Source organism: Triturus cristatus, chromosome 6, assembly GCF_964204655.1.
Source record: "Triturus cristatus chromosome 6, aTriCri1.1, whole genome shotgun sequence".
Taxonomy (NCBI): Eukaryota; Metazoa; Chordata; class Amphibia; order Caudata; family Salamandridae; genus Triturus; species Triturus cristatus.
In genome coordinates, this window is record NC_140589.1 from 1,929,155,870 (window position 1) to 1,929,444,227 (window position 288,358).

At 48.8% G+C, this 288,358-nt stretch overlaps 2 protein-coding genes across 2 annotated transcripts; both read left to right on the forward strand.

Annotated features, from left to right (window-relative positions):
* Nucleotides 1-45,242: 45,242 nt before the first annotated feature.
* Nucleotides 45,243-226,936, forward strand: LOC146822510 (uncharacterized). The gene is made up of 6 exons (XM_085613627.1): nt 45,243-46,128; nt 98,127-98,253; nt 120,768-120,869; nt 167,246-167,362; nt 209,125-209,232; nt 221,235-226,936. Exons 1-6 carry the CDS (start codon nt 46,105-46,107, stop codon nt 222,389-222,391), a joined length of 1,635 nt encoding a protein of 544 aa, XP_085469753.1. The 5' UTR covers nt 45,243-46,104; the 3' UTR covers nt 222,392-226,936.
* An 8,487-nt stretch (nt 226,937-235,423) lies between these two features.
* On the forward strand, nt 235,424-236,795 carry LOC146822511 (uncharacterized). Its single transcript, XM_085613629.1, has one exon. It carries the CDS (start codon nt 235,437-235,439, stop codon nt 236,574-236,576), a length of 1,140 nt encoding a protein of 379 aa, XP_085469755.1. The 5' UTR covers nt 235,424-235,436; the 3' UTR covers nt 236,577-236,795.
* Nucleotides 236,796-288,358: the final 51,563 nt, after the last annotated feature.

Below are 288,358 nucleotides of genomic sequence, written 5' to 3' on the forward strand. Positions count from 1 at the left end.
AGTGCCACGTGATCTAATCATAGCAGACAGCTCACAGGTCCTCGACTCACTCATCGCAGCTGCTGTAAGGTGAAGACTGCTTAAGTACTCCATGGTGGCACATGGAGAACCGTGCAGTGCCACGTGATCTAATCATAGCAGACAGCTCACAGGTCCTCGACTCACTCATCGCAGCTGCTGTAAGGTGAAGACTGCTTAAGTACTCCATGGTGGCACATGGAGAACCGTGCAGTGCCACGTGATCTAATCATAGCAGACAGCTCACAGGTCCTCGACTCACTCATCGCAGCTGCTGTAAGGTGAAGACTGCTTAAGTACTCCATGGTGGCAGAGGGAGAACCGTGCAGTACCACGTGATCTAATCAAAGCAGACAGCTCACAGGTCCTCGACTCATTCATTGCAGCTGCTGTAAGGTGAAGACTGCTTGAGTACTCCATGGTGGCACATTTAGAACCTTGCAGTGCCACGTGATCTAATCAAAGCAGACAGCTCACAGGTCTTCGACTCATTCATTGCAGCTGCTGTAAGGTGAAGACTGCTTAAGTACTCCATGGCGGCACATGGAGAACCGTGCAGTGCCACGTGATCTAATCATAGCAGACAGCTCACAGGTCCTCGACTCACTCATCGCAGCTGCTGTAAGGTGAAGACTGCTTAAGTACTCCATGGTGGCACATGGAGAACCGTGCAGTGCCACGTGATCTAATCATAGCAGACAGTTCACAGGTCCTCGACTCACTCATCGCAGCTGCTGTAAGGTGAAGACTGCTTAAGTACTCCATGGTGGCACATGGAGAACCGTGCAGTACCACGTGATCTAATCAAAGCAGACAGCTCACAGGTCCTCGACTCACTCATCGCAGCTGCTGTAAGGTGAAGACTGCTTAAGTACTCCATGGTGGCACATGGAGAACCGTGCAGTGCCACGTGATCTAATCATAGCAGACAGCTCACAGGTCCTCGACTCACTCATCGCAGCTGCTGTAAGGTGAAGACTGCTTAAGTACTCCATGGTGGCACATGGAGAACCGTGCAGTACCACGTGATCTAATCAAAGCAGACAGCTCACAGGTCCTCGACTCACTCATCGCAGCTGCTGTAAGGTGAAGACTGCTTAAGTACTCCATGGTGGCACATGGAGAACCGTGCAGTGCCACGTGATCTAATCAAAGCAGACAGCTCACAGGTCCTCGACTCACTCATCGCAGCTGCTGTAAGGTGAAGACTGCTTAAGTACTCCATGGTGGCACATGGAGAACCGTGCAGTGCCACGTGATCTAATCAAAGCAGACAGCTCACAGGTCCTCGACTCATTCATTGCGGCTGCTGTAAGGTGAAGACTGCTTAAGTACTCCATGGTGGCACATGGAGAATCGTGCAGTGCCACGTGATCTAATCATAGCAGACAGCTCACAGGTCCTCGACTCATTGGACTACGCTTGTGCCCACATTTACAAAGACCAACACCTTGAGGATGACCTCGTTAGAAGGATTATGTCCCATGTGAAGGAGGTCAAAACACATCGACAGCAGATCTAGAGAGTAATCGATAGATAATAGAGATGAATAGATAGATAATAAAGGTGTCCTTTTAATTGTTATGGTTATTAGTTACCTTGAGGGAATCACCGGCGCTCCAAGAGCGCACATGTTGTTTCCTGTGAGTTCTCAAACCGACGGGTTAACCTTTTCATTGCTTCACTCTTTCCTTGGTTTGTCGCTTTGATTTTTTGGGAAGTCGACTATCCATCTTTGTGTTCTAAAGTAAGGTTCTGATAAATTCAGGACATTTCCCCAAATTTCAAGTGAAGGCGCATAACTTATATGAACCTTTTTCATCACCATCGGAACGTAAGCCTCTCCCTCTAGGACTTCATTTGCTGAAACAAAGGAAAACCCTAATAAGGACTGAATAACTATCGATGCTAACTAATGGTACACCACCCTCTCGTCTTTGCACGGACTTCGATTTTTGTGTGATTCATTTTGTGTCTTATTTTTGTATGTCATATACTTATGCATATTCATGCTTACAGCTTGTGGAGTTAGTAACATCTCATTTCCAAAATAACACAAAGTAACTTACGAATGCATGTCGATTCCCTTCCTGTGTATTATATTTATGAATGCTTGATTTATGGCAAATGGGGTGTCTTTCCATTCTATTTTTAGTATATTGATCCCTCCCTCATGAGCCTTAACGAGATCAAACCCCCTTTTGTTTAAGACCACTGAGTTGGCTCGTGGAGTTCGTGTCCTGGACATCTGCGAGGCAGCTGCGTGGCCGTCTCTCCATATGTTCACTAAGCCCTACTGTCTGAACAGCTAGGTACACCTTGAGGGGCATTTGGCCCACTCAGTCCTATGGGATTTGTTTATTTGAATCGATTCACAGACTCGCCTCATAATAGGTCATGCTCTGGTATCTGTTCAAAAAGTGTGGAATTTGCAGCTAGAAGTCTCTATCTGAAGACCAAGTTACTTACCTCCCGTAATGCTCTTTCCGGTAGCGACTCTAACCGCAGCTTTATCCCGTCCTCCCTGTGCTGTGAATTGGACTCAAACCATTAATAAGATCCCAAGTCTAAGAATCTGCACACTGGTCAAAGCAAATTGGTTTTTGGGGCTCTTCAACTGGGGACATGGACAGCCTCGAAAACAACTGACGTCAGCTCGCGGGCTCAAGTCACTTGGCATCAGTGCGGAGCTGCATAGACCAACCTGCCCGGCGCGTTGACGTACTGCTCAAAAGTGTCTGGAGTCAGTTTGATGCCTGGGGAATATTCGAACCATGAGGAATCTGCGATTAGATAGAGTCGCTATCAGAAAGAGCGTTACCGAAGGTAAGTAACTTGTTTGTCAACATATTGTGAGTTTAAATGTTTAATAATGTCAGGGAGTGAAATGTTTCTCCAAACAAGTTCTTAGCATGCTACAGCTGGCTTATTGAATATGACATTGAAATACCCAGGCGAGTTCAGTCATTGAACATAAAATGGCGCCATGGAATCCCTTCCTTCACTGAGATCAGAGGCTTCTTGAGCTTACGCCTGACATTTGAACAGGTCGCTTCCATCACACAGAAAACAAGACCTGGCATTACTCAAATGATGGGTACCCTGGTGGCTGGGTGGGGATACTCTGAGAGAGAGATGCAAAGTGTGACACTAAGGAAAGAAGTGAGATAGGAGAAATTGAGCAGAAAACGAGGAAGCGAGAACGCCTGAGATGGGGGGAAAAGAGCAAGGAGTGAGGGTGAGGAGTACTGAGACAGAGCAGCTGAGAGTGGATACTGCAGTAACAGGCTTGATTGGACCTGGAATTGGTCACTTAATGTGTCATTGTCTCGTGAACTTAAATTTTGCTAAACACATCGATTAGAAATATACCTCTTTTGTGACAAAAAATCTCCCGCTTTTCAATTTTTGTTTATATTAGGGGGACTGAGTAAGAGAATTCAGAGACAACTCAGAGTTCAGGGACAACAATCAACAAGTTGCCACTAGACCTATAGGTCTGTTAACTTAAGACGAGTCTTACCCATTTTTTAAAGGAATAAAATGCATTTTAGATGATGAATCTGTGTCCTCATGTGATGCAACTGGTGCTATGTAAAGCGCTCTGATACCCGATTCGGGTCAAGTTTGCGCTATATAAAACTGTAAAACAATCAAACAAAACAATGAATCATTTTCATTTTAAAGCATTGTTATTTTAAAATGTTGAAGATTTTTTCTTTTACCGTTTACTGCTTGTTGCTCATTTTCCCAACCCCCTTCAGTGTGAACCATAAATTCCCTTGTAAAGTTGTATTTACTTCTGTCATATCTTGACTAATGTTATTTGTCGAATGTGCCCTCTGATTTACAATTTGCCAATCCTTCTCACAAGCACCCTTAAAAACTGTGACTTGCTGTGCATTGTTGAGCAATCGAATGATATCAATGCACCTGATAAAGCTGAAGGCAGGTCTTCCCAACACTTGCCCACAAAGAACTCCAAAGTCCTTCTAAAGTTGTTTTTTAATTAGATTCAGTTGCAACCAGTTTTATATGTCACTCTTCCTCACACTTTTAACCTCTTAATCCTCAGTGGAAAATAATAACATTATGGAAAACTTACAAAAGATGCTGCAATCAAAAATATAGAAGTAAATCCATTATACCTTTTAAAGTCTCTCCAAATTTACAGCATTGTATAAAGCGTTTCTAGACATGGAATCTGATTTAGTAGCCTAACTTCACATTTTCTTTACTGGGGCCAGGCTCCCCCTAAATATGTTCCCCTGGCTGTGGCCCTCACTACATTCTTAAATATTGGCACTTCGAGTCGTACCAGCCAGTCACTGGTGCAGCATGTGAAAGTTTGAGGGTCTTGTGAAATTCAAGTGCATCATTCGGTTCCATGATAGCAAACATCCTATAGTAATCACAATATCTCATATTCTATGGCAAGTACCCCATCATAGTACCAGAAAATGTTTCTATCAGGATTTTTCTACAGCCAATCAGGGATTGTTGCTTGGCTTTGGCACTCTGCCAGAACTGGCCAATGGATGCGTAGGACGGCATGCAGCACATTCCTGTTCTTTAGCTCAGATTAAACAATGACCCTCACGGCCACAGCCTTCCCGGAGTCTGCCCTTTCCTGTCAACTACCTTGTCCTGGTTCCTGCAAATCAGAGATTATCCCAGACTCACTCTGAGACTGACGTACATACAGCCTGAGCTCATTTTAACACAGCTGACTTTGTACAAGACATAAAGTCTTCTGGTCTTGGCACCAAGCCAGTGGCATTCAGATCATTGCCAAGAGACATCCAGCTCCTTGTTTTTCCTTTACCCAAACATCAATCATGGGTGCCTTGCCATTGAGCTCAATCTCCACCCTGGGCAAGCGGATACTCCATGCCATCTCCACTGGCCACCAATGCTGTATTCCTGGCTCCAGGGAGTATCTCCTCAGGCTTAAGGTACTTCCTCTCAATCATGGTGCAGAATGCTCCAGTATCCCTCAGGACAGGCACTTTCCTCCCATTGATGCTAACTTCCTCCACAAATCTCATTGTTTTAGGGTGGATTTGCTTCAGAGAATCTGGATCCCTTTCCTAAATGTCCATAGCTACTAGGTTGAGCACAGCTAGTCCCTCTGGTGTACCTTCACCCACGTGTAACTTGCTATCACGGGTGCCACTGTGTCAAGTTCCTTTTCTTGACAGTCTCTCTTGTAATGTTCCACCTTTTGACACAATTCACCACCTTGGATTTAGAAGGGCTTCCTTGCCATCCCTTCTCATGATGCTCCTTCCTGGACACGCCATTACCATTCCCATGTTTCTTGGGCACTCTTTGAACTACCCTGGCGCTTACCCTCCAGTTTGGAACCACTCTTTGGAGAGTTCTTCATTCCCTTTGGCATAGACACATGCTGCTCCAGTGCTTTGTGAGCCCTGATAACCAACCACTTATCAGCTGACACTGAAGGTTTTGTTGGATCCCTCTCTGTCAGATCAGACGGGCATTGCCTAAGTGGGGATAGAGTACTCCTCCTTGAGTCGCTCTGTCACCAGCAACTGGTCAAGGGACTGAAAATACTTGGCCTCCATCGCTCTTACCACTCAGTCTTATCTCGCAATACACCATGATTCCAAGTCTCAAATGGAACATCATCCCCTCTCTTGCAGTGACAGAATCTCTACGGGTATAGAGCTGGTGTTGCAGGGATTCTGCTTGGAAACAAACTGTGTCTGGGACCATACAACGTCAGAATGTAGGGAATGAATCTCCTTACGACATCAGTACCTACGGGCCAAAATCTGACTAGCTCATGGTGCCTTACCTGCCCTCTTAACCTGTCCAAAGTAACAGGTAAATTGTCATCCTAGAACACAACTCTCTGATCCCCAGAGGAAACGTGGAAACAGATCCTAATTTTTCACTTTCTCACTCATGCAGGTCCATAATAAACAAAAGAAAGACACAAGGAATGTTTACAATATTTATTGAAACTATTGTCCTCTATTATGATGCAACTGTGCTGCAATTAGAAAACATATACAACTGAGCAGAGTAATTAGCATTACAAGCAAACTGTACACTGTGAAAAGGCATACCATGGGGCTAAGCCCACCCTCACTATGTGAGCACAGGTATATATCAGTGACCTCTGGGATTAGAATTAGACGGACCCCATAGCTGGCACGTATAGTTAGGTGGTCCACATCTCATGTTGCGCATGGCTGGCGTGCTCGTTCCTAGACCTTTTCCCTCTGCTAGAATCCTCCTCTCTATTTTGCAATGGGCATGTCTCGGTATATGTGATAAGAATTGCTGTGTTGGAAAACAGCAGCTGCTCTTTGTGTTGTGTCTAAACGGTAGGAGATGTTGCTTAACCGAGCACAGAAAACCAGGGCACAATTTTGTTTGATCTTGTACAAGCTGTTCAGACTGAATCCCAGAAGCAGAACTGAATAACAATAACATGTGAAGCCTATTTCTAAAATAACATCGGGGCACAAAAATAAACCTGTTACCTGTAGCTGTGCAAAGCAAGTGTGGCCTGTGAGAAGCTGGTTTTCTGTTGCAGTAACCCCCCACTTTTTGCCAGACTACTGATGCACTTTGACTTGATGTGCCCTGTGTCTCTGCCAATCAGGTTCCCAGGTCCTGTGTTCTTTCCCCAAAACTAACCCAAATCCAATTGGCATCTCTGGCCACAGGTCAGCCCCTGGTAAATGGTACCACAGATACCCAGGTCACTGTGACCGGGAAAGACCTCTAAGGGCTGCAGCACTTATTGTGCCATCCTTAGTGTCCCTGTACCTTTACACTCACACACTTTGCAGGCTGCGTGTTTTGGTGCAGAAAAATGTGAAGAGTCGGCATGGCACACATCCCTGTGTCAAAACCCAAAAAAGGGCATGCAGTTCCTATGCAGGTAAGGGGGAGGAGTAAGAGAGAGAGTACTGAAAAGATGATAGGTTGTCCTGTTAAGAAAGTAGGGAAAGGGGAATCCCTCCTTTCGGAATTAGGGCCCTTACACACCCAGCCAGCTGGATGTCATGCTTCATCATAGGTATTGCAGCTCCTCGTCAGGTCGGCGCTGCAATACCTGTTGGGCACCCTATGAGGGGTGTGGGAGGGCAGGCTTAATAAACAGGTGAGGAGGCTGTATATATTTGCCTAAGGAAGGCTTTTTATTGGTTTTCCGTGAGAATAGAGATCCGGATGATGTTGGTTCTTCTGGTTTCCCTCCTGAGAGACTGTCTTCCTGGTCCGGTGACTCCGTAGGGTTCAAGGTGGATGTATCGGGGACTTCTTTGGCGATGGCGTGGCCGTCTTCCCGGAGGCTCATAGGAGGGAAAAGAAGGGGTTTGTCAGTGTGTTATTTGTGATACATTAGACTGTCTTAACACCGTCACCGCACCAACGAGTGTTGTTCAGGAACAGTTGGAGGGGTCGTGAGGGAAATGGGGACATGAAGGGAAGTATGCACGTGAAGGGAAACACTGTAATTTGAACGTAGTCCGGCTAAGTATTGGGAGTAAGGGGTATAGCAGGATAGTTAGCTTTGGCTATGAGAGGTAGTGAGGTCAGACATTTATCATTACAGATTTCTACTTGGTTACGACCACTACACGGTAACTCGGGCCTCCCGGGTCTCTACCCAGTCTCCCCGTTGCCTCCCTCAATCCCCCTCCCAGCTCAAACCCCGGTGACGGTTTCACTCACCGACCCCCGCCGTAACTCTCCAGAGTTACGGCCGCTCCTCAGCGTCCTCCGGTGGGCACCACCATTCTTCGTACCAGCGGTCGTCTACGTCCGCGTCGTCTCGGTCTTCCACCGGCTTGTTGTCCTCGGGGTCCGCTTTCTCCTCAGCGCTTTCTCCGAGTTCGTCTCCTCCGTGCGGTTCGTTCCGGGTTCCTTCCTCTTTCTCGCGTTTGGTCCTCGACGACGACGTTTCTTCTCCTCCGCCTTTCATTGGTGTTTGGACTGTACTTCCGGGTTTAACCCCGCCCTCTTCCGGGTCTTCGGTTCCCGTCTGTGAATAAACCAGAGAGGAGCATGGATATTGTAGTTCCCGTAAGTTCCTCTTCTCTTTAAGAGGGACGGAGTGTGTGAGGTTAGGACCAGAGTGCTTCCATGACGTCAGTCTCGGGCGGTCCTCGCGCAATCCCTCACATCCCCTTTCCCTTGCTGTCTTTCTACTAGGGTTCTGTTCTTGGGGAAACCTAGATAAAAAATCCACATTTCCTTGTTCGGACCCCTTTCTATGTTTGGTTATGAACCTGTAGGGTTGGAGGGCCAGGAACCATCTCAGGACTCTCTCGTTACGTCCTTTGTTTCGGGATAGCCATTCTAATGGGGCATGGTCCGTAAAAAGGGTGAACTCCCGGCCATCCAGGTAATATCGTAGGGTCTCAATGGCCCATTTAATGGCCAAGGCTTCTTTTTCAATGGTAGCATAGTTTTTTTCTCTCGGGAACAGTTTACGGCTAATATATAAAATTGGTTTCTCTCCTTGTGGGGTTTCCTGAGATAGGACCGCGCCGAGGCCTTGATCTGACGCGTCCGTTTGAAGGATAAAGGGGAGGGAGTAATCCGGACTAACTAAGACTGTGTCTGACGTAAGAGTTGTTTTCAGGGTATTGAAGGCTTGCAAGACCGCAAAGGGCGGGTGACGTAGTACCTCTTCGGTGTTAACTTTCTTCTGGAGCAGGTCTGTTAGGGGCGCAGCCACCTGGGAGAATAGGGGTATAAACCGGCGGTAATAACCCAGAAGGCCAAGGAAGGCCCTGAGATCCTTTTTGGTTTTGGGGAGAGGAATTTGAGAGATGGCGGTCAGCTTAGACGTTTGGGGTCTTATGAGGCCTTCACCCAGCAAGTACCCGAGATAGTGTACCGTCTGGGCTGCTAAGTGACACTTGGCGGGGTTGATTTTCAGACCTTGTTGGCCTAAGGTCTGGATAACCTGATACAGATGTGTAAGGTGTTGTTCCCAGGTGTTGCTGTAAATGACTATGTCATCTAGGTACGCTCCTGTATAGGATGCATGGGGTTGTAGCAACACATTCATAGCTCTTTGGAAAGTGGCAGGTGCTCCATGCAACCCAAAGGGTAACACCTTGAACTGATACAATCCGTCCGGAGTGGAAAACGCCGTTTTCTCCCTATCCTGTGGTCTGAGTGGGACTTGCCAGTAACCTTTACACAAATCTAACGTGCTAATGTATTTGGCCTTCCCAATTCTTTCCACCATCTCATCCACTCTGGGAAGAGGGTAGGTGTCGAATTCTGATATCTTATTGACTTCACGGAAGTCAATGCAAAAACGTACCGATCCATCTGGCTTGGGTACGAGAACAATCGGTGAGTTCCACTCACTTACGGAGGGCTCAATGACATCCATTTTTAACATCATTTTTATTTCCTCTTTAATGACTTGACGGCGTGCTTCAGGTATACGGTACGGCCGTTGACGTACCTTTTTTCCTGGAGGGGTTTTTATAGAATGCTCTATAAGTGTTGTTCTACCAGGGGTGGTGGAGAAGGTAGCAGCCAGAGGGTTTAACCTTTGGGAAAGACTGTCCCGCAAAGAGGGTCCTAGATCAGGGGAAATACACTGTTCGAACAAGGGAACTGGGGTCTCCACCATGTTTACTGCGAGAGGACAAGGGCCCTGCCATTTTTTAATAGGTTTACGTGGTAAATCTGAGATGTGTGTCTTGCCGAATCTGTTTCTATCCGATAGGTCACGGGAGTTACCTTTTCTACTATTGAAAAGGGTCCCTGCCATTGTCCCAATAGTTTCTGGTCTGATGAAGGCATCATTAGCAGTACTAAATCTCCTACTTGGAACTTTCTCTCTTTGGCTCTTCTGTCATATTGGCCTTTCTGAGCTGTTTGGGCGTTCTCCAGGTTGGAACGCATAATGGTTCTAATCTGGCTTAGGTGGGTGCGTAAATTGGCCACGTAGTCAGTCAGGGGTTTGGAGAAGTCGGGTTCTTTTTCCCATCCTTCTTGTGCCATGTCCAGGAAAGTACGGGGTTTACGCCCATAAAGCAATTCAAAAGGCGAGTAACCCGTACTTTTCTGTTCCTTGCATCGAATGGCAAATAAAGCCAGCGGTAGGATATCTTCCCATTTCCGGGTTTCTAGGGCCAAGAGTTTTTTTAGAGTGGTTTTAATAGTGGCGTTATACCTTTCCACTAATCCATCCGTCTGTGGATGGTATGCCGCTGTCCTAATCTGTTTGACCCCTAACTGGGAACAGACCTGTCGCATGAGTCGGGATATGAAAGGAGTGCCTTGGTCAGTCAGGATTTCCTTCGGAAATCCGACTCTTGAGAAGATGTTGATCATAGCCTTGGAGATGTTAGAGGCGTCTGGCCGACGTAAGGGTATGGCCTCAGGGAAACGTGTGGCATAGTCCACTATAACTAGCACATACCGACACCCACTACGGGACGGTAGTAAGGGACCAATAATATCCATACCGATACGTTGAAAGGGTTCGTCTATTATGGGAAGGGGTCTTAGGGGAGCTCTAGGGGGCTGATACCTGCTATTCCTTTGACATACAGGACATTCCTTGCAGTATCTTTTGATCTGTTGGTGTATCCCTGGCCAATAGAACCGTTCGGTGATCTGTTTTTCGGTTTTCTCCGCGCCGAAATGCCCTCCTAACAAGTGGCTATGTGCTAGAAAGAGGACCTTGTCTCTGAAGGGGCCTGGGATCAACAACTGGGCACGTAGAGTGGGGGATCCCTTTCTATACAATAACCCTTGCTTCGTAAAGAAATAGGGACATACATGGTGGGGATCTTCAGCGTCGAGGGCTTGAGACCAGGCTCCTTGTAGAAGGGGGTCCTCTCGCTGTGCGGCGTGGAAATTCCTGTCTGTTTCCCAGGGATTTTCATCCAGAAGAACCGGTAGTGCCACAGGATGTCTGGCCTTGTCTGCTCTCCTTTGTTTCCGGCTTTTCCTTGGCTTTGCTGGAGGCCAGTCCTTATCTATCTCCTGTGCAAAAGGCGCGGAAGACCACCAGTCGCCTTCCTTGGTCTCCGCCTCCCGTACCAACTGAGTCAACTTCGGGTAATCGTTTCCTATTATGGCTTGTTCAGGCAAGCGAGGAATCAGGCCCACAGTGAGGAATGATCCGGGATCTTGAGAGTGCTGGATTCGTACTTGTGTTGTGGGATACGGTTTGGTATCTCCATGCACACACCGGATGGCGACAGTGCCGTCGATAGGACCGACATGATTCCCGAGTTCTTGTGGTCTTATTACACTATGTAGACAGCCGGTATCGGCAAGGGCAGTCATAGGTTGTCCGTTCACTGAGATGGTACAACGGTAGGGTGGTTTTTCTTTTTCAGAGGGTGAACAATAGTAGTTACGAGCCACTCCTATTTCCATTGGTTCTTCTTTCTGTGGACAGAACCTGGCGATATGTCCCAATGTTCCGCACTGGAAACACTGGGGTCCTGCTGCCGGTGGACGTATAGGTGGTATCCCTGGAACAATGGTAATAGTCTCTGGTCTCTTGGGCGGTGGGGGCCTTATTGGCCGGTGTAATCCTGAACTAGTAGGTTTTGCTGTGGACTCGTCGCGCCCCTTTTGGACCTCTTGGGCCCTACTATAGGCACTGGCTATTTCCACTGCGGTTTCAAGGGTAAGGTGAGGTTGTTGTCTTACCCACCTTTGGATAGGGGGGTGTAGAGAGGACAAATACTGCTCTAAATATATTTTTGCCATGATTCCATCCTTATCTGTGGTAGCGGGTTTCAGCCATCGATCTGCCATGTCCTTCACCCTAAAGTAGAGAGCTCGGGGTGTTTCTTGGATGCCTTCTTTCATTTGTCTTAATCGCTTTCGATATGTTTCGTCATCTACCCCCAGTCGCTCCATGATGCAGCGTTTTATGTCAGCGTACGGAACTACCCCCTGAATGGTAGCAGCCTGGTACGCGGCCTGTAAGTCTCCGGATAGGAGAGGTCCTAGGTATTGGCCCCATTTATCGGCCGGCCAAGAAGCCGCTGTGGCAATCCGTTCGAAGTTCGTGAAGAAGAAATCCGGATCTTCACCTGGTACATATCGTTGTAGTACTACGGATGGGAGCGTGGTGGGACCTCTCTGGTGTCCGAGAGCTTCAGTAAGTTTCTCCATAGCGGCCCCGTGGGTATCGCTCTGTCCACTGAGTACTTGTTGCAACTTGCCTCGGTCTTCTTCCACCACCGTCAGGAAGCGTTCCATCACTTTGCCCAGATGCTCCTGATTTTCAGCCATTTTCGCTATGGCAGCCTCCATGACGCCTTGGGATCCCACTTCTGACACCACTTGTGGGAGGGCAGGCTTAATAAACAGGCGAGGAGGCTGTATATATTTGCCTAAGGAAGGCTTTTTATTGGTTTTCCGTGAGAATAGAGATCCGGATGATGTTGGTTCTTCTGGTTTCCCTCCTGAGAGACTGTCTTCCTGGTCCGGTGACTCCGTAGGGTTCAAGGTGGATGTATCGGGGACTTCTTTGGCGATGGCGTGGCCGTCTTCCCGGAGGCTCATAGGAGGGAAAAGAAGGGGTTTGTCAGTGTGTTATTTGTGATACGTTAGACTGTCTTAACACCGTCACCGCACCAACGAGTGTTGTTCAGGAACAGTTGGAGGGGTCGTGAGGGAAATGGGGACGTGAAGGGAAGTATGGACGTGAAGGGAAACACTGTAATTTGAACGTAGTCCGGCTAAGTATTGGGAGTAAGGGGTGTAGCAGGATAGTTAGCTTTGGCTATGAGAGGTAGTGAGGTCAGACATTTATCATTACAGATTTCTACTTGGTTACGACCACTACACGGTAACTCGGGCCTCCCGGGTCTCTACCCAGTCTCCCCGTTGCCTCCCTCAATCCCCCTCCCAGCTCAAACCCCGGTGACGGTTTCACTCACCGACCCCCGCCGTAACTCTCCAGAGTTACGGCCGCTCCTCAGCGTCCTCCGGTGGGCACCACCATTCTTCGTACCAGCGGTCCTCTACGTCCGCGTCGTCTCGGTCTTCCACCGGCTTGTTGTCCTCGGGGTCCGCTCTCTCCTCAGCGCTTTCTCCGAGTTCGTCTCCTCCGTGCGGTTCGTTCCGGGTTCCTTCCTCTTTCTCGCGTTTGGTCCTCGACGACGACGTTTCTTCTCCTCCGCCTTTCATTGGTGTTTGGACTGTACTTCCGGGTTTAACCCCGCCCTCTTCCGGGTCTTCGGTTCCCGTCTGTGAATAAACCAGAGAGGAGCATGGATATTGTAGTTCCCGTAAGTTCCTCTTCTCTTTAAGAGGGACGGAGTGTGTGAGGTTAGGACCAGAGTGCTTCCATGACGTCAGTCTCGGGCGGTCCTCGCGCAATCCCTCACATCGGGCTCTTCAGTGGTGATCTTTTATTCCTTGTTGTATGGTGTCATGATTGTGAGGGACCTAAAAAGTGTAGATGTGCTAAAGTGGGGGTCAGTAGACTGTGCAGGGTTAAAACAGGGAATGGAAGTCCAGACAACATAATTTTAATGAAACTGGCTTCCAACCTGGTTAAAAATAGAGTGACGACTACCTGATGTAATGTGTCAGGATGTTGTGCTCAGCTTCATTCGGTCTGCCAACTCCACGAGGTGAAGCCCACTCTTCAGTGCCGGCCATGTTGCAGATGGCAGGCACTCCCCAATCAGGATTAGGGATTGTACTCACCCCCCCAAGTGGGGTCAGCACACCAAGGGTGTATTCACCCTAAGGTCAGTAGCCCATTGGCTACTGATCTCGAGACCCCTAAAACGCCCAAGAAGTTAGACAAGAAACATGTAGAAGAAAAGAAGAAGGACTGAACAGCTGTGCTGAAGCTAACAAGAGGAGGACGCCCACTGACTTGGCCCCAGTCCTACTGGCCTGTCCCCTCCTCGAAACTGCTCCGGCGAAATCCCAGTGTGTCCTGCAGCCAGCAACCTCGAGAAACCCAGTCTAAAGTTCAGTCTTTGAGTGTGTGAATTAAATTGCTGACTGAGTGTGTACAACAAATGCTTAACACTGTCCTCTGATACGGCCTTACTGCTCGACCAAGCAACCACAAATAGAGAGTGAGGTGCTATCTACTTTACCTCTGCCTACCTCTGGGGTTCCACTGGACTCTGTGCACACTATACCTTACTTGGGTATAGTATATACAGAGCCAGCTTCCTAAATGGCCTACAACGTGTAGTTAAACTTAACCCCTTCAGTGCCACGCCCTTTCCCCGCCCTGTGCCGGGCGTTACATTAGCGGGCGGGGTTCATGACGAGATAGTCTCGTCATGGGCACAGCGCAACCGCGCTCCATGATGAGACCATCTCGTCATGGGCACTGAAGCGGTTAAATAAGAGAGAACCACTGTAGGCCCTAGAGGGAACACATTAGATCCCCCTCTTGATCAGGGAAGGGGCTTAGCGACTATATATAAAAATTAAACATTAGCACAAGCCAAGCATAATTCAATGCAAATGCTACTAAGCATGTCCTAATCAATTATAATCATAATGAAAAGTGGGACATGTCAACTTTGAAAAATGTGGTCAAATTGTTGGTGAACCGGAGGCACCTAGAGTTTCTTTCGCAAATTCGATGGTGAGTCAATCCAGAACGGATTCCGTCTCCGCAGATGATGACTCTGCAGTTGCCCAGTTTTGAAATTTCCAAAGCAGAGATATAATCCGTGGTTATCAGCCAATGTGAGGTAGCAGCCTACTGCGCTGCATCATTGTTATTAGGGCCCGAGTTTGGTTATCCTGGTGCCCTTGCACCTATCACCCCTCAAGGGAGTGGCTCATACTTTGCCTCTTGAAGTAACCGTAAGTTCATGGGGCAACTCCGAAAATGGGTCGTTATAGGACTCATCAACAGATTCATGTCCACAGGAGCCCACACTGGCAAAGTTAGACATACATCCCGTGCCCATTCAAAGGGGCACCACAGGCAATGGAATACAGGCAGTACCCAGGTATACCAAGTAGGTCGTTGACTATGTGGCGTTCAGTTCCTGGAGCGAAGGGATTCCAAAGAGTTGTAGGATGCGCTCACATCACAGCTGGACGAGTGGTAGTTCCAGTGGGCTTTGAAATGGAACATCCATTGGGGAGGTGCAAAAATAGATTCAAAATGCTGCAAATGATAAATAACACCAAAGGAATGCCTTCGAACACACTAAAAAAGGGAATGAATAAAGGCAATTAATACTTCAAAAATCTTCTGGAAGGAACTGACCAAGCCAGTTCCAATAACTTTTAAAAAGTGTGTGATTCTGGCCATGTGATCTCATTGAAAATGCAGTGTAGTAGCTCGCCGAAACGTACTGGGAGACTACTGTTTAACAAGGACTGTATTTCACTAGATGTCCTTGCAACTTGAAATTCAAATGTTTCTCAGGCAGATGTTAATGCCACGTCATTTTGAAATAATAGTGCTTTGAGTCAGCTTAGCTTGGTAAAATCTGTCTTCAAAGTTGGAATTGAAGGCCACAACGCGCTATCGTAACCCCCATGAGGAGGAAGAAAGGACACGTTATTGCAGCAGGTCACTACCTGGGAAACCAATTAACTATATGGGATCCCAGCCTTCCTCCTGCAACAGTCCTGATCGTTCATAATTAAATAACTTCCATTTGAAAGCATTTGAAAGAACTGTAATGAGGGGAAGAATTGAAGGGACTGATATTCCTTTTAGGAAACAGGCTAAATTAGCTACTGACGCATTACATGCACCATGTATAGTTACGTGTTTACAAACAGCAGTGTGCGCCATCCCAGTACCCTCCATAGGCAAGAAAGAAAGACGCTATCTTGGGGCAGCTCCAGGTTGTATAAAGCAGGTCCATACAAGGGGACACGCATATGAGGCTTTAAGGTGAGACTATGAGACCCATATCCCATAACCTTTGACTAGAGCAGTACTCTCGGTGGTGGTATTTCAGTTGCACTGGTCTGAATCTGGCAGAGATTGCCAAATGTCGCAGGGAGCTCTAGCCGCTGTCCACTCTTTATCTGTGAGTGGGCCTAGGTCCCATGCCCAGGCAGAGTGAGGATCCCAAAAGATTTGGGTGTTTGGTGTATGATCGTGCGGTAGACCTGTGACACCCCTTGGTCAGCCAAGGCCCCCATGAGCATTTTTGCCTTCAGGGGATTGAATTTGGGTAGATCTTCCAGTCCGATGATGTAAGGAGTCAGAGTGGAAGCAGAAGAATTGGCTAAGGTGGAGGTGGAACTCTACCTGTAAGGTTTGGTAGGACTTGAGAGTAGGTCCCTCCGTTACATCCGCCAGTGAGGTCCCATCCTCAAAACCCTCTGGGCCAGTGACCTGAACCAGGACTGGCTCTACCCACAGGGGACTCTGTTCAGTCAGCTCATTGTGCTTTCCCGACCATGTAAGGTAGGTCAACCCTTGACCCTGCACCACCAAATATTTTGAAATTGGTAGCACCTATAGTTGCCCTGGCCATCACCAATCTGATCATTGCCTCACTAGCATTGGGTATAGTCCCCTAAGAGTGGAAAGAAGCAATGGTTAAAGCATTGCTAAGATAACCTAACCTGGACCCGGCTGATTTTGGCAACAACCGCCCAATCTCACCCCTCCCGGTAATTGCCATAATCGTCCTCGACCTGAGCGCAGCCTTTGACACGGTGGACCATCGTATGCTGGTCCACCGTCACAGGAAGGTGGGAGTGACAGGCACTGCCCTATTATGGCTCCAAACCTATCTAGAAGAAAGATTCTTCCAGGTATTTGAAGGTGATACCCGTTCCAAACCCTTTCCGTTGCAGTATGGAGTCCCTCAGGGTGTCATGATCTCGTCCGCTTCCTCGCTCCCGACGGCCGGAAGCGAGGCCTTCCACGGGACGAGACTCCTCCCCTCTACTGGCTTCTCACGGAGTAGCGGTCTAGTGTCTGTGATCGACTCGGCCACTGTCATTGGCCGTCCCCCACTTCCGGCGGATTGTGTACTTTAAGCCGACGGACGCCCACGCCGGTGCTTCGGATTCATTCCACGGAGCTTCGCCGGATACGCAGGAGCGTAGCGAAGGCTCTAACAGCAACCAGACCTTCCGTTTGGACCGCGCATGGGCGCCTACAGCTGCTGTTCACCGAGACTCGGGTAGAGTCTCCATCGCCTTTTCTGTTCCCTCTCGTAGCGCAGGAGCGCTATCTTCCTTGCTTCTCCACGGCTCGTGCGACGGCACGGAGTCGCCCTTACTTTGCCCCTCCTTCACTAGCGCTGGTGCGCTTCCCCCTTGAGCACCCACGACTTGTGCGACGGCACGGAGTCACCCTTACTTTGCCCCTCCTTCACTAGCGCAGGTGCGCTGCCACGCCAGGTTACCCACGAGCTTCCCCCCTTGGACCGATTCCTGGTACCCATCAGCACACAGCGCAGGAGCGTATGCTTCCGCCACGCTGACACCCTCTCTCGCCTCCCACCCTGAAGCGCTTGCCGACTTGTCTCATCTTTCCTGCGCAGGAGCGCCACCTTCAGGTAACACTTGCAGTGAGCGATAACCAGGGGGTTAGTGTTTGCGTACCTGTGCCTCTGTTTTCCTTTCCTGGAAACCGCGCTTACCACTCTCCTCTCTGTCCTGATTAGGTGGGATTCGCGTCCGACCCAAGACCCCGGTTGTTCACGAGAGACGCCCCATCCCGACACACCACCCTCACCTGCTTCGTGGCAGCCTCCCCCAGCTCCCTCTCTGTCCTGGTTAGTGCACTCGGTCCTTCCAGGAGGAAAAGGTTCCAGGAGGGGGTTGTCCTTGTCATCCCTGTGGGATCTCTCCACAACAGTAAGGTAAGAATTGTGGGGACCTGTCACAGGGCTTGTCCCTGATCTTTTTAATGTATATATGGCCCCATTGGCAGATATTGTATCCCCTTTGGAATCCATATAGTAACATATGCTGACGACACTCAACTGGTCGTAGCACTGAACTATGCTGAACAGTCGCCTACGGCCCTTCATTCCTGCCTCGAGGAAGTTGCTAAATGGATGAGCTTGTCTCATCTAAAGCTCAATGGTGACAAAACTGAGCTTATGCTGCTTGGCGCCCAGTCAAGTTTTAAATCCAGCGCCATGTGGCCAACTTGCATGGGCCTGGCACTAGTCCCAAAAACCGAAATAAAAAGCTTGGGTATATGGTTGGATCAGGACCTTACCTTCAAAGCCCAAGCTAGGATGACTGCGGCCGCATGCTACGGCTTGCTCAGAATGACCCGCAAAGTACTCGCCTTATTACCATGTCAAGCTAAAAAGTTGCTGATTCAGGCCTTAATTCTTTCGAGGATTGACTATGGCAACGCTCTTTACCTAGGTGCCTCAAACTGAGTGATCGCAAAACTACAGATTGTTCAAAAGTCGGCAGCAAGATTGCTCACAAGCACGAACAATTGCTGTTCTGCAAAGCCCGCCCTACGATCCCTTCACTGGCTTCCGGTGCAGGAGAGAATCCATTTGAAGGCTCTCTGCGTTGAGCACAAGTCTTTAGAAGGAATTGGGCCATCTATCATTAAAGCCTTAATCAAACCCTACAAGGCTACTAGAACTCTCCGCTCTGATGAGCTCCACTTAACTGAAGTGCCCAGAGTCAAGCAGGCCAGAACCGGTGGCCGACTTTTCTCATATAATGCTGACAAGCTCTGGAACTCCCTCCCGCTCTCCCTCCGCAGTGAACCTAACCACCTCGTGTTTCGAAAACAGATAAAGACCTGGCTCTTCCCATAAGAGGCTCCTCTCCTCTAGTTTCCGCTGCAGCGCTGGGATGCCTCCGAGTAGCCATGCGCTATATAAAAGTCTATTTCATTTCATTTAATTTAATTTTACCACAGGTGTAGGACAACCCTAGTTGCCGGTGGGAGGAACAATGTAGTGGAGCTGGCATATAGTAAGTGTAGAATAGGGGTTTCCTGGAGTGCCGCTTTTCCACTGCATATGCAGGGTTGACCTGGGTGTCCTGCAGCCATTCATCAATTAAAATTAAATGTGATGCCCTATAATATGTTTCAATATCACCGCCATTGTTGCCACCATCAAATGTGGACTTGAAACATTTAGTCAGGGTGTGGTTTGTTAGGGACATCCAGGCCAGGTATTGGGTTTGCACAAAAGATTTTTATTTTTCTACAAAGAAGAAAGATAGTCCGGTCTCGAAACATCTTCAGTTCAGAGGTAGGGACTTTTGTAGTTCTTCTTGATCCTCCAAAATAAAGGGTGTTCCTCAAATGAAAACAAAACAGAAAAGAGGAGGTTTTAGGACAGTCCGTCCGGCACAGGTTCTGACTAGGAGAATTAGGTGTGAGAAGCAAGCAAAACACCCGATTTCTCCATCACCAGTGTCACGGTTTAGAGCTGTGGGCTTTACGTGCTCCCAAGCCTACAGCTTTTACCCGCCAAGCGTACTCAACCCTCTCCCTTCGGTATTAACGGCGTCTCAGTGCCTGAGGTGCCTTTAATAAACCACCCACTGAGACGGCCAGGTACGTCTGCGAGCCACGCTCCTCCAGGAAGGCAGCCGCCAATCTCGTGATGCCGGGTAGGGTCCAGCTCCTTGCTTGTATGGCTTTCCTGGCTCCGGAGTCCTCAATCAGGGGAAGGCATTTTCCTTGCGAGGTCGTCTGGATTTTCCTCTTCTTTGCCCTGGACTTCGGGACTCCTTGACCCCTGGCTCTCCGTCCTGTTCTCGTCGCTTCTTAACACCTCCTGGTTACCCGAGAACGAGGTTGTCTCCCTCGAGCTACCGGATATGTAGGCTCCTCCCTACCGGATATGTAGGCTCCTCCCTACCGGATATGTAGGCTCCTCCCAGACCTTGAGGGCTCCAATAGGCTCATGTGACGGCATCACGTGGGTCGTTTCGGTTTCCAGGAAGTGGAGCCATTTAAAGGTATCGTCAATTTCTTCCTTGTCCCGATAAAAAGGCAGACTGTAAATAGAATACAGGAGAGACATAAGGGGAGAATACATCCTCGCTCTCTTCTTCTTCCCGGCCCCAATCAGGCAAGTCATGACACAGGGCTATACACGGGGGCCCCTGGTCCCAGAAAAAGCTGCGGAGCACCCGTTGACCCTACAAAAGAGGGACCCTGGTAATCATACAGGTAGTTGTGTCGTTGATATAAGAATCTAGGGAAGGACAACATTTAAAAAATGCCTGAGCGAGCCAAGAGCGACAGTGGGAGGGCCGACCAGCTACTGCACCGATCTTGAGTGCTGATTGGCATTGATTTATTCATGTGCATGATGGTTCGCATGAGCGACTGACGCTACAGTGGAGCCGTTCTCTACTGCGTGACAAATATTTACATGCAGTAATTCATTGGTCGATTTGCATTAGAGTAATGACTGATGAGTAACACTTGGCAGGGCTGTGCCTGGGTCCTTAGATGGAGAATGCCTGCTGCTTGCTCAGACTTCATCTGTGTCTGATGGCGCCATAGCTGCAGGTTTGCCAAGAGTCGCTGAGATTGTCAGCCAGGAAGGACGGGGCGCCGGTTGTGATGGCTTTTGTGACGAGTTGGGTTTCTTGGAGACGGTAAGAGGCTGTAAACAGAGCAGGTTGATTCCACCAGGCCATCGCTCCAGCACCATGACAATTACACCTGTGTCTAAGGGCTATCGCTAGGTAGGACCTAAGTAGCATGGCGTAGTGCCCAAGAGGGTGAGGATGCCTGAATTTTGCTGTAAGATAGAGGTGACCGACAGACAGCTTGGGCTGTAAACACTACTCAGGGATTTAAAACAGTCCTCCTATCCACTGGAAGCTAGTCAAGAACAGAAAGATGAGTCTGGCTTGAAGCACTGCATGATGTCCCAGGAGGAGGCTTGCTGCAGTGAGGTGGGAACTCTGCAGTATATAAATGTGAACTGTGGGCCGGGCTAGATTCAATGGAATGACGTCCTCTAATACAGAGGTGATATCAGCTTGTGTGTCTTTGTAATACTGGCTGCGAAAAGGCGAAATCTTTCTAAGTGTCTTCAGGAGAAGGAAACAAGCAAAAAAGAAAAAGGCCCTGTCCAACAGCCCCCAAGCCCCTGGCCATGGTCGCTGGAGAAGGACGCAGGTCCTCTGTGGATGGCCACCCTGTGTCCGAGCAGACAGTGGAGCTCCCTGCCCTGGAGGCTTCTCAGACACCCTGAGGCCACGTCCACCCCAGAGTGAGGAAAGCTGCTACAGCCAGGCAAGCAGGTCTGCACCAGGAGCGAAGGCTTGAAATGAAACCCAAAGGCTCGGATTAAAGACACTGATGGTGCCAGCTGGCCATTAATGAACCTAGTGCTTAGAAGTAGGGACGCTACTACAGCCGGGGTCAGTGACATCAGCAGATCTGACGAGGAGGTCTGCACCAGGAGCGAAGGCTTGAAATGAAACCCAAAGGCTCGGATTAAAGACACTAGTGGTGCCAGCTGGCAATTAATTAACCTAGTGCTTAGAAGTAGGGCCGCCACTACAGCCGGGGTCGGTGACATCAGCAGATCTGACGAGGAGGTCTGCACCAGGAGTGAAGGCTTGAAATAAAACCCAAAGGTTTGGATTAAAGACACTGATGGTGCCAGCTGGCCATTAATGAATCTTGTGCTTAGAAGTAGGGACGCTACTACAGCCGGGGTCAGTGACATCAGCAGATCTGACGAGGAGGTCTGCACCAGGAGCGAAGGCTTGAAATGAAACCCAAAGGCTCGGATTAAAGACACTGGTGGTGCCAGCCGGCCATTAATGAACCTAGTGCTTAGAAGTAGGGACGCTACTAGAGCCGGGGTCGGTGACATCAGCAGATCTGACGAGGAGACTGGTGGCGCTAGCTGGCCATTAAAAAAACTAGTGTTATGTTTCATATAGGTACCCCAATATAGGCTGAGGTATCAACTTAACCTTTCACCTATATTCTCCCCTACCATTACACTACATAACGGTTCTTGGGACTAACCTTTTACCTAGTTACGGTACTGCTTACAGGACGTGGGGTTTCCACTGAAAACTAGCCTCATCCATTATGCATGAGAGTTCTTGGAAACTCAGCAGGACTACCATCTCCAGCATAATAACTGTGTATAAAGTTCATTCCTTCCATCATCCTAAATCCGACATGACACAGCAAGGCAGAATCCCTGAGGGTACTTCTTTGGGTATACAAACACCATATCTTGCTAAGGTAGTCAGAGGAGAAAAGGACTTCCATGCCGACACACTGACGCGAGGAGCTGAGGCTCCTGCACGCAGACACTCCAGCTCGCAGTGGTCTGACATCCATTGCGGGGTGTCCATCTTGAGACCAAGACGGGCTCCCACAGTCTCTCACTTCAGGTAAAGGGGTTGACATTTTGCCTAGAGGGATTCTTGGCTTTTACACCCACATACATGCTAGATACACGTAGGTACATCTAGTTAGGGTCGCATTGTAGGAGTAGGCATTTATAACTATCATGTATTTTGTATACTTACCTGTATTCATTGTTTTAGCATGATGGTAGAAATCTACCATCCTTTTACTTTATTAGTGCTTTTAATCATTTATATGTGTTGCTGTCTAATGGTTGTCTAAGCACACCTATTTTACACTAGAATGACGCAGGTTCAATAAATAGTTATTGAAAAACGTTCCCACCGTTTACTTTGTGTATCTCTCTGAGACAGAGTGAGCACGAGTGACTGAACGAAAAGTGTCGCAGAGTTTCCACGATACTGAGGGATCAGGGTTGTCATGTTCGATGGTTGCCAAGAACTATTCTCTCCTTGATAAGAGGGGTTTCTAGTGGCACTGTGAGCTAGCTGGAACAACAGGCTAACATACTCGGTGGGGGTGTCTAGAATCAGTCTGGACACCAATCCTACAGTGTATGTTGTCTAAACACGCAGATCCTAAATAGGTTTATAGAAACTACACGACATGGCGCCGCCAACCTTGGTTTGGTACTTATTTAGCCGTCAAATCTGAGTAGTTCAGTCGTGCTATTCTCAGAGACCCCTACTCACATTTCCCCAGAGACGTCTGGAGTGGAAAGGGGACTATCTGCCACAGCTGAGTAGGCATATCCTATGTATTGGCTGTAGGTTTATCAAACTTGAAGGACAACAAGTTCCTATTGTGCATAAAACCTTATCTCAGTTTCCTTGAAACTTTTCCTTGAAAAACCTTTGTCAACAATGGCTGACGAAGATGCCGCTGTGCGACCACAATGTGCTGTAGTTGAGGAAGAACCAGAGGGGGAAATCATCATTTCAGAAAATTTCAGAAATGCCCTTACTCTAAAACTAGGAGACTACGGAGTCACAGCTAGGGGTGGGACAGTCACATTTGTGATTGAGGCTCATAAATCATATAGAACAGAGGTATTCTATTCATGGGTTAAATCCCCACAAGCAGATGCACAATCACATACATTTCATTCTTACAAAGAAGATGAAACACCAGAGGAATACTGTCCCTATGAGGACATTGAAGTTCCGCTCACCTACCAGGAGCACATAAACTGGTTTAAAGTCGCCCCCCCACACACAAACGACAAAGTAAGACTAGGTCCGCTCGGAAGAGATGGAGCCACTTGGCCAGTCCTTGCGGCTTACACACTACATCTAGACATTGACTCAATGCCAGTAGCAGACTAACGTCCACTTCATAAAAAAATAATAAAACTTTACTGAAACCTGACAGTTCGTGATAAGAACACTCACACTTCAGCCAACAAGGGCTACACCAACAGGACACATTCAGGGATCTACAACTAAGATTACACCACAAACGCTACACGCAGTTATGGGTAAAATGCCCACTAAACGTGAGCAAATGCCATTCTGGGCAACTCAAGAATAACACCACTAGAGGCAGTGTTTCCCCACACAAGCCCTGAGGAAAAACACAGCATGCTAACAATCTGCTTGCCAATGGGGATAGCTCCCCAAATGGAGGATTGTACCACTAAGGGGTGCAGTTTTCCCTGCCACATACACCGGAACTCATGGTATCCTTTCGTTAGCAGTAATACAAGATGTAGTAGGACAAATACAAACTGAGTATGGAGCAGAAGCGGCTCTGAACTTATGGAAGAAATTATTAGGTAATTTCGCCCAGGTATCAGCTATAATATTAGCGAATATAAAAGGGGAGGCAGCAGCAGTGGCGTACGCCAACGTCTGAGGGATTTCACTCCTTTACAACAGGAACGTGAATTAACTAAAGTTATTGAAGACACCTATGCTGAATTAGGTAGAGATAGTTTGGGAGCTAGAGCAACAAAACCTCAACTCACGGGAGGTCCTGAAAAGGATAACACCTGGCAAGCATCTGATTATTCTAAGAAGAACTGGGATAATAAAAAACAAAAGAATAGATCTCAGTCCAGGGGTTGGTCTCCTCAACTGGAGCCCTCCGAAAGGAAACCTTAGGAATAGAGATAACATTAAAAAACCTGACAGGTATCAGGATACTGATACACGTTCCTCTTGGGTTCACCAAGAAACTTCTAGAGGGAAGGACGGTCAGAACACAGACAAGAAAAGCATACAAAGTCCAGAAACACGCCACATACTTCAAATTAAACATTTCGAAAAAAGAAGAGATGCCAAAATCAAAACCTCAATTTAAAAAGAAGAAAATAGCAGGTCTTAAAGTTAGACATGCCCAGAAATATGAGGACTCAACTTCTGAACGGGGAATGGGCTCTGACGATGCTAGACAGAGCAGCAGGTGTAACAATAGCTCACCAGAACCCGATGGAATTTCTGGTGACAGCGGAATTGAATGAGCATATCACTGTGGAAACACCTGATACAAGGGTGAGTGCCCCGCATAGGTTACATGAGGTAACACTCCAAATGGAGGGGGACAAACCCAGAAAAATTAAAGAGGTCTATTTTGGGAAAACCTGACTTTTGGCAATGACATCCTTTTAGCTGAAAAAGATTGGCCACCTGAAATTGTTATGGATTGCCCAAAGGGAGAAACGGTAATCTTACCATCCTTTTCCAAACTCGTTCCAATTTACTTAAAACATACATATGCGCAGGAGTGGGCGGTAGCCCTTGCTCCGGCCTTCTTTCGCAACCATGTTGGGTGGGATGCTGAGTCACAACACTATGTAATCCCAGTAAAAACAACTCCAGTTCCACAGAGACAGTACCCAATAAAACAAGAAGCGAAAAAACAGGTCAGGGAGATCTTAGATCAACTTAAATACCAGGGTGTAATAGAAACTTGCTCCTCCTCAATGAATAATCCTTTGTTTCCCGTAATGAAACCCGATAATTCATACCATCTAGTTTTAGACTACAGACATCTGAACACATGCACTAAAACATTTGCAGTACAGAATGTACACAGTGTTCCATTAATGAATAACATTGTGCGGAAAAAATATAAAACCACATTAGATATCTCAAATGGATATTTCTGCCAAAATATAGCACCTGAAAGCAAGCATTTAACCGTATTCTCAGCGCTAGGTTCTCAGCGTCAATTTTGTCGACTCCCCCAGGGTATGAGAATATCCCTGGGTTGTTTTCCACTAGGGTAACAGAATTACTTCAGAATTTGGATGAAGAGGCATGGAGCTATGTAGATGATATTTATCTGACGAATAATGATTTACAGGATCACTTGACCAGGGTGAGCAACATAATTTTGGGGTTCGCTTCTGAGGGCTACAAATTCAACTTCAAAAAATCTAAAATATCCCACCGCAATGTCCTATTTTTGAGATACAAGCTCTCAAGTGAAGGAAAAAGCCTGCCAGCTAACTTCTTTAGAAAAGTGCGCGCTGCTCCAACCTCCTAAATCTATCTTTCAAGAACTTACAATCCATATTGGGATTTTTAGGTCTCGCCTATGCAGCTCATATGTGCTGCATAGGAGGGCCTTTAGCCGTCGCTCTGCTCATTTTCAAGCACACACTCGTTCTTGTGGCGGCATCCACCTTGCGGGAGCGAGCAGGGGCGTGTCACAAGCATGAGTGCAGTGCTTGAAAATGAGCAGACTGCGCGCGCATGCACGCACCACTCGCGGGCTCACCTCCTGCTCTCCCTCTCTCTCACAACAATTAACTTTTGAGGCCGCGGGCCGAGCTTGTGGTTTAGCGCTTGTCTTTTTTGTTTTCTTTCCCTCTTTTCCCCTCTAGTTCATGCTTTCTTCTGTCCCCATATCCCTCGCTCTTTTCTCTCTAGTGCAGTTTTCTTTTTCACCCGTCCGCCAGTGCATTAACAACAACAGTTGCATGCCAGTTTGAGGTATATAACTGTGTAAGGGTGTCTTAATTTTAGCCATTTCCCCGTCACGCTTCTGTCCACCCACTGGAGCATGAAATGCCACTTTATAAAACAGCACACAACATGTATCTTCCTACTTTCAAACTGTCCGTTGACAGAAATCACGCAATGCCACAGCAGTTAGACAACACGTATAGGTGATGATTGGCATAGAACATCTGGTCCGTACCTTTCAGTGGAAGAGCTGTGTTGGGGTAATAGTTTCTACATTCCACTGTTCCTTTTTCGCCGATTATAAATTCGCAAAGAGGGTCCGAGTAATCCGTGTCGTTCTCCTGCTGGAAATTGTGAAAATCATAGATCGCCTTCATCCTCCGGATGTCACAGATGTTCCTGCTGGGGTGGAGGCAGGCACCTCCTCGCTCACCCAGTTCTTCAGCACGCGGTGAAGAGTCCTCGTGTAGCCTGCTCTGGACAGACATGGCAGCGAGGGCTCGTTTCAGTGAAGGGTCGGGTGCAGCCGGCTGCAATTGCCAATGCTTGTTTTATTTATTTACAACTTTGCGAACAGATCCGTGGGTGTATAGGCTCTCATGCTCAACACAGTGCATAGTTCTAAGCCTCCTCTCTGCAATCTAAAGGTTAACATATGCCAGCTGTGATGGTCTGCATGCTCCGCCTCTCGCTCAGTTTCGGTTTTATTTATGTTGCTACACCACAATCGAGCAGAACAGAGACCCGTTTCAGAAGAAGAAAAAGCAGTTAAAGGTAAAATAAAAACTTGAATTCATTGTGTTTGTTATTTAGAACTAAAGATGCCTTTATGTTGTGTAGGGTTGCGTTCCCATGAATAAAAATAGCACATTTCTAATGATCGCCCTACTCCGTTCCAAGAGGAGCAAGGCCGTTTTATTTTTGCTGGGTTTTTTTTGCGCTAACTCGACCGGAAGCTATAGAAGTGCTTTACATGAGCACCAGTTACATTAAACAGGGAAACATACATTTATGGGTAGGCACGGGGAGATTAAGTTGTTTGTCCAGAATTACAAGATGTTGAGCCAAAGCCGAAACTCGAAACTTGTTCCGCCACTTTCACCGTTAAGCCACATCCTCTCCCCGTTAAGCGTGATATTATTGTTTTTGGAGTCTGCTAATATTATGATTTTTATTGTTATTCAAGTTCCATCCAGTGTTAAATGAGTATGGACATGCCAGTGGTGATGAACAACGTAAGACAGTTTGGAGGAAAAGCACATGAATTCCGTAAATACCAATCAATGGTGCGGCAGGTGTAGTTTCGCTGGAGCACAGAGGTCTAGAGGCCCAGTCAATCCTGTTAAGTATTGTATTTACTATTTTTTCAGCCTTTATCAGTATTGCGAATAAGTGGATAGCCCCACTTACAAAGAATTCACTTTCATATTGCTCAATTTTTATAGATCTATTGTCGACCCAGGTTTCTTCTTTGCGTTATGGGACCTGTACTCCTGATCTCACTACGGATTAATCAGCTCTACAATCTCAGAATGCAAAGAAAAAACAAACTGAACTCGATGGGCTACACACAAGTAAGGGAAAATATTATGTAACATTTAGTAATTTTGAAATTTGTGACCAACATACAAGTGCAACTTAAAACAGAGGAACGTTTTTTGAAGATATATTGCTCCACAGTATGCTGCATACACAATCTTAGACTGCCCACATTTAAAATATAAAAGCCTAGTCTGGGGGAGGGGGTTGGGTGTTGGGGGGGAGGGGGGTTTTCTTGATAGATGATGTATGAATAGCTCTCCATTGTTCCTCTATATGACAAAAATGTCAAGAGTTGTTGCTATTTACTATGTGGCAGATCTCCTGGGTTTACAGGGGCCTGCAGCCCTTGCCTTCTTGATCAATAAAAAGTGTTGTTAAAAAAAAATATATAAAAGCCTATCACATACATTTAGCAACACACGACTTGATGGTTTGTGAATACTGGGAAATATGATGTGGGTGTTTTTTTGTCCATGTACCTTTTTTTCTTTTGGGGGGGGGTTGCACGTTCACTGGGCATGGCCGCTAAATCGACTAAATGCACCTGCATCCATCATCAGTGTTTGACCCTGAGGGCAAAGGTCTGAATCCTTTTTTTTTTTTTTTTTTTATATTTTACTTTCGACATTGCACATTCATATTCATTAATACATAATTCCCCCGATAGAGGTATCATACACAACATTGAGACTTATCCAACAAATTTAAATTTAAATAATCATATCATATCATAATTTGACTTAATCAAGAGAAGAAAACTAACAAACAAACATAACCCCCTCGGTCTTCTACTCTCTCTACCCTATCCCATCCCTCCACCATGCTAATGGCTTCCATATTCTTAAGCCTAAGGCTCTCCCGGTTCTTCCCTTCCTGGCATATATAGGTTTTTCTAAATTAAATGTGGAAATTAAATTTGCCAACCATGTTTGCATGGGGGGGGGGTTTCATCTAACCATGCCCTAGCTAGAGTTAATCTATACACCGCCATAGACAAAAATAAAAATTCTTTATCTAGCTCGATATTTCCAATTCCCAATAAAATCAACAAGGGGTTTAGCGATACCTGTAACCCTAATGCAAGGGCAAAAAAGCTCTCAATATCCCTTATTAACGTGTATAATTGAGGACAGGTAGCAAACATGTGAATAATATCTGCTTCTGATGAGCTACAGCGAGGGCAGGTAGTCCCACTAGTACCACCCCATTTAGCAATTCTATCTGGGGTGTGGTATATCGAAAATAATGTTTTATAATACTGCGATTGCAGGGAGGCCGAGCACAGTGTGGTACATCCCAGTTCCAGCGACTCCTGGAAATCATCTATTCCTCCTTGAAGTTTCTCCACCCACTTATGTTTATGTTTATCTAGATCATCCACTTTAGTTTTAACTAGAATAGCATACGCTGATCTAATCGTATGTTCCCCGCCAGAAATTAAGATCTCCAAAAAATCATTGGTTTGATACCCTGCTGAGCCGCCCTGCTTTTTACCCAGAAAACTCCTAATCTGTAAATACTTGAAGAAGTCCCTATTACTTAAATCAAATGTGCTTACAAGCGTACTGAACTGCGCTATTCCCCTTAAATCTCTTAAATCACCAAGTTTCTTAATTCCCTTTTGGTCCCATACAGCCATGACTGAGTCCGAAAAAATTTCGGAGGGAAAGGATCTATTGTTATACAGTCTGACATATCTATGAAATCTTCCCATCCCCATTTTTTTCAAAAATGCATTCCATACTTTAATAGCCGCATCTAAAGTTTTGAATTGTTTTCTTCTGAGACAAGCAAAATCTGTATGTTCTAATAGACAATTTTCTGTCTCCTGACCCAATAAAATTGCATAGACCTCCGTCGATGAAGAGTTAACTTTCTGTAGAATCCCCCCTCCTCCGATTAAACCCTGCATGTATTGCAGGGCAGATGCCAAATAATATAATCTAAAATCGGGAGCACCCCATCCTCCTCTTTCCCTAGGTAGAGACATGAATCTATACGCTCTACGTGTTTTTCCGTGTGCCCATATGAACCTATTAAGTATACCCTCCAACATGTTGAACCATTTAGATTCAAAGAATAAAGGAATTGCTCTGAATAAGTAGAGAAATGTTGGCAAGATTGTCATTTTCACCACATTAGTGACTCCGACTAAGGAGAGATGTAAATTATTCACTCTATCTAAGTCTAGTTTTACTTTAGCCATGACAGGGGTCATATTTGCCTCGACAATAGCATCGATGTTAGCTTCGATTACAATACCCAAATAAGTGGCTGACATAACCACCCTAGGGTCCGTGCAGACGGTGTGTTTATTCTTGACTATCATGGTCTTTGATTTATTTAAGCTGTAACCCGACAAGTGCCCAAACTTGGTGGCTTCTCGTTCCACCTCCATTATAGCCATATCAGGGTCGGGTGTTAGTATAGCCACGTCATCAGCGTATGCTAGAATTTTAACTATTCTACCATTCAAGACCATTGGGGGGGATTCCACCATTTCTCTCCAGGTGTCGTAATAATGGTTCCAAGGTAGCAGGGCTGTTGAGATTCTTACAGTTAGATTTAGTATGTCTCCAGGAGACGCATATTGAAGCATCGCAGTTATATCTGCTGGAACAACTGGGATTTGATGTAATTGCAGCAAGTAGACAACACACTAGAACCAGGGGGGTAGCAATATTAGGAAGACTTAGGGATCTTGTGGTGCATAGGAAAAAGGAGGATCAATGGGGAAGATGGGTCATGGTCGATCTATGTTTTAAAGGGACACGGTTCACATTAGTCACTATATATGGATCTACTGAAGATGACCCGGATGTTTGGCAGTATATGGATATGGAAATGCCACAGTGGCCAGAACCTATTGTATGCTGTGGGGACTTCAATATCCATGACCCGAGAAGCTCTTTTTTAGAACCTAGTGGGAGGTACTTAGGGAGAAAGAAAAAATCACATAGAGCCCTTGCCGCCATGACCCAGCACAACTCTTTAGGGGATCCATGGATGAAGTACCATCCCTTTATAGATGGCAGCACATTTTATTCCTCACCACACAAAGTATTGGTCAGATTGGATTATTTCTTGATTTCCAACTCTTTAATTTGTAATTCAAAAATAGAGAAACAACCTAGGATTATATCTGACCATAATCCTCTTGTTTTAACCTTAAACACCACTCAGATAAATACTATAAAAACACAGTGGACTTTCGAGCGTAGCTTATTAAAAGATGAGGCATACCAGAATCATATGAAGAGCTGGATAACAAACTATTGGGAAGATAATAGAGGTACGACGTCCCCCGGCTCAGTTTGGGATTGCTTTAAGGCTGGGGTTCGGGGGGAAACGATGAGTTTTGTAATGGCAAGGAGGAAAAGGGAAAAAAGACATTTGGAAGGTATAAGGCTCAAGCTATATGTAGCAGAAGAAAATTTAGCTATAGCCATAACGCAGGGAATACCACTCGACCCTTATATACTCAGCTTGGTTACTCTCAAAGGGGATGCTACGGAGGGCATTATTGCAAAAGCCACTGAAAAATATCTTGTACATAAACGGGATACGTACGAGCTAAGTGAGAGGGTCGGGCATATTTTGGCTGTTAGAACCAGACAACGGGTAGCAAAGGCTGACATTAAGGAGATACAAGACTCTCAGGGAAATCTGGGTACTGACTCAGACTTTATTAGAGAAGTGTTTCACAAGTTTTATACCGACTTGTGCTCTTTAGAAGCAATAAGGGACCCAACCGATATAGAAAGATATCTCACTGACATCTCTGCCTCTGCTCTTTTGTCAGAGGATAGAGAGATGCTAGACGCCCCTTTACAATTAGAAGAGATTAGAGGGGCACTGGAGAATCTCCCCTCGGGGAAAGCTGCTGGGCCGGATCAAATCCCAGTGGAATTTTATAAAACTTTTCAGGATATCCTGCTTGTCGAGATGATTCATATAATGCTCTATACACAGCAAGGAGGTACCCCCCCCGGAGTCTTGGGGGGGGGGGGGGGCGGATATTGTTGTTAATCCAAAAAAAGGGAAATCCCCTATTTTCCCTGCCTCATACAGACCGATTACCCTCATGAACTCTGACGTTAAAATTTACTCTAAGATTCTCGCGACAAGGCTTGCGCGGAACATAGAGCAGCTTGTAAGCCAGTCGCAACACGGATTTATCCCAGGCAAGGGAACCACCCAACATGTGAGGACAGTTATTACAATGTTTGATGCAGCAGGAACCCTGGGCGACCCTATTGCAGCATTGTTTTTAGATGCAGAAAAAGCCTTCGATAGGGTCGCCTGGGAGTACCTTTGGGCAGTCCTGAGATGGTGTGGTATAGGGGAAGGCTACATAACAGCTATACAAGCTTTATATAAAGGACCCACAGCCAGAGTTAGAGTCAATAGAGGGTATTCAGATGTAGTTTAGATTTGTAGGGGGACAAGACAGGGTTGTCCCTCGTCCCCACTTCTCTTTGCTTTATTTCTTGAACCATTATTGCAAAGGTCTGAATCCTGGCGTGTCCTCTCACCTTTCAGTAAATGGGTACCATTGAATAAGATAACAACTAACGGCTGTTATATTGCGCCAAGAGGCTTCTCAGGATTTAACATTTTTTTTCCTTCTTTTTACAAATACACAGGTTCAGTTTAAATGTGCTTCCTTTTAGATGCATTGAAAAAGACACAATTGCCATCACAGACATCCACTTCACTCCAAAACATATAAGTTAAAAACATTTACATTACAATGCCAATAGCGCAAACTCTAAAAAATGCGAGACCTAATGCATTGCAAATGCAAAAGGTCTCGCATTTGCGAGACTTTGAGCTACTGGCATTGTAAATGACAAACATTTGATCTATGTGTTGGTTTTGAAAACATCTAAGTAAAAGGCATTGTCATTTACAATGCCAATAGCTTAAAGTTTCGCACATGCGAGACTTATTGCATTGCAAATGCTTGTTTATTTTGGCAGAACATACATTTTGGATTACGCCGAAAGAGTAAATCCTTTCTACGACTTAATCAGACCTGATTTTTCAATTAGGCATTGAACACAGGAACACACAGATATCCTTCGTTCCCTACAAGCTGACATGATAGCTTCAAAACACTTGCAGACACTGGTAAATGTCTGCAACTTGGTGATCCGTGTTATAGCGGGTCAATCTGGGTACACTTACCTAACTTTCAATGAAGTAGAAACAGTACTCATAGCATATAAATCACACCTGTACACATATGCTGAAATGCAGTCTGCTTCCCCAGAAAAAATACTGACAGCAGTACAGACCGCTGTAGTAAGAGAAAGAGCACTGGCTCAGGGCAAACGAATAATTGTTGTTACTCCGGTACCTGCCTTAGAGGCTGCTACAAAGGCAAGCGTTACTAATGCTAAAGCCTTACATCCAAGATGGGTACAATGGGCTAATTCTCTCACTGCAACGGATGCAGAATACAGATATGACCCAAGTGTAAAAACATAAGCATTTCTGTAATATGAACAAGAATATCCTCTACCAAATGAAATAATGCCTCTAGAGCAGTAGGAATACATTATTTACACTGACGGATCTGCTCAGCCGGCCATAGGAAGTAAACAGCAATACAGCACCGCTTGTGCGATTGTAAAGGGTAGTATGCAGGATGGCAAGTTCCATCCCAGCGATATGAAGACGCAGTCTCTAGGAGACTGCACGGCTCAACTGGCAGAACTAAAAGCCCTATTACTGGCACTAATAAATATGGATCGGGACTTCCCCACTCCAATTGTGTGTGATTCTTTTTATTGTGTCCAGTCATACAATGTATATCTTCATTACTGGGGTCAAGATGGGTTTAAAGACTCAAAAGGTGGCACAATTAAGCATAAAATGCTATGGGAACAAGTAGCTGAGTTGAAAAACGAACTACCGAGCGCTCACGTGATACACACGCTAGTCATCAACGTGATGGTGTTCACATTGAAGGGAATTCATTTGCCGATGAGGCAGCTAAGGGGGCAGTATGTACTGCTGTCGTAGCAGCAATCACTCGTAGTAGCGGTCATTGCTTCACGCAAAAACAGCCCAGCCTTACCGAAAGATTTTCTACTCAAATACTCCTACAAGTTAGATGCAAACAACATTCCGTATGCTCAGATTCCAGGAGTGGGGGATAGCATAATACCAAACAAGGATTGCAGATTCGGCGTAATACTATCTGCACACGAGGGTCTAGGTTCTGCACACGCAGGGATTATAGCAACAGTTTATTTACTGAAACATTGCTGTGGGGTGGTCTGGTTTAACAAAACAGACTAATAATGTTGTCTTAAAATGAAACATCTGCCAGCAGATGAAGGGTTTCACTGTGGCGCGTCCAGCACAGACACCACTGCTAGTATCAGACAGACCACTTGCTTGTGTCTATTTGGACCACTGCGGCCCCCTAGAATCGGATGGGGCCTACAAGTATATCTTGGTGGCAATAGATTCATGCTCTAGATTCCTATGGGTATAGCCTCAGCGCTTGGCTGACGCTTGAACTGTTGTAAAAGATTTGCAAGTCTTTATAGGGGCCTACGCAGTTGGCACATTACATTCTGACCGTGGCCCTGTGTTTAGCTCTAGGGCTTACAAGAAAGCCATGGAAGGTTTGGATGTAGCATTGCGGTATTCCTCTCTGTACCATCCCGAGGGAAATTTGGTTGTGGAGAGGAAAAACTAAGACTTAAAGCAATCTTTAACAGCAAGAGTATTAGGTTCGGGTGGTAGTTGGGTCAATCCCTTTTATGGGGTACAACAAGCCCTCAACAACATGCCAAGAAGTTCTCTAGGCGGTGTCACTCCTTACGAAGTCCTATTTGGGACGGGAATGTGGGTGCCTGATCTCGATTATGAACGCACAGTGGCAGATGAAAAACCATTTGATATCAATAAACGTTTGGCTATTTTACAGCATCTGAATAAATCCCGGGCACTATTAAGCAAGGTGCAAGTAACACGCACTGCCACTGGGGTAGTCAAATCAGTCACAGCAAGACCTGTCTGGATCCCAAAAGTCGAAGATGTGGTCAGAGAAAAGATCAAGACCAAAGAAGAATTTGGGCCATCATACAGAAAGCCTGTACCTGTCCTGGTGTCGAAGGAACAAGCACAATACTTCTTACGCCTCTTGCCAGAAAAAAAGAATAGAGATTTGTCTCCCTTGATCTGATCAAGCCGGCCGATACTGAATAGTAGGACTTGTGGGCTCCTAGGTAGCTGGTGCTCTCCTCTCGTTACCATACAGGAAGTTCAGTCAGAAAGACTCATAACATTTGAAGAGTCACCAATTAAAAAATTATGGAATTTCCAACAATGAAATGGAACTCGTTCCTCTTGAAACAGAAATTCAGAACACAAATGAAAGACAGATTTCAATTCGACCTAACCCAAATGTCTACAGCAATACGCCTCGACAAGAGACACCTGCCAGTTCAACAAAACCTGTTGAGCTACCAAAGATAGATGGGACTGCATCTGGCTACTTCATCGATTTTTATACCTTCTCTCTTGATCCCAGTGAACCTGAGACAATGCCAGCTCCAGTTTCCGGTAAACAATGAATTCGAGAATTCTACACTTTTCTAAAAAAACAACTTACTTAGTTTCACCTTGGCCCCAGCTCTGGATCATAACTGGAATATTGTTTTTTCTGTTCTTGATTGCCTAGTGACTGTCTTTTGCTTACTCATAAATGGAAAATATCTCCCAGAACACTCTGCAGTATCGAATGTGACTTGGTCCTGAAACCTCATACATCATCTCATCGTGAACAAAGAGACCTGTCCTTCGTGAACATTACAGCTGTTCCAATTCCTGATGGTATAGTTTGGGATAAAGTTGATTATGATGTATTTGGCCCCACTGAACTTTTGAAAATACCATATTCATTTAAAATTTCTCTAAATTATATCATTACCTCCAGTACATTTTCTGATGATTGGGATTTTGAAACTGTAAATAATATGTTGTCTGATTTGGAACAATCCGCTGCATTTTCAAGCATTGATATGTTAGAAGACACAGCAGACTAGAACAATATGTATTGTTACCATCATTATGGTCATCACTTTTTACACAAATCTAGTATCACATGAAATATTTTCACATACCACCAATGGGAATATTGCCCGACACCACCAAAAGGTAGTTCGAAGACATTTGCACAGACATTTTTGTATTTTTCGGGGTTTAACACTTCTGACCCGACCTGGTATTACTATAAGGTTGCACGTACACCTGCACAGAAAAATATGCTGACTAGCACCAAACAGATTTATCCTGCATCCTTTATTTCCCAACTGTCTGAATGGGGTTTCGACCTATGGAAGGAGTCTATAGACACAAAATCAGTCTGGGGTTCTAAGGAATGGCAAGTTCTGGGAACAGAAGCACTATTTAGAATGTGCCTCATTCCACAGCAGATAATATTTCTGAATTAAACTATGCAACAGACTTCCTGTCTTGAACTAGACAAGAACAAGGATTTGAACACACCGCAGATTCCCACACGTTCAAACATCAATTTTACATCACTTGGAGGGGTTACAATAGATGACATCATGCAGTACAATACTTCAGATCCCAATTGGAAGAGATGGTTAGTTTGGCCCACAGACACCAACAGATGTCAGTCAAGATTCAAGGGTACCACCGAAGGGTTTAGTATCCATAGACCAGACCAACGCTATGCACACAGAGAACATCTAGGGTTAGTCAGTCAGTCAGTCAGTCAGTCAGTCAAGTATGCTTTATTCGAATATCATTCATAAAAGCAGAAATACAATTACAATAAACAACTCATACAATATTTAAAAATAAGATTAAATTATGATCAAATGCTCAAATACAAAGCATACATGTACAATTTTTGTCTTAATCATGACCCTATAAAAACGTACTGTTCTTTTGGTGGTAAATAATTTAAATTTAAAAGGCAGAAAGAAAATAGTTGAATAAAAATACTTTTAAAACCATAATATAGAAATCAAAGTGCAGAAAAAATGCTATAGGAGAGAATAATCAAAAGACTAGCAGTCTATCCCTAATCATGAGAATAGTCAAACGACTAGCAGTCTCTGTCTAATCGACCACGCCCAGCCTAAATATTTTGCAGTGGCTACTGAAATCCATGGCAGAGTACTGGTACATATAATACGCAGGGCCAGGTTACCACTGGTTGTTCCTAGATTTTTACACATCGGGGACATCCAGTTATGCCTTGGAACCGCGTAGAACTTACAGGCAAATAGAAAATGACCAATAGTTTCTTTACTGATACCACAGGCAGGGCATCCATCACAAGATCCCCCTTCCCACTTAGATGTCAAGAATTTAAGTGGGAGTGCACCTGCTCTCAGTTGGAAAAGAAGCTTTCTTTCCATAGGCCTTGTTATAATGTCCCAATATGGTTCTAGACAAGGATACATCTTGGCCTCTAGGAACTCTCCGGTCATAGAGCCGGCACTCGAGCTATTCCAATACCGGCGAGCAGCCATCTCCCAATAGATATTCTTTAAAGTGCTTTTAGATGGGAAACTGGCTGTCGCCGGGGCATCCCAAAGTGAGCACAGGCCAAGCTCAGACAGGGATGTTTCCTATGCTCTGAACAAATGGCACCTGCCAATTGCCTATGTCTGAGTGTAGCAATATCAACATGATGCCGCCAGTTCATCTTGCTAGATATATGAATACCCAGATATGTAAAGGTATTCACTACTTCTAGCGGGCGATCATTTAAAATAATTTTAGATTTAAAGCTACGGTGGGGGTTGAATATCATAAGCTTTGTTTTGGCAATATTAACCTCTAGTCCGTAGTCCCCACAGAATTCGTCAAAAATAGACAAGGCACACTGCAAACCACTAGGAGTTTTAGATAGGATGAGCGTGTCATCTGCAAACATTAAAATAGGGATTTTAGTCCCAGCTAAAAAAGGAGCGTCCACTTGTGCGGAAGTCATGCGGGCAACAACATCATTAATGTATAAGGTAAAAAGGACAGGAGCCATCGAACAGCCCTGCCGGACTCCCCTCTCTACAGGGAAGTCCGAAGTTACCGAGCCGAGTCCTCCCCACTGAATTCTGGCATAGTTAGATTTGTGTAGCCTCATTATCAGAGATAATAGATCGCTAGGGAGACCCTGCTTATTTAGGGCCATACAAAGCTTAGATCGGGGGACAAGATCGAAAGCGGCCCGTAGATCGACAAAGGCCACATACAAGCTTCCTTTGCCCAACACCACCGTCTTCCATTGTAACAGGGTGAAACGGAAAACCTGATCCACCGTGCTTGTGGACCATCGAAAGCCAGCCTGGAATGATGAAAGAGCATTAGTCTCATCCGCCCAATCCAGGAGCCTATTGACGATCACACGTCCCACGACCTTTTGAATGGTGTCTATGAGGCTTATTGGCCTGTAATTACCCGGAAGGGATCGGTCACCTTTCTTAAAGATGGGGATGATAACTGCACCCTGCCAGGATTTTGGTACCGCAGCACCCAAAGCAATGGCATTAATAAGAAGATGGATATACTGGCACCAGCGCTCCTTGTCATTTAAAAATAGATAGGCTGGCACACCATCAAGACCAGGGGCACGCCCACAGGCAACCGTATTCAGGGCCGATAACATTTCAGCTATACCAAAAAGATTCACTTTAGGGACGTCTACACTGAATTCCTGGGCCATGTTATCATTATTTGGTGCAGCATACTGGTTTTTAAAAATTTTTATCCATTCTTCTTCAGGCACATTGTTATGTGGGCACTCGGGAGAGCCAGGTTTTCCCCATCTAACAATGTGCCAAAATAGCCGGGAGTCCCTACTGTCACTGGCTGCCTTTAGCTCAGTCCAGTGGTGTTCATCCCAAGCCTTTTTAGCCTTTGATATACTGGTTTTATAGTTCTTTCTAGCGGCTTGAATTGAAGTGGATTGCCCCCCCTTGATAGCTGCACCTAAAGCTAATCGTGCTTCCCTACATTGTTCGTTATACCACTTAGCAGGCTTAGGGACTCTATTACCTTTGTTTTTCACGGGTTTAAGGAAATACTCCTTGATTACACAAAAGAGAGAGTTATGTAATCCTTCAACCTTATCTAAGCCAGAGCTAAGTGGGTTTAGGTGCTCTATAGCTGATATTGCTATGTCCACCTGGCCATTGATCTCAGCAATGGCCTGGTGGTCAATTGCTACGTTTTCCCACCTTAATCTCCGCATGTCATTTGTGGGAACAATCCGGGGAGAAACAGTCGTAGAAAAACGTGGAGATAAGATGGTATAGGACCACAATTTGTGGATGGTGCACAGGGGATTATGATCACTCTCGATCCTTCCTACAACCTCCATGTCACAAATCAAAGGCCATAATTTTAAACTGCATAACACATAATCAATTCTACTGTTATGTCGGCCCTTGTCAAATGTACTTGACCCATTCCTGTCGCCACTAGTCCTACCGTTTAGGGCTCTTAAGCCCTTTTCATAACATATAGTATTTAGGCCAATAACATCGGCTGTCCACCGCACAACCGGTGGGAGCTCTAGTTTAGGAACACCCCATTGTCGATCCTCCTCATCACCGAATAAATCATGGTCATTAATTAAGGGTTCAAATGTTCTATTAAAATCACCCGCTATGACAATATTATTATTTAGAGAGTGGGTGTCAAGCAGAGTGGTTAGAGCAACTAGAAAATCAGACCTCCCCCCCTTATTGCTCCGAACATAAACATTATAGATATCCAATCTACCTAATTTATCTAGATCCAATCTGATTAATTGGATATCTTGGTTTTTGGTATCAACAACTTTAATAACCAGCTTTAAACACTGGCGAACCCATATTGTTAGGCCTCCCATGGGTCTTCCCCTAGGGCCCTTTGAAGCCGGCACGGAGTAATTCAGATATCCCTGAACAAAACAGGGTTCACATGACCAAGTTTCCTGGAATATGCATAGATCATAGTTATTTACAAAACATATCCAATCTACGGATTTCAATTTGGAAGTCAGCCCGGCGATATTCCAAGAAAATAAACTCCCCGTAATTCATCTGGGGTTAGTGACCTCATACAGTGTTGGGAAGTTGTGCCTTGATTGGCTAAAAACCTCAACAGAACTTATCCCTACTCTCAGATGAGGTGGATCTAAGGGATTTTTTATTAGGACCCAGAAAGCCATGTCAGAAACGTTTCTATTTCGCTGTCTATAAAGAAATCTGGAAAATCTCTCATCAAGAACCTGTGGAGAGACTTCGTGAAATAGATACAATTAACTTAGAAAAGGCGTTAGCAGTAGTTGACAACGGACTGACCACATTAACATCCAGGATTTATTCACTGGGCAACATTGTTTCTTCTGTTATAGATAGACTAGAACAAGACTTGTCCATACTACAGCACGGACAATCCCAGTCATATTTTATTATGCTATTAAGCTGGACGCTGCAATCATTGAACGCTGGTTAGGTGCCTCGGCGATTTATCAACAATAAGTCCCCATTTTCTGCATATAATCTAATGGAGAAGCAGATAACGATGGCACAATGGGGAGCAAAATATACAATGCTGCGTATTGAAACACTGGAGAAATTACCTTTTACAGTGTCAGAGTCACCATCCACAGAATGGTTAATCCATGGCCATATAACATTACCGGTCACAACTTTCCAGTTTCATTACGGCCTATAACAACAACAGGCGGGCAGATATGAAGCGTCGGATAGGGAATTCATCAAGGAATCTTGGGAATTACCATACAGATTTCGATGCAGGAATGGGGACATGGAAGTGTTCCTTAGCAGTACCAACTGCGAGAATTCTCTAAGTGGATCTCCCATATGCCAGGATATCATGCTTCACGGGTCCTGTAATGGTTCAGTTGCTAACCTATCCTGTCACTTGAAAGGGTCCCCAGCTGCTGTGATTAATCCGGTGTTCAAGTTGCTTTCAAATAGGAGTTACTTGATGCTGAATGATCAAGGTTGTTGTGGGATGCTTCTGGGCATCGCATATCTTGTCACTGCAAGCTCCAGGGTTACTTGCTGTATGGAAGTATTATTTCCACCAACCCATACAGTCAGGGAGGTGCCATTATGACCTTCGTTGAATGTTTCCTTTATACTGTTTGATACACTGAGCCGAAAAAAGCCATGCTTTTACAGAAAACCGTACCCTTAACCTCCGCCCGAGAAACTTATGATCTCCAGGTTGCATGGTCCTCGGCTGAGATACAGGCACTAGTATGAACAAACTTCCCTTTCCATTTCATACAAATGGTATAAGGTATCTTTAACATGTCTGATGCAACGGATATAGTACACCTATTTAAACCCATAGGTTCTGGACTGTTAAGCACCTTTCAGACAATCCTCTGAGTTATTCTCAACTTCATACACTCCGTATTCAGAAGCATTTTTGGAGGGCTTCCGCTGATCCTGTTTCTAATAGCAGGTATCCTGATTGACATTTTTCTGCAAGGCAATGGACGTCCCAGTCACCAAGGAGATGGAAAAAATGCTCGTGGAGCGCTGATACCATGATTGCATGGTAATCCATCTGGGCACATCTCGTCTTCGAGAACTGAGCAAGTCTTGGTTCCTGTCATTCAGACCAGTCTGGATTGACTGTATTCTGCTTGTCCTCCGATGGCCGTTCTGCGGACAAGAACGCGTGTTAAATCTCTGTCTAACACTTCCATCAGTTGTGCCACCGGACGTTGATGCTTTACTGGATCCGATAATGGCCCATGTTCTGCAGTGTCCTCCGCATATTCCAATGTCGATGTCTGCATTCTTAGAGCCACCAAAGGATGCTTCAGCTCCTGTCGGAAAGGATACCGGCTCCCGTACAAGTACTCAGGCCTTGGTTGTCACACAGGCCTCCCCAGCAGTGCCTGTGGAGAATGCGGAGGAACATCTCTGCTCGATTGACCTGATCTGCGAGGTGTTGCAGGGACCGTTGTCTGCGATTGTAGGCAACAGTGATGTTGCGTCTCCCAGCCAGGACACATAAACATTTGGCTCATCATGTGCTGGGAAAATTTGTCTTTTTCGAAAACAACCAAATTTGGAATTTTAAACAATATGACACCTTTTTAAACTGAATGGCTTAAGTCACTCATTGTTTGAACTATATACACAAACATATTTAGTACAGACTTGTATCGCATGCAATATTTTTTTCTTTTTTAGAAGTTATTTAGAAATATTACGTTTTTAAGTACTATTTTTAATGAACTCATTAATAGTTTGCGTCCAACATTTAGCCGTTCATTAGACTTTTTAGTATGCTGTCCAGTCAATGAGGAGTGGGTGCTATGTTTCATATAGGTACTCCAATTTAGGCCCAGGTAGCAACTTAACCATTCACCTATATTCTCCCCTACCATTACACTACATATCGGTTCTTGGGACTGACCTTTTACCTAGTTACAGTACTGCTTACAGGACGTGGGGTTTTCCCTGAAAACTAGCCTCATCCATTATGCATGAGGATTCTTGTAAACTCAGCAGGACTACCATCTCCAGCGTAATAACTGTGTATAAGGATCGTTCCTTCCGTCATCCTAAGTCCGACATGACACAGAAAGATAGAACCCCTGAGGGTACTACTTTTTGTATATAAACACCATATCTTGCTAAGGTAGTCAGAGGAGAAAAGGACTTCCATGCCGACACACTGACGCGAGACGCTGAGGCTCCTGCATGGAGACACTCCAGCTCGCAGTGGTCAGACATCGTTTGCGGGGTGTCCATCTCAAGACCAAGACTGGGTCCCACAGTCTCTCACTTCAGGTAATGGGTTGGCTTTATCCTAGAGGGATTCTTGGCTTTTACACCTACATACATGCTAGGTAAACTTAAGTACATCTAGTAGGAATACGCATTCTACTGTCATGTATTTTATATACTTGCCTGTATTCATTGTTTTAGCACGATGGTACCATCCTTTTACTCTGTTAGTGCTTATAATCATTTATATCTGTTTCTGTCTTATGATTGTTTCAGCACGCTGATTTTACGCTAGAATGACGCTGGTTCAATAAATACTTATTTGAAAACGTCCGTCCCCCCGTTTATTCTGTGTATCTCTGTGAGATGAAGTGAGGACGAGTGACTGAGCGAAAAGTAGTACACTGTTTCCGCGGTCCCGAGGGATCAGGGTTGTCATGTTCGATGGTTGCCAAGAACTATTCTCTCCTTGTTAAGAGAGGTTTCGAGTGGCACTGTGGGCTGGCTGGAACAACAGGCTAACATACCTGGTGGGGGTGTCCAGAATCAGTCTAATACCAATCCTATGGTGTATGCTGTCTAAATGCACAGATCCTATATAGGTTTATAGGAACTACACAACACTAGTGCTTAGAAGTAGGGACGCTACTACAGCCGGGGTCGGTGACATCAGCAGATCTGAAAACGAGGTCTGCACCAGGAGCGAAGGCTTGAAATGAAACCCAAAGGCTCGAATTAAAAAGACTGGTGGCGTTAGCTGGCCATTAATGAACCTAGTGCTTAGAAGTAGGGTCACTACTACAGCCAGGGTAGGTGACATTAGCAGATCTGACAAGGAGGTCTGCACCAGTAGCGAAGGCTTGAAATGAAACCCACAGACTGGGGTTTAAAAAGACTGGTGGTGCTAGCTGGCCATTAATGAACCTAGTGCTTAGAAGTAGGGACGCTACTACAGCCGGGGTCAGTGACATCAGCAGATAGGACGTGGAGGTCTGCGCCAGGAGCGAAGGTTTGAAATGAAACCCAAAGGCTGGGATTAAAGAGACTTGTGGCGCTAGCTGGCCATTAATGAACCTAGTGCTTAGAAGTAGGGACGCTACTACAGCCGGGGTCAGTGACATCAGCAGATAGGACGTGGAGGTCTGCACCAGGACCGAAGGCTTGAAATCAAACCCAAAGGCTCAGATTAAAAAGACTGGTGGCGTAAACTGGCCATTAATGAACCTAGTGCTTAGAAGTGGGGGCGCTACTACAGTCAGGGTAGGTGACATTAGCAGATCTGACAAGGAGGTCAGCATCAGGGGCGAAGGCTTGAAATGAAACCCAAAGGCTCGGATTAAAGAGACTAATGGACTGGTGCCAGCTGGCCATTAAAGAACCTAGTGCTTAGAAGTAGGGACGCTACTACAGCCGGGGTCGGTGACATCAGCAGATCTGACGAGGAGCTCTGTATCAGGAGCGAAGGCTTGAAATGAAACCCAAAGTCTGGCATTTAAGAGACTAATGGACTGGTGCCAACTGGCTATTTATGAACCTAGTGCTTAGAAGTAGGGACGCTACTACAGTCGGGGTCGGTGACATCAGCAGATCGGACGAGGAGGTCTGCACCTGGAGCGAAGGCTTGAAATGAAACCCAAAGTCTCAGATTTAAGAGACTAATGGACTGGTGCCAACTGGCTATTAATGAACCTAGTGCTTAGAAGTGGGGGCGCTACTACAGTCGGGGTCGGTGACATCAGCAGATCGGACGAGGAGGTCCGCGCCAGGAGCGAAGGCTTGAAATGGAACCCAAAGGCTGGGATTAAAGAGACTGGTGGCGCTATCTGGCCATTTAAGACCCTAGGGGCAGATTTATGTTGGACTTGTGCCACTTTTACGCCGCTGTTGCGTCACTTTTGTGACGCAGCGGCGCCGTAAACCCTGCGCCACATTGCACCCTATTTACATTGTGACGCATCTATGGAGATGCGTCACGGTGTAAAGCCCCGCGCCGTCAGGTTTCATGTGGGCGTTTCCACGCAGGGGGGGGCGTTCTGTCGTAGGGACGCCCCTGAAAAGTGACTCAGTAAAATCTACAAGATTTCACTGAGTCACTTTTCCAATGCTGATGCGTCAAAAACCTGTGCCTGCTTGAAGCAGGCGTAAGGCTTGACGCACCACGTTACAGATAGAGCAAGTTGGAAGAGTGCTGGATTGCGTGTCGCACGCAACACTACTTCAGCACTGCGCCAACTTCACGCCCCAGATGCGACACGCATCTGTTTATCCTTGAGCCATGATGCGCCGCATTGTAAATGCGGCGCATCATGGGTGGGGCAAGGTTAAACTTGCGTGCCGCATCTTTCCTGGCGCATCCCTGCTGATTTGCAGAGATGCACCAGGCAACATAAATCTGCCCCTAAGTGCTTAGAAGAAGGGACGCTACTACAGCCGGGGTCGGTGACGTCAGCAGATCTGAGGAGGAGGTCTGCACCAGGAGCGAAGGCTTGAAATGAAACCCAAAGGCTGGGATTAAAGAGATTTGTGGTGCTAGCTGGCCATTAATGAACCTAGTGCTTCGAGGCAGTGATCCTCGGGGCGCACGCGCCTGGGATTAGTATAGTAAGTCTGCGCATGCCCAGAAGGCTGCAGACTGTCCCGCCCTCTTCTGTTGAAGTTTAGTGCCTCCTTGAACGGCCTCTCCTCTCGGCGCTGTAAAGCACTGGTTTCCACCACAGACATGTTTTTGGAGGGGTGAGGATGGTCCGTGTCACACTCCCTGCCCAGGGTGTCGTTTTCTGGGAGTTCCTGGCTGCGAGGGGGCGTGAGCCGCGCTGGGCATGCGCTGGAGAGCAATGTGCCCCTCTCAGAGCCTGGCCCCTCGGTGCAGTGCTAAGGACCAGGGCTGGCCACAGATCATCGCCCAGCAGGAAGGTCTCTCTGAACTCGCCCAGTCTAGCCCCCCTCCCCCCGCCATCCCCCTCTTTGGGTGAAGGGGTCCTGCCCCCTCCAGACAAGATCAGCGAGGGGTACCTGTCAGCTGCACTGGCAGCCTGGAGGCGCACTCTCGCCACCCAGTATGTTCTCACGGGAAGGTACTACAAGTACCAGCATGCATTTCGATTAGAGCTGAATCATTGCAGCTGGCACCTTGTGAGCCAACCCACCAGTGCCAGGCAGCACCCCCACGTCTGTGCAGGGTGACCCCCAACATTGATCCGGCAGGAACCGGGTATCTAGAAGAAGAACCCAACCACAACCCAGCCAGGCACCCCGCCCCTGTCCAGCGAGAATCTTTCACTTGCCCAGCCGGGTCCATATCTGCCCCGGTGGCACACACCACTGCCCAGCCAAGTGTATCTCTGCCCCGGTGGAAACACTGCCCAGCAAGGTTCATCTCTACCCCGGTGGAACCCACCACAGACCAGTCAGGTCCCATCCCTGCCTTGGTGGAACCACTGCCCAGCCAGGAGTCCTGCCTGTGTCCAGACAAGGCGCCCACCTCAGAGCTCTGCGGCTGCTCTGCCAGTGGCTCTGATCGGAGGAGCAGTCACAGCCCTACATCCGGGGTCTCCAGGGACAAAGCAGCCGAACCATGTTCAAGAGACAGCCTGTGCAGGTGAGGGGTGCCAGGGGGTGCACCGTGGTGTGTGTCAGGGAGCATGCCAGGCACACTCTCCCAGGCACACTCCCAGACGCACACTCCCTGGCACACACTCCTTCAGACACACTCTCACAGGAACTGTCCCTGGCACTGTCTCAGGCACGCCCCAGGCACACTCCCAGGCGCACACTCTCCCAGGCGCACACACTCCGCACACTCCCTGGCACACACTCCTTCAGACACAATCTCACAGGAACTGTCCCTGGCACTGTCTCAGGCACGCCCCAGCCACACTCCCTGGCGCACACTCCCTGGCGCACACTCCCAGGCACTGTCTTTGGCACTCCCCCAGGCACACATTCCCTGGGAGTGTGTGCCAGGGAGTGTGCCTGGGGCGTGCCTGAGACAGTGCCAGGGACAGTCCCTGTGAGAGTGTGCCTGAAGGTGTGTGCGCCTGGGAGAGTGCGCCAGGGAGTGTGTGCCAGGGAGTGTGTGCCAGGGAGAGTGTGCCAGGGAGAGTGTGCCTGGGGGAGTGTGCCTGGGGGAGTGTGTGCCTGGGAGAGTGTGCCTGGGAGTGTGCAAGAAACAGCGCCAGGGAGTGTGTGCCAGGGAGTGTGTGCCTGGGAGAGTGTGCCTTGGGGAGTGTGCCAGAGAAAGTGCCTGGGAGTGTGTGCCTGGGAGTGTGTGCCTGGGAGTGTGTGCCTGGGAGTGTGTGCCTGGGAGTGTGTGCCATGGAGTGTGCAAGGGACGGCGCCAGGGAGTGTGTGCTAGGGAGTGTTCATGGGAATGTGGCTCTGGAAGTGTGCCAGGGGGCGTGCCAGAGACAGTTCCTGGGAGTGTGTGCCCTGGGACTGTGCCCTCGGGAGTCTGCGCCTGGGAGTGTGTGCCAGGGAGTGTGCACGTGATGGTGCCGGGGAGTGTTAATGGAAGTGTTTGCCTGGGACAGTGTACCGGGGAATGCGTGCCAGGGAGTGTGCCAGGGATAGTGCGTGGGAGTGTGCTTTGAGTGTGCCTGGGGGCCTGGAGGGGGTCTGCCTGAGGCTGTGCTAGGGACCGTACCAGTGACCATGCCAGGGAGGCTGGCACAGTGCCAGAGGCCGTGCCTGGGGTGTGGAGGGGGTCTGCCTGAGGCTGTGCTAGGGACCGTACCAGTGACCATGCCAGGGAGGCTGGCACAGTGCCAGAGGACGTGCCTGGGGTGTGGAGGGGGTCTGCCTGAGGCTGTGCTAGGGACCGTACCCGTGACCATGCCAGGGAGGCTGGCACAGTGCCAGAGGACGTGCCTGGGGTGTGGAGGGGGTCTGCCTGAGGCTGTGCTAGGGACCGTACCAGGGTCCATGCTAGGGAGGGTGGCACAGTGCCAGAGGCCGTGCCTGGGGATTGGAGGGTGAGATATGGTAGGCGATGGGCAGCGTCACTGAACAGGCTCACACGTCCAAAGATGCGGTCCTTTCATTTATTCTGCGGAGTCTTTTTCACGGCGAAGGACACCCCCAGCTCAGCAGCAGGTGCCTTGGGCGGTGGGGGTGCCAAGTGTCGCCCGGTGCCAGCCAAGGGTCTGGATTCACTTTCAGGCTTTGACTCTCTGGGGATAGAAGCGCCGCACAGTGAGTCCTTCTCTCAGAGCGCTATACCAGGTTTTAAACACCTGTTATGTGACAGGGCATTGCCCCCTGCCCTGCCTGGGCACCCTGGGAGCGGAGGAGGTGTGGGCAGAGCTCGTGACTCCGGCTTGATTTGGAGGGAGCGCGCCAAGGCATTCCGCTGTAGTGCCAACCTGCAGCTGGCACAGGAAGTGCCACCAACCCCCTCCACCACCCCCTGCCACGCGCCAAGGCATGCAGCTTTAGTGCCACCCTGCAGCTGGCACAGGAAGTGCAACCAGCACACTCCACCCTCCACCCCTCCCCCGCACGCCAAGGCATGCAGGCGCAGCTGTTGCCCCTCTGCACCTGGCACAGGAAGTGTCCCCCCCCCCCCCGGAAGCTGTGTAACTATTCGTCTATATTTTGTTTTTACCGCGGAGGCATTGAAACGGATGAGAGCCATTTAAAGAACATTGTAGTACAATCCAATGCCAAAGTAATAGAAGGGGGGGGAGTGGAGGGTGTCAATAATTGGGGGGTGCTTCAGTGATTAACCAGAGTCCAGAGGAAGTGAAACGAGTTCGTTTCGGGTTAAAAAGACAGAATAAAGAAGGTGGTCAAACCTTAGAGTGGGTGAGACGGAATTCACTGCTATTTCATCTTTGCAGAATTCAATTTTTTTTCTTTATTTTCCCTCCGGCCGCCAGCCATACTGAGGGTCCAGGCTGATGGTTTCTCTCACTGTGGACCGCCACCTCCTTGGATTCCCAAACGACCCCAGGCACCAGTGCCCCTCATCTCTCCACAGCCCCTCTCTCTCATACATTCCATTTGTGCCCCTCATCTCTCCACAGACCCTCTCTCACATACATTCCATTTGTGCCCTCATCTCTCCACAGACCCTCTCTCACATACATTCCATTTGTGCCCCTCATCTTTCCACAGACCCTCCCTCACATACATTCCATTTGTGCCCCTCATCTCTTCACAGACCCTCTCTCACATACATTCAATTTGTGCCCCTCATCTCTCCACAGACCCTCTCTCACATACATTCCATGTGTGCCCCTCATCTCTCCACAGACCCTTTCTCGCATACATTCCATTTGTATCCCTCGTCTCTCCACAGACCCTCTCTCACATATATTCCATTTGTACCCCTCGTCTTTCCACAGACCCTCCCTCACATACATTCCATTTGTGCCCCTCATCTCTTCACAGACCCTCTCTCACATACATTCCATTTGTGCCCCTCATCTCTCCACAGACCCTCTCTCACATACATTCCATGTGTGCCCCTCATCTCTCCACAGACCCTCTCTCGCATACATTCCATTTGTATCCCTCGTCTCTCCACAGACCCTCTCTCACATATATTCCATTTGTGCCCTGCATCTCTCCATAGACCCTCTCACATACATTCCATTTGTGCCCCTCATCTCTCCATAACCCCTCACTCGCACGCATTCCATGTGTGCACCTCATCTCTCCACAGCCCTTCTCTCGCACGCATTCCATGTGTGCCCCTCATCTCTCCACAGACCTTCTCTCACATACATTCCATTCGTTTTAAAGCACTGGTAAGACTGGCTTTATTGATAAGAATTTGTATTTACCCAAACAAACACTTTCAGCAACATTAGTGCCTGATCCAGACCCCACCCCCCACTCTGTGCCTGCTGGCAGGGAAGCAGACCCCACAGACACATAGCGCCAGCAGGAGGCAATACTCCCCACCCCCCACAATAGATGCATGTTCTACGGATAAATAAAACACACCAGACAAATTTTTGTTTGGGTAAGAAACTGCTGCAGGTTTATTACATACACCGTTATGTAATATGGTGGGTTATCTTACGGTCGATCCAAGGGCAGGCAACCAACTGGGCCGCCTGCACGCCTCGCCTGATGAGCCAAGCAGCACTGGGGTGAACCCCATCTGTGCTGCCCCTTCGGTGATCCTCTTTCCGGATCACGATCTCTTATTACTCAGCCCCTTTCAGGGCGGAACGTAGCAAGGCAAGCCCCCGGTTGTTCAGGCCCACAACCGCCCAAAGGACTAACGGGGCGCCAACACGGTTTTCCAGGAACCTCCCATGAGGCTCCTGGGCTCTGGCACCCCCTATGGTGCCGCGCAGAAGTACCCTTCGGTACCCATTTGCTTCCAGATTGCACTGTAACTCCGCCACAGCTTGGGAGACGGCCACCGTCGCCGCCAGAGCCCCCCACCAAAATAGTTATAGTCTTGCCCGCTAGATCTTCTGTCTAGAGCCTCCTGCAAATCTAGATGAAAGGACATCTTTACTGGTTATCGATGCCCCATCTATGTCCCAATAGCCCTAGACGTTACCTTGGATCAGCTAGTGTCTGATGAAACAAACGCCCTATGCCGGTGAAGTTGTGCCAAGCACAATAACCTCACGCCGCAAGGTACCACTGCATCACATGACTCAGCCCCGTCCCACACAAGGTGGGACAGTTTCAGACACCCTAGCTCACGATGCCCCTCCTATTTGCTGATCACACTGGATGCCGCCCTTCTGGCACCGTGAGTGACTGGAAACATGTGTCTCCGATCTCTGGACCAGCACTCACTTGTTAGGAGACCGTTCCTACCCCTGCTAGCCAACTAGGCTATTAGTGCGGGAAGGATTATACTTAACCTTGGCACCGTCCCTTTACTTGCTAAATCAATGCACACATGGATGTCCCTAACGGCGTATGAACATTGCGCACGGCTGCACCCCAGCGCTTGCCCTGCATCCCCTATTCTTTATAGGAATTTCGACCGCTCAGCTCCCTCTGGGAAGTCCCCTAGGCATACCCGCTTAGAGAATCTTCTGCTTCGATACAGGGCTCAGTGTCTGTAATCTAGTGCCTAACCTTAGATGAGGTAGATGCCACCCACCGCCTAGGTCATGGGGATCTAAAGGAGCACACCATTATCCCCCGGGCGTACCTCTAAGTGGGACTAGCTCCACCCAGCTGTAACACCAGAGACACACCTCTTAAACATCTTCACTCGTTATGCCACTTGGCACACTGCTGGTTGTAGCTTTGTGTATTTGTTAAGCGCGCATGCCCCCGGGGTACGGTGACGCTGCTAGCCAGTGTATGTTACCCCCTCGCTGATACTTATCTATCCTAACTGCCCTTACTTGGATTGAGGGGTTGCTGGATGCTACCCCAGGAATGAAGACTTAATGCTCCAACCCACTTTGACCCCAGAACTTGGGGACCACCCCAGTGGTGACCCTGCCTTACATGGTACATCTACCCCAGCGCTCGACTATCAATGTGATAGGGACCCCAATCCCAAGAGATGCCCCTTCTATTGTCTGGTTCTAGCCCGCAGAAGGATAACCTGGGGGGGGGGGGGGCAGACAAGTCTGCGGAACCAGGGGGAAAGGTGTGTGCAAATACCTGCCTTTTCCTGAATTTTGGGACGCCAAAAGGTCGAAATTACCCTGTCGCCATTTGGCACTAACGCCGTGTTTACCGAACTTAACAGCGCCACAGCACACTTGTTAGCTGACAACTACCACCACCCGCCTGCTGCCCTGGTTGACGCGCGGGTGAATATGTCTTACTGAAGCTACCTGATACCGGCCCTTGGCTGCAGGGGACTGCCCACCCAGTGTACATGGTACCTGATTCTATATGGTACTCGCAGGTGTTCCCCATGAAGGCCCTCATAGCCAATTGCGCAATGCACTCCCAGTATTTCGCAATGCCTCACTTTGTGGTGAAATTCATTGAATAAGTGTAAAGTTATACTTTCTCACCATTGGGCTGTTAACTGGTGGCAAGGCAGGCTGTTATTTAGCGGCTCCTGACATTGCCTCCGGGTATATACCAGAAACCACCGTACCTCACTACACGCCAGTACCCTTGGCTTAAACAATGCTTGTTCGTTGTATAAGATGGCTGAAGCCAAAATTCTGGCTTCCCTGCGTAGCATATTGAGGATGCTTCCATTCTGACTTGGTGGGACTGTCACCTTAACGTGTTGAACATTCCTTAAATGTCTCCCTTCGATGCATAGCGAGCTCAACCGCAAATGGGACCAACACACTAATCAACTTCCGCCACAGCCAGACAGGTCACCTGCACGTGATCTAGGTGCGGAAAGCGGGAGCCCTTTGGAAACGGAATAGTGGCGCACAATCCCCGCGTTGGAGACAAAATTGACCTTGTTGTACTGCGAGAGAGGTGCATGCGGAGACAACATAACTATCCTTTGGCAACACAGAGCCAGTCCATAACTTTTGTCTATATTGGGGCAAAGGAAGAACCATGATAATATCACTGATCAAGTCTGTGATGTCATATACGCACTCTCCCCCTGTGCTTTGTGTGATCTTGGCCCTCCTTGGTGTGAGCAGAGCCCCGGGAAGTATACTTGGGTTCTAGGCCGATAATGCACCAGTGTTCAGAGAGAAAGATGAAACCATACTTGCCGATCCCCGGCCAAAACCGACAATCCTTTTACCCTTTGTCAACAGTAGCACATACATCAATAAGACATTGAGAAGGGCCACATGCATAACTCCTGGTGGCCAAAGGACCTTGTTGGCCAAGCAGCAAAATCATCACTAAATGCAATAATACAAAACAGTCTTCTCACAGCTTACGCCACCCAGGCACCGACAGGACACCGAGGTTTACACCGAACAACCCGATTCCAAAGGAAAGGCCCCCAACCCCCTGCACAAGTCACTCACCCAGGCACCGCTGAAGGATCCACCCCTGAACAGCGCCTTCAATGAATCACCAGCTCAAGCGCAAGTGGGACCATTAGACTAAGCAACACCACCTATCAACGGAAATCAACCATGCCCCCCTGCAAAACCGGTAGTGTGTGTGAAACCCAGCCAGCCAGACGAAACCATGGAAGCAGTTTACCTGGGGCATTGTAGAGACGTGGCCGATACCGGACAACCTGTCCCTTCTATCTGAAGCTCGATACCATTAACAGAATGCCAGGTGATTTAAAGAAGGCATAACACTGTAACAGCTCCCCGCGCTGCAAAGGCTCTTGCTATACGAGGAAACCACAAATAAGGTGCTTTCTTTACCTGCCTACGCATAATCAGCGTTCATGTGACCTTGGCTGGTGAAGAGCTATCCCTATCCCTGAACCTAACAGAAAATGAAAGCTCTGGAACTGCAGCCATGAAAGCTAATTAACTGAAGACCAGTGACCGAGGTAACTCCTCAGGAGTTTATACTCGCAAAGCTGGAGTCATGGGACACGACACGTTTAGGATACCAGGGCCTGTCCAAATGACCCCATAATATCCTTCTTGAATGCTTTAAACCTATGATGCATGAGGCTGCTTAGACCACCTTTGGAATTGCCCACATTAGTGAATGGTCCCTAGATTGTATGTTAGCCACCCACCGGTTAGCCAACTCCATGTGCTTGCAAAGAACACAGCCCCTTATCAAGTTGGTGCCAACCAAGAACTAGTTTATTTTTGAACCTCTCAACCTGTGGGGGCAAAACTAACATCAATGGTCGCACTAGCGACCCACAGCGCTCCACTTACCGACCCGGTATGCCTACCTGCAAAGCTTCACCATGCGCTGCATGGGCCATGTGTTCCACACTTACAGCGTCACTAAAAGGGGTTTCTTATGATCAGAGCCGAACCTCCTATATGCTAAGTGGTGGAGTGGCCTAGTATTTCGGTAATAATAGTGAGCTGCTGCTGTGTTACCGTGTTGAAAACACGCCACCATCCCTGAATATTGGATGCAAACTCATTAGAAATTGGAAGAGTGTGCCCGTGCACTGTCAGTAACTTACCCAAAGTGGGCATAAAAAGCTGGACTGTATCAAATACAACGCTGTTTCAAACAGGGGCCCCCAGATAAGTTTCTACCAAGGGCAGCTGTTACTACTCCCGCATGTGCTGTTGTGCACGAGTAGGCACTCCTGACCTAAAACCTACAAATTGCCATGTTAGCGCGCCAGAGCCCCCCATGCATCCTGAAGAAGGCAGTGCATTGCCAACAGGGAGAAGGTGTTAATCAATCAATGTGCCCCCCGGCAACCTCAGGCACGTCTGTGTTTCCCCAGCCGCCCATAACATTTGCTGTGATACGATAACTAAACATCAAAAGCCCCTCAGAAGCAGTTACCGCAAAACTTTCTCTCCTCCGTAACGAGGGTAAAGGGTATGGCTAACCCGTGCAAGCACAATTCTTTGCATGGCAGTAGTGTCGCACGCCAAGTATGATGCTGTTTCTGCCCTTGTATACCAGTTATATTGATAAAGCCAGAACAACACCCTGCACATGTCAGGCTTCTTGGCTTTGTCACAGGTTGTTGGTCGCCTGAGGTAAATACGCAGCACTGGGCTTGTGTCTGATATTGAAAATCTTTCACTTAATGCAGCCGATACCATGTCAATGTTGCTGCACTGCCCTGAACCTCATTCTCGACAGACAATGCAGCGAAGGACTCGATGTGCCCCCCATGCAATGTGCGCATTACACTTTCCAACGTACAGAGCTCTGTATTTACCGTTTTCTTAACCACCACAATGACACAAGGCAGCGGGGAGATAGAAGCCACCAGAGACCCGCAGCCCCTCCTGTTCTCACATTGAAGTGCTCACGCGCCAGGGAAGCACAATTTATCCATAATAAATTTCACGGCAGCTCCTGTGCCCCGCAGCCGCAATCCGAAAGTGCTTGAGATCATCGATGCATCGGCCATTTACACTCAGCGCTGTCAACAACCACCAGCAGTTAGACCTCCCGCGAGGGGTGGCCGCCATTGAGAATCCAGCAGACCCGACGCTGCGTACAACCTCAGGAAACGCTGCCAACGCTGACTGTACCACAATCAGAACCGTCATGCGCCTATATACAAATCGCAAAACATTTAAAACGTGCGCTGGGACACCGCAGCAAGGCTCCACACTTTGCAACCGAGAGAGGCTGCGACCCTTGCTTCTGCCGACCGCAGCTAGCTCAGTGACACCTATACCCAGGTGCTCCTGCTAGCGACCATTGTATCTGCAATGAGCTCTCCCCTTAGTGCACATACATCAAGGGCCATTAATTCTCAGCTAGCAGGTGCTTATCTCGGAGTTATGAACTGAAACATATATGCACACCACAATTGAAAGAGTAAAAGGAGTCACTTTAAGAAGTTGGATCTGTGGTGCCTCCCAAAATAAAAGACAACTGTGATTTTTTCAATATAACGTGGCTGGGCGGGAAGGTCTGCAATGCAGAGCCTGCCATGTGGCTGCATGTGAAACAAGCATATAACCTGAAAATTGCTATATTCTTTAATCGGTATGTTGGCCCCGGGCGTCACGGTTGGCCACTCATGCTTTCAATATTTTAGTGGGACACTACGGCCCCCACGCCACCCCATGCCTGATCCGCCATCCGGTTACATACCGTGTCTGTGCACCAGAAACCCGCAAAGTGTATCCCCGGCCACAACCATATACAAAAGTATATCCCTGGCCACAACCATATATCAAAGGCGATTTGAAAGTGTTTCGGATGAGCCTAAGAAAACATCTTTTTTGACGAACCGCAGCCCCCCCCCGGTGAGGCCGAGGGTAATGTGAAAAGTACTGTGGGAGTCACTGCTCCCCAAACAGTTCGTCGTTACAAATGCACACAAGCAGCCTCGTCCCTGGAGTAAGGGCTTGTCTTTACCGCCATCGCCTATGGGGGGGCAGCTGCCTCGCAGCGCAGCGATGATCCTGAGAATGCGCGATGAGCTCTTAAACGTCGAACACCCAATATTTCCGCACCACGCGTCACCCGCTTGACCGTGCCTGCCTCCCTGGCACTACGGACCTAATAGCACCGAACGCAGACAAGCGTGCCGTTCAAGAGCGGTGATTGAGCATGAACTCCCAGCTGCAACCCCACCACCCCCCCAAAGCCTGTCCACATTGATCAGCGCCAAGCGAGAGGCAAACCAGGCGCCCCCTGAAAGGGGCAGCGAGAAGGGAACAGCCACAGGCAGAGACGGAAGCCCAGCCAGGCCTGTGCCGGCACCTCCACTCTAGCTCACACAGTTGAGCTCGGACACGGCAGTCGGCGCAGCACTAGTCCCAGCTCGCTCCGCCTCAAAAGAAAGGGACATGCGCTCCTCCACGGCTCACCGGGTCCACTGCATGTGGGACGGTGCCCCACTGGAAATGGCGAAGTCCTGGCACTGAGCATCCACAGCACCAGCCATCCCCTCGAAAACGCAGGCACTCCTCAACCAAGTCAATGTACCGTATCAGTGCTGAGAACCGCAGCCACTCTCAGTTGCATTCCAAAGCGGTGCAGGATCCCCCGCAACCTTGCGGCCCCAAGCACGCGGCCCCTCCCCCACCACCAGGAGAGCCGGAAACCCTGCAGGCTGCACAAGGCGACTGGAGAGGTTGTACCCCTGGTGCTGCAAATCTATGTTGGTGTCGCTTTATATGAGCACCGTATTTACATTGCACATTCAGGCACGGGAAGTTTAGTGATTTGCCCAGAATCACAGGATGTGGACGCGACCTCGAGGCTCGAACTCTGGTTTCCAGCACCAAAGTCAGCAGTTTAGCCGACGGACCCCATCCTCTCACGGTAGTTTGTACCAGGGTGGGAGAAGCCCCCAGGCTGCAGCAGATTCGGAGCTCCGCTGAAGCGGCACCGGCGCACCGAAAGCCCACAGCAGGGGAGGTGCAGGGCAAAACTACAACACCGCTACCAAGCCAAGCAAAGCGTGCGCCCGGGCTACTCACCAACGAACCCAAGGGGTGGTCATTTCCCCTCACACTCCCCGAACCGGCTGGCGGGCACTCGCAGCAGGCACACACAGAGAAACCAAGGCATGCTCAGCCTGCGTACCTCCTCGCTATGCTGATTTGTTCCAGCTCGTCTGCTGCTGCCGTGAACGGACGAGGAGCAAGACCGGGCGACCACAGCGCGACTAAGCGGCGTGTCCTCGGCGGTGCAACCCGCGATCTCACACAGGCGGCGGGGCAGGGCGTTGGAGAGGAAGTCGCTCTTCCTTTTCACACTGGAGCACATCCTGCAATCAACCTAACAACGTGGCGGTGGCCGTGCATCCACGGTAGTGCACCACAGCCCGCCCGCCCGCAATACACACTCTGAGGCCATGCCTGCTCTCGGCCCAACAAGACCCAAAAGAACTTCCCTGCCCCCAAAACTCACCGCGCACGCCGACGACCCACTGGCCCGGGAACATGCAGCCTAAGGTGTGCGCTTCAAACACCGCTTATCAAGCGGGGGTGGAAAGAAACCGCAATCATGCCGGCCGACGCGAGACAACTAGGTCCAGAGAGGCAGCGACCGCAGCGTGTCCGGTGAGACGGCGTGTCCAGGGCGCGAAAAGAGGAAGGTCAGGGGGTGGGGGAGGCCTATATACCCCCTCGTTCCTCACGCCCCTGAAGTGACGCGCCCAGCGCGCCGCAGCCACTGCTGACAGAGTGGGGGGACTCCCCCCCAAGGGGTCCCCTAGAAGAAGGGGGTGGGCTGGTGCCTTGCTGGCACTTGAGGCCCGCCCTTCAAGGGCACCCTGCGTGCGCAAGGGCAGCTGCATTCCTGCTGGGCCCACGCCCCTTTTACCCAGGGTGCAGTCCAAGACTGCTGTTACTCTCTCCCAAATGTGGTGGTGTGGGCATCGCTGCACCATGTGGGCACAGTTCACCTCCAGTAGACAGCACCTGGGGCATGTCTGGATACGGGGCATCAGGTGATTCTGTGCGGGGTCAGACATGCAATGTTGAAGTCCTAGAATTGCGAGTATTTAAATCTTGTGTCCCTCCTCAGTGTATAGGACTGCTTCAATGCCTGTGCCCACCCCTTGTCTCCCAGGGGCCTGCCCAGTGGTCCCTCCTAGCTCTTGCGGATGTGTGGCAAACTATCACCATGCAATGCCAGTGGCATCCTGTACAGTCCAGAGATGAGTCTGCGTCCGTCTCCGAGCGGGGCAATGTTTGTAGGGTGTCGTCCGTGCCCCCAACAGGTTTCGCGTTGATCTCTTCACCTCTCCTAGGTTAGGCACGTGGAGCCATGTCCGCCCATCAAGCTAGCCATACTCCTGGAGTTTCCCTCCTCATACAGCCCCACCCCAGGGTGGTGAAACCCGCTCCTGCCCTCTCCTGTCCACCCCTCTAGCGTCCGTGCTGTCCCTCTCTGAACTCGCCCGGCTCCTGTACACTCCTGCCCCCTCCTGTTCACTCTTCTAGCCTCCATGCTGGCCCTCGCCCGCCCCCTGCACACTCCTGTCCCCTACTGCCCACTCCTTTCCACCGCTCTAGCGTCCATGCTGTCCCTCTCTGAACTCGCCTGGCTCCTGCACACTCCTGCCCCCTCCTGCCCACTTCTCTAGCCTCCATGCTGACTATCGCCCGGCTCCTGCACACTCCTGCCCCCTCCTGTCCACTCCTCTAGCCTCAATGCTGGCACTCGCCCTGCCCCTGCACGCTCCTGCCCCCTCCTGTCCACTCCTCTAGCCTCCATGCTGGCCCTCGTCCGGCTCCTGCACACTCCTGCCGCTCCTGTCCACTCCTCTAGCCTCCATGCTGACCCTCTCTGAACTCGCCCGGCTCCTGCACACTCCTGCCCCTCCTGTCCACTCCTCTAGCCTCCATGCTGGTCCTCGCCTGGCTCCTGCACACTCCTGCCCCCTCCTGTCCACTCCTCTAGCCTCCATGCTGGCCCTCGCCCGGCTCCTGCACACTCCGGCCCCCTCCTGTCCACTCCTCTAGCCTCCATGCTGACCCTCTCTGAACTCGCCCGGCTCCTGAACGCTCCTGCCTCCTCCTGTCCACTCCTCTAGCCTCGGTGCTGACCCTCTCTGAACTCGCCCGGCTCCTGCACACTATTGCCTCCTCCTGTCCAGCCCTCTAGCCTCCAAGCTGACCCTCTCTGAGCTCGCCCGGCTCCTGCACACTCCTGCCTCCTCCTGTCCACTCCTCTAGCCTCCATGCTGGCCCTCGCCCGGCTCCTGCACACTCCTTCCTCCTCCTGTCCACTCCTCTAGCCTCCATGCTGGCCCTCGCCTGGCTCCTGCACACTCCTGTCCACTCCTCTAGCCTCCATGCTGGCCCTCGCCCGGCTCCTGCCCACTCCTGCCCACTCCTCTAGCCTCCGTGCTGACCCTCTCTGAGCTCGCCCGGCTCCTGCACACTCCTGCCGCTCCTGTCCAGTCCTCTAGCCTCCATGCTGGTCCTCGCCCGGCTCCTGCACACTCCTGCACGTCCTGTCCACTCCTCTAGCCTCCATGCTGGCCCTCGCCCGGCTCCTGCACACTCCTGCCTCCTCCTGTCCACTCCTCTAGCCTTCATGCTGGCCCTCGCCCGGCTCCTGCACACTCCTGCCCACTCCTGTCCACTCCTCTAGCCTCCATGCTGGCCCTCGCCCGGCTCCTGCACACTCCTGTCCACTCCTCTAGCCTCCATGCTGGCCCTCGCCCGGCTCCTGCACACTCCTGCCCACTCCTCTAGCCTCCGTGCTGACCCTCTATGAGCTCGCCCGGCTCCTGCACACTCCTGCCGCTCCTGTCCACTCCTCCTACCCTCCATGCTGGCCCTCGCCCGGCTCCTGCACACTCCTGCCCGCAAGCCATCGGGCAGCCAAGCAGCTGCACCGCCAGATAGTATCTCTCACAGTGGGCACCCCCAGGTCACCCTGCCGAGCTGGTGGTTGCAACGCCTGGAGCGCCACCTTGCGTCTGTCCCAGGGCAGCTCCCATGGCAGGGAGGTGAAGGAGCGGAACCCATATGGGCAGACTGGCACAATAGTACAGCGCCCGGGCAGCGTGGTGACTCTGGTAAGTGCGTTCCGTGCTTTGTTGGGCAGTTGAAGAGTGCACCAGGGCGTCACACAGCTGCGAGGCCTCTCAATTGTCTGTGTCAGAGGGGTATATGTTGACCCCCAAGCACCGGAGAAGCCTTGGCCCCCATTTAATCACCCCCCTCTGCATCTCCACTGGGAGCTCCAGCAGTTGGCGGCTAGTAGGTAAGGCGCAGGCCTTGTGCCAATTAGTGCACAGCCCGAGACCCAACCCAGCTCTGCCAGGCGAGCCAAGCTCCACAGCACTCCCTCCATGTGATCCTGGATGGAGGAGAGCAACATGTCATCTGCATACAGGGAGGTCATGGGTCCCTCTTTCAATGGCACCCCTCCCCCGGCCCTGTGCCCTCAGCATTGCCACAAAGGGCTCCACCCCAGGGCAAACAGCAGCGGAGACAGTGGGCAACCCTGCCTCGTGCCCGATGCACCTCAGACGCCTCCGAGATGACCTTACCCATGCAGCCTTGTGCCCCTGAGTGCAAGGGTGCCACCCATCTGTCCCAGCCCGCTCCCATGCCCGCCTGTAAGTATCCCCACCCCAGCCTGTCAGACCCTTGTGAATATCGACAGGTAGCCCAATCCCATCCGGGCCTGTAGAGACGTCTTTTCCCGAGTACCCTGCACATTATCTTGATGTTGGATGACTTGTGTTGCAGAATAAGCCATCTGGTCCAGGTGCATAATGTGCTGCATGGGGAGCAGCGGGCCGGCTTGCAGCATGCTGCGTAGGATCGTATAGTCCACATTGAGTGAGGCAGGGTCTATTTTTTATCGTATAGTACCCCAGGCCAATTCTGCCAGCATGAGCCCCAGATAAGGCCTCACCAGCTAGCATAGAGGAATCTGTTAAGTTGACCAAACTGTCCCAGCTGTTCTTTTTCTATGAATAGGCCCCAAAGTGTCTCTCTCACAAGACATCTCCTCAGCGAGGCCCAGCTCCCCCGGGCCCCCCACCCCCTCGATGTGCTCCTCTTCTCTTACACCCACGTAGATACCGCAAGAATAGGGAACTTCCCAAGCTACAAGAGACATCACACAATACCTGATGGTGGGGGCCACTTTAATGCTAGCTTTAATGTAACTAAGACATGCAACATGGCGTGAGAATATGACCTATATCTTCCTAAATGTTCCGCTTTTCTTATAAAAGTTTCCCTGAAGTGACGCAAATCCTGTTCAATAGATGTTCAATTTCATTATGATTCATGGTCAAACATCAAGTGATCTTTTAGGAAACTTTTTGTAGCGTGGGAATCACTTCTGTTTTCTTAAATATTTCCGAGAAGTGACCAAAATGCATCATGTCCTATAGGTCAAAGGCACCTGATAATGTTGTCATTTCGTGGTCAATAGTTCATCATTGAAAGAGTATAAAGATCTGCTCCTCAGTCCATTCGACGGACTACCCCGCGGCAGTGACTCCTTGGGTCACTGACGCCTGTGTGGTCTCCTTCAGCCATCTATTTATGCATCTTTGGCTGAAGCTCTAATTGCTTATTGTACTATGAAATTGTCTCTTTCTCTCTCCTTTGCATTGCCCTTATTCTAAAACATTATTGCAATTGCAAAGCAATAATGTTGTTTCCTCCTAACTTAACGTGTGCATTCCTAGCATTCAATTTCTATCATTTACACGTCTATTTTGTCATAATTTTGCAGAAGACCCCCGTAAATTAAGTTGCCTTGGTCCATTTAATGTACTTTAAGAATTGTAATTCTTGGATGGTTAGTTTTCACATTTCAGGTTTGCCTTCTAGGCACTTGCATGTTTATGAATACATATTTTTGTGTTGCTATTTCTGACTGACTGAAATTGTGATTTCATTATTCCTCACGCCTGTAGGTATCCCCACCCCAGCCTGTCAGACCTTAGTTAATATCGACAGGTAGCCCAACGCCACCCGGGCCTGTAGAGACGTCTGTTCCCTGGTACTCTGCACATTCTCTTGATGTTGGACGACTTGTGTTGCAGAATAAAGCCATCTGGTCTAGGTGCATAAGGCGCTGCATAGGGAACAGCGGGCCGGCTTGCAGCACGCTGCGTAGGATTATATAGTCCACATTGAGCATGGAGAGCGATCTGTAGGCCGCTGCCTCCGAAAGCTGATCCGCTGACTTGGGTATGGACATAAGGAGGGCCTTTCTAACGGTGCCCGGCAGGGAGCTGCACTGCATGGCCCTGGAGTACACTTTGGTTAGTTTTGTGGCCAATAGATGTGCGCACGTCTGACAGAACTCTGCGAGAAGGCCGTCTGTCCCTGGCATCTTTTCATGTGTGAGTTCCTTAACAGAGCCCTAATTTCAGACTCGGTTACCAGTCCCCCCAGAGCATCGTATTCAGTTGCAGCAAGGCACAGCAGATGTGCACCTCCTAGGTAGGCCTCAATCTCTGCCTCCCAGACCGTGTCCGGGATGTCATACAGCTCCCTGTAATGCTGTGTGAACACTTTGTGTATCTCTCTCCCAGAATATACACTCACACCGGCCCGGCCCTCGATACTCATGATAGGGCTCCCTTGATCAGCTGCCTTCTCCAGCCAGCAGAGCAGTTTGCCTGCCCTGCCACCGTCAATGTGTGGCGTGGTGACATATTCCCTCTTTATAATGTTCTCAGTCACTGCTCTGTGGTAGTGAGTTTCTCCCTCTGCTCCAACAATCTGTGTTGGGAGTGCTGAATTATTCCCAAAATCCAGTGCCTGTTCCCTAAATTCCCCTCCTAAGGTAGACCGCTTTCTTGTCAGAGTTCAGTTAATGCCTATGCAGTAACCCCTCACACGTGACAGATACACTAGTTTGTGGGACTCGTAAAAGCTGTAAGATGGAACTTAAAAAAGGTTCCGCAAATTGAGACTGTATGTTACTAATGGAATACCAAACAACATTGATACTAAAAGGAAAATCAACGACAAATTAAACTAATTACTAAGGGAACAACTGTGATACTACGAGACAAGCTAACAGGACTTCGTGTACATGATCGCTAATTATAAGGTGTTTTGAACTGGTTAATGTCGGGAGAACAATTATTTTGAAACAGCGAGCCTTGAGGAAGCCCGTTTGGGCGAAACACGCGTCGGCTGCTGTGTTTTGAAAAGAAATAAAGATTGATTTTTGGATAGCTACGACTACGTGCTTGAACTTGGGACTTATAATGGTGGCATCTGTCCTGAAATTGGATCAGATTATTCATGGTGATAGTGTGAAATGCATGTAGAATAGAAATAACACTCACTAGGTGTGCTCTGGTGCCTTTGGTATGCAGTGGCCCCTCACCACCACCTTAAAGACATCCCAATCCACATTTGTGTGCGTTGCCAATTGCCAATTATGTTGGAAATAGTCACTTATGGCCTCTGCCAGTGGCATGCCAAACATTGGCTCCCACAGGTGCGTCACCTGGAGTCTCCAAGTGGGGATCAGGGGTCTTATCGACCCCAGCTCATGAGTAAGGGTTTATGATCTGAAAGCTTGCGACTCGGGTATTCCATGTGTGTGATGTGTTCAACCAGTCTGGATGAACAGAATATCCTATCCAGGCGAACATGTAGAGCCTACACTGACGAATGGTTGGAGTATTCTCTCTTCGCCACATTCTGTCCCCCCAGCTGTCGATTGGGTCCCAGTGTGCCAGCCAGTCACGGAAATCTCTGCCCGTGCCGACACTTGGGGAGTCTGATAGCGGGAGTACCCACCTGTTTAAGTCTGTTTCAATCACACAGTTAAAGTCTCCCCCCCAATTACCAAAGCGTTCCGCACATCTCCGGACAGCACCTGAGTCAGGGAGTCCAGAAACGGAGTCTGCCCCGTGTTCGGGATGCAGTCACTGCCCACCCGCAATGGCCCACCATCAAGCTTCCCTTGTACCAGCACATACCTGCGCTCCCCATCGATTGTCCCCCTCGGCGCTTTAAAGGGCGTCACAGGTCTCACCCAAATGAAGGTGCTCTTGCAACAGATGAGTAACCAGTTGCATACAGCTGTCCGCTCCAGCACCTCCATAACTTCAGTTTCTCCCCTTCTGTTAGATGCGTTTCCTGTAGCAGGGCCACGTCCGACCCCCTGCATTTTAGAAAGGCCATTATTTGATACACATAAGGAAGGTGTACTTAGTCTCCCTTTTGCTATCCCCAAGATGTCCCCGCGTGGGAACTCCATGCCTACCTTTGCTGCGACAGTCGAGACAGAGCTCCCCCCGCACCCCATCTTACAACCCATGCAGGCCCTGAACCTGGCAGTTAGCACTTGTATGAAGCCGGTTCTGTAAATACTATGCCAAAATAAGGTATAGTGTGCACAGAGTCCAGGGAGTCTCCAGAGGTATAGCAGATGTTACAGTAGATAATACCTTACTCTCTTTTGTGGTAGTGTGGGCGAGCAATCAGGCTTGTCAGAGGGCAGTGTTGAGCATTTGTTGTACACACTCAGGCAAGAAATGATGTCACACACTCAGGCAAGAAATGATGTCACACACTCAGGCAAGAAATGATGTCACACACTCGGGCAAGAAATGATGTCACACACTCAGACTGAATCCAGACCAACTGTTTGTATAAAAAATTATTTTGTTGTTTTATTTCTAGAACCAAAATTTACTCCGTAGCAGGTAAGTTAAACTCTTCTTACAATGTTACTTTTCAAAATACAGTGAGCACTGCTTTTGTAGAAGCATCCGGAATACTTTTGCAGTTGAGAAAGCGGTATGAAACTGTTAAAAAATGTTTGTAATTACTTTTAGATTATTTTTAGATTACTTCAAGATTCCTTTTCCAGTTTGGCAGGAAATACACTCCTAACACAGCTCAAGCAACACAGCACATTGAAAAAGAGGCTAACTCCTGTGAAGACAATGATTACTTTTTGTGCAGTACCAGTCAGTTCAACACAAGAATTTTCAGAGAAAACTCACCATTCAGTCCTATGGAGTAAAACGAAGTGTAAAGTTTACAGGTACGTAAACGGTTTGAGGATAGGAGTTTTGGGGAGTAGAACCAAGGTTCAGGTTGGCACTCAAGGGGCACCACCAGCGGCACTAGGGTGGCCGGATGCAGAGTGCAGGGTGCCAATGGGGCTAGGGGCACCTCAGTTGAGGCCTGCTCACGGGCAGGCCACTCAGTCTTGGAGGTCAAGCTCCAAGAGTTAAGGTAAGGGCAAAGGGGGTCAGAGGTTGGCACCAAGTCTACACCACCTGTGGCGGCGGGCTGCAGGGCGCTCAAGAGGTGTCAGGAGCCCAGTGCCTTTCTATGGGGGATGTCGGTCGCGTATATGGGATGCAGGCTGGAGCCAGAAGACTGGATGAAGGGAACCAATGACAGGAGGATGAAATTGAAGAGTTGATGGACATCAAGACACCGTCGGTCGGGCGCCTGAGGACTCTGGGGATGTGGGTGCAGTGGTGTCCTTTCGTGTCTGGTTCTTCTCACTGGTTCCAGTCGAGGTTGCGGGGACCCTTCAGGATGAGGCTGCAGGCGTTGAGGAGAAGGCCGGTGGAGGTCGTCCAATGCTGCGTTACTGAAGGGAACTCGCTGGGGTGTTGGGCCACTCGAAATCGGACCTTGGCGTCGGGTGCAGAGTGGTGAGGATCCGGCTGGATCGGGAGTCCTGGCTTGGGTTGGTGTTGGACAAATCTGGTGTCCATGGGAGATCAGAGTTCTTTGGGATGGCAGGGCAAGTTTCTGGGGTTCTTGGAGGCAGGCTGCAGAACACGCCAGTTTCAGCTTGCAGGGGTTTAGAGCAGGAGACAGGCCGGTAGGGCTGGGGCCAAAGCAGTTGTCATCGTCCTCCTCTTCTGCAGCACAGCTCTTCAGTCCTTCCTCTTGTCACGTCAAATTTGATGAGGCAAGGTTCAGGGATGCCCCATAATACTAGATTTAGGAGCGTCACAGGGGTGTGTAGGTTGGGACCAATGGGTCCCTTCCCTGGTGTCTATACCCCCTAGTATGTCACCCTCCAATGGGGGGTGGGGGAATAAGCCTCTTCCTGATTGGAGGGGTCCTCCATCTACAAGATGGTGGGGACTGAGATGTGGGCTGCACCTCTTCTCCCCCCCCACCTGATGGGTGATGTTGGCAGAGGTCATCTCCATTCCTAGCTAGGTTTTCCCGCCGGTTCTTGCTCCCAAAATGGGGTCAGAAACAGTGGGATCCAGTTGCTAATAGCAGCCAAAGGCTGGGGGTAGCTAACAAAGGTGGAAGGCCTTCAAAGTTCCCTCTTCGGGGACCTTGCCCATCCTGGGGGCGGGGGCATAACATCTTTGCATAGGATGTGCTTTGTTCCCGGACCCAGAGGTCCAGAAACCTGTGTGGTGGTGGTAGATGGCTGGGAGTCAGTCAGAAACCACACCAGAGTTGGTAGTTTTTCAGGGGGCATCTCCAAGATGCCCTCTGTGTGCATTTTTCATTAAATCCAACACTGGCATCAGTGTGGGTTTAATGTGCTGGGAAGTTTGATACCAAACTTCCCAGACGTCAGTTAAGCCATTATGGAGCTGTGGAGTTCGTGTTGATAAACTCCCAACCCATGTTCTCAGAATGCCTCCAATGCACGTACAACATCTGTGAATGGCACAGGCACTGTAGGGGCATATTGCTCATGCAGCTGTGCCCTCACCTGTGGTATAGTTCACCCTACCTTTAGGGCTGTAAGGCCTGCTACAGGGGTGACTTACTCATGCCACAGGCTGTATTGGTGGGCATGGCACACAGGGATGTGTGCCATGTTGACTCTGCACCAAATACTCAGCCTGCTCTGGCACTGTGTGGGTGTTAAGGTGAGGGGCCTCCGAGGATGGCATAATACATGCTGCTGCCCTCAGAGGCCTTCTTTGGTTGCAAGGCCCTTGGTACTAGGGGTACTTTTTACAAGGGACTTTCAGGTGAACCAGAGGTGTGCCAATTGTGGGTAACAAATTTACAATTTGGGTAAAGAACACAGGTGCTGGGGCCCGGTTAGCAGGATCCCAGCACACACTCAGTCTAGTTGGCATCAGGTATCTGGCATAAAGTTAGGGGGTGACCACGCAAAAATGGGCGCTTTCCTACAGTAATCATACAGAGGACAAATTGGCATAAACTTACAATATTTATACTCTCCAACTCTCACTTCTTGGGTTGAACCGGCTACGGCTGGTTGTCCAGCGAACTCTTGTTCGTAATCATCTTCAAACCAGACTACCACAGCGTGTCGCCGTGAGGCTGGTCTTGGCGATGGCAGTCACTTGAGGTTCCCCTCACCTGCCACCAGCCCTCAGTCAATCCATCAATGAAGAAGGCAGCCTCCATAATTGCCCCCTGTGAGGATCGGTGTGGTGGGGGGAGTGGTTCACCTAGTATATCAACACAGGGACCCAGTGATGAGGTAATGAATCGGATTTTTATTAGCTCAATAAGCGTCCTTCGGTTAAGATTCTGTATGCGGTCTGTTGCTCCAGGGGTCAGTGTCCGGTTTGGGTTCCTCTGTAGGGATCGTCTCTCCGTCCGATTCTGCCGTAGGGAACGTCTCCGCCTCCTCCGTCCGTGACCCAGGGAAGAGATACAGAGGGACACAAAGGTGAGTAGGGTTGTAGGGACCAAGGGCGCTTTGAGGGGGAAAAGGGTTGTGAGGGATCACCGGGGACTACCACCAACTCGTGCGACTCTTGCAACTCAGGTGAGGTAAGGAGGTGAACGTAGTCAGAGAAGGCTGGAAGGGTTGAGCGTGGTTGACCCACAGAAAAAGAATCCTCAACACTCCCCGTACTCCCGTGACCTCCCTCGTCCCATACACTTCGACCCTCCCCGTACTTGTGACAGACTCAGGATACGATCACGTACCTTTCCCAGCCACGCTCCTCCAGGAACGTGGCGGGGCGAGTAGCGTATCCGTTGGCCTCCTGGCTCCGTCGGCGCCGTCTCTCAGATTCCGCACTCTCCTTCAGTCGTCTCTCCTTCTCCACTGCTCACTCGATCGTGCTCCGTCTCCTTCTCTCGGCTCTCCTCACGTCCTCCGGCTTTCGCGTCCTTCGTCTCTTCCGGGTTCGTTTCACAAGGTCCCGGGCTCTCTGATTGGATGACGTGGTCTGTCGTGTAGACAGTCGGCTCCTCCCCACGGGGTTCTCTGGTGGAATTAAAGGGCCCGTACCAGTCCTGTGGCCAAGGCGTAAAGGAACAATCAGCCATCCGTTCAGGTTGGGTGTCAGAAGCCGTGCCCCCAGTGGTGCCCCCGTGACAATTCCCTCCCCCTGGTGTGACCCGATCGGGGGAACAAGGGAACCGAGAAAGAAAGTCAGCATTACCCTGATTCACCCCTTTCCGATGTTGGACGTCTATCTGATAGGGTTGGAGGGCAAGGAACCAGCGGAGGATCCTGTCATTGTGACCGCGATTCCGTTGCAACCAGGTGAGGGGAGCATGGTCCGTGTATAGGACAAAGGGTCTGCCTTCTAAGTAGTACCGGAGTTTCTCAACCCCCCCACTTGACCGCAAGGCACTCTTTTTCTACAGTGGAATAAGCCTGCTCCCTAGGAAACAATTTCCTACTGAGAAAAAGAATGGGGCGTTCGTGACCGTCGGGATCTTTCTGAGAGAGAACCGCCCCGATCCCAACACCTGAGGCGTCTGTCTGCAGGATAAAGGGTTTGTCGAAATCCGGGGTCACTAATACAGGGGAGGTGGTAATAGCATCTTTTAGTGCTTGGAATGCAGACGCTTCTTGAACTGAAGGGGCGTGCAACCTGGGTGAGGTGTGTGTTTTGCGCAATAAGTCTGTGAGGGGGCCCGCTATGGTAGCCAACTGGGCTATGAACCGTCTGTAATACCCCACCAACCCTAAGAAGGCCCTCAAGTCCCTTTTGGTCTTTGGATAGGGAACGGACTGGATTGCGGCCACTTTTTCGGTTTGGGGTGCTATATGACCCTCCCCCAAGAGATACCCCAAATACTTCACTTTATGAAAGGCCACTCGGGTTTTCTTGGCGTTGATGTGTAACCCGGATTGACGAAGGCTGTTCAGTACGTTCCCTAAGTGCTCTAGGTGCTCCTCCCAGGTCTTGCTAAAGACCACGATGTCATCTAAATAAGCCCCTGAATAGGATAAGTGAGGGGCCAGAAGCACATCCATGGCCCGCTGAAAGGTCGCTGGGGCCCCATGCAACCCAAAGGGAAGAACAGTAAAGTGATAGTGGCCGGAAGGGGTGGAGAACGCGGTTTTTTCTTGATCCGCGGGGGCCAAAGGGATCTGCCAGTAACCCTTGGTGAGGTCGATAGTGGTGATGTATCGGGCCTCACCAAGGCGTTCTATGAGTTCATCCACCCGGGGAAGAGGATAGGCATCCTGCTTGGACACCTTGTTCACCGCGCGGAAGTCAATACAAAACCGGATGCTGCCATCCGGCTTGGGTACCAGTACCACGGGGGAACACCAGTTACTATGGGAAGGCACTATAACCCCTGATCCCAACATCCTGGACACTTCCTCCTGAAAGGCGGCTCGTCGAGCCTCAGGGATCCGGTAAGGCTTTTGTTTCACCACCACCCCCGGAGGAGTAGGGATACAATGTTCGGCTAGTCGGGTCCTGCCTGGTTGATCAGAGAATACGTCTGAAAAGTCCATCAGCAGAGACCGTATTTCTCGTGATTGGGTGCATGTGAGATCGGGATTGACAGGTGTCTCTAGAGTGGTATGAGAGGGAGGGGTGATTATAGAGACCGTATGAACCCCTGAAGGAGGGGGTCCCAACCATTTTTTCAGTAAGTTGATGTGGAACATCTGGGTCCTCTTTCCCCTCAGCTGTAGAATATAGGTAGTTTTCCCTATCTTTCTTAGGATTTTAAATGGACCTTGCCACTCTTTTTTTAATTTGTGGGTGGAGGAGGGTAAAAGTATCAGGGCCCAATCCCCTATATCTAACTCCCGCCACTTCGTACCTCGATCATAGAAGGTTTTTTGTTTGACCTGTGCCGCCGACAATTCTGTATGGGCCAATGCTCGCAACTTATGGAGGCGGTTTTGTAACTGTTGTGTATAATCCAGTAGGGATTCGGCCTCTTGTAACCCCTCTCGTTCCCAACTGTCCTTGGTAATCTCGAGTAAGGTTCGGGGTTTACGCCCGAACAATAGCTCAAAAGATGAGGTCCCTAAACTGGATTGTTTCTGGCTACGAAGTACGAATAGGGCAAATGGGAGTAATTGGTCCCAGTGCCGGCCATCCCCAGACAGAAGCTTCTTCAAGGTAAGTTTAAGACTCCCGTTGTACCGTTCGACCAGTCCGTCTGTCTGGGGGTGATAAACAGAGGTGGTGATATGTTTAATGTGCAACTGGTCACAGACCTGCCTCATTAACCGGGACACAAAGGGAGTACCTTGATCTGTAATGATCTCTCGTGGAAAGCCCATACGGGAGAAGACTTCCACGAGTCGTTGTGCGATGGCAGTAGTCGTTGCGGCCCGCAGTGGGAACGCCTCTGGGTACCTAGTAGCATAGTCTATCAACACCAGTGCATACTGGTGACCCTTCGCGGACTTGGGGAGAGGTCCTATGAGGTCCATGCCTAGACGGTCGAAGGGTGTCCCAATGATGGGTAAAGGATTTAACGGAACTGGAGGGGGAACATAGGGATTGCGCCTCTGGCAGATTTGGCACTCTTGGCAATATTTTTGGATCTGAGCATAGACCCCCGGCCAAAAGAAATGTTGTAGGATGGCCTGCCCCGTTTTTTCTGCTCCGGAATGCCCTGCTAAAAGATGAGCGTGTGCAAAAAAGAGGATTTGGTCCCTGAATCCAGCCGGAACCAACAGTTGAGGAACAGCGTCGGGTTTGGCTAGACGGTATAACAGCCCGTTTTTTTCTGTGAAGGTGGGATAGACACGATTTCCAACATTCGTTAGATCTCGCGCTTTCTGACAAGCGTGGGTGAGACTGGCATCGTTTAACTGGGCCAGTCGAAAGTGATTATCTCTCGCCCAAGGCTCAGGGGTGAGACACACATTATATTTCATGGGATTGATCGCAGCTTGTAAGAGGGGGGTAAAAGACGGGGAGTCAATCCCTATTATAAGTAATTCAGGGAGTTCGTCCACCACCCCCACCACTACATCTGACTGTATATGGTTGTTGATCTCTAGGGTGATCCTAGCCAATGGGTACTCCCTCACATCCCCATGTATACACCGTATGTGTACTGTCTTCCCAGGTATGAGCCAAGAAGGTGTTACTAATTCCCGCTTTATGACAGAGTGTCTGCACCCCGAGTCAAGAAGAGCCCTTACCCTCCTGCCATTAAGAGTTACACTTACATAAAATATGGGGCCTGACTCCTGGGCGAATAGGACAGAGCGGGGTGCATAGCTGATGTCCATGGGTTCGTCGTCTTTCTCCCTTTTCTTACGACAGAATCGTGCTATATGGCCCCACTCTCCACAGTCATAACATTGGGGGGAGGTGTAAGGGGGATTCTCGGGACGGGGAAGACTGGGTCGGTTTCCCTCTGGAGGGGGTCGTGGGGTTTTCCTCTCAAGTCTCGCCGGTATTGGGGGACGGCTGTGTTTCTCGGATTCTTTAAGGGGTGGTCGACCCTGGGCCCTAGAGTAAGCCGTCGCCATTTCTATGGCCTGTTCTAGGGTCAGACCGGCGTGTTGTTTTAACCACCGTTGCGTGGCATAAGGGAGCGCCTCCAAGAATTGTTCCAAATAGATTTTGTTCATGACCTCGTTCATGTTGCCTTCATGAGGTTTGAGCCAGAGATCAGCAGCTCCCTTTAATTTAAAGAACAAGGTCTTTGGCAGATCACCCGTGGCTCCTCTCTCTTGTCTGAACTTCAGGCGATGTGTCTCGTCGTCCACGCCTAATCGATCTAGCACATATTGTTTCACGTCAGCATAGGCGGTTGTCCCATCTGGGTTGATTGTCTGATAAGCTGCTTGGGCTTCTCCAGTAAGGAGGGGCGCGAGGTAAAAGGGCCAGCGTTCAGCCGGCCAGGCGCTGGCCCTCGCGGCACGTTCAAAATTCAGGAAGAACGCCAAAGGATAGTCTCCAGGCACGTATTTCTGAAGAGGAACCACGGTTCCAGGGGGGTTACTTGCTCTACCCTGTCCCAGTGTGATCAGGAGTTGTGCATGTCCCTCTGCTAGTTTTATCAGGCTGTTTGCTTGGTTTTGTATCGCAGAGGTAAAGACGGCACGATCCGCCTCGGCCTGACTGGACGACTTCTCTACCGCCCATTCGAGCTTGGCCTGTCCTTCCTTCATCTGATGCACGATGGCCTCCATCCTGTTTCGGATGCTGATTCTCCACGGCTCCTATCTGGCTCGCCACTTGTGAGGATCGGTGTGGTGGGGGGAGTGGTTCACCTAGTATATCAACACAGGGACCCAGTGATGAGGTAATGAATCGGATTTTTATTAGCTCAATAAGCGTCCTTCGGTTAAGATTCTGTATGCGGTCTGTTGCTCCAGGGGTCAGTGTCCGGTTTGGGTTCCTCTGTAGGGATCGTCTCTCCGTCCGATTCTGCCGTAGGGAACGTCTCCGCCTCCTCCGTCCGTGACCCAGGGAAGAGATACAGAGGGACACAAAGGTGAGTAGGGTTGTAGGGACCAAGGGCGCTTTGAGGGGGAAAAGGGTTGTGAGGGATCACCGGGGACTACCACCAACTCGTGCGACTCTTGCAACTCAGGTGAGGTAAGGAGGTGAACGTAGTCAGAGAAGGCTGGAAGGGTTGAGCGTGGTTGACCCACAGAAAAAGAATCCTCAACACTCCCCGTACTCCCGTGACCTCCCTCGTCCCATACACTTCGACCCTCCCCGTACTTGTGACAGACTCAGGATACGATCACGTACCTTTCCCAGCCACGCTCCTCCAGGAACGTGGCGGGGCGAGTAGCGTATCCGTTGGCCTCCTGGCTCCGTCGGCGCCGTCTCTCGGATTCCGCACTCTCCTTCAGTCGTCTCTCCTTCTCCACTGCTCACTCGATCGTGCTCCGTCTCCTTCTCTCGGCTCTCCTCACGTCCTCCGGCTTTCGCGTCCTTCGTCTCTTCCGGGTTCGTTTTACAAGGTCCTGGGCTCTCTGATTGGATGACGTGGTCTGTCGTGTAGACAGTCGGCTCTTCCCCACGGGGTTCTCTGGTGGAATTAAAGGGCCCGTACCAGTCCTGTGGCCAAGGCGTAAAGGAACAATCAGCCATCCGTTCAGGTTGGGTGTCAGAAGCCGTGCCCCCAGTGGTGCCCCCGTGACACCCCCATAGTTCGGCCCTTCAGTCTAGGGTAACTAGGCAAGTCCTGACTCTTTCCTGGGGCCTCTTCGCGCTCACCCGAATACGTTCGAGGTTGCCTGTTCTTCTGAGACATCGGGACCTCATTAGTTTGCCCGGGCTGCCGTCAGTTCTCCCCCTCACCGGATCCCCATCTACTTTCAAGCCATCTGCTGACCTGGGCGTAAGTGGGGCCCCGGACCCTGGGCCTGCCAGAGGCTCTTCGTGTCATTGCTCTCTACAGTCGAGGGCCCTCATTTGAACTGGAGGAGGAACGAGCCTGGGCGGCAAAGGTGCCAGTCGTCTCGAATGCTGCCACTTGCTCAAGTTCACCCTGGGCCTTGGATGGTCTTCTGGTGCGCTCCCCAGCTCTCTTTCCGGTGTCTCCACTTTTGGTGCAGTTTCTGTTCCGACTTGTGTGCATCCCTGCCAGCTTTGTAGTTTCTAGCCAGTCCCACACATCTGCCAGAGCCTCAAAGAACAAGGCCCTGTCGTTAATCAGAACTTTAATGCTGGCAGGAAAAAGCAGCATATATCTCAACCTAGCCTCTCTCAGCTCACCTTTACCTCCCTGAATGAGGCCCTCTGTTGCTGGACAGCCAGGGTGTAATCCGGGAATACTGCCACTGTGGCCTTGTCCATCTGATAGCGGCCCGGTGTTCGAGGACGTTGGAGAAGGACATCGCTGACGTGGCAATGTAGGAGTCTTATCAGCATGGGCTGGGGGGTGCCTCAGGTTGAGGGGGTCTTGGCCGGCACTCTGTACAGCCGTTGCAAGGCAAAGAATGACAACAGACCCTGTAGGGCCACTGCCTGCGCCAGCCACTGCTCCAGGTAGCCAATCATGTCATTCCTCTAGGTTCGCTCCGGCAGGCCCAATGTGTGAATGTTTTTGATCCGAATTCGGTCTTCCTCCCTGCGGGAATGGGTCTCCACCTCTTTAGTAAGCAATATCACCCTCTCATGCAGCTTTGCCACATAAAGGTTCAGGTCCTCCAAAGTCTGCTCATGTCGATTAACTTAATCCGCCGAACTTGCAATTGTCGCGCGCAGGAACCCCAGATTGTAGGAGACCTGGTCTATTTTGTGTTCCAGGACTTCCCTAGAGGAGTTTACTCCGATAAGGATAAGCTCCAGCTTGTGTGCCAGTGTCGCGGCCCGTTCCCCTCCTGTAGGGTCTCTTGGGCCCTCCATTGGGTCCCCAGTTCAATGAAAGGTCATCTTTTCCCGGGAGCACCCACCAGTCGGCTGGTCCCTCACTGGGCACATGTGGCCCATTTCAGAAGCTGGGGCCCACACGGTGCCGTGTGTCACAGAGAACACTGGATCCAACAGTGCTGTATGTCCACTCTGGGTGGTCCGCCTCCTTTTTCCCTGCCAGCAGCGACCCATCAGCTGCTCAACACATCCTCTTCATGGGCAGCAAGTTGAGGCCCTCTCCAGCACAGCACGACCGGTCTGGGTCAGTAGCCTCTTGCCCCTACGTGGCCTGTGTGATGGCTAGCGGGGGTGCCCCCGGGCCTCGGGTGACACACCACTGGGCCGCTGATGCGCGCAGCAGAAAAGGACACAACACACGCTTTAACAGTTGGTGCAGACTGAACCTGTGCGGTCACGCCCACCCATTTATTTGCGTGCTCTACCCTTCCGGCGTGAGCGCGTGGGTGTCACATATCTGGCGTGGGCCAGCCGAGTTCAGCTAGACCGCTGACTCATTACATCCCATCCCAACTCAGTCCTTAACATTTCCTTGGCTTCTCTGCCGGTTACTCACTTGGCACGCAAAGTCTCTCAGGCGGGTGCTCAGCCGAGGATTCTCCCTCAGATCATATCTGGGGTTTCCACTTCTGGTGCTGGGGGAGGACCCGGTTCCCCTGGACGTCGACAGTACCTCTGGGTCCTCGCTAGCCGCCTCCTCACGGGGCATGATCGGCAGTGGTTGTGCCGGTTGACTTTCCCCCTGCTCATCGTGCTCCGTTTGGGTGATCTCCCCCTCATTCGGGGCCTCGTCAGTCTCGGCACTAGTGGGAGGTTCAGACACCTTCTTGAACCAGGACATGTTTCGTGCCATTGTTTCTCCTCCTTTCTCAGCCGTTACCATGGTCCCTTTTACACTGACTACAGTCCAGTATCCGGGTTCGTAGCGGGTCCGGAATTTACCTCCTGGCGCCTGTCTTTTATTACCACAGTGTCTCCCCTTATCTCTCGGGATACTGTTCTCCTTGTCTGACTAGCGGCAAGGTTTTGTTTTTCTCTCCTTCTGATGGCACCTTCTTCATCATAGGGGCTTGGTACCCACCCCGGGAAAGTGGAGAGGGTATCACGGCGAACTCAGTTGAACATTAGCCCACGGCGCTTGGCGGGTGGTACTGTGGGGGGTGCTCCGGTACTCTCGGAGGAACATCTGCAGGTGCCGTTCGGGGTCCACGTTTTCGGCTTCAGCAATACGAAGAGTCTTGTTCAGAGTCCTCATGAACCTTACAATCTCTCTGTTGGCCTGAGGCCACTGTGGGGTGATCCGACTGTGTCATATTCCGTGATGTCGTAGGAATTCTCAGAACTCATTTCCCTGGAACGGGGGTCTATTGTCGCTTTTGATTTCATCCGGGCACCCGAACATTGCGATGATCTTTTCAAGCACTGGGGCGACTTGGGAGAATGCGGTGGAACTGACGACCTCTACGAGGGGGTACTGTTTGAATGGGCGCTGGTCTGTCTGACGCGCTAGTTACTTGATAGGCCGGGCATCTTCTGACGGCCTCTTTGACACGGGTTTCTAGTCCGGGAAACCAGACCTTCTCCCTCATGTGGGCTTTCATCTTTTCCACTCCTTGGTGTCCCCCGTACGCCAACAGAGTCGTCTGGTATTGGAGGGATGCCAGGATGATGATTCAAGACCCTCTCAGTAAGATTCCTCCCTGAGCGATGCTCTGTTCGTTTCGGATCCTCCACATTTGCATGAGGCTTTCCTTCTCGGGGCCTGACCAGGAGTTAGTGGGCTGCAGGAATTGGTGCCAGTGCCCCCTTGGACGGCTGCACGGACTTTGGAAATGACCGGGTCTCCTTCTGCTGCTGCGGCCACATCTTCCAACGTCAGCGCTTTGGGGCACATGATGGTGGATATCATGTTCAGATGTGCCTCCATCGCCTCTGCATCTGATTCTTTTCCCCCACCAAGCGGCGGGGCCGGGTGCCTCAAGAGGAAGTTGGCGGGCTTTTTGGGACTGGGCCAGTATGCTACTTCAATCTCGTACTGCTGGAGCCCAATGGCCCACCGTTCAATCCGTGGGGTGGATGGGGTGCTGAGACCTTGAATAGCGGCACTAACAGATGATGGTCCGTGATGACTCTAAATGGTTGGCCACAGATGTATAAGTGAAAATGGCGGCATGCCCAGCGGATGGCTAGGGCCTTCCTCTCGATCTGTGCATAGCGCCTTTCTGTGGGTGAGAGTGCCTTGCTGGCATAGGCTAAGGAGGCCCATCTTCCTGGTTCCTGTTCTTGAGTGAGGACGGCCCAAAGGCCCACCGGCTGGGGTCCACCAGTAGCTCGGTTTGCTTGGCGGGGTCGAAGTACACTAGAGTTGTGTGGTCAAGGAGGGCATTCTTGACGGCTTTGAACGCTGTTTCTTCTGCCGTTGCTCATTGCCACATGGCATCGGTGCTTGTGAGGTTCCGGAGTGGCTCCGCGATGGTAGCCAGATCAGGGATGAATCGGCCACAGTACGTGGCCGTCCCTAGGAAGCTTTGTACTTCTGCCACCTTCAGTGGAGCTGGGGCATCTTTGATCGCTTGGGACTTCCGTGGATCAACCTGGATCCCTTCTTGGTTGAAGGTGTACCTGAAAAATTCTATTTGCTTCTGGAAGAACAGGCACTTCTCTTTGTGGAGGGTGACTCCATGGTCCTGGAGCCTCTTCAGAGTAGCTCTTAGGTGTTTGTAGTACTCCTCGGCGGTCCGTGAGTGGATGAGAATGTCATCACTTACATTCAGTACGCCTGGCAGCCCGATCAGGATCTCCTTCACTGCGTCCTGGAATAATTTGTCTGCCGACGATATCCCAAAGTTGAGGCGTTTGTATCTTTTGGAGTCCCAGGTGGGTACTGAACGTGGTAATGTAGCGGCTCTCCTTCGCCAATACCAGTTGGTGATAGCCAGCATTGAAGTCCAGCTTAGAAAACCATTGGGACCCATTGAGGTTGGCCACTATGTCGTCCATCGTCAGCTTGATGTGACGTTTGCATCGGATGGCTTTATTTCCTGGCTGGCGGGGCTTTTCAGCTGTCACTATGGGGGATACCCATGGTGTGGGCCCGGACACTTTCTCAATGACCCTTTGGTTTTCCAGCTTATGCAATTCCTGTTCTACAAGGGGCCGGAGGTGAAAAGGGATTCTCCTGTGTCGCAGTGCCGTCTGCATGACAGACGGGTCGATGTGTAGCTTGAGGGGAGCTTTTTTTATCCGTCCAAGTCCTTCGAATAAGTTTCCGAATTGGCTCAGGCGTTCCTTTGTTTGGTCAGCCTGCACACTCCTCGCAAATGTTATCTAACCCAGATCTTCTGCAGTGTGGCTGCTCAGCAGGGTATCCGCCTCCTGGTTTATGATGTGAATGTCTGTGATGATCTCGTTGTCTTCGGGCATATGGGCACGGTCGTCTTGCCTTGGAGCGGCATGGGCGAGTGGCTCCCGTATGCAAAGATTTTCATCTTGGAAGGTCTAAGTTCGGGTTTAGGTTTCAACCGGTTGTACTGCTGAATCCCCATGACGTTAACTGACGCGCCAGTGTCGATTACCACGCTTATTTCTGATCCGGCGATGTGCATGGTGCACGTGGGCTGAGGCCTCCTTTGTCTTTTGAGTGCTTGCGTGAAATAGACTAGGTACGTCTCTCCTTCGTCATCCTCTGAGGAGGTGTCTTCAACTTGGTAGGCGCTTTGTTCGTCCTTTCTTCCACCCTGGGAGGAGGCAAGGGAAGTGCTTGACAGCTGTCGCACTAGCTTGCGTACCGGCTTTGCTCGTCTCCCGTCTTTCCTCTGTGCCTTCCTCCTGCATACTGGCGCAAAATGATTTGGGATGGCGCAGTTGGTGCACGTCTTCCCTTGGGCTGGGCATAATTGGGGCGGGTGTTCCTCATACCCACAGTATCTGCACTGACCCTTCGAGGTTTGGGGTGGGCGATATCTTGGTTTGTTGCTTCTGTCGCGTGTCCTAATGGCGTCGGCTTGTTCTACTTTTACGGTGGCGCTCTTCTCGGTCATGCATGTCAGTGAAGGGTCCATCTCGTCAGCCCAAGCAGCTGACAGGTCGTGCAACCTTGCCATGACCAGTATGTCGTTCATCGGTATATTCAGCTGTCGCAGTATGAGTCCCCGCAGCACTTTGCTGCGTATTCCTTGGATGAGCTGTGCTCTGATTTTTTCTGCCACTCTTTCATCCACTAGGTGCGTTCTGGCTAGTTCCCTCAGCCTTGCATGGAACATGTCGATGGACTCCCCATCCCTTTGCCTGGCTTGTCATAGCTTGAACCGCTCGAAGTCTGGGTTCAATTGGGGGTCGAAATGCGCATTCACCGCTGCATCATAGTCGTTTGGGGCTCCAACGTTAGGGAGGTGCTTGAAGAGTAAGTAAACTTCTTCCCCAGCGTAGTGGAGCAAGAGCGACCGCTTGACAGCCCCATCTATCTCCCTGGTGGCGATGAAGTAATTCTCAAGACGGCCCAACCATGTCTTCCACCTGGGGGATGCTGTGGTGGGGTCAGCTGCCTCACTGAACTGGGGTAGGACGCCAGTGGGAGGGTGTTGTGCCATCACTCGAACTGGGGCCCGGTTCTCTTCTGCATTGTCCCCCATGATTCTTGGTGGTGGTGTCTGAGCAAGTTCTGAGCACGCAGGCCTTGGGCTGTGTGGGAGAGCCTCTGCCTGAGCTGGTCCTGAGTGAGCAGGCCTTGGGAATGTATGCCTTCCTTGGCTGAGGTGCCAAACTATCGAGTTGCGCAGGCACGCAGTGGTTGGAAGCACGTGCCTGCACTGGGGGCGTGGTACACCTTGCCTGCCCGTGCGGGCGTCTCCTTGAACGGCTGCATAGGCTGTCCACCACGTGTCCTGCGCTGTGGAGGGGCATGGTCCGCTAGACATGCCCTGCCGACTCACCGGTCTGTCAGGGTGTGGCTGAATGCCAGTCGCGGCTGCCGTGCTGTCCTGGGTTCGGGCCGTGGATAGATGCTCCTGTGCAGGTGACGCGTGCTGGAGGAGGCGTCACTCGGCACTGTGGCGGTCAATTGCACCCTGCCTGGGCGAGATAGCAGTTCCCCTTGGGTGCGGGGGAAAACCAGGGCGTGGATGCGGCTCCACTCCTCGTCGCCAGTGTGATGGCCAGCGGTGGTGCCACCGGGCCTCGGGTGACGCCCCACTGGGCGCGGACTGACCCCGTGCGGACACGCCCACCCATTTATTTGCGCGCTCCACCCTTCCGGCGTGAGCGCAAGTTCAGCTAGACCGCTGACTCATTACAGCCTGCACTGTCTCTACACTCTGAACGGGCACTGTAGGCGGCACTGCACCTTCAGTGTCCGCAGCAGAGGTAGGCGAAGGGAAACTCCACTGCTTGACTTCTATCGGGCCCACCAGGAGTTCATTGGTTCAGCCTGCCCCAGGCTGCAGTACGCCCCACGGCCTACTGGCCTCTGTGAAGCGGCAGTTAGTTGTTCTGCTTCTGGGTCTATCCGCCAGGGTGGTGCCCCCTCATTCTGCCATGTGGTGCAGCCCTCTCTGCCCAATGGAAGATTTGGGGTATCCATCGCTGTTCCCGACCTCTCTGAGTCCGCTGCGCCATCTTTAGCGTGCTCCTCTCCCAGCACCACAGAGTCACCGCCTGCTCCTGGCTCTGCCTGGGGGCTGCCCAAGTTTCTTCAGACTGAGGCGCTGCCCTCTACCTCGTCGGTGGTTGGCACCCACCCCAACATAAGTGCAGGCTGGAGGTGGGCGCCGGAGGTGATGGCCATTTCTAGTGTGGCTAAACTCACTCCCTCATAAACTCCCTTAAGGGCTCAACTTTATCTGCAAAAAAACAAACTATGCACAAACTTGTTGCTTGGTGTCGGTGAAGCCTTGATAGATTCTCATATTTCTGATTTGGATCTCACTCCTTCTACAGTGATGGAATACCCCAAACTTTGGATTTTAGACGCTATAAAGCTACATTGTTGCCTTCCAAGTGTCAAGCCAGACTTCCTCAACTTTTCCAACACCACCGCAGCACCATGATGTGCTCCTCCATGGGTTTCCCAAAAACCCGGATGGCATCCTGGAGTTTGCAGGATATGTCGCTGTCCTACAAACAGCTGGTTCCTCATTCTCTGAAGACACTTGCTGTGGACGCAAGCACAATCGGAAGAGGAACAAACTGAAAGACTCCTTCTGACAATATAAATGATCTTTAAACACTGATGAGCATCCCAGAGAATCCTGTCAGTGTGGGTGTCCTCCACCACCATGACTCGACGTTCTCCCCTCAGTCTGATGATAACTTGAAGGTTGAACTGACAAACAGTTCCCGAGATACGCAGATCTAACCTTGCAACATGAACCTTCCTGATAAACCTATCCCTAAAGAGAATATCTGCCCTCATGTGTCCTGTGGCATCTGCTGTGCTTTCCTGATATCCTTTGTTATTGATGTCGTTGGGTTCCAATCTGATCTCAACCCCTCTCTAAGCAAGCCTTCTGGGATTGTGGTGTATAACGCTTCTAAGTCGGCCACCAATCGCAGTTCTTTCTCATTTACCTTGAAGGTCACTCATGGTGGGCAGTACTCACCAGATTGTTCATCCGCTTCGCCTGTGTACAATATTCCCCTTCCCGCCACTCCTTCCTCACCCACTATCGCCACAGTGTCCTTGCAGCTCTTGTTCCTACACACTTGTGCGAGGTGGCCTCTCCTCCTGCATCGTCTGCACCCCCTGTTAACCGGAAAGCAAGATTTAGACTGTGAACGGTGCCGCTAACTCCAGAACTTGTGCACCCTTCTGACTTCCACTATATTCTACGTTAGCTCCCCTCCGAGCGCCTCCCCCGTTTGCTGCAATCCTTCGTATTGACTATGCTTACTTACCATTCGCTACCACCGCCTGCTCCATTCATTTCTTCTTCTCCACACTTCGCACTTCTTTAATAAAATAAGTAGATTGTGCTCCTATCTTGGCCGTTTCAGTGGCCTCTTTCAGGAGGGAGTCCTGGTCGCCGGCAGGTGCGCCTGTATTTCCTTATTGGAGCAGCGGATTTGATCCTTCATTAGTTCATCCATTATGTGGCAGAACTGGCATTTAAGATCAACCCCCGCGATCTAGCCACAGAGTCCTCCATGGTCTCATTCTGTCTGTGCGGCTGGGTGCTGTATTTGTGATACACCATTGCTCAGTTGACTGGATCTTCACATCTGTTGTTTAGCTTTGTCTTTGCTTTGTGATACTCATCTGGGACACCATGCTTTGTTGATGTTTATCCGTTCAATCAGATGAGTGCGGGAGAAGCAGAGATTCATTCAGCTTCCATTGGGTACATTCTGAATCAGAGGAGAATGAATTGCATGTCCTGTTTTTGCCAGGGTCTTACGATCTCATTTTATTGAGACCCTCATTCACATTTGACTCAGGGTGCGGTATATGTCGATTCTCTGCTCTGTAGGTTAGGTGAATAGCATCCTCATTGGGTCTTTTTTCACTTGAGTGTTCAGTTTTCCAAGTGATCTACATTCCTCCACATCGAGGAAGATCGTCTGGTTTTTAGACCGTTGTGATTAGAGAGTGAAAAAGTGTAATAAAAATGTGAGCGAGATTAAAATTACTTCCATTCCTTTGTTCAGTCTTTTATTTACCAAGGAAGGGGCAAGATTAAAAGGGTGGGTGGGGCTGTGGTGGAAATGTTAATGACCCACTACACCTGGTGTTAGGTCGACATGTTTCGACCCTTGGTTGCCCTGATGGCTCTGTGGGCCTTCTTCAGGACCATAGTGAAGCTGGCTACCTGTTTTGGTCGCTTGCAGTGAGTAAGTGAGTCACTTACCCCTCTTTATCAGTGAGCTCAATCGCTGAACTTCTTATGTGAGTTATAGGTACACCTTTTGTCTATAACTGGGAGAGATGAAATAAAAACAGTGTAGACAAAGCAACAAATACATACATGTCATTGTATGTATTCACACATTACATCAAACTCAATGTGATGCTGTTCAAGTAGTCTGAATTTCTCTGGGTGCTACTGGGTACTATAGGTGCAAGTTCTTGCTCTTACAATGCTTGTCTCTATATAGTTAAAATAGAGACAAGACTACACATTTCTCCTTGTGTGTGGATACTTATAGTGAAATGATCAGGAAACCCTTTAGGTGCAGGGTATTTTTGTCACTTACAATTGTAGTGGTGATGAGTGGGATGGCTTATGCAGGATAGAATTAATTACAAACTTTGTCGAGGCACCGGTGTTATCTATTAGGCCCTGTGGCTATCGGGCTATTGGATCCAGATCGGGATAGATAAAGGACTGTGATTGTCTTATCTTCAAAAAAGAAGACGGGTGCGTATGAGGAGGTTGCTTAATGTCAGAATCGAGTACTGACACGATGAAAACAGTTGTTCAATATCTTAGGAAGAAAAGGGATGATAGGGAGCGGAATGTTCACTTTACGCAAGTTATGGGCTGAGTGCTGACAATTAATATGGTCAAAATAACATCGTTAATTACATTGCTCAGGGAAAGACGGGAATGGTTTGTGAAGCGTAATCGTTATGTGGCGCTCATTATTGCTTAAAACTTGTATGTGTGGTCGTCTTCCCCTAGAAGCAGGATCGAAATTCCCATGGTCGATTGTGTTTATTAAAAATGGTTTAAATTTCAGGTGACAAAAGAATTCGTACTGGTAAAGGGGTTACATTTCCATGGAGACAACTGTTGCGCCTTCGGGGGCGCAAGGGAGGACTGACTCTGTGAAGGCAACACAAAATCTGTGAGATCGGTTGCCTGGTAATGGATCAGGGGGAAGAGCTGAGTACAAGAGCTTAACTCTCACCTTTGCGATGTCTCGTCCGCGCTCGTGCTGACTCTATCCTTCGTGCCCCGGAAATAGAAGATGCGGGCAGGAAGTGGAAACATTTTAAGCTCGTGGACTGCATGAATATAGATACCATGAAGGAAAGAATTTCTCTTGAAATGGAATAAATTATGAGAAAGAATGTGCCTAATGTGATTTAGTGTTTATGAGGTTGGCGAATCATGTATTTTATGCCTAATGTGATGATTATTGCATAGTGAGATTTACGTGGCAGGATCTAAGCCTCAGTGCAATATCTAACCAGTAGTTACTGGTTGTGCTCTACATTTATTATTTGTTCTACATTTACATTTTTGTGATTGTTCTGGCAGTGGCCTAATTGGCCCTGCTAGGTGTATATAATCCCCTGTAGATATTGCCCAGTGCCAGTTGGCACAGTGTATATTATGTGATTATGATATAATGTGTTTATTTTAACCCCTTGTGTGCCACGCCCTTTCCCCGCCCTGTGCCGGGCGTTGCATTAGCGGGCGGGGTTCATGACGAGCTGGACTCGTCATGGGCACAGCGCAACCGCGGCCCATGACGAGTCCAGCTCGTCATGGGCACACAAGGGGTTAATAAAAAGGCTATTTTTAGATATAACCTTGTGTGGAGTTCCTTTTGTGGTGTGCCTGGGGTGTTGTTGCTGTGTGCGCACGCAAACGCTTTACACATTGCCTCCGGGATAAGCCTGCCTGCTCGTGCCAAGCTACCAAGGGAGTGAACAGGGGTTATCTTTGGCGTGTAACTTTCTTGCCCTGACTAGAGTGGTGGTTTCTGCCTGGCTTTGGCGCAAGCCTTAGCCAACCAGAAATCCCATTTCTAACAAGTACTAATTCTTTTGTTACCCAAAATGTAAACCATTTTTAATCAACACAATCGACCATGGGAATTTCGATCCTGCTTCTAGGGGAAGACGACCACACATACAAGTTTTAAGCAATAATGAGCGCCACATAACAATTACGCTTCACAAACCATTCCCATCTTTTCCTGAGCAACGTAATTAACGATGTTATTTTGACCATATTAACAGTCACCACTCAGCCCATAACTTGCGTAAAGTAACCATCTTGTTCCCTATCATCTCTATCCTTCCTTAGATATTGAGCAAATGTTTTCATAGTGTCAGTACTCGATTCTGACATTGAGCAACCTCCTCATACGCGCCCTTCTTCTTTTTTGAAGATAAGACAATCAAACAGTCCTTTATCTATCCCGATCTGGATCCAATAGCCCGATAGCCACAGGACATAATAGATAAGACCAGTACCAGGTCATCGCTAAACTTTGTAATTAATTCTATCATGCTTAAGCCATCCCACTCATCACCTCCACAATTGTAAGTGACAAAAATACCCTGCACCTAAAGGGTATCGGGATCATCTCACTATAAGTATCCACACACAAGGAGAAATGTGTAGTCATGTCTCTATTTTTACTATAGAGAGACAAGCATTATCCAGTACCCAGTAGCACCCACAGAAATTCAGACTACTTGAACAGCATCACATTGAGTATGAAGTAATGTATGAATACATACAATTAATTGTATTTAGTTGTTGATTTGTCTACACTTTTTTTATTTAACCTCTCCCAGTTATAGACAAAAGGTGTACCTATAACTCACGTAAGAAGTTGGAGATTGAGCTCAGTGATGAAGAGGGGTAAGTGATTCACTTATTCACTGCAAGCGACCTAAAAGGTAGCCAGCTTCACTTTGGTCCTGAAGAAGGCCCACAGACCCGTCAGGGCAACCAAGGGCTGAAACATATCGGCCTACCACAACCTAACACCAGGTGCGGTGGATCATTAACATTTCCACGACAGCACCACCCACCCTTTTAATCTTGCCCCTTCCTTGGTAAAGAAAAGACTGAACAAAGGAATGGTGGTCATTTTAATCTCGCTCGCTTTGTTTCTGACACTTTTTCACTCTCTAATCACAACTGTCTAAAAAACAGACGGTCTCCCTCCATGTGGAGGAACGTAGTTCACTTGGAGAACTGAACACTCAAGTGATAAAAGACCCAATGAAGATGCTATTCACCTAACCTACAGAGCGGAGAATCGACATATACCGCACCCTGAGTCAAATGTGAATGAGGGTCTCAGTAAAATGAGATCGTAAGACCCTGGCAAAAACAGGACATGCAATTCATTCTCCTCTGAGTCTGTTTGTTGATCCTTAGCCACAGCGAAGAACTTGAAGATACTTTGCCCTTCCCTAGCTGAGGTGCTGATTAACAAAGCCTTTTATTCTCCCAGGGATAAAGTTCTCTTCTTCAAAGCAACTAGTTAGAGAGCTAATCATTCCACCTCTTCCTTCCAGACGATTGGTGATGGACCTGACAGAGAGAGAAACAAGCATTTACAATGCAATGGTCTCGGCATTGTTAAAGGTAGAGCTATTGGCATTGCTCATGACATTATTTTTGTTTATGTTGTTGTTTTTAAAAGATTTAAAGAAACGGCATTGTTATTTACAATGACAATAGCTTAACCCCTTCGCTGCAGCGGGAATTCCGCCGCAGCGCTGGGGGGTGCGGGGGGGCAGCGCGGTGGCGCTGTGCTCATGACGGAGCCACTCCGTCATGAGCCACAGTTGAGCTGTGCTCATGACGGAGCGGTTCCGTCATGACTCCGCCCAGTTGCGTTGTCCCCCCGCACAGGTGGGGAAACAGCGCCGTGTAGGCGGAGCGGCCGCCAACGGTCGTGACATGACGGAACCGCTCCGTCATGAGCACACGGCAACCGTGGCTCATGACGGAGCGGTTCCGTCATGAGCGGGGAAGGGGTTAATCACTCTCAAATGCTCCTGCAAGGGAAACGCTTTGTGTGCTCTTGCACTCCCCCCCCACCCCTCCCACTTGTAGCGCGAGGCGCGCGCTTGTTTAAACTAACGATGTGTATATACACAAAGCGCTTACAGGCTGTGAAGTCAAAGAGCTATGAACACCCACCTCTGCGGCCCCCTTCTCTTCCTAAATCCATTGTTTATTTTTTTGCAGGTTGATATAGCGCAACCTCTACCCGAAGGTATTGGAGTGCTTTAAATGACCACCAGTTACCTTACACAAGACACATTCATTTTTTATGAACACAGGAAGATTAAGATATCACAGGATGCTGAACCAAGGCCGACACTCGAACCCTGTGCGTCAGCTCCAAAGTCGGCAGCTCTAGCCCTAAGTCTACGTCCTCTGTTTGAATTATAGGACCCACTGACCTGCCTCTTGACCTCGACCACTTAGGAGACTTTGAAAGCGAATTTGTTTAAGTTCTCGTGTGCCCTGATCCATGCGTGAGCAGCTCACCGAGTTCAGGTTTTTCGCTGTGCCTTCTAAGACTTGTAGCCCTACTTTTTTTTTTTTTTGAGTTTAAAAACCTTTATTTAAACATTACGGTACACAGCAAAGAGCCTACAACCCTGCGGGCCGGCCGCGGAGACCACAGTTGGAATTATGTCGGATCACACAGCCCTGTGCCGTCAACCCGGAGGTACGGCGGCGTTGAGGAATGCAAGTGTACCAAGAGGTAAAGAAGAATGTTGCAGGTCTCAGTATTACATCAAACAACCACAAATTAAAGGCATGATGCCCTAGGAGGCATAAGGTGCCGAACCGTCCAACTCCCCTCCCCCCCCCCCCCACCCCCAAACACCGGTCAACACTGCGCTGTCGTGTGTGCCCCTGGCTCGGGCCAGCAACCCTCCCCCCCCCCCCCTCCCAGCTCCCCAAGCAGCAATGGCAGGTGTCTAGACATCTCCGGGTTCTTCCTGCACAATGGAAGGAGGCTCGCAAATGCCCCCCCTAAAATCATTCCACTTGGACCACACCTCAACCCACTTGCGAGGTCACCCTCTCGCCACATATACTGTCCTTTCCTGCAGCATGCACCAGTCCATGTCGTCGGTCCAGTCTGACAGCTTCGGTGGAACAGCGCTGCCTCAGAGCCTGGCAATGTTCCTCTTTGCTATCATTTGCCCGAGTGTCACCCAGAGCCTCCCCTTTGGCGGCAGGTCAGTTGGTTCCCATATATTGAGGAGGCACCTCTTGGCCTCCGGGCGAATCTCCACCTCCCACACCTCCTCCATATTCCGCACCACCCTCCTCCAGTACCTCTGTATCTTCGGGCAGTCCCATAGCACGTGAAAAAAGGTGCCATCGCCTCCACACCCCCTCCTACATAGCGTTGTGTCCGCCCTACCCATCATATGTAGTCTCGTGCAAGAGATATAGACTCTGTGTAGGATCTTCAATTGGATAAGCCGCAATCGGGCCGATATCGCGACCTCACGTGGAGAAGCCAAAGCATGCAGCCACTCCTCGTCATCTATCTCTAGCCCTTCAGCGACCCACTTTTCTTTAAGGGGAAGAAGCAAATCTGGGGGGTTATTAATACGTTTTTTGTAAGTGAGGGATATGGCGTGTTCCGCGAGGAGTCCATCCAGCAATCTATCTTCGAGCGGGGAGGCTGGCGGCAGCTTGGCCTCCGGTGGGATATTCGCCTGTAAGGAGTGACGCACCTGCAAGTATCTAAAATATTCGGCATCTGCCAGCTCGTATGCTTCCTGCATTTGGGCGAATGTGCGGATCCCGGCAGGTCCCCAGATGTCTTTAATTTGAGAGATGCCGATCAGATCCCAGTTGCGGAATCCTTTGGTGCGCCGCAGATTTCCCAACGCTTCTGAGGCCCACAGTGGCGTGGCCATCGTGAGGACTCCGGACCATCCGAGCTTCTTCTGGGCGATGTGCCACAGCTGTACCGAATAGAGTGTCGGGCCTGTGAGTCTGCGCACACCCCGTCTAGAGTAGAGTGCTATTTCATAGTTCCCCCCGGGAAGCAGCCATCTATCCATGCCGTAAGCCGGGTCGTTCCCGTCCCCGTACGTCCCTTGGTTAATCGCGGACAGGTGGGCCGCCCAGTAGTATTTACGGATGTCGGGGAGAGCGATTCCACCATCGTACCACCCCAGCGTGAGTTTGGCTAGCGAGATTCAGGGCTGCCCGGCCCAGAGGAGGTCGCGCAGCGCAGCTTCGATTGCTAGGAAGTAACTGTTCGGAACCAGGTGTGGGTAGTTTTGTAGCGCTTAGAGAAAACGCGGGAGCGAGAGCATCTTAAAAAGGCTGCCCTGCCCAGCAATGACAGGGGCAGATTCTGCCAGGATTTCGCCTCCCGTTGAAGCCGGAGCAGCGGCGGCTTGAGATTGTGCTCGTACAGCAGAGCCTTATCAACAGTAATGTACACTCCGAGGTACTTAAACCCGTCCTCCGCCACCCGAATAGGGCAAGTGTCAGGAAGTCTGGGAGGGTCCCCACGGAGGACGTAGAGATGCGATTTGGCCCAGTTGACTCGGAAGCCAGAATTGCGCCCAAAACTATTCAGTATGTTCAGCGCCGAGATCAGCGACCCACGCGGCTTCGAGAGGTAAAGAAGTATGTCATCGGCATAGAGGGATATCTTATCCTCCCACCCCTCCGCCCATGTTATGCCCTGCACGGTGGCAACCTGTCGTATCCAGGCCGCAAGCGGTTCGAGGGAGAGGGCGAATAGAAGGGGGGACAGGGGACAGCCCTGTCGAGTTCCTCTGGCCAGCGTGAAGACTTCAGACACCTTATTGTTTACCAGCACCTGCGCCAGGGGTTCCGCATACAGTAATCGCACCCAAGCGATAAACTGGGGTCCAAAGCCCAGCTTGCGCAGGACTGCGAACATGTATGGCCACTCTAGGGTGTGGAAGGCCATGGTGGCATCCAACGAGACCACCACCGCGTCCTCTCGTAGACTGTGGCACTGCCCGAGCACCCCATGCAGTCTCCTAATATTTAGGGCCGTGTTTCGGTGAGGCATGAATCCCGATTGGTCAGGGTGGATTAGCGACAAAAGCACCGGCTTAAGCCTATTGGCCAGCGTCTTGGCCAGTATCTTAGGTTCCGCGTTCAGGAGCGAAATGGGCCTGTATGATGCGCAGGAGTCTCTGGGTTTGCCCTCTTTCGGGATTGCCACTATGGTCGCTAGGCGCTGGTCCCGGGGCAGCAGCCCTACTGCTTTACTTCGGTCGAACATGAGTTTGAGGTGCTTACTAGTGACGTCCGGCTAGAGTTTGTAGATCTCTATGGGTATGCCATTCGGACCGAGCGCCTTACCAGGACGGAGGTCTCCTATCGCTCGCTGGAGCTCAGCCTCGGTGAGCGGGTTATCAAGAGCCTCCCGATCTGCGTCCGAAAGAGTGGGCAAGCGTATGTCTGCGAGGAGGTCCATGGAGTCCTCCTCCGGCCGGTCCGACTCTCGCCTGTAAACCTGCTGGTAATAGTCGGCGAACTGTTGTACTATTTCCCGGGGTTCCGTGAGCACTCTCCCCGATTCAGTGTGCAACTCCGGCACCACCCTGCTGGCCTGTTGTTTCCTCTCAAGCCAGGCAATAAGTTTCCCGGCTTTGTCACCTTGATCATATATTCTACCAATTCTATGCCGAGCCACCGTCTGGGCTTCCTGGGTCACCAGCGCTTTGTACTCCGCCGCCTTTAGCTGCATCGCGTGCCTGAGCTCCCGGTCGCCGCTGGTCGTTGCCTCCCTTTCTAGTTCCTCAAGCTGCTCCTCCAGCGCTGTGGTCTGCTGGCTGCGTTCCCGCCGCCGAGCCGCGATAGCCGATAGCGACTCGCCCCGCACCACAGTTTTAAACGCCTCCCACAGGGTGACAGGGGAGCCGACCGACCCATCGTTTTCTGTGAAATAGTGCGAGATGGAGGTGGATATGTGTTTCCTAGTGACCTCGTGTTTCAAGTGCCAAGGATTAATTGGCGCAGTGCAGCCCTCCCGTCTACTCCCAAATACAATATGTACAAGGACCGGTGAATGGTCAGAAATGCCTCTAGGGAGGAATTCGGCCTCCAGTACCGCCATGTCGTGTTGGAGCAGGGTGAGGATGTAGTCCAGCCGTGAGAAGGAGTGGTGCGCCCCGGAGAAGAAACTAAAGTTACTTTCGGTGGGGTGGAGTAGGCGCCAAACGTCCGTAAGCCCAAAGGACTCGAGAAAGTCCGGCAGCCACCTTTGCCCCTGGGGCAGGTCTCTAGGTGGCAGCCTGTCTTGGGCTCCCGACGCCACCGCGTTCAAGTCCCCTCCCAGCACGAGCCGACCCTCAGGTAGCGAAAGGAGGAATGAGCCCAGGTCTGCGAAGGCCCGGGCCTGTAGGCCTGGGGGGATATAAACTGAAAGAAGATTAAGCGTCCGGCCCTCCCAACGCCCCGACACAGCCGTGAAGCGGCCCTGCGGGTCGGTCTTGGTGATATCCACATGAAGTGGTAGCGAGCGTCGCAGGACTATACCCACTCCTCGCGATCCAGTGGTGAAACCTGAGTGTGCTGCTAGAGTGTAGCCATATCTATTCAGGGCATGACAGACATTCCCCAGCAAGTATGTTTCTTGCAAAAGCACCACATCTGGCTGGTGTCGTTTGAGAAACTGCAAAACTACAGTACGCTTAAGTCTGTCCCCCATACCATTGACATTCCAACTGAGGATCTTCAAGCTTTTTTCCCACCTCCTAGCCATAGCTGTGTCTTACAAGGGTGCCTTGTCCCACCACCCGGGCATCAGTTGTGTGGACATATTTTGTGTGACCGTAAAGGATCCCCAACTCCCACCCCTCCCTGGGTCCCACCCCGCAATGACAAACCATACAAAATACAACAAACCCAGTAAACCGGACGATCAACTCCCTCCCTCCCGAAGCTGGCCCCGACCTCCCTGCCCCCCCGTCCCAAAACAATCCCCCCCCCACCCTGCCCCCTGCTCCGTGGGTCTTGAACTACCCACCACCCCAATTAGCAGAGCGCCTGTCGCCCCACCCCACCCCGGTGAACCCACCGAGGAACTCAACTTGGGAAGTTCGTGGGCTAGTCCCCTGTGGTCGCCCGTCCGTGGTGTCCCAGTTCGTTCAGCCCCTCTGTCCCGGAGCCACCCACACATTGAAGCCAACCGTAGAGGTAGTGAGGCGGCCAGTGTACCCCAGAGTTAACTAGTTTTAAAGTAAAGGCACGTGTGGTATACTTTACTGTCCGACGTCTTGTCAGCGCTATCTCTCGTGGTCTCAGCGCGGCGTCCCCTCTCTGGACAAGCCCCAACGGGGACTGTTGGACCTGGAACGCCAGGACCGCTGACTTGGCTCACCACCCCCTGGGTGTCCCGGCGCCGACTCCGTGGCGGGCAGGCCCGCGTCTCGCCGCTGTACATCTTCACGTCGGGAACCCTGCGTCGCCTCTCCCGCATCCAGCCACTCCTGTACCGCTTCCGGCGTGGTGAAGAAGAGGGATCGTCCACCAGTGATGATTTTCAGTTTGGCGGGAAAGAACATCATGTATCTGATCCCACGATCGCGTAACGCCGCCTTGACCCCTTGGAAGGAGCTCCTTTCCCGCTGGACCTGGAGCGTGAAGTCGGGAAAGAACCGGATCGTGGCCCCCTCATACTGTAGGTCACCGTGCTGTCTTGCCGCCTGGAGAATTGCGTCACGGTCCCGGAAATTCAATATTTTGGCTATGATCGTCCGTGGCATGGCCCCAGGCTTGGGTCATGGGATAGGGGCTCTGTGCGCCCGCTCAATGGTGAAGAGCTTCGAGAGACGCTTGGGTTTAAGGTGTCGTAGGATCAGGTCCTCCAGGAAGAGCTCCACACTGTCTCCTTCAAGTCCTTCCGCCACACCCACGACGCGGATATTACTTCTCCGAGCCCTCCCTTCTTGGTCATCAAGCCGCAGGGCCATCAGGCGGTGCTGGTGCACTAGCTCATTCACCCTACCCTCTAGCCGCTTCTCCGAGTCCTGTGGGGCCTTTATATCGACTTCGTTGCCCTTGGACCGGTCCGTGGTTTTCCCCAGGTCGGCTCGAAGCAGGGCCACTTCAATGGTGATCTTATTCATTTTGGTTTCCAAGTTCGTGCCCAGGGTTTGAATCGCGGCCATGATGGACTTCAAGGAAGGGTCCGCTGGGTCTGCATCATCCTTCGGAGCCCTGTCCGCCTGAGGCGGCGCCTTGGCTACTGTGTACTGGTCAAGTTTGTTGGCCTGTGTTGCGGCGCCACTCTTGGGCCGCATGGCGTTCCAGGCACCTCGCGGGCCGTATGTACCACCGCCCGCCGCAACACCCAAGTGCCCCTTGGTCCGACCAGCGTTCGCGGACGTATCCTGGGGCCCACAGCTCTTGCTCAGGGATCGATAGAGGGAGGAAGGCATCCGCCGCCAAAAAGGCAGGCCCGAAATCAGATCCAGTACACCGTCCCACTCCCGGGCAGCCAGGCGGTGCGCAGTCCCAAGTCGCGCTCGTGGGTCTCACCGGATGAGTGGGCAGGGCGCCCCTCTGCAACAGGCCTCCCTCTGCTCTCCTGTGGCCATAAAATGGCGTCCCCTTCTAGGCCAGGGAATCACTCTGCCGCAGCCCTAGTCGCGATCGTGCACCTTCCCTTTGGACGACTGCTGGTCCCCGCCGCAGCACCCAGGCGCCCCCTGGTCCGGCCGGCTTTCACGGACGTATCCTTGGGCCCACAGCTCTCTCTCAGGGATCAATAAGGGGAGGAAGGCCTCCGCCGCCAAACAGCCGGGCACGATATCAGGTACAGTACTCCGTCCCACTCCCGGGCAGCCAGGCGGCGTGCAGTCCCCAGTCGCGCTCGTGGGTCTCACCGGATGGTTGGGCAGGGTGCCCCTCAGCGTCAGACTCCCTCCGCTCTCCCGTGGCCACAAAATGGCGCCCCCTTCTCGGCCAGGGAATCACTCCACCGCAGCCCCAGTCGCGATCGTGCACCTTCCCTGTGGACGCCTGCTGGTCTCCGACCTTGGCCTCAGGCTCCCGGGCCCAGGGGCGGCCCCGCGCCACGAAATCGGCCGCGTTCTCCCGCGATGGCGTCACTCCGAGCACGTCGCTAAGCAGGCCCACGCCGGGGGCCTCAGGTAGCGCCGGGAGCAGTCCCAGAGCTCCGGAGCCGAGGCGCCCGGCCGCCGTCACCCGCCGCGGCCGCCTGAGTGTCTCCTGGGGTCGCCGAGCAGCTCTCGTGGGCACTGGGTCAGGGGGAGCCGGGGGAGCTCCAGAGCACTCCCCTCAGCACGGATTAAGTCCGGATTTCAGTGGAACACCAACGGCCCCGGCGGAGCTCCGGGATCAGGCGGCCATTCACCACGGCGCCTAGCCACGCCCCCCTCGTAGCCCTACTTTTAACTCATTCTTACAGGAGAATTATAAATCCGAACAGGAAACAAAAATACAATCTGGGTAGGATAAACTACCCTCGCAAGGACCAAGGAAATTACACGACCCATCATGCATCTGAGCTCACACTCATCATGTAAGCAGAACGCGTTGCCCCGAACAGTCAGAGGTTGTTTCCTTTAATCTCCCCCCTCACAAGTACTCCCAAACGTTCCCTTCCCACCACAGCCGCACCACAATCACTAATATTATTTCCCAATTACCTTAGCTGCTCACTGCATCACATTGTTTTGCAACTACCAGCGGTAGGAATATAAACATATGACATACAGCAGATTAAACACGGATTTCTTCTTCCGAATATTCGTTAGCCCAATTGCTCGGGAATGAACAGCGACAGGAAGAGAGACAACCTGCGTCATTGAGACAGACAAACACAAAAGAATAGACATTTTTTTTTTTTTTTAAAAGCCCTACAAAACAAAAGCATGTTTCGTAGGTTTAATCATTTAATTTAAGAGCCCGTAGGAATGTCACGGCCGCCCCGTAAAAAAGCAGGTTTATTCATTCTTGTACACCGACAGCACCTGATTAAAGAAACCGCATCCCTCCAATAGGGAGAGCAGACGCTAACCTCCAGGGGACAAAGGGACATGCAGCGAACGTGTTTTCCAGCTGCAAGCAGCAGAGCAGGCTGAAGCCACAGCCACCATGTTTACCACATACAAGACAATCTACCCCTCACATGCCCCACCTAGCATCCTCGCTCAGGCACCACAAGGGGGCACTGCAATCAGACCTTTTTACCAGTCCAACCCCGTTGGGTATCAGTGCCAGGTACCCGCTACTCCAGCGCTGCCTGCATCCTGGTCAATACAGTTTTACCCCACCACCCCCAGGTTTTGCAGACCTACACCACAGACTCACCGGTGTTGTAAACGTGCAGCTCGTCTACTATCCCTTCGTTACCGCCACCGAACACCACGATGAGCTCCTTGATGGCCACTGCGCGATGTCCGTGCCGGGGCCTCTGCACCGGGCCCGACCAGCCCACCACTCGCTTCCATCGGGGTTGTAAGGCGTTCGAGGGGGGCTGGGAGGTGGGGGCGCCGGTGGCCGCAGGGGGGGGTAGCGGCAGCCATTATGTCCGATGAGAATAAACCACAAATGTGACGTAATCAGGTGCGACAAAAAACGTACAGAACTGGGTTCAGACTGGGGGTACTCTTCGTTTGTGGGGGCTTCACGGGAGCACCGGAGGGGGCTGGTTTACAGGCCGGACATGGAGACTGTGGGAGCCGCCATCTTAGGAGAGAAGAGCTGCCGCTGCCTTCTGCTGGTCCCGCCTCCTCCACTGGTCCGTCAGCCTAGGGGAGCGTGCTACTATCTGTTGCCGGTTTCCTAACCCGGGGATTGGGCCCAGTGCCCTGCGTGCGAGCCCCTGGCCCCCGCTACTGCTCTCCTGTGTAGCTAAAGCCACTGCCGCTGGGAGCCGCCATCTTGTGCCTGTCCATTGGAGCCGCCTCCAGAATGGCGGCGAGCAGGGCTGCCTCACCTCACGCGCAGCGGAGGAGGAGCCTGCGCCGCCGCTGCCTGCAGTACACAGAACCCTCCGCTGCAGTCACCGGTACCACTCGCTGCAACAGAAGCTTAACACTGCCCTCCCGCTTTGCAAACACTGGGGGGGGGGGGAGACGCTTTGCCACCAAAGAAATCCCGGGGAGCGCCATCTTGTGCGTTTGTTACGGCAAACTCCACCCATCCTTCAAACTTTAAAAAAGGAGGCGGGGACACCGGGAGGGAGGGCAGGCAAGCAAAACAAAGAACCGTGGCGGCTCCAAAGTAAAGAAAACGTTCTGACAAAAATATGACAGGTCGGCCCATGGGGGGTTCTTTGTCTCTTCCCAGCACACGCTGCCGTACAGAGCGGGATCTCGTCAGGTATCGCAGGGAGGCGCCATCTTGTGACCGTTAAGGGACGTTTTTCAAATTACCACATCAAAAAATAACATCTTTTCTAAGTGCATAAAAATATATGCTATCAAAACGGCCCTTCTAAATGTATCGGGCTCTGTGCTTCCTTTCAAGAGCGCTCCGTGAGCACGAGGAGTGCGTGTTATGGCGAGGGGTGGGGGCGCCTATGGTGTGAACGTGTATAGCGGTGGGGTCTCATCATTGGGGGTGAGACACGCAGCTGTGATCCTCTAATTTTGAGGGAGAGACACTTATCTCGGTAGCGACTTTGTCTGCAGGGCGGAGGGAGTCGACTGTTTGGGCAGACATGCACAAACAGCCATGAACACCGCCGCCTTTCTCCGAGGTCAAGCAGAAATGTTTTCGGATTCGGGGGCGTGTTTTCATTCTCTCCTCTTGCCATTGGCTGGAGAAGAGAAAAACACGCCCAGCGAAAAGTAACGAAAAAACACGCCCCCGAATCCGAAAAGGACGGGGCTTGTTTTGCGAGACAAGCCTCTTCTCCAATGGCTGGCCAACATTTAAGAGGCCAGCCAATGGAGAAGAGGAGAGAAGAGGGGCGGGTTCAAGCCCCTCTTCTCCAAGTCATTAAATCTCACGAGCGAGACTGCGCAAGCGCAGCCTTCGCTAGCCGAGACCTAAAAAAGGAGGTTGGGTGATTCATGAAGGGTCCATTGCGGCATAAAGAACTCATAATGTCTGTGTCCTGAAGATGCTGCTGTGAGTTTTCCTTTAATAACCCCCATGTGCTAGTGAAGGCGGCGTGGAGGATCACATACGCCCAGATAGTAGGTGGCACCCTTACTCTGAGGTTGATGACTCGGTGTGCACTGCTGTATGGTGCATGAGCGGTCGGGGATTGTGAACAGAGCAGTGTTAGATGTATTTTCCTAGGAGGAGACAGGAACACTGTTCTCAGTCCTGCACCGCCTAGAATGCCCTGTAGAAGGTGAGGTCCTCTGACGTCAGCGTGTTTCTTGGGGCGCGAGCCGCTTGGTCTTTAAGAGTAGAACTGAGTGATGGAGGCCCGTATCACGGGTAGGACTCGCATCCCCTTTCTAGCTTTGGCAACAGAGGTGCAGGGCACCGAGTGCTAGCTCTTGAACCTGTCCTGCTGATATTGAAGTTGCTCCTGCCAACAGAGCATCTGTCTTCAGAACCACCATGTTGTGATCTCTTGCCACCAGTTACCTCCACTGCTCCTCCGGGTGGGGGGCAAACTCATCTCCAAGATACTTTGAAGCTACAGGGAGCCAGAAGTTACCAGGAACGTATTGAGCCGGGCAGTGTGGTGGAGCCACTCCCTGGACAGTCAGGAGACAGCTGTCAGAGAGAGCCCCCAGCACATTTATCATGGAAGGTCCTAGCATGGAAACTTAACCTCTGAGCACCCCTCACCTCTTACATTACAGCAGCTCTCCGGTCACCTCTCTATTCATTCCACACTGGCATTGGAGGGAGGGCGCGTCCATGTGAAGTGCTGTTGTATCCCCCAGTTTCCATTGATTTTCAATGGAGCGCTCCTGCCATATATCAGTAGTATTTTAATGTTATTTATTAAGGACAATGTTTGCTTATCGCTTCTTGGTGGTAAGAGATTCTTTACTTATTGCTGGTAACTAAAAGGTCAGACTATGGTAAAGAGGCAGGTTTTTAGTAATTTCCTGAAGTTGGACATCAGAAGTTGACTTTGAAGAGAAAGAGGCAGCCATGGACTCTTGAATGTCTTGGTAAGCAGCACTGTGGTCATTTATAGTATATAAATATAATACTTCAAGTTTTAAAATGATTTAATTGTGAACCGGTGGCCAGTGCAGCTTTTATGGGTTGGTGGGATACAATCAGAGGGCCTGATTTAGATCTCGGTGGACAGGTTACTCCGTCTCAACGATGGCAGATATCCCGTCTGCCGAAATATAAATTGCATTACATTCTATGGGATTTATATCTCAGTGGACAGCATATCTGTCACCGTTCTGACAGAGTGACCCGTCCACCGAGATCTAAATCAGGCCCAGTGTCTTTGGCCGGTTCTCAGATATTCTGATTGAGCTGAAGACAGGCAGTGAGATTGATCGGTACAGATAAAGGTACAGCATCCCCATAATCCAGTCGCTGTTGTACCAATGCTTACACAACAGCGATGTGAAGATGTTCGTTTACGAAAGAACAGATGCTACAAAGAATTCTAACTGAAAGAAATAGGGGCTGGTGATTTTTGAGACCTGAGTCTTTAAGCCCAGATTTGAGTCAAGCTGGATGTCTACTTTGAGGACTGAAGGCAATGGAACTCGCGAAGGGCCCATGATTGCACCTCAGAGCAGGTGTTCAGTAGTAGGGTTCCAGAAGTTAGCAGCCGCTCCGTTTTTGTAGGGTTGAACTTAAAGTAGTTGGTGGACATCCAACAGCGAGTAGAGGATACGCTGTCTGCTGCTAAAGAAATTTGTATCCCCTTGAAACGAAACAGGAGATACCCCAAGAATCATTTGTGTATTGTGGGTGTACATGCAGAACCTCACTCTGATCTGAGGAGCAGATAGATTTTTTGGATTGTAGTACCTTTGTGTTGAACACTAGAGGTGCCTAGAGGTGCCCGGGGCCTCTTCAGCCCTGGATGGGATTGCTTGTGGATTCTTACACCTTTTATTAACTTTTAGCAGACATGGCAAAGTCGGGGAATTCCTGATGGGACTTTGGGGATGATGGACCCACAACATATTAGCCCTTCACCCTTCAGCCCCCACTGAACTCTTGAAGAACCCGATTATGTGGACCTCGGTAGGATTTCTGTATCATAAAAAAATTAAAGAAATGAAATTTGAAGCGTCCGTGTTTAAGAGTGTGCTGTGGATTGGGTATAGTGCCCGGTGCTGACGCAATGCTGGCGCTACCCACACCTCCCTGCTCTGCTGGTAGCGTGGCGTAGTCTGACCTGGCCACTCAGAGTTGACCATCTCGGTGATAGACCCCTGAGATAAACATGCGGCTTCTCTCATTCTGTGCTTGCTTTGGAGACTTAAGTTGCATGTGTGGCTCTTAAACCTAGAGATGCCGTTTCCAGGGTAGTCAAAGAATCGTGTACTGAGGGAATAACTTCCTGCTTTTCAGGAGCCGGTGACCTTCCATGATGTGGCCATGTACTTCCTGGAAGAAGAGTGGCAGGGACTGGAGGAGAAGCAGAGGCGGCTCTACCAGACCGTGATGGAGGAGATCCACCAGGCCCTCGTCTCGCTGGGTAAGGGCGCGCCGCAAATATGGAGAAGCCAACATTGGCTTTGCATTTACCTCCGGTGACATTAAACTGTTCACCTAATAGAATACATTGTTAGAGAAAGGAAAGGGAAGGGAACAAGAGATTACATAATCCCCCCGTGCCATTGAAATGAAGAGAGAAACCCCTACTCCCACTGCCACGTGTCGGCCTTTCCCCTGATGTGATCCCTCTGTGCTTTGCCCACTCTGGATGGTCCAGGTCTCTCCTTGGGATGAGTGTTCATAGGTTTGGGAAAGGATCACTGTTATCCTAGCAGTTAGTGCGGAGCTGAGCTGTGTCTGTCCAGAGCTGTAGACAGCGAGGGGCTCAGCTGTGACATGTGTTTGTGTCTCATATGAGTGAATGAGGGTCTGGGGTGAGCTGAGGCTATTGTATGTCTTGGACATGTGAATGAATGAGGCTCTGGGGTGAGCTGAGGCTGTTGTATGTCTTGGACATGTGAGTGAATGAGGGACTGGGGTTAGCTGAGGCTGTTGTATGTCTTGGACATGTGAGTGAATGAGGGTCTGGGGGGAGCTGAGGCTGTTGTATGTCTTGGACATGTGAGTGAATGAGGGTCTGGGGTGAGCTGAGGGTGTTGTATGTCTTGGACATGTGAGTGAATGAGGGTCTGGGGTGAGCTGAGGCTGTTGTATGTCTTGGACATGTGAGTGAATGAGGGTCTTGGGGTAGCTGAGGCTGTTGTATGTCTTGGACATGTGAGTGAATGAGGATCTGGGGTTAGCTGAGGCTGTTGTATGTCTTGGACATGTGAGTGAATGAGGGTCTGGGGGTAGCTGAGGCTGTTGTATGTCTTGGACATGTGAGTGAATGAGGGTCTGGGGGGAGCTGAGGCTGTTGTATGTCTTGGACCAGTCCTCCATTTTGGATCTTCAGAAATCTCTTTCCCCTGAGGGAGCAAAATGGAGGCTGGCGGAGGGGGACTTGTTGACAGAGGTTTGCTGCCACACTCAGTTGTGGGGATGTGATCCTCCTCCAGGAGTCCGCTCTGTTCCACGCATGTGCAGTGGTACATGGAAGGGAGCATGCCATCCTTTCCCAGCCCATCCCTTTAGCCAGGCACACCTCTTACCCCACCCATATTCCACTGTGATACTTTGTCGTTGTGGTGTGGAAACCCTCCGGGAGGGATTATCGAGGGTTGAGTGGGCTTTCTTTGGATATAATGTAGTCTGCAAGGCGGGGCGGGCTCGCCTGGCTCTGGTCTCCAAGCTGCGGAGGGTCGGCGGTTGTCAGCACTTTCTTGAAGTCCCAGGCATCGATGTCTTGGATTCCACATGTGCTCAGCGGCGTTAGGACGCTTGCCTTGAAGTGTAAATCATGTACTCCTAAGTATCCCTACTTTATTTAATATTTACTTAGGTTTAGAAATATAGAGAATAGTTTTCTAGAACCTCTGTTTCTGCTCCGTTGCTTGATTTGGGTTTTCAGACCTAGTTCAAGGCAAACTTTCTTGGACGGTGATCTCTAGTGATCTCAAGAGATAGCAGTGGGGTGGAATGTAAAACAAAATCTACTTGTCCAAGGGATAGAACGCTTCAGAAATCTACTTGTCCTAGAAAGTAATCCACTTGTCCCTTTTGATGCCTGGCAGTGAAGTGGCAAATTACGGGAGATCACTCATGGTACAATTAGTAACACTGGACCACTCACTCCTTTTGAATTATGTAAGGTTTGCTAGTACTTCGTTAGGTTGTGATGGGTTTGCTGGCATGCAGAAAGGTATCGTCTTCTGATCCTAGACGTGTGTTAATGCTTAGAAAAATTGCGCTATCCACATGTGGAAGCGTACCTTATATGCACTGCCGAAGTTCCAAATGGAAATCAATTTCAAACTTGAACCAGTTTTCTGAATTGTAATTTTATTCACATTATCACTTCTGTGTATTTATTGTTCAAAATCAATTCTTCCAGCATGACTTTTGTTCACCTGAAATTCCTTATGAACGCTTCATGCGTATCCATAATGTACTCACTTTGTTTCAACAAGCAGGACGCGAGGTCCTGAGATCATGGCGGTCTAGAAGGAATGTACCCCCTGATGAAGGGCAGAGATATGGCCAAAATGCATTGGGGACACATCTAAAAATGAACAGTGAACATCACGGATACGCATGAAATGATTTATAAGGGATGCTTCCACATGTGGATAGCACAATTTTCCTGAGCAGATCACTCATTGTATCAGGGATCTGCTAACACCCTCTTTTGACAGACTTCATCTTTTCTGGAGCCAACCAAACATTATAAAGGTGAAATAAATATATGGACGAATACATGAAAACAAAATTTATAAAGCGCTCCAATCACCCGGGGGTATCAAGGTGCTAAGCAGAAGCTGACCAGCTAGGAAGACACAGAGATGCATAATTATTTGGGAAAAAGCCAAGTTTTCAGACTTTTTCTGAACGCTAGTAAATTTGTCTTGAGTTTTAGTTCTGCCGGAAGTGAATACGATGTGCATAAACTGAAACCTCTCCCACCCCAGTTAGCTTTCTTAAATCTTTGGATTACAAGATTTCTACTTGTGGCAGAGCGTGGGGAGCGTGCTGGGATGTCTCGTTGAAAATGCTGTATAAAGTAGTCTGGGCCGACCGCATGTTGTGCCCTGACGGGGATGCAGGAGTGCCTCAAACTGTATGCGTTTATCAATGGGGAGCCAGTGTAGTTGGATCAGTGCTTGATTTATGTTTCAGAATGCCCAGCAGTAACCTTGCTGCGGCATTCTGCAGCATCTGTAACTTATGTAAAAAACACTGTTGAACGTTCCTGAAGAGTGCATTACTATAATCTACTTTGGACGAGATCAGAGTCGTGACTACCCTCGTCTGCAGGATCGATGGAATGAAAGGTAGTGCTTTCCTTAAAGTTTCCAGAAACACGAAGAGGTGATGTGATTTATTTGTCCTTAAAAAGATAACTTAGTATCAATAATCACCCCTCGGGGTAGGCAAAGTCCCTAGTTCCTGGGGCCACCAGTTGTTTGACCAGAAAGATGGGTTGTTGCCAAACAGCAGGACCTCAGTTTTAAAGGAGTTTAATTTCAAGCTGTTTCTGCTCATCCAGTTCCCGATATGAAGCTTACAGCCGTGAAACTGGGTGGCCGTGGATCCAGGATTGTTAGTGATGGATACGACGATCTGTGTGTCATCCGCATATGAAACCAAGGAAAAGCCAAATGATTTCATTAAAGCTGCAAGTGGGGTAACATAAAGATTGAACAAGGTGGGGCTCAAAGATGGGCCATGAGGGACTCCACAGGGTAATGAAAAGGCTGGTGAGGTGAAACCACCTAGAGAGACCGTTTGAAAGCGGTCAGCCAAAAAAGAAGTCATAAACTTGAGTGCGTTATCCTTGATCCCAATTTATTCGAGGCGATCAATAGGAAGAGCATGGTTGACCGTATCAAATGCGGCAGAAGATCTAGAAGGATCAAGGCCGCATTTCCCCCCACTGTCTATCATTTGCCCAATTTCTTCTGTGGCTGTAATCAGCGCCAGTTCAGTACTATGGTGACTTCGAAAACCGAACTGTGTAGAATCCAGACTCATGTTTTTTTCTAGAAAGATGGTCAGTTCCTTATTGACGATCTTCTCGACCAGTTTAGCAGGAAATGGTATTGAGTTATTGGTCAATAGTTGTCGGGGTCACCGGTGCTTAAGATAGTCTTTTTTATTAGTGGCAAAATAGGCCCTACCTTCCAATCTTTCGGAAAAAAACCTGCTTCAAAAAGATTGTTGAATATTACCGTGAGGTGTGTGGCTATCACCTCTGGGGCCAAATGAATTCTTCTGGCCGGGCATGGGTCCTGTGGTGAACCTGATTTCATCTGCATCAGTATACTTTGCGTCTGATTCCCCGTCAGAGGCCCAAAATGGGATAAGGCACTGATGTTGTGTTTGCATTTCGGAGATCTCATATTTAAGTCCGTCGTTTGGCTCATGTTTACAAAGGAATCATAGACAGACTTAACTTTATCCTGAAATGAAGTGCGAGTTTGTTGCAGAATTGTTGATTAGTATTTGGGGTCTTAGCGTCTGAATAGTTCCTTGGAGGAGTTCATTGCTCCTTCTATTTTAGCCGCAAAATAATTCTTTTTCGCCATTAAAATCATCTTTTTATAAGTCTTCAAGTTGGTTAAATAAACTTCTTTCTCACTGATTTATGCCGAGATCTCCACTTACGTTCTGATCTCCTACATTCCTGTTTTTCCTGTCTAAGATCATCGTTAAATCAGGGTTTGGAAGGATTAGTTTTATGGCTGTATGCTGGAGCTAACTGGATTAGCGACAAGTTTAGCCATTGATGGTAATTACGAACGGCTGTGTCCAAATTGGGGAGACCAATGGGGTTGACTGGATAAGGGAGGCATTGAGCGGACCAGTATCAATAGCTCTCCATGGGCGCCGGGGAATACTCCCCATTAGTGGGCTGGTAGAAAAAATAAAGAAGGTTCAGGGCAGGATTGCCCAATGTGATATTGATTAGGGGCGATATCCCGTGTGGATTGCGCGTGAAGTAGCGAGTGCAACCACAGTTTGAGTAGAAGGAACACTGGAGAGAGGGCGGTCTGTGCTCGAGGTGGGATTTGGTGTTGACATTTATTGGTGGTGATGTTCTTTTCCTTCTAACAAATGCTCCAGGTTCTTCTTTGTGAAGTGAGGAACACTACACTGCACTACACTACACTACACTGCACTGTGCTACGCTGCACTGCACTGCGCTACACTGCACTGCGCTGCACTGCACTGCCCTACATTGCACTGCACTGCTGTCATGAAAACTCACCTGACCTCTGCCCTCTCGCCGTCCATCAGGGAAGAAGCGGGCCGTTGGAATCAGGCCGCGAACCATATCCGCGCAATGCGGGGATTATGGGAGACTACCAAAGCTGCCAAGGGACTACGCTTCCCAGCAACCTCTAGGCCCGACGCGCGCGCACAGGAAGTGACGCGGCGCAATAGACGGGAATCCATATAGCCAGGAACCGCGGAGAACTGCTCGCAGATTATCCTGGAGCCTGACCTGACCGTGTTGCAGATCTCATTGTGGAGTTCCCCGGGTGCGGTAAGGGTGTCAGTGACACCGCCAAGAGTCCTTTAGGGCACACGTTTGAGCTTCCGTTTGTGTTTCCGTGCTGATGATATCCAAGACTGCCAAAAAACGAATACGCTTGTGAGACTTATTAACAGGCATTTAAGAGTATCGGAGTGAGTGCGTGGAGCGCTCGATATACACGCTTGAACTTTACCAGGTGGTATGACCCTAAATACCACGCTGTGAATTCTTTTTACACCAATGTTTTGCCTTTCCTGAAGTCACCGCTGAACATGTATTTATGAACTGTGTGTGTTGTGTTGTCTTCTAGCTGGGGGTTTGTAGAGGGGCAGCTAGGCTACAGCGTAAGACCTTCCTTCCTCAGTGAGGCCTACCTGCACACCCTCTTTGGTGGGTATATGGTGTTACCCTATAGTGGCAAAAAGGTATATTCTGCTGCTGGTATAATACATGGGGTGCTTATGTATTGTTTGTGTATCTACAGTCGTGCACACTGCAGCTAGCTGGCGTTGAAGCGGCCTTGACGATATTTAATCGCCCTTCTGCTGTCACAGATAGAACTGGTTATTTTTCTTTACAGGTAGACTGAATTGTTTATGTGAGTCAAGTGGGTGTAAAGCCAATTCAGCTACAGGCAATCCGGCTAACCAAACCTGTGCTTCCTTTACAGATCTCCCTCCCCGCTGTTCCCATCCTTTCCTGCCCCTCGATTGACCCCCTTAAGCTTCCGTGCCTTTACGGCTATTCGGAATTAGGGTTGTCAATAGGGGGGCCCCCATTGAGCAACGAACCGATCCTGAGAGGCCTACGCGGGACCTGACAGAATAATCTGCCTAAAACTTAATATACCTCTCCCGGTCGGTTCATTGTCACTATGACCACCCTAGAGGATGTATTGGCCACCTTAGTAAATCTCCAACAAGAGGTAGCGGATTCCAGACATGAGGTAGCAGCCTCTAGGGCTGAGACGGCCGCTCTACAGGACTCAGTAAACCGGTTACAGCGAAACCCCTTTGATGCCCAGGTAGGGCGTGGAGCAGTCGGGGGTATGTTCCAGTTTGGAACCCCCTCTGCCACCACGCCAGTAACCGTAGAAATGCCTACTCCCATTCCCTTGGCAGCCCCTGAACGTTTTCAGGGTGATGCCACTAAGGTCCAGGTCTTTATGACACAGGTATTGATGCATTTTTCGTGCAAGCCGAAGGCCTTTCCCACAAATCAGGCCAGAGTGGCCTTTATGATATCCTACTTAACGGGGGAAGCCGCTCAATGGGCCGTGCCGTATGTTCGGAGAGATGACCCCCTGTTATATGATTGGGATGAGTTTAAGAAAGAGTTCGAAACAGTCTTTGATCGCCGAGCAGCATCCTTCACAGCAGATAGAGAGCTGCTAGAACTAAGACAGGGTACCAAGGATATAGTTACCTATGTTAACACCTTTCAGAGACTAGTGGCCGAAACTCAGTGGCCCGAGGACAAGAAAGGGGCGCTATTCTATCAAGGGTTAAAAGATGACCTGAAGGACGTAATAGCTCAAATTGACCCCCAACCCTCCACGTGCATAGACTTAATAAATCTGGCCTTGAGATTAGACTATAGGCTAGGAGAACGTAGAGGGGATAGGAAAAAAGTAGACAGACCCCCTCTGCGCTTTGACCGCAACAGAGGCCTAGGTGTGGGGGCTGGAGCTCACGTAGAACCTATGGATATAGGGGCCGTACGGGCACCGCTCACACCAGCTGAGAGAGACAATAGACGCAAAGAGGGGCTTTGCATGTACTGTGGTAAAAAAGGCCACTTTGTTAGGGAGTGTTTGGCCAAACCCAAGACTGGGTTTGGAGCGGCTAAAACCTCCGGACGCACAACGGAAGATAAACAGGGAAACTAATACACTCAGGGAACACTGAAGGGAACTCCTTGAGTGGTATTCATGTCCCTTCGTTATCTAAACCGACGGAGTACACTACACACCATTTTTTTCTTCCCATACACCTCAAGACCCCCAAGGGATGGCAACCTATAGAAGCCATGGTTGATTCCGGTGCCACCGGGCTATTCATGGATCGGGAAGTGGCTTTAAGCTTGGGACTCGTGTTAGTAAGGAAAGACCATCCCGAAGAGGTTCTGGCGGTAGATGGAAAGAAATTAAGTACTGGCCCCATTGACTCTAATACCAAACCTTTGCTCATGCAGTGCGAACCGACCATACCGAGACGGCACAGTTCAACATCCTCCAAGCTCCGCAATACGGAGTAATATTGGGGCTCCCCTGGTTAAGAAAGCATAACCCTGATATAGATTGGAAAGAAGGAAAGGTGAGGTTTAGTGGGGCCTGGTGCAAAGCTCATTGTACTGGCCGGGGTACGGACAGGGAGGGGTCCCTGCATTCATCCTATAGTGTAGCGACGGCAGCAGAAACGGATGTACAGCTTCCGTCTTGGTATTCGGAATATCAGGACGTTTTTTGTGAAAAGATGGCAGACACATTACCCCCTCATAGGCATTACGATTGCCGCATAGATCTGGTTCCGGGGGCCTTGATCCCCTGTGGGCGCTTGTACGCTTTGACAGAAGCCGAGAACACCCACTTGCGTGAATACTTGGACAAATACCTAGAGAATGGCTTTATCCGTCCTTCCAGATCTCCGGCTGCCTCTCCCCTCTTTTTTATCCCTAAAGCCAACGGAGAAAAGAGGGCTTGTATAGACTTTCGCGCACTAAACGATATCACCATAAAAAATAGATACCCCTTACCCTTAATCCCTGTACTTTTAGAACAAGTCAAAACAGCAGTCATATACACGCGGCTTGATTTAAAGGGGGCATATCACCTAGTAAGGGTAAGAGAGGGGGACGAATGGAAGACAGCCTTTAGGACACGGTATGGGCTGTATGAATATACCGTAATGCCATTCGGCCTGTGCAACGCTCCCGCTGCATTTCAATACTTCGTGAATGAGGTGTTGCGGGAGTTCTTGGACAGGTTTGTGGTAGCATACATAGATGACATCCTCATTTACTCTTCCTCGGTTGAGGAGCATCGGGCGCATGTCTGTCAAGTATTTGAGGCATTACGAAGAAACAACTTGTACTGTAAACTCAGCAAATGCGAGTTCCACGTGGATAAGGTGGAGTTTCTAGGAGTTATACTGACACCCAATGGGCAAGAAATGTCTGACAGGAAAATCTTGGCGGTAAAAACCTGGCCCCAACCTGCCACAGTGAGGGACGTGCAATGTTTCCTGGGATTCGCGAACTTTTATCGCAGGTTTATTAACGGATTCTCAAACATGGTGGCACCCATCACAGCCCTATTACGAAAGAACGTAAAGTTTAGTTGGTCAGCTGAAGCCGAACATTCCTTTCAATGTTTGAAAGATGCCTTTGTGACCGCTCCGGTGTTGGCTCACCCTGACCCTGAGCGTCCTTACATTGTAGAGGCGGACGCCTCTGATGTAGCCATAGGTGCTATTCTTTCACAGAGACATGCGGTTACCGGGCAATTACATCCAGTTGCCTACCTATCCAGGAAGCTAAACCCTGCTGAGACCAGATACACTAAAGCGGAAAAAGAGCTCTTAGCCATTAAAGAAGCCTTCATGGATTGGAGGCACTGGTTATTAGGAGCCAAACATGTAGTCACGGTCTATACTGATCATCGCAATCTGCAGTTCATGCGCTCAACTCGCATGTTATCTCCTAGGCAGTTGCGATGGATGTTGTTTTTCTCGGAATTCCACTTTATAGTGACATATCGACCCGGGACAGAGAACAGAAAGGCAGATGCCTTATCCAGGCAGACTACCCCCCTTGAACATACGACAGAAGAACAGCAGGCTATTTTGGACCCAAAGAAGGTCATTGGAGTTTTACATACGGATGACTTCCTTCAAAGGATACTCGTAGGAATCAAGGCACATCCGCAATGGAAGCTACACCAAGGTCTGCCGATGAAAGGCAATCAATTGCTGGTACCAACGAAGTCCTTGCGGGAGGAAGTATGGCAGATGTGTCACTCCACGCCCAGCGCTGGCCATAATGGGGTCAGAAAAACTCTTGACAGAATAGCAAGACAATTCTGGTGGCCATCAGTGGTGAAAGACACCACAAACATGGTAAGGCACTGTGAAACTTGCGCTAAAGTCAAAACGGACCATGGGAAGACGCAGGGTCTCTTGCAACCTCTACCCACACCATTGAAACCATGGGAAACCATCTCTATTGATTTTATAGTGGGTCTTCCAAAGGACCAAGGATGTACAACCATTGTAGTAGTGGTAGACAGCCTCACCAAGATGGGACATTTTATCGCATGTGCCAAAGAACCCACGGCAGGGCAGTTAGCCCAGTTACTCCTGGTCCACATTATACGAGTACACGGACTCCCGGCCAATATCGTTTCGGACCGAGGCCCTCAATTTACAGCTAAGTTTTGGAAGGAGTGGTGTAAAGCGTTACACATGAAGTCATCCAAATCAACTAGCTTCCATCCCCAGTCGGATGGGCAGACGGAGCGACTCAACCAGAATCTTAAGCAGTACCTACGTTGCTATGTGGCAGACAATTCTGATTCTTGGGTTGAATGGCTCTGTTTGGCCGAAGTGGCTTACAATAGCGCCACACATCAATCTACACAGTACTCACCCTACTATAGCAACTATGGCTTCCATCCTCGTTTTACCTCTTTGATCCAACCAGTGAGCGGGCCGGGGGTCCCGGAAGTTGGTACCCGAACCAAACACATTCGAAAAATCCTTCTGAGTACATACAAAAACTTGGCTAAAGCTAAAATAGTGTACAAAGACCAGGCAGATAAACACCGGAAACCTAATCCTCGTTATCAGAAGGATGATGTAGTATGGTTATCAACCAGAAACATACGATTCCGGAAATACAGCATATTCAACCCAAGGTACATCGGGCCATACAAGATAAAGAAAGTTATCTCCCCTAGGGCTATGATGCTAGCGCTACCAAAATCTCTAAAAATACATCCAGTATTTCACGTGTCGCTGCTGAAACCTTCCTACACCCCGGTGAAGAAGAATCCTGCTCCTGTCTGGGTAGACAATGAACCGGAGTACGAAGTCAGGGCCATCCTCGACTCAAAAATGCGGGGGTCCAAACTCTGGTACCTGGTATCTTGGAAAGGATACGGACGGGAAGAAGATTCTTGGGAACCTGCCAGGGGGGTACATGCTCCTCGGTGTGTAAAAGCCTTCCATGCGAAATATCCCGACAAACCTGGCTCCTGGCAGAGGTCGCGGGGAGAGGGATGTGCTGTCATGAAAACTCACCTGACCTCTGCCCTCTCGCCGTCCATCAGGGAAGAAGCGGGCCGTTGGAATCAGGCCGCGAACCATATCCGCGCAATGCGGGGATTATGGGAGACTACCAAAGCTGCCAAGGGACTACGCTTCCCAGCAACCTCTAGGCCCGACGCGCGCGCACAGGAAGTGACGCGGCGCAATAGACGGGAATCCATATAGCCAGGAACCGCGGAGAACTGCTCGCAGATTATCCTGGAGCCTGACCTGACCGTGTTGCAGATCTCATTGTGGAGTTCCCCGGGTGCGGTAAGGGTGTCAGTGACACCGCCAAGAGTCCTTTAGGGCACACGTTTGAGCTTCCGTTTGTGTTTCCGTGCTGATGATATCCAAGACTGCCAAAAAACGAATACGCTTGTGAGACTTATTAACAGGCATTTAAGAGTATCGGAGTGAGTGCGTGGAGCGCTCGATATACACGCTTGAACTTTACCAGGTGGTATGACCCTAAATACCACGCTGTGAATTCTTTTTACACCAATGTTTTGCCTTTCCTGAAGTCACCGCTGAACATGTATTTATGAACTGTGTGTGTTGTGTTGTCTTCTAGCTGGGGGTTTGTAGAGGGGCAGCTAGGCTACAGCGTAAGACCTTCCTTCCTCAGTGAGACCTACCTGCACACCCTCTTTGGTGGGTATATGGTGTTACCCTATAGTGGCAAAAAGGTATATTCTGCTGCTGGTATAATACATGGGGTGCTTATGTATTGTTTGTGTATCTACAGTCGTGCACACTGCAGCTAGCTGGCGTTGAAGCGGCCTTGACGATATTTAATCGCCCTTCTGCTGTCACAGATAGAACTGGTTATTTTTCTTTACAGGTAGACTGAATTGTTTATGTGAGTCAAGTGGGTGTAAAGCCAATTCAGCTACAGGCAATCCGGCTAACCAAACCTGTGCTTGCTTTACAGATCTCCCTCCCCGCTGTTCCCATCCTTTCCTGCCCCTCGATTGACCCCCTTAAGCTTCCGTGCCTTTACGGCTATTCGGAATTAGGGTTGTCAATAGGGGGGCCCCCATTGAGCAACGAACCGATCCTGAGAGGCCTACGCGGGACCTGACAACTACTCTACACTACACTGCACTACGCTGCGCTGCACTACGCTACGCTACACTGCACTGCACTACACCACAACAAAGTGAATAACATCGTTTGATGCACATGAGATTGATTCCCGGTGGAAAAGCATACTTCACTGTGGTGAATCCCCATTTGATGCCATGTCAAGGTTTATGATCCTCTCTGATTATGGCCAGGCGCATATTGTACCCAGGTTTGGATTCCTACTCAAACAGACCGCAAAACCACCATCAGAGGCCCCCTCCCCTACAGACCTCCAGGTACACACCCCAGCTTCTGCAACGCCATCGCTGAATTCATTGCACCACAAGCCATCGACACCGAACACTACGTCTTCCTCTGAGGCCTCAATTTCCAACTCGACGACCCTAACTACGCCAACAAAGCCAACCTCCTCAAAAGCATGAACAGCATCGACCTCACCCACCTAGTCACCAGCCCTGCACACAATGCAGGATGAATGCTCAACTTTATTTTCACAACCAGCGACAGAGTCAAGTACAGCCACGTCACCGAAGTCACCTGGACAGACCACTCAATCTTACAATTCACCATCACAGGAGCAGCCAGCACAGCCACCAAGTGCTCTGCACCGCACACCCCAGCTGGACCAAAGTATCTGAAGGCCAATAGGCCAATGGACCGATGCCCTCAACACCTCCCACCCTGACACCACAACCAATCTTGATCAGGCTGTCAAGAACTTCACCACCCGGACCACCAAACAGGTCAGTTGGTACACCTTGGAACTGAGAACCACGAAACACAACTGCAAGCAACTAGAAAGGAAATGGCTCACCAGCAGGAGGCCCACAGACTGCATCCACTTCAAGACACCGTTCAGCCACCACTACCAACTCCTGAAGGAGATGAAAAAGAAATGCCCTAGCCGACCGCATCGAAGCCAGCTCCAAACACAGCAAAGAACTGTTCAGCATAATTAAGGAATTCTCCAACCCCTCAACCACCGAAAACATCATCACCCCTTCCCAAGAACTCTGCGACATCTTTGCAGACTTCTTCCACGACAAGATCGCCACCATCTACAACCACTTTGAACCCCAAACCGTCACCTCTGACATTCTCACATTCCCGCAAATGCAAACTCCGACCACCAGACCATTGCGTGGGCCCAGCTTTCCACACAGAGCACCAAAGTCCTCATGCAGTCTGTCCACTGAGGAGTACCCATGGACCCCTGTCCCCACCACATGTTCAGCATCGTTCAACATCGGAATCAGGACGATCAGCAATGAGCTCACTGCCATCTTCAACATATCCATCACCTCGGCCACCTTCCCAGAAGAATGGAATCCTGCTGAAGTCAGGCCCCTCCTCAAGAAACCGTCCACCGACCTCAACGGGCTGAAGCACTACCATCTCATCTCTCTGCTCCCTTTTCCTGCCAAAGTCCTCAAAAAGGCCATCAAAGCAACTTGCGGACTATCTAGAGAACAATGATCTTCTGGACTCATCCCAATCAGGATTCCATATGAACCACAATAGCAAAACCACCCTGATCGCAGCCACGGATGACATCAGAACCCTCCTAAACCAGGGAGAAATGGTCACCCTGATCCTCCTTGACCTATCAGCAGCTCTCGACACCATGTCCCACCCCACCCTGATGAAGAGGCTTCATCGAATAGGAAGTCAAGAGGACACCGTCAAATGGATCGCATCCTTCCTCACTGGGAGAACCCAGAGAAACCACCTACCATCTTTCAACTTGGAACCCAAGAACATCCTCTGTGGCAGCCCTCAAGGTTCATCCCTTAACCTCACGCTGTTCAGTGCCTATATGACCCCCCCCCGGCCAACATCGTCAGAACCCATGGACTGAACATCATATCCCACGTAGACACCCAGCTCATCCTCTCTGTCTGAAGACCCTGCCATGACGAGGACCAGCGTTCGCCTGAGCATGACCAGCGTCTGCCTCAAACTCAACACAGACAAAACAGGAGTACTGATCTTCAGGAACAACACCGCCCGTGGAATTACTCCTGGTGGCCTTCTGAACTAGGACCCTCACCCACTCTTCCAGACCACACCTGAAACCTCTGCATCTTCCTGGACAGCCAACTCGCCCTGGAAAACCAGATCAACGCAGTCTCTTCCTCCTGCTTCCTCACTCTTCGCATGCTACGAAAGATCTTCAAATGGCTCCCAATTAACACCAAACATACCGTCACTCAAACCCTTGTCCCTAGCTGCCTGGACTACTGCAACACACTCTACGTAGTAATTACCAGCCACCTTTTGAAGAGGCTGCAGACCCTACTGAACTCAGCGGCCAGACTCACCTCGACCGCCCCAATTGGACCCACATCACCCGCACCTCAAGAAACTTCATTGGCTCTCCGTCCACGAGAGATGTCAATTCAAGATGCTGACCCACGCCTACAAAGCACTGCATGATCAAGGACCAGAATACTTCAACCAATGCATGTGTTCCACCAACCCTCCAGACACCTGCGCTATGCGTCCGTCTCCCTCGCCCACACCCCCCGCATCAACCAAAGCAACAGTGGAGGACGCTCCTTCTCCTACCTCGCCGTCCTGGAACATCCTCCACCTCCGTTCCTCACCCTGTCTTCAGGAATTTCTGAAAGGGACTCAAGACCTGGCTGTTCAACTAGTTCCACCCGAGCAGCAGGGCTCTCAGCGCCTGGATACCCTCGCTGGTGAATAGCAGCGCTCTATAAATCCTGTTTGAGTGATTGATTAATTGCACCACAGCGCTCTATGTACAGAAGGCTACTTTCTTGGTGTCCCATCGTTGCTTTGATGAAAACCCATACTATTATTACCCCTTGGATTGGCGTCTGTTAATATATATAGTAATGTTCGTTTTAGTAAAAATTGTGTTGCAAGCTGATCAGCGGATGCCTGTCTAGTAATGTGTCGGGGTGAAGGGCGGGTGGGAATCAGAAAACAAGTGCGTCCTTGTAGAAATAGTCTGGCAAACAAGATGGTTTCTTTGATGTTATGTAGGTACGTTCCAAGCAGATGCACAAACTCTAGGGTTGTGCTTTCAGAGGGGACTTCTTAAGATGTACTTAATGTGAAGAGGGCTTTTTTAAATTGAAAAAGTGTGAATGTTTACTTTTGTTCTCAACAGAGATTGACTGCATTGTCTTTGAGAGTAGAAGATGGTGCCATGGAACAGTCTGAGGGTGACATTCCTTTGTTTGCTTGGCTGTGCTATTTTGTAGTTGTGTTGAAAACGAGTTTGAAAAAATGTCATTTGCTGGTAAGTAAAAAGTCATTGTTTATTGAGCCAAAATAGGCCAAACTCTGAAGATTCAGTGATATAAAATAGTAAAGAAGTTGGCAGAAGAGCAGAAGTGGTTGAACGTAGACTCTAGCTCACAGTTGTTGCAAGAATACGCGCATCGGAGTAAGTACGCACAAATACTCTGCATAGCTGTAGCACAGGGCTCTGAAGCCGCTCTAGTTACTACGCGTTCTTACAATACATATGTTCCTTTCGCTGTGGGAAGAGACAAGCTGGTTCCTTTTGGTCTGGCCAGCCTTGGTTAAAGCATACATCAAGAGATGATGGACGGAGCGCTGAAACTTTTCAGACACTCACCCCAGTCACAGATCTGGGTCCAGTGGCAAAGTGAGCAAGGGACCCACGTCTGGGCATACCCTACCAACTTATGGCGAACAAAGCAAACACAAGGAGATGATGGATGGAGCGCTGAAACTTTTCAGACACTCACCCCCAGTCACAGATCTGGGTTGAATCCATCATCGTTCTTTAGCCCACTTCGCCACCCCAGTTCAGACACAGCTATATGCAAATCAGTCTTGGCCCTGTGCCTCATGGGAACAGTCCAGCCCGAACTGCTAAGCCATCTCTTCCCCGGAAACAAGCATCCTGGCACCGGTTTCGGGCTAACAGCCCTCATCAGCCAGGCTAGCTTGAATCCAGTGGTAAAGTGAGCAAGGGACCCATGTTTGGGCATAGCCTGCAAAGTTCCAGGATTCAGCTTCAGAGTTTCGTCCAGGGATATCTAAAGTCCTGTTGCCAGGGATTCCTTGCTTATACCTAAGAAAGGGGTTTGACTAACTCTTGGGACCCACCTATGGGAGGGTTTGGAAAGAAGGGTGGCCACACCCATTTCCTTTGTACAATTACACACCCCTGCAACCGGTTTGAACTGGGCTATGCACAGGGACACCAAATGTGCCCCCAGTGCAGGACTTCAAAGCACTCTTGGAGTGCTCCCACCCAGCCCCAATACACATCAGCCTGTCTGTGTGACAGGAAACCTATTGTCCAGGCCTCCCCTGCAGGAGTTTCGGTCAGCAGCAGGAGGCCAGACTTGTGTCTGTGGCTGCAGCATCCATTTTGTGATGCCAGGGCTCTGTTATGCTGGTACCGGGTATACCGGTGCTGTCATGTCTCTCCCTCTAGAAGGGTGGGATCATATTCCCACACCAGTTACTGGTGTGGGGGTATGATTCCGTGCAGCCAGTCCAAAGTTAGCATTTACCGCGGGGTTATAATGCACTTAAGAGTACATGGTCAGGCTGCACCACTGACAACCCAAGAGGATAGATTCCGAAGGCTGCAGGGGTGCCCAGCTCATGCCTGGGCACCCTCTCACATATAACCAAGCACCCTGCCTTCAGGATTGACAAGGCCTGCCATAGGGGTGACTGATAGGTTTCTATGTGCAGTGATAGGTGAGATATAGTGAACCTATATCTCAGTAAGGGGTGCATGCACCACCTTACCCAGGCTGCAGTAGCAGTCCTGTGGTGTCATTTTGGAACGTTTCCCAGGGGTGGCATAATACATGCTTCAGCCTCTGGTAGGCCTCTGGGGTACCTATGCCCTGGGTACACAGTATACCCACGAAGTATATCGAGTGACAAAGGGAGGTTTATTCTTACCTGGTTGGTATGTAAGAGGATAGCCCTAGAGACTATTGGTTCCAGATTTGTCAGGCCATGGTGTGGGATGATGTATCTCACTGGCTTGTTGTAGTATCGAAAACCTAGAGCTACACTTCAACATGCAGCCACATGGCAAAGATTGTATTGTAATTGCATTTATATCGCGCTTACTAGCCCTGACGAGGCGCCAAAGCCCTTTTTTGGCGAGTAGCACGCTACTCCGGAACCCATTAAAGATTACTGTTGAATTAGTATAGTGAAATATGTAAGTAATTTGAGTTGTGGATATGTTAGTCAGTTATTTGGATTGAGAAGAAGAGTGGAAGGATAGAGGAGGGAAAAAGGGTTGCATTGATATAGCGCTTGCTATCCCTGATGGGCTGATGAAAGCACTTTTCGGCAAGTAGCATGCTACTCTGGAACCCATAAAGTGTTAGTGGTGAATTAGTATAATGAAATATGAAAGTAATATGAGTGGTGGATATGTTAGTTAGTTATTATTGCCCACTCATGACACGGCTTGTCCAGGGAATCACCAATGCAAGATTCAAAACGTTTACAGTATGTGGCTATTACAATTGTGTGTTCCTGCACGGTGTGTCCATAGGAGCATTGTTTGTTCCTGCATGGTGCGTCCACAGGATCATTGTGTGTTCCTGCATGGTGTGTCCACTGGACCAGTTTGTTCCTGCATGGTGCGTCCACAGGATCATTGTTTGTTCCTGCATGGTGTGTCCACAGGACCATTGTTTGTTCCTGCATGGTGTGTCCACAGGACCATTGTGTGTTCCTGCATGGTGTGTCCACAGGACCATTGTTTGTTCCTGCATGGTGTGTCCACTGGACCATTGTGTGTTCATGCATGGTCTGTTCACAGGACCATTGTTTGTTCCTGCATGGTGTGTCCACTGGACCATTGTATGTTCATGCATGGTCTGTTCACAGGACCATTGTTTGTTCCTGCATGGTGTGTCCACTGGACCATTGTGTGTTCATGCATGGTCTGTTCACAGGACCATTGTTTGTTCCTGCGTGGTGTGTCCACAGGACCATTTTTTGTTCCTGCATGGTGTGTCCACAGGACCATTGTGTGTTCCTGCATGGTGTGTCCATAGGACCATTGTTTGTTCCTGCATCGTGTGTCCACAGGACCATTGTTTGTTCCTGCATGGTGTGTCCACAGGACCATTATGTGTTCCTGCATGGTGTGTCCACAGGACCATTGTGTGTTCCTGCATGGTGTGTCCTCAGGACCATTGTGTGTTCCTGCATGGTGTGTCCACAGGACCATTGTTTGTTCCTGCATGGTGTGTCCACAGGACCATTGTGTGTTCCTGCATGGTGTGTCCACTGGACCATTGTGTGTTCATGCATGGTCTGTTCACAGGACCATTGTGTGTTCCTGCATGGTGTGTCCACAGGACCATTGTTTGTTCCTGCGTGGTGTGTCCACAGGACCATCGTTTGTTCCTGCATGGTGTGTCCTCAGGACCATTGTTTGTTCCTGCATGATGTGTCCATAGGACCATTGTGTGTTCCTGCATGGTGTGTCCACAGGACCATTGTTTGTTCCTGCATGGTGTGTCCACAGGACCATTGTTTGTTCCTGCATGGTGTGTCCACAGGACCATTGTTTGTTCCTGCATGGTGTGTCCTCAGGACCATTGTGTGTTCCTGCATGGTGTGTCCACAGGACCATTGTTTGTGCCTGCATGGTGTGTCCATGCAGGAACTCACAAGGGTACCCCAGAATCCAATCTGGAGTGTACCTAATGTACAAGGAATCCATTTTAAGGAGAAAGCAGATAGACTGGGGCCCTGAATAGCAGGATCCCAGTCCAACTAAGTCAAAACCCAGCAAAACACCAGGAAAAAAGTGGAGGCAACCATGCAGTCAGATTCCACCTTCCTACAGCTGTTAGCCCGAAACCGGTCCCAGAATGCTTGATTCCGGTCCAGGGAAGACAAGGCTTGGCAGTTCGGTCTGGACTGGTCCCATGAGGCACAGGGTCAAGACTTATTTGCATATAGCTATGTCTGAACTGGGGTGGCAAAGTGAGCTAAAGAATGATGATGTATTCAACCTGGATCTGTGACGGGCGTGAGTGTTTGAAAAGTTTCAGCACTCCGTCCATCATCTCCTTGTGTTTGCTTTGTTCGCCCTAAGCTGGCAGGGTATGCCCAGACGTGGGTCCCTTGCTCACTTTGCCACTGGATTCAAGCTAGCCTGGCTGATGAGGGCTGTTGGCCCAGAACTGGTCCCAGTATGTTTGATTCCGGTCCAGGGAAGACATGGCTTGGCAGTTCTGTCTGGACTGTTCCCATGAGGCACAGGGTCAAGACTTATTTGCATATAGCTATGTCTGAACTGGGGTGGCAAAGTGAGCTAAAGAATGATGATGGATTCAACCCAGATATGTGACTGGGGGTGCGTGTTTGAAAAGTTTCAGCGCTCCGTCCATGTCAGGCTCGGTTAAAGACAAAGGGAGGTTTGTTCTTACCTGGTTGGTATGTAAGAGGATAGCCCTAGAGACTATTGGTTCCAGATTTGTCAGGCCATGGTGTGGGATGATGCGTCTCACTGGCTTGTTGTAGTATCGAAAACCTAGAGCTACACTTCAACATGCAGCCACATGGCAAAGATTGTATTGTAATTGCATTTATATCGCGCTTACTAGCCCTGACGAGGCGCCAAAGCCCTATTTCGGCGAGTAGCACGCTACTCCGTAACCCATAAAAGATTACTGATGAATTAGTATAGTGAAATATGTAAGTAATTTGAGTTGTGGATATGTTAGTCAGTTATTTGGATTGAGAAGAAGAGTGGAAGGATAGAGGAGGGAAAAAGGGTTGCATTGATATAGCGCTTGCTATCCCTGATGGGCTGATGAAAGCACTTTTTGGCAAGTAGCATGCTACTCTGGAACCCATAAAGTGTTAGTGGTGAATTAGTATAGTGAAATATGAAAGTAATATGAGTGGTGGATGTAGGAGAGTAGGATCTGCTTCACATGGGTACCCCCACTTTTTGATGGTGTTTCACTGTTTTTCGACCTCAGTCTGGCTGTGGCCCTGCTAATCAGGACCACAGCCTAGCTGCTTCCTCTCTAAAATGGTTTCCATGTACATTAGGTACATATCTAATTGGATTCTGGAGTGCCTTATAAGCCCCTAGTATATGGTATACTATGTACCTAGGGCATAGATACCTCAGAGGCCTACCAGGTGCTGCAGCATGTATTATGCCACCCCTGGTAAGCACTCCAAAATGACACCACAGGTCTGCTACTGCAACCTGGGTAAGGGTGTGCTTGTACCCCTTACTGTGGTATAGGCTACCTGTATCACTACCTTATACAGACACATATAAACCTATAAGCCACTCCTATGTCAGACCTTGACAATCCTGAAGGCAGAGTGCTTGGTTTTATGTGAGAGGGTGCCCAAGCATGAGCTGAGCCCCTCTGCAGCATTCAGAAATACTTCCTTATGGCTGTTCTGTGATACAGCCAAACCATATACTCTTAAGTGCATTATAACCTTGCGGTAAATGCCAACTTTGGGACGGCTGCATCAAAACATGTCGTGTTTGGTGGCAAACGCTTTGGAATACTACCCCCCGCCAGTCCTGGCGGCGGGGGTAGCATTCCACCCTTCTAGAGGGAGAGACATGTTCACACTGACTTAACCCGGTTAAATCTTTCCAAAGCCCTGGCATCACAAAATGGATGCCACTGCCACAGACACGGGTCTGGCCTCCTGCTGCTGAGGGAAACTCCGGCAGGGGAGGCCTGGACAATAGGTTTCCGGTCACAGGGAGGTGTAACCACCTCCCCAGACAGGCAGATGTGTATTGGGGCAGGGTGGATGCATTCAGAGAATGCTTTTGAGACACTGCCTGGGGCACACAAGGTGTCCCTGTGCCTAGCCCGGTTCAAACCTGTTGCAGGGGCACTCAGCCCCTGCTCTGGTGCGAAACTGGACAAAGGGGCAGGGGCGTAACCACCCCCACCCCAGGCCCACCCATAGGTGGGGCCTTAGAGTTAGTCCATCCCCTAAACTTAGTATAAGTATAGGAATCCAGTCCCTAGGACTTTAGATTACCCTGGCGAACCTCTGCAACATATATCCTGGACCTTCGACTTTCTATCACGACTAGAAGACGGAAGAAATCTCCCTTGGGGTCAAGGAGTGACTCCCCTGCTTGGCAGGCACCAAAGAAGCAACTGACCGGTCTGCAATTCTGAAGCTCCCGCCGGACGCCGAAGTCTCTGCATCCCCAGAGATGGATTTCCAGACTTCCCCGAGGCTACCCTGAGTCCACAGCAAAGCTGAGGCCCGTGGCTATCGTGGGTGATGAGGAACCGTGACCCCTGGACACTGTGAACTTTTCCAGCAACACTATCTTCCTGGTCATCCTCGAAGTTGTGCTTTGGGCTCTGAGTAGCCCCAGCCTTGAGCACCTCCTGCACCGAAGATTGTTGGCCTCCACTCCACGAGTGACCCGTCGGCCAGCTTCAAGTGCGACCGCTCGAGGCTCCTTCGCGATCACTAGCCCTTTGGCTAGCAGGTCCCCACGAAGGCAACTCCACTTCTGCTGGGGCTTTTCTGGTTGCTCCAGACTTGCCCTTACTTACCCTCACTGGGTGAGTCTATCATATCTTGCTGGTCTGCACCGCAGTCCTTTCTCTGATTTCCTGTGACTTGCCGTTGCCAAGGCTTGTTGGATCCTTTCTGGTCGCCGACACCGCGGCACTCGACGGACTTCGTGGGACAGCTCGAATTCGGCTTGTGGACTTCGTCGACGCCTCCTGGACCTCGTGGCTGAAGACTCAAGACACCCATCAACTCATCTGAAGCACCCGACATCTGTGTGCATTTGTCCATCCTGCCCTAGGTCACTGGCAAGTGACCCAGACTCTGTCCCCTCTGCTTTCAGGTTCCTTACATCCTAGATCTAGGCTTGGATCTCTCCGGACACTTCTCCTCTTCGTGGCAGCAGCAGTTCTTTACAGGCTTCCATTGGAATCGACGACTCGACCCGACACCAAGAGACACCTATGCACCCGGCTTCCCTGGGTGAGGTAACTCGAGTACTCCGGTACTCTCGTGGGTGCTAGCCCTAGAACTACCTAAGTCCAAGAGGGTTTGGTCCTGACTCGATTAGAAGTGTCCCTAATCTTTAAAATTCCAACCGCGACATTCACCTTAGAAGATAATAGGAACCAGCGGTTGTGTTTCTGCACTGCATACAGTTCCCGTGGGTCCCCTGTAGTGACACACTACCTTGGGTGATTGCTTGGGGTCCCAGCGATTCTAGAGGCAATAGGCCTTGTGCCTATTCCAGCCGTGGTTCTTATACCACATTTTTAGTATATGGTTTGGTACGCCCCTAGGGCTCAAACGTGTATTTGTGCTTTCACTGATGCTTAATCACTTGTAACTTTGGTACTTCGAACTCCAGTCTCATAGAGAGTCTAGAGGGGTGTGTTTGACATTAAATACATATATTTTGAATACATACCTGGTGTGGTTGTCTTTTCATTTGATCATTCAAGAGATTATAGACTGGTAAAACAAGCTGCTTTACATTCCTTCAAGACTTAGCCTGAAGGCTGCTCTCCATAGCTACCACTAGGATAGCTTTCACATAAGGTTGTCTTTAACCATTCACCATAAGGGGTTGATTGGACTGATACAAGGTGCCCACTAGAACTAGTGGACAGCATCAGGCCACCTACTCACAGTGGATATGTTACTTAGTTATTATTGCCCACTCATTACAAGGCTTGTCGAGGGAATCACCAATCCAAGATTCAAAACTTTTACAGTATGTGGCTATTACAATTGTGTGTTCCTGCATGGTGTGTCCACAGGACCATTGTTTGTTCCTGTATGGTGTGTCCACAGCACCATTGTGTGTTCCTGCATGGTGTGTCCATAGGACCATTGTTTTTTCCTGCATGGTGTGTCCACAGGACCATTGTGTGTTCCTGCATGGTGTGTCCATAGGACCATTGTTTGTTCCTGTATGGTGTCCACAGGATCTGTGCCGGGTGAAGGGTCTAATCCAGAGTGTTTTCTTCTCTTGTTAAGGCCATGCCATTATCAACCCAGATGTCCTCATCAGGATTAAGGCTGAACAAGGGCCGGATCTCCGTGATCGGCGAGTGCTACAGACACAAGATTGCAGAGCTGGTAAGTCCCCATGTTGTGTGTGACCTAGTTAAGTATGATTGGCCTCAGACATGTGCAAATAGTTCTTTGCCTGGGTTTTTCAAGCTGTCTGTTATCCAGAAGGAAAGACAACTCATATCTGTTGGTGTGGCCTGTACAGGCAGTGGTTGTGGACCCTTCACTGAAGGACTTTTCTAACAGATAGAGATGCAGAAGGATTAAGGGGTACACTTGGGTATGATGCAAAATAAGGTAGAAAAAACTGGATCGCGTCCCATGTTCTGCTCTCGAAACTGTTTCTTTTGCTGGGATATTTGCAATTACCATGAGGAAGACTCCGCCAATACAGAGGCAAGCCAGCTCTTTCAGATCTAGAGACACTCGGCCTGCACCAAAGAGTTAATGGACCAACCCATGCTGCAGGGCACACTTTAGACGTCATCTTTACTAATGCCAGCTCTCTAACTTGTGAACAACCCCAGCCTTTACTCTGAACAGACGACTCACTTATACGGTTCAGGATTCCCAAGCTAAATGTGATTGATAAAACGCCCAAACCCAAATAAATGTATCCAGACACTAGCGGAAAATCACTGAGGACTCTTTCGCTGAGGTGTTTGAGTATATGTCACACCAGCAGATTTAGATGTCGATCAAGCGCTCTTAGATTATCATGGAGCCTTAAACTCGGCTCTTGACAAGATTGACCATCCTAAATTGTGTACCAATTCCAACCGGGATCTCATGGGCTTTGGTACACAACAGACCTAACGACAGAAAGAGTCTTGTAAAAAATTCAGAGGACGGTGGCGATGAACCAACAATACAATTGGTGAGGAGACTTCTGGAGCGGCTTTAACACTGTTTCATTGCAACATAAAAACAACCCAAGAAACCTTCATCTCCAACCACATCTGTCAGGCCGGACATCCGTCCAAAGTGCTATGTAAAGTGCTTAACGATTCCATAAACCCTAGAGCCTGCTCTCAAGAAATGCAAGCGTCACAAGCACTCTGTGATTCGCTGGCCAGCCAGTTTGAAAACAAAATCAAATATATTTACCAGAATTTCCCTAACCCTCCTGAGGAGGTTAATTTAATCTTACCCTCCTCTGACGGTGCCACAAGCTTAGGAAAGTTCAATGCTTTTTCTCCGGAGGAAACTCAGAAGGCGCTTGCATCAGACAAATGAGGTTCTCACTTAGATATCTGTCCTCCGAGACCTCTGCTGCTGTCTTCAAGCAGCCTGCCCTGCTACTTGTTCCTTATTCAATTTATCAGTTACCACTGGGAAACTTCCATCAGCGTGGAAGGCGGGTCCGGTCAGGCCGACTCAAGGAAGAAAAAGCCAACTTGGTTCCGACCTGAAGTCCTCAGCAAATGAGATGTTGTTATCAAGACTACAAGTTGTGCAGAACACCATCCGCGGGTGCATCTGCTCCCTTCCTGTGTCCCTGCGTTGACGACTGCTCCAGAAGATCATTATTTGTATAAGTTGCTGCCTCACTCACAATGATCTGACAGGAAGATGCCCCAGTTACCTAGCTTCGAAGCTTGCCTGCTATCGCCCTTCTTGCCTCCTCAGATCCAGTGATAAAGCTCTGCTCGCGGTTCCACGGGTCAGAAAGTCCCGATCTGGGCAGGTCCTTCTCTCACCGAGCCCCGCTCTATTGGAACAAGCTGCCGCTTCATATTCAAACATGCTCCGATCACTTTCTGTTCAGGAAAGCACTTAAGACAACACTGTTCTAACTAAGCTGCCTCCTCTTGCCTTTGACCTGTTCCTGCACCGAGATAACCCTCTAGGGTGATTCGTACCATAACGTAATAGTAGTACTAGGGTTTGGGTCTGCCGTGTATAGTGACCACACCGTCATCCGCTCCACACAACACGCATGCACAGACGTCACCCAAGGATTACACTGACACTTTCATTGTGGGTGAAGAACTGCTGCAGGTTTATTTCATACAACATAAGTATGACGATAAATGGGTTATCTTACGGGCGATCCAGGGCAAGCAGCCCCTCGCTGCTCCGCCCGCCTGGTGAGCCAGCACGCACGGTGGGTCGATGCCCGGCAGTGCGGCACATATTTATTTTCAGATCATCCGCTGGGTCACGTGATCTGTCTCCTACTCCCGCCCCTTCTGACAGGGGCGGAGCGTGTTGTGGCACACCCCCGGTTGGTCAGGCCCCCCAACCGCCCGAAGGACTAACGGGGCGCCTTCGCGGTCTTCCCAGAACCCCCTTCGGCTCCTGGACCTTGGCTCGGGCACCCTTACTGTGCCGGACAGGGGGTACCCTTACTGTACCGCCTGTCGCAGAGGTACCCTTACTGTACTCTTCTGCCTCCAGATCGCCCTGTAACTCCGCCTGCAACGCAAAAGAGAAACATTAAAACATTCCAATAACGCGCTGTCTCCGCCACGCAGGGTAAGCGGAAAGGGTGGAAATACGCGTGACCAGGCCGGAGCGGCGCGCAGGAAGCAGAGGAGGAACTGAGAGAGAGGGCCGGCTAAGTAGGGGGGGGGCTAGCCTTGCCCCCCTGACGGCCCGCCTCCCACCGGCACACTCATTGGGCGCTCCCCACCCTGGGCGCGGCCTCGGTCACGAGGCGGAACAGGGGTGGGGGGGGGAGGCTGCGACGGGCGGCTACTAGAAAGCTGCCCTGCTGATGTCCCACTGCGTGGGACGCGGGCAGCGGCATAGTGACCACACCGTCATCCGCTCCACACAACACGCATGCACAGACGTCACCCAAGGATTACACTGACACTTTCATTGTGGGTGAAGAACTGCTGCAGGTTTATTTCATACAACATAAGTATGACGATAAATGGGTTATCTTACGGGTGATCCAGGACAAGCAGCCCCTCGCTGCTCCGCCCGCCTGGTGAGCCAGCACGCACGGTGGGTCGATGCCCGGCAGTGCGGCACATATTTATTTTCAGATCATCCGCTGGGTCACGTGATCTGTCTCCTACTCCCGCCCCTTCTGACAGGGGCGGAGCGTGTTGTGGCACACCCCCGGTTGGTCAGGCCCCCCAACCGCCCGAAGGACTAACGGGGCGCCTTCGCGGTCTTCCCAGAACCCCCTTCGGCTCCTGGACCTTGGATCGGGCACCCTTACTGTGCCGGACAGGGGGTACCCTTACTGTACCGCCTGTCGCAGAGGTACCCTTACTGTACTCTTCTGCCTCCAGATCGCCCTGTAACTCCGCCTGCAACGCAAAAGAGAAACATTAAAACATTCCAATAACGCGCTGTCTCCGCCACGCAGGGTAAGCGGAGAGGGTGGGAATACGCGTGACCAGGCCGGAGCGGCGCGCAGGAAGCAGAGGAGGAACTGAGAGAGAGGGCCGGCTAAGTAGGGGGGGGCTAGCCTCGCCCCCCTGACGGCCTGCCTCCCACCGGCACACTCATTGGGCGCTCCCCACCCTGGGCGCGGCCTCGCTCACGAGGCAGAACAAGGGGGGGGGGGGGGGGGGGGGGAGGCTGCGACGGGCGGCCACTAGAAAGCTGCCCTGCTGATGTCCCACTGTGTGGGACGCGGGCAGCGGCATAGTGACCACACCGTCATCCGCTCCACACAACACGCATGCACAGACGTCACCCAAGGATTACACTGACACTTTCATTGTGGGTGAAGAACTGCTGCAGGTTTATTTCATACAACATAAATATGACGATAAATGGGTTATCTTACGGGCGATCCAGGGCAAGCAGCCCCTCGCTGCTCCGTCCGCCTGGTGAGCCAGCACGCACGGTGGGTCGATGCCCAGCAGTGCGGCACATATTTATTTTCAGATCATCCGCTGGGTCACGTGATCTGTCTCCTACTCCCGCCCCTTCTGACAGGGGCGGAGCGTGTTGTGGCACACCCCCGGTTGGTCAGGCCCCCCAACCGCCCGAAGGACTAACGGGGCGCCGTCGCGGTCTTCCCAGAACCCCCTTCGGCTCCTGGACCTTGGCTCGGGCACCCTTACTGTGCCGGACAGGGGGTACCCTTACTGTACCGCCTGTCGCAGAGGTACCCTTACTGTACTCTTCTGCCTCCAGATCGCCCTGTAACTCCGCCACAGCTCTGGGGAGGCTACCGTCGCTGCCAGAGCCCCCCTTCCTCCCTTCGCTGTTATAGGTGCCCTGCCCCTGCGAGCCAGCTTTTAGTGGGCTAAATTATGGGTCCTGTTCTGTAACCCGTAAATGCGGCATTAATTTGCAACACTACTCCGAAGCCCATGGCAGACTGACAAAGGATGTCTTTTGGCCCCACTGCCGTTCAGTTTAGACGTTACTGGTATTCGTAACTTTCTTAACGATGCCACTGCAGATCTTCCTAACGTAATTATGGGAAGATCTAGCACCTACCTATGGAGCCAGAACTGAACCCTAGCTGAATTCGTCAACCCATCGATTCCCTTCATAACCTAGCACGAAGGAGGTTTAATTTCCACTTTGTCTCCAAAGGCGATGTATAGATAGCGTCATGGTTCCTGAATTGCTGCTGCTGCTGCGAGGATTGCATGATTTCTCAGCAGGACAAAACATTTTAACGTAACTGCTAAATGGACGGCTTTTATCATGACTCCGGATAGCGCCAATATGACTGACTGAGCTGCCGAAGGATACATCTCTCAGCTCAAAGACCCAGATTTGTGAACGTATCCCACCTCCCTGGCTCCAAGGAAAGGCTGGGCGAGAAGAGCAACACCTAAATCTGTTTCTCAGGCTGGAAAATATGGCATGGGTAGCAAGGCATTGGTGAAATAGGCGCTTATGGACCTGCAATCCTATTAAGATTTTTCAATTGGCCATATTAGGTGCCTTCCTGGCTTGAAATTGTGTTCCCAACAGCTACAGCACAATAAGCAGGGTGAAGGTACGTGTGAGTTAACCACTTTACCTACGTATGTAAACACAAGCTGACATCACGGGTATCTCAAATTCCTTCCTTTCACATCTTATTATCCTATTGTTTACTACAAAATGATCCATATCTTAGCAACATCTCCTCGTTTTAGCCTTTCTACTTGCAAATTAAGTTACATTAAATTTGACGATAGAGTCTTATACTAGTCCGGCTGTTTATCCCAATCATTTCTTACTCTCCACTGGGACAGCGTAACCAATTTCCTTGCTTGTTGGATAGAAGCTAGCTTTTGGACTTTATTGCTGCTGAAAGGAGTTAATAGGTTTGCCTACAGTCCTTGTTATACCGGTGTTGCTGTGCTATAGGTAATTCGTTGCACCGACATCGTGGCTTGAAAATGAAACTTCTTATTTTATCAAATAATATGTTGTGAGCCCCAGTGATGATTTCGTTCGTATCTTCATAGTTGGCAGTGTCTCTATCTTGCCAATACCTGGGTCACGTCCGCCTTAAATGACGACAATACATCTGGCTTTTCCGCTAACCTTGCCCATTAACCTGTCAAATGTCTGTGGAGAGCAGCACATCTCTGGTCATGCTCATTTCAGAAGGTGTTAAGCCCTTTCCATTACTAGAAAGTTTAAGTGCAAAATTCAAGAGGTATGGTCGCCAATTAGCTTGGAGTGGATGGGTGTTAACCTAGGCTGGCTGAAGGCAAAACCTTTGACCATCACTCCTGGCAAGATGTGCCAACGCAGGTAGAATAAAGAGTTATCCAGCCCTCCTTACTTCCTTTCCCAGTTCGACACAGGTCGAAGAAGAATGCCCCTTCCAGAAAGGTCATGGCCTTATCCCTGAAGCCTATCCATACCGCATTCTACCGGAAATCTACAGCATTGCTTTGTAAAGCTTTTTCTGGTTCCACAATTATTTGTGGTCGATATGCTCTCCCTCAGTTTGAACAAAATCTTAGCTAATCGTACGCCTGCCTGATTCCCAGGGCTGTCTGGCTTAATGCTTTGCGCCTGGAATTGCCCCACCAAATGTGGCCTTGCACTGAAACTTAACCTGGGTGTCTCAACTTTCCTTTTAGAGCTAGAAACGCCCCCCGGGTGTACATGGTACCTGTTTCTATATGGTGCCCGCTGATGTAGCCAATTGCACAATGCAGTCTCCACAATATTTCGCAGCACCTCTTTTTGCGCTGTAATCGCCCAGAGTAAGTGTAAAATTAAACTTTCCCATCAATGTGCTGGAAACCGGTGGCAAAGAAAGACCGAACCTGGGCATAACCTCCCGGTTTCCTACGGTAAAACCATAATTATCTTGCACCAGTATCAAATGTGCCACCTGCATCCATGCCCTATCCTCTGTTGCTATGCAGATGTCATCCAATTCAATGATGTAAGCCACATATCAACCAGTTTGCGCCTTTGTGGGAAACAAAATTCCATATGCCGGGATTTCCCCGCTGGTACCCATGATGCTGAACCTGGAAGTGTAAGGCACACATGAGGTTCGACAAACGTCTCAATGACCTTAAAGATGTTGTGTATGACACAAACCCAGGCCTTCTGCTTGTCTCACCACAGCTCAGGCTGCTGACTTTCCTGTATAGACTAAGCTGCCACTATGACTGTGAGTTGAAGAAAACATTACCCCAGCTGTTTCCGAATAGCAAGGCTAAAGATGAAAGGCAGCAACATCTCTTGACTTAAGCGTGGAACTAGTACTAATAAATACCTTCAAGATGTTATGTATGACCCACAAACCCAGGCCCTCCACTTGTCGCAAAACAGCTCAGGCTGCTGACTTTTCTGTATAGACTAAGCTGCCACTATGACTGTGATTTGAAAGAAAACATTACACCAGCTGTTTTCGAATAGCAAGGCAAAGATGAAAGACAGCAGCACCTCTTGACTCAAGCGTGGAACTCACAATAATAACATCGGTATTCCAAATCCAAACATTTAACCACTATTTGATCACATGTGACTTATCTTAATCACCATCAGCCTAGGCCTGCTTCCGTATTAAACTGGCGAGTGGCCCGCAACAGAGTACATTTGAAATGTAAAACCATGCCTTTTCAACATGAAGCCAGGAATCGAAGGAAAGCTTGGGGACAATAGTGTGAATGGTGATGGTGGCCTCTGGTTCAGGGTTTTCCGGAATGAAACATCCGTCAAGTTAAGAGAGACCACTAACTCAACTCGAACTTGGGGAACTGCCCCTTATGTTGCTTGCATGGATTGTAGTTCCACCAGCGTGTGGGCTGCAATAAGAAATACATCACAGGGACCAATATGAGCATGATGTGTGGACAACAAAGCCTATATATCTTACATCAGACTCTGAAAACCATGCTGTTTTGGCAAGCCGTTATGTTCGATGAAAGTGGGAGTAAAAGTAGCCAGTTTACTGTACCCGCAAATAACAACATGTATCTATCCCAATACTTGTCTCATTCAGAATGTTCCCAATAAAACCTTTCCACAAAGGAAAACATATTGCGGCCTAATAGCCCGCCGTAGCGGGCTATACCAGCTGTTGGTGGGCCCGCTGCAGCGTTAAAGGCCCGACAGTAAAGACTATTCCCTACTCCCACCGCTAATAGCACGGCCTGGGCAGCAGGCAATAGCAATCTTAATGAGATTGAGTTCCTCAACGCATGAAAGAAAAGAAGGACCTGGCCCATAAAAACGACACCAACGGAGCTGAGGGAGCCCTGAGCAAGCTCCAAGGATTGTTTAAGAGAGAAAACTAATCTGCCGGGCTACCCAGCTTGCTCAGGCAATGACTATGGCATTCAGACCGGCCACCGGCACACCACGCATTTACTCAGTATTCCGCTCCGTGGAAAGCCTGACCGCTCCGCCATTCCTAGCGTTACTCTAACGCCCATTGTGAATTACATATCTATTATACAAATGTAACGTGTATGTGGATGCCAAGGCATTGAAACGCTACACATGAGCGCCAGGTACATTACATATTCATCGCTGCCATTGCATCCCTATATTTACTACAAAAGGGGCACTACCTCCAACAAGCCCGACTATTGGCTGATCAGTGGTTCTATTTGCATAAGGTGCATACAACCTACCCCATGCCAGCTACCCTCTGCACATTTCAGAACAAAGTTGTCGACAGTACCCTAAGAAGGGGCACTCCGCGACTAAAGTGCAGTGGAGCTCATCAACTGCATTCTAGTATGGGTGGGGGGACTCCTCCCCGAGTCCCTGCCCATAAGGGGGGGGGGGGTGTGAGGCGCCACCACGCCCCACTGGCTCAGAATGCTCCAAATACCCCAAAACGAAAGGACACTCCCTTTAGTGTCCATCCCCGTCACAAATGTCCACCACTACAACTTTGTCGCTGCGCCACCCCCACACGGGACCGTCAAACCGCACCGGAAGGCCAGACCAGTCATGGGCAATCTTGTGGAGAAAAGCAGTGGGAAAGCCCTCCCCTGCTCACACACAACAAAGCAAGCGTGTGCACACAGAAACAAACTGCTGCGCCACCCCTGACACCAGGCAAGACCGACAGAGGTTCAAACCGTGCATCCTGAGACGAACTGGCAGCATCAACCACACCTGTGCACGTCACCGTCACCCACAATGGCCCCAATGCAATGTCCCGAGCAACCAAACAAAGGCCCCTTGTAGGTGCATGCCCAGTGACCACCGGATGCTGCGCGTGACATCCCAAAACAATGAAACGGTGGGCAGATGACGGCCCCGAACGCAACCCTTCGCGCCTCCCAAACCTTGGAAAAGAAAACCACGCGCCACGGCCCATACCAAGACACGGTCATTCTGTGCCCACAGGGAAAACAAGTCACGGCCAGAAACCCAGGCCTGTGAGCAGACGCCCGCCCACTCGCGCCACATGGATCGGCACACGAGAAGGGCCTCCCCCGAGGCGGGGGCAAGGGCCCACCAATGCGCCGCAGCGCCAGTTCCGTCCAATTGCAGGCCGGCGCACTGCAGCCCTCCGTCCGCACACACAAGCTGCCACACGCGACAGCAGCAGGCGCCCGGCCCCCCCAATCCACACCAGTCACCGGGCCAAGCGCACCACGTGTTCCGGCCGTAACCGGAGTTACAAAATTCCGACAACGTATGATTCTTTGATGGTGCCAGCGGGACTCGAACCCTTGCCCTGCATGATCCCCTCAATCACCGGCCCAAAACGCCTCATTAAGCCATAGCTCCCGGTAGCGGAAGCACCCACCATAAGGTTCTACGTGATTTCCAGGCATCACCAAATGAGCACGCCTTAACCTAGCAACCCGCCATCGTCATCTGGCAACAAAGGAAGACCGTGACTTCGAGAGCACGCGCGCTCCGGCACCCGCGAACAGACGCGACCTCATGGGCAAGAACCCGATCCCTCGCACGCCGCACCATGCATGCCCCCCTCACACCCGCTCCGTATTGCGGCCACCGGAGGGGGGGGGGGGGAGGTGCGGCGACAGATCTCGTGTGCACCACCGGCATGCACCACCCGCGATCCGCGGGGGCCCAGGCAGACTCCAACTCTGCAGCGCTGGTGCGGTGGGGGGTGGTTCCCGCGGTGGTGTGGCGAACACAGCGACACGTGGCGAACTGTAACGCCCTGAACGTCTCAGGATCGTTTAACAGACACGATAATGAGGACGCAACCACTTGTGAAGGGTTAGTTATTTTAATGAAGGCAAAAATACTACAAAGAATAAACAAAAGTTATAGTCACTGGAATCCTCCAGGCTAAGTACGTTACCAGCCCACAGCACGGATGGTCCTAACCGTCCTCTGCATACACGCCGATCCCGGCGTATGCCAACAGAGGGCAGAAATGAAATGGCCGACAATGCCAATCGGTAGGCTGTGAGGGGCACGAAGAGTGTTGGGGAGAATCGAGGAGTCAGGGAAACACCCAGCCGGGGTCTCTACCTGAAGGGAGCAGCCGCTCAACCTCTTCCTCAGACTGCACCGGGACGCGGAGTCACCTCCTGGTGATGCGTCACCGATACCCCAATCTACAGCAAGAAGACTGAACCGAGAGCAGCCGCTCGATCGATCCTGTGGACTTCCGAGTCTGTAACGCGGCAAACACCTCCTGGTGTGCGTTACAGCTGGCAGTCCCTGTATCTCTGGTCGGGCTGGGAGTTACGACTCCAACCAGCAAAAGCGCCACTGCGCTTTGACTCAGCCGAGTCAAAAAAGCGAAGCTCAATGGTAGACCGGTAGAGCTTCCGGGTCCTTCACAGGTGACGATGGGACAAGACACGGCCCAGGGAGTAACGACTCGACCTACCTCCGTTCTTGCCTTACTGGAGCACCACTCCGGAACACTGCTCTTCACGAAGCAGGTACGTCGGTGTAAACACAATATCCAACAGCCTTGTACCTCCCGGTTCCTCCCTTTATAGGGCGTGTTTTCCTTGAGTTATGTAACAGCTCTCCTGTTTACATAAGGGCGTGTTTTCCTTGAGTTATGTAACAGCTCTCCTGTTTACATAAGGGCGTGTTTTCCTTGAGTTATGTAACAGCTCTCCTGTTTACATAAGGGCGTGTTTTCCTTGAGTTATGTAACAGCTCTCCTGTTTACATAAGGGCGTGTTTTCCTTGTGTTATGTAACAGCTCTCCTGTTTACATAACCTCTCAACCGCTAAGCATCCTGGGAGATGTAGTCCGTTTTCGCTGGTTACCGTTTTCCTCCCCTCGCATGACCGGAATTCTTGACACGAACACAGCAGGCATTATATGCGCCCAACGGCTGAAAATCGTTGCATATTTATATAGCGCGAACTCGACCCGACGGCAGCGGAGCGCTTCACACGAGCACCGCATCTACACTACACATTCAGGCACGGAGGGACCAAGCGACCTGCCCCAGAATCACAGGAAGCGACCCCGAGGCTCGAACCCTGGCACACAGCCCCAAAGTCGGCAGGCTAGCCGAGGCGCCACATCCCCTCCCCGATTCATCCATGGGTCTGATCGTTATATACAAAGCGCGACTCTGCCGAACCGCCTTGGCGCGCACCAAACGCCCAAAGGTTCGCAACCCTGATCTGCTGCCCCAAAGGCGGCCGCGCCGTCGACGGGGGGTATATGCCGAGCCCCGCGCCCATTCCCCCGGAGGTGGCAGGAGCGCCTCCGAGGCCCGACTCGTGGTCAGCAGCCCCCCTGACCTCGCCAAGCACGGCAGAAGGAAATACAGATGCAGCTGACTCATTCATGCAAAACAACGAGCTACTGCAAAATACCCTTACTGCAATTATCAGTGCTGCGCCGTCGCCGAGACATAGGCTCAACAGTTACAGCAGTCAACCCCTACATACTAATATAGCGCGAACTCGACCCGACGACAATGGGGCGCCCCACCCCGCTCTGTCCCTGCGGTGGCCATGGCACAATACGCCAACGCGCTCTGCTACTAAACCGTTCCTCACAGCGATCAGACCCCAACAACCATGCCACAGTGCCTCCGATCCTAGCGCGTCACAATCAGCCAAGATCGGTCACCGAGCCGCTACTCCCAACGACCGTACTCGAACCAGGCTCTCCTGCCACACGGTCCGCCCTCCGCCCTGCACAGCCCGCAAAAACGGCTCTCGCCGCTATCCACAAACCTGGCAAACTTCAAGAAAATCAGCTGCCCAAAGCAACGACACTCACCGAAAACAGGCACGGCACGAAAAAAAAACGGTGTGCAGGGCAGCGAGGAGGACCCAGCGCTGGGGCGACACACGACGTGGCGAACGGCAGGAAGGTAGCAAGGAGAGCCCACGACTCGGCAGACGGCGTGTCCGGCGCAATCTCCAATCGCACAATACGCGTGACCAGGCCGGAGCGGCGCGCAGGAAGCAGAGGAGGAACTGAGAGAGAGGGCCGGCTAAGTAGGGGGGGGCTAGCCTCGCCCCCCTGACGGCCCGCCTCCCACCGGCACACTCATTGGGCACTCCCCACCCTGGGCGCGGCCTCGCTCACGAGGCGGAACAAGGGGGGGGGGGGAAGGCTGCGACGGGCGGCCACTAGAAAGCTGCCCTGCTGATGTCCCACTGCGTGGGACGCGGGCAGCGGCATTCTGGGGGGCAGCTGAGGACGGGAACCTGGATAGGGTGCGACCTTATACCATGCGCTCCTGAGGCGAGCCCTAACACCCGCCTTCAGGATCTACAGTCTGGGACCAGCCTGGCACTGAAATGCTTCTGTCTTGTGATTATAGAAACGTGCTTGTCTGGAGTGGCCACTCCAGGGTGATTTGTTACCTAAACAAAAGGGTCCAGTTCTGGTGAGAAGCTTGCTTCTTGGCCCTTGCTTAAGAAGCCATCAGATATACAGGTAGATTCTCCCAATACTACTTCACCCCGTGTCGTACCCCATTCGGGAGAGCACGAGGCAAGCAGGGGCGACTGGGTCTCTGCTGTGGGGACTGCAGGAGCTTTCCTCTGTCCTGAGACCCGTCCTACTAAGGCTCTAAAAACTGGGCGACTACAACCCCTTTAACACATGGCCCTCAGGGGTAGTAATGGCTCGTGGCGACCAGCATCTCAAGGAGGTTAGTGTGAGGGTGCAACAAGGTTAGTAATCGACAATACAACGAAAGCTCAATAACTGATGGTCCAACCCAGTCCTTGTCTTTATAGAAAAGAAAGTGCTTTAATGCTCTTTAAATCAAAGCGCTATGCATTACAAGATGAAGGTACTATGAATCTCTGGTTCAGGACCACTCTGCCTTGGGTTGAGGGTACTCCTGCTGCTCACCCTCAGACTCTCCTTCTATGATCAGGGCTCAGGTTCAGTGCTACCCCCCCCCACGCCCCCCTCCCTGCAGAGTTGAGCTCTGTCATAGTGTTTCTCAAAAGTGTGAGTTCTTGTGGTGAGCCCGCGTCATGGTCGCAGCATGAGTCCACCCTCCTCTCCCTCTCCTCTGCAGACCAATCAGCGACCCTGGTGCATTGACACACAGCTCCCTTCCTAGGAGCAGATGCAGCGATCGCTCTGCAGAGGCGGACAAGGGTCGCAGACAGGATTGCTGACATTCTTTGGGGAAGGCAGGTCATCCATCCCTCCATCCATTCATCCCTCCATCCATCCATCAATCACTCCATCCTCTCTCCATCATCCATCCATCCCTCTATCCATCCTTCCATCCCTCCACCCATCCCTCATCCAGCCACCCATCCCTCTATCCAACTGTCCCTCTATCCATCCATCACTCCACCCTCTCTCCATCATCCATCCATCCCTCTATCCATCCTGCCATCCCTCCACCCATCCATCCATCCCTCCATCCAACTGTCCCTACCTCCATCCATCCATCCATCCATCACTCCTTCCTATCCCCATCATCCATCCATCCCTCTATCCATCCATCCCTCTATACATCCTTCCATCCCATATCCAGCCACCCATCCCTCCCTTCATCTGTCCCTACCTCCATCCCGCCATCCTTCCATCTATCCCTCATCCATCCATCCATCCATCCATCCATCCATCCCTCCTGGCTCACAGTTCAGTGCCAGTGTGGGTGGTGATTATCCCATATCCATCCGCTGAATTGCGGTGTAAAATGTTCTCTAGCAATCCAAGCTGGACCAGGCGAAGTCCCGCCTGGATCTCCAGCTCTCCTGGGGTCCATCGAAGCTCCTCCCAGGCCTCATCATCCAGGAACCTACATCTCATGTCCACCTTTCTTTTACCTGTGTTAGCTCCTCCAGGCAGTTATTCATGAATGTCTTCTAAGTCAGTGATCTATCTTTATTCATCCCTGGTTCGACTAGAACTCCATTTTCTAGAAGGGGATATTTCCTGTATCTCCCTAAATTGCATGTGTATTTTCCTAGCGCTTGACACAACAGCACATATTTGAATTGTTGAGTGTCGTACAGGGCATTTTCTTACTTTCTTTGTTTGAATCACTTTATAACCTCTGTCCCGCATATGTCCCCACCGTAGGGATCCATATATCCTGTTTCCGAACTCTCTAGAGTGCACTGCCCTCCTATAGGTCATACCTGTCCCGTAGTGGGGTTTTCCTTGTTATAACCTTCTACCATCCCATCACCGGCGTGGCTGCTCTCCATGCCAGTCTTAATCATGACGGGTGTGGCCATGTATGTGTTGGGTCTCTACCGCATATCAATGCAGGGTAACACTGGCGTGGCTGCTCTGCATGCCAATCTTAATCATGTTGGGTGTGGCCATGTATGTGTTGGGTCTCTACCCTCTTTCAATGCAGGGTAACACCGGCGGGGCTGCTTTCCATGCGTGTCTTAATCATGTTGGGTGTGGCCATGTATGTGTTGGGTCTCTACCCTATATCAATGCAGGGAAACACTGGAGTGGCTGCTCTGCATGCCAGTCTTAATCATGTCTGGTGTGGCCATGTATGTGTTGGGTCTCTACCCTATATCAATGCAGGGTAACCCTGGAGTGGCTGCTCTGCATGCCAGTCTTAATCATGTCGGGTCTGGCCATGTATGTGTTGGGTCTCTACCCTATATCAATGTAGGGTAACACCGGAGTGGCTGCTCTCCGTGCCAGTCTTAATCATATCGGGTCTGGCCATGTATGTCTTGGGTCTCTACCCTATATCAATGTAGGGTAACACTGGCGTGGCTGCTCTCCATGCCGGTCTTAATCATGTTGGGTCTGGCCATGTATGTGTTGGGTCTCTACCCTATATCAATGTAGGGTAACACTGGCGTGGCTGCTCTCCATGCCGGTCTTAATCATATCGGGTCTGGCCATGTATGTGTTGGGTCTCTACCCTATATCAATGTAGGGTAACACTGGCGTGGCTGCTCTACATGCCAATCTTAATCATGTCGGGTGTGGCCATGTATGTGTTGGGTCTCTACCCTATATCAATGTAGGGTAACACCGGCGTGGCTGCTTTCCATGCCAGTCTTAATCATGTCGGGTGTGGCCATGTATGTGTTGGGTCTCTACCCTATATCAATGTAGGGTAACACCGGTGTGGCTGCTCTCCATGCCAGTCAATCAATCAATCAATCAATCAATGCATTTGTAAAGCGCGCTACTCACCCGGAAGGGTCTCAAGGCGCTGGGGTAGGGGGTCCGCTACTGCTCGAATAGCCAGGTCTTGAGTTGCTTTCTGAAGGAGAGATGGTCCTGGGTCATTCGAAGGTGGATGGGGAGGGAGTTTCACATCTTGGCGGCCAGGTAGGAGAAGGATCTTCCTCCGGCGGTGGCTCTGTGAATGCGTAGTACGGCGGCGAGGGCGAGGCTGGACAAACGAAGCTGGCGGGTGGGTGTGTAGAAAGTCAGGCGGTTGTTGAGGTACTTGGGGCCCAAGTCGTGGAGGGACTTGTGTGCGTGGGTGAGGAGTCTGAACGTGATCCTCTTGCTGACAGGGAGCCAGTGTAGGTCTGGCAGGTGGCCGGAGATGTGGTTGTGTCAGGGGATGTCCAGGATGAGTCGTGCGGAGGCGTTCTGTATTCGCTGGAGTCTTTTCTGTAGTTTGGCTGTGGTTCCGGCGTAGATGGTGTTTCCGTAGTCCAGGCGGCTGGTGACGAGTGCCTGTGTGACCGTTTTCCTGGTGTCGGTGGGGATCCAGCGGAAGATCTTACGGAGCATGCGCAGGGTGTTGAAGCATGATGAGGAGATGGCGCTGACTTGTCTGGTCATCGAGAGGGAGGAGTCCAGGATGAAGCCCAGGTTGCGTGCGTGGTCCGTTGGCTTGGGAGTGGTGCCCAGGGCAGGGGGCCACCAGGAGTCGTCCCAGGCGGAGGGGGCTGATCCTAGGATGAGGACTTCCGTCTTGTCTGAGTTCAGTTTCAGGCGGCTGTTCTTCATCCACTCAGCGACGTCTTTCATCCCTTCGTGTAGGCTGGCTCTGGCGGTGGCGGGGTCGTTGGTGAGGGAGAGGATCAGCTGGATGTCGTCGGCGTAGGAGATGATGTTGAGGTTGTATTGGCGTGCGATGGCAGCGAGAGGGCTCATGTAGACGTTGAAGAGGGTTGGGCTGAGCGATGATCCTTGTGGTACGCCGCAGATGACTTTAGTGGCCTTGGATCTGAACGGGGGGAGGCGGACTCTCAGGGTTCTGCCGGCGAGGAACGAGATGATCCACTTCAGTGCCTTCTCTCGGATGCCGGCGTCGCTGAGGCGCTGTACTAGGGTGCGGTGGCAGACAGTGTCAAATGGCGCGGAGAGGTCCAGGAGGATGAGGGCCGCTGTATCCCCGTTGTCGAGCAGGGATCTGATGTCATCGGTGGCTGCGATGAGGGCTGTCTCGGTGCTGTGGTTGGCTCGGAAACCGGACTGCGAGGGGTCGAGGGAGCCGTTCGTCTCGAGGAAGGCGGCGAGCTGTCTGTTGACTGTCTTCTCAATGACTTTGGCAGGGAAAGGGAGGAGCGAGATGGGGCCGAAGTTCTTGAGGTCGGTGGGGTCCGCTGTTGGTCTCTTCAGTAGGGCGCTGAGCTCTGCGTGCTTCCAGCTCTCCGGGAAGGTGGCAGAGGTGAAAGAGGCGTTGATGATGTCCCGGAGTTGGGGTGCGATGATGGAGTCGGCCTTGTTGAAGACGTGGTGGGGGCAGGGGTCGGTTGGTGATCCGGAGTGGATGGTGTTCATCGTGCGGGTGGTGTCTTCGGTGCTGACCGGGGTCCAGTTGCAGATGGTGGTGGTGGGGGGTGTAGGTTCGGTGGTTGGTTGCGTGGTTGATGCGCCGAAGCTGTTGTGAATGTCGGCGATCTTGCGGTGGAAGAATGCGGCGAGGGAGTCGCAGAGGTCCTGCGAGGGGGTGACGTCGTTGTTTCCGGAGCTGGGGTTGGAGAGCTCTTTGACGATGCTGATGAGCTCCTTGCTGTTGTGGGTGTTGGTTTCCAGTCGTTCTTTGAATGTTGATCTTTTGGTGGCGCGGATCAGCTGGTGGTGTATGCGGGTGGCGTTCTTGAAGGCCGTCATGTTTTCTGTGGTTTGGTCGTGGCGCCAGGTTTTCTCGAGGGTGCGGCAGATTTTCTTGGAGTTTTTGAGTTCGTCAACCGAGAGGTTTTCTTGCTGCCGGGTCTGCAGGGGGGGTCTTCAGTGGTGCGAGGTCATCAGCGCAGTCGGTAAGCCACTGTGTGAAGCTGCGGGCTGCTGCGTCGGGGTCCGTTGCGCTGGCGGGAGGGTTCCGTCTGAGGGAGGTGGTGAGCTGGTCAGCGGTGATCTTGCTCCAGCTTCTGCGGGGAACCTGTTGAGGGTGGTTGTGGGTCGTGGTTTTCTCGAAGTTGAAGTGGACGCAGCTCTGGTCTGTCCAGTGTAGTCCGGTGGAGTGGCTGAAGGAGATGTGTTTGCTGGAGATGAAGATGGGGTCAAGCGTGTGGCCGGCGTTGTGGGTGGGGGTTTTCACCAGTTGCTTGAGTCCGAGGTTGGCGAGGTTGTCCAGCAGGGAGGCGGTGTTGCTGTCGTTGTTGTTCTCCAGGTGGAAGTTGAGGTCCCCTAGGAGGATGTAGTCTGAGGAGGAGAGGGCGTGCGGGCTGACGAAGTCTGCGATGGTTTCGCTGAATTGTGTGCGTGGTCCCGGGGGTCTGTACACGAGGGTGCCTCCTCCTGCTCGGTTGGCGCGGTCCTTCCGGGTGATCATGTAGCCCTCCGGGATGGCTATGGCGATGTCGGGAGCTGAGGAGGCGTTTGTCCAGGTTTCTGTGAGGAAGGCGACGTCTGGTGATGTTGTGTCGAGAAGGTTCCAGAGTTCAACGGCGTGCCTGTGGATGGAGCGGGTGTTGAGCAGGATGCACTTGAGGTGATCGTTGCTGAAGCCTGGCTTGGTGGATGCGGTGTCGGATCGGGTGCAGGTGAAGTTGCAGGCGTGGCAGGTGAATGCTCCGTGGGTGCGTTTCGGGTTGGCTTTGTAGCAGGCTGGCCGTCGGCCGGTGTTGAGTGCGTGGAGGGTGGCGGCGTCGTATCTCTGTCGGGTTGTCTGGCTCCGGTGAGGTCCAGGGGTCCTGGCGCTGGGCGCGGTCCGGCCGCGGACGGGCGCAGACGGGCTTGCCTTAGGCGCGCCTTTGGCGCACCAGCGGAGCACCCGCTGCGCGCGGCTGCTTCGCGCGGCCGCTGCGCGGCCTCCATATGAGGGGGAGAGGGAGGGAGGAGCAGCTGGGAGGTGGGAGCGGGGCGGCCAATGGGATGCAAGGGGGCGGGGCAACCGGGACGCAGCGGCGGGAACGAGTGGCGAGGAGAGTAACGAGGCGCAAACAAGGGTACAGAAGTAAAAGGGGGGCAAAATTCAGGGCACAAGATGCAAAGGAGGACACAGGCACTCGGGATACAAAAGCAAAAAAGGACACAGGCACTCAGGATACAAAAGGCAAAAAAGGCACAGGCAGTCAGGGCACGGAAGAGAGAGGGGCGTGGAGAGGCACAGAGACGGCAGTAAAATTACCAAGCAGAGGGCTAGTGCGAGCGGTAGCGAGAATGCAGGTCACACTGGGGGCTGCGTGGCGGTGAGGGGAGCGACCTGCCTGGGAAACAGGGTCAGAGGTCGCTCTCTCTACCGCTGCGCGGCCTCCATATGAGGGGGAGAGTGAGGGAGGAGCAGCTGGGAGGTGGGAGCGGGGCGGCCAATGGGATGCAAGGGGGCGGGGCAACCGGGACGCGGCGGCGGGAACGAGTGGCGAGGAGAGTAACGAGGCACAAACTAGGGTACAGAAGTAAAAGGGGGGCAAAATTCAGGGCACAAAATGCAAAGGAGGACACAGGCACTCAGGATACAAAAGCAAAAAAGGACACAGGCACTGAGGATACAAAAGGCAAAAAAGGCACAGGCCGTCAGGGCACGGAAGAGAGAGGGGCGGGGAGAGGCACAGAGACGGCAGTAAAATTACCAAGCAGAGGGCTAGTGCGAGCGGTAGCGAGAATGCAGGTCACACTGGGGGCTGCGTGGCGGTGAGGGGAGCGACCTGCCTGGGAAACAGGGTCAGAGGTCGCTCTCTCTACCGCTGCGCGGCCTCCATATGAGGGGGAGAGCGAGGGAGGAGCAGCTGGGAGGTGGGAGCGGGGCGGCCAATGGGATGCAAGGGGGCGGGGCAACCGGGACGCGGCGGCAGGAACGAGTGGCGAGGAGAGTAACGAGGCGCAAACAAGGGTACAGAAGTAAAAGGGGGGCAAAATTCAGGGCACAAGATGCAAAGGAGGACACAGGCACTCGGGATACAAAAGCAAAAAAGGACACAGGCACTCAGGATACAAAAGGCAAAAAAGGCACAGGCAGTCAGGGCACGGAAGAGAGAGGGGCGGGGAGAGGCACAGAGACAGCAGTAAAATTACCAAGCAGAGGGCTAGTACGAGCAGTAGCGAGAATGCAGGTCACACTGGGGGCTGCGTGGCGGTGAGGGGAGCGACCTGCCTGGGAAACAGGGTCAGAGGTCTTAATCAAGTCGGGTGTGGCCATGTATGTGTTGGGTCTCTACCGCATATCAATGCAGGGTAACCTCTGGTTCCCATTATTTTCTGAACTAGTCGGAATACTGGCTCCTCTGGGTATAGCTACTTTTATTTTTTATTTATAAAGTTTTATATAGCGCAAATGTGACCCAAGCGGGTAACCGAGTGCTTCACATAATGAGGGAACAACAATTCGACAGGGCAGGATAAACGGGTAAACAAGAGTACTGCAGTAACAGAACAACACAAAAATACAGTAAATACAGTAAAGGAGCAGACGTGTCCGGAGGGGGTCTCAGCGCATTGTTTCCGGGGCAAGTAGTTACAATACAGGTTCAGAACGTATGCATAAGAAGTGCTTTGACATCTTTTTTGAAAGAGGACGTTGAGGGATTTAGTCTGATTTCCGGAGGCAGGGCGTTCCATATTCTCGTTGCGATACCAGAGAAGGCTCGGTTCTAGGTTTTCTTTCTTTGAAATTTTTGTGGTTTCAGCAGTTAAGTGTTTGAGCTCCTCAAAGAACTGCAACCACTCGAGAGTTCCAGTTTCCGGGCGAGTTATAGAGGAGTGCTAAGGTGATTGACTTTGTGCCCCATGCAAGCAATTTTAAGATGAATCCTAGCCTCAATAGGAAGCCAGTTTAGAGATTTCAAATCCGGCGTGATGTGGTTATTTCTTTTGGATCCTGTGATGAGCCTAGCCGCTGAGTTTAGAGAGGCCCTCAGCGGGGCCAACTTGTAGCTCGGAAGCCCACAGAGAGTTGAGTTCCCATACTCCAATCTAGAGATAAGTGCCTGAACAGCAGACCTCAAGTATTCCGGAGGAAGGAAGGGTTTTAACTTTCTTAGTATGCTCATTTGGAAGTTCGCTCCTTTGGTGGTGGTGCTAATGTGTTCCTGCATGCTCAGGGCCTTATCAAGTATTATTCCTAGAGATTTGTAGAGTCCATGTTCTTGCAAGTAGATGGCAGCTGCTACGTTTAGGTTCTGGTGCAACCTGGACCCTAATGTGATTGAAGTACTATTGTGTTTTAATGCTTTGGGTGTTAGGAAATCTACCGTGTGTAGTATGTTTTGCGCACCCGGTGTTTTATGTATACTAATGCTTTGGGTGTTAGGAAATGTACCATGTGTAGTATGTTTTGCGCACCCGGTGTTTTATATATACTAAGGCTTTGGGTGTTAGGAAATGTACCGTGTGTAGTATGTTTTGCGCACCCTGTGTTTTATACCTCTAGACATGATTTCTGCATAGGAGGTTGTTTTACCTGTTTAAGTTGATGTTAGGGAGATTATACTTCCCTGTGTGATGTACGCCCCTAGTGTAGTTATACTTAGGAGGTAGGGTATAATGCGTTAGACTTGTGAGAGATTGCATAATGTGTTTATGCCCCTGTGATGTATACAGGATAGGTTTTATACCTGATCCTATTGTGATAATGCTGAGGTCATTATTGCGCCAGTAGTTACTGGTTGTGCTCTACAGTTATAATTTGTGTTACACTTGGTATATGTTCTACATTTACAATTGGTGATTTGTGCTAATTCTGACAGTGGTCCATGTGGCCCTGTCTTGTGTAAATAGTCCCCTGTAAAATTCTGCTCAGTTCCAGTTGGCACAGTGTAAATTATGTGATTATCATCTAATGTGTTTATTATAATACAAAGGCTATTTTTTATATATAACCTTGTGTGGAGTTTCTTTTGTGGTGGGCCTGGGATGTTGTTGCTGGGTGCGCGCGCAAACGCTTTACACATTGCCTCCGGGATAAGCCTGACTGCTCGTGCCAAGCTACCAAGGGGGTGAGCAGGGGTTATCTTTGGCGTGTAACTCCCCAGCCCTGACTTAGAGTGGTGGTCTCTGCCTGGCTTTGGCGCAAAGTTAGCCAACCAGAAATCCCATTTCTAACAGCATCGTAATCCCGATATAGAGGGTGTTCCCATAGTCCAACTTGCTGGTGTCGTCATTTCCAGTTTTCTGTTGATGAATATTCAGAGGTTCCTGGAATGGGTTCTGGGTGTGGGTCAAAGTTCGCCCAGCCACCAGTTGGAGTGCCATGGTGAGGTGCTCTTGCCGAAGATCACTACTTCTGTGTTGTCCGTGTTGATCTTGAGACATTTGATTTTCATCCATAGTGACTTTGGTCATGCAGGCGGTGAACTTGTCTCTTCTGTTGGAGGTCTTGTTCGAGAGGGAGAGTATGAGTTGTGAGTCATCTCTGTAGGAGAGGATGTTGATGTCATGTGCACCGATGACATTGGCTAGAGGAATCGTTTATGTATTGAAAATGGTGGGACTGAGCGCTGAACCTTGAGGGCCTCTGCAGTTTGTGGGCTTCCAAGGAGTAAGGTGCCAGACTGACGGCTTGTGTTTTACCCATTAAGAAGGAGCAGATACAACGGAGAGTGGGCCCTTCAATGGCAATCTTGTGCAGGTGCCTGATAAGGATGGGTTGTGCGACCGTGTCAAATGCTACAAAGAGATCCAGGAGAACGAGAGCTGCTGTGTCTCTGTGGTGAGAGTGGTGTTTCTGTATCGTTTGAAAGGTTCAAAGATCATTTTTCACCCAATCCACTTGTGCATATCAGCGCGGTCGGCTCATCGAATCAAACACCTAACCTTCGAGCTCTTCCTCAGTGTACAGTAACGGCTCTTTACCTAGCCTCTCTACTCGAACTACCTACATGTTCCTTCACCAGATATTCATAGTAAAATGTAACCATAATGGCCACTGCGCCATCTTTACCTCCCCTTTAATCCCCATCATTGGACCTCTTCCAGATTGATAGAGATTCCCATTGCATAGGTAGTTGGATTCTGCTGATGGCTCCTGGTGTGATTGGTTGCTTTTGAGTCATTCTTGACCAGAGTTTCAAATACATCCTATGCTTTATGAGGCTCTATGTGGGGCTGGTTGTTCCAAGTTTGATTTTGGTTTAGATTCTCACAGAGACTGTTGATTCTGATAATGTTGCAAAGAAAATGTCAGCCTTCATTTCCTCTTGAACGTCAACAACTCAGTGTCCGTGTTAAGTAATGCTGAGTCCCTAATTGGAATAAACTGTTTTCCTGTCTGTAGTAGTTTTTCTTGGAATGGTGAAAGGTTATATTGTGAAATAATGACAGCAGATTTTTGTTTTGTTTCTTAATGTGTGTTTTCTTTCCTTGTCTGGCCTTTCTTTTCAACTGGGGCCTAACTCTAAAACCGGTATATCTGGTGGATCCAGTTAGTGAGCTGAAGTTTTGTTGTTTCTGGATTTCATGCTCCGTGCATTTCATCTGAATATGTATCATTGTTCTTTGTCCACCTCTTTCTGTGCTTGATCTTGTCTGTGTATCCCTTTCATCCACTCTAGTGACTGGTCATTAGATGCTTCAGGTTGGTGCATCTGTGTTTCATTGGGTCACTGCTGTCTGAGAACCCTTTGCTCTTATTTCCACATCACCACTAAGCTCTGCACGGTTGGACATTTTAAATCTATAATCTCGTCTCCCGTATTAGTCCTATGAAGTGCATTCGATGTCTGGTTTGTAATCAAGTGTATACCTTTTAAACTTCCTTTCTTCAGTATACTTTTTCTACTTATGCAGCTTTTATTGATACCATCCAGGTACATCTGTCATTCATCTGGTTTAATGTGTTTTGGGATCTCACATTTTAACGGGAGGATGTCTTTTCCAGTCCAACCAGTACATACTTTCATCAATTCTTCAGTTGTTAGAATGATGATATCTAGAGTTCGCTTTTTGAGAATCGCAATCCATCTTTTCATTGAATCCCTTCGGTCACTTAATAATGTAAGTTTCATATTTACTCGCAAACCGAGTGGAATCCTAGAGTCCCTCCCATTTCAAGCCTCCAGCGGGGCATCTTTTCGTATCTAATAGGCAAAAATGTAACCATCAGAGCAAATAATAATGGAGATGGTGGACATCCCTGTCTAGAGCCACGGTGGAGTGTGAACTTTTCCGACATTGTTTTATTTTTATTTTTTTGTGCTGAGGAGTTTTTGTATGTTGCAAAATGTATATCATTATACGTGCAAACGCTTTTAGAAGACAAAAAGCACATATACATGAAAAAAGCTAATATCACTTGTTTCATTTAAAAAAAAAAAAAATTACAATTGTAGTAATATAGTCATTGTATCCAAAGTAGCTAGAAATAGTAGTCCAAAACCTCTTTCTTTAAAAATAAATTTAAAGGGAGCTGCTGGTATGGTATTGTGGTCATTGCAAAGTCTGGGGGTAGCTCCTCTTTCTCAATGGCTTCCTTTAGAATTGTCGCGCTACAATATTACTGGCTCTGCTTTTAGACCGTTCCGCTTGCAGACTGCTCTATGACAGAGCTCTCCCTGTCTGCATTTGAGACATGAACGAGGCAAGTCCCTAGCCTCTGTCCTCTTCTTTAAGGCGAGTCGGTGTCCTGGGCTCGGCGCAGGGATATCCCTTACGAAGTCCTCTCTGCCTCCCATCCCATGTTGTGATCCGGGTCCATGCATTTCTTTGTAGTAATTCACAAAGCTGCTAGCAGTTTCACTATCCGCCCCCTTATTATAGTCCTTTTTTTATCTCTTATCCACTTCTCTCTTAACCAGCCAGGCCAGTAGTTTCCCTGCCTTATTGCCTGCTGCTTCTGTAAGTGTATTTTCTTAGTCATTTTCAGCGGTGGCCCTATAGTCTGTGTGTTTTACAGTAAGTGTGCGGAGTGTTTCGACCATAGCTCTTTTATTTAGTTTCCCCTTATCTCTAAAACACCTGATTACATGCTTTCCAGTTGTGGTATCCTAGTCTTTTTAGTACCATATTTTAGAAATGTTCTGTCCCCGGAGGACCGCCTTCAACGCCTCCCATAATATTGGGCCAATTGTGTGCTGGTATTTCAGGAAGTGTTCTCTGTCCTCAGTTGTGATTGGCTCCTTGATGACTGCATTGAATATGAAAGAGTGCATGTAAAAAAGCAGTCTAGCTCCTTGCATGGTAATACTCACGCTCTGTAGAGTCCATCTTGCAAGGAAGAAGACGTTGCATTAGCTTACTTAATTGCTGTATGTTTCTGCAAAAGGGCGTTGTTTGCATATTTTTGTAACAAAACAAAACAGGAGTCGAGCATAGGGGACCCCTCCTGGCTCCATGAGACATCAATAGTGATAAATGTATATGTGGTGCCAGTGCTAGGCGAGGTCATGCACATAAGCTGGTTGCTGAAGGGAGATGCTGAGGGGCTGAAATCGGACCACGCTGGTGGTGGCAGAATGAGGTAGGCGGGGAAACTATACGTGGCTCGGCACGGTTTGAGATTTAAAGAAACAATACAGCCATATAGGTAAATGGCTGAACAACAGTCTAGACAATCTTGGCGTGGAATAAACAAATAGATTAGGGACGTGTGATGAAATATGATCGGGGCTTATCTCACAATTACCCTAGTTTACATGATGACTGCTGAGTCGGTTATAATAATTATCATCATTCTGATACGCATGATCGGTAGACGTATAATGAATAATTGTGAATACCAACCATTGTATGTGTTTAGTGATTGTAGGGTAGACGGGTGGGGCTCCAGTCACCCATCCCTTGCAGATAAGAGATCCACCGACAGGATTGTCCCACTCCTAACACATCTCATCTCATAGAGGGCTCCTTCACCTGCAGATAAAAGATCCTCCGACAGGATTGTCTGACTCCTAACACTTCTCGTCTCATGGAGGGCTCCATCCCCTGGTGATAAGAGATCCTCCGACAGGATTGTCTGACTCCTAACACTTCTCGTCTCATGGAGGGCTCCATCCCCTGGTGATAAGAGATCCTCTGGCAGGTTTGTCTGACTCCTAACACTTCTCGTCTCATAGAGGGCTCCGTCCCTTGTCTGACTCCTAACACTTCTCGTCTCATAGAGGGCTCCGTCCCTGCAGATAAAAGATGATCCCACAAGAGGTTTGTCTGACTCCTAACACTTCTCATCTCATAGAGGGCTCCATCCCTGCAGAAAAAAGATGATCCTGCTCCAGCGGAAAAGGGCAAATTTAAATATCCTCCCTATGTCACAGTCTCGTCACCACACTAACTCATTCATACATTCATTCATTAGTGGGGCCCATAGCGCCAACACTCTAGTCTGCACATAGTAGGAAAAGAAGCGCTGGACATGTGGGGGTACCTTGTTACCTATCGGGAATAATTCCTTTACATTATATACATTATATACATTATTTACGTCTGCACCTATGTTATGTTATGTTATGTTATGTTATGTTAATCGTTTTTATAAGGCGCGCAGCTGCCCCAGCCAAGGGGCGTCCCGGCGCCTGATCAGGTCCCACAACACAACAGATCGATACTAGTAAGGGAAAAGGAGGGAATCAGTCAGCGGTTGGAAACAAAAAAGTTTTTATGGCGCGCCTAAAGGAAGTAAGGCTGTTCAGGGCTCGTATATGGACAGGGAGAGAATTCCATAATCCTGCCGCTAATACTCGAAAGGAGCGACCTCCCATCCTACTCAGTCTAAACCGTGTATTGACCGCCAGATGGAGAGATTCCGATCTAAGAGACCGCGTAGGAACATAGGAGGAGACAAGCTTAGCGAGGGCTGGAGGAGAGGAAAGCTTCAAGATTTTAAATGTCAGGCAAAGAGCCTTAAATGTAATTCTCTGTCTAACCGGCAGCCAGTGGAGAGAGGTCAAAACTGCAGAGACAGAGCACTGTCTAGGGAGGCCAACAATGGCACGCGCCGCGGCATTCTGCACCCTTTGCAATCTAGTAGCCTCCGCCTGATTCACTCCGAGCAGCAGCGCACTCCCATAGTCCAGCCGAGAAAGAATGGAGGCTTGGACCACCAGTTGCCGAGTAGGGGGGTCGAAGAATTTGAGGACCGGTCTCAGCCCTCGCAGAATACCATAACAGGTAGCTGCAACCTTCTTCGTGTGGCTGGTAAAAGAGAGTGTAGGATCCAGCCAACCCCCCAAGTTCTTAACTTCGGCAGCTGGGATGGGAGTCACCCCCAATTCTGGAGGCCACCACTGGTCTCCCCAAAGCTCCACCTGCTTTCCTAAAATCAGGACCTCGGTCTTTTTGGCATTTAACTGCAAACAGTTAGTACGCATCCAATTTGCCACGGCTATAAGTCCTGCACGAAATCTGGGAACGTTCACCTCGGGGGCACCGCTGAGTGTCACCGCCAGCTGCGTGTCGTCATCATACGATGTCATAGTAAGGCCACATTGTCTGACGACTGCAGCCAGCGGTTTCACATATAGATTAAATAGAGTGGGGCTCAACGCAGAGCCCTGCGGAACCCCCAGCCCCAGTGGATGGAAAGAGGACTGACAAGGTGGAATAGCCACTTTAAAAAACCGGTCCGAAAGGAAAGAGCGAAACCATTGGAGAGCAGTCCCCTCAATTCCCACTATAGAATCCTTACTTTGACATCAAGGCACTCCACCACTTGGTCGATGGACCAATTAGTTGGACTGGTTGATGGTGACTGTCAAGACCAGCTTAACCTCACTACAACTATACATTGAATTGCATAATTAATTGACTCTAAAAGAATCACGAACACCTGAAATCATTTAAAAGATTTTATGTAATTAATTTGCATAAAGAAAATTATCATTTATTCTCTCACTATTAATTCTCACTGAGCATTGCCATTTATTCAGGACATACATCAAGAAACTGTTTAATAAAAGTCATGAAGAGAAAATGTAGGTTTGGATTCATTTAATTATTCTCAAAATGGTAAAAGATCAATCCTTGGTCATGTAACTGACAGAGGGTTCCAAAATGAAGGATCCGTGAACCATTGTTAAAAACATGCATTTAATTCTAAAGATATCCTACACTAAAACCTTCCTACCCAGCACTAAAACCCCAACTTACTTAATTAACCCTTGGCCTCCTCGACGACTTCTCTCACCCAGGCAAGTGTCCCGCAACGATCTCGAACCTACAGGGGTCATCAGTGCGCATTCTGGCATAGTTTCAAGCTCCCAGCATCTCTGCAAACAGCTTTTCTCCTCCGCCTTCTCTGACACTAAAGCCCAATTTTGGTCTGATATTTATTCTGTGTTTGCTGGCTCTCTACCCTCAAATGTTTCAACTCTTGCCGTTTCCCTTGCTCTGATTGGTCATGACATTGCAGCTCTCAGCTCCCAGGATGTCCGTTCATAACAATACAGCTCTTAGATCCCAGGATGTCCGTGAATAACGTTATATTTGACAAGCTGATAGATACAAATTCAACTGTCCCACAGTTCATTGGCAGGCATTCAAAGGTTCATTGGCAGGGATTCAGCTGTTTATTGTCAGGGATTGAGCTGTTCCCACGTCGTCATTCTTTGGCAGGCATTCAACTGTTCTCTTTGGCAGGCATTCAGCTGTTCTCGTGCTATCATTCTGGCTCTCAGCCACTCGCCGGCATTCACACCAAATGGCCTCGAACATAGTCAGCTGGAGTTGCAAAGTTCAGTGGAGCACAGGGCATGCGCGAGGTTCCTCCAGCCAGATGATGCAAGCATTCTCTACTGCGCAGAACCGGGAAAAACAAAGCCATCTTGAAACTGGCTACCAGCCAAACTACGATAAACACACACAAAGAAAATGTGAATACACAGAAAATAAGTGTTTTCTGTCCCCCCACCCACTAGGGCTAAACGGAAAAGCATCAGACTGGAAGCCATTAAAATGAAGCAAAGGCAGCATGCAATGACCCCGATTGCCTGCCTCGCTGAACAACACGGGGCAAAGATAGTATCGTATGCTGATGATACTCAGCTGCTCTTTACCTGCGAGAAGGGCAAGGACTTCAACGGCGTTGGAATAAATTCCCGCCTCTCAGAAGTTTTCTCGTGGTTGAAGGAGAACCAAATGAAATGCAATCCGGACAAATTCGAGATTATCTTTTTCGGCCACCACCCTTGTGAGACCTGGCTTAATTGGTGGCCGCGTGATCTGTCCCCTCCCGGGTCGTCTGTGACTGTGGTCAAGAATCTCGGAGTCAAGATGGATTCCTCGCTTTCTATGAAACCCCAGATTCAGTCAGTGGCAGGGACGTGTTTTGGGATGTTAAGAATGATGAGGAATTTCCTCCCTCTGCTTGCTGTCCCTTACAGAAGAATCATAGTTCAGGCTTTGGTCACCTCACGCCTGGACTATGCTAATTCTTTGTATTTGGGTCTCCCCAGTTACTTGATCTCTCGTTTGCAGGTGATACAAAATGCGGCGGCCAGGGCCATTTTTTTGGCCCCTTCTACTACTCGGACCTCTCCGCTTTTGGTGTCCCTGCACTAGTTGCCGGTTCAGAAGAGAATCTATTTTAAAGCCCTGGTTCTTGTGTTCAAAGCTTTCAATCAGATTGGAGCTCCCTACTTAAGACATAGGTTCCCTCGCTATATTCCTCAACGCACTCTGAGATCTTCGTCTCAGCTCTTGACCTCTATGCCGATAGTTACTCTTGTGCGGGTCAGCGGCCGCTCTTTTCAGGCGACTGCTTCCGGCCTTTGGAACAATCTTCCCCTGTCTCTTCGCCAGGCTCAGGATCTGCTCGTTTTTAGAAAAATGTTGAAGACTTGGTTATTTCAATTGTAATCTATTCGGTAGGCTGTGTGTGTTTCGGCAGTGTGTCTCATCTGTTATGCTGTTTGGATGTGGGTCCTTTATTCTCAGCGCCGGGACACTCTTGGGAGTAGCCGCGCGCTTTATAAATACCCGTCATAACATAACATAACATAACAATGTACACTACAACATAGACATGCACTATTACAATACTTAAATGCGCAAAATAGATTCAACATGCGTTTTACACCATTAATTAATATGTTAATCAAACCTGTTAATGCAGAGCATTTCCCACATGTAATGTGTGTGTTTGGTTAATACACAAACAAAATTAATATATTACTTTGTTATGAGGGGGTGATTGGTCTGAACGGAGTACACACAAAATCTTCTGTACTTCGCTCCTTCAATCCCACAAGAGGTTTGTCTGACTCCTAACACTTCTCATCTCACAGAGGGCTCCATCCCCTGCAGATAAAAGATGATCCCCCAAGAGGTTTGTCTGACTGCTAACACTTCTCGTCTCATAGAGGGCTCCATCCCCTGCAGATAAAAGATCCTCCGACAGGTTTGTCTGACTCCTAACACTTCTCATCTCATGAAGGGGTCCATCCCTGCAGATAAGAGACTCTCCGACAGGTTTGTCTGACTCCTAGCACTTCTCATCTCATGGAGGGCTCCATCCCCTGCAGATAAAAGATCCTCCGACAGGTTTGTCTGACTCCTAACACTTCTCATCTCATGGAGGGCTCCGTCCCCTGCAGATAAAAGATCCTCCGACAGGTTTGTCTGACTCCAAACACTTCTCATCTCATGGAGGGCTCCATCCCTGCAGATAAGAGACTCTCCGACAGGTTTGTCTGATGCCTAGCACTCCTCATCTCATGGAGGGGTCCATCCCTGCAGATAAGAGATCCTCCGACAGGTCTGTCTGACTCCTAACACTTCTCATCTCACGGAGGGCTCCGTCTGAGCAGATAAGAGATCCTCGGACAGGTTTGTCTGACTCCTAACACTTCTCATCTCATGGAGGGCTCCGTCCCCTGCAGATGAAAGATCCTGCGACAGGTTTTTCTGACTCCTAACACTTCTCATCTCATGGAGGGCTGCATCCCTGCAGATAAGAGATCCTCCGACAGGTCTGTCTGACTCCTAACACTTCTCATCTCATGGAGGGGGGCTCCGTCCCCTGCAGATAAGAGATCCTCCGACAGGTTTGTCTGACTCCTAACACTTCTCATCTCATGGAGGGCTGCATCCCTGCAGATAAGAGATTCCCAGAGAAGCTTGTCTGACTCCTAACACTTCTCTTGACATAGAACACATCACTAGTAGAGGGTCTACCAGGGGCACATTTCCTTTTAGGGGTAAGGGTATCCGCAGGGTGTGGCCCCAATAATATTAGAGTGAATACAGAATAATAATTGAGAATCCTAGTATAAGTGAACCATTGGGAAAGAACAAGTGCCGGAAAGATTTGAAGCCTCAGCTATTCAGAACCTGGGAGAGTGAGCTAGCTAGGTATTTCATCAGAACATGCGCCACACGCGAGTCCCAACCATACACGGCTCAAGTATTAACTAAGATGGGAAGACATAACTGTCCGCAACCTCATTTCCTGTTACTAACCATTGCAGAGGTCAGAGGAACATAGGGCAAGGATGGGGCGCATTTCTGTCCTCTTGAGTATGTGGTTTGAGGAATGGGCGTAATACTCACCTGGTCCATCAGGTAAACGCGACCGCATTGGGCGGCAGGACGGTGCATTAAGCAATTCATGCTTATTTCATGGGCACTGTCTTGCAGTTGTTGGCAGCACTGACCAAATATGTCACCGAAATGAAATCACATCCCAGTGTGTGCTCCATACCCGTCTGCCAGCAATAGACAGGGCTCGATTCATTTAATTTTAAGCTTCTGTATTGAGAGCAGCCTTGAAAAGATTGCTTCGCTGCAGCCATATCTACAGACTTTTTTTAAATGTGTAACTTAAATCTCTTTGAGACACTTAATGTAGATTTTACTTGATTGTTCAGACTTTTATTCGACATACCCAGTAAGACCCTCCCGGTATGGTGCATGTGTATTCTGGATGAGATCTATTCAAGGTGTAAAACGCCCTTAGTGAAGATCCCAGAACAAGGCTCTTCACACTCTTGACACCCAGACAGCCCGGTGCACATGTGATTTATGTTTTTATTTTAGTAGGTTCTGTGGCAACCCAGATGGACAGTCGTTTGCAATGGAAGAAAGGTCACGACTCTGATGGGAAACGTGGGGTGTGCTTGGAGAAAACCGACTTGGACAGATACCTCTGTGCTCCCCTAGAGGACTGTCATGCCCATTTCATGGTTCGTTAACAAAATAACGATGGATTAATCCCAGATCTGTGACTGGGGGTGAATGTTTTGCCAATGTGCAACATTCCGTCCATCATCCTGTGTGTTTTGCTGTTCGCCCTATGTGGGAAGGGTATGCCCAGACATGGGTCCCGTGCTCACTATGCCACTGGAGTCAAGCTATCCTGGCTGAAGAGGGGTGAAACCCAGAAACCGGTCCTAGGATGCTTGATTCTGGTCCAGGGAAGACCTGGCTTGGCAGTTCGGGCTGGACTGTTCCCATGAGGCACAGGGTCAAGACTGATTTGCATATGGCCATGTCTGAACTGTGGTGGCGTGGTGAGCAAAATAACGATGGATTAAACCCAGATCTGTGACTGGGGTGAATGTTTTGCCAGTGTGCAACATTCCGTCCATCATCCTGTGTGTTTTAACACACTGCCTCAGCACACTGGCACACTATCTTACAAGCAGTGTTCAACACACCCCCTCAGCACACCATCTTACAGGCTGTGTTTAACACACCGCCTCAGCACACTGGCACAGTGTCTTACAGTAGATGATTTTACGTTTGAAATATTTAAGCACTCGTCAGAGATCTCAGTTCTGACATTAACTTTTTTTTTATATCCACTGGATTTATTATTTGTAAATATCACACATATACGATTATGTATTTTATAAAATACTTCCATAGAAAGAATGTGAGTTAAGACAACCTAACATGGGACAGACTACATCCTTGACCTAAAACCTAAATAAACATTCCCCCTCCCCCATCCTTCCTTCCTTCATCACTCTCGGCAGCCTGCACCTCCGGATGTTAAGGGAGGCCCTCTCCCCACCACGGCCAACATAAAATATTACGATTACGTCTACCCCCAGGTCCAAAGTTCGTAGGATTGTTGCAGAGCTCGTGGACATAGTGGACACTTAGACAAGTTGTTCCTTTTGGACGGATGCTCTATCAGTGGCCGCCAAGTCTGGTAGAACCTTTTTTTCATGTTCGAGTGGATGATAAGAATGTTTGTTTATTCGTCCTTGTGTGTCATGGGATGGGCTCTCTGCCCAGTGACTCTTTCTTATTCGAGTGGATGGTAAGAATGTTTGTTTATTCGTCCTTGTGTGTCATGGGATGGCTCTCTGCCCAGTGACTCTTTCATGTTCGAGTGGATGGTAAGAATGTTTGTTTATTCGTCCTTGTGTGTCATGGGATGGGCTCTCTGCCAGTGACTCTTTCTTATTCGAGTGGATGATAAGAATGTTTGTTTACTCGTCCTTGTGTGTCATGGGATGGCTCTCTGCCCAGTGACTCTTTCATGTTCGAGTGTATGATAAGAATGTTTGTTTATTCGTCCTTGTGTGTCATGGGTTGGGCTCTCTGCCTAGTGACTCTTTCTTGTTCGAGTGGATGATAAGAATATTTGTTTATTCGTCCTTGTGTGTCATGGGATGGGCTCTCTGCCAGTGACTCTTTCTTGTTCGAGTGGATGATAAGAATGTTTGTTTATTCGTCCTTGTGTGTCATGGGTTGGGCTCTCTGCCCAGTGACTCTTTCATGTTCGAGTGGATGATAAGAATGTTTGTTTATTCGTCCTTGTGTGTCATGGCATGGGCTCTCTGCCCAGTGACTCTTTCATGTTCGAGTGGATGATAAAAATGTTTGTTTATTCGTCCTTGTGTGTCAAGGCATGAGCTCTCTGCCCAGTGACTCTTTCATGTTCGAGTGGATGATAAGAATGTTTGTTTATTCGTCCTTGTGTGTCATGGGTTGGGCTCTCTGCCCAGTGACTCTTTCATGTTCGAGTGGATGATAAGAATGTTTGTTTATTCGTCATTGTGTGTCATGGGATGGGCTCTCTGCCCAGTGACTCTTTCTTGTTCGAGTGGATGATAAGAATGTTTGTTTACTCGTCCTTGTGTGTCATGGGATGGCTCTCTGCCCAGTGACTCTTTCATGTTCGAGTGGATGATAAGAATGTTTGTTTATTCGTCCTTGTGTGTCATGGGATGGCTCTCTGCCCAGTGACTCTTTCTTGTTCGAGTGGATGATAAGAATGTTTGTTTATTCGTCCTTGTGTGTCATGGGATGGGCTCTCTGCCAGTGACTCTTTCATGTTCGAGTGGATGGTAAGAATGTTTGTTTATTCGTCCTTGTGTGTCATGGGATGGGCTCTCTGCCCAGTGACTCTTTCATGTTCGAGTGGATGATAAGAATGTTTGTTTATTCGTCATTGTGTGTCATGGGTTGGGCTCTCTGCCCAGTGACTCTTTCTTGTTCGAGTGGATGATAAGAATGTTTGTTTATTCGTCCTTGTGTGTCATGGGATGGCTCTCTGCCCAGTGACTCTTTCATGTTCGAGTGTATGATAAGAATGTTTGTTTATTCGTCCTTGTGTGTCATGGGATGGGCTCTCTGCCCAGTGACTCTTTCATGTTCGAGTGGATGATAAGAATGTTTGTTTATTCGTCCTTGTGTGTCATGGGATGGGCACTCTGCCCAGTGACTCTTTCTTGTTTGAGTAGATGATAAGAATGTTTGTTTATTCGTCCTTGTGTGTCATGGGTTCGGATCTCTGCCCAGTGACTCTTTCATGTTCGAGTGGATGATAAGAATGCTTGTTTATTCGTCCTTGTGTGTCATGGGATGGGCTCTCTGCCAGTGACTCTTTCATGTTCGAGTGGATGATAAGAATGTTTGTTTATTCGTCCTTGTGTGTCATGGGATGGGCTCTCTGCACAGTGACTCTTTCATGTTCGAGTGGATGATAAGAATGTTTGTTTATTCGTCCTTGTTTGTCATGAGTTGGGCTCTCTGCCCAGTGACTCTTTCTTGTTCGAGTGGATGATAAGAATGTTTGTTTATTCGTCCTTGTGTGTCATGGGATGGCTCTCTGCCCAGTGACTCTTTCATGTTCGAGTGTATGATAAGAATGTTTGTTTATTCGTCCTTGTGTGTCATGGGATGGGCTCTCTGCCCAGTGACTCTTTCATGTTCGAGTGGATGATAAGAATGTTTGTTTATTCGTCCTTGTGTGTCATGGGATAGGCTCTCCGCCCAGTGACTCTTTCTTGTTTGAGTGGATGATAAGAATGTTTGTTTATTCGTCCTTGTGTGTCATGGGTTCGGATCTCTGCCCAGTGACTCTTTCATGTTCGAGTGGATGATAAGAATGCTTGTTTATTCGTCCTTGTGTGTCATGGGATGGGCTTTCTGCCAGTGACTCTTTCATGTTCGAGTGGATGATAAGAATGTTTGTTTACTCGTCGTTGTGTGTCATGGGATGGCTCTCTGCCCAGTGACTCTTTCATGTTCGAGTGGATGATAAGAATGTTTTATTTATTCGTCATTGTGTGTCATGGGATGGGCTCTCTGCCAGTGACTCTTTCATGTTCGAGTGGATGATAAGAATGTTTTATTTATTCGTCCTTGTGTGTCATGGGATGGGCTCTCTCCAGTGACTCTTTCATGTTCGAGTGGATGATGAGAATGTTTGTTTATTCGTCCTTGTGTGTCATGGGATGGGCTCTCTGCCCAGTGACTCTTTCATGTTCGAGTGGATGATAAGAATGTTTGTTTATTCGTCCTTGTGTGTCATGGGATGGCTCTCTGCCCAGTGACTCTTTCTTGTTCGAGTGGATGGTAAGAATGTTTGTTTATTCGTCCTTGTGTGTCATGGGATGGGCTCTCTGCCCAGTGACTCTTTCATGTTCGAGTGGATGATAAGAATGTTTGTTTATTCGTCCTTGTGTGTCATGGGTTGGGCTCTCTGCCCAGAGACTCTTTCATGTTCGAGTGGATGATAAGAATGTTTGTTTATTCGTCATTGTGTGTCATGGGATGGGCTCTCTGCCCAGTGACTCTTTCTTGTTCGAGTGGATGATAAGAATGTTTGTTTACTCGTCCTTGTGTGTCATGGGATGGCTCTCTGCCCAGTGACTCTTTCATGTTCGAGTGTATGATAAGAATGTTTGTTTATTCGTCCTTGTGTGTCATGGGTTGGGCTCTCTGCCTAGTGACTCTTTCTTGTTCGAGTGGATGATAAGAATGTTTGTTTATTCGTCCTTGTGTGTCATGGGATGGGCTCTCTGCCAGTGACTCTTTCTTGTTCGAGTGGATGATAAGAATGTTTGTTTATTCGTCCTTGTGTGTCATGGGTTGGGCTCTCTGCCCAGTGACTCTTTCATGTTCGAGTGGATGATAAGAATGTTTGTTTATTCGTCCTTGTGTGTCATGGCATAGGCTCTCTGCCCAGTGACTCTTTCATGTTCGAGTGGATGATAAGAATGTTTGTTTATTCGTCCTTGTGTGTCAAGGCATGAGCTCTCTGCCCAGTGACTCTTTCATGTTCGAGTGGATGATAAGAATGTTTGTTTATTCGTCCTTGTGTGTCATGGGTTGGGCTCTCTGCCCAGTGACTCTTTCATGTTCGAGTGGATGATAAGAATGTTTGTTTATTCGTCATTGTGTGTCATGGGATGGGCTCTCTGCCCAGTGACTCTTTCTTGTTCGAGTGGATGATAAGAATGTTTGTTTATTCGTCCTTGTGTGTCATGGGATGGCTCTCTGCCCAGTGACTCTTTCATGTTCGAGTGTATGATAAGAATGTTTGTTTATTCGTCCTTGTGTGTCATGGGATGGGCTCTCTGCCCAGTGACTCTTTCATGGTCAAGTGGATGATAAGAATGTTTGTTTATTCGTCCTTGTGTGTCATGGGATGGGCTCTCTGCCCAGTGACTCTTTCTTGTTTGAGTGGATGATAAGAATGTTTGTTTATTCGTCCTTGTGTGTCATGGGTTCAGATCTCTGCCCAGTGACTCTTTTATGTTCGAGTGGATGATAAGAATGCTTGTTTATTCGTCCTTGTGTGTCATGGGATGGGCTCTCTGCCAGTGACTCTTTCATGTTCGAGTGGATGATAAGAATGTTTGTTTACTCGTCGTTGTGTGTCATGGGATGGCTCTCTGCCCAGTGACTCTTTCATGTTCGAGTGGATGATAAGAATGTTTTATTTATTCGTCATTGTGTGTCATGGGATGGGCTCTCTCCAGTGACTCTTTCATGTTCGAGTGGATGATGAGAATGTTTGTTTATTCGTCCTTGTGTGTCATGGGATGGGCTCTCTGCCCAGTGACTCTTTCGTGTTCGAGTGGCTGGTAAGAATGTTTGTTTATTCGTCCTTGTGTGTCATGGGATGGGCTCTCTGCCCAGTGACTCTTTCTTGTTCGAGTGGATGATAAGAATGTTTGTTTATTCGTCCTTGTGTGTCATGGGATGGGCTCTCTGCACAGTGACTCTTTCATGTTCGAGTGGATGATAAGAATGTTTGTTTATTCGTCCTTGTGTGTCATGAGTTGGGCTCTCTGCCCAGTGACTCTTTCTTGTTCGAGTGGATGATAAGAATGTTTGTTTATTCGTCCTTGTGTGTCATGGGATGGCTCTCTGCCCAGTGACTCTTTCATGTTCGAGTGTATGATAAGAATGTTTGTTTATTCGTCCTTGTGTGTCATGGGATGGGCTCTCTGCCCAGTGACTCTTTCATGTTCGAGTGGATGATAAGAATGTTTGTTTATTCGTCCTCGTGTGTCATGGGATAGGCTCTCTGCCCAGTGACTCTTTCTTGTTTGAGTGGATGATAAGAATGTTTGTTTATTCGTCCTTGTGTGTCATGGGTTCGGATCTCTGCCCAGTGGCTCTTTCATGTTCGAGTGGATGATAAGAATGCTTGTTTATTCGTCCTTGTGTGTCATGGGATGGGCTCTCTGCCAGTGACTCTTTCATGTTCGAGTGGATGATAAGAATGTTTGTTTACTCGTCGTTGTGTGTCATGGGATGGCTCTCTGCCCAGTGACTCTTTCATGTTCGAGTGGATGATAAGAATGTTTTATTTATTCGTCATTGTGTGTCATGGGATGGGCTCTCTGCCAGTGACTCTTTCATGTTCGAGTGGATGATAAGAATGTTTTATTTATTCGTCCTTGTGTGTCATGGGATGGGCTCTCTCCAGTGACTCTTTCATGTTCGAGTGGATGATGAGAATGTTTGTTTATTCGTCCTTGTGTGTCATGGGATGGGCTCTCTGCCCAGTGACTCTTTCATGTTCGAGTGGATGGTAAGAATGTTTGTTTATTCGTCCTTGTGTGTCATGGGATGGGCTCTCTGCCCAGTGACTCTTTCTTGTTCGAGTGGATGATAAGAATGTTTGTTTATTCGTCCTTGTGTGTCATGGGATGGGCTCTCTGGCCAGTGACTCTTTCATGTTCGAGTGGATGATAAGAATGTTTGTTTATTCGTCCTTGTGTGTCATGGGATGGCTCTCTGCCCAGTGACTCTTTCTTGTTCGAGGGGATGATAAGAATGTTTGTTTATTCGTCCTTGTGTGTCATGGGATGGGCTCTCCGCCCAGTGACTCTTTCTTGTTCGAGTGGATGATAAGAATGTTTGTTTATTCGTCCTTGTGTGTCATGGGATGGGCTCTCTGCCCAGTGACTCTTTCTTGTTCGAGTGGATGATAAGAATGTTTGTTTATTCGTCCTTGTGTGTCATGGGATGGGCTCTCTGCCCAGTGACTCTTTCTTGTTCGAGTGGATGATAAGAATGTTTGTTTATTCGTCCTTGTGTGTCATGGGATGGGCTCTCTGTACAGTGACTCTTTCATGTTCGAGTGGATGATAAGAATGTTTGTTTATTCGTCCTTGTGTGTCATGGGATGGGCTCTCTGCCAGTGACTCTTTCATACTCTCTTTTCCTTTTCCAGTAAGTTGCAGTCACCATCTTGGCGGCCCCTGGCATAAACGCTGGATATTTACGCTTCATTTAGGATTCTTTTTATTGTGATACTTCAAGGCGTCTGTTATGAAGATGATTTGTTGATGTCTTTTCTTCTGCCGCCGAAAGATCATTTATTTTACGGGTCTTTTTGGCCCGTAGCCCCTTTGAACAATGATTTAAAGTTTTACTTCTAAATACTCCCCAGGAAGTTGGGTAATGTGACGTATTTTAGACCAGACAGAGATTGTCCCTGTAGGTGATTGGTTTTCGAATATGTTTTTTTTGTCGAAGAAATAGAAACTGCATCGGTGAAAAGGCTTCCAGCGAATCTCATTTCTGTGGATGTAGAGAATGCTTTATTTGAGAGGTGTTTGTAAAACAGGGGCAAAGGATGAATTTCCAAGAATTCTATTTGTCAGGTGATGGGCACAGGCCCGTGCTCCCCTTTTAAGTCTCACCCAAGACAACTCTCAAAAGGTGGCTCTATAAAGTCCAAAGAGCTTTGTGGAAAGGTGCCACCTTCAGGACATGCTTCCTTCTGTCCATGGACAGCAAACCGCAGCCCGTAAAAGTGAAAGAATTCACATTAAAGAGAAATAAAACGCTTTCCTGTGGCGTTGCCAATCTTGAAAGATGCCGCAGTAACTCGACCGTAAACAAAGGTCGATGCAGATGTTTTAATGGTAATAAAGACAGCATTAAGGAGAAACGCCTACTGATGGCTATCCCGCTAAATATACATGAACTCACACCAAAGTCAAAGTCCTTCTGGTGGTTACACCTGGCGTTAGGTGTATGCCTGTCCCTTATGAGCGAGGCAGCTGTGACCTCATAAGGGCAGCTCATGGAGGGTTCACGTCTGCACAGGCTGGCATCTGTGCTGCTGTGTCAATTCTACAGCAGCAACGAATGTAGCAACATCTGCTTATGAATGCAGAGTAAACATCTGTGCAGCAGTGAAACCTCTGTCAGCACATACTCCTCTCATGGTGTTTCATACTCTGAGTGTTGTTTCTCTGCTGGTCGATAGCCAGCGCTCAGGCAGTATGATTACATATTGGTTGATGTTGATTTTTGCTGTAGATTCCTGTAGGTTTGGCCCTAAAAGACCACCACTGCTCGAGCAGTCATACTAGAGTTGCAATGCCAAGCAGTCTGGTGGTGCTGGCAAGCTCCCCCACCGTGGCCCAATGCACTAAATCCTGTCTGGGAGGTGGTCACACCTCCCTGTGATAGGAAACCTATCGTCCTGCCGTCCCCTGCTCGAGCTCGGCCCAGCAGTAGGCCTGCAGCGATGTGTCTCTGGTCGGCAGCAGCTCAGTTTGGAAGCCTGGTACCAGGAGCACGGAGAGCTTCCAGGAGGAGCCCCCCCAGTGCATGGAATCACACCTACAACACCGTTTACGGTTTTGGGGTTTGATTCCATCATGTTTGATGCCAAACATGCCAGGGTTCGTTACAGCCAGTTTAGAGATGGTTATCGTGTAATGACTCATGGCCACTCTATGTATTGTAATGAGTGATGCACTTACAACGCCTGGAGGATGGACTCCGGGGTTTGTAGGGGTGTCATGCTCATGCAGGGGCACCCACACATTTATAACCAAGCACCCTCACTTCAGGATTGAAAGGCCTGCCGTAGGGGTGACCTATAGGTTTTAAGTGCAGTGACCTCAGATATAAGAAAACTTATATCTGTCGTAAGTGGTGCTAGCACCAGCTTACACAGGTTGCAATGGCAGGCCTGTAGTAACAATTTGAGTGGTCTCCTATAGGTGGCATAATCGATACTTCAGCCCATAGGGGGCCCCTGGTGTACTTATGCCCTGGGTAACCTAGTATCATATACTAGGGACTTATAAGGTTACACCAGTAGCAAATCTGAGGAGTACCTAGGAACTCCTCAAGGTGCAAGAGATTGGGGTCCTGATTAGCAGAATCACAGTCAGACTAGTCAGAAAAACATAATGACACCAGCAAAGAGTGGGGGTAACCATGAAAGCAGATCTTACTTTCCTACAAAAATGTACTGCATTATGCCGCATAAATTGGCTTTTCTTGCCACATAATTTACTTAACCCTGCCGCATAATTTGGCCATCTCCTGCCACATAATTCCAGTGGCCCGCGGCATAATGAAAGGAGAAAGAGGAAACATATGTTGCAAAACTTTCAAAAACCTATGTGCAATAGCGGATTGGAAAAGGAAAGGTTGGTCAGGAAACAGCAGAGAAGCAGAGCAGATATTGCAGAAAGATATTACTTAACAGTACCACCTGGCGGTGGTGTTGTCCATGAACACCTGCACCAGCCGGTGTCTACATTTTGCCAGAGACCAGAGTCATTTGATTTCCTCCTCTCCCAGATGGCCACCCCAGCCCAGGAGTGACACATCTGTCACTACCGTTAGATCTGGTTGGTTAAGGGAGAGGGGTCTGCCGATGGACCAGTCACGGTTTGTTAACCACCACTGTAGATCTTTTCCAGTTCCCTCCAAGATATGGACCATTTCAGAGAGATTCCCCTGATGCTGTGCCCACTGGAACTTCAGGTCCTATTGTAGAGCCCGCATATGCCAATGGGCATGTGTCACCAGCAGGATGCCAGAGGCTATGAGGCCCAGCAGCCTCAGAGTCAGTCTCACTGAAATCCAGGATGGAGGCTGAAACATCGGTATCATATCCTGAATATCCTGAACTCACTGTTTCGGGGGATAGGCATGAAACTGCACCGTGTCCAGAAAAGCTCCAATGAAAGGAAGCATCTGAGAGGGAGTCAGGTGTGACTTTGGCACGCTGATAGTGAACCCCAGTGAGTGCAGGAGGTCCGCTGTAGTCTGGAGGGAGAGACAACAGCCTGGGGTGACCCAGCCTTCAACAGACAGTCGTCGAGATAGGGGAAGGCGGTCACTCATGATCTCCCCAGATGAGCTGCAACCACCGCCATCTCCTTGGTGAACACCTGAGGGGCGCTGGTGAAGCCAAAGGGGAGCACAGCAAACTGAAAGTGCTCATGTTCCACCGTGACGTGCAGGTAATGCCTGTGGGCAGGCAGGACAGTATTATGGAAATACGCGTCCTGCAAGTTCAACGCTACCGTCCGGGCTCCTGGGTCCAGGGCAGATGGGACCTGAGCTGGAGTGAGAATCTTAAACTTCTCCTTCTTGAGGAAGAAGTTGAGAGATTTCAGGTCAAGGATAGGATGAAGGCTTCCGTCCTTGGGGACCAAAAAGTAGCAGGAATAAGAACCATGACCCACTTCTGGCATCAGCACTCTCTCTATGGCTCCTTTGGTCAAAAGGGCCGTCATGTCTCTGGAAGAGATAGATGGTCCTCCTTGAGCCTATCATAGGTAGGTGGCATGGAGGGAGGGCTAGACTCAAAGGGGAGGGAGTAACCCCTTTGGATAATCTGCAAAACTCACCTGTCTGATGTTATGGACTCCCAAGAGCACAGGTGATGGTGAATCCTGCCTCTCACTGGGTGCCCATGATGGTAAACAGGCAGACTAGGAGGGCTTGGAGGCTGTGGCTGATGGGGGTTTAGTGATCTGACCTACCCACTGGTCACCCGACGCACGGTAGGTTCTGCGTCCACGGCCAAGCTGAGGCTGGAAAGCTTGCTTGGCATGGTAGCTGGATCGGTAATGACGTGGCTGTACACCCCTTCCATGGCCATGAAAGAGAAAGGCGGATTGGGGGTGGCAAGGAGCCAAGGAAAGGCCCAAGGACCTGGCCATAGCCCTGCTGTCCTTAAAGCGCTCCAGTGCCAAATCTGTCTTGTCTCCGAAGAAACGGGAGCCATCAAAGGGCATGCCCATTAAAGAGGATTTGACATCCCCCAAAAAGTCAGTCGTTCCCAACAAGGCATGGTGCAGTAAGGCCTCCATCGCCGAAACCGCTCTGCCTAGTGAGTCGGTAGTGCCTAGTCCACAGTGTATTGCGAACTTCATAGCATTTCTCCCAGGAGGTCTAGGATAGGACCTTAACCCTATCCTAGACCTGCACTCGCTCAACTTCTTCCTCAAGACGGAGAGTGCAAAATGCTCACTCTAGCTCAGGTCCTATCTGCCCTTGACCCAGGAGACTGGATAGTAGCGTTGGACTTGCAAAACACTTATTTCCATCCCATTAGAAAGTACAGTCTGGGCTACCATCGCAACTGTGTCCCACAGGGAGTGGGAATAATGGCCCAAAAGGCAAGCTGTGCTGACAGACCACAGTGCCAGGCTGGCAGAAGAAACCAACTTCTTCCTCAAAGTGTCCAAACTCTTGGATTCTCTGTCCGGGTGTGGTAGGGAATGCGCCAGGATTTCCATGGGACATATCGGCTTGGACCATCAAGCTCTCCTGGGTAGGGTGTTCGGTGAGGAAGCTTAAATCTCCTTGAGTGGGTCAGTGGCGGCTGGCAATCGTCCTATTCACTGGAGCACCTGTGTTGGGTTTGGACCAGATCCCAAGTAGGATGTCCATGATGGCGTTGTTGAACGGGAGTAGCAGTTCTCAGGGGGACACTCCCGGTTGCAGCACCTCTGTCAAGACGTTACTCTTGACTGCTACTGAGGGTAAACTAAGGTCAGGGACCTCAGCCGCCCTCTGCACCACCATTGCAAAGGATGCTGTCTCCTCTGTAGCCACGGTAGGGGGAAAAACATACCAGTATCTGGAGAAGTGTCTAGTCCACTGGCTTAACCCAGATTCTCACATCTGTCCCTATTACCTTCCTCATAAGGCTGGTATTTCTCAAGGTCCATTGACCCCTCCCATTCCTCCCGAGTTCTAACCAGTAAGAATAGGGCTCAGAATCCGGCCAAGATGGCATAGCACCAGTCGGGGCTGGAGTCGGCGTCAGACGACACCCCCTCCACATCCCCGCTCCGGAACCCTCATGACCGAAGGAACGCCGGCAGGAACGGGCCGCTCAGATATGAGGTGCATGGCCTCATAAAACTCTTGAAGTTGGGTGGGAGTCGCTCTGGCTCCCGGAAACTCAGGGAGGCGTGGATTCGACTCAGGAGCTGACATCGAGTGGCAACGCTCCCTCATCTTGCCGGCCCATGGATCAGGCGAAGTTGAAGACCGCTTCGACGTGTTACTTTTCTTGTTTTTGTGGGATGTGACCAAATGGCTCAATGACTTGGAATGCGACAACGACCCCGGGCCAAACAACCGTTCCCAGGACTTTTCTCTTGGCCGGGACCTTGATTGTCACGTTGTCATACATCGAACAGCTCGGAGTTTGAGGGATCACTCCCTCAAGGCCTTTGGGTGCATGGCCCAGCAGTCGGAAGAGGCCTTCGGGTCATGGTCCTGCTTGAGGCCCCATAGGCAAACCAGGTGCAGGTCTGTCACTGACAGGCACTGCGGGGCTTGAAGTCGGCCTTATTAGAGGAGATTCCTGCCACACAAGGAGGTAGGACATCAAAAGACTTCGACAAAATGTCGAAAAAGCTTATCCAAAAAGCGACTATGGGGCAGCTCTGGTGACTTGAAGAAAATAACTGACCCCAGCACGCCTGGGTGGCACCTATGTATTCACCACAAATATCATTTCTGGCACAGACGATGTCCATGACGCCACGCGGAGTTGAATGACGCCCACTACCAGCGAGCAGGGGTACTGCTCACGAAACCTTTCTGGATCCAGTCTCACGCCTGGGGATAATTCTTAGGTAAGGAACCTGCGGCTTGAAGTCGCTATCAGATGTTTGTTGCAATAAACGCAGGGTCCCATGCTCACTGCAGCAGTTCAGGGTCCGGCCCTTCATGGGCGGGTGGGGGGGGCAGGCCAGTGCAGCTGAAGCCATGCAATGGTGCCTTGCAAACCATGTTTTTTCTATTTTTGAACCAGCCCTCCACCCGAAAATAACAGGGAATTTCTCTGTGCATTTGGGGAAATGTCTTCTTTTTTTAAGTAAAGGTCTATTCGAGTTTTACTTATGTGTACACAGATGCCAATAACTAAGGGGCAGCTCTTAATTATGTTGCAGTGTCTTAAATTAGGCATCTGAAAATCATGGAGCAAATAACTGGCACCACCTCCTGTAGCCCCCGCCAATATTCGCTAGCATATCCAAACTAACTTTTGACGTTACTTTTCTAACTCAGTGCTGGATACCTAGATTCAGCACTGGGACATTTCCTATAAACAGGTAAGTAATTAAGTTTCGGTTATTCGCATGATTTTTAAAGAATATTTTCAGATTTCAAAACTCCACACATAGAAACGTTTTGGAGCAGTACATTGAAATGAATGGGCTTCGGCAGTAAATTGCAGGTAAGTTACTTTTCACGTTACTTTTCTAACTCAGTGCTGGATACTTAGATTCAGCACTGGGACATTTCCTGCAAACAGGTGAGCAAACAGGTTTTGGTTATTTGTGTGATTTTTAAGGAATATTTTTAGATTTCAAAACTCCACACTTAGAAACTTTTTAGAGAAAAAGTGTCAATGTTATCCTACAGAGTGAAAACAGGTTAACGGTTCTGGTTCTCAGGTAAGTAATCGGCTGTGGGAGTTAAGGTTCTGGGGTTAGACTCAGGGGTCTCCCAGTGTCAGCAATGCACTGTTATTGCACCCTCAGTGGCACTAGAGCGGCCGGGTGCAGAGTGTTGAGGCCCAATGTTATCCAATGGGGGATAGGGGGCCTCCGGTTGGTGGCTGCTGGCAAGCAGGCCACTGGGTTGTGGGAGCAAAGCTCCTAGGGTTAAGCTCAGGGCAAGTTGGGGACCAAAGTAGCACCAAAGGTGCACCCTCAGCGGCACTAGGGCGGCCGGGTGCAGGGTGCTGTTTTGAGGTCGGGTGCCCTGTTGTTTTCAGTGGAGAACCTCCAGGACAAAGAAACATTGCAGGCTCGGGGACGAGGATCTTTCCAGGAGTGACCACCACTTTGAGGGGTAAGTTGAAATCTAGAGGGATTGTTAGGCACCGTTGGTTTGGGCACACAAGGCCGTGGGGCGTCTGGTGCAGGGGTGCCTTTTGACGTCTGATTTTCTTACCCGCTCTGGTTGCCGTAGGGGGGGTCCTCTGGATTGAAGCTGCAGGTGTCGTCTGGAGGCTTGAGGCAGGTCAGGGGTCACCGGATACCTTGTGGTGTTTTTCCACTCGAGCTCGGGCCAGGTTCGGGGGGGTGCAGAGTGGGCTGGATTCGCGGTCTCTGGCTGGCACCAGAAGCTGCAGTTTAAACACGTTCGGTGTTCACGGGAAAACAGTCTGGAAAGGGAAGGCAGGCAGGTCCTCCAGGGTTTGTGAGGTTGCTAGCTGCTGGACACGCCGGGATTTCGCAGGAGCAGGTTCGAGGGGAGACAGGCCTGTAGGGCTGGAGCCAAGTCAGTGGGCGTTGTCCTCTTGTTAGCTCTGCACGGCTCTTCGTCCTTCTTCTTTTCTTCTTGTAGGTAGGCTGGATCTGCCTTCTTGGTTCAGGGCTGCCCCCTAAATACTGTATTCAGGGTTTTTTTGGGGGGGTCTTGAGGTCAGTACCCAATGGGTTACTGAGCTTAGGGTGACTATCCATAGTCCTGATTGGGGAGTGCCTGCCGTCTGCAAGAGGGCAAGCACTGAAGACTGGGCTTCACCTCGCCTCCCCCACCTGAGGGGTGGAGTTGGCAGAGGTGGGCACACCTCCTGGGCTGGCTAGTTTTTCCCGCCCGTCTTCCCGCCGAAAGGGGGGGAGACAGGAAGGGGGTCTGCTCCTGATAGCAGGAGAGGCTGGGGGTCGCACTACAAAGGCTGCCAGGCCTTTGAAGCTCCCCTGCCACAGATGGCTCTTCCTGGCCTGGGGAGGTGTGAACACCTCAGCCCAGGAAAGGCTTGGTTTCTTGGCTCAGGGAGCGTAGGCTCCCACCCAAGGGGTCCAGAAACATGTCTCGTGGTGGCAGGCTGGTGTGCACCACTCAGGGAACCCACCAGAGTCTCGTTGTTTTTCAGGGGGCATCTCTGAGATGCCCTATGTGTGCATTTTTCATTAAATCTCAAGAACACAGGCCCTGGGAACCTGATTGGCAGGGGCCAAGTGCACACCAAGAAAAAGTGCATCAGTAGTCTGGCAAAAAGTGGAGGGGTTACTGCAACAGATACCCACTTTCCTACATATGATAGTTCACAAGTGGCTCCTGGCAAGGAAGTAGTAGAGGGCGGATCCATCCTCGCTTCCAGAATAGCTTAAGTATGTTCAGAAGATTCTTCAATAATTTTAAAATATTTCCCTAAAATTAGAAATATTGGGAATTTTAGAAAACCTTGGGGCTTTCTATACTGTGATGTTGAAGGATTTTTAGCTAATAGATGCAGTGTTTATTTCTTGGGTTGTCTTATCTTGATGTAAGTAATGTTTAAGTTTTTATATTTTGATTGTTATGTACAGAATGAGGTCCTTGTGTAATAACAGTAATAGAACATCTGTGGCTATAAGGAGAAAGGGATTAAACTGCAGCGAAACAGTAACTCACAAACATCTTTTCTGAACAGGAGAGGATGAGAAGCTGAACCCAGACCTGCTGTTTCGCGTCAAGGAAGAAGAGGAGCCGTGTCCCATATACAACGAGGGCTCCGATGACGGCAAGTGCATGGATCTTTCCAACCCAAGTGAGTAACCGTCTTTCCCAAACACTGCCATCACTTTCAGAGTTGAAAGGTTTTCCTTCAGGCCTTGAAGGTTCTGCTTTGACAACTGATCACTTATGCAGATCATTTATGCAAGACGAGCTCCATACAGACTGTAATGATCTTTAGTCCTGATTTTTTTAAAAAGTGCTTAGGACTTGCTCCCAGAGAAACTCAACGGCATTATCAACTTCTGAAGGATTGTAGGGACTTGAATGTCATTTATTCCATAATGGAGGGTTACCCTTGGTTTGCGAACCGAGTTATGGTATGTTATATGTTATCCATTTATAACACGCTCAGATACTCGTGAGTGTCCAGGCGTGATGCCAGAGGGGTGCATGAAGAAGCTATCAGGCAAAGAAATTTGTCTTAAGTTTCCTTTTTAACACAGCTGGGTCCTGGATGGACCTCAAGGCAAGGGGGAGGGCATTCCAGGCCACACTTGCCTTCACCACAAAAGAGCTGCCCCCTAGCCTCTGGAACTTGTAGCACGGGACCCGAGCAAAACAAAGGAACAAGGAACGGAGGGCTTGCGAAGGAACGTAAAAAGAGAAGCGCCTCTGAAGATAACGGGGGCAATTACCGTGAAGAGCACGATGGGCCAGAACCAAATATTTAAACTTGACCCTGTCCGCCACAGGCAGCCAATGAAGAGAGGGCAATTGGAGAACCACACTATTCCTCGCCGAAATGCCCAATAACAATCTGGCTGCCGTATTCTGAACCACCTGTAGCTTTTTAAGCAGGTAGCCAGGGGCACCAGCATAGAGGGCATTGGCATAATCTAATCGTGACAAAATCAGAGCACACGTGACAGTTTCTCTTGCCGCCTGCGGGAGGAGTGGAAAAAAGTTCCTAAGAGTCTTAAGAAGGCCGAAGCAGCAGCCGGCCAGTTTCCTAATGTGTGTTGAGAAAGAAAGACTCTCATCGAACTACACTTCCAAATTTTTTGTGGGCAGTAGAGAGTCAGGCGGCCACAGCTGCTCTCGGAAGTCAGCGGGGAACTTACGAAAGAGCTATATCTCAGATTTTTGTTCATTGCACTTAAGCTGTGCATCCGCCAGCCATTTAAAAATGGAAACTAGACACTGTTGCGCCGCTGAGATGGAATCAGATGTTTTGTCCCAGGTAAACAACAACTGGGTACCGTCCGCATAGGCCATCCCCTTAGCCCCAAGCTCCTCTGCCAGATATATCAATGGCGTAACATAAATGTTAAAGAGGAGAGGGCTAAGGGAGGAACCCTGCGGGACTCCAGTAGTAACCAGCTGAGGGGAGGAGGAGAAAGGAGGGAGCCAAATCTGCTCAACCCGCTCCTCCAGGAAAGACCTAAGCCAACCCCAAACAGCTCCTAACACACCAATCTCTGCTAATCGGGCCAAGAGAAGAGCGTGTGGGACCGTGTTGAACGCAGCCGAGAGGTCCAGCAAGATTATTGCCGCCCTCCAGCCGGCGTCGAGGCACTCCCGGATGGCCTCCGCCACCTCTACTAAGACAGTCTCAGTGCTGTGAGAGGCTCGAAACCCTGATTGAGCAGGATGCAGAAGTGCCTCATTCTCCACATATTCTGTAAGTTGTTTATTAACCACTTTCTCACAGACCTTGGCAATAGCCGGAAGGAGGGAGATGGGCCGATAGTTCCCTGGGTTAAGGGGATTCAGAGAAGGTTTTTTAAGAAGCGGCAAGATCTTCGCCTATTTCCACCCCTGAGGAACAGCCGCTGTCTGAAGAGATAATGTCCGCAAGATTGTTGCGTGGCCCAGTGTATATCTCTACTGCGTGTAAGATCTACACCCAGGTAAATCCGTTTGATCTGTGCATATTGTTGGGTCTTCACCCACACGTCCCACCCATGGTCTGCTTCATCATTTGACCCACGTCCCAGTCACCTAGTGTGAATGGGCGGGCTCAACGCGTTTCTAAAGTGAGCACTTACTATAGATGTTTAGTGATTGAAATCTAAAATTGCCTGCCAGATCCTATTAAAATTCTTTAATGTGTTGGTCCTTTGGCAATGTTAAAAACATTGCGATGTTATGAGGGTATATTGACCCCTTACATATGTGGTCGACATGTTTCAGCCGTATCAAATGCCCTCTAGGTCAGTCAGCCTTCTTCAGGACCAGTGATGGTTGTTATCCCTATATCTCAAGATAGCCTATTACTCCTTCAATTATAGGTTTTCATACAGTGATATGGTAAGAAGAATATGCACGCAACTGATACTGAGCATGTTTTAGGAATGTTTCCTTTGTTATGGTCTATACTGAAATGAGAAAGAAATAGGTTAACATTGATCAGGTTTTTTTATTCATTTTTCATGTTCAATGCTTATTCTCCGATGTTATTGTGATGGTCTGCAGGCACTCGTGTGGTTTGTTCCCTCGAGCTACATTTTTATGTGCTCTTAAAAACATTTAAAAAGGCACTAAGGATGAACAGTGGATGACAATACATACATATACTGTACAACATGTACTATACAACATGCATTGGATGTTCGCTTCGTTATCGGGAGTAAAATGTGATCCTGAATTTCACCTACATGGCCTATGTTTTGTTAGGGCTACAAAGGATTATCGGGAAGGACCGTCCTTGTAGTCACACTCTGCCAGGAAAAAGTGTAAAACCAATGAAGGGCCACTTCATCAAAGAACTCGTGGCCTGACACACTGCATGTTAAGGTTCGGTCTGTCGCTTCCGCATTTGAAAGCAGCAGCGTGTCCTGTCACGGAATTGGGAGGAATCACGTGATTTCGCTGTGCTCCCCAAAAACGTTGAAAAAAAAGAATGTGTTTCAAGAAAACGACAGTGGTATTGGTCACCCCAATTATTTCCTATTTTATAAACCACTTGTGGAATGTATGTTTACAGCCAGTAGAGACTACAAGGGTCATAGGGATTTGTGGTCCTACAATGGCTGCGATGAAAGGTCGTTCCGCCTCCATAATGACGGCTTCGCAGGGACATGGGAAGTGTAGTGTCCACTGTGCTTTTCCGTGAGCTACCTGTTTATTACAACTTTCTACCTGAAAATGATATCTATACGTCCAAGCTTTTATGAGATCACTTTATATTTTCCCATTATGTTATTATATAAAATAAATCTTTTAGGAATGGTATTTGTTATGTGTGACTTGGATATCTTCTGCATGTGGTACAGCTATGCCCCCCTGTCCTAAGTGCAAGTGTCTGGTATCCTGGTTTTTGACCTTAGCTTCAAGCCAATCCAACGTGTGCACAGAGGCCTAGGCCTGTCCTGTGACCTGGAGTGCTGTAACAAGCACACCTCATTGGTAGATAGTGTACTAATGTCCCTCTTGTGTGCTTAGCACGTGGGGGGCAGCGTACCGTGTTTTGTGAATCCATAGTTGTGACCAGCCTTTTTATTGATGTCACTGGAGTGGAGGCCTACTGGCCCATGCATGTAAGGTTCCATTTCTGTACTCCTAATGCTAACATCCGAAGTGTATGCTCCTCATCAGATTCTATCACTACCACCCACCCAAAAATGCCCCTCTCTTTTTTAAATTTTTTGTATTTGTCCTCATTTAACCATCATATGCTCTAAATTCAAGAAAGGGGTACTCTGACCATCTCAAGTATCCGGAGGAAGTTTTTACCGGCCTGGTCGCTCCACAAAGGAGAGAAGGATACCACGTATCTCCAGAACCACACCTTCGGTTTCTTGTATGGCGTCCAACCCCTGATCTTGCTTCATCTATTAGACCATTATTTTTCCCAGGGATAGTACCTATCCAGAGCATGTTCTTAATCATTGGACCAAAAAAATCAAAATGTCGAAAGGTGGAAAACAATAGAAATGCCGTAAACCTACAAAAAATATGGACGAAACACCTATCAACCCTGTGACTAAAATGTTATATGTTAGGGGGAGCCTGCCTCCACCCACTTATCCCGTATTTCCCCGTATTTTTTTTTTTTTTGTGTTTGCCGAATTGATTTAAAAAACAGATACCCTCTGAATAGAGTGAATCCATTCTTCTTTCATAGGGGTGCAGGGTAAAATCCATTTAATGCAAAGCTCCCTGCGAGCTAACAATATCAAAATGAAGATGAGAGCATTGTGTCTTTTTGTTAAAAGACGGCCGTCTACCTCCCTTGGTAGAACCCCAAAAATTATAGACAAGGTTGTTAATTTTATTTCCACCCCATAATATCAGAGATGGTCTTACCCACTTTCTTCCAAAAGGAGTCTATTGCCGGACAGCTCCAGAACTTATGACCCTCGTTTGCCCTAGCTTCTCCACATTTAGGGCACTTCTTAATCTCCTAGTTCCCCATTTTCGATATTCTCCGGGGTGTCCAGTAGGCTTTGTGAACTGTGAAAAGGTGTTTTTTCTTTAAAGGGGCAGCATTTACATATCACCATAAAAAAGACATAGATAATTGCCCTATGTTTTCGAGGTCTTCGTCCGGCAGGTCTTTCTTCCATATCTCAGTAAACGAAACCTGCGTCTCTTCTCCGTTCTGGACAAGTAGCCAATACCATTCTGCCACTTCTTTTGTTTTTGTTTGGCGGGAGCATATCTTTGATGCCAAATTCGAATTCCCTTTTAGCTCTTTACCTATAGATTTTGTCCAGCTTAACAGTTGATAATATTGCCCCTCTCTGTCCATAGCCCTCTCTCACATACATTTCATTTGTTTTAAAGCACTGGTAAAGGCTGGCTTTACTAATCCATTCAGCTATCCACATAAAATATAGATCTGTTCTTTGCAGCAGGCATATAAACTCTCTGCGCTGCACTATGGCGATTCAAAACTGCAACTAGACAAAACTGTAACCTCTCTCTCTAGCAGGAACATAATCACAAGTTATCTTGATATTTTTATTGCTGCCTGAAAGCTGGATGCACAAGGAACTGTGCAGCAGGTGCTTTTAAATTGGAAGTTCTTGCCAAACACAGTGCCCCCACTGAGGTCAGTGTACCCCCCTCCTGGTCAGCGCCCAGTGCATCGCACCGGTGGCACTGCTCTAAAGCTGGACATGTTTGCGTGAGTGAGCCTGAGCAATGGAGGTCTGTAGAATACATTTTGGGTACCCCCAGGTCTGGCCTTCTGCACAAAATGGAGGTGAGGTTCTTTTCCCAGTCACTGGAAATGCATTTCTGACCGTCAGGAAGCTGGAGGGAGGACACCTAGACAGCGAAGTGAGGGAGCAGGATACAAGGCTCCTTTAGGAAGTCCGTTAGACCTTATCGATGAGCAAGGAGATGCAAATTAGTCTTCTGGCATTGCTGTTTGATTAACTGTAGGGTAAGATTGCAGACTCGTGTGCAAAGTGAAGAAGCCCCTTTGGATGAGGCCTAGCCCTTTTTCGGTCACGCCTGACCCAGCGCATGCGCTGCTCTGGCGAGACTTATTGAGAGTGCTCCAAAAAGTGCTACCAGGCCAGCCTAGAGTTACAGTGCATGTGCGCGGGCGCGCGCGCAGCGCTTCATCGCGATTACTTTCACTTACGCGGCCGCACGGCCACTTTGATGTTTGATCGCATCACTTTAGCGGCCGCTTGGCATAGCCAATAGGTCTCGCTTTTGGGACCTTATAAGTATTTAGTTATGCAACTGTTGCATCGCTAAACACTTATAGGTCCCAAAGGCGAGACCTATTGGCTATGCCAATGCTTGTTCTTTCTTTGGTCACACTTTGTCTGTCTGATCAAAGCTCACCCTTGTGCCTTTGTTGTGGGTGCTCCTGACTGCAGACAACCCTGCTGTGAGAAGAATCACTGTGCTCAAAGGCTGCCTCTAGAGATCAGCCTGGAAGGGACACTCGAAAGGTGAACTGGTTCTGAAAGTGCAGCCAGTCGATACACATCTCCTATGTGCTTTTACGGTGTAAAACTGGGAACCCCATTGGTTGTTCCAGTTCCAAGTCCTCAGTGGCCAAAGAAGGGAGGACTGCTGTGCAATCAGAGCTGGTGTCTGCCTGAAAGCCAGATTCCCAAAGGTGAGGACAACCCACCCGAGTCAGACCCATAGCTGGAAAAACTAAGCTATAGTCCTGACATGAAGTACCTAGAAGCCAACCTGCTACTGAGAGAGGGAAGAAGCCTGCCAACACTGCGAGAGGAGTGACTGTCCAGGAGGAGCAAGCATGTCCCTGCATGTCCTTGCTGGTGATGGAACTTCCAGAAGAGAAGGACTGTGGAGAGCTATCTGTTCCCCTATGCCACAGGATTTACACTCCCTTCTAAAGACAGTTCCTCGTGAAAAATGTGACACTTTGACTTGAGATGGTCGCAGCCCGGTTTGGGCTGTGATCCCAGTCCAGATCGCACAGTAGAAGTGCCCCCTGTGTGTGGCTGTATCGACCTGAAGAAGTGAGGTATGTCTGTGGCTCTGTTGCCCAGATAAAGTGAGGCCTCTTCAGGACTATGCTTCCCAGAGGAAGATTGGCCTGTATATTGTCATGGTGCCCAAAAAGAGATGTAGCATGTGCGTAGCTGCACCACCAGGAAGACCTCGAACTGAAAGGGCCATGTCCACTTGGGAACCCCTGCCCGCTTGTTCTGCACTGTGGTTGAGTGTTCTGTAGGAATCACCAATCCAGCTTGCACAAGCGCAGCTGAAGAACCTTGGAGGCATGCAGCAGCATGAGAGCTTGAAGACTCCGTGGCCACCGAGGCGACCCCGACTGAGCTCCCAGTGACCAACCTTTCTCCCTGAAGCAGGAAGGAACAGGTGCACTGACATGAAGCTGGACAGCTGCTTGAAAAGACTGTTCCACCCTGGGTGGTAAGAACTGAGCAACTGCACAGTATGAGTACAGGACATACTGAGCTGTGAAAGACTGAGCGCAAAGTACATGAGAGGGGCAGGTGAGCATCTGGGCCTCAATCCCAGCCCGACACCTGGGTCAAGATCAAGCTGGGAGCCGGGACGCACCTCGCAAGGCGAATCAAGACCTCCAAAGGCCTCAAACAAGGGTGTTTTCTAGCCCCCATGCTGTTCAACCTCTTTTTAGCAGCCCTTCCAGGGGAATTGGACAATAGTACATCGCACACCCCACGCTTGGAAAGTATCTTGCTGTCCAATCTCCTATACGCGGACGACTTGGTTTTATGGTTTAATCTTTTATTGAAATTTAGTAACATTCAGTATGTCCAGCATCTCAAAGCACATAGCAGGGCAAGGACAGCGTAGGCCCAAAGCGGCTTGTATACTAAAATCAAGACGTCAAAATATGAGAAGAAAATGTCTGAAGATGAAATGAAACTTATTCTAAAGCCCCTCGTCCCCCATGAGAAAGCAAAAAATGGGGGCCATCCGAGATCTAGTACATGATTAGGGCTTTAGGTCTCTTTCGGTGACTGATCAGGGAGTCGTAGTAGGCGCAAGTATCTGGGGCAGGTGACCTCTCGGAACTCGGAGGCCAGGAGGGACAAGAACGGCTGCCAAAGCTCCCCAAATGTGGTGCCCTTCCCAGCCAGCATGATGGTCAATTTCTCCATCCCCAGAATGTGCCATAATCGGTATAACCAAGCGGTGAATGTAGGGATCTGAGAGGTACGCCAGTGTGCTAATATGGTTTGGACCGCTGTGCCTAGGTCAATTGCGATTAGGCGGCCCCTGCGGGACTTAAGAGGGTACATCAGGGGGTTCGGGAGACCCAACAGGATGTATGCGGGAAACCGCGGCAGTTGTTTGTCTAGGTGTTTATCCACTTCGTCAAGAACCTGAGTCCAGTATGCTTGTATGTGCTTGCAGTCCCAGAGAAGGACAGAACAGAACAGTTAGTCCATAAAGAGCTCAAGTCCTTCCTTGATGCCCACAACCTACTTCACCCCCAGCAATCCGGTTTCCGGTCTAGACATTCTACCGAGACCGCCCTGATCGAGCTGACCGATACCATCAAAAACCTACAAGATCAGAGGAAGAAGGCCATACTGATCCTTCTTGACCTCACGGCGGCATTCGATACTATTTCCCACTCCATTCTGCTCAACAGACTTATGGACATCGGCGTCACAAACTCGGCCCTTGCCTGGATCAGTTCCTTCCTCAGTGACAGATCTCAAACCGTCTCACTGGGTCCTTTCCAATCGAAAGAGAAAAAGATCTCCTGTGGAGTTCCCCAGGGCTCCATTCTTAGTCCCCTCCTATTCAATATATATCTCATCCCCCTACTTTCACTTATAGAATCGTTTGGCATAACTGTCACGTCTTATGCTGACGATACTCAGCTTGTCATCCCTCTCGACGACAATTCCAACTCGGCCGAACTTAATCTCAAGCGCTGCCTCACAGCGGTCTTTCAATGGATGGACGCCAACCATCTCCGCTGCAACTCGAATAAAACCGAGATCTTGCCCATTGGAAAGAATGCATCTTTCAGTCCCGCCCTGTGGTGGCCTGATAACTCTGCTGCCCCACCTCAGACAGTTTCATCGGCCAGAAACCTCGGAGTTATTTTCGATTCCGATCTTTCTTTCGATTCCCACGTCGCAACTGTAGCAGGTAAATGCTTCGGCATTATAAAATCCATGCGAAAGTTCTTTGACTTCCTCCCGCTCGATTCCAGAAAGACCATTGCGGTAGCCCTCATACTCTCTCGAGTGGACTATTGTAACGGCCTCCTGGCAGGGACCAAAAAGTCCACCCGACTGAAACTGCAAAGTGTCCTGCACACTGCCGCGCGTCTCGTCTTAAAACTCCCACGCAAATCTTCTATCTCCACTGCCCTCAGATTCCTTCATTGGCTCCCCTTGCACAAGAGAATACTCTTTAAAATTCTCGTTGTAGCCTTCCGAGCCTTCAACAAATCCGGCCCAGTCTACCTGTCGAGACGCTTCCCTCACTACACCCCTGGTCGCACTCTCAGATCCTCTCAAGAAAACCTCATGACCCCCTCTAAATTCAACCTGAAGTCCAAAGGCGGAAAAACACTCAGTACCCTGGCTATTAGAGCCTGGAACAGTATGCCAAGGCATCTTAGACTTCAGACGCATGAGAAGCCGTTTAGGAAGCTCCTCAAAACGTGGACTTTTAGTCTCTCTGATGACTGGACTAAAGCAGCCATTTAGCCCCCCACCACCTTTCCAGTGATCTGGTCCCAGGTTTTACAGCGCCAAGATGCTCCCTTCGGAGCGAACGTTTGATCTCTATAAATACTTATCCAATATCCAATATCCAAGAAGGTGTACCAAGGTTCCTATGCTCCCACACTCCCGCCAGCAGTCAGTGCTCTGTCTAGGGTCCGCACAGTCGAGGCGCTCAGGGGTGTGATACCAATAGGTAGATAATTTGGTTAGTGTCAATCCCATATGGTAGGCAGGGTGGCGGGCCCTGTAGTACACCCCTTTCCATTCCTTATTGCTAAGTGACCTACCCAGGTCCCGTTCCCATCGTGAACAACTGGCACTGTACATGTGTGTGTTTCTAGCCAATCGCATTTTATATAGGTCAGAACTGAGTTCTTTATCGGAAGTGCGGGTAAGCAGCCATTTCTCATAGGTGGAGAGGAGTCTGTAGGCATGTGGCTTAACTTGGGGGTGTAGTGCCCAGTGTCGAATCTGGAGATATCGCAGCCGTTCGGATTCAGGGATCCCATATTCCGATTTGATCTGTTGATATGGTATGATCCCGTCAACATCAAAAAGATGGCCCAGGGAACGGCACCCCGTGGATTGCCACCGCACAGAGGCTGCGTCACCCACACCCGGCTGAAAATCGGGGTTATCGAATAGCGGGGTGTGTGGAGAGGGGAAGGTGGTCAGATGATGTTTAATGTTAGTGCGGTCCCAGGTCTCTAAAGTGACGCGAGTAATGTAAGACGCGTGGAGATTGGGTGGTCTATATGCCCTCCGAAGAAAGGGAACCTTCTGGAAAGGCGTAGCTACGACTGCTTGGTCTTGGAAGAGCCAGCATTTCTCCAATTCCAACCGGTTCCATTCAACCAAGTGACGCAATTGTGTCGCCTGAAAATAGAGGTGAAGGTCAGGGGCACCGAGGCCGCCTTCCTCCGGTGGGAGTACCGCTTGAGCATGCTTCATCCGCGGTTTGCGGCCGTTCCAGATAAACTGCGCGAGGTCGGATTGGGTTTGTTGGATCCAGCATGGAGTGGGGCTGACGGCAGGGTCTGGAATAGATACAAGATCTGAGGCAATATAGTCATTTTGGTGGCTGCTACCCTGCCGAGCCAGGATAGCGGGTAGTGTTTCCATTGACCGAGTTCCTTGCAAATTCTCAATCGCAGCTGAGCATAATTAACAGTAGTGGTGGCTGGGATAGAGGGAGCTAGCTGGATTCCGAGGTAGGAAACTGTATCCGACGCTCACTGGTTAGCGTGTTGTTGCTGTAAACATGTTCGGGTGGGAGGTGACGGGGAGAGGTCAAGCGCTACAGATTTGTCCATGTTAACCTTGAACCCCGAAGCCTGCGCAAAGGCGTCTAGTTCCAGAAAAGAGGCATGGAGCGCGGGAATTGGATTCGATAATTAAATCAGGACATCATCGTTATAGAGACTAATGGTATGGATATCCTTCCCGAATTTAATCCCTGTTATCGCCGGATTATATCGAAAGCGGTGGGCCAACGGCTCCATACAGAGCGCAAAGAGGAGGTGTGAAAGGGGGCACCCCTGCCTGGTACCCCTACCTATAGGGAAACAAGACAACGTGTGGCCGTTAACCCAAACCGTGGCTGTAGGAAAATGACAACAGTTTAGGATGTGTGTTTTGAGTTTATCTCCTATCCCCACTAGGGTAAGCACTTGTTCCAGGAATGGCCAATGGACCCTATCGAAGGCCTTCTCAGCATCAATGGCAAGAACCATATATTCCCCTTGAGTCCGAGAGGCCTTCTCGATGAGGTGGAGAGCCTGTTTAGTGTTGTCGCTCGTTTGGCGCTGAGGGATAAAACCAGCCTGGTCCGGGTCTTTGAGCCCTGGCATGTAGGGGGCAAGGCGGACAGCCAACATTCCAGTATATAAATTAATATCAATGTTAAGGAGAGATATGGGGTGATAAGCTCCGAAAGCAGTTCTGTCGCGCCCTGGCTTCAGAATGACCACTATGGAGGCTTCAAGCATTTCTCCCGGGATCGCCCCTGGTGTGCTAAAGAAGTTAAAGAGACCGGTCAAGATTGGAGCCACCAACGCGCAGAACGTTTTATAAATAGCAGGGGAGTAGCCATCAGGCCCCGGGGCCTTAGCTGGTTTAAGACGTGATATTGCTGCTTTAACCTCCTCTATTCGTATTTCCCTCTCTGAATGGTCCGTCTGAGCTGTGGTCAGAGTAGGTAAATTGGCCTCTGCAAGGTAGTCAGTGCTATCAGCGTTGTCCAGTGATTGGTTGGTATATAGATGGGCGTAAAAGTCCCGGAAGGCCTCTGCGATCTCGGAGTCCTCCGATACCTGCCTACCATTCCCTCGACAAATCTCTGGGACCCCCTGTCTCTGCCTGACCTCCCGGAGCTTATGAGCGAGGAGGCGACCGCACCTGTCTCCTCCAGTGTAATAAGAGTGGCGCAAGCAGAGAGCCGCGTATTCAGCTCTATCCAGGTCTAGGTCTGCAAGCTGCCGTCGCATGGCCCTCAGCTGGCGCCACACATGAGGTGCCCCCGTTTGCTGGTGCATCCGTTCTAACTCCCTCGTCCTCTGGGTAAGTTCTTCTCTCTTACGTCTAATCTGAGCATTGCCTTCTGTAGAGATGGCTACAAACTCCCCGCGTATAACCGCTTTGAGTGCTTTCCACTGTGAGGAGAGGGAAGTATTGTGATTCGCGTTGTGTAAGAGATAATCTTTAATGGCGCATTGAATCTGTTCAACAACAGCTGTGCGGTGTAAGAGGGTGTCGCAGAGGCGCGACTGACGGGTAGGTCGATGCAGTGGGGGAAGTGTAAAAATAGCAATTACCGAGGCGTGATCAGATAGAGAGGCAACACCTATCTCCACGCCTGTCGCAAGCGCGAGTATGGACGATGAACCTTGGAGGTAGTCAAGCCTAGCGTACATTTTGTGTGCACTAGAATAATAGCAATACTTGCGGTCTAGGGGGTGGAAGCAGCGCCAGAGGTCTTTGAAGCCCAGATCCCGCAGACGCGCTAGACTGGCCGCAGAGATCGCGCCTGACTGGTAGGTCCGCTGGCATGACCTATCTGTGATATTATCAAGGTCTCCCCCTATGTTCCGTCATCGCCGTAGCTTCAGTGAGCGCTTCATGTAAAAACTGTCCCTCATTAGGGGCATATACCGACCCAATAGTAAAAGTCAGGGCCCCCGGAGTGAAACGGTAGGTAAGGAGTCGCCCTTTAATTTCTGCCTCCTTCTGAAGGATCTTCCCCTGAATCGCGCAGGAGACCAAGATGGCTACACCAGCAGATTTAGTAGGGCCGGAGGAGAACATCTGAGTTGGAAACATGCGGGATTTTAAGCGGTGGCAGTCCTTTGACAAGAGTTGCTTTTCCTGCAGGAGACATATGTCAGATTTGGCGTTCTCAAGGCAGGAAAGGACCGCCTTGCGTTTGACAGGATTATTAAGTCCCCACACATTCAGGGTGAGGATTGTAAGAGTAGTGGGGGGCATGTACCTGGAAGTAGGTCGGTAAGAAGCAGTACAAAGGTGCGAAACCTGCCCCCAAGGTCGTGGAGAGGATGTAGCAACAGCGTGTGGGCACACCCAGTATGTAGCCATGTGGGAATCAAATAAAGGGGGTGGACGAGGGATCCCAAAACCCAAAAACAAAAATCCCAAACAAGACACCAAGAAAGAACTATCCACAGAAGGTGGATTCAAGAAGAAGAAATGTTCAAAGTTGTAATATAGTCCACCATCTATAGATGATCGGTTGAAGGTCGTCATGGGGGTCGTGTCGTGGCCAAGGACGTCTCTCTGCCCCCCCCCCTGCCAGCCACCCATCAACATAGCTAGTGCTGAGAAAGAGTCATTGGACCATGTGTCCTTCATACAGGTTGTGTTTTGGCCAGGGCATCGGGCAGGGCATCCAGAGCTGCTTTCTGTCCTTGCAAGATTGCCGTGGGATCTGGTCACTTAGATCGGCGTCAACGTCCTTGCTGTCTCCATCTTGGCCGTCCGTCCTCGGCTCCGCGGGCGGGGCTGCCTTCGTCATTTTCTTCATCCAGGACATCAACTCCCAGCAGGCGACTGGCCTTCGAGAGAGAGCGGATTTGGTAAAGCTTGCCCTCTGGACGGAAGATGAGTCTAAAGGGATGTCCCCAACTATAAGGAATGCTGCGTTGGCGTAGGTGGGTGGTGATGGGTCGTAAGGTCTTCCATTTCTGCAGGGTGAGTGCAGCTAGGTCTTGGTACAGGACAGGGTGCTGATCTCAAAACTTGATCGGGTGCATCAGTCTGGCCTTCTGGAGGATGTCTTCTTTGGTGCAAAAGTCTTGGACACAGACCAATATGTCTGCCGGCGGGGCCTTATAGGAGCGTGCAAGACCTACCCTGTGTGCTCTGTCCAGTTTGAGGTCTGCATCCGGGGGGTTACCCAGGATGTGGTTGAAAAGTTCTCTAACATATTTGAAAATGTCTCCAGCCTCTTTGTTGGCCCTCACCCCCTGGATTCGAACATTATGGCGGCGGGAGCGGTTCTCCAGGTCTTCGAGGTGTGTCTGCAGATCCACCTGCTGATCATCTCCGTGTCCCTTTCATCGCCTTTGTCTTCCAGCACAGCGACCCTCTCTCCAATGCTATCCACATCTCTGCGGACGTCTTTGATTTTGGGGTGAGGTCACGTTTGAGCGTCTGCAGATCGTCTCGTAACGCCATGAATAGGGACTCCAGGAAGGCCCTGGTCACTGGTTCCTCTCCACCGTCGCCCATCCGCGAGGAAGAATCTTCCCCTGACGGCGCGGCACCCGTTCGGTCCCCACTCTGGGCTCGGGCGAATAAGTCCTTCAATGTTTTGTCCTTTCTCCCACGAGTGGAGGACATGCTGACCCCTGGCCCAGGAGGCTCCAACGCACTAGGATAGGCCAAACGGGGTCTCGCTGCAGTTCCCGGATCGCTGTGAAAGTACGGTGTGACTGCTTGGGAAGTACTCTGGAGACACAACAGACCATTGTATCTCTGCTACTCTCTGTAAGTTTTGGACCCGTATCTGGGGGGTCCAGGCAGGCTAGAATGCGGCACTAGGAGACCACCAGACGCAGTGTTGTATTGGCGTCTCTCAGCCCAGGAGCCATCGGCTAACTGCGTGGGGCCTGACTCTGCAAGGTGCTGTGTTGGCGCACCCTCCACGTTGTCCTCGTGGCGACGCTGGGGCCGAGCCCCAGCTCCCGAGTATGTTGCTGGCACTCCAGGCACTCTGAGGGCTGCTGGACATCTCCCCCCGGCTCCCCCTCTTGTGTATCTCGTATCCTCGAGGTCGTTGTAAAGAACAAAGCGGATCTGTAGAGTAAGTATAAGTTCTTTATTCGCCAACACAGCTCCACAAGTGGAGCGCAAGAATGCATCCGCTGCTGTGGATCACCAGCTGTCAACTCATCAACTGCCAGCTGGTGATGTCACAGCTGTCAACAACTATGATACGGTGTCCTCGCAGGGACACGCAAGAGCAAGTGACACAACGGTGTCCCCAAGTAGTCAAAACAAGTACACAACAGTCGTCACTTCCCCGGATGGTGTGAGTGCCGTAGGGCACTGATTTCGGCTCCGGGCAGACACCCCTTGGCCGTCCGCTGCGGTTCTGCTTCTCCAAGATGGTGGGCGGGGAGTCCCAGCGCCCGCCGGGGGAACAGCTTGTGTGTGGAAGTGGGGGGGTCACACCGACAAATCCCCGCACTTAGGCCTGGCTCGGTAGGCCGCTTTTGCACCATGGGCCCCCCGACCGCTCTGCAACGTCAGTGCGATCTTCTCCTCCCTTCGTGCTCCCCCAGCGCCGAACATGCACTGCGAGTTTTCCCCGGATCTGCTCACCTGTCTTCTTCGCCGTGGGGAGTGCAGAGTTCCAGGCGGGTGGGCAGAGGCCGGTCACTCCCCTGATCGCTAGACTGTCACATGGCCTCTCCTCTGCACCGCGAGCTCGGCTCCGACAACACCGCCTCGGCAGGGGCGAGTGAGCACCAGCTCCAGGCAGGGGTGCGCTTGATCCCAATCGTTTCCCCGCTGCTATTACCGGGCTCGCGGCTCAGCCCGCGTCTGCCGGTCTCCGCACACCCAGGCAAGTCAGGTCACGCTAGAGCCTCGGTGTCCCAGGCTCGGTCGCTACAACATCAAGACGCGACCCCAGCACTCAAGGGTGCTGCGTCTCCGTCTCTGGGGTATAGCTGGCAGCGGTCCCATGAGCTGCCGGTCGTTTTGCTAGCTCACGCACCTCCTACAGCTCCGGGGCACAGCTCTGAGTGGGTCCAGGCGCTTTAGGTGGCTAGAAATCCGTTCTTTGCTGGGCCGCCGATGGGAGAGACGGAACAGAGCATCCTATCTCGCCGCCATCTTGGCCACGCCCCCGACGACTTGGTTTTAATAAGCCGGACCCCAGTCAGCCTCCAACAGCTGCTGGACACCACTAATAAATTCTCGCAATGCAACACATTACACATTAACATAAAGAAAACAAAAATTATGACAGTGAATTACAACAAGACCAAGAAAATTACGTGGTACCTGGATGGGAGCAGTCTAGACCGGGTAACCAACTACAAGTATCTCGGAGTTCTACTCGACAGCAGAGGCTCGTATAAACCCCAAGTGGAGGCCTTGCGACGGAAGGGCACCACGAGCTATCTCGCAATGAAGCCCCTGAAGAAATTCCTACCAGACCGAACATTAGATCCCCTATTACAGGTGATTCGAGCACGTTTGCAGCCAATGCTCACATATGGGAGTGAACCAACGCAAGGGAAAGATGCGATAGTTTTAGATAAAACAATTGGTAGGTCATATAGAGCAATCTTTCAGCTACCAAACTATGTGTCACCCTCCCAAATACGCCTGGAATTCGGCCTGCAGAAGCAAACCGTGGAAAGAAGGGGGGCTTATATAAAAAACTGGCACAAGATCAGGGGTGCTGAGCAGGGATCCCTAAATGCGCACATATGGTTTGAGCTGTCACATCGAGAGAAATACCCGCCAGAGAGAATCTGGTCGACTCACTGGAAAGGCTTGAATTGACCAACCTCTTGGAATCCCCCATAGATCACAATCAGGTTTGTGGATTGCTCACATGCTGTCTGGAGCAGACACACACCTCAAGCCCTTCGATGGGCAGCTCGCGCACATGCCAGGTTCTGATCGTATGTTGGGCCCTTCACAGCACAGCTGGTGGACACTCCATCACTGTTTGGGTCACAGGAGTCTGGGCCCTTCACAGCACAGCTGGCGGACACTCCATCCACTGTTTGGGTGACAGGAGTCTGGGCCCTTCACAGCACAGCTGGCGGACACTCCATCACTGTTTGGGTGACAGGAGTCTGGGCTCTTCACAGCACAGCTGGCGGACACTCCATCACTGTTTGGGTGACAGGAGTCTGGGCCCTTCACAGCACAGCTGGCGGACACTCCATCACTGTTCGGGTGACAGGAGTCTGGGCCCTTCACAGCACAGATGGCGGACACTCCATCCACTGTTTGGGTGACATGAGTCTGGGCCCTTCACAGCACAGCTGGCGGACACTCCATCACTGTTTGGGTGACAGGAGTCTGGGCCCTTCACAGCACAGCTGGCGGACACTCCATCCACTGTTTGGGTGACAGGAGTCTGGGCCCTTCACAGCACAGCTGGCGGACACTCCATCACTGTTTGGGTGACAGGAGTCTGGGCCCTTCACAGCACAGATGGCGGACACTCCATCCACTGTTTGGGTGACAGGAGTCTGGGCCCTTCACAGCACAGCTGGCGGACACTCCATCACTGTTTGGGTGACAGGAGTCTGGGCCCTTCACAGCACAGCTGGCGGACACTCCATCACTGTTTGGGTGACAGGAGTCTGGGCCCTTCACAGCACAGCTGGCGGACACTCCATCCACTGTTTGGGTGACAGGAGTCTGGGCCCTTCACAGCACAGATGGCGGACACTCCATCACTGTTTGGGTGACAGGAGTCTGGGCCCTTCACAGCACAGCTGGCGGACACTCCATCCACTGTTTGGGTGACAGGAGTCTGGGCCCTTCACAGCACAGATGGCGGACACTCCATCACTGTTTGGGTGACAGGAGTCTGGGCCCTTCACAGAACAGTTGGCGGACACTCCATCCACTGTTTGGGTGACAGGAGTCTGGGCCGTTCACAGCACAGCTGGCGGACACTCCAACCACTGTTTGGGTGACAGGATTCTGGGCCCTTCACAGAACAGCTGGCGGACACTCCATCACTGTTTGGGTGACAGGAGTCTGGGCCCTTCACAGAACAGCTGGCGGACACTCCATCACTGTTTGGGTGACAGGAGTCTGGGCCCTTCACAGCACAGCTGGCGGACACTCCATCACTGTTTGGGTGACAGGAGTCCGGGCCCTTTACAGCACAGCTGGCGGACACTCCATCCACTGTTTAGGTGACAGGAGTCGGGGCCCTTCACAGCACAGCTGGCGGACACTCCATCACTGTTTGGGTGACAGGAGTCTGGGCCCTTCACAGCACAGCTGTCGCACACTCCATCCACTGTTTGGGTGACAGGAGTCGGGGCCCTTCACAGAACAGCTGGCGGACACTCCATCCACTATTTGGGTGACAGGAGTCTGGGCCCTTCACAGCACAGCTGGCGGACACTTCATCCACTGTTTGGGTGACAGGAGTCGGGGCCCTTCACAGCACAGCTGGCGGACACTCCATCACTGTTTGGGTGACAGGAGTCTGGGCCCTTCACAGCACAGCTGTCGCACACTCCATCCACTGTTTGGGTGACAGGAGTCTGGGCCCTTCACACCACAGCTGTCGCACACTCCATCCACTGTTTGGGTGACAGGAGTCTGGGCCGTTCAAACCACAGCTGTCGCACACTCCATCCACTGTTTGGATGACAGGAGTCTGGGCCCTTCACACCACAGCTGTCGCACACTCCATCCACTGTTTGGGTGACAGGAGTCTGGGCCCTTCACAGCACAGATGGCGGACACTCCATCACTGTTTAGGTGACAGGAGTCTGGGCCCTTCACAGCACAGCTGGCGGACACTCCATCCACTGTTTGGGTGACAGAAGTCTGGGCCCTGCACAGCACAGCTGGCGGACACTCCATCACTGTTTGGGTGACAGGAGTCTGGACCCTTCACAGCACAGCTGGCGGACACTCCATCACTGTTTGGGTGACAGGAGTCTGAGCCCTTCACAGCACAGCTGGTGGACGCTCCATCCACTTTTTGGGTGACAGGAGTCTGGGCCCTTCACAGCACAGCTGGCGGACACTCCATCCACTGTTTGGGTGACAGGAGTCTGGTCCCTTCACAGCACAGCTGGCGGACACTCCATCACTGTTTGGGTGACAGGAATCTGGGCCCTTCACAGCACAGCTGGCGGACACTCCACTGTTTGGGTGACAGGAGTCTGGGCCCTTCACAGCACAGCTGGCGGACACTCCATCCACTGTTTGGGTGACAGGAGTCTGGTCCCTTCACAGCACAGCTGGCGGACACTCCATCCACTGTTTGGGTGACGGAAGTCTGGGCCCTTCACAGCACAGCTGGCGGACACTCCATCATTGTTTGGGTGACAGGAGTCTGGACCCTTCACAGCACAGCTGGCGGACACTCCATCACTTTTTGGGTGACAGGAGTCTGAGCCCTTCACAGCACAGCTGGTGGACACTCCATCCACTGTTTGGGTGACAGGAGTCTGGGCCCTTCACAGCACAGCTGGCGGACACTCCATCACTGTTTGGGTGACAGGAGTCTGGTCCCTTCACAGCACAGCTGGCGGACACTCCATCACTGTTTGGGTGACAGGAGTCTGGGCCCTTCACAGCACAGCTGGCGGACACTCCATCACTGTTTGGGTGACAGGAGTCTGGGCCCTTCACAGCACAGCTGGCGGACACTCCATCACTGTTTGGGTGACAGGAGTCTGGTCCCTTCACAGCACAGCTGGCGGACACTCCATCACTGTTTGGGTGACAGGAGTCTGGGCCCTTCACAGCACAGTTGGCGGACACTCCATCACTGTTTGTGTGACAGGAGTCTGGGCCCTTCACAGCACAGCTGGCGGACACTCCATCACTGTTTGGGTGACAGGAGTCTGGGCCCTTCACAGCACAGCTGGCGGACACTCCATCCACTGTTTGGGTGACAGGAGGCTGGGCCCTTCACAGAACAGCTGGCGGACACTCCATCCACTGTTTGGGTGACAGGAGTCTGGGCCCTTCACAGCACAGATGGCGGACACTCCATCACTGTTTAGGTGACAGGAGTCTGGGCCCTTCACAGCACAGCTGTCGCACACTCCATCCACTGTTTGGGTGACAGAAGTCTGGGCCCTTCACAGCACAGCTGGCGGACACTCCATCACTGTTTGGGTGACAGGAGTCTGGGCCCTTCACAGCACAGCTGGCGAACACTCCATCCACTGTTTGGGTGACAGGAGTCTGAGCCGTTCACAGCACAGCTGGTGGACGCTCCATCCACTTTTTGGGTGACAGGAGTCTGGGCCCTTCACAGCACAGCTGGCGGACACTCCATCCACTGTTTGGGTGACAGAAGTCTGGGCCCTTCACAGCACAGCTGGCGGACACTCCATCACTGTTTGGGTGACAGGAGTCTGGACCCTTCACAGCACAGCTGGCGGACACTCCATCACTGTTTGGGTGACAGGAGTCTGAGCCCTTCACAGCACAGCTGGTGGACACTCCATCCACTGTTTGGGTGACAGGAGTCTGGGCCCTTCACAGCACAGCTGGCGGACACTCCATCACTGTTTGGGTGACAGGAGTCTGGTCCCTTCACAGCACAGCTGGCGGACACTCCATCACTGTTTGGGTGACAGGAGTCTGGGCCCTTCACAGCACAGCTTGCGGACACTCCATCACTGTTTGGGTGACAGGAGTCTGGTCCCTTCACAGCACAGCTGGCGGACACTCCATCACTGTTTGGGTGACAGGAGTCTGGGCCCTTCACAGCACAGTTGGCGGACACTCCATCACTGTTTGTGTGACAGGAGTCTGGGCCCTTCACAGCACAGCTGGCGGACACTCCATCACTGTTTGGGTGACAGGAGTCTGGGCCCTTCACAGCACAGCTGGCGGACCTCCATCCACTGTTTGGGTGACAGGAGTCGGGTCACGGTGCCTCGATGTGTCTGTTCTCGAGTAAGAATCCAACGCGCCCCTGCAGAGCTCCGCGCATCTCGGCTACAAGTGGACGGAGATGGAGCCATGAGCTGGGGAGTTTATTTTGGCTTCAAGGCAAGAAGGGGTGTCCTGGTCTCTCCCCACCGGGCAGATTTGGGGTTTTTATGGTCACGCAGAGACAGGCCATATCCTCTCAAGCTGTAGCTTGCGAGGGGTCGATGCAAGATCAGGGTGACTGAGACTTGGGAGTCTGGAGCAGGGCCGGACTGGTAAGTCCGGGCACCGGGCAATCCCCCAGTAGGCTGGATGGGGTGGGGGCCGGTTTTGCGCCAGGGGGCGGCTTGGAATTGGACCCTGGCCCTGGTGACAGTCCATGACCGTGACCGACCCGAGTCAGTTTCGTAGCAGCTAAATCTGCTGCATATTTAATGCTATGTGCTTAATGCTGGCAGTATTCCATGAATACTTTATTAAATAAATGCCCCTGCTGCTGCTCAGGCAGATCCATGGCGCGCAGATGTTTCCTCCGCCTGGCCCCCGCGTCTGCGCGCGGCCGGCAAGCCGAGGTGTAGTTCACCCCTTAGGGTGGGGTCTGGATTTGAGATCACGCGCATTGGGGCCGGTCTCGAGCAAAGTGCGCGTGCGAGGTCAAGGAGACAGGCATCGATCTTGTGATCTCAGAGGCAGAGACAAGTCGACTGAGAAAAAGGGCGAGGCACGAAATGTAATTATTTCTAGCCCCCGCCCCCTGCCTGCAGGGGAGTCTAGTCAGGACCGTCCGGCCCAGTCGTTTCAGTCGCAGTGCATGCTGTGAGCGTAAGGCCTGCATGCTGTGAGCGTCAGGCCTGCATGCTGTGAGCGTCAGGCCTGCATGCTGTGAGTGTCAGGCCTGCATGCTGTGAGTGTCAGGCCTGCATGCTGTGAGCGTCAGGCCTGCATGCTGTGAGCGACAGGCCTGCATGCTGTGAGTGTCAGGCCTGCATGCTGTGAGCGTCAGGCCTGCATGCTGTGAGTGACAGGCCTGCATGCTGTGAGTGACAGGCCTGCATGCTGTGAGTGACAGGCCTGCATGCTGTGATTGTCAGGCCTGCATGCTGTGAGCGTCAGGCCTGCATGCTGTGAGCGACAGGCCTGCATGCTGTGAGCGTCGGGCCTGCATGCTGTGAGCGTCGGGCCTGCATGCTGTGAGCGTCGGGCCTGCATGCTGTGAGCGTCGGGCCTGCATGTTGTGAGCGACAGGCCTGCATGCTGTGAGCGTCAGGCCTGCATGCTGTTGTGATCAGGATTCATGGGGGGGCAGGCCGCTGTCTGGGCTTGGGGCCTGGTTAGGGCCGTGATCGGGTCTGGGCTGCTTCTCACTCTCTTTCCGCTCCTTTCTTTGATTTGCTTCCCTGTGAAATGGATCCAAAAAAGAAAGACACTTTTGCTGGAAATGTCCCATTTTTCTGACATTCCAAAGTGCAGCATGTGGAATAAAACGTGAAAAATAACTTAATAAAGTAAGACAGAGTGGTAGCAAACTAACCAGATTGATTTTATTCACACCCAAACACATTAGCGCCACTTTTACAGAGTTTGCCAGTGAAGCGCTATTTTTGTTGTCTTGTCTTTGTTTTCCCTGGGCTTCCAACTAGCGCACCAATCCTGGAGATACTGCGAAGTGTGGATTGGAAAACAAAATGTGTACTGCGGCTCTACGGGGGCGGCTCTAGGCTCATGGTGGCCCTATGTAGGGAGCGTAGGTAGGGGGCCCCGGAAGAGGGGGTCCGGGCGGGGTGGACTCGGAAGCCGGAGGCCGCCAAATCCCTGCCAGGGGCCGCCGCGAATATGCACCGCCACGAATATGCATTGTATCCGATTCCTCGTGGCGGCCCCTGGGGTTGGGCGGCCCTGTGCAGGTGTACAGCTTGCACGTGCCTAAGGCGCCCCTTGTAATAACCCGGTCTTGATAGAACCAGGGTCCTTTATGGTGAAAGTCCAGCAATGGGAAACTCTTCACCTGGAGAGGAAAGAGTCCCCTTTTCACTACAATTGTAACTTGTGGTTCTAAAGAGAGATCAGCGTTCATAAGGAAATAATGTTTCTCCCTTGCATTAGACTAGAGCAGAGGCGCAACTAGAGGCAAATTTGGGGGGGGCTGGGCTAAGAAAAAATTTCGGGGGGGGGGGGGGGCTGAATCTTTAAGCCATAGGCAGAGTGGAGCTGCAGGGGCACTTAGAAGGGGTGAAACAACAGCGAGGCCTCATTAACACGCAAATGGTCTTTTAAAGACCTGTGAAGTGCTCGGGTGCGGCTGTGTGTGTGCCAGGGAAGCTGTCTCATCCTGGGCTGACACACACGACTGGGGGGGCTGAAGCCCTTTGAGTCCAATGGTTGTTCCGCGCGTGGACTGGAGGTGCACAAAGGTCTCTAACTGAAATAATACATGTATCAGTTGTCATACGAATGAACTGATGCTCATATCTGAGTTCAAAGGCACGATATGACCATGTGACATACTATGGAATTAAATAGACAATCATAGAAATACAGCGTCATTTGCGAGCCATTCTTTTGAGATACAGCGACACTCAGCTAGCCCATATCCCCAGATCTCTTTTCACATGTATAATTTTATTTAAAATGGCACGTTTTCCTAACATGCAGAGTAATAATAGCTATCTTTGTATAGCGCATGTTCACCCCAGATTAGACTCTGAGGTTTATTATAACCCCCCTGGATTGTACTAACTTCGTCTACCTCGAAAGGTTGAAGGATGGGTGGACTAGTTAGTGTTTGGTTCAATGCTCATGGGTTCAAACACATCGCTTGTGTGGGCTTACTAACCCACTGAGGCACCTGACTTTGTGTCTCTTAGGCTGGAGAACGCCTGTTTACTTCGCTATCTTCCTGCACAGGGGAGTCATGAACCCCTACTTTGCCAGCTTGAGTGGGGGTGATTGCCACTTGGCAGTTCTTATTAACATTTAAAAAAAAAAGATTTTAGTTTTTGGCTGTTTTGACTTGGATCCGAGACTATTGGTCTCCAAACAGAAGCAAATAAGTACCACTTTAAGAGCATAGTATGATGGTCTGTGTGACGGGGCAACACATGGAAGGACAGAACATGGAAGGAAGAGGGGTGAGAGATGGATGGATGGATGGATGGATGGATGGAGATAAGGGATGGATAGATAATGGGTAGAGAGAAGGATGGATGGATAAAGAAAAGGACAGGCGGATGGATTTGAAGAAATAATAAAGCATGATGGATGAGAGCTTGAAGGAAGGAAGGAGAAATCAGCGGAGAGCAAGATGGATGGAAGAATGAAAGAGAGGAAAAAATAGTGACTGAGAGACAGAAAGAAAGAAAAAAGACTAAAATAAGGATGAGAAAAGAAAGGTTTTGCAGCGTGAATCTTTCTGGATTCACTATGCTGTGCATTATCCCGCAATCTGGTGGTTGGGTCCGGATTCGTAGTCTTTCTTTTTTTTGTAGCCCAGGTGGGCGTCGACGTCCCACCATTTGGTGCACCTCTCGTGACGTCGTCGTGCTTCCTGCGGAAGTCCCGCCTTTGGGGCGCCATCTTCAGATTCTTTTTTCCGCCGTTGGGTCTGGATCGTCATCGAGAAGCTCCAGAGTTTTAGACGAAGGAAGAAGGAAAATACGCGAGTTTCATCGAAGGAGAACTTTTAGAAGACTACAGAGAGAAAGGTATTACAGCCGGGACGACGAAGAAGGAGGGGATCCTCGAATTTCTTCGACGCACAGAGGAAAATGTGCACTCAGAGGCTCTGAGCGCAATGGACAAGACACCATTTAAGTTCTGCCCTAACTGCCACCACAAGTTCGCACAGAAGGACCAACATCCGGTCTGCAACCTTTGCCTGCGTTCGACCACGAGAGCAAGGACTGCAATGCCTGTTCCTCCTTCGCGCCGAAGACTCTCCGGGTGAGAGAACGTCAGAGGAGAGCCAACTTCAGCATGGAAGGCAAGGGTAAGGCCCCGTCGCTGTACGATCTGGGCTTATCTACCGACGATGAGGACAACATCGCCGAGGGACCTGATGTCTTCACGGTCGCAGAGACCGATAAGAAAACGCCTGACGAGGTAAGAGACACGTCGAGTACAAAACCACCGAAAGGGCCCCGAAAATCGGATGGTGACTCTCGAAAAAATTAGTCAAAGTCCTCGAAGGAAACACCGGCGCCGAAGATTTCGACGTCCGCCAGTGGTTCAAAGGGCAAAAGGCCGAGCGGATCCTTCGAGAAGGACTCCCAGGTGCCGAAGACCGCCGAGAGGCAGAGTTCGTCGAAACAGACCCACGAGGTGGGGCGTTCGGCGACGAAAGACAAGGCCGCGTCGACGCAAGCTCCGTCAAAGAGACCTGCGGTCGACGCCGAGCACATCTCAAGCATGGAGAAGAAAAAGAGAAGGCTCGAGGCGGAGATGGAGAGCATCCTTCAGAGGAAGAAGGAGTTCGACGAACGAATGAAACAATTCAAAAGCCCAACGGTCCCGTCGACGGATGTCGTGGAGATCGAGGAAGAAGGGGATTTCGACGCCGAAGAGCAGTCGAGAGATCCTGAAGAGGAGGAAGAAGGCACCTACTACGAGGGAGCAGGTGATGATGAGGATCAGAAGTCGTTCTTCGGCTCGGCGCCGTCGATGAGTCAGGAGCTGGAATGGCAGGACATCGACACCGAAAACCCCGAAGAGCCCGTGGACTCGTATCCTTCGAGGCCTTCGCCGCCTGACGACATCGGGGCGTACAACATGGTCGTCAAGAGTGCTGCAGCAGCCTTTGGAGTGAAATTGGACGAGGAGAAGCCGAAAGCAGACTTCCTACTCGAAACTCTGCTCCCCATCCAGACGAGGAGCCAGTTCCTCCCCATGCTCCAAAGTGTGATGAACCAAGGGAGGGAGGCGTTTAAGGACCCGGGAACATGCCGGTCCATCACACCCAGAACGGAAAAGAAGTACAAGCACTCCTCGCAGGATCCTCCTTACATCAAGGGATCGGTCACGGCAGATTCCATCATTGCTTCCACGGCCAGGAAAAGAGCCAATGTGCCGGCGACCTCGGGGCCACCTCCTGATAAGGAGAGCAGAAGGATGGACCTCACTGGAAGGAAGGTAGAAAGAAACGCCGCAATGCACTGGCGCATGGCGAACTCAAACGCGCTACTAAACAGACACCAGTACCAGCACTGGGATGAGATGGGGGAACTAGTCAAGCATCTCCCAGAAGAGTTCCGTCAAAGAGCTTCCCATCTAGTGGAGGAAGGGAAGAATATCGCCAACTCATGCATCAAGACTGCATTGGACGGGGCGGAAACTTCGAGCAGACTGATGGCCATAGGGATCACTGAAAGAAGACAGGCTTGGCACAGAATTTCTGGATTCAAGCAGGAAGTCCAGAATAACATACTGAACACCCCTTTCAACGGTGAAACGCTGTTCGGGGAAACTGTGGACGAGAAGCTCACCCAGCTGAAAAAGGAAAATGAGACAGCAAGATCCATGGGAGCCCTGCAATTCAGAGGAATGCGAAGAGGCACCCCAAATCGGAGACCCTACGGAAGGGCAGGAAGCCAGCAGGGTACGTCGCACCAGACATTCCAGCATGGGCAGCAGGGTGACAGTCACAGCCAGCAGGGACAGCAGAAGCAGAACTGGCAGTACCAGCCTCGAGGCCAGTCCTTTCGAGGGAGAGGAAACGGACGTGGCCAAAGGAGGAGAGGGGGAGACCAACCCTCATCTAAGTGACTACACACACAAAAGGACACTCACCCACAGCATACCCCGAAGGGTGAAGCGCAATGTAAGAACACCAAGGGGGTTACACAAAACAAGCGCCTACGAGCATGCAACACCGGTAGGTGGAAGACTGGGCCTCTACCTTCGACAATGGCAACAAATAACATCAGACAAATGGGTTCTCAACGTCATACAGCACGGATACTGCCTAGAGTTAGAGAAAAGGCCTCCAAACAAGAAACCAAAGAGAAGACAGCGCTCGGGTCAGGAGCTCGCTCATCTCAGGGAGGAGACACTTCAACTACTGAAAAAGAAGGCCATAGAACCAGTGCCACGCAGAGAAAGGAACAAAGGAGTGTACTCAAACTACTTCCTTGTACCAAAGGTGGACGAATCACTAAGACCCATCCTGGACCTAAGGTTCCTAAACAAATTCATAAAGACGCAAAAATTCAAAATGACATCACTACAAGAAGTGCTACCCCAAATACGAGGCGGAGACTTCATGACCACCGTGGACCTCAAGGACGCCTACCTGCACATCCCAATGAACAGGCGACACAAAAACCTGCTAAGGTTCAACATAAAAAGTTACGGACTGGTCTCACACACCACCTGGTGTCATGCTTCATCATTGACCAGTCCCCGCCCTCTAAAACCTTCGTTTGATAGAGGGCGGGCATACACCTGGAGACAGGGATGCACTTCTAAACTAAGGAGTGGGGGCCCGTGAAAAGGAAAGTGAGTTTAAAAATCATTATAGTTACCAGAAAATAAATTTTAATGTGGCCAGTAACTATATAATACTAAAAACAAAGGACGGTGAGTGGGGTGTTTAGTGTCCCCTAACCGTCTCATAGGTGGTCGACATGTTTCTGCCAAAGCGGCCCAGTTGGGTCCATGGCATTCATCAGGACCTAAAAGTAAACAAAAGGGGGGGGCTCCGTTCTTACCAGTTGTTGGTAAGAAGTACCACTGTGTGGGTGTGGCGTGGGCCACACTTCACTTTCTAAATTGCTTCCGATGGTGAAGCCTAAATGAAAAAAACATGAGAATTGATAATTAATAGAACTCGTCGGGTCGACCGTACCTGTGGAAGAAAAAGAAGAACAATGCATGCATTGGTTTCTAAGGGTGAACAAAGTGTACATGACTTAGTGGCACTCTATTCGTGTACACGTTCGTGAAACTTCAAAGGTGGTGGCAGACAGCGTTGCCACCAATCTTACCCTAATTTAATGGACAACTTGTCCCATGGGGGAGGGGGGAGAGAATACCTGACACAATCCAAGCTGACGAAACTAAAAAAGGATGTGCAGAAGTTCACTATGGAAACGGTTTACCCATATGTAACGGATGAGCACTACAACAAACCAGCTCCACAACAACCAGGGAGAAAACAACGTTTCAGACCTACCCCCCAGAACAGGACGTTCAGTTCAGGAGAGGAGTGATTCCAGCAGTGACGAGGGCTCAGGACCACACTATGGAAGACAGCCTGGTTATCAACCTTTGATGCAAGTACAACAACCACAACCACAACCTCCTCCCTTTGGTTATTGGCAACAGCCTTTTTTTCCACCAGGTTTTGGATACCACTCTGGCCCTCCTTCTTTTTTATTCCAGGGCAGAGGCAGAGGGAGAGGCAGACACAAAAGAAGAAATACGAGTCCAGTGGGAGGACCAACAACAACCACAAGGGATGACTACCAGGAGCAGGGGGAGAACCGAGATGCCGTCGACGAGCAGAGACTAACGAATATCGTCAACATCAGCACACATCGACTGACATGTGACGAAGAGTCTGTTCTTAACAAAGGTTTGGGTTTTGTCCCCACACCTAGAAATGACCCCTTTATTCTCAATACGGAACTGGCCCAGTTTTTTCGCAAACTCAAACTTCGCGATTTCTTTGGAGATACAACAGAAACCAATGAAGACATTAAGAGATCCACGGGTCTGCGGAAAAAGTCAACCTTCCAACCTCCAAGTCAGAGCATCTCTTGCCAAATACTTGCATTCGAACAGGCTGCTCTTAGGGATGTAGAAAACATGGACTTTCAAAATATCAAAGGGTTTAACAACCTCACCGGGAAGGAACGAATAGCTCTACAAACACTCAAAAATAACCATAATATCATTATAAAACCTGCTGACAAAGGGGTCGCCACTGTCCTCTTGGATCGCACGATGTACCAGGACAAGTGTCTACGACTGTTGGCTGATACCAACAGCTATGCCATACACCAAACAGATCCCACTGACCAAATCATGATCAAAATAAAGAATATAGTGGAGGAAGCACTCAGTAATGATTGGATTACGAGACAAGAGGCAGATTTTCTGGTCAATGAAGAACCGAGGATGCCAAGATTCTATATCCTCCCAAAGATCCACAAAGACCGGATGCCACCACCGGGGAGGCCTATTGTATCCGGCATTGGGTCCTTGCTGGAACCCTTGTCGCAATTTTGTGACTGGTTCTTACGACCGATTGTAAAGGAGACACAATCCTACCTAAAGGACACCAAAGATGTCCTCTGCCTCCTAAGAGACCTGGAGATAGATTTTACTAACGACTGGCTGATAACGATGGACATCGAAGCCCTGTACACGAGTATACCCCAACGACGAACATTGGAAGTCGTAGAGAACATCATTCTACGAAGAGAATGGGGTTTTATCACCCCCCAACACTTCGTCATGGAGTGTGCTGAATTGGCCCTTACGGAAAATTTCTTCCAGTATGAACAGGTCATCTACCATCAGGTAACAGGCACTTCAATGGGGAGCACCTTCGCCCCCAGTATGGCATGTCTGTACGTCCAGCAATTTGAAGAGGATTTCATCAACAATCCGGTGAACCCGTTTCTGAGTCATCTAAGAATCTGGAAGCGATACATAGACGACGTACTCATTGTATGGAACGGAACAGAAGAGGACGCAATGGCCTTTGTCCACTGGGTCAACTTACAAGACAGACACCTCAGGTTCACACATACCATCAGTAAGAATCATGCTATCTTTCTGGACTTGAACATTACGCTTACCAGTGAGGGGATAACAACTAAGGTCCACAATAAACCCACAGACAGAAACAGCCTACTCCTGTACGAGAGTTACCACCCAAAAGCCCTCAAACAGAATCTACCAGTTGGTCAGTTCCTCCGGATCAGGAGAAATTGCTCTGAAAAAGATACCTACACGGAACAGGCAGAACATCTTGAGAGGAAACTCATCGAACGCCATTATCCTAGGAAAATGGTAAAAAAGGCAAACGAGAGCAAGAAACAACTCAAGAGAAGCATTGTTGGAGGACGTTGAGAAAGCAAAAACAAATAGACCAGTGTGTGTCACTACATTTACACCAGCTTCCAACTCAATTCAAAAAATCATCAGAAAGAGATGGCACATACTAAACAGTGCCGGAAAACAATGGGAAACACCACTTTTTGCATTCAAACGCAACAAAAATCTACGGGATGATCTGGTACATGCCCAGATGCCCACAAGGGAGAACACAGAACAACCTAGGCTCTGGGACCAACCACGTGTAGTGGGCCATTTCTCCTGTGGTGGGTGCAACTCGTGCAATCTCACGAGAAACACCAAAGAAGTGGACATAGGCACAGGAAAACCTTGGCAGCTTCGAACATTTAGTAATTGTAATACAGAAAATGTGGTGTATCTGCTAACATGTCCCTGCACCCTCCAATACGTGGGAATGACGACCAGGAAGATAAGAACCCGCATCAATGAACACCGTAGCACGATCAGGTGTAAAAAGACTAACACGAAACTGACGCGACATTTCTCTGAAAACAATCACACTGAAACGGATCTAAGCTGGACTATACTTGAGGTCATGAAAAAAAGCAGTTCTGACCTCACTAGAGCTCTGCATGTTAGAGAACAACAATGGGTTTATCGCCTACGTTCCCATGAGAAGGGCCTTAATGATGATATTCCGTGGCTACAGCTAATACGATGAAAAAGGGCCATGAATACAGCACCATTCTCAGACCATGATCTATTTACCGCCCACATTCACATGCAAAGCATGGTCAACACACACTGAAATAGTTGAAACATACATCTTTTAACTCTTGTTACAGCTAATATGCCTTCAACACATTGCTTGCCTGGAGTCCCATCAACATACTTCGACATCATAGTCATCCATCCTCCATCCTACATGGTCTCCCAGTGACCTTCTATTAGTATTTCTTTTAGAGCATACCCTACCAACATAACTCATAAAGCAGTACTTTGCATACATCCACAGCATTAGGTGGGTGCTCTCATTTTCTAATTTCTCACCTCCCTTTTTTCATAACAGTATATGGATACAACACGAGTTGCACCTCTGGGCAATAATCTACCCGCGCCTCTCCTTGCCCATAATAAATGTTCAGTGTCCCCACGTTAATGTTTAGATATACACGTCCCTGCGTGCATTGACTGCCCTTTGTTTCCATCACACGGGCCACCGGCCCGTATAGCACCGAATCCTAATTGGTCAGTGAAATGTAGCAACTAAGCGCCCCGTTAGCTTCGTTTACTACACAAAAAACCTCCCATCTTTTGTTTTGGTTTATTGTTTATTTTTTACGAACGATAAAAACCTCACGAAGGGATGATGCGAATGGTGCGAATAAGATCTTCTTTTGATCACACGTTTACCAGTACGCACCGCTGTCCCCATACTGTTGTAGTGTTACCACGCCAACGTTTAGGAAAGATACGCTCAAGTACGCTATTTCAGCCTCCAGTTCCCATTCCACGCGGCACCATAACCAACGACGCACCGTGTTGGAACACCACCAGTCCCTCAAAACCAATGAGGCGCCTTGTATTTCCATCTCCTTACGCTCACATTGGCAAATCCGACTCCGGAAAACACGCCCTTACATCGATCGGGCTCCCACCCCTTCAGCCACTCCACCATTCATATTACCGCATGAAACACCTTTCCGTTTTTTCACGAATTAAGCTCCCTGTATCATACAGAATTGGCATACACACGCCCCCCTCCGACATTTTACACCCAGGCTGTGTAGCTCTGGGACACCGGGAAACGCGCATCTGAATGCGTTTTTCGCTTATTACACCAATTAAGCATCCGCAATGCACTTTAAAAGACGACGCCCGCTCCCTGCCATTCCTACATTCGGGAGGACCGGGAGCGGACATAGGATTCGGAACAATCCATTACGTGTGACAGTAAGAGTCTGAATGAACTGAGAGACCAATGTGTGTTTTCTTTCTTTATTTATGTTGTTTCCTTTCCCTCCTTCGCTACTGTTAGACGGACCGGGAGGGTCGGCCGAGGACAAGGGGAGAGGTCTCCGGGGAGAGCCGTCTCCAGCGATCGTACAGACGAGTAATTCCCCCCCCCCCACAGATGTACACCACGCAATGATAAGGATTAACGTTCTTTACAAGCAATCTTTAGGTACGATAGAATGGTAAAAGGAGGTCAGGACTCAGGGGTCCCCTCGATTCTAGTCTCTTGGTTGGGAAAGGAGGTAGCGGGACAGTCTTGTTACCAATCTGGCAGAGGCGATGATATGATGGATAGCTCACAATCCTCGAGCTCGGCGTTCTAGATGGACGGGCCGCGGCAGCGCCGGCAGGTCCCGAGATGATCGTAGGTAGCAACGGTCCGCGGCGGTGCCAGCAGGTCCCGGTGAAGGTGGTAGGTACAACGGTCCGCGGCAGCGCCAGCAGGTCCCGACGAGGATGAGTTCTTCACGGTGTCTCTCGACTCCAGGATACAACTGCCTTCCTGCTCTGGAGCTGCCCCAGTTATAGGTCTGGCGCCCTTTGATGTCCGGACCCTCGCACTTGGAGGTCGGGAGGTCCGGGATGAGGGAGTCCAGACACCCAGCAGGGGGGTGGAGCCAGCGCCCGGGGGAGCTGGGGGCGATCGGCACCTGGCGGGGGAGAGCCATCGACACTTCTTTCTCCCATTGACCTGCCAAGTGGTCCGTTCACCTCCTGGGTGGATGGTGGTGCCGGGATGTCGGGGCCTGGCCAGGCCCAGGGTTAGGGTCGAGCTGAGGCCACGCGGCCTCGTGGTGCAGTGTCCAAGGTGGCGGCCGGGCCGGGCGAGGGAGCCGGTAGTGGTTCGGCCCCATGATACAGAGATGTCCGGGGGCAGGAGTCCCGTATGAGACGGGGTGCGGGTTGCTTCTGTGGGTAACACCTGGAGGGCCGGGGCTCGGGCCCTGTCATGCGGGGAGGGAGCAAGCCCTTCATGTGGCCTGTCCAACAGCTACCCACTGAATTTCAGATAGTTTACTGCTCAACATGTGGTTTGGGAGGTGGGCTCTCAACCAAAACGCTTTACAAAGGCTATGGTTTTTTGTGTTTTCTTTTTCAGAGGTGCCATAACAGTGGATCCCCTCTCCCCCCTCCCCCATGGGACAAGTTGTCCATTAAATTAGGGTAAGATTGGTGGCAACGCTGTCTGCCACCACCTTTGAAGTTTCACGAACGTGTACACGAATAGAGTGCCACTAAGTCACGTACACTTTGTTCACCCTTAGAAACCAATGCATGCATTGTTCTTCTTCTTTTTCTTCCACAGGTACGGTCGACCCGACGAGTTCTATTAATTATCAATTCTCATATGTTTTTTTCATTTAGGCTTCACCATCGGAAGCAATTTAGAAAGTGAAGTGTGGCCCACGCCACACCCACACAGTGGTACTTCTTACCAACAACTGGTAAGAACGGAGCCCCCCCTTTTGTTTACTTTTAGGTCTGATGAATGCCATGAACCCAACTGGGCCGCTTTGGCAGAAACATGTCGACCACCTACGAGACGGTTAGGGGACACTAAACACCCCACTCACCGTCCTTTGTTTTTAGTATCATATAGTTACTGGCCACATTAAAATTTATTTTCTGGTAACTATAATGATTTTTAAACTCACTTTCCTTTTCACGGGCCCCCACTCCTTAGTTTAGAAGTGCATCCCTGTCTCCAGGTGTATGCCCGCCCTCTATCAAACGAAGGTTTTAGAGGGCGAGGACTGGTCAATGATGAAGCATGACACCAGGTGGTGTGTGAGACCAGTCCGTAACTTTTTGTGAGATGCCCACACTCACGACGTTCTTGTAACTCGTTTGGGTTATCACACTAGGAGCAGCTCTTTTGTGGTAAACATTTAATATTGGAGGCTGCTAGCTCCTAGAACCCCACGCCTCTTGTTCCCTCCTCCACAGATTCGGTGGAGTCCTCTTGTGATTATAAGGTTCAACATAAACCAGGATCATTATCAGTTTACAACCCTGGCATTCGGCCTAAAGACAGCCCCAAGGGTCTTCACAAAATGCCTTGCAGCAGTAGCAGCGTGCCTTCGAAGGGAAGGAATTCATGTGTATCCTTACCTAGACGACTGGCTGGTCAAAGCAAGCACTCACGACAAGTGCGAGGAGCACGCAGAACGGGTGACAAGAACACTAGCAAACCTGGGGTTCTCGATACACTGGGGGAAGTCATCGATAGAACCAGAACAGGTGAAGATCTTCCTGGGAGCAAAGATCAACACCATAGACGGCACGGTGATGCCCAGCGACAGGAGAACAATAGCCCTGCTGAACGAGACGCGTCTCTACCAGAAGGGGCGAGTTCTGACAGTGAGAACAGTGAGCAAGATCATGGGGATGATGGCGTCATGCATCCACCAAGTCCCCAATGTACGGCTTCACATGAGACCATTCCAAGAATGGCTGCAACAGCAATGGTCACAAGCAAGCGGGAGTTGGGAGGATCTAGTGGTTGTTACGCACGCGGTGCAGGAGGAGATAACATGGTGGAACAGGGAGAACTTAACTACAGGAAAGACCTTGAAACCACCAAACCCAACTGTGACCATTACCACGGACGCATCACAAATAGGATGGGGAGCGCACATGAACAAGCTCAGAGTGAGGGGTCTGTGGACTTCGGCAGATGCGGTCAGACACATCAATTACCTGGAATTGAAGACTGTCCTGCTAGCCCTGAAGGCCTTCCAGAAGCAGCTATACAACCAGAAAGTGTTGATACAGACGGACAATACGACTACCATGTTCTATATCAACAAGCAGGGAGGGACACAACCGTTCCCCCTTTCCTCTCTGGCACAGGAGATTTGGAAATGGGCCATCCCACTCAAGATAGACCTGCTGGCCATACACCTACCAGGGAAGGACAATGTGGAGGCAGACTGGCTCAGCAGACAGACATCGGCATCCCACGAGTGGGAGCTCAATGGACAGGAAACGCAGAGGTTGTTCCAGAGGTGGGGAACACCGACAATAGACCTGTTTGCAACACGCCTGAATGCAAAATGCCAAAACTTCGCATCCAGACAACCAGAACAGCAATCGCAAGGGAATGCCCTATGGATAAGTTGGTCAAGGACATTTGCCTACGCTTTTCCACCGATACCGCTGTTACACAGGGTGCTCGACAAGTGCAGAACCAGCAACATGACACTGATCCTAGTAGCACCGCAGTGGGCAAGGCAGACATGGTTCTCTCAAATAGTGGAAATGGCACAAGGCACTCCACACAAATTCACAAAAAGAAAGGACCTGCTCTCCATGCAGAACGGAGAGGTCCTGCACCCAGAACCAGAGAGCCTCAGCCTGGCGGCATGGCTCCTGAAAACTTAGAGTTTGCACACCTGAACCTACCTCCAAGCACTATGCGAGTGCTGCGGGAGGCAAGGACACCTACAACACGAAAATGCTATGGGGAGAAATGGAAAAGGTTCACAATATGGTGCAGCAGAAATAAACTACAGAATAAAATTACAACAGAGTCAACGGTGCTTAGATATCTCACACACCTACTAAGAAGTAATCTATGCTCATCCTCCCTAAGGGTACACCTAGCGGCAATCGTAGCGTACACACGAGGGGAGAGAGGAGGAAGTCTCTTTACGTCACAGGTAGTAAAGAGGTTCCTGGAGGGGGCGAAAAGAATTGTGCCACCAAAGAGGATGCCGCCGCCGGCATGGAACCTCAACGTGGTCCTACCCGAGCTTATGAAGGCGCCGTTTGAGCCCATCCACAAGGCCACGCTGCAAAGGCTGACAATGAAAACAGCCTTCCTGGTAGCGATAACCTCCCTGCGCAGAGTGAGCGAGCTGCAAGCACTGACACTGCAAGAGCCCTACATACAGATACACAAAGATAGGGTGGTTCTAAGAACGGACCCACACTTCATGCCTAAGGTGGTGTCGGCATTCCATATGAACCAGACAATTCAGATACTGAGTTTCTTTCAAAACCCCACGACAAGCGCAGAAAGGGCACTGCACACTCTGGACGCTAGAAGGGCAGTGATGCACTACATTGGGAGGACCAAAGAGCACAGGAAGACCAAGCAGCTCTTTGTCTCCTTTGCAACTAGCTTCCTGGGTAGACCCGTGACAAAAGCCACCATTGCACGATGGATTGCACTAACAATACAATACTGCCACAAACAAGCAGGGCAGGAACTATCGGATGGGCCACGAGCCCACTCCACAAGGAAGAAGGGGGCAACTATTGCCTTTCTGCCAAATACGCCCATTCAAGACATATGCCTGGCGGCAACATGGGCTTCAGTGCACACGTTCACTAAGCACTATTGCGTGGACATTCAGATGAACAAGGAAGCACAAATAGGACAGAAGATGCTTCAACACATATTCAACAGCCAACACTCATCTACCACCCAGCCGCCACAGAGATAACAAACCGCTACAAAGTCTATGCACAGCATAGTGAATCCAGAAAGATTCACGCTGCAAAACAAATAGTTTCTTACCTGTCGGTGTAGTTTTGCAGCTTGAAGATCTTTCTGGATTCACTAGCGAACCCACTCACCACCGCCAGAAACATGAGGATGGAGATAGAGGTGGAAGGACTAAGAGGATCAGAATAATCGGAATAGTAAAGAGAATTGGAAAAGGGAAATTAAGACAACGCCTAGGGTAAAAAAAAAAGGGAAAAAAAGAACCCGAAGATGGCGCCCCAAAGGTGGGACTTCTGCAGGAAGCACGACGACGTCACGAGAGGTGCACCAAATGGTGGGACGTCGACGCCCACCTGGTCAACAAAAAAACAAAAAAAAAACAAAAGAAAGACTACGAATCCGGACCCAACCACCAGATCGCGGAATAATGCACAGCATAGTGAGTCAAGCTGCAAAACTACACCAACAGGTAAGAAACTATTAGTTTCAGAATCTCCTCGGGGACAGCAGTCTCCTCAATGAATGCCGATCTCACGGGCCCTTAAAGGCTGCTCGTGACCATTCAAGACATGCTTCAAACTGGGGGTGGGGTGCGCAGGGCAGGAGATGATCTTTTATATGTTTTGTCTCATCCCGTGTGCCTGCATGCAGGTCCCATTGGCCCAGATAACATCACGTTCAGTTTTCCATTACGTTTCCAGACGTCCGGGGCCCGTCTAGTCGCCACGTGATAAGTGGCAACAAAAGCCAGGGGGCATAGAGACGGATCGACAAGGATCGGCATTGTGCTCTCGTCGCAGTGTAATTCCGTCACGAGCCCGACGCTCGAGTTCATTATGATGACACAACGAGCGCGCGACTCACGCCCTGTGCAGGGAGCGTAGGTAGGGGGCCCCGGAAGAGGGGGTCCGGGCAGGGCGGACTCGGAAGCCGGAGGCCGCCAAATCCCTCCCAGGGGCCGCCACGAATATTCCTCGTGGCAGCCCCTGGGGTTGGGCGGCCCTGTGCAGGTGCACAGCTTGCACATGCCTAAGGCCGCCCCGACTGCGTCCAGGGATGTGGTCTTTTTCCCATACTGCTTACGTTTTGTAAGGATATAAGCAATGGACATTGAAATGGGTCCATTCAGGGCCCCGTAGTCATGTCCTTAACTTTTCAGGCAAAAGCGCTCGCTGATTTCTGAACAATTGGGTTGCAGTTGAAGGCTGTGTGAGTTTTTCTCAGTGGGGCAGTATGGTGTTCAGTGGGGGCGAGAATGTGGCACTATGGTCAGAGCTGCTGAATTGAGACTGGGGAACCAGGTTCAGCCGTCATGACCAGTCCACCAGACGACTCTCCTGAGAGAGCACTATCGCATGCTAGACCTTAGAAGGCTTCGGAAAACCTTAGAAGCCCTGGTGTCTTAGCACCAGCCGGTGGACCCTAGCAGTGGCAAGTGTGGGTTAACTTTCAAGGCTTGTCTACCACAATCCATACTGAAGTTCACCTCCAGTCTTGCGGACAGGCCTATGAAGCAGCACACCCTAGAACAACAGTGACTCTGCCACTGAGGTCACAGGACCCTTGAGAAGGGCCAGCTCTAAGGGGGTGCAACCGGTGTGACCGCACCGGGTGCTGACTTTGGGTGGAGGCATTATGTTTGCAAGTATATTATGGTTTTAAAAGCACTTGCTGCCTGCTTCCTGGCCCCCAGCAATTTTCGGCAACAATAAAAATTTCAATAATGATTGTTGATTAATGTTATTCCTAGAGAAAGATCGGAATTTTGTCTAGTGGAAATTTTGACTCATGGAAAGGTAGCTCAGAGGGTTAGTGTGCCTGCTGCAAAGAACATGTACCATGCAGATCACAAAGTGCACATAATGTAAATAGGTTAGTGGCTACTACTTTTGTCAGAGAGATCCTTTTGTTACTTGCAGTTTATACGTTAAAATCCTAACATAGAACAGTGAGCTATTAACTGTCATCTAAGAGCTGCATGCAAACGGCAAGGTATAAATTAGAGCGTTATGTTTTTCCCCCCAGTCTTTGATTATCCTAATGTTGCAAAGAGTGTTCTTTTGGATAGAAGTCAATTCTGATTATTAAAGAGAACGCCCAACCATGGTATTTTTCGTTTTAAATTCTCCAATCACTATTAAACTATATGGCCTACTAGTATGGTTGTCATGTGACTCCTACATCTTGTAGTCCTTAGTCTTATGTAACATTTTCTATACAGTGATTTGCACACATATTGATTGTCTCTGAGTAATGTGTGAGATGTAAAGTGCTCTGACACCCTACACTGTTATGAGTGGCGCTGTAAATCAAATTAAATACATCTGAGAGAGAGTGTGGGTATGGAGACTTGAGGGGCACTGCTAAAGGGTGGTAGTGAGGGAATCCATGGCAGAGGTGGTTATTGGGGGGCACTAACAAAATGTTCTTAGTCTTTTTTTATTTCAGTTTTGTATGTATAGCAGCAAAACAGCCAACACGTTTCAACCTTTCAGGCTTCTTCAGGGCAACTGTAATGTTTCGCAGAGTCTTCGGCTCGGAGTTTCCCGATACACATTCTAGACACTTTCAAATTTTAAGATATACACTTTTATAATTTAGTATCAGAGTTACTGTAGATACATATGCTGGTCCACGTTCCTCTTTCCAATTCAGTGGGTCCTACTACCATACCAATAAGTGAATGCACTCAATCGCCCAATCTTTCAAAATCAAAAAGTTGTCCTTCTATGTGTTTGAGTCCACACCCATGGTAAGTCCAAGGACCTTGAGTAATAGACAGTAATGGCGGCGCTCAATCGGTACCCCTATTCAACGTGGAGACTCCTCTTCCATACACAGGTCCGGCTGTGCAATAAGCCATCCACTCTGCAGCAACACAAGTTACATTTTTTATTAACTTTTGATATGTTTGAGCTTTAAACAATTTATTAGTTTAAATGGTCAGATCATGCAGCAGATCTTGCATTATGAGGCAAATATGGCAGAGCCATGATTATATAGAAAACATTTGCAAACTGGGATATTTTGCCATTCATGTTTGAACTGCTGTTGTGGAAAAAGGGAGAAGTGCTGATGACAGAAACTCCATGGCTCGGCGACAAATGGCTTGTGCTTCCACGTTTTATCCTATTTGGGACATTCTGTGATTAGAAGCATATCCCACTTTGTGAATGTATTTTAATGTAAATAACTCATTATAACCTTAAATAATCATGTGTATCCATTGGTGGATTAAACTGGGCAGTGAAATGCCAAACAAATACTAAAAATTGGGTTGTTTGCGCATTCTTGCCACACCTCTGGCTCCGCCCACTGAGCCAATCCTTGGGTTATTCCCGCCCTCTGATTCTCCGCCCACAGTTCCCCTACTTTTTTCCCCCTACTTGATCACCTGCTGCTCTTTACGGTCATCTACTTTTTACTGTGCTTTGAAAGTGGATACAATTGAATATGTAATGAAAAATGTGCTGTAAAATTCACCATTTTGTTCTGTTGTTTTCCAAAAAAAAAAAACCCCCCAAACCCTCCTATTAGCGGTCGGGCTCGCTCGCTCGCTACGCGCCGGACGGGGGCTGGTCTGGCAACATTTGCCAGGGCTGCTTTTAGTTCATAGTCCGGCCCTGGTCTGGAGAAGGTTTAGTCGAAGGTTAGTGAACACAAACCCGTGCGACACGGAACTATAACTTCAATGGAATGGGTTAACTAAAAAAATGCAATCATTACAGAAAGCAAAACGTCATTAATTAATCATGAATGAGCTCAAAGTACACTGAAGTCATAATCTACGAGAGGGCTAACATAAGTTTGGTTTCTAAAAGAAGCCAGTAGCCAGAACCAAGAATAAAACATGAAACACAGACTGACATAGTCTGATCAGTTAAAAGGCCAAAGAAAGTCGAAGTATCAAATAAATACACCGAAGAGTCGAGTCTGCTGAAACAGGAACATCTCCAAAGTCCAGCAGGTTTCATGAGGTTTTATGGCACAGAACAACATGCACTGTGCTATTTCTTATGGAATGACAGGGTGGACCAGCAGTGTCACAAGACATTTACCAATCAATATTCTAGTAAATAAGAGACACCTACTTCTGACTGCATCCCAGTGGCCAAGCTATGCAAAACTAATGAAGGAAATTGTCATTTGAGCTAATGAATTGCATTCATGGAACCTCAGCAGGAAACCTTGGAATATTACAGAGTAAAGGACACCTGAACACTGCTTCCCAAAATATAACATTGTGGACACTTCTGTGGAGCCTTCTTTGCAGTGATTTTACTGAAATGGAAAAACACACAAAGAGGTAGGCTTTGCTCACGTAAACTAAAGATGCACTATTCTGCAAACGCAAACAGATGTCAGTGCAAGCTAACTGAGGCCTAGTCAGGCTAACTGAACAACATCTAAATTAGTAAAAAGTAATCATTATTTCTAATTAGTAATAATGGCTGCATAACTGCTTGTGCTCCCCGTTAGATGCTGAAGGGGACTTTATATAGGTGAATGGAAGGATAACTCTGCTTGTCTTTGTTACTGAAAGCTGTTTAACATAAAGAATAGTTCTGCCGTGTTGGGCTACGTCTGGCTTAAGGTGACCATGGGTGTGTGCTGAGGAGCCCATGTAATGTAATATAAGGTATGGTGGATTTGTAGAATGCTGCTTGTCACCCGTGAGGGTATCCAGGCGCTGAGTAGGTGAGTGTGGGTGTGTGGTGAGGCTGGGCCTGAGTACAGGCAGTCTCGATGGTCCCACAAGAAGACTAATTGACTAGCGAGCTCTTCAGCTTCTTGCGGAGTTCAAGAAGTGAGGAGAAGGCCCTGGTGTGTAGGGGGAGGTCGTTCTGGGATTTGGCTGCTTGGAAGGAGAAAGACTGCCTCCGGTTCTGCTTCTGTGGATGCGGGGTGTGTGCGAGTGAGAGTGATGCTGAGCAAAGTTGCCTGGTGCATTGGTTGAAGTAAAGCCGTTGATTGAAGTATGAGGGCCACGTGTTGTGTACTGACTTGAATGTGTGTGTGGAAAGTTTGAACTGGCTGTACTTGTGGAGGGAGATCATTTTGGATGTTTGAAGTCTGGAGAAGAGATGGGCTGGGATGCCGACGTAGAGTGCGTTGCCGTAGTTCAATCAGCTTGTGATCAGGGCCTTCGTGGTTGTACGTCTTGTATCCAGTGGGAGCCACTTGCAGATTTTACGTAACATGCGGTGGATGTAGAAGCATGAGGAGGTGACGGCGTTAACCTGGGACTTTATGGTGAGGTTGGTTTCCAGGATGAGGCCAGGGTTCCTAGCATGGTTGGTTGGGGCGGATGTCGAAGCATGAGGAGGTGACAGTGTTGGCCTGGTTCTTCTTGGCGAGGTTGGTGTCCAGGATGAGGCCATGGTTCCTAGCTTGGTTGGTTGGGGTGGATGTCGAAGCATGAGGAGGTGACGGCGTTGGCCTGGGACTTTATGGTGAGGTTGGTGTCCAGGATGAGGCCAGGTTTCCTAGCATGGTTGGTTGGGGCGGATGTCGAAGCATGAGGAGTTGACAGTGTTGGCCTGGTTCTTCTTGGCGAGGTTGGTGTCCAGGATGAGGCCAGAGTTCCTGGCATGGTTGGTTGGGGTGGATGTCGAAGCATGAGGAGGTGACAGTGTTGGCCTGGGTTTTCATGGCGAGGTCGGTGTCCAGGATGAGGCCAGGTTTCTTAGCACGGTTGGTTGGGGTGGATGTGGGTTCAAGATCAGCGGGCACCAGGTGGAGTCACAAGGTGAGCTCTTATTCCTGAAGATCAGTTCTTCAGTTTTGTCTGTGTTGAGCTTGAGGCAGTTCTGTTTCATCCACTTAGCCACGCTGGTCATGCTTTATTTGAAGTTTGACATGGTAGTGCCGGTGTCGTTTGTTTATTTAAAGACTTGTTATCCATCCTCTCATGTGCTGGCGTTGTGTAGACAATGATACCAGGTAAACGCTGCCTGCCTGTCTGTGCATCGTTACATAAACCTGCTGCGGAACCATTGTCCCAATGCTATTCCCAGCCTTGTCTTTGATTTCACACTGTTGCTCTGTTGTGTTCTTCAGATTCTTCCCAAGAGAAGGCTGACCTGGTCATTACCATCAAGAAAGAACCCAGTGATCCTGAGCTGGACGATTCTGATGTTCTCAACATCCCTAATAGCCCCGAAGAAGGTGAGGTCACACCTCCATACATGTGCTAGTGTACACACACACACCCGCTTACGGCAACACAAGACAGAAGTACAGGGCAAATAGGTGGGCGCAACGCGTGTTTTGCTGTCCTGAAGCAGTCTGTTGTACATCAGTAAGGCCTTTGGAGCAGAAGGTCTTGAAGAAGGAGTGGAGGTCTAAGATCCTAACCTTGACATTGATAGTGTGGGTTGATTACTGCGATGGTAAGTCTCGGAAGAAGGAGTGGAGGTCTATGATCCTAACCTTGACATTGATAGTGTGGGTTGGTTACTGCGATGGTAAGTCTCGGAAGAAGGAGTGGAGGTCTAAGATCCTAACCTTGACATTGATAGTGTGGGTTGATTACTGCGATTGTAAGTCTCGGAAGAAGGAGTGGAGGTCTAAGATCCTAACCTTGACATTGATAGTGTGGGTTGATTACTGCGATGGTAAGTCTCGGAAGAAGGAGTGGAGGTCTAAGATCCTAACCTTGACATTGAGAGTGTGGGTTGATTACTGCGATGGTAAGTCTCGGAAGAAGGAGTGGAGGTCTAAGATACTAACCTTGACATTGAGAGTGTGGGTTGATTGCTGCGATGGTAAGTCTCGGAAGAAGGAGTGGAGGTCTAAGATCCTAACCTTGACATTGATAGTGTGGGTTGATAAATGCGATGGTAAGTCTCGGAAGAAGGAGTGGAGGTCTATGATCCTAACCTTGACAGTGTGGGTTGATTACTGCAATGGTAAGTCTCGGAAGAAGGATTGGAGGTCTAAGATCCTAACCTTGACATTGATAGTGTGGGTTTATTACTGCGATGGTAAGTCTTGGAAGAAGGAGTGGAGGTCTAAGATCCTAACCTTGACATTGATAGTGTGGGTTGATTACTGCGTTGGTAAGTCTCGGAAGAAGGAGTGGAGGTCTAAGATCCTAACCTTGACATTGATAGTGTGGGTTGATTACTGGGATGGTAAGTCTCGGAAGAAGGAGGGATGGTCTATGACCCTAACCTTGACATTGATAGAGTGGGTTGATGACTGCGATGGTAAGTCTCGGAAGAAGGAGTGGAGGTCTATGATCCTAACCTTGACAGTGTGGGTTGATTACTGCAATAGTAAGTCTCGGACGGAGTGGAGGTCCATGATCCTAACCTTGACATTGATAGTGTGGGTTTATTACTGCAATGGTAAGTCTCAGAAGAAGGAGTGATGGTCTAAGATCCTAACCCTGACATTGATAGGGTGGGTTGATTACTGTGATGGTAAGTCTACAACATTGTTTGTCTCTCAGACCTTAGTAACAAGCATCCCACAGGCTCATAGTGGTAGATGGAACTCTTTGTCTCTCAGACCTTAGTAACAAGCATCCCACAGGCACATAGTGGTAGATGGAACTCTTTGTCTCTCAGACCTTAGTAACAAGCATCCTACAGACACAGAGCGGTAGATGGAAATCTTTGTGTCTAAGAGCTTAGTAACAAGCATCCCACAGGCTCATAGTGGTAGATGGAACCCTTTGCCTCTCAGACCTTAGTAACACGCATCTCACAGGCTCAGAGCGGTAAATGGAACCCTTTGTCTCTCAGACCTTAGTAACAAGCATTCTACAGGCACAGAGCGGTAGATGGAACTCTTTGAGTGTCAGAGCTCAGTAACAAGCATCCTACAGGCACAGAACGGTAGATGGAACCCTTTGTCTCTCAGACCTTAGTAAAAAGCATCCTACAGGCACAGAGCGGTAGATGGAACTCTTTGTCTCTCAGACCTTAGTAACAAGCATCCCACAGGCACAGAGCGGTAGATGGAACCCTTTGTCTCCCAGACCTTCGTAACAAGCATCCTACAAGCAGAGGGTGTGTTATCGGCCTCAGTGTCTCGCAGCTCATAGTAACATGAATCTTACAGGAACACACAGTGCAGGGAAGATCTGCCTCTGAGAGCACAGTCACATGCATATTACAGGCACAGTACTAGAGTAAGATGTTGCCTCTCTAAACCCAGAAACCTGTATCTTACTGGCATGGTTTGTGAGAAGGAGCCCACTTCCTCTCAGAGCTCATAGTAACATGCATCTCCCAAGGACAGGGTACGAGAGGGAGCTCCCTGCCTCTCAGAGCTCATAGTAACATGCATCTCCCAAGGACAGGGTACGAGAGGGGGCACCCTGCCTCTCAGAGCTCATAGTAACATGCATCTCCCAAGGAAAGGGTACGAGAGGGAGCTCCCTGCCTCTCAGAGCTCATAGTAACATGCATCTACCAAGGACAGGGCACGAGAGGGAGCTCCCTGCCTCTCAGAGCTCATAGTAACATGCATCTCCCAAGGACAGGGTACGAGAGGGAGCTCCCTGCCTCTCAGAGCTCATAGTAACATGCATCTACCAAGGACAGGGCACGAGAGGGAGCTCCCTGCCTCTCAGAGCTCATAGTAACATGCATCTACCAAGGACAGGGTACGTGAGGGGGCTCCCTGCCTCTCAGAGCTCATAGTAACATGCATCTCCCAAGGACAGGGTACGAGAGGGAGCTCCCTGCCTCTCAGAGCTCATAGTAACATGCGTCTACCAAGGACAGGGTACGAGAGGGAGCTCCCTGCCTCTCAGAGCTCACAGTAACATGCATCTATCAAGAACAGGGTACGAGAGGGAGCTCCCTGCCTATCAGAGCTCATAGTAACATGCATCTCCCAAGGACAGGGTACGAGAGGGAGCTCCCTGTCTCTCAGAGCTCATAGTAACATGCATCTACCAAGGACAGGATACGAGAGGGGGCTCCCTTCCTCTCAGAGCTCATAGTAACATGCGTCTACCAAGGACAGGGTACGAGAGGGAGCTCCCTGCCTCTCAGAGCTCATAGTAACATGTATCTACCAAGGACAGGGTAGGAGAGGGAGCTCCCTGCCTCTCAGAGCTCATAGTAACATGCATCTCCCAAGGACAGGGTACGAGAGGGGGCTCCCTGCCTCTCAGAGCTCATAGTAACATGCATCTACCAAGGACAGGGCACTAGAGGGAGCTCCCTGCCTCTCAGAGCTCATAGTAACATGCATCTACCAAGGACAGGGTACGTGAGGGGGCTCCCTGCCTCTCAGAGCTCATAGTAACATGCATCTCCCAAGGACAGGGTACGAGAGGGAGCTCCCTGCCTCTCAGAACTCATAGTAACATGCATCTCCCAAGGACAGGGTACGAGAGGGAGCTCCCTGCCTCTCAGAGCTCATAGTAACATGCATCTCCCAAGGACAGGGTACGAGAGGGAGCTCCCTGCCTCTCAGAGCTCATAGTAACATGCATCTACCAAGGACAGGGTAGGAGAGGGAGCTCCCTGCCTCTCAGAGCTCATAGTAACATGCATCTACCAAGGACAGGGTGCGAGAGGGAGCTCCCTGCCTCTTAGAGCACAGACTGACATGCATCTAACAAAGACAGGGTAGGAAAGGGAGCTTCCTGCCTCTCAGGGCAGATACTAACCTGTGTCACAGGCAGAGTGTGAGAGGGAACTGTGCTCTGCGAGCTCACAGAAACAGACCACGTGCAGCCACAGAGTGTCTGACAGAACCCAGTGTCTTTTTAAACTCTACAAAATGTATTTTGCAGCCAACCAGATCTCAGTAACGTGTATTATAATGTCAGTAACATTGGTTTTTCAGTCTCAGTTGTATTTGTTTTAAATTCCTAATTTCAGTGGTGTATCACAACAGAGTGAGCTCACTCCAGCTTTAAATCATGCAGATATAGGGGTTGTGAAGGTGCAATCTATAGAATCTATAGAAAAGACGGCATCATATCATGGTGGCAGAGAGAGCGGTGTTTCAGAGGTATGGGGTGAGAGGAAACTCTGTATATATTACATTATGCACAGTATGAAGTAATTGAGGTATGGGCTAAGAGGGAGCTCCCAACAGATGAAGTATTCGAGATATGAGGAGAGAGGAAACTCCTTCAGAGGTTACAGATTAAAGTACTCGAGCCAGCTGAATGAAGGGAAGCTCCTGTTGCATTGAGCATGTTCTCATTGAGGTATGGGGAGGAAAGCTTTCTCCCTATAGGCATTACAGGCTCAGATCATTGACGTACAGGAGTGGGAGGGAACTCGACACATTACACTATCTGGCCTTTGATATATCGAGAGGACACCATCTGCTTAAAGGGATTACAGCAACAAGTAATTGAGGAATGGCACTAAAACTGAGCTCTCAACGCAGGTTACAGTATGAAGCCATCGCGGTATGAGGGTGAGAGCAATCTATGGAGATAGAGATTACAGTATGAAGTCATCGCGGTATGAGGATGAGAGCAATCTCTGGAGATAGAGATTACATTATGAAGTCATCGCAGTATGAAGGCGAGAGCAATCTGGAGATAGAGATTACAGTATGAAGTCATCGCGGTATGAGGGTGAGAGCAGTCTATGGAGATAGAGATTACAGTATGAAGTCATCGCAGTATGAGGGTGAGAGCAATCTCTGGAGATAGAGATTACAGTATGAAGTCATCGCGGTATGAGGGTGAGAGCAATCTCTGGAGATAGAGATTACAGTATGAAGTCATCGCGGTATGAGGATGAGAGCAATCTCTGGAGATAGAGATTACAGTATGAAGTCATCGCAGTATGAAGGCGAGAGCAATCTGGAGATAGAGATTACAATATGAAGTCATCGCGGTATGAGGGTGAGAGCAGTCTATGGAGATAGAGATTACAGTATGAAGTCATCGCGGTATGAGGATGAGAGCAATCTCTGGAGATAGAGATTACAGTATGAAGTCATCGCGGTATGAGGGTGAGAGCAATCTCTGGAGATAGAGATTACAGTATGAAGTCATCGTGGTATGAGGGTGAGAGCAGTCTCTGGAGATTGAGATTACAGTATGAAGTCATCGCGGTATGAGGGTGAGAGCAATCTATGGAGATAGAGATTACAGTATGAAGTCATTGCGGTATGAGGGCGAAAGCAATCTATGGAGATAGAGATTACATTATGAAGTCATCGCAGTATGAGGGTGAGAGCAACCTCCGGAGATTGAGATTACAGTATGAAGTCATCGCGGTATGAGGGTGTGAGCAATCTCTGGAGATAGAGATTACAGTATGAAGTCATCGCAGTATGAGGATGAGAGCAATCTCTGGAGATAGAGATTACAGTATGAAGTCATCGCAGCGTGAAGGCAAGAGCAATCTGGAGATAGAGATTACAGTATGAAGCCATCGCGGTATGAGGGTGAGAGCAATCTCTGGAGATAGAAATTACAATATGAAGTCATCGCGGTATGAGGGTGAGAGCAGTCTATGGAGATAGAGATTACAGTATGAAGTCATCGCGGTATGAGGATGAGAGCAATCTCTGGAGATAGGGATTACAGTATGAAGTCATCGCGGTATGAGGGTGAGAGCAATCTCTGGAGATAGAGATTACAGTATGAAGTCATCGTGGTATGAGGGTGAGAGCAGTCTCTGGAGATTGAGATTACAGTATGAAGTCATCGCGGTATGAGGGTGAGAGCAATCTATGGAGATAGAGATTACAGTATGAAGTCATTGCGGTATGAGGGCGAAAGCAATCTATGGAGATAGAGATTACATTATGAAGTCATCGCAGTATGAGGGTGAGAGCAACCTCCGGAGATTGAGATTACAGTATGAAGTCATCGCGGTATGAAGGTGTGAGCAATCTCTGGAGATAGAGATTACAGTATGAAGTCATCGCGGTATGAGGATGAGAGCAATCTCTGGAGATAGAGATTACAGTATGAAGTCATCGCAGCGTGAAGGCAAGAGCAATCTGGAGATAGAGATTACAGTATGAAGCCATCGCGGTATGAGGGCGAGAGCAGTCTATGGAGATAGAGATTACAGAATGAAGTCATCGCGGTATGAGGGTGAGAGCAATCTCTGGAGATAGAAATTACAGTATGAAGTCATCGCGGTATGAGGGTGAGAGCAATCTCTGGAGATAGAGATTACAGTATGAAGTCATCGCGGTATGAGGGTGAGAGCAATCTCTGGAGATAGAGATTACAGTATGAAGTCATCGCGGTATGAGGGTGAGAGCAATCTCTGGAGATAGAGATTACAGTATGAAGTCATCGCGGTATGAGGGCGAGAGCAATCTATGGAGATAGAGATTACAGTATGAAGTCATTGCGGTATGAGGATGAGAGCAATCTCTGGAGATAGAGATTACAGTATAAAGTCATCGCAGCATGAAGGCGAGAGCAATCTGGAGATAGAGATTACAGTATGAGGGCGAGAGCAGTCTATGGAGATAGAGATTACAGTATGAAGCCATCGCGGTATGAGGGTGAGAGCAATCTATGGAGATACAGATTACAGTATAAAGTCATCGCGGTATGAGGGCGAGAGCAATCTATGGAGATAGAGATTACAGTATGAAGTCATCGTGGTATGAGGGTGAGAGCAATCTCTGGAGATAGAGATTACAGTATGAAGCCATCGCGGTATGAGGGTGAGAGCAATCTATGGAGATACAGATTACAGTATAAAGTCATCGCGGTATGAGGGCTAGAGCAATCTCTGGAGATAGAGATTACAGTATGAAGTCATCGCGGTATGAGGGTGAGAGCAATCTCTGGAGATAGAGATTACAGTATGAAGTCATCGCGGTATGAGGGTGAGAGCAATCTCTGGAGATAGAGATTACAGTATGAAGTCATCGCGGTATGAGGGCGAGAGCAATCTATGGAGATAGAGATTACAGTATGAAGTCATCGCGGTATGAGGATGAGAGCAATCTCTGGAGATAGAGATTACAGTATGAAGTCATCGCAGCATGAAGGCGAGAGCAATCTGGAGATAGAGATTACAGTATGAGGGCGAGAGCAGTCTATGGAGATAGAGATTACAGTATGAAGCCATCGCGGTATGAGGGTGAGAGCAATCTATGGAGATACAGATTACAGTATAAAGTCATCGCGGTATGAGGGCGAGAGCAATCTATGGAGATAGAGATTACAGTATGAAGTCATCGCGGTATGAGGGTGAGAGCAATCTCTGGAGATAGAGATTACAGTATGAAGTCATCGCGGTATGAGGGTGAGAGCAATCTCTGGATATAGAGATTACAGTATGAAGTCATCGCGGTATGAGGGTGAGAGCAATCTCGAGATAGAGATTACAGTATGAAGTCATCGCGGTATGAGGGTGAGAGCAATCTCTGGAGATAGAGATTACAGTATGAAGTCATCGCGGTATGAGGGTGAGAGCAATCTCTGGAGATAGAGATTACAGTATGAAGTCATCACGGTATGAGGGTGAGAGCAATCTCTGGAGATAGAGATTACAGTGTGAAGTAATTGGCATACTGGGTGAGGCACAAATTACATTATGAAGTAATTGAAGAATGAGGTTGAGAGTTAATTCAGAAATTACACTATCAATTATGTTAGGTATAGGGTGAGAGGGAACTCCTGACCAAGATTACAGTATGGAATAATTGAGTTTGTGGTGAAATGGAGCTCCTGACAGGTTACAGTACGAAGTGATTGAGGTGTGGCCTGCAAGGGATTTTATGTATAGATTGCAGTATAAAATTTGAGATATGGGCTAAGAGGAAACATCTGACATATTACACTAAGGGTTATGGGGTGAGGGAGTCTGGTACAGATTACATTAAGATGTAATTTCGTTATGGGATGGGCGGGAGCTCATTCAGATTACAGTAACTGCTTATTCAGAGATTACAGTATCGATAACAGCACATTCTGAGATTACAGTAACTGCACATTCAGAGATTACAGTTTCGGTAACTGCACATTCACAGATTGCAGTAACTGCACATTCAGAGATTACAGTATTTGTAACTGCACATTCAGAGATTGCAGTATCAGTAACTGCACATTCAGAGATTACAGTATTGGTAACTGCACATTCTGAGATTACAGTAACTGCACATTCAAAGATTACAGTATCGGTAACTGCACATTCAGAGATTACAGTAACTGCACATTCACAGATTACAGTATCAGTAACTGCACATTCAGAGATTACAGTAACTGCACAATCAGAGATTACAGTATTAGTAACTGCACATTCAGATATTGCAGTAACTGCACATTCCGAGATTACAGTATCGGTAACTGCACATTCAGAGATTACAGAATCGGTAACTGCACATTCAGAGATTGCAGTAACTGCACATTCAGAGATTAGAGTATTAGTAAGTGCACGTTCAGAGATTTCAGTATCAGTAACTGCACATTCAGAGATTACAGTAACTGCACATTCAGAGATTACAGTATTAGTAACTGCACATTCAGAGATTACAGTAACTGCACATTCAGAGATTACAGTATCGGTAAATGCACATTCAGAGATTACAGTAACTGCACATTCAGAGATTACAGTAACTGCACATTCAGAGATTACAGTATTGGTAACTGCACATTCAGAGATTACAGTAACTGCACATTCAGAGATTACAGTGTCAGTAACTGCACATTCAGAGATTACAGTAACTACACATTCAGAGATTACAGTATTATTAACAGCACATTTAGAGATTACAGTATCAGTAACTACACATTCAGAGATTATAGTAACTGCGCATTCAGAGATTACAGTATCGGTAACTGCACATTCAGAGATTACAGTAACTGTACATTCAGAGATTATAGTATTAGTAACTGCACATTCAGAGATTACAAGATCGGTAACTGCACATTCAGAGATTACAGTAACTGCACATTCAGAGATTATAGTAACTGCACATTCGGAGATTACAGTATTAGTAACTGCACATCCAGAAATTCCAGTATCAGTATCTGCACATTCAGAGATTACAGTAACTGCACATTCAGAGATTACAGTATCAGAAACTGTTCATTCAGAAATTACAGTATCGGTAACTGCACATTCAAAGATTACAGTATTACTAATTGCAGATTCAGGGATTACAGTATCAGTAATTGCTTATTCAGAGATTACAGTAACTACACATTCAGAGATTACAGTATTAGTAACAGCACATTTAGTGATTACAGTATCAGTAACTACACATTCAGAGATTACAGTAACTGCACATTCAGAGATTACAGTATCGGTAACTGCACATTCAGAGATTACAGTAACTGCACATTTAGAGATTACAGTATTTGTAACAGCACATCCAGAAATTTCAGTATCGATATCTGCACATTCAGAGATTACAGTAACTGCACATTCAGAAATTAAATTATCGGTAACTGCACATTCAGAGATTACAGTATTACTAATTGAAGATTCAGGGATTACAGTATCAGTAATTGTTTATTCAGAGATTACAGTAACTGCACATTCAGGGATTACAGTATTAGTAACTGCATATTCAGCGATTACAGTATCAGTAACTGCACATTCAGAGATTACAGTATCGGTAACTGCACATTCAGAGATTACAAGATCGGTAACTGCACATTCAGAGATTACAGTAACTGCACATTCAGAGATTATAGTAACTGCACATTCAGAGATTACAGTATTAGTAACTGCACATCCAGAAATTCCAGTATCAGTATCTGCACATTCAGAGATTACAGTAACTGCACATTCAGAGATTACAGTATCAGAAACTGTTCATTCAGAAATTACAGTATCAGTAACTGCACATTCAGACATTACAGTATTACTAATTGCAGATTCAGGGATTACAGTATCAGTAATTGCTTATTCAGAGATTACAGTAACTACACATTCAGAGATTACAGTATTAGTAACAGCACATTTAGAGATTACAGTATCAGTAACTACACATTCAGAGATTACAGTAACTGCACATTCAGAGATTACAGTATCAGTAACTGCACATTCAGAGATTACAGTAACTGCACATTTAGAGATTACAGTATTTGTAACAGCACATCCAGAAATTTCAGTATCGATATCTGCACATTCAGAGATTACAGTAACTGCACATTCAGAAATTAAATTATCGGTAACTGCACATTCAGAGATTACAGTATTACCAATTGCAGATTCAGGGATTACAGTATCAGTAATTGCTTATTCAGAGATTACAGTAACTGCACATTCAGGGATTACAGTATTAGTAACTGCATATTCAGCGATTACAGTATCAGTAACTGCACATTCAGAGATTACAGTATCGGTAACTGCACATTCAGAGATTACAGTAACTGCACATTCAGAGATTACAGTATCAGTAACCGCACATTTAGAGATTACAGTATCAGTAACTACACATTCAGAGATTACAGTAACTGCACATTCAGAGATTACAGTATAAGTAACTGCACATTCAGAGATCACAGTAACTGCACATTCAGAGATTACAGTATTAGTAACTGCACATCCAGAAATTTCAGTATCGGCATCTGCACATTCAGAGATTACTGTAACTGCACATTCAGAGATTACAGGATCAGAAACTGTTCATTCAGAAATTAAATTATCGGTAACTGCACATTCAGAGATTACAGTATTACTAATTGCAGATTCAGGGATTACAGTATCAGTAACTGTTTATTCAGAGATTACAGTAACTGCACATTCAGGGATTACAGTATTAGTAACTGCATATTCAGGGATTACAGTAATTGCACATTCAGAGATTACAGTATCAGTAACTGCACATTCAGAGATTACAGTATCGGTAACTTCACATTCAGAGATTACAGTATCAGTAACTGCACATTCAGGGATTACAGTATCAGTAAGTGCACATTCAGAGATCACAGTAACTGCACATTCAGAGATAACAGTATCAGTAACTTCACATTCAGAGATTACAGTATTAGTAATTGCACATTCAGAGATTACAGTATTGGCAACTGCACATTCAGAGATTACAGTATTAGTAACGTCACATTATGAGATTGCAGTATCGGTAACTGCACATTCAGAGATTACAGTAACTGCACATTCAGAGATTACAGTATCAGTAATTGCACATTCAGAGATTACAGTATCGGTAATGGCACATTCAGAGATTACAGTATTAGTAACTGCACATTCAGGGATCACAGTATCGGTAACTGTTTATTCAGATATTACAGTATTGGTAACAGCACATTCAGAGATTACATTTACCAGGTACTGGTGGTACATGAGTGAAAGGACACATTACAACATCTGCCAATAATGTATGTTGACAACAGCGATCTCTCTACAGTGAATACAGTATCATGCCGTTGAGGGATGAGTTGAGAGGGCGCTCCTAACAAAGATTACTCCATGAACTGGTTGAGGTGTGGCTGAGAGGAGGCTCCTGATACAGATTACAGTGAGAAGTAATTGAATTTTGGGGGTGGAAGGGATCCTGTTCAGAGCTGACAGTATTACATCTGTGAGGTACGGAATGAGAGGGAACTCCGGATATAGATTACAATATGAAGTAATTGAGATATCATTGAGGGCGCTACTGACAGAGTGCTCTATGAAGTAATTGAGGTGTGGAATGAAACGGAGCTTAAAGTAACTGAGGTATAGATTGTGACTGAACTCCTGACACATATTACAATATGAAGCTTAGAAGAATGAGGTAGGAGAGAGCTCGTTCAGAGACTACAGTATCAAGTACTTGATAGTGAGGTCCCAAGATTACAGTATGAAGGAGTTTAAGTATGGGGTGAGAGGTGCTCCCGACACAAAATATAGTATGAAGTATTCACAAGTATGGGAGCGAGGTGGAGCTCTTTTCAAACTTACAGTGCCACGTTTGTGACATACAGGAATGAGAGGAAGCTCCTGACACAGCTCACTGTGTGAAGTAATTGAGGATGTAGCCCTACTGACGCTTGCCAGTGCTTGTTTCTGTACTTTACTTAGTGGAGCTGTGCTTTGTTTGTTGCACTATCTAATGAGGTTTGCATTGTGGCAACCAGCAATGCAAGTGAAGGCCAGTTTACCTCACAAAGCACCCTTGCTGATGTCGGCAATTAAAGCCATGGTGCTTATTGTAGGTTAGTGGTCTAATGATGTGGACAATGCCCGACTGAAACCTGTCTGAGGTCGATAGTTCATTAATGGTAACTAGAATCTGTTTTTTGCTCCCAGCAAATAGGGGTGCCGAGATGGAAGCCAAGGATATGAAGACAGCCAAAGACCTACTGTTGGATAAGATGCAGACAGAGCAGGGTCCAGGATCTAAGCACACCAGTGATCCTGGAGAGAGAAGCCATACAGGCTCTTCTGAGCAGTCATCCTCTGTCATTGACAACGGAACCGCGATAAAGCTCTTCAATCCAGAGACCGAGCAGTCACAAGATGACCCAGTGGACTGTTCAGCATACATAGACCTCTTTCCGTCACAGGCACAATCTGGCAGAGACCAGGGGGCTTATGGAGCTGAATCCCTGTACAAGTGCCTGGAGAGCGAGAAGGCATTCAGCAAGAATTCAAATCTCCTGCGTCACCAACGTATCCACACAGGGGAGAGGCCCTATGAGTGCACTGAATGTGAAAGGAACTTTCTGCACAAGTGCTCCCTAATCCAGCACATTCAGCTTCACACGGGTGAGAGGCCATACAAGTGCACACAGTGTGAGAAGAGCTTCCGGATGAACTCCGCTCTTGTGTATCATCTCACCACACACCGGGAGGAGAAGCTGTTTAAATGCACTGAGTGCGAGAAGACGTTCACACTGAAGTCTACGCTGGTGAATCACTTGAGGGTGCACTCGGGGGAGCGTCCCTTCAAGTGCACTGATTGTGAGAAGTGCTTCAAAAACGACAAGAACTTACGGAAGCATCAACGCACACACACTGGAGAGCGGCCATACACCTGCCCCATCTGCCCAAAGAGCTTCAGCAACTTCTACAACCAGCAGAGACACCAGAAGACGCACACAGCGGAGAAGCCTTTCCGATGCCCTCAGTGTGCCAGGGTCTTCAGTGAGAGTTCCAGTCTTATCAAGCATCAACAGATGCACAAGTACGATAGAAAGCAGAAGTATAACTGCGCTGAGTGTGAGAGGACTTTTACCTTCAACTGCAAACTGCTCCAGCACATGATAACACACACAGGTGAGCGTCCGTTCAAGTGCACAATATGTGACAAGGCCTTTGGACACAACTCCTCCCTCACCCAGCACCAAAGAATTCACTCTGGAGAGAAACCCTACCAGTGCAACATGTGTGAGAAATCCTTTCGGACCAGCTCCACCCTGCTCAGACACAGCCGGAAACACACCGGGGATAAACCCGACAAGTGATACAATGCAAGAAGTGTTTCAACCACCGGAAGCTGCTGCTTGTACACCTAGCAACACACAACACCTAGAAATGTCATGTGTCTTGCCACGAACAGTAGACTCTGGTGTATCACATACTGAAAGGCACGTTATGATTGTGATATCCTAAGGGGAAGTCCACTTGCACGTGAAGGACTCACCCACAGACCTGGAGGAAGCTTTGCACATGTTTTACCTGATGCTGCCTGCAGACAGAAGTGCTGTCCAGGTGTTCAGATGCCTGCTGAGGGCACCCTCTGACCACAGATACTGAGTTTAAGTTGTATTTGTTCTTGACTCGGAATGTAAAGGAAGAGATCACCTGCTTCATTGCCCATTTGGTCGGAGGCACTCTGACTAAGGAATCAATGGACCATAGGGAGTTCCCTGTCTCTAGGCGCTATCTGTGAGAGGCAGTCCGCAGAGACATGTACTGATCAGCCTTTCTTTCTATACCTTGCCTCTTCCGCAAGCATTTGACTTTGTTTATTGAGCAGTGGGTCAGTGTTTGCTGAACACGGCCGCATATGGCTGTGCATGTAGAAGCCTTTTAATCACGGAGAGGAGAGGGGTACTCAACATCAGTCTGCCTCCCTGCCAATAACACATTATATTCAAGGACTGATGTTCAGCATAGAACGTGTGCCTATCTACTACCAAGGGCCCCGCTCAGTTGACGCAATGCCTCACCCACTTGCCGTGGCACGCTTCCTCACCAGGCATGCCTCAACACCCTTTGTGCATATTTTCTAAGCAAGTGTAGAGCTCGGTTGTCCCTTAAGAGCCCAAGATTATATTTAGGGATCTGGATCAACGGTCCTAAAACGTTTAAAACTGTTTGTAAAGGATACCCATTCCCATTTTATTTATTTGTGGGTTTCTATGTCAGGATAAAAAATTGAACAAGATGCATGGTCGCAGGGCACTAATCACCCTGCCATCCATAGGTTTGTGTCTACATGTTTTGGCCCCTGTTAAATGCCCCTGTGGGTCGACTACATTCTTCAGGACATCGAGATCCCTACTCAGTTCGTGCTGTGGTATCGATGTGCACAAAAGTCATTAGGTTATGTTAGTAACACAAAAATAAATGTAAAGTACTCGCAGTTTTATCAACATTGGAGAATTACTCTGCAGTGGAAACATAAACAATGTCAATGGAGAGTATGGGAAACCCACATAAAATGGATTGCGTAGTATGCTTAGTTATTATGTTAGTAGAAATTAAAAATTGTGAATCACTGCACACAAAGGTGAGGCACACAAAGGGAATAGACAAGTCTCATAGTCAGGGAACTGCCTATTTCACTTTGCCCAGTCTTTTGTTTTTCAAGGTGCTCCTAATCTGGGGTGACGCAGGAGCATCGCCTTGCAGTCAAACACTATATAGAAAACATATGAAGGAAAATGTTAGGTGTGCAAAGTTATCACTCTCATTCGTCTGAAGTAACCTAATAGACTGAGGAAATCAGAAATATTATCTGTCCATGCAAATGTTTAAAAATGAGGGAATCACTTTGGGTTAAAGTACAAAATTAATTTACCATGAATCTTCCCAGGCATAACGAGTTGGAAAAGGAAAATGTTACTTACCCTATAAGCATCTGTTTGTGGCATGTAGTGCTGTAGATTAGCATGCTGTTCATACTCTCCTGCCTGCCAGTGTTGGGCTTGGACATGTGTAACCCACCTATTGCTGGTAATGCACATCAGCTCTTTTGTGAGATCCTTCTTCTGCACAGCAGGTGAGGATGTAATTGGAGCTTGGAGCTACAGAAGACGATGACCATGTGAAGAATGAAGAAAGGCATCTGCAACAACCAAAGGCTACCAGGGAAGAGGGATGGTGCATGTAAATTTACAGCACTACACGCCACAAACAGATGCTTGCAGGATAAGTAACATTTTCCTTGCACAGACTGTAAAGCAGTTCTTCCCAAAGCAGTGGCTAGCCGGAAGATGTTGCAGAGGACTGAAAAAGTATACGTAGTACAGCCTGGCCAATGTTGGCTTGTTGGGGTGCTCTCACATCCACACAATAATGCTTGGTGGAATTTTGAGGAGTAGAACAGGTAGCTGCCTTGCAGATTTTAGACATACAGATGTTACATTAGAAAGCCGTTTAGGCCCCCTTTTTGCAGGTAGGGTGGGGTCTGGGTGGGAAAGGCAAGGTTTTTTTTTACCTTTGGCTTAACAGGTCGGGATACATTTGACCAACCACTGTGCTGTACCCACTTTAAAGAGAGTTGCTTGATACCTTTTAAATAAGTTAGACAAGTAAAGCATTTAAATTGGTCAATTCATAAAACGTATTTCAAAAACATTGGAACGCATATCAAATGATGTGGAAACACAGATTAAAGCAGCACAGCTAATAGTAAATGTTTGCAAGAGCCCCTTCTTTTATATCAATTAAAGCATAAATCAATATAATAAAGGAACTATTCGCTCTGGGGTTCACATGGAAAGGAACTATTCCCTCTGGGGTTTACACGGAAAGGAACTAATTCTTCAGGGGTAAAACTCCAAATGGAAATATAGGAAAGCTTCTATCGCAATCTTTGCTGGACACTGACAAGGAAACTTAAACCCTTCTGTTGGTTTTACCCCTCACGCTCCAGAATCCACTAGAATAGACGCCGGCATACTTAAATATCTGCTTAATCAGCAGTTCAAAGTATGGAGGGGAGTAGTACGAGAAAAGCATTTACTTTCACACTTATGCTGCTTTTTCTGTTTAAGAAATGCTGCAGGGGCCCCATCATATTGATCTGTTGCTACTTTTGGGTTTCATCCATACAGATCAAAAGAAGCTTGGCTTTTTAGTGAAAGTATGAAGACTATAACGTCAAAGATGTTAGATAATATTAAAAAACAAGAGGGAATCGTTATAGTGTCTGTATCTGGTCTTTAAATATGTGAACACCACAGGCTGCTGCTTGGAGAATCCAAGCGACAGAAGAACAGTAAGAAAGGGCCCCGATATCTGATCCTAAACTAGCCTTGAGCAGAGAATCCAAGAGACAGAAGGACAGTAAAGAAAGGGGCCCGATATCTGATCCTTAAACTAGCCTTGAGCAGAGAATCCAAGAGACAGAAGAATAGTAAAGAAAGGGCCCGATATCTGATCCTTAAACTAGAACAGTAAAGAAAGGGCCCCAATATCTGATCCTTAAACTAGCCTTGAGCAGAGAATCCAAGAGACAGAAGAACAGTAAAGAAAGGACCCCGATATCTGATCCTAAACTAGCCTTGAGCAGAGATTCCAAGAGACAGAAGAACAGTAAAGAAAGAGCCCCCGATATCTGATCCTTAAACTAGAACAGTAAAGAAAGGGCCCCGATATCTGATCCTTAAACTAGCCTTGAGCAGCGAATACAAGAGACAGAAGAACAGTAAAAAAGGGCCCCGATATCTGATCCTTAAACTAGCCTTGAGCAGAGAATCCAAGAGACAGAAGAACAGTAAAGAAAGGGCCCCGATATCTGATCCTTAAACTAGCCTTGAGCAGAGAATCCAAGAGACAGAAGAACAGTAAAGAAAGGGCCCTGATATCTGATCATTTTACTAGCCTTGAGCTGAGAATCCAACAGACAGAAGAACAGTAAAGAAAGGGCCCCGATATCTAATCCTTTTACTAGCCTGGAGCTGAGAATCCAAGAGACAAAAGAACAGTAAGAAAGAAAGGGCCCCAGAATCTGATCCTTAAACTAGTTTTGAGCTGAGAATCCAACAGACAGAAGAACAGTAAAGAAAGGGCCCCAATATCTGATACTTAAACTAGCCTTAAGCAGAGAATCCAAGGGACAGAAGAACAGTAAGAAAGGGCCCCGATATCTGATCCTTAAACTAGCCTTGTGCAGAGAATCCAAGGGACAGAAGAACAGTAAAGAAAGGGCCCCGATATCTGGTCCTTAAACTAGCCTTAAGCAGAGAATCCAAGAGACAGAAGAACAGTAAAGAAAGAGCCCCGATATCTGATCCTTAAACTAGCCTTGACCAGAGAATCCAAGAGACAGAAGAACAGTGAAGAAAGGGCCCCGATATCTGGTCCTTAAACTAGCCTTAAGCAGAGAATCCAAGAGACAGAAGAACAGTAAAGAAAGGGCCCCGATATCTGATCCTTAAACTAGCCTTGAGCAGAGAATTCAATGGACAGAAGAACAGTAAAGAAAGGGCCCCGATATCTGGTCCTTAAACTAGCCTTGAGCAGACCACAGGCTGTTGTTGGGAGAATCCGAGTGAAAGAGGGGCACTAACAAGAAGTCTTTAACCTAGTCTTATGCACACCACGAGTCACTACCGGGAGAATGTCATGATGCCGTTATTTACATAATGCCAGAGCCAAGCACTAGGACCCCAGAAACCCGGATTATCCTCTCCTGTGCTCACCGCCTCCTCAAGGCAGGAACCAGAAGTAGAAGGCAAGGGACCGAGAGCACCAGTGTTACAAAGGGCAAGATGTCTAATGTTGCTGCCTCACAAGGCGGCTTGTAACTAATCTATAAATAAAAGAAGTTGATCTTACTGCAGGTGTGCTGCTTGTTTCTTTAAATGAGGAGGTACCCTGGCCACAAGGGGTGGGTCCAAGAATTTTGTTTTTAGAATTGGCGAGAAGAATTTTCAATTCTATCAAGGGCACGGAGGCGAGGATTATGCTTCTCTTTCTTCACTTTATTTTGACAGCAGCCAATGGGAAACTTTAAACTGAAAAGACTACATTTCCCAAGAACATAACATAGTCACATGCACCAATCATACAGCCCTATATAACATCACACTGCTATTTTATGCCCTCTTTCTTTGCCCAAATTCTGGGAATTAACTGTTTTTAACTTCCAGAATCCTCAAACAATATGGCATCCAGTGAAAGAGAGCCACAGGACTCAACCTGAGTCCAACTCGGAGACCCTTGTCCAAGGGCATTGAACCACCTCATGTAATGACAACAACATCTGGAGAGGTCATTAACCGCTGAAGAAGAACTTCCAACATATTCCAACCTCATCCAGGTTTGTGTGTACTTCTGATCACTCCCTATTAGGAAAGAAACAACTGAATCCGTAATCACTGGCTATTATAAATTAAAGTAAAAAAAACCAGAAGAGTGTGGGGACTCATCATACCATCATTTATTACATCTAACGATATAAACACATACACATTCTCGGGTGGGATAATCCTCGCCTCTGTGTCCTTAATAGAATTGAAAATTGTTATTGCGAGTGCTAGAATTTTTTTTATTCTATGTCAGGACAGGAGGCTCCGATTATGCTTGTTCAAAGCTGTACCACCACCACTGAAGCAACATCCACAATAGGCTTATACAAAAACGACTTGTAAGTAGATTCTGACTACCAGTCCCCTGCTTTCAGTATATTGTCCAATTTGCACCCCAGCATAAAAGACTTGGAGGCCATGGCACCCCTAGCTGAATGTGCACCAAAAATAGAAGTATCAATTCCTGCATCCGATAACAGCTGATGCATCCACCTGGCGATGGTGGCAGGTGCTTCAGGTATAAGGGGCGTCTGTAATCCCATTAACAATTGACACCCCCATGTCAGAACGAAACTCGCTAGTACTTACCTCGTAAGCTTTCAAACATTATACTACACATTGTTTGCAATTACCAGAGAACGCTGCGTATGAAACAAACCTGGAATAGGACTTCGCCCTCCTGGTGATAGTAAAGGACTCTCTCTCCAGAGAGAATATTCTACCTGAGAGAGCCAAGGCTCGTACATCCGAGACACTTTTGCAAGAAATTCAACATAAAAGTATTGTCAGTTTGGCTGACAATTGTTTACCTGATCAATATTTTTTATTCAGCAAATTCTCTAAGAATGTAATGACAATATTGAAGTTCCACAAAACTGAATAGTTTTGATTGAGGAGGGTTGGACATTCGAATACCCCGCATGAGCTTACACACCACCGGATACTCACATATGGGCTTACCTTCCGCTGGAAGATGTCCAGCTGAAATCGCAGATCTCAAATTATTAACTGACCTGTAAGCCATACCTGCAGATGCTAGAGAAGGCAGGAAATGTATAACTAAACAGGAATTTGCTCCAACAGGATCTGCACTGTTCATCTCGCCAAGCACACCAATGCCTCCATGCTGAGGCGTAGCGTTTATGTGTGCTATTGGACCACGCCTGTCTGATAAAGGCCACATTGTCCTGCGAAATGCCTGGCAAACTCCATTTCTCCCGGAAACACTCCATGCCAATAGCAAGAGGTGTCCTGAGAGGATCAGAGGATGAGGCTTCCCGCTGGGTCAAGCAACAGGTCCATCAGAATGGAATTAGCACTGGACTTGAAAAAGCCAGTTTGAGGAGTCCCGGAGACCATGCTTGCGCTTCCCAAAATGGAGTCACTAGAACTATCTTGGCCCTCTGATACCTCACCTGGGAAAGAACTCTGGGAATCATACATGGAGGAAATGCGTAGTTCAGGAAGGGGGACCAATCCTGAAGGAAGAATCTGTTGCCTCTGCCTCCCTAAGGGGGACCAATCCTGAAGGAAGGAATCCGTCGCTTGGGCTTTCAGAAGGAGAACAATCCTGAAGGAAGGAGTCCTGAAGAAAGGAATCCACCGCTTGGGCCTCCGGGTCTGGACGCCAGCTGAAGAATGATGGGTTCTGCTGGTTGAGGTGAGAGGCGAACAGATCCACTGTGCAGGGACTCCACTCATGATGAAACGCGTTGAAGATGTTTGGGTGAAGTCTCCAATCACTGTAATCCCGGAGGTGGCGCGAATGCCAATGTGCAATGGTGTTGCTTAGACCTGGAAGATACTCTGCCACCATTGAAATCCGATGTTGGAGGTAAAATGCCAAAAGTCTTTGGCTGTCTCCGCAAGGAGGCATGATTTGGTTCTGCCCAATTTGTTGACATACCAGCCCCACAGATACATTGTCCAACCCTAGGATAGACTCCCTATTGCAAAAGAACGCTCTAGAAGTTCCAGGAAATTGATGTGTAGAGAAAGTTCCTCCTGTGACTATCGGCCCCATATGGAGAACAGACCACATCTCGCACCCCAGCCCCACCGGCTGGAGTCCAACTCGATAATCATCTCTGGAGCAGAGCCAAAAATCGCCCTGCCATTCCATGCCTTCATGTGATCTAACCATCAGGATATCTCCGTGTTGGCCTCCATCGACAAACTGATCTGAATATTGAGGCCATTTTGGAGGTGCAGAATCTTGAGTCGTTGGAGGGCTCGGTAGTGGAAAGGACCTGGGAAGATAGCTTGAATCCAAGAGACCTGTGGGAGTGAGCCTTTTCAGGGGCCCACCAGTGCAGGGGTTCGCCCTTCTTTGTCCTTTAGTCCTTAGACCAACAAAATGGAGATTGGCACAGAAGCTGTAATATCAAACAAATAGTTTGTTATCACTCATGAGTGGGACTACATCGATACAGAACCCTCAGGCATGTATGAGGCAGTACCTGGAATACAGAAACCATGGTGCTTATATACACCCTTTGTTGCAGAGTAAGCATGGAGACTCAAAAAGAGGCGGTACAAGTATACACAAGAATAGCTATTCACAAATATGGACATACACAAATTACTTAATCAACAGAGTGAGAGGGGAAATGAAACTGCTCACATCAGTTGGAACAGCCGGACAGTTCTATTCTAAAACAGGTGCATTCTAGCAGCTACAGGCCTTTCTGAGCATGCACTGTGCTCTGGCTCAGTACTGGAGGAGTTAACTATAGTTGATAACTCAGGCAGAATAGAAAAGCAGGCGACAGTGAAGACGGAAGGAGCACACGGCTAACACATGGCTAACGAAAATGGATGCCAAAACAAAATGGCTTCAGCTCATGCTAACAGCGATTTCTGCCGATTTCCACAGATGACCCTTTTAGCATTAGCTGAAGACATCTCTATGCTTTAGAAGGAACAAGGAAAACATCTTGCACATCAATTTTCATCATATCGCTAACTTCTTGGTCTAACACATATTGGGCGTTCACATTCTTGACGTTGTGTTTGGTGGGTATACAAATAGAAACACAAAGGGAACAAAGCCTCGGGCCACATTGTTTCCATAGACATGACAGTAGGATCGTAAAGAATATACATATAATCGTCAACAGTTTCCAGCCCCAGGTAACAAACAATGTCCATAACCAGGCACAACCAAATTCCTCGGCGATACTCCTCTATTTCCCATATAGTTCAATCAATCAATCAATCAAATTTGTAGAGCGCACTACATACCCGCAAGGGTTCCAAGGCGCTGAGGGAGGGAACAAGGGGGGTGCTGTTGCTACTGGTCGAACAGCCAGGTCTTGAGTTGTCTCCTGAAGGTTAGAAGGTCTTCAGTTTGTCGTAGGATGAGGGGGAGGGTGTTCCAGGTTGTGGCGGCGCGGTGGGAGAAGAATCTGCCCCCGGCTGTGGTTCTACGGATGCGTGGGACGGAGGCCAGGGAGAGGTCTGCGGAGCGGAGTTTCCTGTTGGGTACGTTAAAGGAGAGTCGACTGTTGAGGTAGGCTGGGAGGGACTTGTGGAGTGCCTTGTGTGTGTGGATCAGGAGCTTGAAGGAGATTCTTTTGTCGACAGGGAGCCAGTGCAGGTTCCTGAGGTGGGGGGTGATGTGGTTGCGGCGCGGGACGTCAAGGATAAGGCGTGCAGAGGCATTCTGGATTCTTTGCAGTCTGTTGATGAGCTTGGTCAGGGCGCCGGCGTAGAGGGCATTTCCGTAGTCGAGTCTGCTGCTGACTAGGGCCTGGGTGACTGTTTTCCTTGTGTCTGATCGGGATCCATCTGTAGATCTTGCGGAGCATCCGGAGGGTGTTGAAGCAGGTGGAGGAGACAGCGTTGACTTGTTTGGTCATAGTGAGTTTCGAGTCGAGGATGACTCCCAGGTTGCGTGCATGGTTGGTGGGTGCGGGGGGTGTCCCCAGTGACGCGGGCCACCAGGAGTCGTCCCATGCTGAGGGGTTGGGCCCGAGGATGAGGATCTCCGTCTTGTCTGTGTTCAGCTAAAGGTGGCTGTCCTCCATCCATTCGGCGACGGCCTTCATTCCCTGGTGGAGGTTGGATTTGGCAGTGAGAGGGTCCTTGGTGAGGGAGAGGATCAGTTGCGTGTCGTCGGCTTAGGAGATTATGTTGAGGTCGTGATGTCGGGCGATGCGTGCGAGGGGTGCCATGTAGACGTTGAACAGCATCGGGCTGAGGGAGGAACCCTGCGGGACACCGCAGATAATCTCGGAGGCTTCGGATCGGAACGGGGAGGCGGTCTCTCTGGGTTCTGCAGGAGAGTAAGGAGGAGGTCCAGTCCAGGGCCTTGTCTCAGATCCCTTCGTCGTGGAGTCGTGTGCGTAGTGTGCGGTGGCAGATGGTGTCGAAGGCGACGGAGAGGTCCAGAAGGATGAGGGCCGCCGTCTCGCCGTTGTCCAGTAGGATCCTGATGTCGTCTGTGGCGGCAATGAGTGCGGTCCCGGTACTGTGGTTGCTGGGGAATCCTGACTGGGAGGGGTCTAGGATGCTGTTGTCTTCGAGGTAGCGGGTGAGCTGGATGTTGACTATCTTCTCGATAACCTTAGCTGGGAACGGAAGCAGGGAGATGGGTCGGAAGTTTTTGAGTTCGCTCGGGTCCGCCTTGGGTTTCTTCAGTAGGGCGTTGATCTCGGCATGTTTCCAGCTCTCAGGGAAGGTCGCGGTCTCGAAGGAGAGGTTGATGATGTTGCGCAGGTGGGGTGCGATGGAGCTGCCGGCTTTGTTGAAAATGTGGTGAGGAAAAGGGTCAGACGGCGAGCCGGAGTGGATTGTGCCCATGGCCTTGATTGTGTCTTCGATGCTCACGTTGGCCCAGGTTGTCAGGGGGTTGTGGTCGGTGGGTTGTGGTGGGTCAAGCACGTTGGGGCCTGTTAGGGTCATCCGGGGGTTGAAGCTGTCGTGGGTGTCGGCGATCTTGCGGTGGAAGAAGGTGGCGAGGGAGTCGCACTGGGCTTGCGACAGCAGGATGTAGTTTGCGTTGGAGCTGGGGTTGGAGAGTTCCTTAACGACGTTGAAGAGCTCCTTGCTGTTCTGCGCGTTGTTGTCGAGGTGGTCTTTGAAGGAGGTTCTCTTGGCGGTCCTGATGAGGTGGTGGTGGTTGCGGATGGCGTCTTTGTGGGCTGTGCGGCTGTCTGGCGACTTCTCGCTGTGCCATATGTTCTCCAACTTCCAGTAGGTGCGCTTAGACGCTAGGAGTTCCGGGGTGAACCAATTGGCTCTCTTGCTGGTGTCTTTGAGGGTTTGATTTTTCAGCGGGCCTAGGGTGTTGGCGCAGTCGTCCATTCATCGTCTGAGGGTGCGTGCACCATCGTCGGGGTTGGAGGGGTTGGTCGGTGGGTTGAGTGTGAGGTTTGTCAGTAGTTGTACTTCAGTGATTTTGCCCCAGCAGCGACGGGGGATCTGTAGGGTGCGGTGATGTGCGACGGGTTTCCGAAAGGTGAAGTGGATGCAGTGGTGGTCGGTCCAGGTGGGTTCGGAGACGTGGCTGAAGGAGACGTGGCGGCTTGAGGAGAAGATGGCATAGAGCGTGTGTCCGGCGATGTGGGTCGGCGTCGTGACGAGCTGTTCCAGTCTGAGGTTGGCGAGGTTGTCTATCAGGGTGGAAGAGTTGCTGTCGTTGTTCTCCAGATGGAAGTTCATGTCTCCGAGGAGGATGTAGTCGGTGAAGGTCAGTGCGTGCGTGCTGATGAAGTCGGCGATGGCGTCGCAGAATTGTGGTCGGTGTCCGTGTGGTCTGTAGACGAGGGTGCCTCTTAAGGTGGTCTTGGGGTCCGTGTGGATCTGGAAGTGCATGTGTTCGGCGGTGCTGAGAGTGTCGTCGGTGTTTGTTGAGACCTGATGGTCTTCTTGTGGACGATGGCGATTCCTCCTCCGACTCCGTTGGTGCGGTCTCTGCGGGCGATCTTGTGTCCGTCGGGGATGGCTATGGCGATGCCTGAAGAGGAGGCTTCGTTCATCCAGGTCTCGGTCAGGAAGGCGACGTCTGGTGATGCGGTGTCGAGTAGGTCCCAGAGCTCGACGGCTTATTTGCGTGCGGAGCGAGTGTTGATCAGGATGCATCGGAGCTGGTTGTGTTCTGTCGTGGCGGGTGTCTCTGCGTCTTCGATGCAGGAGAAGCTGCAGTTCTGGCAGGCGAAGGGACCGTGGGTGCACTTCGGGGTTGCCCTGCAGCAGGTGAGGGTCCGTCCTGGGTTGAGAGCGATAAGGGTGCTGACGTCGTATCGGAGGCGGTCTTTATGGCTGGTGTGGGGGCCAGGGGTTCTGGCACTGGGCGAGGTCCTGGCGCGGACGGACGCAGACGGGCTTGCCTTAGGCGTGCCAGCGGCGCGGCCGCACCACGGTCGCCATTTTAAGGCGAGGCGGGAGGGAGGAGCAGCTGGGAGGCGGGTGGCAGGGGGCAGCGGGCAGCGAATGGGCGTGGGGCCGCAGGGGCAGCAGCGGCGGGAACTGCGAAGAATGGGCACAGAGGAACAAAAGGCAAAATGGTCACACAAGAAAGGGGAAACAAAATAAAATGGTCAGTGGGGCACAGAGGATCACGGAGGAACAAGGAACAAAAGTAAACAGGTTACTCAAGAAGGGGAAAAAGAAAAATGGTCAGTGGGGCACAGAGGATCACAGGGCACAAAAGACACTAAGAGCGCTGGTGGAGCTGCAGCGGGGTGGGAGCGACCTACCTGGCAAGGTCGAGGGTCGCTCCTTTGGCCTGTGGATCTCCTTCCTCATCAGGGTAACAGGCTCTGTTTAGCTGAAAGTTCAGTCTTCCTATGCCAAAGTCAGTGATGTTAGCAACATGAGTAGCCCATAGCAGCGCAAACCAGGCTCTGCAGGAGCCCATATGTGAAAATGGCAGAGGAATAAAAGGCGTTCCTCCCTTTTTCTGATGAGCTGGCATCATTCCACACACCCAACAGTTGATAATGTTCGTAGCATTATGAGTGTGATGCAACATTTGAATGAACGTATTGTTGAGATAAGACTATCTATGTTTCTGCTCATGATAAGGGAGGGTGAAGTAGTGGTGCTCAATCAGGCAGGAGTAGTAGCAGTCAGTAGATATCGAGCAGGAGCTACTCCCTCTACAACCCATGTTATTGTAGCAATGATGATAACAATGGAAGTAAGCTCAATGATAAACACAATCTTTCGATCACAAACTCTTGCAGCAGTCGATGTCTTCAACATAGGCATGTTTATCTCGACGTTGAACAACAAAATAGATGGAACCCTAAAGTCCTGGGCAGCCATTGGTTTCTTCACTGAGTTTGAGACGAGTATCCCTATCGGGAACTCCGGATATAGATTACAATATGAAGTAATTGAGATATCATTGAGGGCGCTACTGACAGAGTGCTCTATGAAGTAATTGAGGTGTGGAGTGAAACGGAGCTTAAAGTAACTGAGGTATAGATTGTGACTGAACTCCTGACACATATTACAATATGAAGTTTAGAAGAATGAGGTAGGAGAGAGCTCGTTCAGAGACTACAGTATCAAGTACTTGATAGTGAGGTCCCAAGATTACAGTATGAAGGAGTTTAAGTATTTAAGTATGGGGTGAGAGGTGCTCCCGACACAAAATATAGTATGAAGTATTCACAAGTATGGGAGCGAGGTGGAGCTCTTTTCAAACTTACAGTGCCACGTTTGTGACATACAGGAATGAGAGGAAGCTCCTGACACAGCTCACTGTGTGAAGTAATTGAGGATGTAGCCCTACTGACGCTTGCCAGTGCTTGTTTCTGTACTTTACTTAGTGGAGCTGTGCTTTGTTTGTTGCACTATCTAATGAGGTTTGCATTGTGGCAACCAGCAATGCAAGTGAAGGCCAGTTTACCTCACAAAGCACCCTTGCTGATGTCGGCAATTAAAGCCATGGTGCTTATTGTAGGTTAGTGGTCTAATGATGTGGACAATGCCCGACTGAAACCTGTCTGAGGTCGATAGTTCATTAATGGTAACTAGAATCTGTTTTTTGCTCCCAGCAAATAGGGGTGCCGAGATGGAAGCCAAGGATATGAAGACAGCCAAAGACCTACTGTTGGATAAGATGCAGACAGAGCAGGGTCCAGGATCTAAGCACACCAGTGATCCTGGAGAGAGAAGCCATACAGGCTCTTCTGAGCAGTCATCCTCTGTCATTGACAACGGAACCGCGATAAAGCTCTTCAATCCAGAGACCGAGCAGTCACAAGATGACCCAGTGGACTGTTCAGCATACATAGACCTCTTTCCGTCACAGGCACAATCTGGCAGAGACCATGGGGTTTATGGAGCTGAATCCCTGTACAAGTGCCTGGAGAGCGAGAAGGCATTCAGCAAGAATTCAAATCTCCTGCGTCACCAACGTATCCACACAGGGGAGAGGCCCTATGAGTGCACTGAATGTGAAAGGAACTTTCTGCACAAGTGCTCCCTAATCCAGCACATTCAGCTTCACACGGGTGAGAGGCCATACAAGTGCACACAGTGTGAGAAGAGCTTCCGGATGAACTCCGCTCTTGTGTATCATCTCACCACACACCGGGAGGAGAAGCTGTTTAAATGCACTGAGTGCGAGAAGACGTTCACACTGAAGTCTACGCTGGTGAATCACTTGAGGGTGCACTCGGGGGAGCGTCCCTTCAAGTGCACTGATTGTGAGAAGTGCTTCAAAAACGACAAGAACTTACAGAAGCATCAACGCACACACACTGGAGAGCGGCCATACACCTGCCCCATCTGCCCAAAGAGCTTCAGCAACTTCTACAACCAGCAGAGACACCAGAAGACGCACACAGCGGAGAAGCCTTTCCGATGCCCTCAGTGTGCCAGGGTCTTCAGTGAGAGTTCCAGTCTTATCAAGCATCAACAGATGCACAAGTACGATAGAAAGCAGAAGTATAACTGCGCTGAGTGTGAGAGGACTTTTACCTTCAACTGCAAACTGCTCCAGCACATGATAACACACACAGGTGAGCGTCCGTTCAAGTGCACAATATGTGACAAGGCCTTTGGACACAACTCCTCCCTCACCCAGCACCAAAGAATTCACTCTGGAGAGAAACCCTACCAGTGCAACGTGTGTGAGAAATCCTTTCGGACCAGCTCCACCCTGCTCAGACACAGCCGGAAACACACCGGGGATAAACCCGACAAGTGATACAATGCAAGAAGTGTTTCAACCACCGGAAGCTGCTGCTTGTACACCTAGCAACACACAACACCTAGAAATGTCATGTGTCTTGCCACGAACAGTAGACTCTGGTGTATCACATACTGAAAGGCACGTTATGATTGTGATATCCTAAGGGGAAGTCCACTTGCACGTGAAGGACTCACCCACAGACCTGGAGGAAGCTTTGCACATGTTTTACCTGATGCTGCCTGCAGACAGAAGTGCTGTCCAGGTGTTCAGATGCCTACTGAGGGCACCCTCTGGCCACAGATACTGAGTTTAAGTTGTATTTGTTCTTGACTCGGAATGTAAAGGAAGAGATCACCTGCTTCATTGCCCATTTGGTCGGAGGCACTCTGACTAAGGAATCAATGGACCATAGGGAGTTCCCTGTCTCTAGGCGCTATCTGTGAGAGGCAGTTCGCAGAGACATGTACTGATCAGCCTTTCTTTCTATACCTTGCCTCTTCCACACGCCTTTGACTTTGTTTATTGAGCAGTGGGTCAGTGTTTGCTGAACACGGCCGCATATGGCTGTGCATGTAGAAGCCTTTTAATCACGGAGAGGAGAGGGGTACTCAACATCAGTCTGCCTCCCTGCCAATAACACATTATATTCAAGGACTGATGTTCAGCATAGAACGTGTGCCTATCTACTACCAAGGGCCCCGCTCAGTTGACGCAATGCCTCACCCACTTGCCGTGGCACGCTTCCTCACCAGGCATGCCTCAATACCCTTTGTGCATATTTTCTAAGCAAGTGTAGAGCTCAGTTGTCCCTTAAGAGCCCAAGATTATATTTAGGGATCTGGATCAACGGTCCTAAAACGTTTAAAACTGTTTGTAAAGGATACCCATTCCCATTTTATTTATTTGTGGGTTTCTATGTCAGGATAAAAAATTGAACAAGATGCATGGTCGCAGGGCACTAATCACCCTGCCATCCATAGGTTTGTGTCTACATGTTTTGGCCCCTGTTAAATGCCCCTGTGGGTCGACTACATTCTTCAGGACATCGAGATCCCTACTCAGTTCGTGCTGTGGTATCGATGTGCACATAAGTCATTAGGTTATGTTAGTAACACAAAAATAAATGTAAAGTACTCGCAGTTTTATCAACATTGGAGAATTACTCTGCAGTGGAAACATAAACAATGTCAATGGAGAGTATGGGAAACCCACATAAAATGGATTGCGTAGTATGCTTAGTTATTATGTTAGTAGAAATTAAAAATTGTGAATCACTGCACACAAAGGTGAGGCACACAAAGGGAATAGACAAGTCTCATAGTCAGGGAACTGCCTATTTCACTTTACCCAGTCTTTTGTTTTTCAAGGTGCTCCTAATCTGGGGTGACGCAGGAGCATCGCCTTGCAGTCAAACACTATATAGAAAACATATGAAGGAAAATGTTAGGTGTGCAAAGTTATCACTCTCATTCGTCTGAAGTAACCTAATAGACTGAGGAAATCAGAAATATTATCTGTCCATGCAAATGTTTAAAAATGAGGGAATCACTTTGGGTTAAAGTACAAAATTAATTTACCATGAATCTTCCCAGGCATAACGAGTTGGAAAAGGAAAATGTTACTTACCCTATAAGCATCTGTTTGTGGCATGTAGTGCTGTAGATTAGCATGCTGTTCATACTCTCCTGCCTGCCAGTGTTGGGCTTGGACATGTGTAACCCACCTATTGCTGGTAATGCACATCAGCTCTTTTGTGAGATCCTTCTTCTGCACAGCAGGTGAGGATGTAATTGGAGCTTGGAGCTACAGAAGACGATGACCATGTGAAGAATGAAGAAAGGCATCTGCAACAACCAAAGGCTACCAGGGAAGAGGGATGGTGCATGTAAATTTACAGCACTACACGCCACAAACAGATGCTTGCAGGATAAGTAACATTTTCCTTGCACAGACTGTAAAGCAGTTCTTCCCAAAGCAGTGGCTAGCCGGAAGATGTTGCAGAGGACTGAAAAAGTATACGTAGTACAGCCTGGCCAATGTTGGCTTGTTGGGGTGCTCTCACATCCACACAATAATGCTTGGTGGAATTTTGAGGAGTAGAACAGGTAGCTGCCTTGCAGATTTTAGACATACAGATGTTACATTAGAAAGCCGTTTAGGCCCCCTTTTTGCAGGTAGGGTGGGGTCTGGGTGGGAAAGGCAAGGTTTTTTTTTACCTTTGGCTTAACAGGTCGGGATACATTTGACCAACCACTGTGCTGTACCCACTTTAAAGAGAGTTGCTTGATACCTTTTAAATAAGTTAGACAAGTAAAGCATTTAAATTGGTCAATTCATAAAACGTATTTCAAAAACATTGGAACGCATATCAAATGATGTGGGAACACAGATTAAAGCAGCACAGCTAATAGTAAATGTTTGCAAGAGCCCCTTCTTTTATATCAATTAAAGCATAAATCAATATAATAAAGGAACTATTCGCTCTGGGGTTCACATGGAAAGGAACTATTCCCTCTGGGGTTTACACGGATAGGAACTAATTCTTCAGGGGTAAAACTCCAAATGGAATTATAGGAAAGCTTCTATTGCAATCTTTGCTGGACACTGACAAGAAAACTTAAACCCTTCTGTTGGTTTTACCCCTCACGCTCCAGAATCCACTAGAATAGACGCCGGCATACTTAAATATCTGCTTAATCAGCAGTTCAAAGTATGGAGGGGAGTAGTACGAGAAAAGCATTTACTTTCACACTTATTCTGCTTTTTCTGTTTAAGAAATGCTGCAGGGGCCCCATCATATTGATCTGTTGCTACTTTTGGGTTTCATCCATACAGATCAAAAGAAGCTTGGCTTTTTAGTGAAAGTATGAAGACTATAACGTCAAAGATTTTAGATAATATTAAAAAACAAGAGGGAATCGTTATAGAGTCTGTATCTGGTCTTTAAATATGTGAACACCACAGGCTGCTGCTTGGAGAATCCAAGTGACAGAAGAACAGTAAGAAAAGGCCCCGATATCTGATCCTAAACTAGCCTTGAGCAGAGAATCCAAGAGACAGAAGGACAGTAAAGAAAGGGGCCCGATATCTGATCCTTAAACTAGCCTTGAGCAGGGAATCCAAGAGACAGAAGAATAGTAAAGAAAGGGCCCGATATCTGATCCTTAAACTAGAACAGTAAAGAAAGGGCCCCAATATCTGATCCTTAAACTAGCCTTGAGCAGAGAATCCAAGAGACAGATGAACAGTAAAGAAAGGGCCCCGATATCTAATCCTAAACTAGCCTTGAGCAGAGAATCCAAGAGACAGAAGAACAGTAAAGAAAGGGCCCCCGATATCTGATCCTTAAACTAGAACAGTAAAGAAAGGGCCCCGATATCTGATCCTTAAACTAGCCTTGAGCAGCGAATACAAGAGACAGAAGAACAGTAAAGAAAGGACCCCGATATCTGATCCTAAACTAGCCTTGAGCAGAGATTCCAAGAGACAGAAGAACAGTAAAGAAAGAGCCCCCGATATCTGATCCTTAAACTAGAACAGTAAAGAAAGGGCCCCGATATCTGATCCTTAAACTAGCCTTGAGCAGCGAATACAAGAGACAGAAGAAGACAGAAGAACAGTAAAGAAAGGGCCCCGATATCTGATCCTTAAACTAGCCTTGTGCAGAGAATCCAAGAGACAGAAGAACTGTAAAGAAAGGGCCCCGATATCTGATCCTTAAACTAGCCTTGAGGAGAGAATCCAAGAGACAGAAGAACAGTAAAGAAAGGGCCCTGATATCTGATCCTTTTACTAGCCTTGAGCTGTAATTGTAATTGTAATCAGTCTTCTATAGCGCGTAGGTACCCTCGGGCATCCCAGCGCTTATTCAGACACACCCTGGCCAAGACCTCATCAGACACATCACAGAGGAAATAAGTAGGATTTCAACAGCTTCCGGAAGCGAAGAGTGCCAATTTCTGAACGCAGCTCCAGCGGGAGCGCGTTCCAAAGGGTGGCTGTGTGGACCGCAATCTTCTGCCACCCGTACGGGCCTTACACACCCTAGGAACCTGGAGTAGGAATTTCTGGTCGGAGCGCAAGGCTCTGGAGGCTTTATAGGGCACCACTAACCTCCTTAGAATAGGGGGGCCTTTACCCTGCAGGATTTTGTGTGCTAAGCAGAGAGACTTGAACTTGACCCTCTACCGCACAGGGAGCCAGTGCAAGGTCTTCAAGGCTGGTCTAGCCGACTGTCTCCTAGGCACGTTGGTCAGTAACCTGGCCGCGGCGTTTGTACTTGCTGGAGCTTCCTCAACGTTGCTTCCGGGGCGCCAAGGAAGATCGCATTACAATAATCTAGCCTTGATATAATCAACCCCTGAATGAGGAACTTCCTTGAGGTGGGAGGAAGAAGGGGCAGGACTTTGCGGGCAGAGCGAAGAAGCCCAAAGCCCAAAGCAAATCCCTGACGTTTTCTTCACCTGGGTCTTAAAAGAAGGATCCTGCTCCAACCAGACTCCCAAGCTCTTGATCTCCTGCTTGGGGCAGGGGAGATCCCCCAGGCAGCTAGGCCAGCTAGACAGAGGGAGTGAGGGAGCCTTATGCCCCAGCAAAATAATTTCGGTTTTTGAACCGTTCAGTTTTCAGCGCTGATTCGCACATCCAGGTATACACCTGGGACATGCATTGATGCAGTACATCCGGATTCTTCACCAATTGGGAAAGAGCCACCACCAGCTGAGTATCATCGGCGTAGCTGACGATTTTTATCCCAAATGGCAACACCACATCCTCCAGGGGGGCCATGTACACATTAAACAATGTGGGGCTCAAAGAGGAGCCTTGTGGCACCCCACACTGGAGGGGGATTGGTGAAGACCGCTCGCTGCCCTCCCAGACCTGATAAGTCCGGCCAGTAAGGAAAGAGCGAAGCCACTGCAGCGCCACGCCTCTCACCCCCGCATTAGACAGCTGTTGGATCAACACTTGGTGGTTAACAGTGTCGAATGCTGCACTGAGGTCCAGGAGGATCACTGCCACTGACCCTCCTGAATCCAGAATGCTTCTTGCTTCGTCCACAACTGCCAATAGGGCGGTGTCGGTGCCATGACCCGGTCGAAAGCCGGTTTGAGTCTCTCGTAGCAGACCGTTGGACTCAAGAAAGCCGGACAGTTGATGGTTAACCAGCCTTTCTGCGATCTTACCAAGTCCCGGCAGCAGAGAGATGGGCCTGAAGTTTGCCAAGTCCGATGGATCCAGACTAGGTTTTTTCAGGAGAGCCTTTACAACAGCTTTTCCAGCCTGGTGGCACCACACCCTGAGTAAGGGATATATTGATGAGGTTCATGACCGGGGCCGCGATGACAGATGCCACCTGTTTCAGAAACCTCATCGGGGCAGGGTCCCCTGGAGAGCCGCTCTTCATAGAGCTAAGCTCCTTTATGACTTCCGACTCTGATATCGGGTCAAACGAATCCAGTAGAGCATGTACTACTCTTCCTTGGCTCACTGAGTCAGTGCTCTGTGAAGCCCGAGGTAACAGAGATAAAATATTCTCTATTTTCAGATGGAAGTAGTCCGCGAGTTCCCTGCACTTCTCAGCGGGATTATCATGGGTGACTGGTGGCTCAGGGACTTTGAGAAGCTCCTTAACCACTTTAAAGGTCTCTCTAGAAGAGTTGGACGCGTTCTTTATTTTTTCCTCAAAAAATTGGGCCTTAGCACCGCGCAGGACATTTTTGTACATCCTAATTGCTGCGCGATATTCCTCCCGACTGGCCACCCCCCAGTCCCTTCTCCAGGTCCTCTCCAGCTTCTTGCATCCTCTCCTCAGGGTTCGCAATTCTGGTGTGTACCATGGGGCCGAGCCCGTTCTATTCCCCCTCTTAGCCACTCTCTTTTTCGGCAAAATGGATCTAAAGAGTTGGTCACCCACTGATCGAAAACCAAATCGGCCATTGCCGGGTCAGCGGCCAAGGGAGGGCATGAACTCTCAAGCTGCGCAGTCCAACTTTCAACTGAGAGTTTAGACCATGCCCTTTCCAAGGAATAGACTCTAGGGGACAGAACGGACCTTGGGTCACATTGCAGGGTCATAGGTATCTAGAAATGATCCGACCATGGTAAGGGACAGGCGGACAGAACCTCTAGGTGCAGGATGTTTGCAAAGATAGGATCGAGAAGGTGACCCTTAATGTGAGAGGTACCTAGATTGCTTAAGTTCAGGTTGTATGCTTTCAAGTCACAACACAAATCTGCAGCTATTACGTCTGAAGGCTCATTAAAATGGAAATTTAAATCCCCCAGCACCATAAAGTTGGTGGTAGAGGAGGCCAGCAGCGTGACTGTTTCCATAAGGGAGCTAATGAAGCCACCCAGGGCCCCTGGAGGTCGATATATCAGCACACCTGAAACTGTGACGGTAGGGGAGGTCCGCAGGGAGAACTGACAGCTTTCACAATCCTGTGTCTCACTGTTCTGAGCCCTGCACACAAACACATCTCTATATATGATGGCTATGCCTCCCCCTCGGCCCAGGGGTCTATCCAGATTGTATATAAGAAAACCTGGGGGGAGGGCGCGAACCATGTCCGCACCTGAACTGGCCGTAATCCAGGTTTCTGTCAAAAACAAAATGTCCAAGTCATGGTCCTGTATCAGGAAGTTGATCTCTAGCGCATGGCAGGGCAGAGATCTACAATTTAACAGGACCATTGACAGAGTGTTCTTGCCCCTGTCAGCTTGTATCACCTTACAGCTCCTACATGCAGTAAAGGGTTTAACTCCCTTGTGAATGTACTTACATGCTACATTTTTAGGGGCGCGCAGCGACATAATTTCCTCCCGAGAATATTTCAGTCGCTTTTCTGTAGTAAGCGCCAAGGATCCTTTCCTCTGGCGCTCATCCGGCGCGCCGCTGCGCGCGATCGCTGCACGCTTGCATAGTGATGAGCCTAAATAGGGTGTGGCTGAAGGGACTGGCAAAGACTAGACCGCTGACACACAGAGCGTGGTGTCAGCGTCTACACCCAAAATGGCGGGCGGGCGTCGAAGGAATCACCGAAGTGGTGAGAAAAGCTTCAAAAAAGCTTCTAAGGTACAAAAGTGCGAGGCTGGGGGGGGCGAGGGGTCTCACAATGTAATAAGGAGCACAAATATAAAATTATACACAGTATAACACCACAATCCTATCTGCCAAAAAACAATTAAAATGCAATTTAAAAAGGAGCTAGTCTCCAGTAGTGTGCAAGGCAAGGTATTAGCAGCAGAATGATCTAAATCAGCTGAGCTGAGAATCCAACAGACAGAAGAACAGTAAAGCAAGGGCCCCGATATCTAATCCTTTTACTAACCTTGAGCTGAGAATCCAAGAGACAAAAGAACAGTAAGAAAGAAAGGGCCCCAGTATCTGATCCTTAAACTAGTTTTGATCTGAGAATCCAACAGACAAAAGAACAGTAAGAAAGGGCCCCGATATCTGATACTTAAACTAGCCTTGTGCAGAGAATCCAAGGGACAGAAGAACAGTAAAGAAAGGGTCCCGATATCTGGTCCTTTAACTAGCCTTAAGCAGAGAATCCAAGAGACAGAAGAACAGTAAAGAAATAGCCCCGATATCTGATCCTTAAACTAGCCTTGACCAGAGATTCCAAGAGACAGAAGAACAGTAAAGAAAGGGCCCCGATATCTGATCCTTAAACTAGCCTTGACCAGAGAATCCAAGGGACAGAAGAACAGTGAAGAAAGGGCCCCGAGATCTGGTCCTTAAACTAGCCTTAAGCAGAGAATCTAAGAGACAGAAGAACAGTAAAGAAAGGGCCCCGATATCTGATACTTAAACTAGCCTTGTGCAGAGAATACAAGGGACAGAAGAACAGTAAAGAAAGGGCCCCGATATCTGATACTTAAACTAGCCTTGTGCAGAGAATCCAAGGGACAGAAGAACAGTAAAGAAAGGGTCCCGATATCTGGTCCTTAAACTAGCCTTAAGCAGAGAATCCAAGAGACAGAAGAACAGTAAAGAAATAGCCCCGATATCTGATCCTTAAACTAGCCTTGACCAGAGATTCCAAGAGACAGAAGAACAGTAAAGAAAGGGCCCCGATATCTGATCCTTAAACTAGCCTTGAGCAGAGAATTCAATGGACAGAAGAACAGTAAAGGAAGGGCCCCGATATCTGGTCCTTAAACTAGCCTTGAGCAGACCACAGGCTGTTGTTGGGAGAATCCGAGTGAAAGAGGGGCACTAACAAGAAGTCTTTAACCTAGTCTTATGCACACCACGAGTCACTACCGGGAGAATGTCATGATGCCGTTATTTACATAATGCCAGAGCCAGGCACTAGGACCCCAGAAACCCGGATTAACCTCTCCTGTGCTCACCGCCTCCTCAAGGCAGGAACCAGAAGTAGAAGGCAAGGGACCGAGAGCACCAGTGTTACAAAGGGCAAGATGTCTAATGCTGCTGCCTCACAAGGCGGCTTGTAACTAATCTATAAAAGTTGATCTTACTGCAGGTGTGCTGCTTGTTTCTTTAAATGAGGAGGTACCCTGGCCACAAGGGGTGGGTCCAAGAATTTTGTTTTTAGAATTGGCGAGAAGAATTTTCAATTCTATCAAGGGCACGGAGGCGAGGATTATGCTTCTCTTTCTTCACTTTATTTTGACAGCAGCCAATGGGAAACTTTAAACTGAAAAGACTACATAGTCACATGCACCAATCATACAGCCCTATATAACATCACACTGCTATTTTATGTCCTCTTTCTTTGCCCAAATTCTGGGAATTAACTGTTTTTAACTTCCAGAATCCTCAAACAATATGGCATCCAGTGAAAGAGAGCCACAGGACTCAACCTGAGTCCAACTCGGAGACCCTTGTCCAAGGGCATTGAACCACCTCATGTAATGACAACAACATCTGCAGAGGCCATTAACCGCTGAAGAAGAACTTCCAACATATTCCAACCTCATCCAGGTTTGTGTGTGAGGAAAGAAACAACTGAATCCGTAATCAGTGGCTATTATAAAGTAAAGTAAAAAAAACCCAGAAGAGTGTGGGGACTCATCATACCATCATTTGTTACATCTAAACAATATGAACACATACACATTCTCGGGTGGGATAATCCTCGCCTCTGTGTCCTTAAGAGAATTGAAAAGTGTTATTGCGAGTGCTAGAATTTTTTTTATTCTATGTCAGGACAGGAGGCTCCGATTATGCTTGTTCAAAGCTGTACCACCACCACTGAAGCAACATCCACAATAGGCTTATACAAAAACGACTTGTAAGTAGATTCTGACTACCAGTCCCCTGTTTTCAGTATATTGTCCAATTTGCACCCCAGCATAAAAGACTTGGAGGCCATGGCACCCCTAGCTGAATGTGCACCAAAAATAGAAGTATCAATTCCTGCATCCGATAACAGCTGATGCATCCACCTGGCGATGGTGGCAGGTGCTTCAGGTATAAGGGGCGTCTGTAATCCCATTAACGATTGACACCCCCATGTCAGAACGAAACTCGCTAGTACTTACCTCGTAAGCTTTCAAACATTATACTACACATTGTTTGCAATTACCAGAGAACGCTGCGTAAGAAACAAACCTGGAATAGGACTTCGCCCTCCTGGTGATAGTAAAGGACACTCTCTCCAGAGAGAATATTCAACCTGAGAGAGCCAAGGCTCGTACATCCGAGACACTTTTGCAAGAAATTCAACATAAAAGTATTATCAGTTTGGCTGACAATTGTTTACCTGATCAATATTTTTTATTCAGCACATTCTCTAAGAATGTAATGACAATATTGAAGTTTCACAAAACTGAATATTTTTGATTGAGGAGGGTTGGACATTCGAATACCCCGCATGAGCTTACACACCACCGGATGCTCACCTATGGGCTTACTTTCCGCTGGAAGATGTCCAGCTGAAATCGCAGATCTCAAATTATTAACTGACCTGTAAGCCATACCTGCAGATGCTAGAGAAGGCAGGAAATGTATAACTAAACAGGAATTTGCTCCAACAGGATCTGCACTGTTCATCTCGCCAAGCACACCAATGCCTCCATGCTGAGGCGTAGCGTTTATGTGTGCTATTGGACCACGCCTGTCTGATAAAGGCCACATTGTCCTGCGAAATGCCTGGCAAACTCCATTTCTCCCGGAAACACTCCATGCCAATAGCAAGAGGTGTCCTAAGAGGATCAGAGGATGAGGCTTCCCGCTGGGTCAAGCAACAGGTCCATCAGAATGGAATTAGCACTGGACTTGAAAAAGCCAGTTTGAGGAGTCCCGGAGACCATGCTTGCGCTTCCCAAAATGGAGTCACTAGAACTATCTTGGCCCTCTGATACCTCACCTGGGAAAGAACTCTGGCAATCATACATGGAGGAAATGCGTAGTTCAGGAAGGAGGACCAATCCTGAAGGAAGAATCTGTTACCTCTGCCTCCCTAAGGGGGACCAATCCTGAAGGAAGGAATCCGTTGCTTGGGCTTTCAGAAGGAGAACAATCCTGAAGGAAGGAGTCCTGAAGAAAGGAATCCACCGCTTGGGCCTCCGGGTCTGGACGCCAGCTGAAGAATGATGGGTTCTGCTGGTTGAGGTGAGAGGCGAAGAGATCCACTGTGCAGGGACTCCACTCATGATGAAACGCGTTGAAGATCTTTGGGTGAAGTCTCCAATCACTGTAATCCCGGAGGTGGCGAGAATGCCAATGTGCAATGGTGTTGCTTAGAACTGGAAGATACTCTGCCACCATTGAAATCCGATGTTGGAGGTAAAATGCCAAAAGTCTTTGGCTATCTCCGCAAGGAGGCATGATTTGGTTCTGCCCAATTTGTTGACATACCAGCCCCACAGATACATTGTCCAACCCTGGGATAGACTCCCTATTGCAAAAGAACGCTCTAGAAGTTCCAGGAAATTGATGTGTAGAGAAAGTTCCTCCTGTGACTATCGGCCCCATATGGAGAACAGACCACATCTCGCACCCCAGCCCCACCGGCTGGAGTCCAACTCGATAATCATCTCTGGAGCAGAGCCAAAAATCGCCCTGCCATTCCATGCCTTCATGTGATCTAACCATCAGGATATTTCCGTGTTGGCCTCCATCGACAAACTGATCTGAATATTGAGGCCATTTTGGAGGTGCAGAATCTTGAGGCGTTGGAGGGCTCTGTAGTGGAAAGGACCTGGGAAGATAGCTTGAATCCAAGAGACCTGTGGGAGTGAGCCTTTTCAGGGGCCCACCAGTGCAGGGGTTCGCCCTTCTTTGTCCTTTAGTCCTTAGACCAACAAAATAGAGATTGGCACAGAAGCTGTAATATCAAACAAATAGTTTGTTATCACTCATGAGTGGGACTACATCGATACAGAACCCTCAGGCAATGTATGAGGCAGTACCTGGAATACAGAAACCATGGTGCTTATATACACCCTTTGTTGCAGAGTAAGCATGGAGACTCAAAAAGAGGCGGTACAAGTATACACAAGAATAGCTATTCACAAATATGGACATACACAAATTACTTAATCAACAGAGTGAGAGGGGAAATGAAACTGCTCACATCAGTTGGAACAGCCTGACAGTTCTATTCTAAAACAGGTGCATTCTAGCAGCTACAGGCCTTTCTGAGCATGTGCTGTGCTCTGGCTCAGTACTGAAGGAGTTAACTATAGTTGATAACTCAGGCAGAATAGAAAAGCAGGCGACAGTGAAGACGGAAGGAGCACACGGCTAACACATGGCTAACGAAAATGGATGCCAAAACAAAATGGCTTCAGCTCATGCTAACAGCGATTTCTGCCGATTTCCACAGATGACCCTTTTAGCATTAGCTGAAGACATCTCTATGATTTAGAAGGAACAAGGAAAACATCTTGCACATCAATTTTCATCATATCGCTAACTTCTTGGTCTAACACATATTGGGCGTTCACATTCTTGACGTTGTGTTTGGTGGGTATACAAATAGAAACACAAAAGGAACAAAGCCTCAGGCCACATTGTTTGCATAGACCGCATGACAGTAGGATCGTAAAGAATATACATATAATTGTCAACAGTTTCCTCTATTTCCCATATAGTTCAATCAATCAATCAATCAAATTTGTAGAGCGCACTACATACCCGCAAGGGTTCCAAGGCGCTGAGGGAGGGAACAAGGGGGGTGCTGTTGCTACTGGTCGAACAGCCAGGTCTTGAGTTGTCTCCTGAAGGTTAGAAGGTCTTCAGTTTGTCGTAGGATGAGGGGGAGGGTGTTCCAGGTTGTGGCGGCGCGGTGGGAGAAGAATCTGCCTCCGGCTGTGGTTCTACGGATGCGTGGGACGGAGGCCAGGGAGAGGTCTGCGGAGCGTTAAAGGAGAGTCGACTGTTGAGGTAGGCTGGGCCGGACTTGTGGAGTGCCTTGTGTGTGTGGATCAGGAGCTTGAAGGAGATTCTTTTGTCGACAGGGAGCCAGTGCAGGTTCCTGAGGTGGGAGGGTGATGTGGTTGTGGCGCGGGACGTCAAGGATAAGGCGTGCAGAGGCATTCTGGATTCTTTGCAGTCTGTTGATGAGCTTGGTCAGGGCGCCGGCGTGGAGGGCATTTCCGTAGTCGAGTCTGCTGCTGACTAGGGCCTGGGTGACTGTTTTCCTTGTGTCTGATCGGGATCCATCTGTAGATCTTGCGGAGCATCCGGAGGGTGTTGAAGCTGGTGGAGGAGACAGCGTTGACTTGTTTGGTCATGGTGAGTTTCGAGTCGAGGATGACTCCCAGGTTGCGTGCATGGTTGGTGGGTGCGGGGGGTGTCCCCAGTGACGCGGGCCACCAGGAGTCGTCCCATGCTGTGGGGTTGGGCCCGAGGATGAGGATCTCCGCCTTGTCTGTGTTCAGCTTAAGGTGGCTGTCCTCCATCCATTTGGCGACGGCCTTCATTCCCTGGTGGAGGTTGGATTTGGCAGTGAGAGGGTCCTTGGTGAGGGAGAGGATCAGTTGCGTGTCGTCGGCGTAGGAGATTATGTTGAGGTCGTGATGTCGGGCGATGTGTGCGAGGGGTGCCATGTAGACGTTGAACAGCGTCGGGCTGAGGGAGGAACCCTGCGGGACACCGCAGATAATCTCGGAGGCTTCGGATCGTAACGGGGAGGCGGTCTCTCTGGGTTCTGCAGGAGAGTAAAGAGGAGGTCCAGTCCAGGGCCTTGTCTCAGATCCCTTCGTCGTGGAGTCGTGTGCGTAGTTTGCGGTGGCAGATGGTGTCGAAGGCGATGGAGAGGTCCAGAAGGATGAGGGCCGCCGTCTCGCCGTTGTCCAGTAGGATCCTGATGTCTGTGGCGGCAATGAGTGCGGTCCCGGTACTGTGGTTGCTACGGAATCCTGACTGGGAGGGGTCTAGGATGCTGTTGTCTTCGAGGTAGCGGGTGAGCTGGATGTTGACTATCTTCTCGATGACCTTAGCTGGGAACGGAAGCAGGGAGATGGGCCGGAAGTTTTTGAGTTCGCTCGGGTCCGCCTTGGGTTTCTTCAGTAGGGCGTTGATCTCGGCATGTTTCCAGCTCTCAGGGAAGGTCGCGGTCTCGAAGGAGAGGTTGATGATGTTGCGCAGGTGGGGTGCGATGGAGCTGCCGGCTTTGTTGAAAATGTGGTGAGGAAAAGGGTCAGACGGCGAGCCGGAGTGGATTGTGCCCATGGCCTTGATTGTGTCTTCGATGCTCACGTTGGCCCAGGTTGTCAGGGGGTTGTGGTCGGTGGGTTGTGGTGGGTCAAGCACGTTGGGGCCTGTTAGGGTCATCCGGGGGTTGAAGCTGTCGTGGGTGTCGGCGATCTTGCGGTGGAAGAAGGTGGCGAGGGAGTCGCACTGGGCTTGCGACAGCAGGATGTAGTTTGCGTTGGAGCTGGGGTTGGAGAGTTCCTTAACGACGTTGAAGAGCTCCTTGCTGTTCTGCGCGTTGTTGTCGAGGTGGTCTTTGAAGGAGGTTCTCTTGGCGGTCCTGATGAGGTGGTGGTGGTTGCGGATGGCGTCTTTGTGGGCTGTGCGGCTGTCTGGCGACTTCTCGCTGTGCCATATGTTCTCCAACTTCCAGTAGGTGCGCTTAGACGCTAGGAGTTCCGGGGTGAACCAATTGGCTCTCTTGCTGGTGTCTTTGAGGGTTTGATTTTTCAGCGGGCCTAGGGTGTTGGCGCAGTCGTCCATTCATCGTCTGAGGGTGCGCGCACCATCGTCGGGCTTGGAGGGGTTGGTCGGTGGGTTGAGTGTGAGGTTTGTCGGTAGTTGTACTTCAGTGATTTTGCCCCAGCAGCGACGGGGGATCTGTAGGGTGCGGTGATGTGCGACGGGTTTCCGAAAGGTGAAGTGGATGCAGTGGTGGTCGGTCCAGGTGGGTTCGGAGACGTGGCTGAAGGAGACGTGGCGGCTTGAGGAGAAGATGGCATAGAGCGTGTGTCCGGCGATGTGGGTCGGTGTCGTGACGAGCTGTTCCAGTTTGAGGTTGGCGAGGTTGTCTATCAGGGTGGAAGAGTTGCTGTCGTTGTTCTCCAGATGGAAGTTCATGTCTCCGAGGAGGATGTAGTCGGTGAAGGTCAGTGCGTGCGCGCTGATGAAGTCGGCGATGGCGTCGCAGAATTGTGGTCGGTGTCCGTGTGGTCTGTAGATGAGGGTGCCTCTTAAGGTGGTCTTGGGGTCCGTGTGGATCTGGAAGTGCATGTGTTCGGCGGTGCTGAGAGTGTCGTCGGTGTTTGCTGAGACCTGATGGTCTTCTTGTGGACGATGGCGATTCCTCCTCCGACTCCGTTAGTGCGGTCACTGCGGGCGATCTTGTGTCCGTCGGGGATGGCTATGGCGATGCCTGGAGAGGAGGCTTCGTTCATCCAGGTCTCGGTCAGGAAGGCGACGTCTGGTGATGCGGTGTCGAGTAGGTCCCAGAGCTCGACGGCGTATTTGCGTGCGGAGCGAGTGTTGATCAGGATGCATCAGAGCTGGTTGTGTTCTGTCGTGGCAGGTGTCTCTGCGTCTTTGATGCAGGAGAAGCTGCAGTTCTGGCAGGCGAAGGGACCGTTTGGTGCGCTTCGGGGTTGCCCTGCAGCAGGTGAGGGTCCGTCCTGGGTTGAGAGCGATAAGGGTGCTGGCGTCGTATCGGAGGCGGTCTTCATGGCTTGTGTGAGGGCCAGGGGTTCTGGCACTGGGCGAGGTCCAGGCGCGGACGGACGCAGACGGGCTTGCCTTAGGCGTGCCAGCGGCGCGGCCGCACCACAGTTGCCATTTTAACGAGAGGCGGGAGGGAGGAGCAGCTGGAAGCCGGGTGGCAGGAGGCAGCGGGCAGCGAATGGGCGTGGGGCCGCAGGGGCAGCAGCGGCGGGAACTGCGAAGAATGGGCACAGAGGAACAAAAGGCAAAATGGTCACACAAGAAAGGGGAAACAAAATAAAATGGTCAGTGGGGCACAGAGGATCACGGAGGAACAAGGAACAAAAGTAAACTGGTTGCACAAGAAGGGGAAAAACAAAAATGGTCAGTGGGGCACAGAGGATCACAGGGAACAAAAGACACTAAGAGCGCTGGTGGAGATGCAGCGGGAGCGGAGCGACCTACCTGGCAAGGTCAAGGGTCTCTCTCCTCACCGCGCAGCGGCCGCCGTTTTAAGGAGAGGCGGGAGGGAGGAGCAGCTGGGAGGCGGGAGGTGGGTGGCAGGGGGCAGCGAATGGGCGCAGGGGGCAGGGCCGCAGGGGCAGCAGCGGCGGGAACTGCGAAGAATGGGCACGGAGGAACAAGGAACAAAAGGCAAAATGGTCACACAAGAAAGGGGAAACAAAATAAAATGGTCAGTGGGGCACAGAGGATCACGGAGGAACAAGGAACAAAAGTAAACAGGTTACTCAAGAAGGGGAAAAAGAAAAATGGTCAGTGGGGCACAGAGGATCACAGGGCACAAAAGACACTAAGAGCGCTGGTGGAGCTGCAGCGGGGTGGGAGCGACCTACCTGGCAAGGTCGAGGGTCGCTCCTTTGGCCTGTGGATCTCCTTCCTCATCAGGGTAACAGGCTCTGTTTAGCTGAAAGTTCAGTCTTCCTATGCCAAAGTCAGTGATGTTAGCAACATGAGTAGCCCACAGCAGCGCAAACCAGGCTCTGCAGGAGCCCATATGTGAAAATGGCAGAGGAATAAAAGGCGTTCCTCCCTTTTTCTGATGAGCTGGCATCATTCCACACACCCAACAGTTGGTAATGTTCGTAGCATTATGAGTGTGATGCAACATTTGAATGAACGTATTGTTGAGATAAGACTATGTTTCTGCTCATGATAAGGGAGGGTGAAGTAGTGGTGCTCAATCAGGCAGGAGTAGTAGCAGTCAGTAGATATCGAGCAGGAGCTACTCCCTCTACAACCCATGTTATCGTAGCATTGATGATAACAATGGAAGTAAGCTCAATGATAAACACAATCTTTCGATCACAAACTCTCGCAGCAGTCGATGTCTTCAACATAGGCATGTTTATCTCGACGTTGAACAACAAAATAGATGGAACCCTAAAGTCCTGGGCAGCCATTGGTTTCTTCACTGAGTTTGAGACGAGTATCCCTATCGGATTCCCCCCCTTTGTAGTTCAGGCTTCACTAACCCAGGATGGTGGCTCAATCAGTCTCTTTCAGCACCGAAGGTTCTTTTTTTCGAGGTCGTAGCTGATATCGAGATGCACCAGGGATGGTGTGGTCCGGGAAGTCTTCCTCAGGTTCTTCAGGTGACGTAGCTTGGCCTCTCTCTGTGTCCAGGATATCGCGGTAGTCCTTCAGTGCAGCAGGTTCCATCAAGGTGGACGGTACCTTCTTGCAGTGGGTGGAGTGGACCTAGTTCTTCCGATTGGTCACTCGGACTGCAGTTCTAGTCGCCAAGAGCACCTGATCAGGGCTGCGCCACCTCGGAGCTAGGGAATTGGCTCTCTTGAAGGACTTCGTCACGTCTAAGTCACCTGGCTGCAGACCATAGCCCTCACCCTTTGATGGAGCAGGTAAAACAAAATTTTGTATGCCTCCTCTAATTTGCATGAAATTAACTACATAATCATTCTAATTTTAAATTCCAATAACCTGTTTGCAGTGAAAATTGTTAACCAACCTTTGCACCTTGATAAACACGAGATACACATGGGACTAAAATGCTAATTGCATGGCAGAATAATTAATTAATTAATTATGGTACGCAAACTAACCTTAGATGGTGGTGAAATAGCAAAAGTGCATGATTTATGTTGCTTTGTGATTGTCTGTGCTTTAAGATCATCAAATGTTAAGTACTATTGCTTTAAATGTTGCCACAGCTAGGAAAGTACTAATATATAATGGGATTTGTGTGGGTTTAAACATTAGCATCTTTATTTCTATATTTTAATTACTGTTTTGTTTGTTTTTGCTTAAGTTGGCATTCGGGCCTACTAGGCCGCAGTACCCAAGATGGCGTTCTCTGAAGCAGATGCCACCATGTGAGCGCGATGATTTCTGCGCATGTCCGGATGGCTCTGGAGATCGCCAAGTAGCCCGAACTCTTGACACCGTGTTCCCTGTCAAGGATAGGAACTTGTTCGCCTGCCAATAGTTGACAATATGGGAACAGCGGAAAGGACAATACCGAACCTGTGAAAGATGACTTCTTTCTCTCGAAATGTTACATTCGCTGCTCTCGCTTGGGAGCCACAGCAAAACTTACTAAATTGCGCCTTCCTATGCCAAGTCATCATAAAGAACCAGTTTGCCCTGAGAAACTTTTAAAAAAACTTACAGATAACCCCGAACTGTCCAATCAGAACATTTTCCCTACCCCTAAATGTTGCATGTTAATATGAAGTAAGAGGGAAAAAGGGTATATAAAGCCCTCATCCGCTATTGGGGGGTGGTCATCGGGTTTGATCTTCCATGGCATTGGGTTGTACTGAGCTGGTGGCGATTTGTTGGTTTGCCGTGGGTTTGTTTGGCTCTTGGGAGAGAAGTTTGCAGTGCCTCCTATATTTCGTCTAACGGTTTGATCCTTTGCTGTGGGTCAGACAGCCTGTCCTGGGAGTTGTACCGGAGAATGCGGATAACTCTGTTTGATCAGGAGTCGACAACGCTTGCTAATTGGTAATTAATTAACTACATTTTCTAAATTCATGTTTATTTACTAAATGTTTGATTTTCCTTTTAAATAAAACAAATTTTATCTCATGACCTGTAGTGAATAATGCAATGGCAAAGAAATGTATTACTAGATAAACAACATTTGAAATAATAAGAAATGTGTTTGTGGTTCTTTAATTAATTACAGAAAATATCAAATGTTTCCTAGGCTTAACGTTTTAGCTGGTTCTAATTCACCATCAACCAGTTCAACTAATTGGTCCATCGACCAAGTGGTGGAGTGCCTTGATGTTAAGGTCAGGATTCTGAAGATGTATATGTACAATGTGTATACAATGTAAAGAAAATGTATCCTGATAGGTAATAAGGTACCCACATGTCCAGCGCTTTCCTCCTGTGCACAGATTCGGGTGAGACTTATTGAATGGCGAGTGTGTGTTGGTGTTATGGGCCCCACCAATGAATGAGTGCATAAATTAATGTTGTGGTTAAGAATCTGTGACATAGGAAGAATATGTAAATTATCTCCTTTGCGCTGCATCAGATTTCTTGGTAGCAGAGGATGGTTATTATTGTATTGGTTTGGTGATTTTCGATTTATGTTTAACACTTTATGTTGGGTATTATTTATGTTAAGTGTAGTCGGAAATTTGAAGCTTCCTGGAAGTAGGAAGTTGGTTGCCCTGTATGCAGACAGGGGAAATGTGTGGCAACTGAAGTCGCACAGTGCATTGTCTGATTTCAAAGTGGTAACATCGTCGTGTGTTATCTTTAGGGACATCTTCCGTGTGAGAGTAGTGAATGGATAGCGAAGGCCACCTGTGAAATTTCAGCCTTAAGAACAGGAGTCAATTGTGAGGTCTGAATACGGCTATCCCTGGGAAAGTAACCGGTCTCCCCTAAGCTTGTAAGAAGGGTAAGGTAGAGGGAAGTGCTACCTTATCGGCGTAACGAAAAAGTCTGTGGTAGGGTAGAGGTAAGTGCTGCCTACTGGAAAGACAGAATTCTGGTGTAAATGAACAAAACTATCTCTTTGGTTTAGCGAAACAGGCAATGGAGATGTTTTATGTTGTTACTAACAGATTTTGATTAAAGACAACGTAAGAAAAGTTTGCCGATAAAATTTTGCAAAGGAAGGGTCAGCAAGTGCAGGAGTAGCAAGAAAGGCTGACGTCAGAAAGACTGCGCTGGGATTGGTCAGCTACAGAAAGACAAAGCTTTCACTGATTGGTGCGTTAGTGTGAGACGCGCTGGGAGTGGAGAATTACTAGAGTGATGTAGACGCACAGGATTGGTGCGTTAGTGTGAGTCGCGTTGGGATTGGAGAATTCCAAGAGTGACGTAGACGCTCCGGATTCGTGCGTTAGTGTGAGTCGCGCTAGGATTGGACAGAATAGGGAGAAGCCGTGAAGCAGTGATTTGCAAAGTCTAGTCGATTAAGAACTTTTGAAAATAAAAATGATGTACTACAATCCACCTGAGAAAGAGAAAAAAATCATTGTTTTAAAAAATCGAAAACCTATTTAAAAAGGATAAGCCAATTGTAACTGAGGAAGGACAGATACTTCCTCCACCGAAAACGCATGCATCTTTTATGCTAGCGAAATATGGTTATCATACATGTATCTGTTTGGAGAATTGGGCAAAGTATACCAAAGATGATGGAGTGCTAGCGTTTCCAGAAAATGGTTCATTTAGTTTGGCGGTATTACGTAATTTAAGAGATAGAATGATGAGGTTAGAACCGAAACCCAGACCTACCCAATTCGAGGCTTTGACTGGATGGGAAGAAGAGATGTATGAAAGGGAAAGGCATCTGAGTGGGAGAAGGTATAATTATATATTTGGTAAACCTTGTGGTCAAGAAAGTCATGATGACAGAATGAGAAGATGGCGGAATGCGAGCATGACTGATGGTATGTTTCCTCTGAGAAATGCTGGAAAGATTAGTGGCGGAAAATGCACAGAAAAAAGAAATAACACAGGGTCAGAATGTTACAGATATGGAGTGAGTGAATCAGAGGATGAAGTGCTGGAGGACATGTTTTATAAAAACCCACCTCCATATCAACAGGATTCTGCGTTGGTGACGCCGAATGCACGGGCAAAGGAGACTGTAATGAATAAAATCTTTGAGCAAAGGCCACCTAATTTGGGAAAAAATAATCCATTTAAAGATTCTGAACCGTCACAGACCGTAAGAACTGAAAACGAAAAATCTGCAGAGTTAGCTAGAACTACTCTGGAATTAACTGAAAAGATTAGAGAATTAACTAAGAACATGGAAGCAGTGACTGTGCCTGTAACTATAGGACCAGCGATACCTGTTTTTGATAAACGAAAAGATAGTGAGCATTGTTTAACAGTCCCATATAATTGCGGTATACAACAGGAAAAAGAAAGGAGTAGTTCAGAAGAAAATGAATGGAGAGTTACAGCAGGAATATCAGGATTAAAAACCCCTAAAAACTTAACTGTTAATCAAAGTCCAGCGAGTAAGACACCTGTTGCAACAGAATCCGCAATGGAAACCCCAGAGAGACTGACAGATAAAATGAAAATAGAGACAACCCCTGTAGGACCCACATCGGAAGAATTAAGTGATTGATTAAGAAGTTTACAGAAAAAAGATACAGAACCACAACCTCTATATGTGGCAAAATTAAAAGTAACATTAGAAGAGTTGATTGTAGGAACAATTCCAACTGAAAAATTAAAAGCCTACCAAGATGAGGAGTTAATGTTTTTATGTAAAAGCATAACCTGGAGAGCAAGGACTTTGCATGAAAAATTAGAAGAGACAGCAAGCGAAATGGGAATCGATTTTGAGAAAATAAGGTCACTACAGAAACCATACAGGGTAGAATTTTCAGAAAAGAATATTGAAAACTTGAATACTGCAGGGAGATTGACCCAAATTAAAGAACTGATTGCATTGTTAAGAAAATGGGAGGATGTGGATCGATGGAAAAGTAGATGCTTTCGAAGGAGAGAGGAAACTATGGACAAGGCCTCTCTAGCTGTCCCTGTGATAGAAAAAGAGCCAGTGGTAACAGAATGTACCATGAGAGAAATTCCTGGAGGAGGATATGTACATTTTCCATGGACTAGACCGGATATTTTGTCATTTACCAATGAAAAACCAGTTGAATGGTACAGACAGGTGGACAGGTTTGTCAAACTTTCAAAGGTATTGTGGATAGATCTGAATGGTCTTATTGATATAATTGTGTCTTCAGATTTATGGGCAGAATGTAAGATTACAATAGATTGGCCAATACAAGAATATTCTAGGGATCCTAAGACGGGAGCCCCCGATCCAGAAGTAATGAAAAAATATGATCAGGTAATAACTTTTTTGAAAAATAAAGTACCTCCGAAAGAAACTGACTGGGTAAAAATTGACAGAACTCACCATGAGGTTAAGGAATCAGTGCATGCATATTACGAGAGGTTGTTGTTGGCTTTTAAACAGTACAGTGGAGACGAGAAATTAAGTGAAAAGGATTTGAGTCATTTTGTGTACAGATTTGTTTATGGTTTAAGGCCTGAAGTTAGTGAAATGATTAAACAGCATACAGTGGATTGGCAAAACAGGAAGATAGACGAAGTGTTACGACATGCAAAGTATTTTAGTGATGAAATTGAGGCCAAACAGCGTAAGTTGAAAGAAAAGGCAATGTGGGCACAGGTTTAGGTAGCAGAGCGACAAGAAGCCCAGTTAATCGAACAAGCTAATGGATTAGGGCAACCAAAACCAAAACCTAATATTGGAAAAGGAAAAGGACAGATTAGCATAGATGAAGCTAAAAAGAAATGGCCATGTCATAGCTGCGGAAAATTAGGGCATTGGAAATCTGAGTGTAAATTGCCACCGAAAGCTAATGGTGATAATTCATCATTAAATCCACAGGTGCAGAATGAGATGAGTTGCCAACTGCCGCGACAGCAGCAGGTGTTACCCAACAGTGTCCGGTGCCAAAGCCACCTTTTCCGCAGAACGTAAATCCTCAAAGATACAGTAATGAGACAGGATTCTACAACGAAGAACAGGTAACAAAACTACCGCGCACTGGTGCCATTTCGCAGTATTGGCTGCAACGCGATGAGAGTGAGTCAGAAGAGAATTATTGACGGTGCCTTGGAGAGGAAGAGGAGTTCGTCCTTGGCGCAACTCGAGAGGTAGACCAGACAGGACCCTTTGTGGCTGGAAAGGTGAATGAAGTGAACATTACTTTCCTAGTGGATACTGGTGCTACTCGTTCAACTGTTAGATCAGCTGAAGTGAAAAATCTTCCTCCCTCGGGTGAAACAATCCAAGTAGTTGGAGTTTCAAACAAACAGATAAAAGCTTATCTTACTGATCCTGTGAAGGTTAGAGTAGGGAAATTCACTGATATGCATTGATTTGTCATATATGTAGATCTGTTGGGGAGAGATTTACTGTGCAAGATGAATTGCACCATCTTTTGTACACCTGATGGTATAGCCTTTGAGACTCACAATGAAGATGTACTGTATAGAATGACAATGGCAAACTTGGAATCTGAAATTACTGAAGCATTTGTTGTATTTGATTCGGAAGGATTGCCTCAAGAGTTAAAAGAAACCGTGAGAACAGAAGTGTGGGATTTCACAGGAGAGGATGTTGGATTAATGAAAAGGGTAGATCCTGTGAAAATAAATGTAAAAGAAGGAGTAAATTACCAGAATATTCCTCAGTATAAATTAACACCAGAAATAATTGCAGGAGTAACCCCTGTAACAGACAGAATGATTGAACAAGAAATTCTGAGAGAGATAATGAGCAGTCCATGCAACTCTCCAATCATGGGTTTGAAAAAGCCAAATGGGACCTTCAGGATAGTACAGGATTTGAGAAAGGTGAATAAAATTGTTGTTCCATGCTGTCCCATTGTGCCAAACCCTTCGGTAATTGTATATCAGATTCCGCGTGATGCAGAATGGTACACAGTCATTTACTTGTGTCATGCTTTCTTTTCTATTCCATTGCACCCGGATAGCCAACAAATTTTTGCATTCCGGTTCGGTGAGCGTATTTTGGCATGGTGCCGTATCCTTCAAGGGTATACAGAGAGTCCTTCAATATTTAATCAGATTCTAAAGAAGTCACTGGAAGGTTTGAAGATGCCTGAAAGTTCAGTGCTTGTTCAGTATATCGATGACCTATTATTGGCATTGAAAACGCGAGAAGCATGTATGGTTGACACAGTTGCCCTGTTAAATCATCTGGCCGATGGAGGACTTAAAGTATCCCCATCAAAATTGCAGTTTTGTCAGAAAGAAGTACAATACTTAGGTCATAAGATTGAAAAAGGCCTGAGGAAAGTGACAATGGACAGAATTAAAATAATTAAAGGAATGAGAGCCCCAATGACACAGAGAGAAGTCAGAAGGTTTCTTGGAATGGTGGGATATTGTCGACAGTCGATCAGCAATTTCTCGCTGATTGCAAAACCGCTAGTACGGTTGACAAAGAGTGATGTGAAAGATCCCCTTGAGCTAAACAACGAAGAGATAAAATCTTTTAAACAATTGAGAGACAGCTTGTGTGAAGCACCAGCTCTTGGAATGCCGGATTATGATAAAGAATTTTAACTTTATTGCAGCGAGAGCGATGGATGTGCTCTTTCCGTATTACTGCAGAGACATGGAAGATTGAGGAGACCGATTGCTTATTTTTCAGCTGTACTAGATCCAGTAGCTGTAGCATTGCCTGGATGTTTGAAAGCCGTGGCTGCCACCTGTAAGAGTTTGGAACAAAGTGAAGGAATTGTAATACCCTGTGAGAGTGTTTGTCCCCCATTATATGGCGATCCTTTTGACAAGAAGTAAAACACAGTTCATGACGCATAATCGTCTAACTAAGTATGAAAAGGTGATTTTGGGTGCTACAAATGTGAGTCTTGTAAGCTGCACTAATGTGAACCCATCGACATTGCTACCTGAAGCTGTGAATGTGGAGGTGAAAGATGATGTTGATCATGATTGTTTGGAAGTGCTTGATTTTTGCACCAAACCGCGTTCAGACATAAAAGATGTGCCTCTGAAAGAAAGTGACTATGTGATGTTTGTGGATGGGTCATGCCTAAGAACTGGAGAAGGGATTTTAAGTGCTGCATATGCTGTGTGTACTGTAGCAACTGTGTTGGAAGCATCTTGTTTGAGAGGAGTACGATCTGCTCAAGTTGCTGAATTGTTTGTACTGATCAGAGCATGTAAGTTGGGAAAGAATTTGCGAGTCACTGTGATTACTGACAGTCAGTATGGGTTTGGTGTGGTGCATGAGTTTGGGCAAATTTGGTCCCTAAGAGGTTTCTTGACGTCGAGTGGAACTCCAATCAGAAATTCAGAAATAGTTGGAAAATTACTTGAGGCGATACAGCTGCCAAAACAGATTGCTGTTATAAAATGTAGCGCACACAGAAAGGGAACAGACAACATGTCAGCAGGCAATGAGTTTGCCAATGACCTAGCAAAGTACTGTGCATGTAATCAAACTTCATTGAATCGTAACCGGGAAAAGGAAATGGATTTATGTCCCTTGCTTTTCACTAACACCGTAAGTACATGGGATGAAGTGAGACAGTTACAGGAAGAGGCAGGGGAAGAGGAGAAGAAACAGTGGATAAAATCAGGATGTACACCACGAGAAGTAGACATAGTTTGGGTTTACAGAGATGGAAGACCAGTAATGACTAATAACATGATCTCTGCCATGGCACGGATGTACCATGGACAGGTCCAAATAGGCAGGGATGCCATGATTAGACTTTTTAAACAGACCTCGTATAATGCAAAGTTTCGGCTTATAGATGAGAGCCTTTGTCAGGGATGTCTCATATGCCAGCAATTTTATCCAGGAAGAAAAACCGTGGTGAGCTTGGGAACCATAGGACGGGAGGGAGGTCCTTTCACTTGAATGCAGCTTGATTTCATTGAAATGCCCTTGTGTGACAGGCTAAGATATGTACTGGTGATTGTCTGTCTGTTTTCACGTTGGGTTGAGGCTTACCCGACCCGAAGGAATGATAGAGTTACTGTAGCAAAACTCCTACTGAGAGAGTTCATTCCTAGGTTTGGTTTCCCAGTAACGATTGAAACATATAGAGGAACACATTTCCAGAATGAGGTTATAAAATTGATTTGTGAAGCATTGAATGTACAACAGAAACTGCATTGTGCCGACCGACCAGAGGCTTCTGGAGTGAATGGCACCATATAGAACAGATTGGGATAAATGTGTTTGGCCACAGGTTTAAAATGGGCAGATGTCTTGCCTCTAGTTCTAATGACCATTAGATCAATTCCTGATAGGGAAACTGGTCTGAGCCCCCACGAAATTATCATAGGTAGAGCAATGAGACATGTTTTCATTCCCGTCAACAAACTGCTGCCTAAATCTGATGACTTTCTCTTGCACTATTGCAAAGGATTGGCTGATATGGTACATTCTGTGTTTCATCAGGTTGGACCGGATGTGACCACTCTTGAAAAGAAGCCAGCTCATGACTTGAGTCCTGGAGATTGGGTCCGCACAACAGCGCAGAGTACACAGAAAAAGAAATTGTCTAGTTCCGCGCTGGGGAAGACCACGACAAGTGCTGTGAAGTGTGCAGGAGTGAAGAACTGGATTCATGCCAGTCACACTTTTCGAGTCCCAAATCCGGAAGATCAATCTGAAGAGGAACAACGAGAAGTATCAGATACTAGTTCCGAATCAGAATCAGAAGAGACGAGAACAAGGCGAAAACCAGAAGCCGGAGAAAAGGGTTTAAGTCAAATTGTGGGACAAGAAAATATACCATTAAGAAGACGCCTTGAAATTTCTGATACTAGTTATAAATCTGAGACAGAACCAGTGGGAATACAAGAAAGAATAAATGATGATACTGGAAAAACTGAACAAGTAATCTTTGGAAAAGAAATCCCGAGCACAATCACAAGAGAAATTCCCCCCGAAATCATAGAGATAGAAGGTGAGGAATTAGATACAGAGAGTGAAGGTGAGGTAATTGCGGAAGAACCCACAGGAGGCGTAGGGACACAACACACACAGGTAGAAAAAGGGACAGATAGTCAGCAGGAAGATTGCGTTGAAGAAACACGAGGAGGGATAGATACAGACAGTGAACTGAAATCTTGAGGATAAAATTCAAAGAAGGTGAAATCCAGACGGATACAGAATCCGAAGAAAGTGAAGAAGAAAGTAAGGGTGGAAGAACATTAAGGAAAAGAGCCTGGAAAACAGAACGAGAAGGGAAAGGATCTAAATTGAAAAGGCCTTTGAAAGAAGCTATTTGGCCCAACAAAATCAAGAGGTTGAAATACCAACTCACCAGAATAAAATCTGATAATGCTGAACAAGTGAATGAAGTGTCTAGTCAGGAGCAGTGCTTTAAATGGGCCGGTACTCACAGGTACTGAGTACCGGCACTCCTTATTTTTATCACTGTTAGTACCGGCATTTAGCTACTGGTAGGCTCATTGGCTGCTGGTGCTGGTGAGCACAAGGCTGTCCGAGAAGAAGCTGTCTCTGATAGCCAAGGCGCTTCTGTAGTCCCGAGCGCAGCCACTGCGGACTATTCAACATAGGCTCCTTTGCATGGTGAAATGCTTTTGTGTACGTCTGCTTATGTGTTTCAGTGTGTGTGCACGCTTGAGAATATATAGCATTGTGCCAACCAACAACAAATACAGGTTTGACATTAAGAATTTGCAATATTATAAAACAAGGAAAAGTTAACATATGATCCTGTTTGGCTTTCATCTTGTGTAATGATTTAATCTATTTTGTTTACATAAATGCATTTCTGTTGTGTTTTGATATGTACTGCAACTGGTATAGAAGTCATTAAGTATCATTATGTCTTGCCCTTAGCCCCGCCCATAGCCCCACCCACTTGCCACACCTGTAGCTCATTTTAATGAGTACCTGCACTTATTTTTCCCCACTTAAATCACTGGTCAGGAGAAACAAAAGGACACTGATCCGAAACACTTGCAAAGAGCAAAAAGGATAAAGAAACCAAACCAGAAGTACAAGTCACCGGAATAGACATATGTGGCACTTCCTGATACACAAGAGAAAGCTGATAGCCAAGAAAGTCTAAGAGTGACTGTGCAGAAGGTGGACAAAGGAGAAGAAGATTCGGAAATCATGAGAGTTATCTTGTCTGACACCAGAGAAGAAACGGATGATTCAGGAAATTCTGAACAAAGACTGTGAACCTAAGAACAAGAACGATTCATACATGGATTGAGTGACAAAAGACATCGAAAAAGAATTAAATCCCGGACAAGACACGTGACCAGAAAAGGACCAAGTAGGCAACCAAGCCTTAGGTTTAGAGAAAAAGGTAAATTATTGAAGAAAAGAGGCTAAGTCAAAATACACTGATCATTACCAAAATGGCAAACAATGAAAATAGCAATTCAACATGTGGATTTCTTCGAAGACGGTGTAAAATGTGCTTCTGTTGTACAGGATTTCTAATGCTGGTCTGGATCATATTAGCAATAACAATTTCATTTAGAGTATCATCTGAAGGTATAGATGGACACACAGTTAACAGAACTAATAAAGAAAAGGCTGATGAAAGCCATGTCACAAAACTGGTAGATAGAACAGAATTTCACAGAGATAAGTCCATAAACGATTTTTCTAACAATGTTTTTTCAAAGTTGTTGTATGAATATGTACAGTGGTCCCATTCAAACAGAATAAAGTGACATGCCGCAATTAGTACAATGAAAAATTTGGTTTTATGTTTAAAGACAATGCAAAAAATACTAGTAAATTACAATAAAGAAGTAAGGGAGAAAACATAGAACAGTGAGTGAGTTTGGTGGCAGGGTAAAAGGAAATCAGCCGATTTCCGGTACCCAGGTAAGTGATTAAAAGGTGACTTTTTTTGTGCACGAAGGTAAGTATTAACAAAAAGTCAGTAGAGCATTTCATACTCCGACATTTCAGATAACGATACAATGGAGTTTAGAAATGGTTGTCGACCACGTTTCGATCCCTGTACGGATAATGGGATCTCTTCAGGACAGGAGGATGACAAGATTACCTGGGGGGTAGCCTGGTTGGGAGGGGAGAGAAAATTAAAAGGTTGCAGAAATAGGAAAAAGGTTAAAAATAACATAGGCGCGGGGAGGGTGGGTTGGGTGGAAGGAGAAGAGTGAAAAAGTTGCAAATAGTGAATCCTAAGGTATGAAGTCTAACGAGAAGAAAAGGAAGAAAGGTGTATCCCTGTAGTAGTGAAAAAACCAGTGAACGGGAGAGGGGGAAGTGAAAAAGGGAGAGAGGGAAAATTGCGAGAACTTACGATGTCAAAAGTAAGGAAGGTGATCCAATAACTGCCACACAAGTTGGGGAAGGTCTGAGGCGCAATTGCGTCCGGTCAGAAGGGTCTCGACTCACTTCCCTACTCACAATTTTTGCGTATACAGCGAAACTGCTTCTTTAAACAAGATTATTTTTCTGAAGCTAACCTGCTACTCAAGGAATTGACCAATAGAGGCTACCCACGCAAACTAGTGAGGAGATCGCTCAAGAGAGCCTGGTATTGCCCCAGGGAGATTCTACTCACTCCCAAGGATAAGAAAAATAACAACAAACTTGTGTGTGTCACCACATTCACACCAATTTCCAACGTGGTGAAAAAATGTATCAATAGACATTGGCCTACACTAAATGCTGGCAATCTAAAAATAGAACGTCCCTTTTTTGCTTTCAAAAAGAACAAGAGCATTAAGGACCATCTAGTCAGGGCCGCACTTCCAGAACCAAAAAGGGACCCCACCCTTAGAACCTTCTGTAATCTACCACCCCTGGTAGGCCATTTCAAATGTACTAGTTGCAGCGTTTGTTGTCTCACATTGGACACCAAAACATTTGTGCATGGGAACATTAACATCACCCTGAGTAACTTTTCTAACTGTAACACTAATAATGTTATATATGCCATAACCTGTCCTTGTAATCTGATCTATGTGGGGCAAACAACGCAGAAGATCAGAGTCCGGATTGGCCAACATAGAAGCAGAATCCGCTGTAAGACCGCTAACGCACCTCTTGTCGAACATTTCACGCAACTCAATCACACTGAGGACGACATGACAGGTCATCAGCGTAATCGTACAGTCTACGAGGAACATGAACATAGCGGCTGTCCTCAACAAGGAGGAACTATAATGGATAATCCGCTCTGATAGCCGTCACACAGGACTGACCCGGCTTGAGGACTGGCCCAACCTACTTTGAATCCCTGGCAATCTTCAATTGTGCTGTATATTGAGCTTCTTCCTAAATTTGAAATGCCAAATGTACCCACTTGTATATACTGAGCCTGTTTTCTTAACTTTTCCATGCCTGCTGTACCCAACTCCTTCTCTTTTTTAATTCTTAATTAATTAATTCTTTATACTATTCCTATTTTTATACTATTTTCCTTATTCTGATGCCCTTCACTTCCCCCTCCTCTCTCCGACACCGGTCTCTTGATCCTGGCCTCGAGCCGCACCCACTCTGGCTCTTCATCCCTTCCCTTCCCCTCTGCTTTCACCATTTCCCCTCTCATTACCTCACTGTTGTTCCACTCCTCCCCTTAACACACTTAACATGGGTAATACCTATCCTTCCATCATGGCCGCCACTCTCGCCTGCTCTGTCTGTCCCTCTTCTCTCTCTACTACCGGGCGGCACTATTTCTACCCCTGTCTGAAATAGGCCCTCCCATCGCTCGCACTCCACAAGCCTTCACATCCTTCACATCGTCCATACTGCTGGAACTCTTATCCTGGATCCTTGCGTCCTCAATTGGTGAGTCCTCGCCGCCCTCCGTAGACCGTGTCCTGCGGCCCCCTACCTCTTCTACCCTGCTCATCACCCCTTACTCCTTCCCGTAGGTTATCTGCGTTTTTACACGCCTCGACCTCAGAACACCCGGCTCGCTCGGGACTTCCTTCAAACCCTCTCCAGGACTCGGGACCCGCATTCGCCCGGTTCTGACGAGCCTTCCCTACGATTCACTCCGGGAATTTGGATCTCTACGACCTACCTGGTAAGCCTTCGTAGCACCCCCTGCCTCATGCCCGTAGCTCCCCCCACCCGTCCAACTTTTCAGTTTACCCTCCGCTTCCCCGCAGATCCTTCACGACCAATTTCCCGCAATCTCGGGACTCATTACCTTGAACGAGGCCCTGACGCCGATAACACCCTTCTGACCGGATGCAATTGCACCTCAGACCTTCCCCACCTTGTGTGGCAGTTATAGGATCCCCTTCCTTACTTTTGACATCGTAAGTTCTTGCAATTTTCCCTCTCTCTCTTTTTCACTTCCCCTCTCCCGTTCACTGGTTTTTTCACTACTACAGGGATACACCTTTCTTCCTTTTCTTCTCGTTAGACTTCATACCTTAGGATTCACTATTCGCAACTTTTTCACTCTTCTCCTTCCACCCAACCCACCCTCCCCGCGCCTATGTTATTTTTAACCTTTTTCCTATTTCTGCAACCTTTTAATTTTCTCTCCCCTCCCAACCAGGCTACCCCCCAGGTAATCTTGTCATCCTCCTGTCCTGAAGAGATCCCATTATCCGCACAGGGATCGAAACGTCGTCGACAACCATTTCTAAACTCCATTGTATCGTTATCTGAAATGTCGGAGTATGAAATGCTCTACTGACTTTTTGTTAATACTTACCTTCGTGCACAAAAAAAGTCACCTTTTAATCACTTACCTGGGTACCGGAAATCGGCTGATTTCCTTTTACCCTGCCACCAAACTCACTCACTGTTCTATTTTTTCTCCCTTACTACTTTATTGTAATTTACTAGTATTTTTTGCATTGTCTTTAAACATAAAACTCAATTTTTCATTGTACTAATTGCGGCATGTCACTTTATTCTGTTTGAATGGGACCACTGTTCCTTACAAAAATGTACCTACCCTCGGTCCCTTCTGACTCCTAGGGTCTCCTTGTTTCTTTAGCTCGTATGAATATGTAAAAACAATGGAGGTTAGAGACTGTTATGTCTGCATGCAGTTACCTGCATCTGTATCAGAAGGTGTCACTTATCATCACCTTCCTTTGACATATGGGATAACTTGTAGTGTCTTAGCTAGTTTGTTTTATAAAACAGGTACATTAGATTACTATTAAACTGATAATATTTTCTCACAGATTCCTGTAGTTCCTGAACTAAACATGGTGATTCCTGGTAAAACATTAGGTGAATTTTTCCTAGAAACAAGAGAATTAACTTTAGAAGAAGTGTTACGAAAAATGTTACTTGTAGTTTAAGAAAAGAAGAGAAAACTATCCTGAACGTGGTAGAGGAGAGAAGAGTTAAAATGCAAAAGAAGGTATCTGGGGAAAAGATGGAAACAACATTTTGGGATGTTGGGAAGGAAAATCATATGAAGGGAGAAGCAAACCCAGCAATGGCTTTAGATTGGCCGCAGAAAGGGAAGTTATGCATAAGTAGAGATAATACTGTATATGATAATTATTTTGTAGGTGCGAGTGAATGCCATGACTTATACAAAATCATGGGATGATGGGGGTTTAAAGGAGGAAAAGATCCAGTATTCCCTGGAATATGTTACATCTGTGGGAACAGAGCTTATTATAGGTTACCGGACCATTGGTATGGGACTTGTTACTTAGGCCTGGTCTTCCCAAAAATATTTCATGTGGAAAGGGGAGATGACGGATTGCACGACATAGGTAGACAACTAACACGTAGAAGGAGTGAGAGTTGGTCAGAAATTATAGGTGATATCTTTGGAGCACTGATACCAGCAGTTGGAATATCTCTGAATGCACATACAATTAGAAAATTGTCTACAGTTGTGGATCGTTTATCAACAAGCACAGCTGGAGGGTTCTTAATGGTAAATACCGAAATGGTTGCCATGAGAGCGATGATAATGCAAAATTGACTTGCCCTTGATAATATATTGGCCAAAGAGGGAATGCTGAAAGTACAACATTGCTGTACTTATATTCCTGACGAAAGTCAGAACCTAAAGAAATATATTAAGAATATAACTGATTTGCATGAAGAAATTGTTCCAATGGAGGTTGAAGGTGTATGGGAGAAACTTGGTAAGGGTTTTCCCAATGTTAAGAATTTATTAACCTCTTCTGTGCCCATGACGAGATAGTCTCGTCATGGAGCACGGTCGCGCTGTGCCCATGACGAGACTATCTCGTCATGAAACCCGCCCACTAAGGAAACGCCCGGCACAGGAGGGGGAAAGGGCGTGGCACCGAAGGGGTTAACAAAACTAGGTAGCTCCTTTGTGGGAAAAATACTGATACCTGTGACCTTTGTGATTGTTTTAGTGTTAATATTAAGATTAGGATGTGTGTGCATGAAAAGAAGAAAATTACAAAATAAGATAAAAAGAGAAAACAAGACAAAGAAAGAGAAGGAAATACGAGAAAGAGAAAGAAAGATAGAAGAAATAGAATTAGAAGAGGTGCAAGATAATGTGTACAAGAAAACAAAAGAAAACAACATGGAGAACACTATGATTTAAACTAACAAACGCAAGTGGAACTGAATAAAACCATTTCCGTAGATATATTTAGTAAAATTAGTGAGTAGTGGTGATCTTAAAAATCACCAAAGGGGGGATTGATGAAGCAGGTAAAACAAAATTTTGTATACCGCCTCTAATTTGCATGAAATTAACTATGTAATCATTCTGATTTTAAATTCCAATAACCCGTTTGCAGTGAAAATTGTTAACCAACCTTTGCACCTTGATAAACACGAGATACACGTGGGACTAAAATGCTAATTGCATGCCAGAATAATTAATTAATTAATTATGGTACGCAAACTATCCTTAGATGGTGGTGAAATAGTAAAAGGGCATGATTTATGTTGCTTTGTAATTGTCTGTGCTTTAGGATCATTAAATGGTAAGTACTATTGCTTTAAATGTTGCCTCAGCTAGGAAAATACTAATATATAATGGGATTAGTGTGGGTTTAAACATTAGCATCTTTATTTCTATATTTTAATTGCTGTTTTGTTTGTTTTTGCTTAAGTTGGCATTCGGGCCTACTAGGTCGCAGTACCCAAGATGGCGTTCTCTGAAGCAGATGCCACCATGTGAGCGCGATGATTTCTGCGCATGTCCGGATGGCTCTGGAGATCGCCAAGTAGCCCGAACTCTTGACACTGTGTTCCCTGTCAAGTATAGGAAGTTGTTCACCTGCCAATAGTTGACGATGTGGGAACAGTGGAAAGGACAATACCGAACCTGTGAAAGATGACTTCTTTTTCTCGAAATGTTACATTCGCTGCACTCGCTTGGGAGCCAAAGCAAAACTTACTAAATTGCTCCTTCCTATGCCAAGACATCATAAAGAACCAGTTTGCCCTGAGAAACTTTTTAAAAACTTACAGATAACCCCGAACTGTCCAATCAGAACATTTTCCCTACCCCTAAATGTTGCATGTTAATATGAAGTAAGAGGGAAAAATGGTATATAAAGCCCTCATCCGCTATTGGGGGGTGGTCATCGGGTTTGATCTTCCATGGCATTGGGTTGTACTGAGCTGGTGGCGATTTGTTGGTTTGCCGTGGGTTTGTTTGGCTCTTGGGAGAGAAGTTTGCACTGCCTCCTATATTTTGTCTAACGGTTTGATCCTTTGCTGTGGGTCAGACAGCCTGTCCTGGGAGTTGTACCAGAGCATGCGGATAGCTCTCTGTTTAATCAGTAGTCGACGACGCATGCTAATTGGTAATTAATTAACTACGTTTTCCAAATTCATGTTTATTAACTAAATGTTTGATTTTCCTTTTAAATAAAACAAATTTTATCTCATGACCTGTAGTGAATAAGGCAATGGCAAAGACATGTATTACTAGATAAACAACATTTGAAATAATAAGAAATGTGTTTGTGGTTCTTTAATTAATTACAGAAAATATCAAATGTTTCCTAGGCTTAACTTGTGTTTTAGCTGGTTCTAATTCACCATCAACCAGTCCAACTAATTGGTCCATCGACCAAGTGGTGGAGTGCCTTGGTGTTAAGGTCAGGATTCTGAAGATGTCTATGTACAATGTGTATACAATGTAAAGAAAATGTATCCTGATAGGTAATAAGGTACCCACATGTCCAGCGCTTTCCTCCTGTGCACAGATTCGGGTAAGACTTATTGAATGGCGAGTGTGTGTTGGTGTTATGGGCCCCACCAATGAATGAGTGCATAAATTAATGTTGTGGTTAAGAATCTGTGACATAGGGAGAATATGAAAATGTTGTCCTTTGCGCTGCATCACCTTTGACCTGTCTGGAAGAACTTCTCGAACCTGTTGATAAATAGAAAGCAAACTGTCAGTCAACTGAGACAAGGAGTCACTCATCAACACACAAGGTACATCATGTAAAGGGCGTCGCTTAGGAATCCCCCAAATATTCATTGGCCTCCCAAAAACCACCTCATACGGTGTGAGGCCAGATCGTGTATGTGGTATCGATCTAATGGATAGCAAAGCCAAGGGCAGTGCATCAGGCCATTTCAAAGATGTGGAAGTCCGTATTTTAGCCAGCTTAAGCTTGAGGGTAGAATTGTATTGTTCCACTAGCCCTGCTGATTGTGGGTGGAAAGCAGCATGGAACTTCTGCTTAGTTCCCAATCCTTTCAAGACATACTCAAAAAATTGCCCAATGAAATGGGGTCCGTTGTCACTCCACAACAGTCGGCAAACGCCGAATCTGGGAAAAAGCTTCTTTAGAAGCACTTTTGCTGTAGTAAGAGCTGTATTATCTTTCGCAGCATATGCCTCTATCCATTTACTATCCATTTACTAAAGGCACAGACCACTACTAGAACATACTTCATACTTCAGGTTATTACAGCGTTCCATCTGGATATAATCCATTTGCAGAACCTCAAAAGGTGCAGTTGGTATTGCAAGCACTGCTGTTGGAGTTCGTGTTCCCTTTCCAGGATTATACTGAAGACAAATCAGACAAGACTGGACTATCTTTTCAGCTGTGCCGGCAATATCTGGATGATCTCAAACTTGCGTAAGTAACTTCGCTATGGAGGATGCTCCAACATGCTCCAACATGTGCCGGGCCATGTGCCATGTGAATCATAGGGTGTGAATAGGCTGTGGGTAATTTCCACCTAGTCATATCTTTATTACTCCAACGGCCCTCATCGTCCAATGTTCCCTCCTTGGACCATTGGTCTAATTCATCAGCAGAAGCAGATCGCTGCATGTCCAGCACTTCTTGCCTGGCATCATGCCAACGTTCAGCCTGTGACTTGACCACATACATAGATGTAGTACTTTGCTGCATTGCAGTCTCACGAGCTGTACAGTCTGCAAAGGCATTCCCTGCTCCTATTTTGTCAGTTACTTTATTGTGGGCGCTACACTTAACAATTGCTTCGTTCTTAGGATAGGTGAAGGCAGTAAGGAGATTATGTACTAATTCCCCATGCACTATTTGTGTCCCGTGTGATGTAAGGAAGCCTCTTTCCTTCCAAAGTTGCCCAAAATCATGTGTCATTTCAAAGGCATATCGGCTATCGGTGTAGATGTTAACAGACAAATCGGTACTAAGCGCACATGCTCTTGTTAGAGCTATCAACTCAGCTGCTTGAGCTGACTTCTGTGGGATGCGAGCTGTCTCAACTACTGTCTGAAGTGTAGTAATTGCGTACGCGGCTGATGTCGTGTCATCGGGCAACTTCAAGCAAGACCCATCAACCCACAATTCCCCATCAACTTCAGAAAGAGGCATATCTTGTAGGTCAACCCGACCCTTTGTTTGTTCTTCAGTAAGGAATATACAAAGTCAAAATATACTTTATTTGGTTAAAAAACAATAACCATAAAAGCAGCAAGAATACAAATACTATTAAAATAATTCAATACATAGTTATTATTGCAGGGGAGAAGTGCAAGAGCAAATTATCCATCCATTGATTTACGCAATCTAAAAACATTTTTAAAAAATTCTGTCAAGGAAGCAACAATAAATACAGTGTCCATTCTTTGCAATTCTAAAAACGCTGGGCGGCATCTATTTTTCTTCATCTCTTTAAGAATTGGGATGATAAATTTCCTACGGGGCATAATGTAAAATCTGCAGAAAAACAGCACATGAATATCAGATTGCGAGGATAATTCATCACATGGGCATAAACACAAATCATTAGACCAAGAATTCATTTCTGGGAAAGTTAAAAGTCTAAAAAGAATGTTAAATCTGAAACGTGTAAGGCAAAATCTGTCATGAGTTTCCATAGAAAGACATAAGTATGGTTGTAATTTTGCACCACTCAATATCAACTGGTGGGAACACACTGTTTGTTTCTTTTTTTCCTCACGTATTCTTTTCTCCCTGAGATGTTCCATACAGGTTTTTTTCAGTGATTTTCTAGAGATGTGAACCATTGAAAGTGGGTCCTCAAAATATTGTTGACAATATATTTCGATCAAAAAGGACTTCACATAATTTAGCCACTTAAAGGCGTTTACATGATCAAGTTGTAACACATCCTGGAGTATGGCACGATTTACAACACACTCATTGACAGTCCAAACCCTGTGCCATAGTAGGATGGGCTGAGTTCTGATTATATCTGAAAGATACGGCTGCCCCAGCTCCTCGTGGCAGTTGAGGATTGCAATGCTATCGGGTACGGACAGCATGTACCGCATAAACTTGTTTTCAATCAATTGGATAGCGTTTATATTAGCATACCCCCAAAGTCCTGCTCCATACACAGCCATAAGGAATATACAATCATGGGACTCTTGTGACTGAGACTGAGTAGCTGGGAATGGCAATAGTGTAGCGGGATTTAAAGTCGAACATCTTTTCAGTATAGTATGAGGGGCCAAGAGTGTCAATTCATATCCTGTCAAGTGAGCACTAGTCAGGTGTTGCGTTTTCGTCTGATTTAAAAGGGCATCGACCGAATGAGGCACTAACACAAGCAATCTGTGTCATAAGAATGTTCCCTCACTCTGAAGTATGGACACAGCCATCGCCGCCTCCGCTCGAAAACACCCAGGCAACGCACGGGCGACTGGATCAATGACAGCTGAGAAATATGCACAAGGACGCTGCTTATCACCGTGTGTCTGTACTAAAACTGAGATAACGCAACCGTCCCTCTCGTGTACATGAAGTGTGAAGGGCTTAGTGTAGTCTGGTGTTCCTAATACTGGTGCAGAACAAAGAGCTTGACGTAGCTGCTGGAAAGCATCCTGACATTCAGTAGTCCCTGGGAGGGGCATTGGAGTGTCTTTAGTCAAAAGGGCCAACAAGGGTTTAACAATGTAAGAAAAACTAGGAATCCACTGACTACAAAAGGAAGTAAGACCAATCAATGCACGAACATCCTTCTGAGTACGGGGCACAGGTGTGTCTAAAATGGCTTGAATGCGGTCTGATGTGAGTGCACGTCCCTCCTTAGAAAGGAGGTGATCTAAATAGGTAACCTGCTGTCTACAATATTGCAATTTCTTCCGAGAGACTTTGTGATGATGAGATGCAAGGAATGAGAGCAATGACATTGTCCCTTCTTCACACTGTGCAGGGGTATCAGCAGCCAACAAGATGTCATCAACATATTGAATAAGAGCCACCCCTTTCGGTACTGGAAAAGAATCAAGCTGTCCTTTCACTGCCTGGCTCTAGATGCTAGGACTCTCTGTATACCCTTGTGGAGCTCTACAAAATCTGAAGGAACGATTATTCAAAGTGAAACCGAACAAATAACGGCTGTCAGGACGAATAGGTATTGAGAAGAAAGCATTCTTCAAGTCGATCATACTGAATGTAGTTGCAGTTGAAGTGTCGTGATGTCAGAGACTACCAGGTATTGGGGCACTACAATCTTATTAACCTCTTGTAAGTCAATGATAAACCTGTATATTTTACTATATATATATATTTTAGTATCAGCGTCTATTACAAATATTGTAAGGGACTTCTTCCACAACCCGTACTCTAATCAGATCTTGAAAAATCCGTATTAGTGCCACTTCACCTTCTTGAGATATTTTATATTGCGGCAGACGAGGCAATGAAGCACCCTCCTTTACTTGAATATGGACTGGTGGGATAACCATTTGTCCCACATCGGTATCTGATGTAGCCCACAAGGTACTAGGTGGTGATGCCAAAGAAATATCTTCTCTAATGAGACAAGACTTCTCAACCATAGGATAGTTGTCATTCAAAATAACACGCACACCTTCTGGGGAACAAGGTATTATAGCACGAAAATGTTTGGCAATATCGAGACCCACAATATTGTCCGGCGTGTTAGGCGAAAGCAAAAAAGGACATGCTGCAGTGAGTTTATTAGCATGAAATGCAAGTGGCTGTGATAGTGGGCTAAGGGAAGGTGTCCCATCAAATCTTATCGATGTTATTGTTAAGCCAGACAGGGGAGCCCTCGGAACCAATTGTTTAGACAGGGCGCAACGAGTAGATCCTGTATCAACCATAAACTGATCAGTATTACCCAAGACGTTTGCATCGACATAGGGACCCTTCTGATCTACTGGGACTTCAACTGGTTCCTGACCCATCCTTGGCATTCCCATGCATAATTAGAGTCCTTCAAATCATCGGTCGGATAATCGGACATTTGATATTGATTTCGCCTATCAAAAGTATTAGAGGAATTTTGAGTATGCTCTACTGCCTCAAACCCAACATGAACATCCATACCTCCCTATTTCCTAAGTTCCCTGGGTAGCTTCTCATATGTCCTCTACCACGCTGATACTGCTGTCCTTGCAAAAGGGGGCACTCAAAACGCCAATGTCCAATCTCCTTACAATAAGCACACTGATCGGAAGACAAAGTTGCTTGAGGGAAAGGGGGTGCACCAGGGCGATATATCGCACGTCCGCCTCTACCACCACCTCTATAAGATGGACCATAAACCTGAGCTAACATAACCTTTGTCTTTAAATCTTTAGTCTTTTTATCCTCCTTGCCCTTTGCTTCCAATTCCTCCCATTCATAATACTGCTTAGTATCAGGGGGGTGAGCAGTTCCTGTTCATAATACTGAGCCATAGTCAAAAGAGAGACTGGAGAAGACGTAGTCCATGAACTCTCGCTGGCCTTTAGGCGAATAGCTATTCCTGGCAACATGTTCGCAACAAATTTGTCAACGAACAGATGCTCCCCCGTGTCATCCGTCAATGACTGGCCACTAAAGTCATGGAAGGTCTCCTCAAATCGCGTAAAGAAATCAGAAACTGATTTGTCCACTTTCTGCTTACAAGACACTAACCTAGTCGAATCTATCTTTTTAGGAGGTATAAGAGTTTTCAACTTAGTTATTATAGCCTTTGGGAGGTCTAAGATCTCTTGTTGCGGTTTCTGTGCAGGTTTTCATTCTGCGTCTATTCTCTCTATTTCTACCCAAATATCTTCGAAAGCTGTACGATCATCTACTTTCCAAATCGATCTCCACATATCAGGGGGTAAGATAAGACCAAAAACATGTCAATATCAGGCAAAGTCATAGTCCAAGAACTAATAGCTCCTTTAACTTCCTCATAAAAAGCAGCCGGATTTTGCCGCGGTCAGGCAAAGCAGCTTTAAGAGCCATGACATCCGCTTTACTCCAAGGAGTATAAACCCAATTATAAACAAAATATCCCTGTGCATCAGTTGAATCTTTATTGTCACTTGTACCCACACCCCTAGGAGGAACATATAAAGGGTCAGCTTCACGCATTGATTTCCCATGAACTACAGAAATACTGGTATCCGTATCTGTGCCTGGATCTTCATCATGTGGCACGGGGGTCTGATCTGTTTGTTCAGCTGGAACTGTACCAGCTGCCTTTTTCTCCTCTCGCAAATGGAATGCATCAGTTCGTAGTTCAATCACTGGTCTAATTAAATCAGCCACTTGCGAAGGGAGAAAAAGACCATCATTCAATTGTTTATGATCAGATTTTATATCAGCAGGCTCTAGAGCATCGGAATATTTCCTAAAACTAAGTATTACTTCCCCAGTAAACGACTCTGTAAAATATAACTGCTCTGATTCTGGCCATTGCTGAACCATCGCTATAAGGTCTGGAGCAGAGGTGGTACCGCGAGCTGCTTTACAAGCAGCGGATCGAAGAGCAGCCGCACGGTCAGCGGTCAAAAAGGAGCAAGTATGCCATTTACCTTCTGCATCTGTCCCTTTCTGATCTGAGAGAGATGTATCATCATCTAAATTGTCCTATGGGGCAGAGGGAAAAGTATGTGGAGGCGGAGATCGATCTAACAAAATTGAATTATCCTGAGGTTTATTAAGTACAGGATAAGGGGGCGCTGGACAGGGTATTGGCCATTTACCTCTAGACGACGCTCCCTATCCTTTTCCTCTTTTATTTCTTTCATCTCTTTATTTTTCAGTTCCATCGCTTTCATATAGATATTTTTGCGCTGTTCTTTATCTGCTATAGCTTGCTCTTTTCTCACTCTCTCATGTGCTTCTTTCTCCCACATTCGTACACAATCAAACATATCTTGTCTGCTTTTATGCTTGAACGCACATTGTTCCACATACTGATTCTTTCTAAGATCAAATGACCCATTTATTGGCCATCGTAAATCAGGATCTTTTTTTGTATATTTATTCCACAATGCACTATACATTATGGAAGAAATACAGTTTTTAATGACCTGCACCTGTTAGGTGTCCCTTCGGGGGAGCCGGCTGACTTTGTTCTAAATCCATTTTGGTACCTCCAAAAAAGCAACAAATCCTACGAAGCGTGCTAGAAACAGGCATGACGCAAATATTATTGTAAATATAATATTATAACAGAATGGTACTAATCACAAATACAGTACCGTTCAAAAATTCAGAAGTTAGAGAAAAATCTCCTCATTGCCTGCCTATGTATGTTGCAACACACATATTACCCAAACCAAACCAGAATCTTGGCCAAGCAAATCCAAAATCAAGAGTGCCACTTTAGTGACGTTACCAGGCAAAAGTCTCCAGCCTCCAACTGCCAAGCTCTGAATCCACCTAATGGTCACTGTAAGACGAACGCCAAAGGGATCTCAGCCGGGACCGGTCACCACCTGGAAGGTCAAATCGGGAAAATCGGAAAAGCACTTTGGTCTGCAAAGACAAGGGTCTCCTCGTGCAGCGTACGTCCTAAGCGAGATTCCAAACCTCGTCAAGACCACGCCGTCGGGCGGCCGCGTCTCCGATGAGCCCCACGTGACGGGCGCAAATTTGTGGGAGTGAGCCTTTTCAGGGGCCCACCAGTGCAGGGGTTCGCCCTTCTTTGTCCTTTAGTCCTTAGACCAACAAAATAGAGATTGGCACAGAAGCTGTAATATCAAACAAATAGTTTATTATCACTCATGAGTGGGATTACATTGATATAGTACCCTCAGGCAATGTATGAGGCAGTACCTGGAATACAGAAAACATGGTGCTTATATACACCCTTTGTAGTAGAGTAAGCATGGTGACTAAAAAAGAGGCGGTACAAGTATACACAAGAATAGCTATTCACAAATATGGACATACAGAAATGACTTAGTCAACAGAGTGGGAGGGGTAATGAAACTGCTTACATCAGTTGGAATAGCCTGACACTTCTATTCTAAAACAGGTTCATTCTAGCAGCTATAGGCCTTTCTGAGCATGCGCAGTGCTCTGGCTCAGTACTGAAGGAGTTAGCTATAGTTGATGACTCAGGCAGAATAGTAAAGCAGGCGACAGTGAAGACGGAAGGAGCACACGGCTAACACATGGCCAACGAAAATGGATGCCAAAACAAAATGGCTTCAGCTCATGCTAACAGCGATTTCTGCCGATTTCCACAGACCAAAACCCTACAAGACATGCTATTGATCTCAAAGATCTTATCTGGCTGTACAAGGCAGACCTCAATTCTGTCTTGATATTCCACACTTTCTCAGCTGGAAGGACCCACTGTGTAAGGACTGAGTCTAGCTGAAACTCTAGTAATTCCACATGTTGAGCTGGGACCAGAACCGACTTTTGGGCATTGATATTAAAGCCTAAGTCCTGATGAAGCTGGATCGTCCATTCTAGATGTGCTAAGACAGTCTGAGAACTCTGCGCCATAAGTATAATGTTGTCTAGATAGACAATCAAGTGCACTCCCTTCACCAGAAGGGTCTCCTCACCAGCCTCACTATCTTTGTGAAGAACCGAGGTGCGGAAGAGAGGTAAAAGGGAAGGGGTCTGAACTCGTAACATTTCCCCAGCGATAGAAACTGAAGAAAACAACAGTGAGGGGGATAAATTGGGACGGTCAAGTATCCAAACATACCGTTCAGTCCCTTTCCTGAAGGATATCCCTCAGAAAATGGACACCCTTCATCTTTAAATGCCAGTAAATAATCCAGGCTTTGAAATCTTTCAGATTTAGAACCAGTCCTGACCCGCCCCCTTTCTTCTCCACAAGTAAGATGGAGCTGAGAAAACCGTGAGGCTGAAGAGTCGCCAAATCGATAGCTCTTTTCTCCAGGAGAGTTTGCATTTCTGATGTGATAAAGTCTTGCTCTTGCTGGGAAAAATACATCTCTTTAAATGGGGAACTCAGGCAAGGGGTTGCGTAGAACTCCAAACTGTACCCTTGGACCAACCCAAGGACCCACGAGTTTTGGGTCAACCTTGCCAACTGTGCAGAAAGAGACTGGTTCTGCCCCCCAAAGAAACCTCAGAGAGAGAAAAAAGTCTCACCTGTACCTCCAGAGTCCTAGGAGGGTCCTTGTGCCTCTCTGTAATGCCCTCTTCTGAAGCGGTTCCTTCCGCCCCGGGCACGTAAAGAGTAAAAGGTGGAGCTGTAAGTGGGGTCCTGCTCACCACTCCTACTTCATGAGCCGTAATCACGTTGTGGGCCTTGGTAATAACCCCGGTCGGATGCACGCATGCCTTCTGAAACGTCCGGCCCTGAGAAAAAGGGATTGGCGGAAAAACTTTTAAAGAGATCCCTGGGCTTTGTTGAGTGAACTGTACGTCACTACACACTGGAAAGCTCCTTAATAAAAGGAGCCCCAAACAGAAGACCCTGGGCTACCAGACCTGCATCTGAAGATGCCAGCTGGTTTAATTTATGATCAATCCTCGTGAAGACCGATCACCTGCACTCTGTAGAGATCGCGCAGTTTGGGTTCCCCAGCTGAGACACAGCTCTTTGAGCCCAGCCCACTAAGATATGCCGGGCGCGGAATCCTTGGCCTGGAAATCAAGTTCCAGGATCTTAGTGAGAGGGTCAGAGACATCCAATAACTTGTCCTGGCAATTGTGCCAGGCCCTGTACAGTCCCTTCTTGGGATCCTTGGATTACTTTTTGAGGAATGTGACCACAGTTGGATCTACCTCCGGGGTTTCAGTGACTTTGCTGGGAAGATCTGGCCTGCGGCATTCGGAGCGTAGTTTGGCCCTGACCTCCTTATCAAATCCTTGGCAGATGTGGGACTGCACATAATCAGCCACCTCCTGCGGGGATAACCTGCTGGTGGAGCAAGGTTGGATGTCACCTCGCTCAAAATCAAGCTCCTTTGGGTGTTACTAGAACTCACTGTGGTGAGTTTTGTACCGTCTTCTGCTGGAACCTGGTTTGTCTTCCTGGTCAGTTACTGGAATCAGAAGAGTCAGCGGAATGTTAGGCTGGCGATGACGCGGTGGGAGGAAGTGCACTATAATGCTCCCCTGAGAGGGAGCCTGACAATTTTTCAAAGGCTACAGTGTGAGGGCTGTAATAGTCCGCAGGGACCTCGTAGCCTAAGGAGATCACGGGACAACCCTGGGGCATGCGGTCTGGGCTTCAACCGACTTCTAGGGGAGAGGGAGGCAAGGCAGACCTAACTACTAACGGCGGTGCTGCAATAAGGGACGTCTACTCGGGTACTCCGTTCGTGCCGTCAGCCACGTGCGCTGACGTCACCCTTTATTATATACTGCCTGGTCCGTGCCTGGCCCAGGGAGTTGACTGCGCTACAAAATATTACAGTGGCCGGGTGGCTCACTACAAGGGCCGCTTAGTGATATGGCCGTCGAGGTGCAGTTACGGTGCCACACTCTGCCAGGGAGTGAGGGTTCAGAATCCACACTTGTTTTTGAACATAGCCTCGGAGGTGTCCGGTAATAGGCCTCAGGGCCTTGACTAGTGCTTTGTTCACTGACTGTTGATCACTAGAGTCTAGTGCTATGACCAAGTCTTGTTCAAAAGAGCCCTCTTGTTATGTTATTTATGTGTAATATAGCTCACAAATTACCCGGGGGCATCTCAGCGCTGTTATAGAAACAAGTATCAGTGGAGGGGGAAAGGATTCAGATTAGGTGAGATTTGAGTAGTTTTCAGAATTTACAATAATTTGGACATGAGCGCACATGAAGTGGAAGCTTATTCCAGTAGTAAGGAGAGAGGTAAGAAAAAGCCTTTCCTCCGCCGCGAGTCAGGCGAATGCGAGGAACACACAGTAAGGCTTTATCACAAGATCTTAGGCTACGGCCCGGTGTGTGTGCTTATATTTTGTTTTGCAGATATAATGGGCCTTTCCCTTTTAGGGCATTAGAGGTAAGGCAGCAGCTCTTAAAACAAGATATTTTCCTCACTGGCAGCCAGTCCAGTTCCTTCAGCAACGGAGTCAAAGAAGTACCGGGTGGCAATTGAGAACAAGCCTGGCTGCAGTATTTTGAACAACCTGAAATTTGGCAACTAAAGTCTCATTAGCATCCGCTAAAAGGGCGTTGCCGCAGTCTAGCCTACTTATTACTAAGGCTTGGACTAGAGTCCTACGGGCAGAGGTTGGACGATAGGGGAATAGTCTGCACAAAAGGCGCATGTTATGGTCTATTTTCATACCAAGATTCTTTACTGCTTGTTTGGGCACAGGGGTAGACCCCAGTTGGTGAGGCCACCAGCTGTCTGTCCAGGTAGAGGAAGCTTTTCCAAACAGCATGATCTCTGTCTTATCTGCATTCAATTGGAAATAGTTCTTCATCCAATCGGAGATGGCTAACATGCTCAGGGCGCAGTGCTTTTTGTCGCTGTCAGATCAGTGCCGAAATAAAACATCAACTGCGTGTTATCTGTGTATGAGATTATATCAAAGCCAAAGCGCTCTGTGATCCTGGCAAGGGGAGCCATATAAATATTAAACAGAGTGGGGCTCAGGCAGGAATCCTGTGGAACACCCTTGTTTAGGATTGTCTTGCGAGAGGAATATGTGCCCAGGATGAAAGTTTGATGTCTATCTTTCAGAAAATTATGGAATCATTTGAGTGCTGGGCCTTGTATGCCGATCCCTCGCAGCCTTTCCAGCATCCTTGTGTGAGAGACAGTATCAAAGGTTGCAGAGGGATTTAAAAGCACAAGCATGACTGCGTTACCTGCATCCAGCCCAAGGCGCAGGGAGTCTGTCCTATATTGTTCCTCCTGATACTGGTCCAATTCAGTTTCAAAAGGGTCATGCATGGCCACGATGCTGATTGACAGAGAGGAATGCTTCAAGGCTTCTAGGAAGTAGCTCAAGGCGGAGTGCAATGAAAAAAGACCCACACACCAGCACAGACAATAGAGCGTGGAGGGAGACGCCTGTCAGCACTCTAGGCGAAAGCCTGAAGAAATTATTGCCACAATGTCACAATGGTGACCGAGAAACTTGTGTCTCCTGACCAGATCATACTTGGACATATGTACCAAGCGGCCAATGCTAGCAATGTCAGGACTGATCATTACGTGACAGTATTGTATTTCAGCTGGGGACCGGTAACTGGACCTAAAAAGGTTGAGGTATCTTCAGACCTCCCTGTGGATTGTTGGTTGGGAAGTGATTTGGAAACGTCAGCCTTGACTGAAGTGGAGCTAACGACTTATGTAGAAATGTTGGGCATCCCTGCAAGTGTGTTTGTTGTGACCTGGTCACAAGCAAAACAGCTGTCCACTCTACAGGCCCTAGATCCTGGAACAATGGACCAGGTGCCTTCCAATAAGAGGAGCCGAAGGGGAAAGGCTGGGCCTCCCCCAGACTCAGAGTGAGGGTATGTCTCTTGATGGAGATGATCTTGGGCACTGTGAAGGAACTGCCCCAGATGAACTTGAACCAGAGCAGGTTGAGTTCTAAGGGGCAGGGGGGCTTCCAGAGCAGATCTGAGTTTGGAACAGCAGACCTGCCCTCTCTTGAACCCCTCAGACAGGAAGCTGCTGCCAAGGCTGCTGGGAATGTCAATGGATCCCATAGGATCTACTGGGAGGAAGGACTTCTGTACCTCAGAGGGTAGAGACCCTAAGCCTGGTGCTACCAGGAGGATGGTTATACCCCAGATGTTTGGAGGTTTCCTGCTCACCCTTGCACATGACATTCCCCTAGAAGGATACTTAGGGCAAATTAAGACTTGGGACAGGCTTGTCCCTCACTTTCACTTGCCCCAAATGTCTGAGGACACAAAGGAGTTTTGTCGCTCCTCTACCACCTACCAAGCCAGTGGCACATCAGGTGGCATCACAAAGGCCCCCTTGATCCCACTTCCAGTGATTGTGATTACCTTTGAGAGGGTTGAGATTGAAATAATTGGTCCTATGAACCCTCCTACAGCATCTGGGCACAGTTACATACTAGTGGTGGTGGACCATGTCACGAGGTACCCAGAAGCCATACTCCTTAGGACCACTACAGCTCCTGTGGTGGCAAGGGCCCTCTTAGGAATTTTTTCCAGAGTGGGCCTTCCTAATGAGGTCTTAACTGACAGAGGTACATTACTGCCATGTGGAAAGTGTGTGGAGTGAATTGCAAATTCACCGCACCCTACCATCCTCAATGCAAATGGTTAGTTGAAAGATTCAACAAAACCCTAAAGGGTATAATCATGGGCCTCCCAGAAAAGCTTAGGCGAAAATGGGATGTCCTTCTGCCCTGCCTTCTATTTGCCTACAGAGAGGTTCCTCAGAAGGGGGTTGTCTACAGCCCTTTTGAACTTCTGTTTGGGCATCCAGTTAGGGGTCCCTTGTGTCTGATGAAAGGGGAATGGGAGTTACCTCTCAAATAGAACACAGTGGACTATGTACTTGGTCTCCGCTCCAGGATGGCTGAGTACATGAAGAAGGCAAGTAAAAACCTGGAGACCAGCCAAGAATTGCAAAAAGCTTGGCATGACCAAAGGGCTGTCCTGACTGTTAACCAGCCAGACCAGAAAGTGTGGGTGTTGGAACCTGTGGCTCCAACAGCTCTCCAGGACAAGTGGAGTGGACCCCACACTATCATTGAGCACAAGGGTGAGGTCACCTACCTGGTGGACCTTGGCACTCCCAGAAGCCCCCAGTGGGTGCTTCATGTGAACAGGCTAAAACCTTTTGAGGACAGGGCTGACATGGGCTTGCTCGTGGCAACTGATGAGGGCCAGGAGGAGGAAGAGAGTGGCCCTCTCCCTGATCTCCTCTCACAAAACCCTGATGATGGGTCACTAGATGGTGTAGCCTTGGCAGGCAGCCTCCCTGACCAACATCAGAATAATTGCAGGAAGGTCCTCAATCAATATAGGCATATGTTTTCTTTGACCCCCAGTCAAACCACCTGGTACACCCATGAAGTGGACACAGGTGAGAGTCTACCTGTCAAGAATAAAATCTACAGGCAGCCCGACCATGTCAGAGATTGCATCTAGACTGAGGTCCAAAAGATGCTAGAGTTGGGAGTAATTGAGCCCTCAGATAGCCCTTGGGCTAGCCCAGTAGTAGTCCTTATACCTAGATCTCATACCAAGGTTGGAAAAAGAGAGATGAGATTTTGTGTAGACTGCAGGGGCTTCAACGCAGTCATTAGGACTGATGCTCACCCAATTCCTAGGGCAGATGAGCTTATTGACACTTTGGCCTCAGCCAAGTTCTTAAGTACATTTGACCTTACTGCTGGCTATTGGTAAGTCAGATTAGCTGATGATGCCAAACCAAAAACATCATTTTCGACCCCTAGTGAGCATTATCAATTTATTGTAATGCCCTTTGACTTGAAGAATGCACCTGCCACATTCCAAAGGTCGGTAGATACAGTTCTCACAGGCCTGGAAGCCTATAGTGCAGCATATCTAGATGATCTAACTGTCTTTAGCTCCATGTGGGATGATCACCTGGTCCACCTGAGGAGTGCTTTGGAGGCTCTGCAGGAAGCATGTCTCCCCGTCAAGGTCACCAAGTGCCAGATAGGGCAGAGTCAGGTTGTGTACCTGGGCCACCTTGTGGGTGGAGGCCAGGTTCAACCATTGCAGAGCAAAATCCAGACCATCATGGACTGGGTTGCTCCAACCACGCAGACTCAGGTCAGAGCTTTCTTGGGCCTGACTGGGTACTACAGAAGATTTGTTAAGGGATATGGATCCATAGTGACTCCATTGAATGACCTTACTTCCAAGAAAATGGCCAAAAAAGTTCAGTGGACAGTCAGCTGTCAAAAGGCATTTGATGACCTAAAGCAGGCCATGTGCACTGCTCCCATTCTGCAAAGTCCTAACTACTCCAAATAATTAATTGTTCAAAACAGATGCATCTGAGTTGGGGGTAGGGGCTGTGTTATCACAATTGAATGATGAAGGTCAGGATCAGCCAGTAGCTTTTATTAGCAGAAGGCTGACCCCGAGAGAGAAACGTTGGTCAGCCATTGAGAGGGGGGCCTTTGCTGTGGTGTGGGCCCTGAAGAAGCTGAGGCCATACTAGTTTAGCACTCACTTAATTGTTCAGACTGACCATAACCCCTCTTATGGCTAAAACAGATGAAGGGTGCAAACCCCAAACTTTTGAGGTGGTCCATTTCCCTACAGGGGATGGACTATACAGTGGAACATAGACCTGGGAGTAACCATGCCAATGCAGATGGACTCTCCAGATATTAGAAAATGAAGACTCAACTGGGCACGGTTAGTCTCATCGCCTTATGTTGGGGGTGGGGGGTTTGTATGAAAGTAGGATCTGCTTCTATGGTTACCCCCACTTTTTGCCTGGTGCTAAGCTGTTATTAACTTGACTGACTGGATCCTGCTAATCAGGACCCCAGTCTATCTGCTTTCTCCCTAAATGTTGTGTTCAGTACTTACGTACACCCCAGATTGGCTACTGGGGTACTCTTATAAGACCGTAGTATATGGTACCCATGTACCCAGGGCATAGGTACCCCAGAGGTCTCCCATGGGCTGAAGCAGGCATTATACCACCCATGAGAGACAATTCAAAATGGAACTACAGGCCTGCCATAGCAGCCTGTGTAAGTTGGTGCTTGCACCACTTACTAAAGATAAGGTTTTCTATATGTGGGGTCACTACACTTAAAACCTATGTCACCCCTATAGCAGGCCTTCACAATCATGAAGGCAGGGTGCTTGGTTCTAAGCAAGAGGGTGCCCCTGAATGAACAGGACACCCCTACAGTTTACGGAGTCCATTCTTCCGGGTTGTCAGTGAAGCAGCCATATACTATATAGAGGGACACCAAATAATTGTTAGATGACCATCTCAAAACTGGCTGCAACGAATGTTTGGTATCAAACATGTGGGAATCATACCCCCACACCATAAACGGTGTTGGCGGTATGATTCCAAGCACTGGAAGTGCCCTCCGTTAGGCTCTCAGAGTTACCGGTACCAGCGTTCTCGACCCGGACAAAATGTTTGCAGCCGACCAGAGAGACGATTCTGCCCTCCTGCTGCGGAGCCAAGCTGGAGCAGGGGAAGGCAGAACAACAGGCATCCTGGCACAGGGAAGTGTGACACCTCCCAGACAGGATTTAGTGTATATGGGTGGGGTGGGTGTGCTTGCCAGCGCCACTCAGTCTGCATGAGGGGCACCCTTGGTGCCCCCGTGCATAGACCAGTTCAAACCAGTTCTGGGAGCTGTTGGCTCCCGCTCTGGAGCAAAACTGGATAAAGAACATGGGAGTAAACTTCCCCCTGTCCAGATCCTCCCCTGGGAGGGTCCCCTGATTCTTCCCAACACTTTCCCTAGGGTACTTAAGGGCTTACCTGGGTGTAGGTCCCTAGATTCATCGTGGGATAAGATTCAGATCAGACACCACTTCTTCTTCTACTGTCTGGGCACTCTGGACTTCGTTTGAGCCTGACTTCAACTCCCTTCCTGTCTGCTGCATCATCTATGCCTGTGCATCATACAGGAACCTCCCATGGCCTGTGAATCAAAGACAGTTGAATAAATTTCCCTTGGAGTGAAGGGGTCACTCCCCTGCATTCGCAGGCACCACAAGTAAGTCGACTGGTCTGCTGATCCTGAGCACCTCCGGACTCCATAAGGTTCTGCAACATAGGTTGTGGTTTTCCACAGCTACCGAGGCCTGCCCTCTCACCAAGTTTGAGGCCAGTATCCCTCGTGGGGGTTGCAATAACTGAACCCCTGTGCACCGCGTCAACTTGCAGTTGCAAAGGCTTGTTGGCTTCCTTCCAAGAAGATCTTTGGGCTCCAAGTAGCCCCAACCTCGAGCACTTCTTGTGGCCAGAATCTTCAGCCACACCTCATTGTGTGCACCGTGACCTGCATCTTTTGGGGAGCTGCTTGAGGTTCTTTCGTGACTCCAGTGCCTCGGGCCTGTGGGTCCATCTGAGGGTCACACTTGTTTCTTTTGGGCTCCTCTGATTGCTTGGGCCCGCCCTGACTCCCCTGCTTGTGATGAATCCCCTGGACCTTGGTGGTCCCCACGTTGCTCCTTCTCCACTTCCTGCATGGGATGCATTTGCCATGGCTTGTTGGTGCTCCCACCGGTCACCGACTCCTCAGCACTCTACATCCTTTGTGGACAGCTCGTGCATGGCTCCTGGTCCTCCTCAGCATCGCCTGGTCCTCACAGCTGCAGAGTCAAGGTCATTGTCTCCCATCCTGCAACACCCGACATCGGAGGGCATTTGTCTTCCAAGTCTCCTTGTCACTCCTGAGTGACATAGACTCTGTCTCCTCTGCTTGCCGGTACCTCTCATCTAGAATCCACCATCAGATTCCACCGGACACTTTCTCCTTGTGCAACAGCAACACTTTCCTGAAGTCCTCCATTGGGTTCGACAGTGGTGTTCGACACTTCGCACATTTGCAACCGGCTTCCCTGGTGTAGGTAAAGTGGGTACTAAGGTATCCAGGGGTGGGGTGGCTCTCCAACCTTCTGTCTTCCACAGGGTTTCTTCAGGGTCCCATGAGAAGGGTCCTTAATCTTTAAAACTCCAACCGCGACTTACATATAGACTTGTACGGAGCACACGGTTGTGCTCCCACACTGCACACGCTCTCCGTGGGGTCCCTATCTACTTACCTTGGGTGGTTCTGTGGGTCCCCAGCACTTCTACGTCCTCTCGACATTGTCTTTACCCGAGTTGTGGTTCTTATACCACTTACTTAGTATATGGTTTGGTCCGCCCCGGAGTCCACTGTGTATTCTGTGCTATTTACTGTGTTTCTTTGCTAAAGTATTGTGTGCATTGTATTTTTCTCCGTGTAAGAGATATTTGAATGTAGTAGAGAGTATTATATAATAATATACATATTTTTATAAATACTTGGTGTGGTTCTTTTCACTTAATCTATACTATAAGATTGCATTCTGGTAAACCAAGCTGCTTTACACTCCTTCAAGACTAAGCCTGAAGGCTGCTCTCCACAGCTACCATTTGGAGAGCTTTCTAAGGTTGTCTAAGACC

What these genes read in the sequence shown, in the direction of transcription:
- LOC146822510 (XM_085613627.1), top strand. Translation starts at nt 46,105, where the DNA reads ATGTTCAAGAGACAGCCTGTGCAG. An exon ending in CCAGGCCCTCGTCTCGCTGG is followed by an intron (nt 98,254 to 120,767) that starts GTAAGGGCGCGC and finishes TCTCTTGTTAAG; the next exon opens with GCCATGCCATTATCAACCCA. An exon ending in GACACAAGATTGCAGAGCTG is followed by an intron (nt 120,870 to 167,245) that starts GTAAGTCCCCAT and finishes TTTTCTGAACAG; the next exon opens with GAGAGGATGAGAAGCTGAAC.
- LOC146822511 (XM_085613629.1), top strand. Translation starts at nt 235,437, where the DNA reads ATGGAAGCCAAGGATATGAAGACAGCCAAAGACCTACTGTTGGATAAG.